At 43.8% G+C, this 288,358-nt stretch overlaps 2 protein-coding genes across 7 annotated transcripts; one reads left to right on the forward strand and one right to left on the reverse strand.

The window, feature by feature from the left end:
* Window positions 1-14,998: 14,998 nt before the first annotated feature.
* Window positions 14,999-144,109, reverse strand: LOC120977311. Of its 5 annotated transcripts, XM_040405198.1 has the most exons (9): window positions 108,561-108,620; window positions 108,376-108,425; window positions 106,968-107,022; window positions 101,845-104,052; window positions 89,594-89,735; window positions 79,338-79,452; window positions 76,153-76,279; window positions 75,488-75,613; window positions 14,999-17,248 (listed from the first exon to the last, which is right to left on the reverse strand). In XM_040405198.1, the coding sequence occupies exons 4-9, from the start codon at window positions 103,462-103,464 to the stop codon at window positions 17,156-17,158; spliced, it is 2,223 nt and encodes a 740-aa protein (XP_040261132.1). In that variant the 5' UTR covers window positions 103,465-104,052; window positions 106,968-107,022; window positions 108,376-108,425; window positions 108,561-108,620; the 3' UTR covers window positions 14,999-17,155. The 5 variants fall into 5 exon arrangements, with proteins under 5 accessions (XP_040261132.1, XP_040261133.1, XP_040261131.1 ...); XM_040405199.1 differs by lacking the exons at window positions 106,968-107,022; window positions 108,376-108,425; window positions 108,561-108,620 and adding exons at window positions 140,889-140,916; window positions 144,091-144,109; XM_040405197.1 differs by lacking the exon at window positions 106,968-107,022 and having other exon boundaries at window positions 108,561-108,633.
* A 52,960-nt stretch (window positions 144,110-197,069) lies between these two features.
* On the forward strand, window positions 197,070-249,055 carry EMD (emerin). Of its 2 annotated transcripts, none has more exons than XM_040405202.1 (7): window positions 197,070-197,225; window positions 198,899-198,997; window positions 209,244-209,318; window positions 213,860-213,913; window positions 229,494-229,541; window positions 237,565-237,622; window positions 248,646-249,055. In XM_040405202.1, exons 2-7 carry the CDS (start codon window positions 198,910-198,912, stop codon window positions 248,893-248,895), a joined length of 573 nt encoding a protein of 190 aa, XP_040261136.1. In that variant the 5' UTR covers window positions 197,070-197,225; window positions 198,899-198,909; the 3' UTR covers window positions 248,896-249,055. The 2 variants fall into 2 exon arrangements, with proteins under 2 accessions (XP_040261136.1, XP_040261135.1); XM_040405201.1 differs by having other exon boundaries at window positions 197,071-197,225; window positions 248,640-249,055.
* Window positions 249,056-288,358: the final 39,303 nt, after the last annotated feature.

Here is a 288,358-nt window from a genome sequence, read left to right on the forward strand (position 1 = left end):
ATGTCCAGGGGGCGACCTGAGCCCTCTTCATGGATGCCAGCCAGGTATATAACAATCTGATCCTCTTAGCATTAATTAAATGAATTATCCCGTGACTAATGTAAAAAATGAAGATCAGACATCATATAGTCCATGACAAAGCTAGAACCTGCTGTGACGAATACCACACCTCGTACCCGCTTGACGTCGCCTACGTCGAGCTCACGAGACGCGCTATGGTCACGGGTTACCAAAAACGTAACGTTACGCCCTCCAGAGGAGCAGGTAAGGTCAGCTTGGTACAGTTTACACACACACCTCCTGTCCACGTGGACACAGAGAGGCAACAAGCTGAGAGAGAGCTTTTTCACTGCCGCAGTGAAAACAGCGCTGTCTCAGCCCGGGTATCTGCAACCAGCTTCTCGTTTGATATAAACCCGGTCCGCTAACGGTATTATATAGGGTGAGAAACCAACCCGCGGTAGCTAATAACTAGGCCAAAACACGGACGTGGGGATTCGTGATCGAGATACAAGATAGCACAAGATTAAATTATATATTTAATCGCCGTAAGGGCACACTAGATATAACACAATATACACAGAGAATATATACAGTGGTCTGAGGTTACAGATACAGGTTATATGGGTACAACAGGGTTAAGCAGAGCAAAAGTCGGTTACCGGGTAAGATAAAAGTTCTTTTTGGTTGTGGTGTGTTCTTTGCTGTAGCCATATGAAGGGCAGTGATCTCAGCTAGTTCCTGGGTCCCCCTAAACACATTACACGATGTGACCCTTCTTCAGAGAAAGACACGCCCACTTGCTGGCACAAGCCTTTTAACCTGTAGCCGGCCCCTCCCCTCCCGGCCTTTGGGAGGGGTCCACCCCCCTTTGCTGGACTGGCTGCAAATGACCCACAAAACCTTTAGGGTTTATAGCTCCAGTCCTTAAGGTCACAGGGAGATGATTCTGGGACCAACGGATCCGCCTCGGTTCCGGCTACAACTAGAGTCAAAACATGGTGCTGCTATTGGGTTTCAGTGGGGAGATATGGATATCTCCCTTCCCTGGCATGCCACCATCAAACAAAGCCTATGGGCATGTTCACCGGGACACAAATATGTATCCGGTTTGTGCCTGCGATGGCCGGGCGATTCATAATTCCTTATGAAATGTAGGTGCCAACATGTCTGGGAGGTATCATTGATCTTGGGCAAGCGCTGAGACCCCCAGCTGGAGGTTTTCCTGCAGATTTGGTTGCCTCCAAACAGGCTGGTTGAGGCGTGACATTATCCACCTGGGGCCTCCTTGAAGCCTGGGGCTTTCTCCCTTGCTAGCTGACAATCAGATGGCTGGGGGGTGGGAACATATTTTGCATGTACACTGACTGTGTACAAGCCAAAAGGTGAATCAACTGACAATCAGGGCTGCCAGTAAATAATAATCCATATTCCTCACACCTGCCCTGTACCTCACATGGATCCATAGATCTCCACATTCATTGCTCCAATTGCTCTGCTAGATTTATATCAAGCTGAAGGCTCAAGGGGAGCGTCTTTTCTGCTGGAGCTCAGGGGACGTGTCCATGCTCTCCCTATCACAGCTCAGTAGGCAGCTGAAGGATGAAACTCAGCATGTGCGGCCATCTCAATGAGCAGGGCAAAGAAATAAGAAAAAAAATGAACAGCAGGTGGCGCTATACAGAATTATTTCATTGAATACATTTTAAATTACATGCAATTACAAAAGTATTCAGATACAGGTGCTGGTTTGAAAACTGTAGAATATATTTCATGGGACAACCCCTTTAATGCTAGAAGCATCAGGAACTTGTGCACTTTCCCGGTGGCCGCAGGTGCCGTCCTCAGGACAGTTATACAGTTAAATACTGTGGCGGGGTGGCAGTATTTTGTGCTGCACTAAGGTTTTGCTGGCCCTGCCTACTATTGTTGTCCCTGCCTACGTGAGCTGCTACGCCTTCTGTCAATTGGAACCTACCTTTATCGGGAATGGAGCCCTGCAAGGTGGTGGCTGGAGGACTCTGGTCCGGCCACCACCAAGTGCGCTCCCATAGAAGAGAATGTGAGCGCACCTAGAGATATGCCCCCACTGTCTGTGATGACACAACCCCTTTAAGTTCCAAATCCGCCCCTGCCTTTAACTGATATATTGTACCAAAGAGCAACTAACGTAATAAATGGAGTGGGTGGACCACAGCACAAAGAAATATTAAAAAAATGTGTTATTTAGTTTAGAAAAAAAGATGGGAAGATGTAATAAATGTATAAAAATATCAAAGGTCAGTAGAGAGATCTCTCCCATGATCTATTTATACCCATGACTGTGACAAAGGGACATCCTCCATGTCTTGAGTAATGAAGGTTTCTACATAAACATAGAAGATGATTCTTTACAGCAAGAGCAGTGAGATCTCTGCCAGAGGAGGTGGTGATGGAACTCACTAAAAGAGTTCAAAAGAGGCCTGGATGTCTTTCTAAAAGAGGACCTTTCACCGATCCTGATATTGTGAACTAAGTATACAGACATGGAGAGCGGCGCCCGGGGATCTCACTGCACTTACTATTATCCCTAGGCGCCGCTCCGTTCTCCCGCTATGCCCTCCGGTAAATAACCTCCCAGGCTGTGAGCTCTGCGCTGCGATTGGCCAGCGCTACAGCAGAACAAGGGCAGACTCCGCCTACCATAACTTAGTGACCGAAGATACCGGAGGGCATAGCGGGAGAACGGAGCGGCGCCCAGGGATAATAGTAAGTGCAGTGAGATCCCCGGGCGCCGCTCTCCATGTCTGTATACTTAGTTCACAATGTCAGGATCGGTAAAAGGTCCTCTTTAAAGGGGTTCTCCGGGAATTAAGAAAATGAAAATAGTTAAATATTACTTTATGATGAATATATTTACAAATACTTTGCATTAGTTATAATGGCTAGTTTTGTCTAGGGAGCAATCATTAGGAGAAATAAAATGGCCGCCATCCTATTAGTACACACAGAACCTGTCCTAATCGCACAGGAGGACAAGATACTACAGAACAGTGAGCTAAAAGGGCTGCCACATCCTCCGATTCTGAATACAGCTGATAAAATCTTCAGCTAAATCTCTGTATGAATGGAGATGATGAGGAGACATGTACAGAGAGAAGGGTGGGAATGTGGCTAATGAGCAGCAGCACTTTTATGCAGTCTCCATTACCCCAGCTCCATGTCATCACAGTCTGTCATGTCCATCCTCTCTGTACTTCATGTCTCCTTATGAACTAAATTTCCCAGAGATTCAGCTAAAGTTCTTATCAACTGTATTCAGGATCATAATCCCTGACAAGTAGAGAGGAGGATGAGGCAGCTCTTTACCTCAGTGTTGTGAAGTAACTTGTACTGCTGTGTGATTAGGACAGGTTTTGTGTGTACTAATAGGACGGCGGCGATTTTGTTTCCCCGATTGCTCCGCAGACAAAACAAACCATTATAAATAATGAAAGGTATTTGGAAATATATTTATTATGAAGTAATATTTAAGATTTTTCATTTTCTTAATTCCTGGAGAACCCCTTTAAGGTTAAAGGGGTTGTGTCACTTCAGCAAATAGCATTTATTATGTAGAGAAAGTTAATACAAGGCACTTACTAATGTATTGTGATCAACCATATTGCGGTTGTATAGTGACTACTCTATCACTTCCCCAGGAATTTGCCACCCTCATCTTGGATACGTCATTCTGTAACACTCTCAAATAGGAAAGCTCCTTAGAAGAGTTATGCCACAACTGACATTAGAAATGAGTATCAGACATCATAAAGTACATGACAATCTAACAAATCTAGAACCAGCCCTGTACCTCACATGGAGCCAGAGATCTCCCCATTCATTGCTCTGCTAGCTTCTCTTCAGGCTGGCTGCTCAGGGGACATCTCTGCTGCAGCTCTCACCCTATCACAGTTTAGGAGGGAGCATCCTTTCTGCTGCAGCTCTCTATTACAGCACAGGAAGCCTGTCCTTTTTGCTGCAGCTCTCTCCCGATCATAGCTCAGAAGGTCTGCCCTCTCTCCTTGTAATTGTCAGTTTTTAACAGTAGATATTGCTTATGGAGATTGAAGGATGGAACTGAGCATGTGCGACCACCTCAGCAAGAGTAAATGCACATTACTATATAGATTAAACACCAGGGGGTGCCATTATAATGAAGTGGGGAGAACACCTCACAACTGGAGCATTTTTATAACAAAGTAAATTACGAAAGGAACTAGTTTGTTATGCTGAATTATAATAAAAAGTAATGGTGGAACAACCCCTTTAAAGAAAATCTATAATCAAAATCTACTTCAGTACAGAAGATAATGTTCTCCACTGGACCAGATAAGAGAAAATTGTTTACTGTACTTGGCAAAAGTCATAATGACACAACTAAATCCCAAAAATGAATGACAGAATTACACATAGTTCTCGATTTTCAGCCTACATGTGTTACTTCAAGCTTTAAACCTTTACTATTTACAATGTCGTATTTCTTTTAATGCAGAATGTCAACTTGTTTCTACTAGTCTAAACATATTCAAATATTAGCTTATTTTAGAGCATAAACTCAAACAGGACAACCTCAAACATCTGGTCGTAAAGGGACAAAAAACTTTTACAGTATGTCCTGTCTTATCTTATTTGCTATGAATTTGAAAAGGATTTCCTGGGACTTTCAGAAATTGGTGTAAAGGAAGGAGGAAGAAAACCACCAACCATTACCTGTTCAAATCGACTGTTGCTTTGCTTTGTCCTGCAGTGCAGATGTCACATACATCATTCATGTGACCGCTGCAGCCAATAACTGGCCTCAGTGATGATGCTTGCATGTACATGTCCTTGTTGAGGCCAATGATTGTCACTGCAGGACCAGGAGGGACCACCAGAGCAGAGGTGCTGGAGAAGTGCGAGATTGAAAGGGTAACTATTTTCTCCTCAGGCCAATTTCTTAAAATTCCTTTAAAGGGGTTGTGCAAGAAAGGAGGAGGGGGGGGTAATTGGCAACCCCTCAAACTTTACCAGAGGGAAGATTACTTACCTGCTTCCTGGCTCCCCGCTCCTTCTCCTGCAGGCCTGCTACACTCCGGTGGGCTCCATCACTGGAAACATCCGGTTTGATATTACTGCAACCAATCACTGTCTGCAGTGGGGACTGCATCCCATTACGTCATGACAAATGGTCACAATGGGACCTCTTCTCCACCGTGGCCAATGCAGTGTCAAACCAGATGCTTACAGTGAGGGAGCCCAGCTTAGTGTGGCAGGCCTGGAGAAGGAGCTGGGAGCCAGCGCCAGGGAGCAGGTAAATAATCCTCACATTACAGGTCCCCCCCCCATTCCTGCACAACCCCTTTTAAGGCGGAGAGTGGTGTTCTTCACTGGGATTACCGAGATATTATCATACTCCCCTATACACATGTATGCTTGGAGAAAGTCGCTGCCAGCTGTTTATCTACTCCTAGCCAAAAGGATCAGGGTTGAAATTCAAAATGACATTTCTTCTTTGCCGAATAGGCACACCCATATACCGTCCTTAGCCTGTCCTGCCAAAAACGGCGGTTCAACTATGCTATTTTTATATGTATGAACACCTTTAGGCCAGTGTATTTAGAAACATGCATAACATGGATTTGTGTTACAGATGATATTGCATCACTACTGCAGATTGGTAATACTGATGGGCTGTCTTAAAGGGAGTGAAATGAATTAAATAAGACAGCCCCTTAGAAAAGAGACGCCATATGGATGACATGATGATGCATCTGCTAACATTCTTTGAAAACTTCAATGAGCATTTCCATCTGTGGTGTATTCAGCAGTCCCATACAGTAACATTGGCTCGGTATTTCCATACATATGCGAGATGACAGCGGAAACTCTAATAAGCCGAGATTTTATAAGCTACTTAGTGTTCCCGTAACGTAAACATTACTTCTTCTCTCTGTTATGTCTTACTGACATTATCTAATGTCTTGTAGAATAACCACAGCTCTAAATGACAGGGAAACGCCCCCGTTCTGACACCGGGACTCCATATTTAGAAGTTTACAGGCTGGCGAATGTACTACTGGGAGGATATCCTCTAATTAGAGGGACTAAAACGATCAGCACATTAATGAATACTAGTGTATTATTGTAATAACAGACAACAATCACAATTGTATTTTTCTCATATGGGATATAAGATTACCACATTATGAGAGAGGATAATCGTGTACTTACCCGTTCTAAAGCGATGAGCAGAATGCAGATGAAAGATTCCAGGGAAGTGTTCAGTGTTTGGTACAGTTATGGCCGTTTATGACCCAAAAAGTGGTGATCTTCACAACTGAGATCTCACGACCCTAACTGGTGTACACCAAGATATAATGAAACCAATGAATAGGCCCTTTTAAATGAACAAAGTGCATGCATCTTTAACGTAAAACTAAATAATAATGCTATGTAATAAAAGGGGTGGTTCAGTGACATCAAATAAAATCTTGTTTTTATGTTTGCAAGGATATATGAAAGGGGTATTTAATTAAATATTATCCTCAATATGCAGGATGGGGCAGCATGGTGGCTGAGTGGTTAGCACTGGTGCCTTGCAGTGCTGGAGAGTTTGTATGTTCTCCCCGTGTTTGCGTGGGTTATCTCCGGGTACTCCAGTTATCTCCCACTGGGGGCAGTTGGATGCTAATGTCTGTAAAGCCCTGCAGAATATACAGTAGTAGCGCTATAAGTGCATAAAATAAGAATAGGGGATAACTAACTTATCTGTAGGGGGCCAACTGCTGGGAATACCCACCATCCCATACCCCCATTGTTATGGAGCAGGCAATCAAGCATGAGCCCTGCCACTCCATTCATTCTCTGTGAGACTGCCAGTATTCAGCTATCTCCAGCAGACCCACAGAAAATGAAAGAAGTGGCAGGGCACATTCTCGACCTGCCACTCCCATCAGGATGGGGGTACAGGTCCCCCGTTCTTGAGATCAGTGGAGGTCTTAACGTTTGTCCCCCACTGCTAATCAGTTGGTTACACCATATACAATGGATAGAGGATAACTTTTCCATAGCAGAATATCTCTTTAACAGAATCTACTAATATACTTTCATTATATTAATTTCAGCACCACTGCCAAGTTAGTTCAGACACACGCATCAAGCTTTCCCAACCCCCTCCCTGTGTCGGTGATATTATAAAGGGGCTGGCTTCTTGGCTCATTACATTAGCTAAGCTAGTACCCTTCTCTGTCTCTGCACCAGCTGTGATGGAGACAGTTACTGGCTTAGCTAATGAAATATGCCAGACACCGAATCCCCTTAAAGGGGTTGTCCCGTTTCCTATGTTGATTGATTATATATTCATCAATATCAGATTGGCAGGGGTCCTACTCCCAGCACTGATCAGCTGTTTGAAGGGAACACAGCGCTCCTAAATGTTGTATTCTCTTAACTATTTACTGTCGCCATTACAGCAGCGAGCAGTGTAATTACAGTTCCTCCGTCACTTTCACGTGAATTGGAAGGAGCAGTTGTAGTTACACTTTATCTTATTCAAGTGAATGGGATTTGGGAGCTGTAATTACACTGCTCACCGCTGCAATGTTGACGGCGAGTAAGCAATGAACGGAATGGAGTAACATCTCTAGACAAAGGTGTTATATTTAAAGAGGCTCTAAACTTACAAAACACTGTGTGACATTTGATAAATTTGGCACAATTTATGCCACTATTGACTCAAATCCAAACTTATATTCACTTGAAAAATTACCCTCCCAGTGTCTTGTTGGCATGTTTTACAGGATACATGGTGATATCTTTAATGCTTTAAGGAATAAAAGTTAATTGGCCAGATTTACTAACGTATCTGAACCTGAAATCTGTCTAATAAAAAAAAAAAGTTTTGCAACTTTTCTCCATTTTTCCCCCTAGACTCACTCAAAAAGGGATGGGGCTTAGTGGGAGGAGGTGGGACCTACAATGTGACAAAATGCATCAAAATTCTGTTGAAAAACACCCCTAAAAAACTGGAACTAACTAGACCAACTAACAGATGGTGTAAACTTAGTCTAAACACACAGCAGATTGATCACACGACCCGAACCACTACGATGAATCCGTCACATTTTAATACTGACTGGTCCAAGTTTACCCTGTCTAACTAATGCCTCATTCACACATCCATGTCTGTGATGAAATCCATGATAAGATGGTCAGTGATTCATGTAAAGATGTCCGCGAAGGATCGGTGTGTCCGTTTTTTGCTCTCCATGTGTCATCCGTGTTTCATGATAACTCTGTACAGCTCAAAATTTATTTTCATAGCATCTCCTCCTAATGGTTTGTGAAACACAGATGACACACCGATGGCACCCGTGTTGTATCCACATTTTTCACAAACCCATAGACTATAATGGTGCAACATGGTGGCTCAGTGGTTAGAACTGGTGCCTTGCAGCGCTGGGGTCCTGGGGTTGGAATCTGACCGCAGACAACATCTGCCTTGAGTTTGTACGTTCCCTGTGTTTGCATGGGTTCCTAGGTTTGCTGGGGTCCTAGGTTCGAATCCGACCACAGACATCTGCATGGAGTTTGGATGTTCTCCCCGTGTTTGCGTGGGTATCCTCCCATACTGCAAAAGACATACTGATAGGGAACTTAGATTGTGAACCCCATTGGGGCTTGATGCTAATGTCTGTAAAGTGCAGAAGAATATATCAGCGCTATATAAGTGCGTAAAATAAATAAATCGGTACGACGGATCCGTGAACACGGACAAAATAGAGCATGCTTCAATGCTAATACACACTAAAGTGAATAGGTACATGTGCTGTCCGTGGAGAACATGTACACATCAATAACCTGTGAAGTATAACATATATTTCACTGATACAAAAAAAATGCATTTTTACAATGGCAAAACATAACCTCTGTACTGCCCAGCGCCCACAGAGAATTACACCCGAGATTAATATTCTAGCATCAAATCTGCCCAGTGAATAGAGACGTTGCCGGATTAATAACTAGAAGAATAAAGTACATTAGAATGAAACACTTCTGCTTTTATTGATACATTCTCAATAACATCCTTGCATAAAGTTGAAGCAGTTCTGACATTGATCAGGTTTATCTGTACGTTCAGACCAATCATCACTGAGAATTTGGTGAACATCCATTTATTAGTGTTGTACCAGAGCACTGGTTTACAGGCGTCGCTAAACATCTCACCGCATAGGATGTCAATAACATGCATTTCAATCTGATGATAATTGTGCAAGGCAGTTTCAGCATGCGTTGCATCTACAGCGAGTATACCCGATGATGGTATCCTTACTATTCAGAGAATGTGGAGATGCCCTTGTTGCACTGGCAGGATAGGAGCCCACAGAAATACAGTAAATAGCAATGTGGCAAGTAGACAGAGCTGACTCAAGCTGGCCATAAAAAGAAAGAAGCACTTGACTGGCCCACAGTTATCAATCTCGACCTCTCCATATACATGCAAGCTGAGCCGAGAGTGCATGTACGGCTGAGAATAAACGGACTTTTTTGTCCAATATTTTTGACGGAATCTGCGATGGGGGCCCCAAATGAAGCCTATGATGCAGAAGTGAACTTACCTTTGTATGTGCCATTTACTGCTATGAGGGTTCTTTCACGTGTCTTTTTTTAATGCAGTTTTCAAATAATAAAAAAATAAAAAAACAGGAGTAGATATTTTATTTTTTAAAGATCTTTCCTATATACTTCCTCTCCTTGTTTTGGCCTCAAAAACCACATCAAAGTAGTACATGTGAAAGCTCCCTGGTCCGAAATTCGTGATGGGCTAATGTGGCACAGTGCAACCCCTGCCATTAACCCGAGTGTGTGCCCATCCGAAGTACCCGATAGGGATCTGTAAAGCTGTCACTTCAGGGCACTAGACCTGTGGTCGGCAGTAATGCAGCATACAAAGGCTTATATGTGTCTGGCGATAGAGGTCAGTGGGATGAGGAGACATGTCATTTTATACAATGTTAGTGTAACAATTCTTTACGGCCAAAGAACAATCAACATATCATATAAAGCACTGAAACATTAAACAGATATATGCATTTTTCTTTTTTTCGGTAATTTCTTAGAGCACCCCTTTAACCAAGCACATGTCTGGCCATGCATGCTTATTAATACACAACAGAAGAAAAAACAACCCCAAAAATACAGTAAAAAATGATATCAAGAAACAGGAAATGAGAATGCAAAAAACCCTGAATGCAGATAAGAAGTGGATTTAACCGAGGGAACAGAGAAAAAGGACTAAAACAAATGGGTACATATACATTTAAGGTCCACGTGCAATAAATTCTGAGCTGAAGTAGACAAAAAAGGGAAATTTGTAAGGACCGTGCTCCTCCACCCTTATTTTGCAATGAAAGGCTTCCCATATTTGCAATAGTCCCTTGGTTTTCCACACTACTACACAAGGGTTAAACATGCTACAAGTATATTCTTAAAGCACAATGCACTCTGTCAGTATAATATATAAAAATAGGGGGCCGGTGGGATTTAAGGTTAGCTTACAGGTTCAGCATCTCAAACATAAATAAATGTTAAATACAACTTTACATGTATAAAAGGAGGCACATGGGTGTCAAGGTAACTTCTCCCTTGAGGACCTGGTGGTTGATTTCCATGCCGTTTGGCTGTAAACCAAGGGCTTCCCACTTGTAGCCCTCCAGCTGTTGTGAAACTACAACTCTCAGAGGTGCGGGCTGGCGGGGCACGTTGGTGGTTGTAGTTTGGAAACAGCTGGAGAGGCGCAGGTTGGAGATCCCTGCTGTAAACTATTAAACATACCACAGCACGACAGTTCCTTACTACCATCAGCTGGGAATATCACTGTAAGGCAAGGTAAGGTTATCACACTGGGGGAGATTTACTGAATATCATAAGCAGTCGATTTATTATGTAAATCATCCAAATGTATAAAATTCATGACACTATTAAATGAGGATGTCCCAAGTTATATACGATTACCAGATTCCCCTTGCATTTAGTCACCATGTACTCCTAATGTGTGTAGTACCCCTATCCTTAGTTAGTACCAAACAAAACTCTTCTGAACAGTAATCCTTTATATAATTGTCTTCGAAGGGTTATCATAAATGGCATACAGCGAGGTTTGACAAAAAAAATAAATCCTGCCATCATGGCCAAATTACCAGCGGGTGACCATAGAAGGGACGAACGATGTGTAGAGTATCACGGCTTAGCTTCTCAAACTCAACTATTGTAATTGGAGAACTACAGTGTCTTTTGGCCACACCTAAGGTTTTCTTAAGTAAGCTCTTACACCAGTTTGGCCTCTGCTCTGAGAATGACCTATTACAACATGACCAGTGTATGGAAATAAGGTCAAATCATAAAGATGGAAAGTGACATAAAACAACTAACTATGAATCCTATGTTGTAATGTTAAAACCTAGTTCCACTGAATGTTTAGAGTTGACTGCACACAATTCCAATATCCTTCCCCTCAAGAGGGTCTATGAAGCAGAGATATGTGCAGTTATCAGGGTGAGAACACTTAAGGTGGGTTTAGACGCTCCGATGTACAGCCGATTGTTGGGAAGGACACATTGCATCCTAACAGTCAGCTGCTCATTCAGTGAAGGCAGCGATCACCTCCACAGTATGAGGACAGGGGATGGCTATTGAGATCGTACGTCCTCATGCAGCTGCAGTGTTTCTGGGCGGTAGTTCGCAGTTTAGACTGCACGATCTGCTGCCCAGAAACAACAATTGATGTGCCTGCACGATCGACAGGATCATCCGATGAACGAGCGTTTCACACATTCATCGGGTGATCCGCAGCACATTTAGACTGGCAGATTGTTGGGAACTAGCGTTTGCAGGAACGTTCGTTCCCAATAATCTGGCAGTATAAATACACCTTTAGGCTACCTGCACAAGTTGCGGATTACGCCGTTTTTCTGCGCCATCAAAGTGTATGAGATTAGAGAAATCTCATGCACACTTTCTGCATGGAAGTTAGTGTGGAATTTCTGCAAGAGAGCCCCCACCCGTGTACAGGTAGCCTTGTGGTGGTGCCACATGTCGTGGCCGTGCTGTGGTTTTGGTGCAGCAAAAAATGTGCCTAATAAACGCATGCAGTTTTTTCAATGACATACCTGCATTTATGGTGTGTTTTCTACCAACAAAGAGAAAACACACAGCAGACTTAAATCCCCTTAAAGGGGGTTGTCCGCTTTATTTATACTGATGGCCTATCGGCATGGGTTGAGACCCGGAACCCCTGCCAACCAGCTGTTTGAAGAGAAGGACGCGTTCGCACTGCCTTCCCTTCATTGTTTACCTGCTCGCTGTCGCAAAAGCAGCGGTGAGCAATGTAATTACACCTGAGCCGTCCCATTCTAGCGTTTGAGGGAACAGCCTGCCTCATTAACTATAATGGGGACTACCGGAGATCCAGCCGCATTCAGGCAAATATACTGAGAATCGGCACGCAGCAGTTTTTCTTCTAGCCAATTTTCAGCGTGTTTGCCGGGTTGCAGCCGGATCTCCGCCGGTCCCCATTATCGTTAATGGGGCAGAACGGAGACTTACAAACTTCCGGCAATGCCAGAATGCACAGTGATCTGGCAGGCTGTTACCTGTCGCTTCTCAAGCGTTAGTGTGAAACTAGCCTAATTAAAGGGAACCTGTCATCACCTTTATGCTGTCCATACTAACGGCAGCATAAAGTAGAGACAGGCGAGATGATTTCAGCGGTCTGTCATTTATAAGTTAAAAGTAAGTGGTTGCCGAGAACCAACATCATAATCATTGCAGACTGGGCCTGTAAAAGAGTCCCGGCCACCTGAGAAGAGTCCTGGTTATCCATGAATTCCTGCACCTGCTGATGACTGACCGGCTTCTACCTAGTTTTCTCCCTTTCTCTCTAGGAGAGAACTGCCAACCATCAGCAGATAGGTGAGAGAGCAGGAGATAATAACCAGGACTCTTCTCAGGTAGATTTGACTCTTGTCAAGGCCTGGGCTGCAATGATTATGATGCTGGTTCTCGGCATCCACCTACATTTAGCTCATGAGTGACACACGGCTGAGATCAGCATTTCTGTCACTATTTAATGCCTCTCTCAGTGAGGTCACCATAAAGTTGATGACGGGTTCCCTTTCAGTTTTGCTGTGTGTTTTCCCTCTGCTGGAAGTAAATGCTCCATACATGCAGGTATGTTATTGCAAAAACTGCAGACGTTTATTTAGTGCACTTTATGCTGCACCAAAAATCCACCGCAACATGTGGCAGCACCATTAATAATAGTCAATAATAAAGTGCGGTCACACCTGATTTTTCTGACTTTCAGTGAAGTTCGGCTTTACATCCACTGGGCTCCAGCAATTAATAAAGGATGTAAGTATACCATTATTCTTCTATTCTATTCTTAATAAATGTCTAAGCCTGGCAGCAAATTTTACTTTTTTTTTCACAAATGCAGACCACATTACAGTGTATATGTTGACTTTCAAACATAATTTTACCATTTGCATATATCGAAGCAACTTTTTAAATACTTGTACTATGTATTGCTTATTTTATACCGGTCCTGAGTTACAGCCTGTATAATAGTCTAGAACTGCATTCATAATTCTGCAGGATTTAGAGCTGAAATTTCCTATCATGCCTTGTCCGGACAGACCTTGTTTTGGCGATTTGCATTCTGATACTGTACTGTAATCTAATGTGCGAGACTACAATGTACTCAGCTAAGTTGCTAGGGATGTGCCGGTTAACAAACTTGTCATGTTGTTTTCAACAACCAGCGCAATTGCTAAGGCAGATTTGCATTATAAGTCAAGATCCACGCGTGGTGGAAAAATCTACCCCAAAATCCACCTATGTAATATGCAGATTTTGCTGCGGATTTGTGGAAGACATCACCCTTTGGCATTGAAAAGGGTGAATTCTGCTTTAAAAATATACGGCAGAAATTGACATGATGCGGATTTAAAAATCTGCAATGCAGTACAATTTCTGCCCAGAAAATTTCCGCAGCAGTGAGTGAGATGTGTTCAAATATTGTACTCTGCTGTACATTTTCCATCCACAAATCCAGGCATAAAATCTGCAGCATTTCTGTCCTGTGTGGACATACCCTTAGCAATTTGCGGTCCCCAGTGCACGGGCAACATCCATGCGGCTGCCGCAGACGGGTCCAAACTAATTCAACTTGAATGGGTTCATGATCCGCCCGCACCGCAAAAAAAAGATCAAGTTCTATTTTTTACAATCCGTTCCGCACTGTACCTTCCGGATTGTGGAGCCATTCAAGTGAATGGGTCCGGGTCTGTGATGCAGTGTGCACACGGCCAGTGCCCATATATTGCGGACCTGCTGTTTGCGGCCGTGTGCATGAGGCTTTATACAAGATTTACCGGTAACTCAGGACCAGCAGAAGATAAGCAATGTAATATGTTTACAATGGCGTTCAAGTTCTCTATGCAAACAAATTCACTACATTAAATCGTAAAATCATGTTCAAGCACAGACACACTATATGGCTAAAGGTCCTATGGCATGCCTTTAAGATCCCTTTACACAGGACGATTGTCGGGAACAAATGTGCTCACAAACGCTCGTTCCCGACAACCTGCCCGTAAAAAAGTGCCGCCAATGTCCAATGTCATTAGGTGAAAAGACCGTTAATTCAGACACCTAAGGGCATATGCACACGACTGTGTGCTGGCCGTTCCATGCATTGGGACCGCAATTTGCAGTCCCCAATGCACGGCAACATCCGTGCAGCTACCACAGACAGACCCAGACCCATTCAACTTGCATGCACTACTTTTTTGCGTTGTGGAGGCACGTACAGTAAACCCACCGTAGTGCTTACGTTTCGTGCCTCCATTCCGCATCTCGTGGATTGCAGACCCATTGAAGTAAATGGGTCCGCGATCCGTGATGCCCACGGCCGGTGCCCGTGTATTGCGGACCCACAATATGGTCACGGCCGTGTGCATGAGCCCTAAGGGTCACTGGTTTTGGGCAGAAGATTGTGCTACAATCAACAAATCTATACGTGGACAAACGATCACAGGAGCAATCCCCCATTACAACAAGGTGGTGAGGATTGCTGACGAGCAGGCAATTATCGGGAACTAAGGCATTTGCTCCTGATAATTGCCTGCTCAGTCAACCTGTGTAAATGGGCCTTCAAATAAATTGAACTGATCTTGTGTACGTGGTCGAAGACAGGTATGAGTACATGTAGCCATTTAATATAGAATTAAAGTTATAACGTACCACAGGAAGAAGAGAAGTGCTTACTATAGCTGTAGAAGAATTTTAACTTATCTCCCTGGAGTTCATTCAACGAGAGAGCGTTCTCTGACTCGAACTCACTGTAATATTTCAAAATGAAATTAGTCTAAACTGTAAATAAGGTCATGAGGAATAATGCAGTGTTCTTGTGATTATTATTATTTTTTTTGTTCTATAAAACACTAAATCACTTTATACTCTAGTTTCTAGCATTCTTCATACACCTGCCTGTGGCTTCCTGAAAATCTGCATTCACAGGTCGGATGACTTGATACCTTAGTGGCCAGTCCTGTTAAGGTTGTAGAATTGGCAGCACCATAGTTGTGGGTCATTCCATCCAAGACTAAAGGCATTATTTTCACTACCTACAAAATTAATAATTACAGAAAAATTATATACAAAAAATTGTCATTAGAAAAATGTTGCACTCTGTTCCAATTTTGTAGTGTTTAGATACCCTAGAAATGTGATCATGAAAGTGGGACAGGTGTTCATATACAGATATACATAGAGTGGTATGTAAAACTGCCTTTAGGCACTTTTGTAAAATTTTAAGGAGAACCTACAATTCTACATATAGTTCTGTTTAAAAGCCCCTTTTGTGCATTTGTCATAAAAAAAACCCAGATATATATCGGAGGTTATGATTGGAGGGGCTCAGATGTGGAGACACCCACTAGAATGAGGGGTTTGCTGTGCTCTGGCAACTCCCATTGGCTCTCCTTAGAAAACTATGTCTCTATGACATCAAACTTTTTTTTTTTTTTACTTTTATGACAATGATCCTTAAACGTGGAGAAACTTTTATTCCTTGGAACGTGTTCCCACAGCAACATTTTTCTCATATTATTATGATTAATTTGTTATCTGTACTAAAAAGATTAAAGCTGGATAATGATTGATTTCTATAAGGTCCTATGTCCCTATGAACACTGCGTAGCCGAAACGTGGTGGCAGGAAGTGTTGTTGTGGGGGCGTGACCACTGTGGGGACATAGTAACTTCAGACTCTGATAACCCAGAACAGGAAAAGTATTAGATTTAAGCACATTTTTTTCCATACTTAATAATAAAATTTTCTTTTATACAGATCTCCCTGGAGCTGTCATTTAACTATAAATCATTAACAGCCGTCTACCGCTGTCCTCAAATGTTGAAATATTTTATTAGTGGTTTGGAAATTCTCAAAAGAACGGAGCCGTTTTTTCGGATTGCTCAAAGATCGGCCAAAAATATTTCCAGCATTCTCTAATTTTACTTCTGGTACTGGTTGGGAGAACATGACCTATGTGTGAAAGGGAGGAATAATCGCCGCTGATTTGCTTGCTAAAAAGGCAGAATAATTGGTGTAGCACAATCCCTGGAGGCAGACACCTTCTTCTGGAAACAGGCAGCTACGATCTGTTTTATATTTAGCAGAATCCGGACTGAAAAAGGTGAGGATGGTGCAACTTGCCTGTAACAGAAATCAAAGTCAAAGCAATGTACGATATATGTGCGGTCAGGTGGGTAAGCTTGTCCTTTCCCATATATATATATATGTATATAACCAGTCCTCCCATTTGCATTCTAGTGATACAACATTAGATGACCCGCCGATTATTATATTACATTCCCTGGTTGAAATGTTCAGCCTTAATATAAAAAAAATTTAAAATAAAAAATATTCCAAAATGCAGGTATCCCGTGAAATGAAAATTTGAGGCCTAACACACATATCCAGCACATATATGAACGTGTGTAAGAGTTTGTTCTTGTTGCGGCAATCTTTACAGTATATATTCTGCCTGTTTGGACAGAAACTACTCCATATCCCATGGGTCCGGTCAGTGGCGTCAGCCCAGCTGTTTTGTGCTCCACCATACGAATAAAAGTGCGCCTCCTGTCATCAGGCCGCCCCACAACAAGTTGTAGAGGATGCTCATAGGCTGCAAATAAGAACAAAACAAACAAATTATTGTACATATATACTAGTGATATCCTTATGTTTTATTTATACATTTGCAACACAATAAATGAAAAAAAAAAAAACAATTCATATTTATAATATACAAATCCAGACAAGTTTAAAATCAGTAAAGTCATATAGTATGTGCCACAAGGACAGACCCATATAACTTACAATATACAGTACAGACCAAAAGTTTGGACACACCTTCTCATTCAAAGAGTTTTCTTTATTTTCATGACTATGAAAATTGTAGATTCACACTGAAGGCATCAAAACTATGAATGAACACATGTGGAATTATATACATAACAAACAAGTGTGAAACAACTGAAAATATGTCATATTCTAGGTTCTTCAAAGTAGCCACCTTTTGCTTTGATTACTGCTTTGCACACTCTTGGCATTCTCTTGATGAGCTTCAAGAGGTAGTCCCCTGAAATGGTTTTCACTTCACAGGTGTGCCCTGTCAGGTTTAATAAGTGGGATTTCTTGCCTTATAAATGGGGTTGGGACCATCAGTTGCGTTGAGGAGAAGTCAGGTGGATACACAGCTGATAGTCCTACTGAATAGACTGTTAGAATTTGTATTATGGCAAGAAAAAAGCAGCTAAGTAAAGAAAAACGAGTGGCCATCATTGTTTTAAGAAATGAAGGTAAGTCAGTCAGCCGAAAAATTGGGAAAACTTTGAAAGTAAGGGCTATTTGACCATGAAGAAGAGTGGTGGGGTGCTGCGCCAGATGATCTGGCCTCCACAGTCACCGGACCTGAACCCAATCGAGATGGTTTGGGTTGAGCTGGACCGCAGAGGGAAGGCAAAAGGGCCAACAAGTGCTCTGCATCTCTGGGAACTCCTTCAAGACTGTTGGAGGACCATTTCAGGGGACTACCTCTTGAAGCTCATCAAGAGAATGCCAAGAGTGTGCAAAGCAGTAATCAAAGCAAAAGGTGGCTACTTTGAAGAACCTAGAATATGACATATTTTCAGTTGTTTCACACTTGTTTGTTATGTATATAATTCCACATGTGTTAATTCATAGTTTTGATGCCTTCATAGTCATGAAAATAAAGAAAACTCTTTGAATGAGAAGGTGTGTCCAAACTTTTGGTCTGTACTGTATATAAGCAGCATGTATGCCATTGCCTCTAGTCTACTCTAAACTCACATCTATAAATGCTCCAATTTTTTGCCCAAAAAAAACCTGTCCTAGACTTAGCATAGGTCATCAATATCAGATGGACGAGGGTCTTGGTACCTGCACCCATCAGCCGTTTGAAGGGCAGGCCTCAATTTTTTTTTTTATTTTTTTTTACATCGGTCCTGGACAATGTTCATCTTGCGCGCTCCATACTTTTACCAAGAATATCAGTTTTTAAAAAAGCTGTAAAATCCAAAGAATGTTCTTTATCAGGAAGAATATCACAGTATATACCTAAATGTAGATTATTGTACACAGGTTTTCATGGATTGGATAATATCATTATAAGCCATGCTTGGTTTCATGAGAAATGCTGACCTTCTGGCCACCATAGATAATCATCTATGCGTCTTAAACGCTACAATGAGGGGGAATGTTTTACTTCTCCTATATCCTAGTAATGGCTCACTAGATATTCCATTATATTCCAAAATTTAACTCAGAACAGTAATTTCTTCCAAGTAATTTATCCCAAATGCATCCCCTATGTATGCAAAACTATTTTTCTTAAAAGGGTTGTCCAATTTTATTTCATTTTTAAACTCCCCACCCAGTGTGACCTGCTCGGTTCTGTGGGTCTTGAGCTGTCTTCACTGCACTGCACTTCCAGTCCCTGGAATCATGTATGCTGCTGCAGCCAATGACTGACCTCAGCAGTGACCAAGTGGCATGTGACCCAACAGTGATGTGCTGCTTACAGACTTGTCACTGCTGAGGCCAGTCATTGGCTGCAGTGGCCCACTTCCGCACAGAAAGTTTACATGCGAGGACTAGAAGTGTTGGGAAGACTGCCCGGGATCCATAAAGTAAGAATATTTCCTTTTTACAGATCCTGCTGGGTTGGTAGAGAAATGTAGGGGTGCTCCACTGTCTAACTCCTTCAACAATAACATATTGGTCCCCAACACGAGTTGTGCACCGTGAGAACAACTGATAATGGCAGAAGCGCTCCTTTACGGAGAGAGACCAGGCCGCTGAACCTTCCTGCCGGAACCATCCATCAGGAGCCGGAACAAATCGAAGAGGAAACTTAAGCTTAAAGGGGTCGTCTCACTTCAGCAAGTAGCATTTATCATGTAGAGAAAGTTAATACAAGGCACTTACTAATGCATTGTGATTGGCCATGTTGCTTTCATTTGTGGCTGGATACATTTTTCTATCACATTATACATTGCGCGTTTCCATGGTTACGACCACCCTGCAATCCAGCAAATACAGGGAGTGCAGAATTATTAGGCAAGTTGTATTTTTGAGGATTAATTTTATTATTGAACAACAACCATGTTCTCAATGAACCCAAAAAACTCATTAATATCAAAGCTGAATATTTTTGGAAGTAGTTTTTAGTTTTAGCTATTTTAGGGGGATATCTGTGTGTGCAGGTGACTATTACTGTGCATAATTATTAGGCAACTTAACAAAAAACAAATATATACCCATTTCAATTATTTATTTTTACCAGTGAAACCAATATAACATCTCAACATTCACAAATATACATTTCTGACATTCAAAAACAAAACAAAAACAAATCAGTGACCAATATAGCCACCTTTCTTTGCAAGGACACTCAAAAGCCTGCCATCCATGGATTCTGTCAGTGTTTTGATCTGTTCACCATCAACATTGCGTGCAGCAGCAACCACAGCCTCCCAGACACTGTTCAGAGAGGTGTACTGTTTTCCCTCCTTGTAAATCTCACATTTGATGATGGACCACAGGTTCTCAATGGGGTTCAGATCAGGTGAACAAGGAGGCCATGTCATTAGATTTTCTTCTTTTATACCCTTTCTTGCCAGCCACGCTGTGGAGTACTTGGACGCGTGTGATGGAGCATTGTCCTGCATGAAAATCATGTTTTTCTTGAAGGATGCAGACTTCTTCCTGTACCACTGCTTGAAGAAAGTGTCTTCCAGAAACTGGCAGTAGGACTGGGAGTTGAGCTTGACTCCATCCTCAACCCGAAAAGGCCCCACAAGCTCATCTTTGATGATACCAGCCCAAACCAGTACTCCACCTCCACCCTGCTGGCGTCTGAGTCGGACTGGAGCTCTCTGCCCTTTACCAATCCAGCCACGGGCCCATCCTTCTGGCCCATCAAGACTCACTCTCATTTCATCAGTCCATAAAACCTTAGAAAAATCAGTCTTGAGATATTTTTTGGCCCAGTCTTGACGTTTCAGCTTGTGTGTCTTGTTCAGTGGTGGTCGTCTTTCAGCCTTTCTTACCTTGGCCATGTCTGTGAGTATTGCACACCTTGTGCTTTTGGGCACTCCAGTGATGTTGCAGCTCTGAAATATGGCCAAACTGGTGGCAAGTGGCATCTTGGCAGCTGCACGCTTGACTTTTCTCAGTTCATGGGCAGTTATTTTGCGCCTTGGTTTTTCCACACGCTTCTTGCGACCCTGTTGACTATTTTGAATGAAACGCTTGATTGTTCGATGATCACGCTTCAGAAGCTTTGCAATTTTAAGAGTGCTGCATCCCTCTGCAAGATATCTCACTATTTTTGACTTTTCTGAGCCTGTCAAGTCCTTCTTTTGACCCATTTTGCCAAAGGAAAGGAAGTTGCCTAATAATTATGCACACCTAATATAGGGTGTTGATGTCATTAGACCACACCCCTTCTCATTACAGAGATGCACATCACCTAATATGCTTAATTGGTAGTAGCCTATACAGCTTGGAGTAAGACAACATGCATAAAGAGGATGATGTGGTCAAAATACTCATTTGCCTAATAATTCTGTACACAGTGTAGGGCTGTGCTTGCACACTATAGGAAAAAGCGCTGGCCTCTTTGGCGGCGGGGACCATGGGAGCACACATAGGCTGGTGCTTTTTTTTCTATAGTGTGCAATGACGGCCACCGCTGATGGATTACAGGGTGTTCGTAACCATGGAAACAAGCAGGAAGCAATATGGACAATCGCAATACATTAGTAAGTGCCTTGTATTAACTTTCTCTACATTCATTGCAGAAGTGAGAGAATCCCTTTAACCTGAGGAAGGCGGTAGTACGCAGGTGAAAAGCTATTGCTATTTCATTTCTCTATGTTTAATGTTTCTTTTATCAATAAACAGCATTTTATAAAATACCAGTGCAGCATCCGGAGCTTCTCGTTTTTTTATACTTTCCTCTTCCGATGCTGGGTTGGTGGGGGGACTTAAAGACTGTGGTAAATGCCTTTAAAGATCTTTATATTTGGCTATAAGTTGCCAAACAGGAGGGCTGCACATGAAGGCCCCCTCTTCTATTAGCTGAGTACTAGATTTACTAAACACTGATCCAGCACATTCAGTCCAGTACATGAAGTCTTCCCTTCCAATTTACCAGTCAATGACTTTTAAGGAGAGATCAGCATTCCTTCTGCTCCAGAGAACATCAGTGACTAATACAAATAAAATGCACTAAATAAAAATAACCAGAATCAGAAACTCAGTGCTGCTTAAGTGGCGTCCAGTGACCTCACTTTCTATGTGCAACAGAGGGATAACGGGAGTACGGTTTGCAGAGGAATGGTAAGTCATGCAATGCATCTCATGGGAATGGACCGAGTAACCGATGGGTGTGTGATCAGTGATGCAGCCGCTGCGTTCTGTTTTTCATTATATGTATAGCTGAAATGTGTCATAGACAAACAATGAGCGTAGTGCGTGCTAACCCTGAAGTACAAATGAGCTAAAATCACTAGATGCGGCCCTGGTTAAAAGACATAAGGGCCAATAAACAGTGTCAGAGTTTATATAGGCCCTTTATCATTTCCCAGACATACAGTTGCAAGAAAAAGTATGTGAACCCTTTGGAATAATATGTATTTCTGCACAAATTGGTCATAAAATGTGATCTGATCTACATCTAAGTCACAACAATAGACAATCACAGTCTGCTTAAACTAATAACACACAAAGAATTAAATGTTACCATGTTTTATTGAACACCCCATGTAAGCATTCACAGTGCAGGTGGAAAAGGTATGTGAACCCTTGGATTTAATAACTGGTTGAACCTCCTTTGGCAGCAATAACTTCAACCAAACGTTTCCTGTAGTTGCAGATCAGACGTGCACAACGGTCAGGAGCAGGGTGGATAAAAATCTGCCTGATGCGCCCGTGTGGACTTCTCCATTTGGCTTCTTACAGCGAAGTGCGCATGCGCCGGCACTTCGCTCAACCCCTGTATGCGCGAGATCTTACAGCAGAAGGAGGGGGGAGGGAGGGAGAGCGAGAGGCGGCACAGAGGATTATGAGGCGGCGCAGAGGTCCGGAAAGGCGGCGCTGGGCACGAACGGCGGTGGGTGCGGCGGGCATCTTGCACCCATTAACATCCCCTTGGGCACCTTATTTGTTTGACTGACAGGTTAGTAAAAGCTGTTTTTTAGCTAAATAAGCCCACAGATGACATTTATAAGCCCACATTAGGAATCGTGAAGACGCCCTGAACATCAGCATATGTTTAGCTGACAGGGGTCAAACCTGGTGACAGAATCCCTTTAAGTGCGGAGGAAGAGGAGTTAGCTATGACATGGGTATCCAGCAATCATCCATCTGTAATGCCAACTATAATGAACTTCAAAGCCAAGGGGGAACCATTCAAGAAATATATGTTTGCTGAAGATATTTTAAAGAAAGTCACACCAGTGAACTGGTGGAAGTCACTTAAGCACTTGGATTTAGAGACTGTTCAAGTAATGATTTCACTTTTAACAGCAGTAGCTTCTTCTGCGGGCGTTGAAAGAATATTCTCTTCCTTTGGACTCGTTCATTCTAAATTGAGAAATCGTTTGGGTCCCGATAAAGCAGGAAAGCTTGTTTTTCTTTTCCAGATTATGAACAAAGAAGAAGATGAAGATGACGAGTGAGCTACAGAGGACATTATTAAGCTTTTCTTGTGTAGGCTGGGCTGACAGTCTAAGTTTCTTAAAATATATATATTTTCTTTAGCCAAATTAGTTAACAAACATGGATGTTTAAGCAAAGAACATGTTGTAATGTTATTGTTTCAGTTGAATAAATCCTATTTAAATTGTTATTATTAAGGTAATGATTATTTTCTCCTTCCTAAGTACAACAGAAAAATTGTCCAAATATGAATCTTTATGTAAAAAACTATGATTTAAATCAAGCCTTACTGACTAGTGATTTAAATTGTGATTTAAATCGGTTTGATTTAAATCAAATCCACCCTGGTCAGGAGTAATTCTTGACCATTCCCCTTTACAGAACTGTTTCAGTTCAGCAATATTCTTGGGATGTCTGGTGTGAATCGCTTTCTTGAGGTCATGCCACAGCATCTCAATGGGGTTGAGGTCAGGACTCTGACTGGGCCACTCCAGAAGGTGTATGTTCTTCTGTTTAAGCCATTCTGTTGTTGATTTACTTCTATGCTTTGGGTCGTTGTCCTGTTGCAACACCCATCTTCTGTTGAGCTTCAGCTGGTGGACAGATGGCCTTAAGTTCTCCTGCAAAATGTCTTGATAAACTTGGGAATTCATTTTTCCTTCGATGATAGCAATCCGTCCAGGCCCTGACGCAGCAAAGCAGCCCCAAACCATGATGCCCCCACCACCATACTTCACAGTTGGGATGAGGTTTTGATGTTGTTGTGCTGTGCCTCTTTTTCTCCACACATAGTGTTGTGTGTTTCTTCCAAACAACTCAACTTTGGTTTCATCTGTCCACAGAATATTTTGCCAGTACTGCTGTGGAACATCCAGGTGCTCTTGTGCAAATTGTAAACGTGCAGCAATGTTTTCTTGGACAGCAGTGGCTTCCTCTGTGGTATCCTCCCATGAAATCCATTCTTGTTTAGTGTTTTATATATCGTAGATTCGCTAACAGGGATGTTAGCATATGCCAGAGACTTCTGTAAGTCTTTAGCTGACACTCTAGGATTCTTCTTCACCTCATTGAGCAGTCTGCGCTGTGCTCTTGCAGTCATCTTTACAGGACGGCCACTCCTAGGGAGAGTAGCAGCAGTGCTGAACTTTCTCCATTTATAGACAATTTGTCTTACCGTGGACTGATGAACAGCAAGGCTTTTGGAGATACTTTTATAACCCTTTCCAGCTTTATGCAAGTCAACAATTCCTAATCGTTGGTCTTCTGAGAGCTCTTTTGTTTGAGGCATGATTCACATCAGGCAATGCTTCTTGTGAAAAGCAAACCCAGAACTGGTGTGTGTGTTTTTATAAGGCAGGGCAGCTGTAACCAACACCTCCAATCTCATCTCATTGATTGGACTCCAGTTGGCTGACACCTCACTCCAATTAGCTCTTGGAGATGTCATTAGTCTAGGGGTTCACATACTTTTTCCACCTGCACTGTGAATGTTTACATGGTGTGTTCAATAAAAACATGGTAACATTTATTTCTTTGTGTGTTATTAGTTTAAGCAGACTGTGATTGTCTATTGTTGTGACTTCGATGAAGATCAGATCACATTTTATGACCAATTTGTGCAGAAATCCATATCATTCCAAAGGGTTCTCATACTTTTTCTTGCAACTGTATACCACTGTATTCTCTTATATCACCAATAGGCTCCCATGTTTAAAAATCAAATATAGAATAGCACAGTCGACTCTGCTCCTCTGTGCAGCTGATAAAAAGGTATGCAAACACAATGTTAGTAGACCCTAATACACAATAAAGAGAAACGTTTCTTTGGTTGAAATTTGCTCCATGATGTACGATTTTGTCAACGGTCGTGTGCATGAGGCCTAATGGAGAGTGATCGCACATGGATGGCCACTGGAGAATGATTGGGGCCCCAACTGCCAGGTCTCCAGTAACCTCACTATTATAACATGCTTGATTGCGACTTTTAAAAAAACCTCTGAAGCGTATAGCCAAATTGGACACCATTTTAGACTTAGATGCTGAATAACTTGCAAATACATTGTATTTATTATCAGAGCCAAGTTCCTTAGACTTCTTTCATATACACTTTTTTAGTCTTATTAAAAAAACAAAAAAAACATATTTTTACAACTACGTGGTGGCTTGTTTTATTCTGACATTTTCGTCACACTTTTTTTTCCCTATAGAGAAGCCTATGGAACAATGCGTGAAAAATGCTAAACCTACAGCATTCAGCATTTTATCCCAACCAAAAATAAAGTGATAAAAACCCCACAAATATAGTGCTTTTGGTATCTTTTACGTGCAACATCTTTTCGCTTCAAAAAAGAAAAAGAAAAAAGGAGGGGAATTGCCAAAATGTAATGTGAAACTGTTCTTTGGTATGTTCACATGGCGGATTTTGAGGCTGCGGACATGCTTGCAGCCTAACTCCATTGAATGGAGCTAAACCATGAGGGGACACCCACCGCAGCTTCAAGCAGTATGTCTCTTCTTGGCACAGTTATGGATTTACACCACTGGCTGCGTAGACTGCAGCACTACATCTCATCGAAAACCATGGGAGGCAGACAGTCAGATGAGAGGGTTCTGAAAGTCAGGTGAATGGAACAGATTTTCAGTGGCAGAAAATTCTGCAACTAGATCTGCCACCTGTGAACATAACCTAAAGAAGTTAGGCTGGGTTCACACGGGTATCACGTTTTGGCTCAGGGTGCATCTCGGGTGCATTGCGGCAAACCCGCGCAAGTAGGTACGCAATTTCAGTCAGTTTTGACTTCTTCACTGAAGTTCTGGTTTGGGTTCAAGGTTGTGTAGATGTAATTATTTTCCCTTATAACATGGTTATAAGGGAAAATAATAGCATTCTTTAATACAGAATGCTTAGTAGAAGGTCAATTGAGGGTTAAAAAAATAAAATAAAAAATTAACTCACCTCCTCCAATTGATCGTGTAGCTGCCAGTCTCCTGTTCTTTCTTCAGGACCTGTCAAAGGACCTCTGGTGACGTCACTGAGTTCATCACATGGTCCACCGCATCCGCACTTGCTTGCAATTTTCACGCAGCCCCATTTACTTCTATGAGGCCTGCGTTGCGTGAAAAACACACAGTATAGAGCATGCTGCGATTTTCCCGCAACGCACAAGTGATGCGTGAAAATCACCGCTCATGTGCACAGCCCCATAGAAATGAATAGGTCCGGATTCAGTGCGGGTGCAATGCGTTCACCTCACGCATTGCACCCGCGCGGAAATCTCGTCCGTGTGAACCCAGCCTTAGCGTATCCTTGATTAGGTTAGTGATGAAAAAAAGCCCATAGAATTAAAGTCACCTGCCTCTTTGCTATGTAAAAACTGCATCAAATTCTAGAAAGGCGGACTTTTCGAGCTGAATTTCAAGAGAATAGACGGTAGAAATGTGAGGCTGACCCCTGGCATCTCTGGTCCAGATATGCAGTTTGTTATAATAAAACCCTGTGTGCTGATATAACACTGTATAAGTACATAAGAACAACTTATTCACGGCGGGTTCAGACCTGAGCGTACTGAACGTACGCTCTGTACGCGCGTTTACAATCGCGCGTCGGACAGAAGCGTTCCCGGAAGTCTATGTACGGGAACGCGCGACACTACGCCCCAAAGAAGCTCTTGAACTTCTTGGGGCATCGGGCGTTTTACAGCGCGATCGTACGCGCTGTAAAACGCCCAGGTGAGAACCATGCCGATAGGGAGGCATTGGTTTCTCCTCGTTGAGCGTTTTACAGCGCGTAGGAACGCGCTGTAAAACGCTCAGGTCTGAACCGGCTGTAAGGCTACTTTCACACTCGCGTTTGGTACAGATCCGTTCAGATAATACTAACGTCTGCATCCATTCAGAACGGATCCGTTTGTATCATCTTTAACATAGCCAAGACGGATCTGTCTTGAACACCACTGAAAGTCAATGGAGGACGGATCAGTTTTTTCTATTGTGTCATAGAAAACGGATCCGTCCCCATTGACTTACATTGTGTCTCAGGACGGATCCGTTTGGCTCAGTTTTGTCAGACGGACACCAAAACGCTGCAGACAGTGTTTTGGTGTCCACCTCCAAAGCGGAATGGAGACTGATCGGAGGCCAACTGATGCATTCTGAGCGGATCCTTTTCCATTCAGAATGCATTAGGGCAAAACTGATACGTTTTGGACCGCCTGTGAGAGCCCTGAACGGATCTCACAAACTTGAAAGCTAAAACGCCAGTGTGAAAGTAGCCTAAGTCATAAGCAAGGGTGAACAACCTTCTAAGTAATGTGGCGATGATCTTGCTCTGAGCTTATGTCTAAGTACACTTCAGTAGGGTTAAAATGTGTAGCGTGGGTGTGCACCCAATGACAAATTCATTCAGAATTTTACCAGTGCAAAAGCCGCACTAAGCAACATTAGCATTTCTTATTGTGCAATGTAATAAAATGACTGCTGTGTTATCCATTCCAACACAAAAACAAAACAGTCAGCACTTTCAATCCAAGGGTGTGGAGATGGAAAAAGAGATAAAAAATAGTGGAATTCTTAGAGAAAGGGACATGGAGTCAGAATGAATTATCCAGTTATCAGTTTTGCGGGATGCTGTACGATCTCACATTCCCATACTGAAGACTGGACATAGCATTAGACATTATTTTAGAAGCAAACATGACATGTTTTACTTCTGAGGAATGACTGAGATCTACAAAACTGCAGGAGGGCTTGGCTACCCTGCCGCCAGGAGCTGAGCCAATACTGATAGAGCAGGAATGTCAGGCTGTTTATTTAGCTGTTTGTATGGAGTTTACTTATATCCCATAAGATTTGGTGTTCCCTGTGTGGAGCTTTAAGGATGCAGGGAGCATGGCTCATGCAATAGTCCCCTGTCGATTCTCCAAAATTAACAAACTCATTTGGATTTATGACAGATCAAGAAAGACACTTTTGTACGACAATAACACTAAGATTACAAATGGACAAACTACTGAGTATAGATCATGGGGCACATTCGGTTTTAGACGCCCGTCTTAATAAAGGCCTGCACTGGCGGTGGATCTGCCGGAGTTATGTGGAGGTTCAGGCCTCTTCATAGCTTCGGCGGATCCTCCGCCACTTCTAAACATAAGACAGCTTCCTAGCCGTCTTACATTTAGACGCCTGAAACAGTTGTAGAAGATGGTAAATGTTCACCGCCCAAGCCATGCCCACTTTTTTAGACCTGGCGTGAGAGGGGAGAAGTCGCAGATTGCAAATCTGCACCTGAAATACACCTAATATAGGCCCCCCATGTTCTTACAACACCTATTAAAAAAGAATATATAATATACCTATAAGACTTAAAAGTTGCAATTTCATGCATTTTTATAAGGGTTTTCTAGTGGTTTATTTCATTCATGCATTTCTCACTTGCGTTTTTCCAGTCCTATAGAGAAGCCTACAAGAAAATGCATGAAAAAATAAATCAGTATGGGGAAGAACGATGGTATTAGCGATCCCTCCTCCCCATACTGTAGAGGAGATGGCTGCATGTAATAGCAGCGGTGTCCTTCACTGATGAGCAGGCGATTGCTGGGAAAGAATACTTCTTTCCCGACAATCACCTACTGTATCGTCCTGTGTAAAGGGACCTTTACTGCCAACAGCTGTCCATTTTTCAGGATTAGGGTCCATTCACACGTCCGTGGAACGGGTCCGCATCCGTTCCGCAATATCCGGAACGGGTGCAGAGCCGTTCATTCTCAATGGGGCAGGAATGGATGCGGAGAGCACACTATGTGCTCTCCGCATCCGCATTTCCGTAACACGGCCCTGATCTTCCGGTCCGCAGCTCCGGAAAAAAATAGAACATGTCCTATTCTTGTCCGCAATTGCGGACAAGAATAGGCAGTTCTATGGGGGTGCCGGCCAGGTTTAATGTGGATCCGCAATACACCAGGGATGTGTGAATGGACCCTTAAAAAGGTTTTCACACCGATAGTCTATCTTCAGGATAGGACATCAATATGAGAGCGGCAGGGTCCGACAGGCAGCACCCCCGCTGATGAGCTGTTTACAGCTGTGCTTGGTAATGATGCTCAGCCTCACTCACCTGAATGGGACTGAGCTACACCTAGGCCACGTGACATCACTGGCCTAGGAAGAGGCCTAAGTGCTCACAGAGCTTCACCCCCACTGATCTTATATCAATGACTTATCTTGAGGATAGGCCAACAATATGAATCCTGGAAAACCTCTTTCAAGCTGTGAAAGCCATTAACTTTTGATCGTTAGGGGTCCAAGCCTATATTCCTAGTTCTGCCGCACAGTCTATTCATTTGTCAGTACATACAGAGGATACCTATTTGCCATTTACCATACTTTATTTTACTCCTCGTCTGCTTTTGAGCTCAGCTTCCATTAGGGCAGAGTTGTGATTTGTGACCACATCTTCACTACAGTACCTGCAGGAAGTCTAAAAGACGCCACCTCTCCCCACTGCAGCGCTGCTTACAAAGGGAGACCGCTGGGCTGCCTGATCAGGGGGAGACCGCTAGAGATCATGAACACAGCGGGCTTCATGCTGGTTCCCTTATTGGCTGCCGTGCTGGATGGGTATGTGGATGTTTTTATATAATACTGGATATATGGTTCTCTCTCCCTTCATCCACTGTGTCCTGGTGATACAATAGCCTGTCATTAATTCATTCACTGTTCCTTATTTGAGATTTTCCCCAGAATAGGTCATCAAAGATCGGTGGGGGTCAATTAAATGAACAGCAAAAACCAGGGCTCAATAAAAATAAAATTTTAGTTACCATTATTATTCTGAACATTACAACTATTGAACATACCAGAAACAATATTTGAACCCATATTTGATCATAGCACCGTACTATAAGGACAAGACGTAGGATGATCACCTACATGTTATATCAGATACAAATGATGACTTCATGCATGAACATCACCTTTTTAGGTTTCTTAAAATATCGGGAACAAACGTTCCTGCCAACGCTCGTTCATTGGGCAATTCTGTCATTCATGCAGGCACACCATTTATCGTTTCTGGGCAGCAGATTGTGCGGTCTAAACGGAGATCAGTGGCCCAGAAACACTGCAGTTGTATGGGGACGAACAATCGCCACCCCTCGTTCTCACACTGTAAATGTGTGGTCTCCTTCACCAAACGAGCAGCCGACTGTTGGGAAGGAACGCTGCACATTGCAGGGTGTAAACCCATCTTCACTGATTGCTCTGTGCTTTCACACAGGACAATAATCTTCACAATACATGACCTCCTCCTTGATCTTGTATGAGTATTTTGAATACATTTATTTTGTAGCTGCTATACTGCTCAATGGAGATCCTTACATCCTGAGGAAGTTGGCGCACGTGAGTGCTCCACATGGACCTTGCTATATGTTATCGCCTTGTTATTGGTTCTTCACGGCGCTGACTGTAAATAGCTTACATTGGTAATTATTGGAGCTCACATGTATCTTTTTGCATCAGGTCGTTGCTCCATATTTGTTATGCTCAGGTATTGCTCTGTAAGGTCTCCAATAACAGATGATTATCTGATCTATTGTTTTTGTTGTATTGTCCTCTTTGTCCCCTGATGAACCTTTATCAATTTATTACTTGGGGAAATACGTAGGGATTTAGGGTATTATTTCTTTCACAATTTTGGTAGGGCCTCTAGGGCATATTAGGCTTAGGTACGAGGACATCCACCATCAGGGCGTGCCTCTGGGCTGAGCCACTCTCTAGGGTTCCGTCAGGGTCCGATTTCCCGCTATGTAGCCCTTATTTGCCCCGATGCCAGGTTTATCACTGATTATCGGTATAGCAGTGCTACATTGGGATATACATTGATAGCCCTAATTGGGCTCTTTTTATATAATATATATTAAAAGTTATGTTTTAATTGGTTTTTGCTTTCTGTGATAATAAAAAATGTTATGGTTGCAGTTCTGCAAACTGTAATATCAATGCTGTCCCTTTCCATCTCGGGACCGGTGGGGGTTCCAGACCAATAATCCTAAAGATATGCAGAGATTGGAATATCCCTTTAATGTGGAAGGTATTTCTTTTGCTATCTCAGAGATCTGTTTTCAAGTCCCGGGAGGTTTGTATCTGCATCTGCAAAGGTTTTCTCTTGAGAGACAACAGAAGGGAGTGGTGGCTGAAGAACACAAGCGCTGCTCCAGGGCACACATTTTCTAGGCAATGTAATAAACTCCCAGACAACAACTCAGGCTCATCTCTATCAGCGCAGAGCTATAGAAAAATATCTATTGTAATACCTGGGAAGAGACTAATGACGTCATGTGTAGCGTGGCGTAGACTATGTATCTCCACGTACAGCCATCACAATACCAAGCTCCTACTTTACTCCTTGTACAGCACTCCCTAGCTCGGTCCATTCCCCATCTATGTATTCTATATCTGCAATATCCTCATCTCCACTTTCTCTATTTGACCCCTCTCTGTCTCACTCGCCAGAGAGTCACATTTTCAGCTGCATGCAAGCTTTCAATCCACTGAGAATACAGGCATTTAGTCCACATCAAGCTGTGACATGGGGATGGTCAGAAGGTGCTGTGGGATATTCTCTCATAAGATTAGGCCTAAAGCAAAGGAATGAGCCTGGGGGTGAGGGGAAAGTTATTAAGTTATTGTTCTACATTGTGCTTAATATATATATATATATATATATATATATATATATATATAAATACTATCAGGGACCCCACCGATTACGAGAACAGGGGACGCGTACCCCCCCTGCTGCTCCCCTGAAGTGAGCAGAGTGGCTGGTCTCTGGAACTCCCATAGAAATTAATGGAGCTGCCGTTCACATGTATTGGGCCACCATTCTCCTGATCGGTGGGGGTCCCAAGTGGCCCCCCCCACCTCTATTTTGCGTTATACATGAAACCTTATGAGCTGAAGCTACCAATGTGTAATCATATTCCAAAAAAGTTACATTCTAAGGCCTCATGCACACGACAGTTGTTTTTCTCGGCGTCCGTTACGTGTTTTTTTTTTGTGGATAGGATGGGGACCCATTAATTTCAATGGGTCAGCAAAAAAATGCTGTTAGTTCATCCGTTTGTGTTCCGCGTCCGTTGTCCATGTTTCCCTTCAGCAAAAAAAATAGTGCATGTCTTACTTTTTTCACATTTGCGGACAAGGATAGGCATTTATTACAAGGGATCTGTGGAAAAAAAACGGATCCTCCAAAAAAAAACAGATGCCGCATCTGTTTTTTTTTTTTAGTGGATGCACAATTTGCGGACGCAAAAAACAACTGTCGTGTGCATGAGGCCTATATCTGTTGGAAATCAAGGACTGCTTTTGTGCTCACCTTGTATAATGACCTACAGATTTTGTAATCTTTTGGCAAAACATGAGGATGAAAGGCGGATAATATTATGTTTATGCACCCAATCAGGCATGTACAATATACATAGTGGGTGACTGTGGGTAGGCAGAATAGAAGGCAAATTAAGATGTGTATCAGCCCCAATCACTGACCTGAGGGGTCGGGAGCAGCTTACATGCGAGTATAGGCCCATTTCCTTCAACCATATTTGACTGGACCTTGACATAGGGAATATTTCTTCTGAAACTTTTACCTCTTAGGTTGTGTTCACACATCCCATTTTTGGCATTTAAACATAATACAATTGTGAATGGGATTGTTTCAAACTGCAGAATGCCCCATAGCTGGTATATGCAACAAAAATAGCATAGCACCACTATTAAAATACTTGTGTTTAAAAAAAGAAAAATAATAATTATTAAGGAGTGACACCTATATTGGAGAGCCAGGAACACCATCTGTGCACATTTTTGGAGCACAGACAAACCTTTATTTGTCAGCTTGCTTGCAAATATAATTTTTTCTGGTTAGCCTATAATGGCTTTATGCAAAGCTTAATTGCTTTGTAAGCGGAGCTTTAAAAAAAAATGATTCGGGCATAAAGGTACACAAGGACAAAGTACATGACAACGTAATCTGAAGATCAGGGTGGGATCAAACCATACATGTAACACAAGTAGTGACATCAAAGTACCTATTCTTATTTATGTAACAGAAATTGAAAAATATTAGCAGATCTCGTTCTCTACAAGATGACGTCAGCCCATGCAGAATAATGTTAATGCCCCTTGATTGAACACTTTCTTGTAGACATGTTTTATGTCACGAGGCAAATCTGAGGGGGCAAATGTCAAATGTGGTGTAGGGTTTAGAGTCTGGGAAAAAAATGTGCAGACAAAAGGGCAGGAAAAGTGAGATCCTATCAGATTTTTCTAGCAGCAACATATCAGTATAGTTTTCTATACTTGTAGAAGATAGGAGGGTATCCTAGACAGCGGTCTTCCTGACAGTGGCATTACATCAGACCCTGAGGAATTCCTTCTGCAAACAGTCTGATACCCTGCAGTCATGGCTGAAATCACAGCTTGTCAGAGGGGAAGAATCCTTGAATGTAGAAACAAATTATTAACAACATCTGGAATACCTTCAGCAAGGGATGAGATAAAAAAAAAAAGTGGTAACCAACAGAAAGGAACTACATTTTAGAGGCCAAAAAGGGTGTCTTCCTCCGTGCTATCCATGACTACTGTATTACATTAACTTCAGCTGTAAAACCTATGTCATATCTATTATTACCCAATCAAGCTTCTGCTTTTATTTGCATTACTAACAAATAATTCTCTGAATTTACAAAGAATGAACTGGAGTCCCATCCTTGTGAGGGGAGATCTATGCAATACACCGTCACTGTGCACCAGTAGTCCGAGAAAGATTTGAACTCAGGGCCAGGTTGGTATATAAAAAAAATAAAGTTGGACAAGGAGTAGTCCCATAACAAACACTTATTCCCTATCTAAGGGTCTGTCAGGGGCCCTGAGACCTGGGCCGGATCCAGGTTCGTGTGGGCCCTTGGGCGATAAATCTCAGTGGGCCCCCTTGTGGCATTTTTTTACATTTACATGTACCCCTGTTGCTCCCACACCGTATAAAGACCCCCAGTGGCCCCGATACAGTATAATGACCAATAGTGGCCCTTCACACAGTATAATGCCCCCCCAAATAGTATAAAAAAAACTGTGGCCCCCCACAGTATAATGACCCGCCAGTGGCCCCCCACACAGTATAACGACCCCACAGTGGCACTCCATTCAGAATAATGACCCTCAGTCGCCCCCCATTCAGAATGACGACCCCCAGTGGCCCCCACACTGGGGGTCATTATACTGAATGGAGGGTCATTGGGGATCATTATACTAAATGGGGGGCACTAGGGTCATTCATTATACTGTGTAAGAGGCCCTCACTAGCTAGAACTAACTGGGCCCCACGGCAAATTTTTGTACGAATGGTCCTTTGCGCCGCAATCTGAAACTTTTCCCCAATCATGCCAGGTCTAAAAAAAAAGGTGGTATGGGCAGGGAAAGGGATACAGTTATGGCCATACAGTTATTGGATAACACCTCCATACAGTAACTGGATAGCACCACCATACAGTGACTGGATAAAAGGGTATAAGAGGCAGAGGAGTGAGACAGGTGACCGGGGCCCAGAATGGACAGGAGGGGTGGACACAGCAAGTAGATGGAAGGGGCTCTGAGGGGAATTCATACAAGAAGTAGGGGGCAGGAGGTCTGTGTAGGGCATCAATAGGGGATAGGAGGGTGGAACAGGAGCTCTGGATACATGGGGGAGGAAAGGAGACCGAAGGGGCTCCATGAGGATCAGATAGGACAGGATATGGGGGGGCAGGTGTCATGGAGGCAAACTGCTTAATGAGGCAGTAAAACAACTACATAGCATGAAGCTGCTGGTCTACAGCATCCAGCAGCAGCTTGAAGAGTTCCCTAGTGTTGGGAGATATCAAAAATATTCAGACGATAACGATATATATTGCGATAAATACCCGTTTAAAAGAAAAAAAACACAAGGAGACATTATACTGTATGGGGGCAGCCAGAAGGAGACATTATACTGTATGGGGGCAGCCAGAAGGAGACATTATACTGTATGGGGGCAGCCAGAAGGAGACATTATACTTTATGGGGTCAGCCACAAGGAGACATTATACTGTATGGGGGCAGCCAGAAGGAGACATTATACTGTATGGGGGCAGCCACAAAGAGACATTATACTGTATGGGGTCAGCCACAAGGAGACGTTATACTGTATGGGGTCAGCCACAAGGAGACGTTATACTGTATGGGGTCAGCCACAAGGAGACGTTATACTGTATGGGGGCAGCCACAAGGAGACATTATACTGTATGGGGGCAGCCAGAAGGAGACATTATACTGTATGGGGGCAGCCACAAGGAAATGTTTTACTGTATGCGGGCAGCCACAAGGAGACATTATACTGTATGGGGGCAGCCAGAAGGAGACGTTTTACTGTATGGGGGCAGCCAGAAGGAGACATTATACTGTATGGGGGCAGCCAGAAGGAGACATTATACTGTATGGGGTCAGCCACAAGGAGACGTTATATTGTATGGGGTCAGCCACAAGGAGACATTATACTGTATGGGGGCAGCCACAAGGAGACATTATACTGTATGGGGGCAGCCACAAGGAGACATTATACTGTATGGGGGCAGCCACAAGGAAATGTTATACTGTATGGGGGCAGCCACAAGGAGACATTATACTGTATGGGGGCAGCCACAAGGAGACGTTTTACTCTATGGGGGCAGCCAGAAGGAGACATTATACTGTATGGGGGCAGCCACAAGGAGACATTATACTGTATGGGGTCAGCCACAAGGAGACGTTATACTGTATGGGGTGGGCCACAAGGAGACGTTATACTGCATGGGGGCCACAAGGAGACGTTATACTGCATGGGGGCCACAAGGAGACGTTATACTGTATGGGGGCAACAAGGAGACGTTATACTGTATGGGGGCAACAAGGAAACGTTATACTGTATGGGGGCAACAAGGAGACGTTATTATAGATCAATGTGCTGACACTATTCTATGCTTTTTAGGGTCTCTCACTCACTCACTCCTGTTCCTCTGCCTGGACACTCCTCGCAGGCCAGGAGTCGGGCGAAGTGGCGAACTCTTCTGCGGAGGGAGTCTGGAGAGACTTTTCCCGCGGCTGCTTCGCTTGTGTGCTCTGATTCTGACATCAGATGTCGGTGGGCGGAGATTTGAATATGGGAGCAAGGAGGAGGGAGAGCTGGGGACGGCCGCTGCGGGAAGTAATACGTTTGTAATTTCGTCATCAGAGCACACTAGAGAGGCAACCGCAGGAAAAGTCTCTCCAGAGACAACCTACTCACACAGAGTTCGCCACATACAATAGAACCGGCACGGGTGGGTGACGGACAGTGATGTCAGATGGTGGGTGGAGTCTGGAGACTTGAATAAGGGAGGTGGAGCAAGAAGGAGCCAGGAGCGAGTGGCGGGAGGAGAAGTAAACGTACTCAGCGCTATGCAAGGTGCAGGGGCGGGCACAGATCTAGAAGCGGTCAGCGCACATGACCGCTTCGATGACGTCACAAAATACTGCGGTAATTAGGAAACAGCGATATCGCCGTTTTTTAATACTGCGGTATATCGTGAACACCGGTATACCACTCAACCCTACCCCCACCCCACCCCACCCCCCACAGAGAAGAGACAGTCACAGTGCAGACTCACTCACAGACTGTCTTCACACTGCTGCTCCAGCCCTGCGGTCTCTCTCCTCTTCAGGCAGCAGGTGCTGTGTAGGGGGGCATGTCTAAAGCTTGTAAGGCAAAATGTCCTGCTCTGCTGAACAGAGTGAAGAGGGGGCATGTCTGAAGCTCCGCAGCACAGGAGCTTGTAAGGGGGACAGAAGCAGCCGGCTGGGTGCTGGCCCTGCCTGAGATCACTCATTTGAATGAAGTGGCGGTCATACATCACTGCAGGAGACAGCCAATTGATTCCACTCTCTTAGGCTATATTCGCACGACCGTATGTGTCTTGAGAGATGCCTTTTGGCATCCGTATTGCATCCATTTTTTTTTTGCGGATCCATTGTAACAATGCCTATCCTTGTCCACAAAACGGAAAAGAATAGGACATGCTCTATATTTTTTGCCTGGCCACGGAACGGACATATGGATGCGGACAGCACACGGTGTGCTGTCCTAATTTTTCGCGGACCCATCAAAACAAATAGGTCCTTATCCAATCCGCAAAAAATAACAAAACTGAACGGACACGGAAACAAAATATGTTCGTGTGAATGTAGCCTAATTCAGAGTAGTCCCATGGAGTTGAATGGAGCATCAACATGCATGTCTGACTGCTGCTTCTCCATTCAAACGGGGGGAACTTAGGGCTCCTGTTCTCATCACCAGGAGCACCCTTGGTTGGACCCCTGCCAATAAGACTCTTGCAGATAGGTGTCAAGGGGTACATTTATTCAGGGGCGTAGATAAGGGGGAAGATAGGGGGGTTCAAACTTCCCCCAGAGTGTCTGTCCTCCTAACTAGTAATGTCCGGTTCATGAACGAATCGTTCATTTGAATCGATTCAGTTCACTGAACCGGAGGACTGGAGTCGATCACCTGACTGAGCTAATCCGTGTGAAGCCGCTCAGTCACATAGCGCACAGACAATAGCAGAGACGCCGTCGCTGGCAGCAGGGAGGGACTCGGGAGGAGCCTAATATGATCCTAGAGTGGAAGCTGCTTCTGCCAGCACCTCCCCGCCCACCAACCAATCAGAGCTGAGGCAAGGCAAGCACTAGCAGCTCTGAGTCGTCAGAGTCACACAAGTACAGGGAGTCTAAGAATAGAAATGAATCGAATGAGTCACAGGTTAAAAGAATCCAAAGATCCGACTTAGGCTACTTTCACACTAGCGTTTGGGTGTCCGCTTGTGAGCTCCGTTTGAAGGCTCTCACAAGCGGCCCCGAACTGATCCGTCCAGCCCTAATGCATTCTGAGTGGAGGCGGATCCGCTCAGAATGCATCAGTCTGGCAGCGTTTGTCCTCCGCTCCGCTCAGCAGACGGACACCTGAACGCTGCTTGCAGCGTTCGGGTGTCCGCCTGGCCGTGCGGAGGCAAACGGATCCGTCCAGACTTACAATGTAAGTCAATGGGGACGGATCCGTTTGAAGTTGACACAGTATGGCTCAATTTTCAAACGGATCCGTCCCCCATTGACTTTCAATGTAAAGTCAAAACGGATCCGTTTGCATTATCATGAACAAAAAAAAAAAAAAATTTTTTTTTTTTGTTCATGGTAATGCAAACGGATCCGTTCTGAACGGATCTAAGCGTTTGCATTATAGGAGCGGATCAGTCTGTGCAGATACCAGACGGATCCTCTCTGAACGCTAGTGTGAAAGTAGCCTTAGTTAGTGACTCATTCGATTCTTTGAGTTAAAAGAACCGTGAGTCAGAGTCACCAGAACAGTTTACACTGAGGCTGTCCTGTTAGACTGTTGTCACTGTGGGTAACAATGCACACCACAGTGACAGCTCCTGAGTCCTCCTGTCCGGCGTCCGCTTCCCTTGAATCCCTTCACTATCACTATAATCACTCTTCCTGACTCACTCAGTCAGAGAGCTCAGAAATAGAATGTACCAAGAGCCGACTGAGTCAGCAAGTGAATCGAATAGATAGCATCCGCGCATGCGCACCACCTAGAGTCTTCGGTTCACTTGCGAGTCAGCTCAGCAGTCAGTAGACTCAGCAAGTGAACCGCCTCCGTGACTCCGTCTCCCGGCGGCGGGCCACGTAACGTCACTCACTCCGACGTCACGCGCCTGCTCCGCCTTCATTAATAAAGTGGGAGGAGCATGCGCCTGCGGCGTGACGTAGTGAGTGACGTCACGTTATGCTGCCGCCGGCCGCCTACTTTTAGTGTTTGAAGAGCAGGAGCCAGCCTGGAGCCTATCTGGAGTCCTGACAGTCCCAGTAAGTTAGTAGTGATAGATTATTAGATAGTAGTAGTAGTACATATACTTTGCACAAGTAGCTCACTTAGTCACTTACATAAGGAACAGCGGGTTCGTCTTACAATAGGGACACTGTTATGGGGGGTGGGGGGAGATATCTGTGGATGTGGATGACTTCTTATAATTTGAGAAAGCTGAAACCCCCCCTCCCCCCCAGGAAAAAAAAAATTATCTATGGCCCTGCATTTATTAAGACCGGCATTTTAGACGCGCCGGCCTCTACATAACTTCAGAGCATCCAGCAACGGCTCTAAATGTAAGACAGCTTCCGAGCGGTCAATGGTGAATGAAGGGCCCGTCCCCTTCCCCACCACACTTCTTTTTTTTTTAGACCTGGTGTAAGGGGGGGGGGGGGCGGGGTCGCACATTGTGGCGCAACTAGGTGTACCTATTGATACCAGCACTACACACGCATCAAACTATTCTGACACTTACATTGATGCTTTGCTGTTCAAAAGCACATTCGGAAGCTGCGATTCCACTGTAGAGTTCTCAATTGCATGGCCCTTGAAAACTATACTGCTTCCAGTGGGAATTTGTCATTTTCGCTGCAATTTGAAGACTGCATGTTCAACAGATAGATAACCTGGTAACAGCATTATGAGCATGTGTACAAAGCAACCTTGGAAAAAATTAAGGGAAAAAAAAAAAATTGTCTGATCGGGGAAAGAATGTACAATTTATAGATCAGCACGTAGAAAAGACGACTACATCATAACACAAGTGTGATGAAAGAGTTCCTGGAAATTATTCTATAGAAGGAAGTCTGGTTCAGATTAGGCTTCTGGAGATCCTCCTCCTCCTCCACATATTCTAAACGCTGTCTCCAAATGCGCTGAGACCCCATCATACAGTTAGTTAATACGAGACAAACTATGCTATAGAAAATGCTGACACGTAATATCAATGTCCTATTATATTATTACAGTACCAGGCTATTTTTTCATACACTAATACCAGACAAAGCCATAAAGCTTCCTTGGGAGGGGGGGCGGGGGGATAGATGTTAAGCGTCATGCAGCTGTACTGTTACCCATCAGCAGTCTGCAGGGCGTTTCATGCCAGTATTTGTAGCATCTCATTTATAGACTCAGCTGGCAGATACTGATGACAAATGTGGGTAAATTGTCCCCTGCACAGACAGCATCAGAAAGGATCTCCTGTACGTAACGTGCAAAGGGTATTTAAAGGCAATGTACACCTTTGGGGGCAATTTTTTTTTTTTATTACTGCATTGTACTTATTTTGAGCTAATAAATCATTTTTCAATTGGTCTTGAATAAAAAAAATATAGCATCCTTTTTCTATACAGAGCTCTAGTGGCAGCCTGTGGATTTTCTCTCTTTTGTGTCAGTTGGGGAGCTGACGGCTCCTTATCTCTGCTCTCTGACCTCATAAACACTCATTATAGCTCAGTTATTATCTTACTAATTAGAATGCGCTTAAATAAGTGTTTATGACCTCTCAGTAATAGAGATAAGGGTTATTAGATGATGCCACAAAGTGAAAATGCCAGCCACACAGCTAGAAAAACAGTTAACTGTTTTTGACAGAATGGCTCAATATTTTTAATAAAGGCCAATCGAAAATGATTTTTAGCCAAAAATGAGGTGTACATAGCCTTTAATGGGTAATGAGAAATGAGTAATTGGGAGGGATAACGGTCTGCTGAATGAGCATTTTGCTAAAAGCTATTGAAGTGTATTGGCAACTTACAGGAGTTGTCACAACATTAAATGTTATTTCCATCTAATTCACCATGAAAAATTGGCTAATTTTGTAACCTATTTTCTGTTACAAATGGCTCGCTTTGTGAGATATTCTGTTTAATAATTATAATGGCGCCCCCTGGTATTTCATCTGTAGATTAATGTGCACGTCCCGCTACTGGGCTGAATAAGTAGGTCACACATACCCAGTTCTATCCTTCAACTGTTGCCAGCCATAAATGCTGTTAGAAGCTGTGGCAGTTATAGGGAGAGAAAGGACACGCCCCCTGAGAAAGGACAGGCCACATGACCTGCCATCCTGAAGAAAATCTAGTAGAGCAATAAATGGGGAGATCTCTGGATCCATGTGAGGTACAGGGCTGGTTCTAGATGTGTTAAAAAAGGATTGTCATGTATTATATGTGGTCTGATTTTCATTCTTCACAATGGTCATACGATAGCCCCTTTAATGGAGAATGACATGGAGACATTGTATGTATGGTAGAAGAGAAAAGGGAGGATCAGATATAAGCCATTAGACAAACACCATGTAAACCAGACACTGATAAGAATATGCCAACTTCAAAAGGCATATCCTTGAAACATCTCCCAAGAAGTGGTGAAATGCTCTTTGTAAATACTTGAGTGAGACACTGTGGATCTGCGATTTGCTAGTTCAAAGAGAGAAGCAATAAACGATGGGTAACAACTAAAATGCATACTTTCTGTATCTTGGTCGCTACTCTTTTTTTTATATAGTTATCAATGATAACTTATCATATGAGCCGATAAGCTGCTCATGTATGTGACATAAGACTAAGACATTAAAGTGGTTTTCAAGGATTTTTATACTGATGACCGATCCTAAGCACAGGTCATCAGTATCTGATCAGTGGGGGTTCAACACCATACAATGTACAGCTCTGTGCTCACCGATCAGATACTAGATGACCTAAGCTTAGGATAGGTCATCAGTATCAAAATCCCCGAAAACCACTTTAAAGAGCTGTTTCCATCTCAGGCATTTATGTGGTGGCCTGTGCAGCAGTAGTTACAGTAATACTCTTAGGTGTGGTATGCTGTTTTTGTAACTACTGCCATAGGATGGGTTTTCATATCTCAGCCATTGTTTCAATCAGTGGGTGTGGACCCACTGTGCCAACCAACCAGTCTGACTTTGGGCTTAACCTAAGTGTGTTATCCTGGCAGTCACCTGGTAGTCAGCCTTTAATCCCTGTACAGGGATCTGGACTTCGCTGCATGTGAGCCACCATGCCGCTACCTCTTGGGGTAGTCTCGGTGTGGGTGACAGCTGTCCATGGAGGTCAGAGACGCTGGCGTGTGGGTACTGAGAGGTCAGCCAAACTTGTTGTCAGTAACAGGCCGAGGTCAGTGCAGGCAGTGTTTGTGTGAAACAAGTCTGAAGGTCAGTGCAGGTAGCACAGAGTCAGTACTGTGATCAGGCACAGGTCAGGTGGCAGACAGTATCTAGGAATCAGCCAGAAGTTGGTAGATTAGCAGACAAGCAAAATATAGCAAACTAGTAAACCTCTTACTCAGGCAGAGAATGAGCATGGCAAATATATAGCAGAAGCTGATTAACAGTAGAAACAGCCTAGCAGCTGCACATAGAACAAAAGCAAGGTTTAACCCTTTATTTTAAAAATGTATTTTGCACTGACATATTCCGCAGCGCTTTACAGGCATTATCACTGCTTGCTGTCCCCAGTGGAGCTCACAATCTATGCTCTCTATTAATATGTCTTTGGAGTGTGGGAGGAAACTGGCATACCCGGAGGCAACCCACACAAACACGGGTAGAACATACAAACGCCATGCAGATGTTGTCCTTGGTCAGATTTGAACCCAGGACCACAGTGCTGCAGTTCTAACCACTGAGCCACTGTGCTGCCTATGCAGAATGAGGTAAGGTTCAATGAAGAATATCCTCAATAGACACACAGGACACTGTTGTACGGGCCCCACTGCCGGAGTGCTGGAACTGCGACAGAAACAGGGCGAGTGGAGTGGCACCCGTGCTCACCCTTAGTAGAGGAGCAGCAGTGGGCACAGGCCACCAACATAACAGCAGCAGCCACCCCTGGGCGATAACGGTTGATTGCAAGCGAGGCCTGATTTAGAAATGGGGTAACCAGAGGGGTCAGCACTTTAAATACCTATGAATGACCATATACTGTCATTAACAAGTCACAATGTGAACATGCCATTCTACTAAAAATCAACATTTTCTTGCTTTTTTTTTTTTTTGCTATTTCCAGTGCAGTTGTACTGATGTATCTGTATGCTCATGCTTGCCTGAACATTGTGATAGTGCTGGACCTATTTTACATTTCAATGCTACCAAACTGTGACCCTTGACAATTAGACTATCTTCTTAGGCCTTTAGGCTAAAGTGATAAGCTGGAAGAAGGCTATAATTTAGAAAAATAGAGATTAGACCTTCTGTGGCTTAGGGCTAAAGTCAAAAGGACAAAACTGTACTTCTAATGGGTTCTTTAGGTGGATGAGTTTCAGTTTACCTATGCAGAAAAATAGTTATCAAGTTAAAAAAATTATAATAATAATTCGTTATATACAGTGGCATACATTGGCCATTGGAGAAAAAATGTATATCAATTTATTTGCAATGGCAAACTGTATGGAAAAACGCAGTATATCAAAAGGACGCTCTTTTGGCCTCCGTAGGGTGAATAAGGGCCGAAGGCTGCATTCTCGCAGGGAGCCCCCACAGTGCATATGCATAACATGATGTGAACATAGCCTAAAGAGAACTGTTTAATTATATGCACTGAATGTGGATCGTTACCAATCATTATTATGTCTGTCATATAAAAACTAAATAAAAAATCAGAATGACAGTAAAAACGGACACTTTCAAATTCAGATTTCTAGAAAAACAGGAGCAGAAGGTGGAGAAGAGAATCCAAAATATACTATTCAGGGTCTATGGAAAGCTTGGTGTAATGAATGTTATAAGGGACATCACCCAGAATCTTTTCCTTTGTGTAGGAGGCCCTAACCAAGCAGAATATTGAAGGAATCAGTAACTAGGACAACACATAAACTGCATAAAGATTGTATCTTCTCTGTGTGTTTGATTGGGTTTCATCTGGGTACTCCATTTTCTTCCAACACTTCAAAGACATACTGATAGGGAACTTAAGGCTGTATTAGACAGGTAGATTACGCAGGCGATTGTCGGGAAGGAAGCGTTCCTTTCCAGGAATCGCCTGCTCTCAGCAGAGGAGACCGCTGCTATTACATACAGTGATATCTTCCACAGTATGGGGAGGAATGATCACTAATGCCATCGCTCCTCCCCATCCACAATCATTGTTTGCCAGCAGTAGCTTGTGATTAGACAGCACAATCTGCTGCCAGCAAACAATGACTTTTAAACCTGTTAAAAGACTGGGATTGCCTGATGAACGTCTGCTCACTCATCGGGTAATCAGTGGTAGTATTATACAGGCAGATCAGCGATAATGAGTGTTACTACGAATGCTCGTTAGCGATGATCTGGAAGACTATCTGCCAGTCTAATACAGGCTTTAGATTGTGAGCTCCACTGGGGACAGGGAGGGGATGATAATGTCTGTAAGTGCTGCGGAATGATTAAAATAAATTTAGTCTGAAAAATACAGTGAATTTTTTAAGGACGAACCTAGGATTTAGAAGGGGAAAATAAGAAAACATTTTTCTCATGACACCTCAAATCAGACAACCAATCCTCATCAGACTCCCATTCTTCACCAGACCTCAGATCAGATCTCAAAATAAGACCCCCTAAGCTCCATCAGCCCTCAGATCAGACCCCCAAGTTCCATCAGCCCTCACATCAGACCCCCAAGCTCCATCAGCCCTCACATCAGACCCCCAAAGCTCCATCATCAACCTCAGATCAGACCCCACAACCTCCATTAGCATCAGATCAGACACCCATAAGATCCCCCCAGTCTGCATCAGCCTCAGATCCGACCCCCCAACCTCCATCAGACACAGGACTCCCCACTCCCAGGTCTTCTTCCGGCCCGCGTTGCACTGTGACCTGAGATGGTACTGCGTCAGGTCATAGTGCGCACCTACGTGCACTACATCCTGACTGTGTATGCAGTTAGGACACAGTGCAGAGAGAGGCCCAGAGGAATACCAGGAAGGGTCAGTACAGCCAGAGCAGTGCTTTCTAATCCTCCTGCATACTAATGACGGCTTCCATAATGGAACCGGTCATTAGCATTCAAACTATAAAATGAACTGCCATTTTTCTTCCTTTTTTGGGGGGAAAAAAGTGTAAATATTTCAGGGGGTTAAACACTTCTTTGGTCCTTGGCGGCAGAATATGTTGGCGGTATATAAACAAGTAAACTAAATAAACAAACTAAAAGTAGCCATACATAGTAGATGTGAATGAGTAAATGTCAGTCAAACTTGCACATTTTGGTTGGACTATCTGTCCATGTTAGGCTACTTTCACACCTGCGTTTAGGTGCAGATCCGTCTGGTATCTGCACAGACGGATCAGCACCTATAATGCAAACGCTGGTATCCGTTCAGGTCTAAGTCTAAGTGTAAGTCAAACGGATCCGTCCTGACTTACATTGAAAGTCAATGGGGGACGGATCCGTTTACAATTGCACCATATTGTGTCAATGTAAACGGATCCGTCCCCATTGACTTACATTGTAAGTCAGGACGGATTCGTTTGCCTCCGCATTGCCAGGCGGACACAAAAACGCTGCAAGCAGCGTTTTGGTGTCCGCCTCCGGAGCGGAATGGAGGCTGAACGGAGCCAAACTGATGCAATCTGAACGGATCCTTATCCATTCAGAATGCATTGGGGCTAAACTGATCAGTTTTGGGCCGCTTGTAAGAGCCTTGAAACGGATCTCACAAGCGGACCCAGAAACGCCAGTGTGAAAGTAGCCTTATGTGTAGGGGGATGTCTCAACACTGCCCCTATGGAAGATGCTGGACGTTAATATGCCCAATTCTTTAGTTCTATTGGATAATATTCTCAATCGAAAACATATGCACACTTGGCCGAGCTGAATATGTACATGTTTGGGCGGGTGGAAGGGATAGCCGTTGCCGGACAGCTTTAGGCAGTGTGGAGCCTCCTCAATATTTCATAATGGTTTATAATTTTTTGGGAAAATTAATGGGTTGGGACCCGCACCTATATCGGGAACAGAGTACCGCAAAGTGTTGGCTAGAGGACTTCAGCCACCACCAAGCGCTCTCCCCATAGAAGTAAATGGGAGCGCACCATGCATGACTGGCCACCTTTCCCATTGACTTCTATGGGCCCGACAGAAATAGTCGAGCCAGTGCTCAGCTATTTTCGGTGGCCTCATAGAAAATGAATGGGGACTCCGTTCTCAATATCTGTGTGGGTCCCTAGCGATATGCCCCCATTATCTGAAAATGAGACAACCCCTCTAAGTTTTCCTACACAAGAACATGTAATGAACGAAAATCACTGACAAACACTACCATTGTCATTTCTATTCCACAATAGACTAGAACGCAGTTTATAGACGGCAAGAAGGTAGGTGTGAGGTGCCAGAAATAATCAGCATAGTTCAATTTAAAAACCCAGAGCTCGAGAGTCTAACTCTGGTATTACAAAAGTTAAAAATAAAGCTGGAGGCTGCAGACGAAAGCAAATATACAGTAGGGCGAAATGTACAGTGTGCAGGCAGAGCTTCCACTCCATGTCCTAATATAGTAAAAAAGGATTGGATTCAGTTTGATAACTAACAAAAATGTCAAACAATTGTTCTTTGCCTCCTTGGCAGGAAGAGAAGCTATCTCTTATGAGCATTACACATACAACAAGAGTTTTCTCCGCTCACTAAAAAGGAAATTGTACTTTCATGCGGCCGCTCTTCATTAGGATAACATTACAGCGGCTTGCAGGACAAATTCATTACACTGAGCTTTTCACAGCCGTCTATTAGGGGCATAGGAAAGACTCCTGCGTATACAAGCAGTAATGTATCTTCAGGGCACAGGGCGGACAAAGGCTTATGGTGACAGGCGTCGACTCCTCATTATGAGCACGAGGGGTCATATTAACACGGTGGTATCTATTGTCAGGAATTCATTCAATTGTCATCTATCAACACGTGTATCCTTTCTATGATAGGAGTTCCTGTGTCGCCCCAGATGTGCGCTGACTGAATGTATTTCATAGCAGCCATACATCTGTAGGGGATATATTAAATGGCTATTTTTTCCTGTAAAATTGCATCATTAGGTTTTAACTTTCATAGCAAAGAGTCTTTTCGTTGTAAAAGGTGTTACTGGTAAAGGGAAGGCAAGGGATTATTTCTGCAGAAGTGGCCGTCATGTAGCCACAGACCTAAGTGTATGTCACTAGGATATTTAGCACATTACTCTGCTTGATATGGCACTGTGAAATATTATAAGTGTTATTCATGATTCAAAAGATTTTTCCTACAAGAGCAATGGTTCTCCAACTTTCTCAGCCCAAGGAGGCCCCCACAGAGGAGACTTTCAAGCTATCTGTAGGCTTAGAAGTGGTTCCTGTAGCATAGAGCAACATACAAATAATGGTGCCAATCTGAACATGTAAATTCGCTGTATTTGATACAGTTTTCACTCTGTGGCAGTGCCGTTGATAAAAAAAAATTTAATTAAAAGAAGAAACAAAACAAAAAACACATGCATTGGTTCTGAGTGGTGAAAGTGGAAAAAAAATCCATGGGCAGACACTTCCAGCTTATCAGCTTAGAGAACAAAAGGATCAGCCATGTTGAACTCCGACAGGCCGAGTCTTCTCTCCCCTTACAGCTGTCGTTTAAAAGACGAGAGGCCCCCCTACACATTAGATGGCTGGCCGGACCAGTCACATGAAGTTTACAGTCAGCACCTATAATTGGTTCCATCGGCAACAAGTGTGCTCCAACGCAAATGTTAACAAAGCCTAATGTCAGGGCTGCCACACATGCAGACCAATATGTTGCTTAAAATACCTCAATACTTAAGATGGCCATAAACAAGATTAAAGTTGGCCAGAATGGCAGATTTAGAAAACCTAGCTCGAATGGCGAACATTTAATCTGCCGTGCTGGAAAACCTCGGCCAGAACGGCATGTCGATGGCATGATTGGCTGAATTCAGTCGATCACTTTCCATTGTGCTCAAGCACCAGGGAGTTTTTATTTATTTATTGAAAACTGACTCTGTGTTCGGGCAGTTTAGTTGGTGGGATCGTTTGTACGAATGATCCCAAGTACGACTGATCAGCTGCAACGCGGACAATCATTATGTCAAATGTATGGCCAGCTTTACTGTAGAGGTAGTTTTGCAGAAGCCCTTTTGCTAAGCAAATCCCCCTTAATAAAATTACCAGTATTCCTTTTTGACCATCTATTCTGTTGACCCTATATTACGTACATGAAAAAAATGGATGATGACACAGTTGTAAATGTAAAGAGAAAGAAAGCAATTTATAGAAAGCTGACCACACACCCCACCCTTCCTGCTTATATGACCAATTCATCTTCATCATTGCTCAATCAGGGCACAAGAAAAAGACAATTTGAGGGCACAAACCTGGTTGTTTCGAACAAGTATTTGTGAAAGAGGCTGGAATCACACATGCAGATTAAGCCATAAACAGGAGTTGATCCAAAAAGAAATAAAAGTGTAAAGGAAACACTGATTCTCCTCTCATTTTAATAATATAAAATGCTACAAAATCTGCGTGTGATAACCCTATGGCTAATTTCACACCAGCGTGTTCAGTCTGGGAAACATGCTCCGTGTGATGGTTGTATTGCCTGCACCAAACACTGCGCCTCTAACCTGAGCTCACAGCCTCAAAATAAATGCATGGTGCTGAGAGTTCCTGCCCGACTGCAGGTCTACTGTACTGTACTCACATAATGTTGTGAAGACAGTATAGGGGACCCATGGTCAGGCAGAAACTCACAGTATCTTAAGTCTTACCTTATCACCTTATGATGCAGTGAGTTTGGGTCAGAGGAGCAGTATGTCCGGGAAATGCAGCCATCAAAGAGAGTGCATTTCCCCAACTCCAGGCTTAGTATCTGATCTCATCAAAACAGAGGAAAGCAAATCAGTAGAACGTGAGCATAGAACAGAACATGCTGGAATCATTTAGGCGTCCGTGAACCATCCCTGGGCCAAGTCCTACATACCAACGCTCGACCGAGTCTCACTGCATAAACCAGCCGTCTATATCAAGATGTAACCACAAAGAAACAACTCAAAACAAGTTCAAAAGTTTACACAGTTTTTCTTTTGTTATGTTTATATAGGCAAAGCTGAAAGAAGAGCTTAAAATATGTTTGCCTAAGAGGGAGTCGTCTCAGGCCCACAGTGCACTGGAAGAAATTTTTAATCAAGCCAGGCTACGCTACAAATGATAAGATTTGGAATTTGAAACAAGCCTATCCATGGTATGTACATATAACACAGAAGCATGGATAGACAGAGCCACTAACCAAATACAGGGCAGTTCAAACTATTTTCTGTATGACGTAAGGTCAGTTACGGTATATACAGCAAGAAGTGTCACCAACAACTGCTGATGACACATATTAAGGTCCTCCACAGATACTTTAGCAGCACTGATTGCTTTTTGCTTCAGAGAAGGAGCTTTCAATTTGTCAGAGGTTTACCAACAGGATCCCTTGGTTGAACTTGATGGACTTATGTCTTTTTTCAACCGTATTAACTATGTAACTATGTCTGATCAGCTCTCATACACGACAGAGCAGAGACACTTTAGATACACAAGACCAATGATGACTACTAGGTCTGCCATGAGACACAGCATGCGACCAGCTGATCACCGAATGGTCCTATGTAGATCTCAGGCTAAAGCCTCATTCACATGTCAGTGTTTTGGTCAGCGATTCTGAGCCAAAACCAGGATTGGACCCTCCACAGACATAAGGTATAAGGAAAAGAACTGCACCTGTTCTGTGTTTAGAGACGCAACTGGCTTCGGCTCAAAATCGGCGATGTGTGAATGAGGCATAAGGCCAACTTTATCCACATCGAGAGCATAGAAACGACCTCAGAACCTATCATTTACTCTCATAGACCACTTTAAGCCTTCACTCCACAAAACAGCAGGTCTCCATCATAGGCAGGTGCAATGACGTTAACAATCCTGCCTCCGCTGCCCTACACACAGGTTCGGGTCCGGAGGAGGCCTATCGCATGTACCTCTGTGACTGAATGGGGTTAAGTAGGTATTGGATTTTTTTTTCCGGTCTGTAATATATTTAATTTTAGGGTCACTTACTAATGAGGACACTCCGTGGCACCATTCTTACTAATGTGAGCATTATGGAGGAGAACTATGTGGCAGCATTACTTTTGGGGGAAATCAGGGGGAGTACTATTACTGTTGGGGGCCTTCTGGTTGGCATGGTTACTTTTGGAGGCACTGTACAAGAAAACCAAGATGTCTAGGCAGCAAAATCTGCAGAGAAGAAAGTGTTCATGGCGTTCTGTACCAAATGGACAAGAAGAGGACAGATGTAATTGTAATGTAGTACTGTATTCTCCTGTATGTACTGTAATGCTGCATTTACATTAAAAAGTAATATCCATCCATCGACAGTGGCGGCTTTCAGGATACCCAACAACATCCCTGATGACTAACATACTAATTCCCACCATGGTTCTGTCACAAGTAGATCTCAAGACCATCCCAAGTCACATCAGTAGATCCCCACCTCTAAGGATAGCTTACTTCTGCTGGACAATACCGTTGCGATTTGTTTTCTCCTGTAGAGATTCTATTATACATGAGTATCGCTCTCTCACAGTCGGTTTTCCCAGGAAGACTCTTCAGTACAGTAACATGGGGCTGTTACTCCGTCCCCTGATAAACCACATTCCACAAACCAAATATGGGCAGAAAGTTCTGGGAGAAGACGACAGGAAGTGTGAGAGCCGGGCACTGAAGCTCTGCCAGGCCTGTACCAGCCTCCGCTGCCAATGACTGCAAGACTGTACAAAGGAACAACATCACTGATAAAGCAACATTACTGGGGGCTTCAGGACTGTTTGGAGACATCATTTTATTGGCTATATTTTTATTACTTTTGGTGTGAAACAGAATGAGGTAAGAATGACATCACTGAAAGCACTTGGCAATGCCTGGCAGATCCCACAGATATGAATGGAGTACAGTGCGCAGGCCAAAACCGCGGCTCCAGTCATCTCAGGGGCTGTGGAGCCGCACCAACCTAACAGTCATTCCCTATCCTGTGGACAGCAGATAACGCAAAGTCACTGCAATACCCCTTTAACACTTTTATGGCTTTTATAATTGGGGAAAAAAAATTACACTCCTGATCTAACAAATTAGACAAATTTCCATCTGTCAGAACTAATTTTAGTACCACCTATTTGGGGGAGTACTCTCTCTTCTTGCAGACAGCACCTTTATCAGCGTGAGGAGGCTTCTAGGCCAAACATGCTCCTCTGGAATTCTGGGAAGAAACGAGCTCTTAGCAAGCTCTGCCTCTGATGCCGCCAGATGTAAGGCAGGTATAATGTTCAACCCTTTAAACAGACCTTGAGACATGACTCTGATATTAAAATTAAAGGCTACTTTCACACTAGCGTTAATATTTTCCGGTACTGAGATCCAGCACAGGGTCTCAATACTGGAAAAAACTCTTCCATTTTGTCCCCATTCATTGTCAATGGGGACAAAACGTAACTGAGCAATGCTGCTCCAAAATGCATTCCGTTCTCATACCAGAGAGAAAACCACAGCATGATGCGGTGCAAGACGGACCCGTCATGACCCACAATGCAAGTCAACGGGGACGGGTCCGTTTTCTCTGACACAGTAGTCTTGGCAATGTTAAGATAATACAACCGGATCTGTTCATAACGGATGCAGACGGTTGTATTATCAGTAACGGAAGCGTTTTTGTGGAACCCTGCCGGATCCAGCAAAATGCTAGTGTGAAAGTAGCCTAAGGCCCCTTTCACACGAGCGAGTTTTCCGCGCGGGTGCAATGCATGACGTGAACGCATAGCACCCGCACTGAATCCGACCCATTCATTTCAATGGGTCAGTTCTGTGTTGAGTGAAAAACACAGCATGTTCTATATACTGGGTTTTTCACGCAGTCCTGGCCCCGGCCCCATAGAAGGGAATGGGGCTTCAGTGAAAAAGGCATTGCATCCGGAAGCAAGTGCGGGTGTGATGCATTTTTCACTGATGGTTGTGAAAAACGCATCAAAACACATTGCACCCGCGCTGAAAAAACTGAACACAATCGCAGACAAAACTGACTGAACTTGCTTGCAAAATGGTGCGAGTTTCACTCAACGCATCCGGACCTAATCCGTCACGCTCGTGTGAAAGAGGCCTAAGAGCTTGCTAAGAGGCTCATTTGTATGCCTGCTTTCCTGCTCCCTGATCCTCAGCTCTGGCTCCTAGGGTCCACTGCTGTCGTATCTGGACTTCCACCATAGCATGTCAAGAGCTGGCATGGATGGGGTCACATCCGCCACTGCAGCCAATGACCGGCCAAATGGCACATCACTGGGTGGAATGCAGTTTGGGGGGACACATCACCACTGCAGCCAGTCTGTGGAAGTCAGGAGAAGACAGTGGTGAACTTCAGGAGCGTTGGGGAGCAGTTAAGGATGAAGGTTGAAGAGGGATGATTTAAAAATTGATGTGGGGGCTGGACACCCCCTTTCATGATTATTACTTTCAATTCATATCAAGCATCTATGGCACAAAAACAACAGTAACTAATAGAAACCAAATAATCCAAGATCAGGAACTATCAGTTTATGTGTCATTGTGAAATGCAGTGATTTATCGTACATGAGTCACCAAAGCATTGCACAGAATTACATATCTGTTCCATCTGGTGGAAATATACAGGATAAAAAGGTACTGTATGTATATTCAGAGATCACTTCATAGTTAGGCCTCCGTTCCGTTTTTTTTTTTGCGGATAGGATGGGGACCCATTTATTTCAATGGGTCAGCAAAAAAAGTGCTGATAGTTCATCCGTTTGTGTTCCGCTTCCCTTGTCCGTGTTTCCCTTCAGCAAAAAAAAACAGTGCATGTCCTACTTTTTTCACATTTGCGGATAAGGATAGGCATTTATTACAAGGGATCTGTGGAAAAAAACGGATCCTCCAAAAAAAACTGATGCCGCATCCGATTTTTTTTGGCGGACGCAATGAGGCCTTACAGAGAGAAAAAAAAACTAAATACATCAAGATATCTGTTTTGCTGTTTAACCTTTTCCCAGCAGGTTAATGCACACACCATATCTGTATAAAACTCTTAGGCCTCATGCACACGACCGTTGTTCTGGTCCGCATCCGAGCCGCAGTTTTTGCTCCTGTTACTCCATTACTCCATCTGTTACTCCATTCCGTGGCCCCGCAATTTTTTTTTAACATGTCCTATTCTTGTCCGTTTTGCGGACAAGAATAGGCATTTCTACAATGGGCCACCCGTTCCGCAAATTGAGGAAGGCACACGGGCGGCTTCCGTGTTTTGCGGACTGCAAAAAACGGAACGGTCGTGTGCATGAGCCCTTAAGGTCCTTTTTACATAAGTCGATGATTGAGAAGGAATGTTCAACCGGCCGATAATCGGCCCATTGAAACACACCACTAATCAGATGGCATAGGAGAAGACACTTTCATCGGCTGGGCAGAACTTTTATGCAGTCCCAAAAATCTTTATTTGTCGGCACCACAGGTCCATAAACAGGGAGCTGGTGACAATACACAAACTGCACGTTTTATTGTTATGAATACATGATATAGATTGTGTATATGTGTGAGGAGTTTAACATTGTAAGTATCTATTATGGTGACCTACAAAACACCTAGGCACCACACACGCATTGCAATGTCATGTCTCCTTTCTTTCCTGGATATCCGTGCTGAAGATATGATATGAAGATTGGCTAAAGGAACTTACTATGCAAAAGGTACGGTAGGATACAGCACTTCAAGATCCAGTGCCTAACGGAGAAAGTTTTTTCTGATTGCTTACATTTAAATGTTATATAGATTGATATATATATATATATATAGAACTATACATCCTTATAGCAAACTATCATATGACCAATGCCCCCTCAGAATGGAGCTTAAAGGGGTTGTCTCAACTCATGAAGTTATATTTATTATGTGCATGACATTGATATAAGTAACTTACTAATGTCGATGAATTAGCAGAAATGACTCTGGTCCCCACTATCTTACTTCTTCGTCCTGTTTATACACTGCTCGTCTCCAGGGGTTACGGCCACCACTGCAGTGGAGCAGCGGTGGCTGCGATTGCGCACAGCTAGAAAAAAGGCTGGCCTTTCTAGTGGCCGGGAATTGATGGAGTTAGCACGCACAGGACCATGCACATGCGCAGCAGCTACCGTTCCCGTCCACCTATGTCATTCTCTTCTGTAAGATACAAATCGCTGCAACCACTTACCATAGGTTGTCACGATCTATACAGAGTCTGCTCCGCTGAGACTGCTAGTGTTTCAGATAGTCTAGCAGCCTCACGAGCGTGCACGTGTAGTCAATGGGGGGGGGATTATCCCAGTGCCTCATGCCTGCTCCATCAATCACAGCACTACAGCTCAGGAAGTGCCCCAGGTGCACTGAGGACTGAAATAAGCAGGTGAGACAACCCCTTTAATCCTTTCATGACCAGGCGACTTTATGTTTTTTTCATTTTCATTTTTTATTCCCAGCCATAACATTTTTATTTTTCCATTCACATAGCCATATGAGAGCTTGTTTTTTGTGGGACAAGTTGTACTTTCTAATAGCACCATTTATGGTTGCATTGGGCAGCGGGAAAAAAAAAAATTCAAAGTGGGGTGAAATTCTAAAAAAAAATAAAATTCTGCCAAAGTTTTATGGGTTTTTGTGTTTCCTTCTTTACACCACCATATTCCGACCCCTTAACTTTTTTCTTTTATATGTGAGGGCTCATTTTTTGTAGGACAATCTTTACTTTTTATTGATGCCATTTTTTGTTTATGTATTTTTACTTTAAGGAAAGGTGAGTGCTCTGAATTTTTATATAAGGTAGTTTAATATTTTTAAAACTTTTTTTTAAACTTCTTAATAGTACCCCCTAGGGAATATTAACAAGCAATTAGATTGCTTCTCTCATAGACCCCAATGTAATAGGGATTACACTATGGGGGGAATTTACAACAGTTTTCTGGCGTATATATTTGGAGCAGATTGCAGCACAAAGGTTATTTGCGTCGCAATCGCAAACTTTTCCCCGCTCACCCCAGGTGTAAAAAAGGGGCGTGCCTGGGCGAGGAAGTGGTTTAAATTTAAGCCAGCGCCTCTACATAACTTCGGCGGATCCAGCGCCTCCAGGATACATCAGTCCCAGGTGCCTATTGTTTAAAACAGCAGGAACCTGGTTGCTATGGCACACGTGAGCGGGCGTTATCGTTAAACCCCTACCGCCTACATAATTTTACATTGGAGCGGTGGAAAGGGGTAAAACATACAGGTACGGAACGCCTTGAAAATGTACAGTACAATGTCTAATTAAAGCAAAAGCAAAAAATTTAGACGTTTTTGGCAGGCTTCTCATCTCCATCCAAGTGGCATTATGTAACCTGACAGGATTACAGCAGCAGTTGTAAAGTCCTTTATAGTGTTTTCTAAAGAGAAATCCTGCCCAGCTGCTATGGAGAAACTTAATATCATAACATAGCTTAGGCAGCGCTTAAAGGGAGTCTGTCACCAGCGACCTCCTTATCAAACTGCTCGCATACACACATACAGTATCTGTGGCTTACCTGATTAAAACACTGCTTTGCTTTTTTTTAAAAAGAGGCTCCATTCCCCCGAGTTATGAAACTTATTCTTAATAAGCAAATAAAGCTTTTGGTGCAACAAGGGGGCGCCACCATTGCTCTTGTTGCACCCAAGCTCAGCTCCATCCTGCGCACAAGCTCCACCCAGCCCCCGCTGCTTTGACAGGGCCAGGCAGCGGCAAAACAGCAAGAAAGGGGCTGGAGCTTGGGTGCATCAAGAGCAACGGTGACACCCTAATTGCACCAAATGTCTGATTTGCATATTAAGAAAAAGTTTCATAACTCTGGAACAGAGGATCAAATCAACAAAAGAAAACAAGCGTTTGAATCAGGCGAACCACAGCTATGTGTCTATGCAAAGTTACAGTTTGATTGGGAGGTCACGGGTGACAGATTCCCTTGAAATTAATGTAGCTGACATGGGGGATGTGCAATTATCAGTGTAATCTAATGGTCTTAGTCCCATCTTGATATGTGCCCCCATTAAGAAGAAATATGCTTTTTAATTTTATGTAAATTAGCCCCTTGGCGCAACGGGCTCCTCTCCTTTTCATTCCCGGTCATGAGTCCACCTCTTTCACTGACGAGGTTTGGCAGGGCAGAGGTAATCGCGTTTGGTCCTGAAATCTTCTACCTTGCCCTGAACTCTCGCATCAGTGTGTGCACCTGTTTGATCAGCGCACTTGCTGTACAGAACTGAAGCTAGCAGGCTGTTGGAAGCTGTACTGCACTGCATCCATCAGCCCGGCCAGCTTTAGTACTGCACAGCACGTACGCCGATCAAACAGGTGCACACACCGACGCAAGATTTCAGGGCCAGGGGTGATTACTCCACACTCCACCCTTCCCGACACATGACGTACTATTACGTCATGAAAGACAGTGCGTTCCCGCATCTTGATGTAATAGTACGTCATGGTTAACTCCGGTCACCACGCTGCATCGCGCGGTGACCGGAATAAGATGGCTGCACTAATCGGCAGGCAGCCATCTTAGATGAGGGCAAGCAGGAGTTTTGTGCTTTTCACTGCTTTCACACGAAGAAGAACATCTGGAACAGCTGCAGTGATCTTTGGCTCATCTGCAGCAGTTTCAGGTCCCCATTTCCTGTCCCTCCTTACCTTCTTTATATATATATATATATATATATATATATATATATATATATATATATATATAAAATGGGCAATACATTGGTGCATTTTCTACAGTTCCCCTTGTGAAAGTGAAAAATATGGGCCTAAAGTCTATTTTTCTGGAAAAAAAAATGTAATTTTTCATTTTCACAGCAAATTCCATGAATCACCTTTGAGGACAAAGTTCTCACTACACATCTTGAAAGATTCCTTAAGAGGTGTAGTTTCCAGAATGGGGTCACTTTTTGGGGGTTTCCATCTTGGGATACATCAGGGTGTGTTCAATTACGAGATGGTACCTGTCAATTATTCAGGAGAAATCTGCCTTCCAGAAGCCATTTGGTGCTCCTTTCCTTCTGGCCCCTGTGGTACGCCCACATAGCAGTATACAAGCACATATGGGGTATTGCCGTAATCAGGAGAAAATGGGCAACACATTAGGGGGTGCATTTTCTCCAGTCTAAAATCACTTTTGCTAGAAAAAAAATATATAATTTTTTATTTTCACAGTCAAGAGTTTTCTAATTTTATGAAACACCTTTGGGGTCTAAGTGCTCACTACATGCCTTGAAAGATTTCTTGAGGGGTGTAGTTTCCAGAATGGGGTCACTTTTTGGGATTTTTTACTGTATCAGGGTGTCCATATGTTGCTCCATGCACCCTGCTGTGTGCCCATACAGCAGTTCACGGCCACAAATGAGGTGTTTCTATGAACTGCATAATCAGGGTAATAGATATTGACTTTTGTTTGGCTGTCTGCCTTGTTGCGTCACAGGAAAATATATATGAAAATCTGCCTAAAAAAGCAAAATTATGATTCTTCATCTCCTTTTCATTTCATTCTTGTGAAACACCCAAAGGGTTAAAAAATTAGTTTTGAACAACTTGCGTAGTGTAATTTCTAAAATGGGGGCATTTATTGTCAATTTATATCATGTACACCCCTAAAAGTGGCTTAATAACTGAATTGGTTCTTGAAAAAAATCTAAATCTAAATTTCAAAGCAATCTGACATCCTAAAAAAATAAAATGACATTTACAAAAGGAAGACAACATAAAAGTAGACATATGGGGAATGATGATTGATAACTATTTTATTAGGTTTTACTATCTGTCTTAAATGTAGATAATTTTAAATTTCAAAAATAGTGAATTTCTGAATTTTCGGTAAATTTTGATGTTTTTCCCAAATAAAGGAAAAAATATTGACTTAAATTAAATCACTTACATAAAGTACAATGTGTCACGATAAAACAATCTCAGAATCGGTAAAAGATAAGTAAAAGCATTCCAAAGTTATTACCACAAAGTGACACAGGTCAGATTTGCTAAAATATGCCTGGGCAGGAAGGTAAAAACAGGCCTAGGGTAGAAGGGGCTAATAGCCTTGTCAGTCAAAGCAGTTACTGGCGCGGCCGTGAATGAAAAGGAGCAGGTGCAATGGCAACACCATTGTTGCACCAAGAAGCTAATTAGCATACAATTAAAACGCTAATTTCGTTCTAATTGCAGGCACATATCGAGATGGGACCAAGACCATTTGATTATGATGATAAGCCCACATCTCCCATGTCAGCTACATTCATTTCAAGGTATGTGGTGACAGATTCCCTTTAATTGTAAACCTATTATCTGCACTTTTATATTGAAGTTCCCTCTTGGGAGAACAAAACAATTCCAATCTACCCTGTGAAGAAGGGCACTAGTTGGCATGTCAGGACTAACAAGCGCCAGTCTGAGAAGTGTATGCATCTAAGGAACCACCATGCTAATACTGTTTATGTGTACGGTGCAGTACCTATCTACACACCAAGCGTAAGCGCAAGTCTTCTTGTGATCGTGGGGGCACCAAGACAGAAATGGTTACACAAACATTTTCCATTGCTTGCTGCATCCAACAAGCAGGGATTTGAGCTCAAACTATTTCTCCTTTTACTGACTAGGAGACAAGCTTGTGCGATTTTTTCCCCCCCCCCCTTCTTATAATAACAAGATGAACTATATTAAAACATTTGGCAACTTTCCAGAACATGGATCTGATCTTATGCCTCAAAAATGTCAAAAACCTGTCTGCACAAGGAGAAGGCAAGAGGAAAAGAAAAGGGAGGGGACAGAAATTATTGGTAAGAATATGATAAAAGACACACAAGTACTGCAGATCAGGCAACACAAAATGTCACCAGATAAGAAAGCTTACACTCACTGGGAAAGTTCCTGGGGGTGAAGGTCATAGATGTGTCTACGCCAAGTGTTTTGGTAAGATGTGTTGGGAAGCAACTGAACCGAGATGGCCCTTGAACATAGATATTGAGTTGAGAGTGGTGGAGTGGATTTTAAAAGGCCTTCTACCTCTTAAATGCATTTATTTGGATATTCCAAAGTATTGTGCAACATTCATTCCTTTCTTATTTTCATTTACATAGAAACAGCTACATGTAAGCGCAAATATAAAACCTAGTGAGGGATGCTCTGTCTTGAAGGGCTTCTTTGCTGTGACAACTGAAGAGGAAAAACCCTGATTGTGAAAAGTAACCCTTGTAACAAACTTAATGATAGATGAATGATTCAGGATAAAAGTACTTGACCCTGCGGATTGTCGGCTGACCCTTGTTGCAAAAGTGTTTGCTGCATCAGGAACATTAAAACTGGCACCTAATATATCAGAAAGGCATACACAGTAGTCTGTATATTTGTTATACAAACAAGTTATTAAAATAGCTATACCCATCTCAGTTCATTGGTGACCTATCACTAGGATGTACTACCAATGTGAGATTGGAGCGGATCCTAGAGGTGGGACCCGCACCTGTCTCCAGAATGGGCCCCCCAAGGTAAATGAGTGTTGCGCGCATCCTCTCCATTCAATGCAATGGGAAATGTGAAAATAGCTGAGCGAGCATGCCCGGCTATTTTTGGAAGTCCCTTAGAAGTGAATGGAGAGTGAACTGCGCATGCACAGCCATCTCTCCATCCAGCTATAGAACTGTCAGAAATAGCCAAGCCAGCACTCTGCTATTTACGATACTTTCACAGCAGCAATGCGCTGTCCTTGACATGAGGGAAGGGGGTCCCATTCTGAAGATGGGAGCAGGTCCCAGCAAAATACCACCAATGTCTGACATGGGAATACCACTTTAAGTCGATTTTTGCTCCATTTCAAAAAGTATGCCCACTTTTAAAAACATTTGCCCCCCAAAAATCTAAAGTAAAAAATATAATAACTTTGCAATAGGTCTTGCTTAAAGAGGATCTGTCATCAAAAAATGCAAAGCAACCTGCGGGCAGCAGGTTATAGAGCAAAAAGAGCTGAGCAGATTGATATATAGTATAGTGGGAAAGGATTCAGTAAAACATGTAATTTATATATTTATATCTCTGCTTTTTCCACTTCCTGTGAATACCTATCGGTACAGGAGGGAGGAGTTCAGTGATTGATAGAATGATCGAATTGTGTGTATAAAGGCTGCTTTACACGGGCTGATCGCTAGCAAGCGTTCATAGGAACGCCGATTAGCGATTGCTTTGAGGATTAAATGTGCCGCAGACTACCTGATGAACGAGTGAAATGCTCATTAATCTGGTAATCGCATCTTTCATGCAGACACCTAAATCGTTGTTTGCCAGCAAGCCAATCACGCTGCTTAACCACACTCTGCTGTTGGCAAACAACGATTCTGTATGAGGACAAGCAATGGCATTAGCAATAGGTCCTCTCCATACTATGGAGGAGTACATGCAGCGGTTTCCTTCACGGCCGAGCAGACGATTGCCGGGAGGGAACACACTATATGTGTAGGGTCTGCCCTCCTGAATGTAGATGCCCAACGGCATAGGTAGGTTTAGCGTAGGACCTGCCTGACTGAGACCACATAGATGTAGTTGGTGGGGCTGAGACATGGTTGGACTCTTCACATGACTGGGCTGTAAATATTATGGGTTTTACACCATTTAGGAAATAGAAAAGGTGGTGGTGTGTGCCTGTATGTGAGGAGTGATGTGAAGACAAGTGTGAAAGAGGCAATTGTGGGTGAGGATGCTGAGGATGTGGAAACCTTATGGGTGGAATTTCAAAGGGATATAAACACAGAAAAAATAATACTTGGAGTAATACACTGCTCAAAAAAATAAAGGAAACACAAAAATAACACATCCTAGATCTGAATTAATTAAATATTCTTCTGAAATACTTTGTTCTTTACATAGTTGAATGTGCTGACAACAAAATCACACAAAAAAAAAAAATAGAAATCAAATTTTTCAACCCATGGAGGTCTGGATTTGGAGTCACACTCAAAATTAAAGTGGAAAAACACACTACAGGCTGATCCAACTTTGATGTAATGTCCTTAAAACAAGTCAAAATGAGGCTCAGTAGTGTGTGTGGCCTCCACGTGCCTGTAGGACCTCCCTACAACAGCATGTGAAATTGATTGTCACTCAGTGTTGCTTCCTAAGTGGACAGTTTGATTTCACAGAAGTGTGATTGACTTGGAGTTACATTGTGTTGTTTAAGTGTTCCCTTTATTTTTTTTGAGCAGTGTATATAGACCCCCCCTAACATCACAGAGGAGATAGAAATGCAACTGTATAACCAAATAGAGCGGGCGGCACAGGCTGGTACATTGGTCATAATGGGAGATTTTAACTTCCCAGACATTGACTACGTTCATGGTTCTGCCTCAACCGCAAAGGGGAGAAGATTCCTCAACTTGCTGCAGGACCACTTTATGGGCCAGTTTGTAGACGCTCCCACTAGGGGCGATGCTCTGTTGGATCTGGTAATCTCTAATGATGCAGAGCTTGTTGGAAATGTTACTGTTCGAGAAACACTAGTGATAGTGACCACAATATAATTATATTCCCCCTAAACTATAAGAAACAAACTCTGTCAGGCAGAGCAAAGACACTGAATTTTAAAAAGGCTAATTTCCCTGGGTTGAGGGCAGCATTTCAGGGCACAGACTGGGGTGCAGCTACTGTCACATAATAAGGCCTCTTGCACACGAACGTGTGCACCCTGTGGCCGTGCAATTTGCGGGCCGTAATGCACGAGCACCAACCATGGGGCAGCCGCAGTGGATCGCGGACCAATTCACTTTAATGGGTCCGCGATCCGCCCGTTCCGCAAAAAAATAGGACATGTTCTATTTTTTGCGGACCGAAAGCACGGGACAAAACCCCACGGAAACACTCTGTAGTGCCTTTGTAAGGTTCCATTCCGTGCTTCCGTTCTGCATCTCCGGAATTGCGGACCCATTGATGCGGAAGGCCCACGGAATGGCGCCCGTGTATTGCGGATCCGCAAATGCGGTCTGCAATACGGCCACGGAGTGCACACGTTCATGTGAAAGGCCTAATATGGAAGATAAATGGGAGAGCTTTAAATTCACATTGAGTAATTGCATTAAAAAAACGTATTCCTTTAGGTAACAAGTATAAACGGCTAAAATTACACCCCCATGGCTTACAGCTACTGTAAAAAGGGCAATAAAAGACAAAAAAGGGCATTTAAATAATACAAATCTGAGGGGTCAGCTTTAGCGTTTGAAGATTACAAAGGGCTTAATAAAATCTGTAAAAAGGAGATAAAATTAGCAAAAATACAAAACTAACAGCAGATGGCAAAAGAGAGCAAAACAAATCCCAAAAAATTATTTAAATAAATGCTAAAAAAAAAACAAGGTCTGAGCAGGTAGGTCCCCTAAATAATGGTAAGGGGGGGGGGGGGGGGGGTAGTCACTTATGATAAGGAAAAGGCAGAGAGTTACCAAATGTATTTTTTAGCTCTGTTTATACAAAAGAAGAGAAAGGAGCTGATATCTGTGGTGCTGGGGCTGTTAGTACATCTAGTAACATACTCAATTAGCTAACTGTAGATAAGGTCCAAGATAAGTTAAATAAGGTAAATGTGAACAAGGCTCCGGGTCCAGATGGATTACACCCAAGAGTGCTTAAAGAGCTCAGTTCAGTCATTGCTGTGCCCCTGTTTATAATTTTTAAATATTCTCTAGGTACGGGTACAGTGCCAAGTGATTGGCGCAAGGCAAATGTGGTGCCCATATTCAAAAAAGGATCTAGGTCCTTCACAGGTAATTATAGACCAGTTAGCTTAACTTCTGTTGTGGGAAAATGTTTGAAGGACTCTTAAGGGACTATATACAGGAGTATGTGACTGTAAATAACATTATAAGTGATAACCAACATGGGTTTACCAAGGACAGAAGTTATCAGACTAACCTGATTTGTTTTTACCTGGATGTACTACAGCCCCAGCACCACAGATATCAGCTCCTTTCTCTTCTTTTGTATAAACAGAGCTAAAAAATACATTTGGTAACTCTGCCTTTTCCTTATCTTCAGTGACTACCCCCCCTTTACCATTATTTAGGGGGGACCTACCTGCTCAGACCTTGGTTTTTTAGCATTTATTTAAATACGTTTTTGGGATTTGTTTTGCTCTCTTTTGCCATCTGCTGTTCGTTTTGTATTTTTTGATAATTTTAACTATGTCCTCTTGTAGCAGTTTTTCTTCTTTTAAATATTCTCTCCTCTTTCACCTTGTTGATTCCCTTTATGTATTTAAAAGTTCCTATCATATCCCCTCTGTCTCGTCTTTCTTCCAAGCTATACATATTAAGGTCCTTTAATCTTTCCTGGTAAGCTTTTTACTGAGCACAATACTCCAAATGAGGTCTCACTAGTGCTCTGTAGAGCGGCATGAGCGCCTCCCTCTTTCTACTGGTAATGCCTCTCCCTATACACCCAAGCATTCTGCTAGCATTTCCTGCTGCTCTATGACATTGTCTGCCTACCTTTAAGTCTTCTGAAATAATGACCCCTAAATCCCTTTCCTCAGATACTGAGGTTAGGACTGTATCACTGATTTTATATTCTGCTCTTGGGTTTTTACGCCCCAGGTGCATTATCTTGCACTTATCAACATTACATATTAGTTGCCAGATTTTTGACCATTCCTCTAGTTTTCCTAAATCCTTTTCCATTTGGTGTATCCCTCCAGGAACATCAACCCTGTTACAAATCTTTGTGTCATCAGCAAAAAGACACACCTTACCATCGAGCCCTTCTGCAATTTCGTTGATAAAGATATTAAACAATATGGGTCCCAGAACAGATCCCTGAGGTACCCCACTGGTAACAAGACCATGGTCTGAATATACTCCATTGACTACAACCCTCTGTTGTCTGTCCCTCAGCCACTGCCTAATCCATTCAACAATATGGGAGTCCAAGCCCAAAGACTGCAATTTATTGATAAGCCTTCTATGTGGGACAGTATCAAAAGCCTTACTAAAGTCTAGATAAGCGATGTCTACTGCACCTCCGCCATCTATTATTTTAGTCACCCTATAAAAAAAAATCAATAAGATTAGTTTGACATAATCTCCCTGAAGTAAACCCATGCTGTTTTTCATCTTTCAATCCATGGGATTTTAGATGTTCCACAATCCTCTCCTTAAGTATTCTATTTTTTACAATTAATCGAGTAATCTAATAAGAAAAACCTTCTTAAAATAACTTATTGCTTTTTAAAATGGTCCCCCTTTCTCAGTGCCTCCTATGCCATCCACCATGTCCCCCACTCCCCCAATGTCATCAGATCAGGAGCCCCTCCATGTCATGTAACCCAGTGCCCCCATGATGGCACTGCCATCAGCCCCTCCATGCCATCAAGATTGCCATGATGTCCCCCTTCACCAGTGCCTCCTATGCCATCCACCATGTCCCCAGTGCCAGATCAGCAGCAGCCCTGCATGCCATGTCCCCCAGTGTCCCCATGATGGCACTGCCATCAGCCCCTTCATCCAGATTGCCATGATGTTTCCCTTCCCCAGTGCCTCCATGCCATCCACCATGTCCCCCACTCCCCCAGATCAGCCCCTCCATGTGCCAAATCACAGGTGCCCCCATTAACCGCTCTCCCCCGCCAATAATGGTATACATGCCAAATCACAGGTGCCCCCATTTCCCCATGCCAAATAGCAGGTGCCCCCATTTCCCCATGCCAAATCACAGGTGCCCCCATTTCCCCATGCTAAATCACAGGTGCCCCCATTTCCCCATGCCAAATCACAGGTGCCCCCATTTCCCCCTGCCACGCCGCTGCTGCCTCTGCTAACTTTATAGTTACCTTTCAGTGCAGAGTGCGCCGACACATGGAGTCCACAGAAGACGCGTCTTCATCCCAGCATGCACTGGGGACCTGACGTCACACACAGCGCCAGCCAGTGCGCTGACGATGTGTGAACACAAGGTGCTGCAGCGAGGTTCCGACAGGAGGCCACGGAGCGGTGAGCGAGAAGCTTCATTTCACTCACGCTCCGTGGTCATGTGATTTAAGCGAATTTTTATGCCTCGATTACATCGATTAAATCGATGAATCGTTTCAGCCCTAGATGACACCAAGCTGTGTAGTACTGTACAGTCTATGGAAGATGTCCATAAACTACAAGCTGACTTGGACACTCTGAGTGATTGGGCATCAACTTGGCAAATGAGATTCAATGTGGACAAATGCAAAGTTCTGCATCTTGGTAGTAATAATCTCTGTGCTTCATATGTCCTAGGTCAGTTATGGCGAACCTTTTAGATACCGAGTGCCCAAACTGCAACCCAAAACCCACATATTTATACAATGTAACCTGAATACTACAGTCCAATAGTATATCTTCCATGTACGTTATCACTTATCTAAAAATATCCTGCCTACATTCAGTGCGCTGCCTGTGTTGTTCATAGTGCATCCTGCGTTGATGAATGGCAGGAAAAGTCTAAGGCAGCATATTGGTACACCATAGACTTTCTTGGGTGTGGGTGCCCACAGAGAGGGCTCTGAGTGCCACCTCCGGCACCCGTGCCATAGGTTCGCCACCACTTCCCTAGGTGATGTAGCACTGGGAGAGTCACTTATAGAGAAGGATTTGGGTGCCCTTGTGGATGGTAGATTAAATTACAGCATACAATGTCAATCAGCTGCTTCTAAGGCCACCAGGATATTGTCATGCATTAAACGAGGCATGGACTCGAGGGGCAGGGATGTAAAATTACCACTTTACAAAGCGTTGGTGCGGCCTCATCTGGAATATGCAGCTCAGTTCTGGGCACCAGTCCATAGAAAGGACGCACTACAGCTGGAAAAAGTACAGAGGAGAGCGACTAAACTTATAAGGGGCATGGAGGGTCTTAGGGTACTTTCACACTTGCGGCAGGACGGATCCGACATGCTGTTCACCATGTCGGATCCGTCCTTCCGCTATTTCGCCGTGCCGCCGGACTGCCGCTCCGTCCCCATTGACTATAATGGGGACGGGGCGGAGCTCCGGCGCAGCACGGCGAAAGCCGCCGGACTAAAAAGTCTTGCATGTCCGACTTTTTAGTCCTGCGGCTTTCGCCGTGCACCGCCGGAGCTCCGCCCCCATCCCCATTATAGTCAATGGGGACGGAGCGGCAGTCCGGCGGCACGGCGAAATAGCGGAAGGACGGATCCGACATGGTGAACAGCATGTCGGATCCGTCCTGCCACAAGTGTAAAAGTACCCTTAGTTATGAAGAAAGATTAATAGAATTTAATGTATTTAGTCTCTTGAGAAGAGACGTCTAAGGGGGATATGATTAACCTATACAAATATATTAATGAGCCATACAAAAAAATACGGTGAAAAACTGTTCCATGTAAAATGTCCTCAAAATGCAAGAGGGCACTGCCTCCGATTGGAGAAGAAAAAGTTCAGTCTCCAGAAGCGTCAAAGCTTCTTTACTGTAAGAACTGTGAAATTGACTTCCTCAGGACGTGGTCACAGCAGGAACAGTGGACAGTTTTAAAAAGGGGTAAAGATGAATTCATAAAAGTAAACAACATTAATGCTTATGAAAATAAGTAGAAGTCGGAGTCTGACTTCCTTCTGGGATTCGCGTCCCCACCTATCGCTTGATTGAACTTGATGGACATGTCTTTTTTCAACCGTATTAACTATGTAACTATGTAGGCGGGCACAGATGTGTTTTGATCAAAATATATTGGCTGAGAGTCTCAGATTTTATCATATCACAGTGAGGGCTTAGTCCATATGTAATGCTTGCATCTATTGTGTTAGTGCATTATTATCTGTTTTATGAGATTTTTTTTTTTTTTAAAGGAACACTTTGTGCCTGACAATCGCCTGCTGAATTGTCGGATGTAAAGGGACCTTTAGTGTGCATAAGAAATAGCTGTCGGTCAGTGATAACACCTCCTCCCTGTACCAATAGTTCTGTCTTCACATAAAGTGGAAAAAGCAAAGTTTTTACTGAATCTTTTCCCACAAAACCATATACACTGCTCAAGAAAATAAAGGGAACACTTAAACAACACAATGTAACTCCAAGTCAATCACACTTCTGTGAAATCAAACTGTCCACTTAGGAAGCAACACTGAGTGACAATCAATTCCACATGCTGTTGTGCAAATGGGATAGACAACAGGTGGAAATTATAGGCAATTAGCAAGACACCCCCAATAAAGGAGTGGTTCTGCAGGTGGTGACCACAGACCACTTCTCAGTTTCTATGCTTCCTGGCTGATGTTTTGGTCACTTTTGAATGCTGGTGGTGCTTTCACTCTAGTGGTAGCATGAGACGGAGTCTACAACCCACACAAGTGGCTCAGGTAGTGCAGCTTATCCAGGATGGCACATCAATGCGAGCTGTGGCAAGAAGGTTTGCTGTGTCTGTCAGCGTAGTGTCCAGAGCATGGAGGCGCTACCAGGAGACAGGCCAGTACATCAGGAGACGTGGAGGAGGCCGTAGGAGGGCAACAACCCAGCAGCAGGACCGCTACCTCCGCCTTTGTGCAAGGAGGAACAGGAGGAGCACTGCCACAGCCCTGCAAAATGAGCTCCAGCAGGCCACAAATGTGCATGTGTCTGCTAAAACGGTCAGAAACAGACTCCATGAGGGTGATATGAGGGCCCGACGTCCACAGGTGGGGGTTGTGCTTACAGCCCAACACCGTGCAGGATGTTTGGCATTTGCCAGAGAACACCAAGATTGGCAAATTCGCCACTGGCGCCCTGTGCTCTTCACAGATGAAAGCAGGTTCACACTGAGCACGTGACAGAGTCTGGAGACGCCGTGGAGAACGTTCTGCTGCCTGCAACATCCTCCAGCATGACCGGTTTGGCATTGGGTCAGTAATGGTGTGGGGTGGCATTTCTTTGGAGGGCCGCACAGCCCTCCATGTGCTCGCCAGAGGTAGCCTGACTGCCATTAGGTACCGAGATGAGATCCTCAGACCCCTTGTGAGACCATATGCTGGTGCGGTTGGCCCTGGGTTCCTCCTAATGCAAGACAATGCTAGACCTCATGTGGCTGGAGTGTCAGCAGTTCCTGCAAGACGAAGGCATTGATGCTATGGACTGGCCCGCCCGTTCCCCAGACCTGAATCCAATTGAGCACATCTGGGACATCATGTTTTGCTCTATCCACCAACGTCACGTTGCACCACAGACTGTCCATGAGTTGGCAGATGCTTTAGTCCAGGTCTGGGAGGAGATCCCTCAGGAGACCATCCGCCACCTCATCAGGAGCATGCACAGGCGTTGTAGGGAGGTCATACAGGCACGTGGAGGCCACACACACTACTGAGCCTCATTTTGACTTGTGATCGTGGTGCTCCTCTGATAGGTATAAGTCCAGGCCAAGCAGGGCGAGATAGGGTCAGAGACCCAGCACTTGGTTCCTGGAGATACCGATGGTGGCACTACTTTGAGACCCTGTGGTAAGACTGTTCCTTTTTTTACTGAGCACTGGTAATCAAGGCACACTCGTGCAGCACATATTTTTGTATATTATTGTACTTAGGGCTATTATCTTATATTTATTGTTGATTAATAGTTAAGATTTAACAGGGTCACCCATTTTGTCGTTATATAAAACTGACCTATTACCATCATTCTGTGGGTCAGTGTATAGTTTTTCTTGTGTTTTGATACTGAAAGAAAAATAAAAACTTTGAAAAAATAAAATAATTTCTATTGCCATATTCTGACACCCATAACTCTTATATAATTATGCCCATGGAGCTGTGTGAGGAGTAATTTTTTGCAAGACGATCTGTACTTTTTACTGACACCATTTTGGAGGTTGTATGACTTTTGAATTTTTGGGGGGGAAGTTAAGTGATCAAAAATAAAGCAGAGGCAGCAAGGAAGCCCGGAGCTGCATGGAGCAGGTAAGTATGAATCTTCTATTTCAGGCTGCAGACACTTGCTTAAAAATCTATGTTACTGGAAAACCCCTTTCTTGCTGCAACATTGCTTTATTTTTCCTTTTAGATTTATCACAACAAAAAAATTATAATTCATTTTTGTAGGTTGACACCGCCTTTAAGATTACATTTATAAATACATGTTTAATGCAGAAAAATAACTGTAGTAAGTTAAACTTTGTTAGAATTTTCTTACACTATAGCAGCAAATCAGGGATGGTTGTAATACCGCTGTTTCGCTGTTTGGTCTAAAGCTTTCATTTGCAATTTTTGTTTTCACATCTTGTAACAGATAAGTGAATAAGAAGAAACTGATCTGTACCAGTCTAAGGCTACTTTCATGCTGGCGTTTTGGCTTTCCGTTTCAAAGATCCGTCATGGGCTCTCACAAGCGGTCCAAGATGGATCAGTTTTGCCCTTATGTATTCTGAATAGAAAAGTATCCGCTCAGAATGCATCAGTTTGCCTCCGATCCGTCACCATTCCGCTCTGGAGGCCGACACCAAAACACTGCCTTCAGCGGTTTTCTGTCCGTCCTGGGATGCACAATGTAAGTGAATGTGGACGGATTCGTTTTCTCTCTGACACAATAGAAAACTGATCCGTCCCCCATTGACTTTCAATGGTGTTCAAAACTGACCCGTCATGGAATAGAAGACATAATACAACCGGATCCGTTCATGACGGATGCAGACGGTTGTATTATTGTAAGGGAAGCGTTTTTACAGATCCATGACGGATCCGCAAAAAACGCTAATGTGAAAGTAGCCTAAGCCAAGGTCTGTGATGTTCACTGCACTGATGGTCATTTTCTATGTTGCAAATGATCTTGCGTGAAATATTGAAGTAAACGTAAGGCTCCACAATTGTAAAAGAAAATGTAATTTACTATTATTTCTGTAAATGTTCTTTTCGGTTTGTTCATGATACTTCAAAATAGATATTAGCAAGCAGTAGAAGTATACAACCACACCCATACTGCAAAACACTGATGAAGGCAACTGACTACTCTTTAACCCCCTCTACTGGCACTTATGAAAAGCTGACATTCATATTGATTTATTCACATCAAAAGAAACACTTGCAGAGTTAAAAGCATTCATTTTAAAAACTGTTATCAAACCAGTGGCAATTAACTTACTATGTATTCATTATTGAGACAATACATTTTGTGTGTAACCTAATACACTGCACCCAATGAAAAGTCTCTGACATCAAATGGGAAGTTGGGTTTACTGAGCTACAGTATAACATTCTGGAAACAGCTTTGTTAAAAGTCCACTTAGACGGGCAGACTGGCACATCCATCAACGCTCATTTAACTGCATTTATATCTGAGTTTTAAATACGATTTTCAGTACGATCATTCATACTACAGTCTACTCATTCAGTTTTCATTATTAGGGTCCATTCACACATCCATATGAATGGAACGGTTGCGGACCCATTCATTTCAATGGGGCCGCAAAGGATGAGTCCCGTGTACTCTCCACATTTATAGTTCCGTCCTGCGGCCCCGCAAAAAAGATAGAGCATGTCCTATTCTTCTCCGCAGTGACGGACAAAAATAGACATTTCTATCCCAGGGCCGGCCGCAAAACACTTACGGACGTGTGAATGGACCCTTTACTACCACATCCCCTGTTCACATAAGGGGATGTACTAGTGTCAAATGATGCTGTGTATGTCACCATAGAAGATGAGATCAGCAGCAACCTATTGTTTTTCATTAGATCAATGGACATATTTGCATTGGGCAACAGTCATCAATGATCATTTATACAAACAATAAATTAATGTGCCATGAAAACAGATCTTAAAAGGGTTTTCCAAGACTTTTATCATCTGGATAGGTCATCAGTATCTAATATACAAAAGTCTTGTGTATTAGATTACGTGCTGATATTAGCTTTTTTCAGTCCACTTTTTTTTTGTCCAAAACGTATAAAAAGGGGTTAGTGTCTGCTCTGCAATAAAGGAAAGCTTGGGCGTAACACAAAAATCACTGGTTCTTTTTTTTTTGCTGCTTCTTCCAATCTCCTCCTTATCCTTGCTCCTTCGCAGCTTCTTAGTCTCTGAACCAACAAGCGGTAGTAGGTATGTTTCTCATGCAAAATCGTAATCTTGAACATCACATGGAACATATGATAAAGCCCGACCCTGGTATCGTTCCTGCTTCGTATGGGGCATTCCAGTTTCTCTTTCGGGGAGGGAAGGGATGCAAATGAGCTCTTAACAAGCTCTGCCTCTAATGCCACCAGATGTAAGGCAGCTATCCTATAAGTCAGGGATGCTCAACCTGCGGCCCTCCAGCTGTTGTAAAACTACAACTCCCACAATGCCCTTCTGTAGCATGATAGCTGTAGGCTGTCAGGGAATGATGGGAGTTGTAGTTTTGCAACAGCTGGAGGGCCGCAGGTTGAGCATGTCTGCTATAAGTCAATGTTCAGCTCTTAAAATAAGCTTTGAGACATGACTTGGATATTAAATAAGCCAGCACCTCATCTGCAGACAGCTGTTTCAGGGTGATTGACCCTCATCAGTGCAGAGCAGAGGGTACTGGCTTAACTGGGTGAGAGGCCTGTGTCCGGGTCAGGGGGGAAGAGTTAGTTCCCCCCTGACCAGTTTCTCTTTCGGGTATGGGCGGTATTTATCACCACGTCACATCCTCTCACTCTATCTCATTGCTAAAAATGCCCTTATACCATTTCCTCGTTATTATGGCCTTTTTTTTCCAGTATTGCTCAATCATTTAAATACTCATATGCATATATGTAAAACACTCAAATAAAAAATAAAAAAATAGAACGATCAAAACCTTCTCTTCATTTACATGTTCACCTGACTATGTTCAAAAATAGCAGTTCCGTGCAAAGCAATACTCCGGAACGGATCAATATCCACATGATTGCCCCACATGGGTTAATTCCTGGATACTAAGTATCCTGTAAGAAAAATTAACACTCGTATATGCTACATCAATCCCATCAATGTGACAAGGTCCCGCATCCCGAACCATTCTCTATACAAAGAGACTCCACGTGTTCTCACTGCGATCCATTTATCCATATCATCTTCCCACAGGACGCCGCTACACAATGAGTAAAGAGCCCTGTGTCCTCATTCTTATACTGATAACTAGTACAGTTATTTTCTCCTACTTCCCTCTATGCGTACTACCCTCCTGTCCTTCCCTTACAGCCCCAATCCCCTCTCATTTTCCATAGATGTGACCTTACTATTTCAACATCCATAACTATCATAATGCTATCTCCTGGTATTGTGAGTACTATGTACCATAAGGCCAACCAAACAAAGCCCTTTTTCTTTCAATTAGGCACTACTTCAGTACATGTAAACAGATTTTATATTCCACTCTATATTTAACCCATTGGGTTGAAATGTGTTCATATTATAAATCCATTCTGCCTCCTTTTTATTTTTATATTTGACAGCGTCTCCCCCTGTCCACTAACACCATAAACTTCAGACCCTCTGGATTCTTATTATGAACTTTCTTAAAATGTGCCGAAACGCTATGCGCCTCCAGCTTCTTTCTGATGCTTATGTGTCCACTACAGGAACACTCCAACATGTATATAACTCCTATACTTTCACATGATAGAGGACCTTTTACTTTCAATTCCTTATTATTTCTGTTCATACTCCTTTCGGTTTATTTTTACATCCAACACAGAAGCCGCACCATATGAACATGCCACTTATGGGTTGCAGTTCTCCTTTCTGCAGGCAGCTATGTATGATCTTATCTTTAATTGTTGGGGCTCTTTTAAATATAAAACGGATGTCTCTCTGGATTAGAATGGCCTAAAACCGGGTCATGTCTCAAGACTGCCCAGTTTTTCTTAATTACCACTGTGATCTAAGGACACATTATGGAGTATTGCGTAGATAAGGCAAACCTATATTTACCACCGTCGGTTTTTATTTTTTCCTTCTTCCCTTAGTTTCCTCGTATTCTCTAAAATTGGCCTACGGGGATGATTTTTTATCCAGGGTTTATGATGGCAGCTGCTGACCAATATAACCATTGCGATCTGTGGGTTTGAAAAGGGTCCTCGTATGGATTAACCCATCCTCCACTATAATTTCTAAATCGAGGAAGTTACTGTTTTTCACCTGTTTACCGTAAATTTAATATTCCAAGTGTTATCATTGATATACACAATAAATTCTCTCTGAGCCGCTTCTTCCCCTTTCCAGATAAATCTATGTATCTTTTCCATAGAATAAGACAGCCATCACCCTTCTCTCTACTTAGTAAGGGGTCAACATATATATATGCTCCCAACCAATACACCATTAATAAATTGGCGAAACTGGGTGAGAATTTCGCACCCATGGCCGTACCATGGGTCTGCAAGTAAAAACAATCCCTGTACCAAAAATAATTATCTAAGCAAAATTCCAAGATGAAGATGAAGCTCTTTTGGTTCTTTTTAAGTTCCTCATCTCTATCTAGATAATATTCTACCGCTGTCAGGGCTACTTTTTTCTGTATAATAGTATACAGGGACGTCACGTCTACCGTCACTAGGAACATATCACCAATAAAGGATTGTTGTTCTTTTAATATCCTCAGGACTTGCCCTGTATCTTTAAGAAAATAAGGGGTTGTTGGCACATATTTTTGAAGGAAAATATCCACATATTCAGAGACTCTGCTTGTGATAGACTATCCCTGAAACTATAGGTGTATTAGGGTGTGAATTATTAATGTAATCATATTCTCTATTGTTTAAAATTTCCTGTTTTAAGCCTTTTAGTTCTTTTAGTTTTTTCTTATAGTTTATGACTGGATTCCCTTTTAATAGCTTATAAGTGGTTTGATCGACAAGTATAATCATCATCCCTGGTTCATATTTTTCTTTATCAAATACCACTATTCCTCCCCCTTTGTCAGTCGGTTTAATTACTATTTTGTAATTTTTCTCTATTCTCCAATACCTTTAATACACCCATTTTAAAGGCTTCTATACATTCATTGTCTTTTTTTTTAGGATAAAAGATGGACTTATTCTTCAGAGTAGTGTGTATGTGGATATTCTCTCTATACTGTCTGGTTCTTAGTTAAATTTTCTGTATTTGAAGTAATAGATTTGCAAATATTTTGTTTCCTAATGTACTTATGAACATTTAAATGTCTGAAATTTACTCCCTGTACTTGTGGGAGCAAATTTAAGACCTTTATTAAGTATCCAGGAATTCATGTGTAGCCCATGTGTGCCAATGATGTGTATATGGATCCGTTCAGGAGTATCATTTTGCACGGAACTGCTATTTTTGAACATAGTCAGATGAACATGTAAATGAACAGAAAGTTTTGATCGTTGTTCTATTTTAAAAATTTTTATTTATGAGTGTTTTACAAATATGCATATGAGTATTTAAAGGATTGAGCAATACTGGAAAAAGGGCCAATAACGAGGAAATGGTATAAGGGCATTTTTAGCAATGAGATATAGAGCGAGAGGATGTGATGTGGTGATAAATACCGCCCATACCCGAAAGAGAAACTGAAATGCCCCAGATGAAGCAGGAGCAAAACCCGGGTCAGGCTTTATCATATGTACCATGTGATGTTCAAGATTACGATTGCGTGAGAAGCATACCCACTACCGCTCGTTGGTTCAGAGACTAAGAAGCTGTGAAGGAGGAAGGATAAGGAGGAGATTGGAAGAAACAGCATAAAAAGAACCAGTGATTTTTGTGTTACCTCTAAGCTTTCCTTTATTGCAGCGCAGACCCTAACCCCTTTTTATACTACGTTTAGGTCATCAGTATCTGATCTATGGGGGACTGACACCCGGGAGCCCCGTTGATCAGGTGGTTTAGGAGGCACTGGTACTCCTGTGAGCGCCGCAGCCTTCTCTTTGCTTACCAAGCACAATGCCGTACATAGTATAGCGGATGTGCTTGGTATCACAGCTCAGCCCCATTCTCTTAATTGGGACTGATCTGCGCCTAGGCCACGTGACCAATAAACGCAACGTCACTAGTTTAGGGAAAGCTGTGAGAAGACCGTGGTACTACTGCGAACGCCACAGCCTTCTCAAACAGCTGATCTGCAGGGGTCCCGGGTGTCGGACCCCCACTGAGCAGATACTGGACACCTATCCCGAGGATAGTTCATCAGGATTGAAGTCTCGGAAAACCCCTTTAACGCTTATCCCAGTACTCACTTTACTCTGACGGGCAGGAAGGTTTTTTAAGTCCTGCTGCAAGACATGTAGCTCCTTCATAATCTCAGGGGCTTCTTCTCGTAAAAAGCTGTATTTTTTGCTCAAAAACTTAAGCTGGTCTTCTCCCTAGAAATGATGGCAGAGACAGCCAGAACATTAAATAAGGATCAATAAGCATAAAGCATCTGTAGAAATAATGGTCTGCAATAACTTGCAACAGAAATGTAAAATTTCTAACAGTAATGAAACAGTATCACGAAACAGTAAAGCATCTTTATATGTATTACTCATCTCTAAGAAAGGCTTTGAAAATTCCTGAAATCTAAGTCATACAACCATGTCAGGGGGTTCTGTGACTGACACCATGCATAGTACTATTTAATGGATGCACTGCATGACTAATCCATGAGATATACTATTCAACTATGTAGAGAGAGGGTGGACCGATACTGTGAGCAGAATTTTTAAAATATGTTCTGTATATTATAAAATTGCATAGTTTCCTGTTCTAAAAATAAATTAAATGGGTATTCCCATCTTGTAATGTGATGGCATATCTCTTTGCCAGCATTTTGAGATGTCTGAAATGTTTATATGCATGAGCCTCTACATTGAATACATTGCATTACGCACTAAATACTGCAGGGAAACAATACCGTATGCACCTTGTTAACGCTTCTGGAATTATTTTTACTGCTGAGGCATAGTGTTTCCTTGCTTGGTCTAGAGTCAGTAGTGCTTAGGGGACTCCCTATAGTCTTTATCCTTTGTGAGATTTGTCTCCTTGGTTGCCTGTGCAATAAAGAAATGGATCATTAGAAGCAAATTCAATATTATGGGAAATACATGCAAAGAGAAGAACAGAAGTGTGACATTGTCTACTACTATAATAATTACTTTTAATACAGCTTAGATACTAGCTTACGTCAACACTCTATTTTTGCTAAAATTCTTATGAAAACTAAAATCTAGAGCTTTTTGTAACCTCAATGTGGGAAACTATGTTTGCTTACAGATTGTAAGGGACCCTGCCTGGGATCCATAAATGCTTAATTTACCATGTTTCGACAATTTTAACCTCAATCCCGTACACAAAGGAATGAATAAAATCAAAGTAAACATATATGGAGCAGGCTCAAGCCTGTATTAAACAGGCAAGTCAGTAAGTGATTGTTGGGAGGGAAGCGTTCCCCTCCCGACATTCGCTTGCTAGCTAGTGGAGGAGACCACTGCTATTACACGCAGCGATCTCCTCCACAGTATGGGAAGGAGTGATCGCTATGCCACTGCTCATTCCCAGGCTGTCTAGTGGTTTGCCAGCAGCAGATCGCTATTAGACAGCACGATCTGCCGCCGGCAAGTGATGATTTTTTAAGCATGCTTAAAAATCAGAATTGCCCAATGAACGAGCGTTTGCTTGTTTATCGGAGGCAATATTTCACTGCAAAATGATCAGACCAATAGTGGGTGTGTGTATACAACAAAAGATCTGTGTGTGTAATCGGCCATCTGACCAACTCTTACTCTTAAAGATTTTATTTTACAGTTAAACAATGGTGGCAAACCGAATGAAAAACAAAAGTCGCAAATAATCCATATAGCTGCCAAAATATCCTACAACCGCTAAATACACAAATCTCATGTAGATGTTACCTTGGTGGGATTGTAACCCCAGAACGCACACCTGAAAGGCTGCAGATATTAACCCATTAAAGCTGCTGAGGCTTATAATCTACAAATGCTTTGTGCTGATTTAGTCAAACCAAGTACATTATTAGCAAACAAATACTATTCTCTGCAATGAGATGCCTTCAGGCCAATGGAAATCGTTCCAGTCAATCTGAGAAACCACTGGAGAAGTTGAAGGCTGAGATTGAACTTCTATAAGGATGTCTAAACATTTTGTGATCAGGCGGCTGCATCCCAGATTACTGATAAAGAAGTTCTGAGAATGATTTAAAATGGCCGCCAGCAACCTGTCCTAGAATGTGAGCAGGGCTGGTTGCCTCCCATTGCAGAGCTGCCTAGGAAGGTGAGGAGGACGGGCCTCACTACACACCATGCTCTGGCACTTGTATACACTACATATTGGTGAGTTTTCCCATCAAGTTGCTTAGCCATGATGGCATATCACAGGCAGAATCGCATCATGACCATCTATCGTACAACAGTGTAGTGAGGTCCTATACACTCACCCCCCCTGGGCAGCTCTGCAAGTGGTGGCAGCGATTGTAAATAATTCCTGGAGAACCCCTTTAATTACTGGGCCATAGCTGTACTTGTGATCTGAAGCTGCAGGCAATGAGTGGTAATCTGCATGCAGATCCCATGGCTACAATGCACATTTTTTGGGCACCTCTAACTATTCTTGAAAAAGTCGGGTGACATGCTACTTATAGATCATTTTTCACCTCGTGTCTTCCTTTTTTCTTAAAACAAATGTTTTGCTACCGGACAATCACAGATGTACATGAAACTGTGGGACACCTTTCATATTACACTCTGAGGCAAAAACTATCTTATGACTTTAGTCCGATCACAGAAATATCCCACATCCCGCAATGCCTACAAAAAAATTGTAATTCTGTATAATTTACATCCAGACGCTTTCAAGCCACGAGGTGTCACCTGTGCTCCAGGTCAGAGACATTCTATGGAGCTCTGGGGGATTATTTGGCTCCACTTTACCAGGTGATCTTAAGGAACTGTCATTCCAATTGGTTGACCTACTAGATCCGGCAGGTCATTTAATAGAGGATTGGGACAATCACCCTAAATTGCAAAAGTTATCCTTTATCCACAAATTATATATTAAACAATACTTAGGGAAAAAGAAAATATCCACATCGGCCTCAACGACACAATTTGAGCAAATGTTCCTTTCTAAAGTCCCTCCTTTGAAAAAAGTCTCGCGGCTGTATTCCCTGCTGGTTTCCCAGACCAGACCCGACTCATATGGTTTCATCCGTAAATGGGAAAATGATTTAGATGTACACTTTTCAGATAGGGAAATAGCGCAGATTTGCTCTATCACTCCAAGGGTATCTAGATGTGTCAAATTGCAGGAGAACCTTTATAAGGTGATCACAAGGTGGCACTTCACACCTCAAAGATGACATCATATATACCCAGAATGTGATTCAAGATGCTGGAGATGTCTCAATGCAGAGGGCTCGCTAGTGCACATATGGTGGTCATGTCCTGATATTGTTGAGTACTGGACAAGGATATGCACAATATGTTCACAAATTAGTGGGGTAAAGTTTGTTCCCTCAGCTAAAGGGTGCCTATTGGGGATAATGGGAGAAATTAAAGGGAATAGACATATTATCTCCTTGTTGGGCCAATTGCTGGCGGCTGCGAGGGTTCTTATAGCCTTTAATTGGAAGAATCGCAAGGCCCCTCCTATCTCCCAATGGATTACAAAGTGTGATGCACTCTACAGATTGGAGCAGATTGCTGGGTGGGAATCCAAAAGGTCACAGGTGTACGAAGTCATATGGTCCCCATGGAAAAAATATAGAGGTTTCTCATCCTAATAGTAAATAGAGCTATACAACAGTTGTATCAGGGATGTAGGAGTAACTCCTTTTCCCCCTCTCCCCCCCTGTCAATCCTTGGTCTTCTTAACCCCCTTTTTTCTTTTCCCCTCCCCTTTTCCCTGCATTGTTGGTACTTAAATATGCTTACATTCTCAGATGTATGATTTGTATAATAAGTGCCCCAATGTGGGGTGGATGTATCTTTTGTATTTTCTGCTCATGATTCAGAATAAAATATTTTCAAAACTCAAAAAAAAAAAAAAAAATAATAATAATAATAATAATTTACATCCAGACATTGTCCATACCTCTGTACAGCACTTTGCTTCTTGAATATGGATAATAGTTCAGCTGCTTCTTTAGACAGAGATTTACATTCATTTCTCAGCTCAATGCTCTCTTTCCAGAGGAGCTCCGCTCCAGCTATAAAAGAAAAGCAAAAACATAAAATAAATAAAATACGTAAAATAAATGCATAAATCAGTGGGGCAATCAGGGCTCTCACATCAGCCCTATTTATTTCTGTTCTGCTGCCCCATTATAGAAGCAGAAGAACGGAAACAGAAGTGCCGGGTCTGGCACATAACCGACGGGAACGGAGCCCAACAGATCCCATTGACTATATTGAGATCGGTTAGGTTTCCATTTTTTGTGTTTTTCTTTCTCTTGGCTATTTTTAATGATCTCTGTGATGGGAGGTCGATACAGAGGTGGACATAGCCTTACTGTGCTTGGGTAATAGACTGACACGTCTCTAAGAAATACGGTATATAAAGACATACTGGAATATCTCTATAGGTTTTTATGGGGGTAAGCAGATTGTCCTATGACAAACATTTCATACATTTACACCTGGATACCATTTATTTTAGAATATCAAAGCCTATGCTATTAGACACTGCATACAATGGTAAATGCTATAGTAGCTTACATTAAATAAGTCAAGTATGTTGATAATGTATGTCAGTATTCTGCATTTTGTATGTTCTTCCGAAATAAAAGTATATCTCAACTGTATTACCCATATGTGTTGTAAAAAGAAACTAAAGGCCCTATTACATGGGTCAACAAAGCATTCAATTATTGGGAATGAACAGTTTGTTCCCGATAACTGCCATCTCATGAGAGGTGTTGAGAGCCGCGTTTACGTGCAGCCATCACCCGTTCCCATTCATTGTTTTTGAGCAGCAGACCCCGGTTTACACAGGACGATCTGCTGGCCAGAATGCATCTTCTTAGGAATGCTCCGTCCTGATAATCTCCTCAGATTGCTGGCCCATGTAAAGGGGCACTTAAAATTTAGGGTCTGGACCTCACACCACACCACCGGGCTTATATAATGTTGCTGGGTATGGACTTTGAGTAATGTCTATGACAGTTATTTTTAAAATGTACAATGCCTTATGATAAAGGTCTCTAATACAAGTCTACTCCCCACTACATGTCCACTCTAGCCTAATACAACCAAACATTGGATAGAAATATGATATCGTCCACAAACTCTTAAAAGGGTTTACTGGGCTGTAGATATTAAAAACCCATCCTTAGTATAGGCCATAATTATCAGATTTGTGAGGGTCCGATGCCTCGACGATTGGCACCTTCCATCAGTAGTCACTGGAACTAACAAAGAAGATGGAGTCTGAAAAACAGCCACGTTTACTGGTCGTGCTCTGTGTGCTCAGTTCACATTCACTTGAATGTTTCCCTATTAGGCTAGATACATTTTAATCATCATATTGCAAGTGATTTTTAGGCCATTTCCAAGAAATTTTCATATAAATATAAGAAACAGAGCCGCTACTACTTTTTATAATGGCTCATAAAAATAATATAAAATCAAGCAGCAATTTTCAAGAGACGAATTCATTTCTATTGCCAGTGAGTTTTTGGATTTTTTTTTTTAAAGTACAGTGATTAATAGTCTCGGTGTCGCCAAGTGTTAGGAGGAAACGCTAAAGAAAGTTTATGCAAGCGCGGAATGATTGAACGTAGTCTGAAGATAGCAAACAGTTAAAATAACACTTGTACTCTAGATTAAATAGGTCATTTTCCGATGTGATTCAAATAAACTCATGTGGACATGTTCATGTATCTGGTAAGTTAAATACATTTTTTATTTTTTGCCAAGGATCTTAAGAAAGGACTAAGGCTGCTACTGGAGAACGAGGGCTGTAACTACCGGGCTGTTTCTGAGTTCCTTGGAGTGGAGAAAAGAAGGGGGAGTAGAAGGAAGGTGATTTTTACAAATCACGGCTGCCTTGTTCCTCAATCCTTACTGGGTCATCTTGCGGAGGGATTTCTGGAGGATTATTCTCAGTAAGGCATTGTAAAGGAATTCTTCTCCTCATAAGGAAGCGTGTTGAAAAGGATATGTTAACCTCGCACCCGGGAGGGGAGGCTGAGTGCATGTGTTTATAGTAGGTCGTCTGAGTAAAGACCTCCAGTCAGCCCAGCGTTCCACCAGCACCGCCAAGATTTACAGCTGACAATCGCACAGGTCCATCCAGAAAGTCACTTCTCTCTCCCTCTCTCATATCTCTCTCTCCCCCCTCCTCTCATATCTCTCTCCCCCCCCTCCTCATATCTCCCCCCCTCCTCATATCTCCCTCCCCCCCTCCTCATATCTCTCTCCCTCTCCCCCCTCCTCAGATCTCTCTCCCCCCCTCCTCATATCTCTCTCCCTCTCCCCCCCTCATATCTCTCTCCCTCTCCTCATATCTCTCTCCCTCTTCCCCCCTCCTCATATCTCTCTCCCTCTCCCCCCCTCCTCATATCTCTCTCCCTCTCCCCCCCTCCTCATATCTCTCTCCCTCTCCCCCCCTCCTCATATCTCTCTCCCTCTCCCCCCCTCCTCATATCTCTCTCCCTCTCCCCCCCTCATATCAATCTCTTTCTCCCCTTCTCATATCTAATATCTATCTATCATTTATATCTAACATCAATGCAAAAAAAATGTGCCACTTCTGCAACCACTCATCGCAAGTTTGAAATATGGATGTGTCTAACCAGGTTAATGAGCTTCATTCCAGATTTTTAACAAAAAGTTGCAAACAAAAAGTCACAAACTCACTCCAGTAGGGGTTAGCCTAAAAGGAACCTGTCCTCAACTTTAGGCCTCTTTCACACTACAGTATGTCCATTTCAGTGTTTTGCGTTCCGTTTTTCACGGATCCGTTGTCCCGTTTTTGGGCTCCGTTGTGTCTCCGTTTCGGTTTTGTTTTTCCGTTCCGTTTTTCCGTATGGCATATACAGTATACAGTAATTACATAGAGAAAATTGGGCTGGGCATAACATTTTCAATAGATGGTTCAGCAAAAAACGGAACGGAAACGGAAGACATACGGATGCATTTCCGTATGTGTTCAGTTTTTTTTGCGGACCCATTGACTTGAATGGAGCCAAGCACCGCGATTTGCAGACAAGAATAGGACATGTTCTATCTTTTCACGGCACGGAAATACTGAAATACTGAAACGGAATGCACACGGAGACACTTCAGTATTTTTTGCTGAACCATTGAAATGAATGGTTCAGTATATGTTCCGTATACTGAACTCAAAAAACGTCCAGTATACTGAACGCAAAATACTGTAGTGTGAAAGAGGCCTTATGCTGACCTCACTGAGGGCAGCATAAATTAGTAACAGAAATGCTGATTTCAGCGGTGTGTCACTCATGAGCAAAAAGTAAGTGGTTGAAATCAACTCACCTGTCTCTACTTTATTCTGCTGTTAGAATCTGCAGCATAAGGCCTCATGCACACGACTGTTGTGTGTTTTGTGGTCCGCAAATTGTAGATCCACAAAACACGGATGGCGTCCGTGTGCGCTCCGCAATTTGTGGAACGGCGCGGCAGCCATTGATATAACTGCCTATTCTTATCCGCAAAACGGACAGGTAATATTTTTTTAGCGGACCACGGAACTGAGCAACGGATGCGGACAGCACACGGAGCGCTGTCCACATCTTTTGCGGCCCCATTGAAGTGACCAAAACAACGTTCATGGGCATGAGGCCTAAAGTTGATGACAGGTTCCCTTTAAAGGGAGTCTGTCACCTGCTCTGAGTGTTTTAGACAGCTCAGATCGTGTTATAGAACGTTTGCCCCCCCATTAAAATAGTACCTCTCCCCTTGCAGTCCTCTGTCCCACCTTCCTCTCCTACTGCATCCTCTGGGCCTGTTCACTGTTAAGATCAGTGCCTCTGCCCATAGTAGGCAGAGCATTGCGCATGCGCAGGCCCAGCGGTGACCAGCGCTCGAGAGAAACTCCAAGCCAGAGGAGGAAGATGCAGTAGGAGGGGAGGGTAGGCCAGAGGACTGTAAAGGGATCGGTTATCTGGGCACCTGCAGCCGTACCTCCGCCCCTGGGCACTTGCGACGGCTAATTTGCATAACTTCATAAAAGTACTTTTTTCAGGATCTTTACGTGGGACAGACAAGAGAAGTACTATTTTAATGGGGGGCAAACGTTCTATAATGCGATCTGAGTGGTCTAAAACCCTCAGATTTTGAGAGATTAGTGTTAGGTTTAAAGATGTACCACATCTGCAGAATCAAAACTGACATGAAATATTCCCCTGATGAGAAATTCCCCCTCATGGGTTTTTATCCATCTGATGTATCTAACATTTGATCCTTCAAGATACAGTGGCCTCAGGATACAATATTGTCACCATACAGTGGTCTCTTCTGACCCATCGTAAGTTGAAACCAGACTCAACATAGAATATCTCAGACTCAGACCCAACCACTCAAGGCCACTTCTCTGGTAAGACAGATGGATTAGTTTCTAGTTATCAGCTATTCCTGACTGTTATCTGTAAGGACTTGTTGTATCTGTCCTAGTTATCTGCTTATTTTTCTTAAATCTTCATTTTCTCTCCTACCTTGGATGACATTTTGGGGCTTTGGAACAGATTACTCAACTTACAATGGTTTCAACATAAAATGGTCTGGATATCTGTATCGTCTATCTCTTAATCTATTGTTAATCTACTTTGTTAGCATCCATCTTTAGTACATCTATTAATCTATCTCATACCTATTTATCTACTGTATATCTGTCTGGTCCATACTAAACAAATAGAATTTCACATATTTTTCTGGGTCTCTAGGATAAACCATATTAAACGTGGACATTTTAGGAATTACTTGTACACCAACACAATAAGCTGAGACAGCACATCATACTTCTGAAGTACAAGCTGACCTAATACTTTAGTTTTCCCTTGCATACCTATACATAAGAGTGAAGTTTGCAAACCACTCACATTTACACTGCGCCGACCGGGCAGGCAATTATCTGGAAGGGACCGTTCTTTCCAAAAAGCTGCCTGCTCGTAAGTGGAGGAAAGAGCTGCATTTACATGTAGTAATCGCCTCCACTGTATGGGGACAAGAGATGGCTACATCAATCATACAGATTCATGGGTCCTGGACAGCAGATTGCTCTTTACACAGCACAATCTGCTGCCCTGAAATAATTATTTAATTTGCTGCATCAACAATGAATTCACGCGAGGAACAAGCATTTTGCTCATTCATGGGGTAATCGGCAGCACATTTACACTTGCCTATTTATGGAAACCAGCATTCTTAGTAATGTTTGTTCCCGATAATCGGCCTAACCATTATGCAGTGTAAATTAGCCTTAAAGGGAACCCGTCATCAGCTTTATGCTGACCTCACTGAGGGCAGCATAAAATAGTGACAGAAATGCTGATGTCAGCGGTGTGTCACTCATGAACTAAAGGTAAGTGGTTGCCGAGAACCAGCATCATAATCATTGCAGCCCGGGCCTTGACAAGAGTCAAATCTACCTGAGAAGAGTCCTGGTTATTCCTAACCTCCTGCTCTCCCCGTCCATCTGCTGATGATTGGCAGTTGTCTCCTAGAGAGAAAGGGAGAAAACTAGGTAGAAGCCGGACAGTCATCAGCAGGAATTCATGAATAACCAGGACTCTTCTCAGGTGGCCGGGACTCCTTTCCAGGCCCAGTCTGCAATGATTGTGAAGTTGGTTCTCGGCAACCACTTACTTTTAACTTATAAATGACAGACCGCTGAAATCATCTCACCTGTCTCTACCTTATTCTGCCGTTTGTATGGGCAGCATAAAGTTGATGATAGGTTCCCTTTAACCCTTAAATTCACTGTAGTGATATTAATAGCCAAGACATTGATGGACAAGAGTTGCATGTATGGCACCTAATGTATGCATTCCTGAGCCCTGGATTCACTTCATGTGACCAAAAACCAAGGTCCTTGAGAACTGCACTTAGAGACCAAATCCCTACAGGGATACATGAATTAAAGAGTATCCTATTAAACTGAGGATATTACCTGTTAGGGTTGATCAAGCTGATTAAATTGATACCTTTCTTTTGTTTCTAGGTTGAATTGCTGCTAAGATATATTTATGTACATTGCAAATTAGTTATGTAGAGCACCAAGAAGCTGGATGTAGCCCTTGGAGCACTGCGCCTCCACTTCCAGATGGACTGATGTCGCTGGCGGCTTCATAGACACCGGAGGAGTGCACCAGCAGCAGCTGAGAGCATGGAAAGGTCCGTATTCTCTACTCCCCATACAGCCCTATTTGCAGTCTCCAGAGGCTATGCTGCCAACGACCGTCGACACCAACATGCTTGCCAGAGCATTACTAGTGGAAAGCATGATTTTGCTAAAATAGAATAACACCAATGACTATGGCACCATAATAACTCTGGACCACCAATAACTATTTGTGAGGCATAGCACAGGCATGAGAATACAGGGCTAGACATCTTGTCAATCAAAAAGAAGGGACGAGTGTGCAGAGCAGACTGGCATAGTAGTAGCAGTGCTCTAAGGTAAAGTCTAGTCCCTTGGTGGTCGAAATAACTAAATTGCATATAAATAAAATAAAAAAACAACACATCACTGCAGCAGTTCAACCTAGAAACAAAAGAAAGATATCAATTTAATGATAGAATGATCAACCCTACTAGGCAATATGTCCGGTGTAATAGGACTGGTCATGCTGACTAGAGTTGTTGCGATACCAAAATTTTGATTCGGTTTCGATACCATAAAAAAGTATCGCGATACTTGATACCACACAAAAAAAATAAAACAAAAAAGCCACGTGCATTCCGCATTTTAAAAAATGGCGAATCGCGCAGATTTTTTTTTATATTTTAATAGTTTGGACTTTTCGGACGTGGCGATGTTTATTTATTTATTGTTTATATATTTTATATGTAAAATTGGGAAAGGGGGTTATTTATACTTAATATTTTGGTGTGTTTTTTTAAACTTTTTTTTTTACAGTATATTTAATAACTATCCTGGGATCTTCTAATCCCTTGTCCTATTCACCCTAATAAAGCTCTATCAGGGTGAATAGGACCTCACACTCTCCCTGCTGCTCTGTGCATAGTACACACAGCAGCAGAGAGGTTACCATGGCAGCCAGGGCTTCAGTAGTGTCCTGGATGCCATGGTAACTGATCGGAGCCCCAGGATTACACTGCTGGGGCTCCGATCAGAAGCTGTCACTGCCACCAATGACCAGGAGGGGAGGGGACCCTGTGGCCACTGCCACCAATGATTATAATACTGGGGGGGTTGAGGGGGGGAGGGGGCACTGCGCCACCAATGATAATTAACCGTTAATACAGGAGGCGGGTACTGGCAGCAGATCAGCGGCAGTTAACCCCTCAGGTGCTGCACCTGAGGGGTTAACTGCCGCTGATTGCAGCTCCCTGTCAGAGGCAGGGTGCCGGCTATGTGATTCTGCTGCCGGCACCTGACTCCTGTATTAAAAGTTAAAGACGACCTTATATGGGTTTGGACTTAGTTAAGCAGCAGGCTACATAGAGCGGCGCCCAGGGATGTCCCAGCACTTACTATTATTCCTGGGGACGCTCCGTTCGCCCGCTGTGCGCCTGTGCCCCATTACCATCTCCTGCTGTCCTGCTCCATATGCTAATTACTATCGGAGCAATGGGGATGAGACAGTAGCTTCTCTAGTGGGCATTCCTTCTCCCTGCGCTGCGATTGGACAGCGCTACAGCCAGGGTGAGAAGGAACGCCCACTAGAGAAGCTGTAATGGGGCACTGCCGGCGAACGGAGCGGCGCCCAGGAATAATAGTAAGTGCTGGGACATCCCTGGGCGCCACTCTATGTAGTCTGCTGCTTAAAGTCCGGACCCATGAAAAGTATCATCATTGGTGGCGCAGTGCGCCCGCCCCTCCTCCGCCCCTCTCTCCCATTGGTGGCAGCGGCAGCAGCACAGGGGGAGGGAGAGACTGCTTCCTTCTCCCCTGTGCTTCTGAGGGAACATGAATGTGCCGACAGCAGCGCGCTCATGTTCAGAGATACTAGACTGCGCAGAAGTGCAGGCCAATATCGAAAAAATGGAAATCGACAAAAGTATTGATTGGGTATCGAAATTTCGATACCCGCAACAACCCTAATGCTGACAGATGCTCTTTAAGGGGGGATTTATTAACATATTTGACTAGTTACCGTAGTTAAGTTTTGGTGAATATGATAAACTTTGCAACTTGGTTTGCGGGGAAAAAAGAAAGACGAGAGAAGTGTGTTCATTGGATGATACACAGCATATTTACACAGGCCTATTACTGGGAATGAGTGTTCTTAGTACCTTTTGCAGAGACTGCTGCTGTTAGTTTACTATAAAAGGCATCCATAGACAAGAAATACATGTATGGAACCTAATGCATGCATTCCTAAGTCCTGGACGCGCTTTATGTGACCAAATACAGGAGTGGCTCTCACCAAGGTCCCGGAGATCTAGAGACCAAATGAGGTACAAACATTAAAGAGGACCTGTCACCGCTCCTGACATGCCTGTTTTAAAGGGAGTCTTTCACCTAATATGAGCGTTTTAGACCGCTCAGATCAGGTTATAGACTCTTTGACCCTCATTACAATCGTACCTTTCTTTTATGTGTCCCTCGTCCAGATCATGAAATTATAATTTTTTTTTTTACGTATGCAAATGAGCTTCTGAAGGTGCCCAGGGGCGGCATTACTGGGCGATGTGCCCAGAAAAACACACCTCTTTCAGCCCTCTGGCCCGCCCTTCTGTCCTATTACCTCCTCCGCCTTCAGCCGGCGAAAGTCACGAGCGGCACCAGAGGACGGCGGGCCAGCTGTCTTTACAAGGCCGGCACATTCGCACTATGAAAATCTGTTCCTCTGCCCATAATGGGCAGAGCAGTGCGCAGGTGCGGGCCAGTTCCCAGCCTGACTTCTTCTCTTGCCGCTCGTGACGTCTGCCGGCTGGAGGCAGAGGAGGAGGTAATAAGAGGACAGAAGGGTGGGCCAGAGGGCTGAAAGAGGTGTGTTTCTCTGGGCACATCGCAAAGTAACGCCGCCCCTGGGCACCTTTCAGAAGCTCATTTGCATACGTTTAAAAAGTTGTTGTTTTTTTCCATGATCCGGACAAGGGACACATAAAAGAAAGGTACGATTGTAATGAGAGTCAAAGAGTCTATAACCTGATCTGAGCGGTCTAAAACACTCAGATTAGGTGAAAGACTCCCTTTAATAGCTTCATGCATCCCCCCTCCCCATGTAATAATTCTGGAGCATCTATTCTTATGGCTCTATGTTGTGCCATTCCTTTATTATTCCTGCTAGAAGTAATGAATGAACTGGTTACCACCCTCTGTACCCTTACTGCAGACTGCTAGCAATTCATTCATAACTTCTAGCAGAAATAATAAAGGAATGGCATAACACAGAGCCATACACATACATGCTCTAGAATTGTTATTACATGGGGAATGCATGTAGCTATTATAACAGGCATGTCAGGAGAGGCGAGAGGTCCTCTTTAAGGGGATTTATTAACGTCTTTGATTAGCCTCCAGTTACAAGTTTTGGTGCTCCCTATATTTGTGATACACTTTGCAACTTTATCTTCTTGCCACTTTGGAAAAAAAAACATAGTGAGAAAAGTGGGCATGTTTTGACACATTTAACAAATCTTATGATCTATGCAGCCTAAACATGCGTCTTGACAATTTAATCCAACAGACCCTTGTTGGAGTAAACTGCACCAGTCTCAAGAAACCTGCACTGATGTGTCTAGAATCTTTCATTGTTACTCCTGAAGAAATAGTCTGCTGAATGAAAAATGATGCATAGCCAGAGTAAAAGCAATTTCTTTTGAAGTAAAGCCTGTATCAAACCAACAGATTATCTGACAGATTTTTTTTTTTATCAATCATTGGTCAGATGGCCTTTTACACACACAGATCTTTTGTTATGAACACCAACTATTGGTCTGATTGAACAGATACTGGTCAGATAATCTGTTGGTGTAATACAGGCCTAACAGTGATTGTGATATTTGCTTATATTATTCCTCTTGACAACTGGAGGATAATTGGATGGTGCATTGAGGGCTTTTGTGTACTTCTGCAACAATTTGGCAAAAGAATCAAACATCTCGATTTGCACATTCTAGTGAAGGCACAAAGGTAGCAGAGAGGCATTTCACAGTGTATGGTTGGGTCAAAGACCCTTCAAACCTCTTTCGACTCACCTTGCAGATGTGAGGATCGGCAATCAGCAGCATGAGCTTTCTCTAGGATGGACAAGATCTTTTCTTCTAGATCTAAACGTAGTGTAGACATTTCAGCAGACGAACACAGTGACGGCTCAGCTGAGTTCTCTTTATTCACAGACTTCACATTGGCCATTAGGAGAAAAAAAATGACAAAAGTAATGAGTGATTATCCACTTAAAGGGACACTACCATCAATTTTATTTAAACCACATAATAGTCTATATGTAAATAATGTATTTATTTTATTTTTTTTGTACAAAAAAGGGGTAGATTATATCCAGAAAACAATTTTGGAAGTCACTCCATGTAGTCTACTTCCGGTTCTGACTCTTAAAGTCTACCTCCAGTTATATAATACCTTTCCATAAATAAATAGTACAGGTGAATATAAGAAACTTTGCAATATATCTTATTAAATAAAAAATTCTATCTGCTTTTACTAGGCTTCTTTGCTCTTTCCTGTTTTTAACATTGATTTATATGAAGAGAGGAGGTGGGATAAGAGACACAAACTGCAGTTTCTTAGCTCTGCTACACTTAGCACTTTTGACTCTCCTACATCCAGTAGGATAAGGCTCTACCATTGTTCAGAGTGAGGTAATAAATCGCTTACTAGCTGCAGCATCCTCCTCCTCTATCCATAGGCTGGACACAGATGGACCCAAAGCCTCTTTCACACCAACGATACGGATTGTGTCAGGATGCGTTCAGTGAAACTTGCACCATTTCGCAAGCAAGTTCAGTCAGTTTTGTCTGCAATCAGTTTTGATGCGCTTTTCAGAACCATCTCCTAGCAACAATCAGTGCAAAACGCATAGCATACCATACCATACGGACAGCATCCTGATGTAATGCGTCTTTCACTGAAGCCCCATTCACTTCTATGAGGCCAGGGCTGCATGAAAAACGCAGAATATAGAACATGTTGCAATTCTCACGCAATGCAAAAATGATGTGTGAAAAACAACGCTCATAAGCACAGATCCATTGAAATGAATGGGTCAGGATTCAGTACAGTACTATACGTTTACTTCATGCATTGCACCAGCACTGAAAACTCGTGTGAAAGGGGACTAACAGAGATAAGAGACAGCAGTCAGATGCACAGGAGGAAGCAAAATTCTTTAGGCTACTTTCATACTAGCGTTCAGCGGTTTTCTTCCAGACGATTTTGGGCATATTTGCCGGGTTGCGGGCAGATCTCTGCCAGTCCCCATTATAGTCCCCATATAGCCAGACGGAGACTTCAAGCTACCGGCAATGCAGCGAGAATCGGCAGGCTGTTCTCTAGCGCTAGTGTGTGGCTAGCCTTAATAAGATGTATTACAAAGTTTATTATATTCACCTGTACTTTTCATTTCTGAAAACTTTATATAACCTTAAAGTGGAGGTACACTTTAAAAGGTTGTCTTGTCTGAGACAATGGGGGCATATCACTAGGATATGCCGCCATTGTTTTATAGCTGCGGGTCTCCACTGGGTCCAGCCACCACCAAGCGCTCTCCCCGTAGTAGTGAATGTGAGTGAGCCCGCCGCGCTTGCGCGGCCACCGCTCCCGTTCACTTCTATGGGCTCGACAGAAATAGCATATCCTAGCGATATGCCCCCATTGCCTGTGATGAGAAAACCCCTTTAACTTCCTACTTTGTTTGGACATATGAGGGGAATGGAGGAGGAACGGAGCCAAACTGATGCATTCTGAGCTGATCCTTATCCATTCAGAATGCATTAAGGGCAAAACTGATCCGTTTTGGACTGCCTGTGAGAGCCCTGAACAGATCTCAGAAACGGAAACCAAAACGCCAGTGTGAAAGTAGCCTTAGGCGCTTGGACTCCAGGAGAATGAGCCGAATTTATGACGAGGCATGTGCCTCTTTCATAAATTAATTACATAAATGCACTTACTGTTTGCATCCAGCAGCGCCAGATCCAGAGATCTCTGGCAGGCTGTTCTCTGCCGGAGTACACGCTGCACATGGTCAATTAGCCTATGAGATTTACTATTATTGGAGTGACCAAGATAAAACTGTCACAAGGACATAACATCAAGTTCAAACTTGAGAGGGTTTTTCCAACCAGGACGTTGATGGCATATGGCTACAGTATGTCATTGAAGGGGTTTTCCGAGACTTTATAACTGATGACTTATCCTCTGGTCATCAGTATTTGATTAGTGGAGGTTTGACCCCCGGGACCTCAGCTGATCAGCTGTTTGAGAAGGCAGCAGGGCCTCGGCCTTTTTCGCAGCTTTCCCTAGGCCGTGTGACATCACGTCATCGGTCACATGGCCTAGGATTAGCACATTCCCATTCAAGTAAATAGGGATGAACTACAGTGCCAAGCACAGCCACTATACAATGTACAGCTCTGTGCTTGGTGAGCAGGGAGAAGGCCGCGGTGCTCACAGGAACGCCGATGCCTTCTCAAACAGCTGATTGGCTGATCAGATACTAATGACCTATCCAGAGGATAAAAGTGTTGGAAAACCCTTTTAATGTCTGATCACGGTTCCTCAGTGAACACAAGCGCAAAGAGGATGAAGCCATTGTACGTCTACTGACCAGGAGCTGTGTCTGATATTTAAAACAAAAAGCTAGTCAAATGAATAAAGCCAAAGTGGCCTCCAGTCAGTACCCACAGAATAAAGATCATCAACATCCCTGTTAGGAAACCACTTTAAAGTAAGCATAAACATGATACCAAACTTCTGGAAAGTAAGCCAGCATCCCCATTTATTCACAGTTGTTTTGGGATACATGATAATGGAGTTGTGGACGACTAAGAACATGTATTCATCTGTTCAAAACCCGTATCTGTCTTTTGGCTGGGCTGTTGATGTTTTTAATGATGTAACAATAAACTTTTGGATTTTATCGAGTGCTAGAAGATTTTCTATTTGGAAACTAGGGTTCTGGTTGGCTTTGCGAGATGCAGTGTGGACTGGAACTGAGATGGTACGTGCTCTCCCTGAAGACAGAGGCAGATATTTAAGAAAATGCTTCTGGGGAAAAAAATGTTTTCAAAAAAGCCTCTCCTCCAGACTAAAACTCTCTTTCTAGTGAAGCAGTAGAATGCAGTATTGGTAATATCAGACATACAGGCACCAAATCAAACCCTCTACAATGTATATGCTCTTTTTAGGCATATGGGCATCATAGAGAAGGTTCCTCCTCTGGGAATTCTCTCTATGAGCAAGAACAGTCACTGTGTACGAGCGGCTTCTATTCTGGTGGACTGGAGCGCTCCTTAGTTTACACAGGCAGCCATTTATTAGAGTGTAATACCACAATTCTCCTGCAGTGGTCCCTTCAGGGAAGGTGACTGGCTGACTGCAGCCTTCCAGAAAAATCAGCTGTTTGCCGGGGGTGCTGAGCACGGGACCCAAGCTGTGCTGTCCCAGACTGCAGGACTAAGAAACTTGCTATGAATGAAAATGATTGGTAAAGTCATGCTACATGCATGGACTCTATACCGGGCATTTGGAGTGCTTAGAAAGTTCATATTACAGACTGATCCTGTGTACTATAGTATAGTGTAATATACATGTTGGGTAGATTTACTAATCTTGGTCTCATTTTTAGATTTTTATGATTAGTAATTTTCCTCCATTGTATTCTATGATACCTCTTTAACATGGCAGGCAGTGGAGCATTAGGTACAGCAATGGCCCAAAGCTGGATAATATCACTTTACTATCGATGGAAGTGTATGTTTGACGACCATGCATAACAAGAAAAGGCCTGTGCCCCAACCTCTGCTGCCTACAGACAAATAAGGACCTAGCTACAAGTGACAAACCAGCATTCAACCTTACACCATTATACAAGTCAAATGATGAAGTTCTGAGTGCATTTTGTCATTGTCATCTGTGACTCCTGGAGAGTGTCTGTAGCACCAGGTCTCTGCCCCTCATACCCCTCCCAGCTCTACCACCAAATATCCAAGCCTGCTTGAAGCCCTGCTGGAAAAAACCCACATTACAACCCTTGCCATGTCTCAGATGTAGACGTGATGTCATCGGTACAGGGAACCAACACAGCGAAAAATATCACCGACCACGATGGAGTGCATGAAAACAGGGCCTTATAGATAAACAATCACTATTCGGGCACAAACACGGTTCCCAGCCAAGGCATGCCGCCATTTTTTTAACTCCTGCAGAAATGTCCTATCCTTGTCCGCGAAATGGACAAGAATAGGACATGTTCTATTTTTTTGCGGGGCCGCGTAACAGATTTACAGATGTGAACAGCACAGGGGTGTTCAGTCTGCATTTTATTTTAATGGGTCCACAACTGATCCGCAAAAAAAAACAAAGAAAAAAAAACCAAAAAAAACACGGATCGGATGCGGACCAAAACTACAGCCGTGTGCATGAACCCTTAGTAACGTGATAACATGTTGTTTCCCGTCAACTGATGCTGAAACGTGCAAAACCAGAATACCCCTTTAAAGGGAACCAGTCATCAACCTCACTGAGGACATCATAAAATAGTGACAGAAATGCTGATGTCAGCGGTGTGTCACTCATGAGCTAAACGTAAGTGATTGCTGAGAACCAGCATCATAATCATTGCAGCCCAGGCCTGGAAAAGAGTCACGGCCACCTGAGAAGAGTCCTGGTTATTATAATCTCCTGCTCTCCCCGACCATCTGCTGATGGTTGGCAGTTCTCTCCTAGAGAGAAAGGGAGAAAACTAGGTAGAAGCCGGTCAGTCAGCAGCAGGTGGGCAGGAATTCATGAATAACCAGGACTCTTCTCAGGTGGCCGGGACTCTTTTCCAGGCCCGGTCTGCAATGATTGTGATGTTGGTTCTAGGCAACCACTTACTTTTTTTTTTTCAATCAAATCGTTTTTATTATTCAAATAAAATTGGCATATCACAAGACAATTTGCGTCTACAATTTTTCTGTAATTTTCTCCCCTCCACATCTCATATACACAGAATTGTATAAAAACATTATCATATGTCCACATATTTGATACATCTTCCACAGTTATTATACATAATGAATATACCAATAAAAAGACAAAACAGTTACAGAGTTATTTGACTATAAAACCCAACATCCCCCCCCCCCCCAAATCAGAGCATGAATTTTCAAGACCTTTTTAGATGACGACATGAGTATGAGACAACCATTCATTCCACAACTTTTCAAACTTCTGAGGGCATCCTCTCCTAACAAACACTCCCCTCTCTAAAGTCAACATATCATGCACCTTTCTCACAAATTCATCCACCGTTGGCGGACTCCCCTGGATCCACCTAAAAGCAATCAACTTCCTGGCCACATACAGTAGTCTCCCAACCGCCACTTTGACCGCCTCTCCCCCACCAATCTCCTTCACATATCCCAGCACACATATCTTGGGGTCCTTCTGCACCCTCAATTCCAGGTTACGATTAATCAAAGTCAACACCTCATCCCAAAAACTACTTAGCACTGGACAAGCCCAAAGCATATGAAACAGATCTGCACCTTCCGCCATACATTTTGGACAGTTGTCATCAGTTCTAACCCCAATTTTTCGTAAAAACACTGGAGTTTTGTAGACTCTGTGGATGATAAACAGTTGTGACAGCTTGCCCTGTTCAATTACAGACACTCTCGGGACTACCTCCAATATATCTTCCCACTGTTCCTTAGGGATGTCCCCCAGATCCTTTTCCCATTTTCTCATCCTTGTAAGAGGGAATTCTATCAAGAATTTGTCTAAAAGCAGAGTTTACACCTGTGAAATCAGACCTCTCTTTCCTCCAGCTGGGAGAACCAGTTTATGGACCACATCTGTTTTTGCAATAATGCAACCCTTCCTTATCGTGACATCATAGGCGTGTCTCAGTTGCAGGTATTGATAGAACCACACTTTAGGAATGTTGAATTCTTGCTGTAGGCCTTGAAATGATTTAAATACATTAGTCTCAATCAATTGACCTATCCTCATTACTCCATGGGATTCCAAATTTCGGACTCCTGATAGAGAAATGAACTCTGGCATCAAGTTATTGTTCCATATTGGGGAAAGCTCTCCTACCCCACCAACTCCCCTGATCAATTTCACCTTTGCCCACACTTTTTTCATAAGCTCTACAAGCGTTACTTTCTCTCTCCCCCCATGCATCCCTGCACCCTCCAGAATACCCATAAGGTCCCTACTACCCAACCAGTGTTGCAGTATTTTCCCCGTCACGTCTGGTAGCTGAAATTCCATCCAACCCTTAAAATGTTGACACTGAGAGGCTAAGAAATAAATCCAGGCGTTAGGGACAGCCAAGCCACCTTCAGACTTGGGATATTGCAGCGTCTCCAGCTTAATCCTAGCTTGACCATATTTCCAGATAAGATCTCTAAATATCGAATGTATTTTCCTAAATCTCTCAACTGGGATCCATACAGGGGCATTATTCAATATATATAGTAACTGAGGCATCATTACCATTTTTAGGAGATTCACTCTGCCCACCACCGACAAAAAGAGTCTACCCCATGTCCTTGCCTTCAGCCTAAAGGTATTTAGTAAAGGAGTTAAATTAAGCTCTTCAAAATCTAGCAGTCTAGGTGTTATATATAGCCCCAAATATTTAAATTTGCCCACCCAGGGAATCAAACTATCTGCCTGCACACCAGATAGTGCATGTCCGTCTACCGGCATCAAGGCAGACTTCTGCCAATTTATCCGAAGCCCAGAGAAGCCACCAAATTTATCTATTAAAGCCACATCCCGCATCCAGAGAGCCCCCAGTGTCCCCCAGAAATAGCATAGTGTCATCAGCATACATTGCCACTTTATTTTGCGTCTCACCATATCTAAACCCCACAATATGAGGTGACAGGCGGATAAGGGCTGCAAGTGGTTCAATTGCTAACGCAAACAACAAGGGTGACAATGGGCACCCCTGTCTGGTGCCTCTGGCCAAAGAGAAGCTATCTGACAACCCCCCATTAGCTCTGATCCGTGCCTTTGGACTTGAATACAACACTTTCACCCACTGAATAAATCGCGCACCAAAGCCCATGAATCTCAAGGTTTCCCATAGGTAGTTCCATTCAACACTGTCAAACGCCTTGGCGGCGTCTAACGCAAGTAAGGCCCTATCTCCTCCATTATCTGCTGGAATATTCAGACTAGCATATACTCTACGGATATTTATAGCAGTCGACTTCCCAGGCATAAAGCCCGTTTGATCCGGGTGCACTATAGTTAGTATTACCCTGGACAGCCTGTTCGCCAACACTTTCGCCAGGAGCTTCACATCTGCTGTTAATAGCGAAATTGGTCTATAGGAATCAGGAACTTTGGGATCTTTCCCAGGCTTAGGAATAACTACTATGATAGCCTCCTGCATAGAATGTGGTAGCGAACCCTTCTCCAGAGAATATTCAAGAACCTTAAGTAATTCAGGAAGAAGTATCCCTTGCAACTTTTTATACACCTCCACTGGTATGCCGTCTGCCCCCGGCGCCTTACCATTCGCCATCCCCCCAAGAGCTACCTCCAACTCCTCCAGCGTGATCGGCTCTTCCAGTCTCTCTCTATCCTCCTCTGATAACACTGATAGCTGAGCCTCAGCCAGAAAGGCGGACAGGGCCTCCTCCGAGCTAGACGCCTTGGAAGCATAGAGAGAGACATAAAAACCTTTTAGAATATCTATTATCCCTTTTGTATCCTGGCTACTATTCCCATTACCATCCATCAGCTCTTGTATACAAGAAGAACCCCTCTGTGCCTGAGAAACCACTGAAAGCAAATGCCCAACTTTCTCTCCTTCCTCAAAAGATCTTTGGCGGTAGAAACTACGCTTCCTATCCGCAGCCTGTAGTAGGTGACACCTCAGTTGTTCCTGAGCTACCTCCAGCGCCTCACTATTAGCCATGGTGGGGATTCTACCAAACTCTCTTTCAGCCTCAGTTACTTGTACATGAGCTTTAACATCTGCCTCTCTGGATTTAGATTTATGCTTGCTTATTTCTTTGATCAGTACCCCTCTCAAAAACGCTTTCATGGCATCCCAGACTCCGTGAATTGAAGCCGTCCCTCCATTAATAGAAAAGTACTCCCTGACCTCCAGAGTAATCTCAGACAAATCACCAAGTACATTCAGCCAATGCGGGTTACATTTCCACAACCTCGGTCCCTGCCTAAGCACGCCCAGGCACAAATCAATCTGCACCAAGGAATGGTCAGACAACGACCGAGGGTGATAAATAACATCTCTTATCAGTGGTAGCATAACATCATTAACCAAAGCCAGATCTATATGTGATAATGAATGATGCGTAGCAGATCTACATGAAAACACCCGCTTATCCGGGTTGCGCAGCCTCCAAGCATCAAGTAAACCAGTTTCCCTCATAATATTCTTAAGAGCCACACTCCCCGGTGATCCACTGGCACCTTCTACCCGACATCTATCTATGGAGTCATCCAATGTACAATTGAAGTCCCCCACTAGCAGCCACGGCAGTCCAGGGAAGTCCGCCACAAAGGTCATAATATCCCGTATTAAAGGGGAAGCAAACGGTGGAGGCACATACACTGACACCAACACCACCTGGATCCCATCAATCTTGCACACTACACACACATACCTGCCCTCAGCATCCACACATTGCTTCAGATGTTCATACCTTATACTTTTATGCACAATCATACTAACACCCCTAGAGTGAGAGGAATGGATTGCATGTACCACATGCCCTACCCAATTTTTGTTCAGCCACTGCACATTATCATTGGACAAATGCGTTTCCTGCAAGCAGCAGATAGCTGGCTGAAACCGACCCAAATATTGAAATATACATTGTCGTTTTCGTGCATCAGCCATTCCCCTCACATTACAGCTCAACACTTTAATCACCTGTGTCATGATGAAAGATTACGGCATGTTTGAATCTCACACTCCATACTAATGTCACTCTCTCATAATTCACGCCCCTCACCCATCTCTGACCCGTCACCCTCCCCCCCCTCCCTCCCCCTCCCCAGTGATCAGGCTACTTTGAACAGTAACCCCAACCCCCCCCCCCCCCCCCCCTCCCAAACATCCAACTCAAACGCAGGGCAATCTGTAAGCACCATGCCCAATGCTGAACAAAAATCACTTCTAATTCCAACACTCTCCCTCAGGTAGAGAATCCTCTCCACAACTGGGAAATACATTTCTTATCCCAACTTCCTACTCCTGCATCAGGATCTACCATGTGGTAGCAACACTCAATACACTTTATAACTGGTATAACATTAAAGTGACATTAGGGTGCAATCCTATGCATATAAAGTGAACACAAACTGCAAACTGTTTCCTTCAAGTGTCCAAGGCCCCACTTCTCAATTGCCGCTCGTGGACGTCCAGCCACTGTGTCGCTTCATCAGGGTCCTCAAAAAATCTGGTGGATCCCAATGCCACCACTCGCAATCTAGCCGGGAACAACATGGCGTACGGAACTTGTAGCACTCTGAGCCTTTTCTTTATATCTATAAATCTGCTCCTCCTCCGCTGCACCTCATTGGAATAATCCGGAAAAATGGACACTCTGACCCCATTCATGACCATCTCATCATTGTCCCTTGACTGGCGTAGGATAGTGTCCCGATCTTTAAAGTGTAAAATCTTCGCCAGTATGGGGCGAGGAGGCCTGCCTGGCGGGAGCGGCCGCGAAGGGACTCTGTGCGCCCGCTCAACCGCGTACAGGGAAGATAGGCCCTTCTCATGGAATAACTGGTGCAACCATTTCTCCACAAACTCTGTAGCATTGGCCCCTTCTGTTTTTTCTGGCATTCCAACAATTCGCAGATTATTTCTCCGCGATCTGTTCTCTAAATCATCCGCTTTGGCGTATAAGGCAGCTATATCTTTCCCATTCATTTTTGACGCCATTTGCAGAGGTTGAATAACGTCTTCCAGTGAGGACACCCTCTTTTCCAAATCTGAAGTACGCTCAGAAATCTTGTGCAGGTCGTGCCTGATTATGGACACATCTGATCTCAGGCTGCCAACTTGTACTGCGAGCACTTTAAGGGTACTGTTGCAGCTTGCCACAGCCACCATTATATCTTTCAGTGTGGGCTCCCTTGTAGAATCAACCCGCAGGTCTACTGGAACTATTGCAGGGACCGCATATTTGAGCACCGGCTGACCGGAAAAAACCGGGTCATCACCGTCCATGGATCCGTCCTCCTGATCAGAGGAGGTAGGTATATCAGTCCCTTTATTACTGGCCGAATCGCCCACTCCACCGTCCAGTCTGGCATATTTACTGAGTTTAGCAGCCGCGCTCTGGCTCACCGTCTCCTGCAGCGCCGACCCCTCTCCACTTCCGGCGCCATCTTGGCCTTTCTCCATGCGGTCTTGTTTCGCCAGTTTGGACGATTTCGTCGGCATTTTCAGGCTCCGATTTTGTCACCGCAATCACCGGACACCTTCCTCTCCCCAGGTAAAGTAGTTTCAGGCAGTTTGAGTGCGCTTCCACTGTAAATGAGCAGGATTTTAGCAGGAGCAGTGAACCGTGCGTCTTACTCCATGCACTCACAAGCCAATACTTGGCAACCACTTACTTTTAATCGACAGATCGCTGAAATCATCTCACCTGTCTCTACTTTATGTTGCGGTTAGTATGGGCTGCATAAAGTTGATGACAGGTTCCCTTTAAAGGTAGTTTGTCGCCAGGAAATTCACAGCATTTTGCGGAACGGAATTGCGGACCCATTAATTTCTATGGGGCAGCACGATGTGCTGCCCGGACCCGCACTTCCGGGTCCGCAATTCCGTTCCCGAAAAAAATAGAACATGTCCTATTCTTGTCCGCAATTGCGGACAAGAATAGGCATATTCTATTAGTGCCGGCAATGTGCGGTCCGCAAAACATTGCCGCTGTCCGTGTTTTGCGGATCTGCAAAACACGTTGCAGACGTGTGAATGGACCCTTAAACCATGCACAATGCCTTGTAGGGCTAGCTGAATGTAAGAACTTTCACTTAGTGATCTGTTGCTTTTTACTGGAGAAAAAGTACTTTTAATCCATATGCAAAATGACCAGCTCAGTGCACAGAGGGCAGGTACAAGTCACTCTGTGCACCCTTGCATTTTCTGCCAGACCCCCCGCCCCCCCTCTTTCTTGATTGATAGGGCAAGATTCCTGCCTAGTCCTCTCACCTGGTCCTTGTTGGTAGACAAGATACCCTCAAAAGTAATCACAGGATTTTCCATTACTGGAAACCCTACCAATCTGTAGTTTGTGGAGTAACCACACAGCAATTCCCTGGCAGCACCAAAACACTGGAAATGAAGCAATATGTGGTGCTTTGAAAATCACTGATCCCGGAAGTGGAGGAGAAAGCGGAGGAGCGCAGCAGCAGGGAGGATGGATAGTAAGTGTCCTCTCCTTCCCACACACTGCTCACTCCCTTCTGCAGAGGCTCCGCTGCCACAAATGAATGCATACAAATAAGTCACAGTACATTAACAAAATCATGCAATCATAGGGGAACACACTGACATCCACTGCTGTTTTGACACTATAAAGAACGCTGACCACCAATTTGAAGTGAGACACGGCGCAGGCACCATCAGACACGGCTGTCTAGCTCTATGAATCAAAGGGGAAGGGCGAACTGAACCTGCCTAAATTGCATAAATATAAAAAATTAAAAAAAAGTCTACAAAAGTTCAAAAGAAATGAAAGTTTTAATCATCATGATCAACCCTACCAGGCACTTTACCTTGTTTAATAGGGTTGATCATACTGACAAAAGCTTCTCTAAAAGGGAATTTGTCACCACGATTCTGGACTACTATCTGCAGTAATACATTAGTAGTACCGCAGATAAAGAGTCTAGATCACTTATTTTCTTACTGCCCCCTTTTCCCCCTAGTAACACGCTGTTAATGCTCAACACTGTGCTGAAATACCCAGCCAAGACTGTTGGGCTATGCTGACATAATGGAGAGGATTCCTGTGCGCATGCACAGCAGTCCTGATAACATACTTCAGTGCAGCTTTAAACACAGACAGCGGAGGAATGGGGAGCAGTGGGAAAATAAATAATAAAAAAAAAATACTACAGTGGTGACAAATTCCCTTTGAGGGTCTCCCTCTCCTAAAATCAGAACTCCCTAATAGGGCATTTGAGAACGGATCTTCTAAACCAGACAAGTAATATAGACATATAATTGAAACAGGAGATCACGGTAAAACCTCAATCTACAGTAATTGATTCTAACCTTTAGTTCTTCATTGAGATTTGTTTGGCCTAGGTCTTCTCCATCACCATGTTGTTCACAAGAAACTTCTTCAATTATAAAGTTATCCGTCTGTTTTGGAAAATCTGTGCTTTTAGGTACTGGGGGCAAAGATATGTTACCATCCAAGCAGGGTACATTGATGTCATGTGGTTTAAGGTTTCCATCTACAGTAGGAAATTGTTCTTTAGAAGTATCTTCAGGTCTCAAAGACTCTGACTCAGTAAAGGTCTCTTCTTTGCTATCAATTGGTGCTGTCTCTGTGTAGGTAACATAGGCCTCTGTATCGGATAATCCTTCATAGTTTACATCTTTGTTTTCAGAGCCAATACTTAAGCATTGGTCTGGTTCTTCCGTACTAGCTTTTTCAGTTTCTGCGTCTTTATGATGCCCAGATTCTTCAGTTAACCCTTCCCATGGGTCACAAGTATTGCCTTCTGACTTCACTTCTAAATCATGTCCATTTTCTAGCACAGGGGAATCTGAATTAAAGTCACATGTAATAACGTTTCCATCAACTGGCTTTGGAATTTCATCCATTTGTAAAATATCTGCAGTTGCTTTGGGTTCGTTATTGTTAATGGTTTCACATTTAATTTTATCATCATTGCCGTCACACAATGCTGCCTTTTGTTTGCTTTTGCTGTCTCTTGTGGACATATTAGAGGTTGGCGTCTGAAGAATTGTAGCTATCTCGTGTTTGTCTATCTTACTACTTTTACTCATTAAATCGTTCTGTAGAGATTCCATTAGACCCAATTCCACTGCACACGAATTGCTGCTATCATCAGAGTCTAGGTCTGAAGGGTTTTTGCTACCTTCATCTAATGTGTCCCCTGAATGCTCCAGCTCCGGCTCCTCGAGGACCATATCCAAAACTGGAGATATATTTCTAAACAGCTTAAAGGATTCTGAGCGCGACTTTTCCCTGTTTACATGCACATCTAACAATTCCTCCTCCCGCTCTTCCTTAATTTCAACAAGTTGCTGTTTACGCAGATGCATTTCCAGCAGGTGTAAGACATCGGGGTCCAACTGATCCGAAACATATTGATGTCTCTCTTTCCGGTAGTCAAGGCGATCTCTCGAATAAGGAATAGAATTATCTAGGTTATCATCTTCGCTACTTTCTTCTTGATCAAAAAGGTTCTCCTCTTCCACAAAGTCCAGTTTATGCGAAACAATCTCTGTCTCATAATGCGATCCCAGTTTTCTGCATTTTGGCATCGGGGGCACAGTCTTCCTCTTACCATTTTTGGTACGGTTAGTTCTTGACAAACTTACTGCAGTGTTTTTGTCTTGAAAATCCAGCGAACCAACTTTCCATTTTTTTTTACATTCTGAAACAGTATGGTTTGTCAATATATCAAAGTGTTCTACATCGGAAGCTATGTCATCCGTGCCAGTCACACTATCATACTGACTATTTTGTACGTCCCTGGCATGTTTGTTTGTAGGACTCTCTGATTCACTATAGTCGAGGTTGTTACATAAATCAAAGGAATGCTGGGATTCGATAGATGTATCAGAATCATCCTTAATCAATTCAACAGGCAGAGTAAAGTCGCTCTTCTCATCAACAAGAACCTTCGAGGCAGACATGTTGCTATCCAAAAGTTATTTTGTCTCTGGCAATCATTTCCTTTCATCCGCTCATATAAGCTAGAAATGGTTGTGCAGGGTTCCTCCTGATCCACAGTGTGTTTTCTTAAGATTTAACAAATCCTCTTTACAGAGGTCAGATGTGATATAACTGTGTCCATGTGGCAATATTTCACAATGACATACACTACCATCAGTGATCCATTTTATTGTGTTAGTCCCGATAAACGCTCCCGCATCTTGTTACCGGATTTTATCAGAATATTGACCAGTCATGAACTGGATTAAGAACCTCTTTAAATCTGCGCTCTTCAGAAGGTAAATAAAATAATTCCTGAGGTCTTTACTGAGGATACTTGATCTTTGATTGCAGACGCTTCCCTGAAATTACAATCCTTTGGTTAATTAAAAATTCTTGCTCAGAACCTCATTTTTTGTTAATAAGGTCCTCGGCATAGTCTCCTCCAATATTAAGTGGCCACTTGATCAGGTCTTTTTCGACTACTGACATGCATTTACAAGATCTAGAATATGTGTCTGCTATCTAGATCTTCGGAGAGGCTTACAGTTTCTCCAAATGATTATTATCTAAAATATAGAAAGAAAAAAATAAAATCAGGAGAGAATATGCAAATTATATATTAAATCTTTGTATAAATTCTGAGGAATATAGGGGGGAAGAACCTAAAAAGGAATGGCAATTATCCCTCCTAGGTAAACCTGCTCGGTGCTTGGTCCTGCGCTGTCAACATCTGCTTTGATACCGCTGCAGCAGTGTCAAAATATATGTTTACTGCGGGGAACCTGAAAGAGGCAGCCGAGGGTGGGGAGCGAAGAAGCAGAGACCGAGCTGCAAGGAGCAGGTAAGTATGCTTCCCGTTGCAGGTCTGCCCAGGAAGGGGATTTGCCAAACCCCATCACCACCAAAGGTGGCTAACCAGTGAAACGTAAACTGGTAAGAAGCAACAGAAGCAAAACTTTTTTAAAAAGGTTATAAAAAGTTATATAAATAAAATCCAGACATAACTATCCATTTAAAGGTGAAGTTTATGAAGATCAATGGACAAGCTGATAGGAACGTAAGCAGCTCTGGAGCAGAACTTCATTTAAAGGGAACCTCTCAGGAGCTACATGCTGCCAACAAGCTCACCAGGGTTTCAAAGAAAACATAGTTTAAGGCTAGGGCTTTGCGCTTCATTTTTTATGATATGACATGCTGGGACACAACAGTCGCAAAAAATCCATCCAAGATGGACTGCCATATTAAAAATATTGTGCGACACTTGTTGAAATGGAGTTGTACCCTGTCTGTCGCGAGACAATTAGCACATGTTGCCATTTAGCCCTAGCCTAAAATTCAGCCAGGAAGATAGACTCCTCCCTGACTGCCCGAGCTCATTTGCCAGGTCTCTCCTTAAACACCTTTCAATCAAGCCAAACCGGGCTGGAGGTGTCAAAAAAATATCTTTTGGGCAACAGTAAAGATTACTGACTGTCCAAATGAGGCTACTTTCACACCAGCGTTTTTGCTGGATCAGTCATGATAATACAACCGTCTGCATCCGCTGTGAACAGACCCGGCTGTATTATCTCTAAAAATGCCAAGACGGATCCTTCCCCCATTGACTTACAACTTACGATTTCTTTTGTGTCCAAGAAAACTGATCCACCACCATTGAGTTACATTGTGTGTCACAACGGATCCGTCATGCTCTGCATCACATCGTGGACAGAAAAGCGCTGCTTGCAGGGTTATTCTGTCCACGATGGGAACGCAACGGAATGCATTCTGGTTCATTCCGTTTCGTTCGGTTCAGTTTTGTCCCCATTGACAATGAATGGGGACAAAATGGAAGCGTTTTCCTCCACTATTGAGATCCTATGACAGATCTCAATACCGGAAAGGGAAATCGCAGATGCGAAAGTAGCCTAATGTACAGAGTCAGTGACGTGGAACAGTCATTTTAATTGAGAAGATGAGAGTCAGACATCTCTCTTACCTAAGGCTGGGTTCACAACACATTTCTAAAACCCGCTTTGCTGATCTGTTTAACAGATACTCCCCAAAAAAAGGATGCAAACATTTACCAACTGAAGGCTTTCCATTTGCATGGACTTCAATGTTAAAAAAATATATATATGTTTCAGTCCCTGTACGTTTTAGTTTTTTTTTAGCGGGCACAGAATTGGAGACTACTACTCTTTTGGGTTTGGCAAAAATATAAATAATTTTTTTTAACATTGAAATCTATGTAAACCGGAAGCTCTTCAGTTGGCATCCACTTTGTGGGTGTCTTAAACAGATCTGCTAAGCAACTGAAAGACATGAAGTGAACTGAAGCTAGGTCTTTTCGGCCACTAATCTGTTGCAATGTTAGGGAAAATACAATTTAGGGCTCACTCAGACGATGGTAGTGTCTTGCGGATCCGCAAAACACGGATGCGGACCGCAAATAGCCGACACTATCATAAAAAATGTCTATTCTTGTTCGCAATTGTGGGCAAGAATAGGACATGTTCTAGGCTCTTTTGCGGGGCCGCAGAACGGAACTACGAATGCTGACAGCACACGGTGCCCCATTGAAATGAATGGCTCAGCACCCGCTCTGCAAAATTGCGGACCTGTTCATACGGCCGTGTGAATAGGCCCTAAACCAAATAATATTAATTTAAAAAAGGACAATACTTCAAAAGAGGAAGAAGGTAAAAGAAAATATTTCCAAGAAGAAAAATTACAGAGTAGACAGGGCATAACGGTACAGCACCAGTTTAATATGTATTATGCGTTTCTTATTATCTGCATTAACACCAGTTTTTATTGCAGGAAAGGAAGTAATCAGGCGCCCCATTTATGAAAACAGTCTGCCAGAATAAAACGGTTATGTTGCCCATAGGAACCAATAAGAGATCAGCTTAAATTTTTCAAAACCAGACTTTAAAAAATGTAAAACAGACCTTTGGTTGCTATGGACTACAAAGTGTGTGTTTCTGTTTGGCAGTTACCATTCTATACATTTAAGAATGGCCTGCCTAGTTTGCAGTAGCAGGCAAGTTGGTTTATAGTGATAAGTGTTTGAACACCTCAATTACCAAAACCACGGCCTTGTGTCAGTTTTGTGAATAGTCAGTAAAATTCCTTTGATTCAGCATATGAAGATCAAAAGTTAATAAGTATGATATGGTCAGACCAGTTATCCCATATCTTCTTGCAAACTGGACTGAGGCCAAATGTAAGTCACCACAAAAACTTCACGGCCCTTTAGGGGCTAAAAAAAATAAAAAATATGTAGGTCATTTTTTTCTTGGTTCTTGTATAAACATGCCATTAGGAAGGACTATGACTGCATCCAACTCTAAATCTCTCATGCTCTACAGACAGAAAACAATTAGATCATCTGCTCTACCTGTTGACCAGATATGATTCACAAAAAATATACAATAAAATAGGACTAAGATGGGCCATATAATTCACCACAGACACATTTAGCATTAAAGCAGATTACCTACAACAGATGATTCATCATAAAGATGACACATGTGTCCTCCTCCATGTCTGCCCTACAAGAAAAAGCACATATCCGCAGGACTAAGAATAACAGGCTCGTGACTCTGCATACTTCCCTGAAGGCAACAATGAAGTCAGATTCGTTTTTACTTGTTTGAGTCTGGATTAGCCTAGTAATAAATTGGTTTATTCTACTTGGTGTACTTCAGGCTAGCCATACTTATTAGATAGCTGTCAGCTGACAACTAGCTCTTCTAGCATCATTTTACAAAAGCATGCTCAGCCAAGCATGCATGCATGTATCCTGAACGAAGAGGGGGAAGGAAAGAATTGCCTGACGCTTAGCTCCCCCAAACATCTGCCATTATAGAAGGGGTGGGAGAAACCCCATAAACATTAGATTAGGGGGTGCACAACCTACGGCCCCCCAACCATCTGGTAACAGACATTAATGTCTGTCTTGTGGCTGCTCACATATAATTTCTCATGTATGTCCTGGAGGTGTAACCAGACATTTATAGTATATACTGCATGTATATGCCATAAATACAGTATTTCAGTTGTTAATACCCCATTAAATTTTATTTGCGGCCCCTGCCGTTGGTTTAGTCTGACAATGTGACCCCCAACCAGAAAACGTTGTGCACCCCTGCATTGATGTTCAGCTGGTCCTCCTGAAATCAGTATGTTCAGCTAACATTTATCTAACGTATATGGCCCATTAAAGGGGTTTCCCCATCACAGACAATGGGGCCACATCTCTAGGATATGCCCCCATTGTCTGATAGGTGCAGGTCCCACCTCTGGGACCCACACCTACACAGAGAATGGAGCAGGTAAAGTGGTGGAGGGCCGCCGAAAATAGAGCGCTGGCACGGCTATTTCCGTCGGTCCCTTAGAAATGAATGGGAGCGGTGGTCACTCCCATTCACTTGCATGGGGAGAGCACTTGGCGGGGACGGAACCCGGGGTCCTCCAGCCCCCACCTTCCCCACTCCATTCTCGGTATAGGTGCGCACCAATCAGACAATAGTGGCATATTTTTGCAATATGTCCCCTTGTCTGTGTAATGGGAATACCCTTTAATGGTTGACTGATATCCCTCCACAAACATGCATCCCCGGCCGAATGTATATAGTTATTTCAATGGGGAATGTCAAGAACTGAATTTAAAACAATATCTACAGTGCTAATATAGGACCATAAGGTTACTTTCAGGTTTTTCTGTACATGTTCAAATATTCCAAAATGCATGCATGTGCTTTGCAAACCTCTACACAGAAAATCAGGCATTACACCCGATTACAACTGAGTGCAAATTACACCGCAAATATTTTCCCAATAAAAACCCTGCATCATTTCGATTTTTTTTTGTAGTATTCATTAAATAAAGCAGATTATCTTACATCTCAATCAGAGCTTCCAGGATGGCCGTCTGTGCACACATAAAGACTCACTGAGAAAACGGTTAACACAAAAGAGCCTGTTAGTGCTGTCAAAGCTAGAGAAAACAATTTGCAAACCATCTGCGCTTTCGTGCAATCCCTGTGCGCTTAAACATTCATATGAGCAATGGCATGGTGGAATTTACCTGCACACAAAGCCCTATTTTGATGGTGGATGCTGTGGAAATTCATAGGCAGTAAAGTTTGAGTGTTATCGTGCAGACGGGAAGTGTGAAGGGAGCATCATTTAGACGTAGGGGGAAGATCTCAATGCTGGCTGGGGTGGCATGGTTATTGTTCTGCCTTTTTAAACCTAAAATCGAGGCATCTAACATCCTATTCACATTCTAGAATGAAGTGTCCCTGCACTGGTGCATGTGTGCAAGCTTTTCTGAAGACAAAGGATGTGAAATGCGTTTGGTAATTAAGAAGTTATTTTTTCTGTACACCCGCTCACAATGCTTTTGTTCTGTAGCTAACATTTCCTTCCTGGCAAGGCTCAGCCCTGCTCCCCACACAGCTTGGACACGTGATATGCTCTCAGGCCTCCAACACAGCAAGTGACCTCCCTCTCTTCATTAATGTTAGGGAAAGGATGAAGACACTGCTTCTGCAATCCTCACCATTCAATAGGTGCAAGACTATTGCAGTGCTGCGCAACACACATTGTCCACTATGTATTCAGTTATGGTTTATTAGATTGGTATTAATTATGTAATAAGGGTGTTTATTCCGCAGTATGCAAGGCTAGATGTAGGGTCCATTCACACATCCGTATGTGTTTTGCGTATACACGGATGCGCAAAACACAGACACCGGCAATGTGTGTTTCCGCATTTTGCGGACCGCACATCGCCGGCACTATAATAGAAAATGCCTAATCTAGTCCGCAATTGCGGACAAGAATAGGACATGTTCTATTTTTTGTTCGGGAACAGGATTGCGGACCAGGAAGTGCGGATCTGCATTTCCGGATCCGGACAGCACATAGTGTGGCCCCATAGAAATGAATGCAAAATACGGAACAGAATTGCAGACGTGTGAATGGAGCCTTAGGGTCTATTCACACGTCCGTTGTTTCTTTCCTGATCTGTTCCGTTTTTTGCGGAACAGATCTGGACCAGATCTGGACCCATTCATTTTCAATGGGTCCTGAAAAAAATCGGACAGCTCAATGTCTGATTTTTTTTTTCAGGACCCATTGAAAATGAATGGGTCCAGATCTGTTCCGCAAAAAACGGAACAGATCAGGAAAGAAACAACGGACGTGTGAATGGACCCTTACACTGAGTTTTCATTCTGATCAGACTAATACCTGGACCCTTGGTCCCAGCCGTTTACATACACATTTTATTACTATGGAATCGACTTTAAAGGGTGCTTTCACACATAGCTTTTTATTATAATTTTTTTTTTTGGGAAGGAAGGGGGGGACACTGCAGTTTTTGATGCAGCAACCAGTGCCATCCACTACATCTGATGCCAGAGCTACTGAAGACCAAGAACAGCCGATTGGTGGGGGTGAAAGGAGTCACCCTTGCCACCCATCTGATATTGATGAGCTACCCCAGGACAGGCCATCAATAAAAAAATATCTGAGAACATCTTTAAAAAGGTCATCTCACTTCAGCAGATGGCATTTACCATGTAGAGAAAGTTAATACAAGGCACTTACTAATGTATTGCGATTGTCCATATTGCTTCTTTTTCTGGCTGGATTCATTCTTCACATTATACACTGCTCGTTTCCAGGGGTAACACCCACCCTGCAATCCAGCAGCGGTGGTCGTGCTTGCACACAATAGAAAAAAAGCACCTGCTTATGCCCACTCCTGCGGTGCTGGCCACCAGAGTGGCTTTTCCTAGATTGTGCAAGCAACATGGATACGAGCAGTGTATAATGTGATGGAAAAATGAATCCAGCCAGCAAAGGAGGCAATATGGAGAATCACAATACATTAGTATGTGCCTTGTATTCACTTTCTCCAGGGGCGTAGCTATAGGGGAAGCAGGGAAAGCGGCTGCTTTGGGGCCCTGACACAGAAGGGGCTCATCCAGGAGGAGGAGCACTAAAAGATTTTGTCAGGGCCCCCTCAACAGTATTACACTATTAAATTATATACAGTGACAGTATAGAGCAGTGTTGGCGAACCTATGGCACGAGTGTACCAATATGCCTTAGACTTTTCCTGCCATTCATCAGTGCAGGGCGCACTATGAACGGCACAGGCAGCGCATTGAATGCAGGCAGGCTATTATAGCTAAATGATAAAGTACATGGAAGATATACTATATTTAACTGTTGTATTCAGGGTAAATTGCCGTGTTGGCACTTTACGATAAATAAGTGGGTTTTGGGTTGCAGTTTGGGCACTTGGTCTTAAAAAGGTTCACCATCACTGGTATAGACCGTGTATAAAATGGATGGAACAGCAGCCGGCCCTGGTCTGAGAGAGCGATCTTTACTAGCCACAGGAATGGGGGCGGCATGAAAGGAAGGGGTCGCTAAAAAATTACTGGGGGGAGTGGGGCCCCATTCAAAAATTAGCTGTGCGGCCCAGTCATTTCTAGCTACGCCACTGACTTTCTGTATATGATAAATGCAATTTGCTGAAATAAGACAATCCCTTTAATGCCGAGTTCACACTTCAGTTATTTGATCAGTGAAGCCTACTCAGAGATCAGGTATAATGGAAAGATCTGCCGCTGTTCTGTGTTTTTGACCCGAAACTGGTTTTGGCTCCAAATAACTGATGGAAATAACTGACCAAAAAAAGCCTCATTCACACGTCAGTGCTCAAATCCGTGAGCAGGTGGTCAGTGATGCATCCGTGAAGGATCCGTGTTGGGTCAGTGTGTCAGTTTTTTGCTGTCCATGTTGCATCCGTGTTTCACTGACCCTGCACAGCTGAAAAATAACTTTCAAAGCATCTTTTTTTTTTTCCATCAATAAATTTTTATTGAAATTTTAAAAGGAGTTGTACTTTGATATATATAAGCATCAAGTCATAAAATGGAATGACATTTTACATAAGATTGTGAGAACAATCAGTAAAAGGTAATAAACATAGGGGGTAATAAGAAGAATGAACAGCACAAGCACAATTCTGAGATATGAAATCATACAATAAAGGTATGTGAGCCTACAGCAGTCAAGTGAGGTTACAATATGGTGAATTGGACCATGCCTCCCAAGCCTTCAGAGGGCCATCCGGGGATTCACGTAGAAAGGATAAGGTTTTTCATACATAAATGTAGTGTTAACTCTGGATTATCTCTGCTAGCGACGGGATAATGTTGTTTTTCCAAATACAGGTGATGGACATTTTTGTAGTGAGAAATAGATTCGCCAATGCTAGTCTATATTTATTCGGAAAGGTATCCAGATTTAGATACAATAAAGCCAAAGAAGGAGAGGGAGGCAATGGTCGGCCTAGAATGACAGTGGCAACTTCAAAGACTTCTTTCCAAAGATCTGTAATTTTCGGGCATACCCAAAGAATATGCATTAGTGTACCCGTGCATCCGCATCCCCTCCAACATAGATTTGTTGTAGTGGGGAACATGTGGCTCAGCCTGTCTGGGGTATAATACCACCGTAGGGTGGTCTTCATTATTGATTCATAATGAGAGGTACATTTCAGAATCTTAGCAGACAATCGTAAGGCCGACACCCACTGAGCGTTTGAGTATGTGTGGCCCAATTCTTTCTCCCACGGTAGGAAGGGTGCAGACTTAGTAAATGACTCTTTGTTACCTAACATTACATAATAAGGCCTGAGAGGGAGATTGAAAGGTCTTGGCGTCGGCCACAGTTTCAAAATGAATCTGTTGATACGGACTGGTTCTCCTAGTGATGTCTGGACCAGATGCCGGATTCTTAAGTAGTTATAGAAGTCTCTCATTGGCAGATTAAATTTGTCCTTGAGGTGTTGGAATGTGTGAGTAGCAAATACATCCATCAGTTGGGAAACCAAAGTAGGGCCTTGTGTGGCCCAATTAGATACATCTATGTCTGGGGTGAGAAGGTTTATGCAATCTAGGGGTAATACATCTAGAAGAACAGTAGAACTATTGCTAGTTAAAGTGTGGACCTGTTTCCAATGTTTCAGCGCAGCTTTTACCAAGAACGGGTAGGTGGAGGAGGAAAAGGAAGGGAGCAATGAAACCAGCAGGAGTGATTTTAGGGACGACGAAGGCGCCGAAGAGGTTTCCAGCTGTATCCAAGGTTTATTCCTATCCTCTGTCCACCAATCCTGCAATTGTTGTATCTGCATTGCCAAAAAAGAATCAAAAATGTTTGGTAGGCTAACCCCTCCATGCGCCTTCCGTTTATATAGCAGAACGTCAGGAACGCTTGGTTTCCTACCACCCCAGACATATTTGTTCATCATCCCAGTTGCTCTAGTAAAGAAAGACTTGGGCACTATGATCGGAAGTATCTTGAAAATGTACATCATCTTGGGGAATACTAGCATTTGAAAGGCTGCTATTCTACCAAGCCAAGACACCTCTTTTAGGACCATAGATGAGAGATCCCTGTGAAGGGTGCTTAGTAGTGGTAAGTAGTTAGCATTATATAAGTGTTTCGTAGTGTTTGTGAGTTTGAGACCAAGGTAGTCTATTTGAGATGACTGCCAGTCCAAAGAATATTGATCTTGGAGGCTTCGTTTTTCTATTAAGGGCATATTAAGTGACAAGCATTGTGATTTTGTTTCATTTAGTTTGTAAAATGAGAGTTCGCCATATTCTTTAATAAGATGCATAGCTGTAGCTAAGGACTTTTGTGGTTGGGTAAGGGTCAAGATTATATCGTCTGCGTAAAGCGAGATAAAATGAGTACGGTTGCCAGTGGTCACTCCAGCTACATTCGGGTGAGTTCTAATTATTTCTGCCAAAGGCTCAATTGATAGCACAAATATGATTGGGAATAGGGGACACCCCTGTCTCGTCCCGTTAGTTATCATGAACGAATCCGATAGGGTAGAATTAACTAGTACACGGGCGGGCGGAATACAGGGCCGCTATTGCACTGAGACAGGTCTCGTCAAACCCCATATGTCTCAACACGGAGAAGGCAAACGACCAGTAGACCCTGTCAAAGGCCTTCTCCGCGTCAAGCGTCACCAGCACCGCCGGAGATTTACGTCTCTCCAGAATATCCAGGATATTCCCCACCCTTCTCGTGTCGTCATAAATTTGGCGACCTTTCACAAAGCCCGTCTGGTCAGGGGAAATTAGACAAGGGACTATATTGGCCAAACGGTTAGCTAATATATTTTAGCATATATTTTTATGTCTGAATTTAGCAATGAGATCACCCTGAAGTTTTGCGGGACGTCAGGGGGCTTACCCGGCTTTGGGATGGTGATGATTGTGGCTTCTAACATTTGTTGTGGGAATTTTCCTTCCGTCATAGCTTGTTGTAGGGTAAGGGTCAGGTGTGGCGCTAGAATATTTCCATATGTCTTATAATAAATATTGGAGAAACCGTCGGGACCCGGAGCTTTATGCAACGGTAACGAACAGATAGTCTGCAAAATGTCATCTGAACTGATCGGTGCATTCAGTGTGTCTAGATGGGACGGGGATAATTTAGGGAGGTTTAAGGAAGCTAAAAAAAAAAAAGTCTATCGTGGCGGTGAAAGGATTCTCCCTTCTCTAGGTTATATAGAGAGGCATAGTCATTTTTTATCTCATTGGCAATTTGATCAGGATCATAGATAAGCGATCCTGTGGGATGCTTTTTAAGGAAGGGGACCTTTGATTTTATGGTCCTCTGTTTAAGTTTGCTCGCCAATACTTTACCAGCTTTGTCCCCTTGTGAGTAGTATGTCGCTTTAGTCCGTCTAAGGCCCTTTTCATATTTATAAAGCGATATTTCTTTGAGTTGAGTTCTGAGTGTTTTTAAGTGGGCCGTACGAGTGGGAGAAACACTCCTTTTGTTGAGAGCTTCTAAGGAAGTAATCTTAGACATAATTTCTGAGAATTTGCGCTCTCTATCTTTTTTTGCCTTGCTTCCTATTTTTATTAGAATGCCTCTGGTAAAAGCTTTGTGGGCATTCCAGAGTGAAAAGGCACTAGATACAGATCCTGTATTGTGACTAAAAAAAGTCTAGAATAGCGCATCGAATCTCTTCCTTATAGATGTTATGCTCCAAAAGGAAGGGGTTTAGCCGCCAAGAGAAATTTTGTATGGGATTGTAATTATCTTGTACCTCTATTGTGACTGCTGCGTGATCTGACCATGTGATGGTTTTAAATCGAGGAACTGGTCACAGTGTGAATCAGGGATCTATCTACCAGGAAAAGATCAATCCTAGAGTAGGAATTATGGACTGGGGAGAAAAAGGAGAAATCTCTCTCATTCGCATGTTGGATTCTCCATAGGTCCCTTGCTAAAAGGAAGTCTCTCAACCCAGGTGATCTAGATGACAAAGACGTAGTGTCTATGGTGTGATTCAATACGCTATTGAAGTACCCCAACCATATTACATGCCCTTGTTTTTCCTTTTCAACTTTCCTGGCTAATTTATTGAGAAAGGTAAGCTGATGTGAATTTGGAGCATAAACCGCTACCAACGTATATATCACGTTGTTCAAGGATCCCACTACTATTACAAATCTACCATTGGGGTCAAGGATAATTTTTGAACGTTGAAAGGCTACCGTGTCTTTAATTTCCAAAATAATACCTCTTTGTTTCTTGTGGTAATGGGAATGAAAGAGGACCGGGAGTGAGCGGCGAAAAATGCGTTTCGCGTCAGAGGCCAGGAGGTGTGAATCCTGGACGCTGAATACATCACATTGTATATTGGCGATCTCTCTCCACATAAACGCTCTTTTGTGAGGGCTATTGAGTCCCTTCACATTAAGCGAAGCAAACTTAATTGTCATTTAATATGTTAAGGTAGATTGCTTAAGCTGCCATCAGGCGCAACCTCATATGGATAGAGCAGAATTATGCCGCAATAGGATAACATATAAATGTAACAGGACTGAAAAATAGAACATCTTATAGAACGACATAGATAAAAGAACATTGTCAATAGAATGTAATCTGACATTCACATGTGGGGGTACTTTGGTGACTCACGGTTAATAACCAGGTACCAACAGTTCAACGTAGTGTCAGCTTTAAGTCTCAGGCTCCGGAACACAGCTAGTCGAGTTTGTGACCTCTCGGTCTTCGCTTGTAGGAGACTTCTTTCCATTCTTGGAGTAGATGAGGTGGAGACAAAGCTTGATCTTGCTGGCCTTCAGAGACAGGAATACTCCACTTCTGTAGTAGGTTGGGGCCTCCACCTGTAGGGCATGGCGTGCTCTCTCAATGCTGCTTTATTGGGTGCAAGCGTACGTCTTTGCTGTAAAGTAGCCGCCGACAAGTCAGCAAATAGTTTGATGTCATCATAAGGAGCGGGGAAAAGCACCCATATTTCTGCTGTGTCGCAGTAGAGCTTCCTTGATATGAAAGAAATGAATACTGGCTAAGGCATCTCTAGGAGTATCAGGTGGGAGATGTTTGGGGCGCGCTACTCTGTGTATTCTATCAATAAGAAGGTCTCTCTCAGATAGCAAGGGTATAAGTGATTTCATTAGTCCCTGCAATTATGTTCGCAATTCTTGCGGCTGGATATCTTCAGAGATACCTCTGATTAGTGTGGCGGTGTTGTTTTGTAGTGAGGAGCTGAGCACCAACAGCATCTCTTTTAAGAGGGATCCAGAAGCCGGCATGTCAGATGTGGGGAAATCTTGGAGGTTAACCCCCTGTGGTGAGGCCTCAGAATCGTTAGAGGGGAGCGCTCTTTCTGATGTACAGAGGTCTCCTCGCTGTGACTGACGCAGGGCCTGCTCTGTTGTATGAGGCATGGCGGATAGCACATGTGTGCCCACGTGGCGGTCTGGGCCTGTGTGTCCTTCAGGGCTACTGTGTTGTGGGGAGGTGGAAGGAGTTTGCCCTGCGCCTTCAGCGACCGCTTGCCTCTGGTCTTCACCTGCGAGTAGGACATGGTGGCAGATGCAGGGTGGCTGTGGATCGGGTCCAAATGCTTAGTAGTCGCTGCTGTGTAAGCGGAGCTCGGCACTCAGGCAGCCATTTGCAACGGCAGCAAGCTCCGCCCCCCAAAGCATCTCTTCTTACTGATCCGTGAAACACAGATGCAACATGGATGGCATCCGTGGTTTTCACGGACCCATAGACTATAATGGACATGATGGATCCGTGAACACTGACAAAATAGAGCATTTATGCGTGCTAAAAACACAGACCCACGGACCATGGTAAAAAAAATGATGTCTGAATACACACATTAAAATGAATGGGGACGTGTGCTGTCCGTGGAGAACACGTACAGCACACGTCCGTGAAACACAGACATGTGAATGAGGCTTAACTGAAGTATGACTGGCCTGGCCTGAACATTGCACATTTGTGTATTGACTGGTCATGTGACTATTTAGCACATGTAATTAGATTTTGCTACTATATATTTGGGCACATTGTCATTCTGTATTTTACTTGAAAAAGACCCATAAAGGGTCAAAACGTTGCTAATGTTTATGGGAATAAAGATGGAGGTTTGAAGATAATTTCTGAAGTACTCCATTTTTTTTTATATCACTACTATCTGGGAACTAGGATTTGTAAACACTTGCACCCAATCGAAGTCTTGATTAGGTCCCATTCACACAATCGTATTTTTGGCCCACATCCAATCCACATTTTTTGCACATCAGATGTGGACCCATTTATTTCAATGCGTCCACACACCAAAAAAAAAAAAAAAACACAGCACACCGTGTGCTGTCCACATCCATATGGTCGTTCTGCAAAAAATATAGAGCGTTTGCTAAAGCTAAAAATTGTTACAATGGGACCACAAAAAGAGGAATGAACGTCATCTGTATTTTTTGCGGACCTTAAAATACATACGGTCGTGTGAATGCAGCCATATGAGGACTGTGCTGCGGGTCTATTTTTATTGCTAGTGCTTGAAAAACACTTATTTTTTTTACCCTTCTGATGAACTAAGTGTACTTAACTGCCACATTCATATTATATGGATAAAACAGAGGGAGATTCCCAGTTTAAGACTCCAGCTCTACTAACATCTCTGCCATTTCACCCAATAAGTTACCGAAAGGGGGTCGCTGCAACGAGGTAGCCATCCACCTCCAACTCAGACAATCCCTTAGAAAATGGTTAAAAAAAATAATAATGAGAATATATTTTATTTTTACAGTCTCTGTATACAGATACACACATACAAATATCACTTACACACAATAAAGGTGTTTTCTGAGATTTTCATACTGATGACATATGCTCTTGATAGGTCAACAGTATGTGATCTGTGAGGGTCCAACACCCAGAACCCCCGCCGATCAGTTGTTTGAGAAGGTTCCGATGCTCCTGTGAGCGCCGCAGCCTTCTTGGAGCTTACCAAGCACAGCGCTGTACACAGTATAGTGGTTGTACTTGGCATTGCACTCGGACCCACTCAATTGAATGGGGCTGAGCTGCAACTACGCCACATGAATGTGTCATAATTTGGCTGTCTTCTCAAACAGCTAATCAGCGGGGTCCCAGCTGTCGGACCCCCACCGATCAGATACTAATGACATCTGAAGACTCAGAAAACCTCTTTAAAGGGGTTGTCTCACTTCAGCAATTAGCATTTATTATGTAGAGGAAGTTAATACAAGCGACTTACTAATGAATTGCGATTACGTATATTGCCTTCTTTGCTGGCTGGATTCATTTTTCCATCACATTATATACTGCTCGTTTCCATGGTTACGACCACCCTGCGATCCAGCAGTGGTGGCCGTGTTTGCACACAAATAGGAAAAAGAACAGTCCCAGCCACCAGAGAAGCAGGCACTTTTTCCTATAGTGTTCAAGCACGGCCACCACTGATGGGTTGCAGGGTGGTCGTAGCCATGGAGGCGAGCAGTGTATATGATGGAAAAATGAATCCAGGAAGCAAAGGAGGCAATATGGACAATCACAATACATTAGTAAGTGCCTTGTATTCAATTCCTCTACATAATAAAAGCCAATTGTTGAAGTGAGACAGCCCCACTAAGCTAACAGACTTTGTTCACTTCATATATTCCGCCTTTTTTTACATTAGTCTAAGGGCTCATGCACATGACGGTTGGATGTTTTGCGGTCGGCAAATTGCAGTTGCATTTTGCGAAACAAAAAGGTCCAGCCCCCAATAGAACTTTCCATTTTACGAACAAGGATAGGACATGTTCTATTTTTTTTGCGGGGCCGTGAAACGGACATACGGATGCTGACAGCACACAGGTGTGCTGTCCACATCTTTTGCAGCCCCATTGAAATGAATGGGTCCGCTTTTGACTCGAAAAAATGTTGATCGGATGCGGACCAAAAATACGTTTCTATATATGAAGCCAGAATCCTACTCCACACTGATGAGGGGCAACACCCCGAAACAGCTGTCTGTGGATGGATAACCGGCTTAGGTCTTCCCCGTCACATACTTAAAGCTTGTAAAAGAGCGGGATCTAGACATAGGGGCCACTTAATATGGTGGATCTGGTGATCTCTGCAATGGAGACACCCCTTTGCTTGGTTTTCCTTCCTTTGAAGGATATCTGGCTTTCTCTGTGTGGAAGACCCATAACTGGGGCTCCACAGTTATTTTGCATGTTTCTATGTATGAGCCCTAATTAGTCAGTCGGCACAGCTTTTATGCGATGCAGATGTGATATTGTTGGCTCAGGAGTGAGGTTTATTAACCAGGCCTGAGTTTCTACAAATTACATGGTACAAACATTAATGAGAGATAATTCCTTAATGATTTAAACTAATTTTCTTGGTTATGTTCTAGCTTGCGGGGCTTGAAATTGCATGATTTTAAGAGCAAATTATAAAATTACAACAGTTCCTGTACTTGTGTTACTTCCATTAAATAGGAGAGGTCTCATGAAATAAACCACAAATTATAATTATAATGGTTGCATCATCTAGGTGAACACAAGCACATACATCACAAAACTGCAGGCAACCTGGTATGAACTAAACCTCTAATGTAGAGTGATTCTTTTCTCACTCAGGATTATTTATCCAATAGGCAAACGGAAAAATAAAATCAAAAAATAAAAGCAGCTTTTAAAAAAAAAAAAAATTTCTGTATTAAAACGCAAGAAAAAAATTATACATATATGTGGTATCGTTGTAATGAAAGTGACAGGTCAGTTTTACCACATAGGAAACGCTGTAAAAAGAAAACCCATAAAACTGTGGCGGAATTATATATATGTTTTTTTTAATAATTCCACTCCATTTGGATTTTTATTCCCGCTTCCCACTACATTGTATGCAACCGTAAATGGTGCCATTAGAAACTACTACTTGTCCCGCAAAAAACAAGCCCACATACGGCTATGTGAATGGAGAAATATAAAAATAAAAATAAACTTTGGTAAGGCTGGGAGTAAAAAGCAAAAAAGAAAGCTGAAAAATCGCCTGGTCTTGAAGGGGTTAAAAGGATTATCTAGCTTTTAAAACTAATGGGCTATCCTTGATATAGGCCAGGGATGGGCAAACTGCGGCTCTCCAGCTGTTGTAAAACTACAACTCCCAGTATGCCCAGTCTGCCTACAGCTATCAGCCTACAGCAGGGCATGATGGGATTTGTAGTTTTACAACAGCTGGAGGGCCGCAGTTTGCCCATCCCTGATAGGGATATCCTTGTATAGGACAAAGCTGCAATACTAAGCAATAACACTACAAAAAGTATGGCATTATACAGTACAAACCAATGTAAACACTCAAGAGGACAGACCATCCATTTGTAAATCCCTTTTGAATATGATTGCAAAAGAGAGAAAGATGAAACTGCAAAGGTAATTGATACATTTTAAAACAAGTGGGGTAGGTGTCCTGCATCTGTTCTTGCTCTTAGGCCTCTTTCACACTTGCGTTGTCCGGATCCGGCGTGCACTCCACTTGCCGGAATTACACTCCGGATCCGGAAAAACGCAAGTGTACTGAAAGCATTTGAAGACGGATCCGTCTTCAAAATGCTTTCAGTGTTACTATGGCACCCAGGACGCTATTAAAGTCCTGGTTGCCATAGTAGTAGTGGGGAGCGGGGGAGCAGTGTACTTACCGTCCGTGCGACTCCCGGGGCGCTCCAGAATGACGTCAGAGCGCCCCATGCGCATAGATGACGTGTCCAATGCGATCACATGATCCATGCGCTTGGGGCGCCCTGACGTCACTCTGGAGCGCCCCGGGAGCCGCACGGACGGTAAGTACACTGCTCCCCCGCTCCCCACTACACTTTACCATGGCAAACAGGACTTTAGCGTCCCGGCAGCCATGGTAACCATTCAGAAAAAGCTAAATGTCGGCTCCGGCAATGCGCCGAAACGACGTTTAGCTTAAGGCCGGATCCGGATCAATGCCTTTCAATGGGCATTAATTCCGGATCCGGCCTTGCGGCAAGTGTTCCGGATTTTTGGCCGGAGCAAAAAGCGCAGCATGCTGCGGTATTTTCTCCGGCCAAAAAACGTTCCGTTCCGGAACTGAAGACATCCTGATGCATCCTGAACGGATTTCTCTCCATTCAGAATGCATGGGGATAATCCTGATCAGGATTCTTCCGGCATAGAGCCCCGACGACGGAACTCTATGCCAGAAGACAAGAACGCAGGTGTGAAAGAGCCCTTAGAGAGATTGCTGGGGTCACAGAAGAAGGGCATAGTTTTTATTGTTCTCAGTCATATAATAAAGGGAACAAGTATAATTTGAAGCTCCTAGGACCCAATGCAAAATCTGTAACAAGACCCTCACCAGTAAAGCTACTTTTCACATTCGCCTTTTGTGCGGATCCGTCTTGTATCTGCACAGACGGATCTGCACCGATAATGCAAACGCTTGTATTCGTTCATAACGGATCCGTTTGCATTATTCATAAAAAAAAATTAAAAAAAGTCCAAGTCAAAACAGATCCGTCTTGACTTACATTGAAAGTCAATGGGGGACGGATCCGTTTTCAATTGCACCATATTGTGTCTAGACAGATCCGTTTGGCTCCGCATAGTCAGACGGTCACCAAAACGCTGCAAGCTCCATTTTAGTAACCGTCTAAAAAATGCAACGGAGACTAAACGCAGCCAAAATGATGCATTCTGAACGGATCTCACAAGCCGACCCAGAAACGCCAGTGTAAAAGTAGCCTAAAACCCCTTTCACACGGGCGAGTATTCCGCGCGGATGCGATGCGTGAGTTGAACGCATTGCACCCGCACTGAATACCGACCCATTCATTTCTATGGGGCTGTGCACACGAGCGGTGATTTTCACGCATCACTTGTGCGTTGCATGAAAATCACAGCATGCTCTATATTCTGCATTTTTCACGCAACGCAGGCCCCATAGAAGTGAATGGGGTTGCGTGAAAATCGCAAGCATCGCAAGTGCGGATGCGGTGCGATTTTCACGCACGGTTGCTAGGAGACAATCGGGATGGGGACCCGATCATTATTATTTCCCCTTATAACATGGTTATAAGGGAAAATAATAGCATTTTGGATACAGAATGCTTAGTAAAATAGCGCTGGAGGGGTTAAAAAAATAATTTAAAAAAATTAACTCACCTTAATCCACTTGATCGCGGAGCCGGCATCTCCTTATGTCTTCATCTTAGCTGTGGAGCAACAGGACCTGTGGTGACGTCACTCCAGTCATCACATGAGCCATCATATGATCTTTTACCATGGTGATGGATCATGTGATGGACCATGTGATGACCGGAGTGACGTCACCACAGGTCCTGTTGCTCCACAGCTAAGATGAAGACAGAAGGAGATGCCGGCTCCGCGATCAAGTGGATTAGGTGAGTAAAACATTTTTTTATTTTTTTTTAACCCCTCCAGCGCTATTTTACTATGCATTCTGTATTCAGAATGCTATTAGTTTCCCTTATAACCATGTTATAAGGGAAAATAATACAATCTACAGAACACCGATCCCAAGCCCGAATTTCTGTGAAGAAGTTCGGGTTTGGGTACCAAACATGCCGATTTTTCTCACGCGAGTGCAAAACGCATTACAATGTTTTTCACTCGCGCGGAAAAATCGCGCGTGTTCCCGCAACGCCCGTGTGAAAGAGGCCTAAGGCTACGTCTACAAGACTACATTTGTTGCGCAACATTTTGTTGCACTAATGTCACGCGACAATTTTTATAATGGCAGTCTATGGTGTCGCACTGGATTTATGGAGTTTTCTGCGACTGTTGCGTTGCAGCATGTTGCATGTTGCAGTGCGACACCATAGACTGCCATTATAAAAATTGTCGCGCGACATTAGTGCAACAAAATGTTGCGCTACAAATGTTGCAGTGTAGTTGCGCCCTATCTGTCGGGCAACAATGTCGTCGTGTAGACGTAGCCTAAGGCTGGTTTCACACGGGCGTTGCGAATTGGGGCCGGATGCGTTCAGAGTGCGTTCAGTGAAACTCGCACTATTTTGCAAGCAAGTTCAGTCAGTTTTGTCTGCGGTTGCGTTTAGTTGTTCAGTTTTTTCCGCGCGGGTGCAATGCGTTTTGATGCGTTTTTCACGCGCGTGATGAAAAACTGAATGTTTACAAACAACATCTCTTAGCAACCATCAGTGAAAAACGCATCGCACCCGCACTTGCTTGCGGATGCAATGTGTTTTTCACGCAGCCCCATTCACTTCTTTGGAGCCAGGGCTGCGTGAAAAACGCTGAATATAGAACATGCTGCGATTTTCACGCAACGCAGAACTGATGTGTGAAAAACAACGCTCATGTACAAAGCACCATAGAAATGAATTGGTCAGGATTCAGTGCGGGTGCTATGCATTCACGTCACGCATTGCACCCGCGTGGAAAACTCACTCCTGTGAAAGGGGCCTAAGTCATATTACTGGTGTTTTCTAATGCAAAATAAGGGTTTTTGGGTTCCTACAGGAACAAGGGCCCCGCGGTTTGACTGCCATTTCTATACCCCTATGAACACGTCCAAATTCAGTGCATTACCTTACACTACTGTTTTCCCCACCATGAACAGGGTATGCTGGTTACATGCAGAATACAACTTTAGGCCTCATGTACACAACCATTATTTGTGGAATGGGTCAATAAAAAATTTGGAGAGCATATGGAGACCATCCACATGCTGTCTGCAACTGTGCAGCCGTTCCACAAATTATACAACAAGCCCTATTCTTGTCTGTTTTGCGGACAAGAATAGCATGTTCTATTAGAAAAATGCACCATGCACATGGCTGGTATCAGTATTTTGTGCATTCACAGACAGCAAAATACTTAATGTTTGTATGCATTAGTTTTCGGATGTGAGCTTAACTTAACTGTGCAAGGAAAGTAAACTTTCTTTTTTGAACAAGATCAGTTCTGGACATTATTCAGTAAGGACATAGGGGCATATGTAAAAGGATTGGCATTTTAAAACCCCATAGGTGACGGAGAATCCGCCGAAGTTATGAGGAGGTACTGGCATCTCTGTAATTTCAGCGCATCCAGCGCCAGTCTAAATGTAAGATAGCTTCCTTGCTGTCTTACATTTAGACCATTTTCTACACCTAAAACAAGCATAGAAAAATTAGGAATGAGACGGGTCCCTTCCCTGCCACGCACACAATTTTAAACCTGGTATGAGCGGGGAAAAGTTGCAGATATCGTCGCAACTAACCGTCTGCCCCTGAAATACGCCTAATTTAGGAGTAGTTCAGATTAATAAATGACCCCCCATAGTGTAATATTTGAAAGTGATTGTGTAATGGGGTACTCCAGTAACTTGAAGTTATCCCCCATCCAAAGAATAGGTAATAACTATTAGTGTGGGGGTCCTACCATTGCGTCTCTCATGGATCACGAGAAAGCGGGCCTCGCCCCCTGGAAAAAAACAAATCAGAAGTTTTGAGAATGCACACTATTTATTTCTATGGGGGCTCCCAGATATAGTCGAGAGCCGTATGTTAGGCCTAGTTCACACGATCGTTTTTTTTTTTTGCGAGAGTACGGGCCTTTTTTTTTGTGTTCCGTATACGGAATCATTCATTTCAATGGTTCCGCATTAAAACCGAATGTGTTCCGTAAGTATTCCATTTCCGTATTTCCGTTGAAAGATTCAAGTCAATGGGTCCGCAAAAAAAAAAAAACGGAACACATACGGAAATGCATCCGTATGTCTTCCGTATTCGTTCCGTTTTTGTGGAACCATCTATTGAAAATGTTATGCCCAGCCCAATTTTTTCTATGTAATTACTGTATACTGTATATGCCCAAAACGGAACGGAAATGGAAACACAACGAAACTCAAGAACGCAACAACGAATCCGTGAAAATTGGACCGCAAAAAACTATAAAAGCCACACGTTCGTGTGAACTAGGCCTTAGACTGTCTATAGAGATTAATGGAGAAGCAGTCTGCATGCTCAACCTGCCACACTATTTAGTTTGCAGAGCTCTCCAGGGTAATCATTGGGAGTTCTACTGGTGAGGTACCCCCTACCAGAGTACCCCCTTTAAAAACTCCCCACTGATGAGAAAGAAATGACAGACAACTATGCTGTAAAGAAATGTAAAGTAACCCTAGTACAGAATTTGATGCTAAAGCTACAATCAGCTCTATAGTAATCAGGGCTGTGGAGTCTGAGTCGGAGGCAATTTTGGGTACCTGGAGTCGGAGTCGTAAAAAAATGAACCGACTCCGACTAGATTTAAATTGGAATAAATAAAAAAAAAAGCAAGTTTAAATGTCCCAATTCACATAAAGTTATAATTAATTACCGTATTTTTCACCCTATAAGACGCACCTAGGTTTTTGAGGAGAAAAATAAGAAAAAAAATATTTCAAACCAAAAGGTGTGCTTTTGGTGGGTTTTGAACGAATGGTGGTCTGTGGTTGACACTGTTATGGGGGCATCTGTGGATGGTACTGTTATGGGGGCATCTGTGGATGGCACTGTTATGGGGGCATCTGTGGATGGCACATATACAGCATCTTATCTTATGTGTCATCCACAGATCCCCCCCCCCCCCCATAACAGTGTAACAGCGGGGCCCGGTGCCTGTTTCATTCATAAAGTGGGCGGAGCAGGCGCGTGAAGTTAGTAGTAAGTAGTACAGCGCTAGATTTAAGATGATTGCAATACTTTAATACCCACAAGTTAGATATGATTACTATATACTACAGTGAGCGGGGCCCGGTGTAGTAGAATACAGTGACTGCAACGGGCCCCGCTGCCATTACAGAAACAGATGCCGGCCCCCAGCCCCTCCTCCCTCTCAGCCTATTCACCGGACGGTCGCAGCATTCACCCCATAAGACGCACTGCTATTTTTCCCCAACTTTTGCGAAAAATACGGTACTTCTCTACTGTAAGAATAAAGGCCAATGCATGCAGTGCGTCACGTTACCGCAAAACGAACACGTTAAGTGACGATGAAGAAGCATGCTTTTCACATGCTTCACTATATGGCACGCAATGCACAGTTAAGGAGCGGCAATACTTATACTTTCCATTGTGTTGTGTTCCGCTGGTACAGGGAACGCAACGCCCATGGTTAACCTAGCCTCTCACTGATAACTGATTAAGTAAATATGTTTTTTGCAGGACTAGAGACACTTGTATAAGTGAAGGGAATGGATGGTCAATAGTTCAAGACTGAAGCTGTAAACCATTTGAAAAACTGCTGTCATTCAGCTAAGGCTATAAAAACGTGTAAACGCAGATTGTTAGCTTAAACTTTAAACATGACTATGGGATTCTACTGGGGAAATCATGTTTTACAATAAATGCCCCTTCCTGGATCCCCCCACTGCTCTATCTTCAGCAGAAGATCAGCACACAAAGGAGAAGGCAGCAGCTTCCTGGCCAGTAGTTCTGTGGTAATGACATGTATGTTGCCTTTCTTTCCTTCAAGGAATGTATAAAATACATTCGCATATTAAATACAGAGGAGTCGGAGTTGGAGCATTTATCTACTGACTCCACAGCGCTGATAGTAATGAGCAAAAATCATCTCTGTACATGGAAGCAAAAGCTGCAGAAATAGAGAATCTGAAGTTACATGCGGTAGTTATAACACGTCTGATGCTCGGCCCCAGAGCGCATTAATGATGACACGAGTGCTACAGACATTGTCCACACACGGATTTGCTCCCATAAATCCCCACCCACACAGGGTCATATTTTCATCTATTGAATCGGTTGCTATGCTGCTGCCCGGGCAACATGTAAGTGCTTGGTAGCTGAAGGAGTACACAGTAAGACTTTGGCTCGCCTTGTAAATGTTACAATGTAAAATACCACGATGAATGATTCATGAATGTGTACACATACCAGCGATGCTGCAGAGATTCCTGGACAATACTGTATCAGGATCTTTAAAACATTTTCAATTGCATTGTGAATGAAGAGGCCTTTTTAGGACCGAAAATGCTCAGAAAATAAACTACTTCCATAAAACTATGACTGCGGACAGAATACACAAAAGGTCTTTTAAAGGAGATCACCTTTCAACAATAACAGCACAAGCAATACTGCATAATGAGGCATGATCTAGCCATCACAGTCATGAAATCTAAGTGTTTTACTTAACAGAAACTTTATCTGTAGATCGTAAAAAGTTAGCGGTGTATTATTTCTAGCTGGTACGAAAATACAGGGGCAGGTTTATGCGATGCAAGTGACAAACTGAAGCAAGAGAGTCCTCAAGGTGCAGTTCTTAGTAATTCTCTCCAACAGTCCTTTTGGCCAAAATTCAACCATGTATCTAAGGCATCATGCACACGACCGTATTTTGTTTCCGTGTCCGTTCCGTTTTTTTTGCGGATCGGTTGTGGACCCATTCATTTCAATGGGTCCGCAAAAAACACAGACAGCACACCGTGTGCTGTCCGCATCAGTATGTCCGTTCCGTTGCTCCGCAAAAAAAATAGTGCATGTCCTATTTTTCTTCTAGTTTGCGGACAAGGATAGGCATTATTACAATGGATCCGCAAAAAAAACGGATGCCATACGGAAAATCATTAGTTTTTTTTGCGGATCCGCAATTTGCGGACAGCAAAACACATACAGTCGTGTGCATGTAGCCTAAGGCTACTTTCACACTCATGTGTTGCCTTTCCGTTTGTGAGATCCGTCATGGGCTCTCACAAGCGGTCCAAAACGGATCAGTTTTGCCCTAATGCATTCGTAATGGAAAAGGATCAGCTCAGAATGCATCAGTTTGCCTCCGTTTAGTCTCCATTCCGCTCTGGAGGCTGCTTGCTGCGTTTTGGTGTTCGTCTGACGAAACTGAGCCAAACCGATCCTGACACACAATGTAAGTCAATGGGGATGGATCTGTTTTCTCTGACGCAATAGAAAACTGATCCGTCTCCCATTGACTTTCAATGGAGTTCATGACGGATCCGTCTTGGCTATGTTACAAATAACACAAACTGATCCGTTCATGACAGATGCATGCGGTTGTATTATTGTAAGGGATCCGTTTTTTGCAGATCCATGACGGATCCGCCCAAAACGTGAGTGTGAAAGTAGCCTTAGGCTGTGATGGATAACCTCCAGCACTCCAGCTGTGGTGAAACTACAACCCCAAGATGCACAATTGCTTGGCTTTTCTTAGAACTCCATAGAAATAAATGGAGCATACTGGGAGTCGTAGTTTCACTACAGCTGGAGTGCCGGAGGTGAGCCATCACTGATTTCTAAGCTGTCTGCATGAAGCTTTATCTTGATGGGTTTTCAACATATTTCAACTCCAGTACAGGTTACCTGTGTTAACCAGGAGTGCTGAGGAGTAATTTTACTAACTACAGCTTTGGGGCAATGATTTTGACATGTAAATAACAGTAGAATATAATTATTGGAGCACATTTATTAAGCCCTTAAGCCATATACCTGGTGGTGGATCCGCCAATTATGAAGAAGTGCCGGCCTCTTTATTACTTCAGTGCATCCTCCGCCAGATCTAAATGCACGACAGTTACATTTAAACCTCTCTCTACGTCTGCCGGCCCGTCACCTTCCACCCCACTGATTTAGACCTGGCGTGAGCGGAAAGAAGTCGCAGATTGAGGCGCAACTAGCTGTTCAGCTGCAATCTGCGCTTGAAATACGGCTAATATAGGCGTATTTCAGCCTAATAAATGACCCTCATTATATTTTATTTTTTACATATTAGAGGTAAATAGTTTATGGATTAAGTGAAATACCACACAGTACATAGGATTGGTACTGTCACTATAAGCAAGGTAATACAGGCAGAACATGGGCAATGATGCTCAATTGTACTCCTGCATAATTACAATTTAAAATATATCTTTTAAATCTGTGCTAGATATTCAAGATCACCAGGAATGTATTTACATTCAAGACAGAAAGAAAAGAAGCATACAGAAATTAGTACTGTGGTGGTATTGTGCGTGCAGTGGGCATCCTGTTAAGATTCATATGACACAATGCCATTTATTATTTGGTTAACCACAATGTCTGATACGAAATGTCACACTACAATAGTGATGTAAAAACGACAGGAGTTTTATGTTCTCTATAACACAATTATTAAATATCATGATAAAACTATTCTGTTTTATGGTGCAAATGTATGCTTGCATGCAAACAAACCTGCCGGTTTAGCACATATAGATATATGCACACACCAGATTATATATATATATATATACAGTACAGACCAAAAGTTTGGAAACACCTTGTCATTCAAAGAGTTTTCTTTATTTTAATGACTATGAAAATTGTAGATTCACACTGAAGGCATCAAAACTATGAATTAACACATGTGGAATTATATACATAACAAACAAGTGTGAAACAACTGAAAATATGTCATATTCTAGGTTCTTCAAAGTAGCCACCTTTTGCTTTGATTACTGCTTTGAACACTTTTGGCATTCTCTTGATGAGCTTCAAGAGGTAGACCCCTGAAATGGTTTTCACTTCACAGGTGTGCCCGGTCAGGTTTAATAAGTGGGATTTCTTGCCTTATAAATGGGGTTGGGACCATCAGTTGCGTTGAGGAGAAGTCAGGTGGATACACAGCTGATAGTCCTACTGAATAGACTGTTAGAATTTGTATTATGGCAAGAAAAAAGCAGCTAAGTAAAGAAAAACGAGTGGCCATCATTACTTTAAGAAATGAAGGTCAGTCAGTCAGCCGAAAAATTGGGAAAACTTTGAAAGTAAGGGCTATTTGACCATGAAGGAGAGTGATGGGGTGCTGCGCCAGATGACCTGGCCTCCACAGTCACCGGACGTGAACCCAATCGAGATGGTTTGGGGTGAGCTGGACCGCAGAGTGAAGGCAAAAGGGCCAACAAGTGCTAAGCATCTCTGGGAACTCCTTCAAGACTGTTGGAAGATCATTTCAGGGGACTACCTCTTGAAACTCATCAAGAGAATGCCAAGAGTGTGCAAAGCAGTAATCAAAGCAAAAGGTGGCAACTTTGAAGAACCTAGAATATGACATATTTTCAGTTGTTTCACACTTGTTTGTTATGTATATAATTCCACATGTGTTAATTCATAGTTTTGATGCCTTCATAGTCATGAAAATAAAGAAAACTCTTTGAATGAGAAGGTGTGTCCAAACTTTTGGTCTGTACTATATATATATATATATATATATATATATATATATATATATATATACGCACAAAGTTTTACTATCTTTGGATCCATTCAGCGTATGAATCTGGTCTTATGTACATTCTACTTTCTTGAAGCTTCATAGCATCTTAACCTCCTCAGGACCGCCGAACGCAGGATTGCGTCCTGGCGGCGGCAGGGTTATTCCTCCTGGACGCGCCGATGCGTCCTCTCGCGAGCCGCGAGATTTCGAGCATAGCCGGCCCGCGCAGCCAATGATCATCGCTGGCAGGTTGGTGACTTTTAAAAAATCAAATCAGAAGCCATTTAACACATTATATTTATAAATATAATGTGTTAAATGGCTTCTGTGCTCTCTGCTGGGTCCTTTTCGTCGGTTGGTCCCAGCAGAGAGCACACATCACTGTAAGTACACAAAACACTATACATTTAGCCCCAGATCAACCCCCATCACCCCAATTAACCCTTTGATCACCCCTGTCAATCACTAGTGAAAGGGAAAAAAGTGATCAGTGTAAACTGTCACTTTTTTTTTTTCACCAGTATTGACTGTTAGGTTTTAGGTTAGTTTAGGCCACTTTGGTAGGTAGTTAGCGTCGGTTAGCGCCCAGCCCACCGCAGTCACTGATTCGCATATCGCTAATCAGCATTGGTACTTTTATAGTATCTGTAAGTGATCAGAACTGATCACAGTCAGATCTATAATAGTATTAGTGTCACCTTAGCTCGCCCTCCACCCAAAACGCAGTGTTTGCCCGATCAGGCCTGATCGGTCGCCCACACGTGCCCCTCATAGACCACTTTAACACCAAATTTGCAAATTTGTATACTCCTGAGCAAAACATCTGCATAGACGAGTCCCTGATACATTTTACCGGGCGCCTTGGCTTCAAACAATACATCCCAAGCAAGCGCGCCCGGTATGGGGTCAAATTGTATAAACTCTGTGAAAGGGCCACAGGCTATACGCACAAATTTCAAGTCTATGAGGGTAAAAGATCAGACCCTGGAGCCGGTCGGTTGCCCTGACTACCTGGGGAGCAGTGGGAAGACAGTCTGGGACTTGGTGTCACCCTTATTTGGCAAGGGGTACCATCTTTATGTGGACAATTTCTACACAAGTGTGCCCCTCTTCAGGCATTTGTTTTTAGAACAGATTGGATGCTGTGGCACCGCGTGAACTAGTCGCGTGGGCTTCCCCCAACGGCTCGTTACCACCCGTCTTGCAAGGGGGGAGAGGGCTGCCTTGTGTAACGAAGAACTGCTCGCGGTGAAATGGAGAGACAAGCGTGAAGTTTACATGCTCTCCTCCATTCAGGCAGACACGACAATCGAAATTGAACGGGCAACCCGTGTCATTGAAAAGCCCCTCTGTGTCCACAACTATAATTTGCTCATGGGAGGGGTGGACTTCAATGACCAGATGTTGGCTCCTTATTTACTTTCCCGCAGGACCAGACGCTGGTATAAGAAGGTGTCTGTATATTTAATTCAATTGGCTGTCTATAATAGTTTTGTTCTCTACAGTAAGGCTGGGAGAACAAGATCCTTCCTCAAATTTCAGGAAGAGATCATCGAGAACCTCCTGTATCCAGAAGGTTCCGTGGCCCCATCCACCAGTGTAGTGAGCCGTCTACACGAGCGACATTTCCCCAATGTCGTTGCTGGTACCTCAAACCAAGCGCCACCCCGAAAAATTTTGTGTCTGTAGCAGGAGTGGAATAAGGCGCAACACCCGCTATTTCTGTCCGGATTGCCCTGACCACCCTGCCCTATGCTTAGGGCACCGGTAAGCAAAAAAGTTAATGTTCTGTTCCAAAAGTTCAATAAAGTTTATAAAAGTTAATGTTCTGTTCAAATGTTCTATAAAGTTAATGTTAATAAATTTATTGCGTTGCGGCCTGTTTTTTTTTGTTTGTTTTTTTACCTTCTAGGTGGACCAACCGATGAACCAGCTGCAGCACTGATGTGCATTCTGACATAAGCATTGCGCTGCTGTCAGATTACACAAAAGTCGGTGTATGCGGCGCTGCAAGACGAGATTTCTCCTCTGCACTAAAAAAAGATACGTTTGCCGAGGCTTATGAGCTGAGGGGCGGTGTTCATATGCCTTGGCAAACATTTTTTATAAAAAATAAAAAAAATTCCGGCAATTATTTATTCATCTACATGGATTGAGGTGAATGGAGAAATTGGGTTTACCAGGGCATACGGGCTGAGTGGGTTTGGATGTTGGGGGGAGCTCCTATGTCCTGGCAGACGCCTTTCCCCTCCTTTTTTTTTTTTGCTAATTTTTTGGCAGAGATTTTTTCATCCACATTGATCGATGCGAATGAAGAAATCTGTGCCGTTCATTTTTTCTTTCAGCCCAGAGGCTGAACGAAAAAAATAAATCTCATTACCCGTATGCTCAATATAAGGAGAATAGCAGAAACTCCTAATGCTGGGGGGCGTGGCTAGCTAGGCATGTGAGCGGTCGCACGCTGAGAGAGCTCCCGCATCTGTCCGGCCATTTATCCTGTTTATGCCCTGGTTCCAGCAAAGATACTAAGCCTGAACAGTCGGGGATCAGAGCGGTAATCGTGACTGAAGCTCTGGACAGCTCTGGACAGCGGGGGAAGCAAGCATGTCGCAGAAAAGAGACGGCAAAGGTGTGGATAAGGAGTCCCAAGATGGCACCGGGATGGGCACGCTGAAACGGCGGGATCGCGCTGCAGAAAGAAACGGCGGTGAAGCTAAGTCAATTTGTGCGGTCCTCCCAGGCAGCCAATACTAGACAGCGCCAAGATGCTGTGCTACCGGACCAAGGGGACGAATCGGAACATGAAGAGCCGGTTCCCGCCACTACCATGCAGCAGAGCAACAGGTATGAGGCGCTGCAAGTGAATGATGAGGAGCGAGAGCGTGAAACATGCGACTCAGACTCCGGGGAACCCACTCTTAAAGATGTGCTACACGCCATTTCCAAATGTGGCAAGTCCCTGAGTGCACTAAAGGTCCAGGTAGGCGCTATAAAAGAGGACATTTCTATTATGCAACATGATTTTAGAAAATTGGCGGAGCGTACCACGGCTCTAGAGGATAGAGTGGAAGATGAGGTACAGCCTCTGAAGAGAGACACTGCAGAACATTTCAGATTGCTAAATGTACTATCGGCTAAGCAAGACGATATGGAGAATCGCCTGCGCCACAATAATGTACGCATTGTTGGAGTACCTGAGAAGGTGGAAGGGAGAAATCCCACTGAATTTTTTGAGGCATGGCTGAAAGAAAAGGTGGGACAGGACTCACTAACCCCAATGTTTGCAGTCGAACGTGCCCATAGGGTGCCAACTAGACCTTTACCTCCTGGAGCACCTCCGAGAACGGTTTTGGCTAAGTTATTACACTATAGAGACCGGGATATCCTCTTGCGCAAGGCCAGGGAGCTACAAGAACTTTCCATTGACGGTCAGAGAATCTCGCTGTTCCCGGACTATTCTATGGAAGCTCAAAAAAGGAGGGCTCGATTTCTAGAAGTTAAAAAGCGACTAAGAAATTGGGGAGTCCCATATTCTATGTTATACCCAGCTAGACTGCGTGTAGTGGCCCTGAATACTACCAGCTTCTTTGAAGATCCTAGGGAAGAGACAAAATGGATGGACAGAAATGAACGTCAGATTAGGATGGAGCTTCAGCCCCCTACTTAATGGGACTCAGCTTTTACTATACAAGTGATTACCTGAATGTCTTTTATGTGTGTTGTCCTCCCTCTCTTAATGTCTGTTTTCCTATTGATTATCCTTATTAGGTGGGCTACAGAGAAGAGGGGGGGGGGGGGGACTGATATGCTAGGCCGTACAGGACATATATTGCAGTGAATTTACATGTTGATGCGTCTACCATAGATATAGACATGAATGCTTTGCCGCCTTTGAAACCAGATCGTTGGACAGGATACCATGGGTAGAATACTAAAATCCCTATGTTAACTGTGGGCGTTATATATTTGCAGTAGATATGTTATGTGTTCCCGGGTAAGGTGCGGGAAGCTAGAGGGTGATCAGTTACAAAAAGAGTGTGCTTAACAGTTTTTAGTTTTCACATTGATAAAAAACTATTAGTAGTCAGTTCTGGCTACGCTCCTCCGGCTAATACCGTTTATTAGCTGGGGAACTCATCTGGTCTTACCGACGGGTGTAGCATAATTCCACAGGCCTAATTTTTGGGCGTGGTGTGGAGCCTATCGGTCAGTCCAGTGAACTGTAGTTCTCTATAGTGTTTTGCCACTTAATGGCAAGTTTACAGTCTTGGGGAGGTTTGGGGTATGTTGTGGGACAGAGCAGTCTTGGTTATGAATGGAAGTATGGCTGGCTGAGGGAGGAATGGAAGGGGGTGTGCCTTCCTCCAGAGCAGAGAGACAGGGATATTATTGTAAGGGTTGTGACTCTGATGATGTGCAGGAGATTATCTTATACTATTATTGGCTAACTGCATTAAATTCCTTAGCTGGAATGTTCGGGGAATCAAAGAAAAGACTAAAAGGAAAGCGATTTTGGAAAGCGTTCGTCCGCTACATCCTCTCATATGCTGCCTGCAGGAGACACACTTGCTGCCGGGACAGGTACATTTGCTAAAACTGGCTTAGGTGGGGGTGGGGTTTCACTCCACGTATTCTACATATGCTAGAGGAGTTAGTATCTTGATACATAAAAACATACAATTTTGCTGCATTTCTAGCAGAGTGGATGCTGATGGGTGTTATGTGTGCCTATATGGTACGCTTTACAACCAGCCGTGTGTGATATGTGGAGTGTATATCCCGCCCCCATACTCCCCGCTAGTGATCAGGAAGGTTTTATCTTTCATGACAGATTTCCCAGGGGTGCCAACTCTCATACTGGGTGACTTTAATAATGTAATAAGTCCTGACATTGATAGGATGGGGACAGCGGAAAGAGATCCTTCAGGAGAATATACCACATTTGGGAGACTCATACAGGAAGTATCGCTAATAGACATATGGAGGGAGAGGAATATGAGGGATCTAATACATTTGGCTCATTGTCCAGAATTGATTTGGCATTAGTAAATTCTGAAATGGGTAGGTTGGTACAAGAAGCTGCATATCTTCCTCGCCGGTTGTCGGATCACTCCCCACTGATGGTCTCCGCTGCTTTTAGGCCCATTAGAATAGGACATGGAATGATGTGGGCATTTAACCCCTTTTGGTTATCTGTTTTGCCGGAGGTTGGTAATATTAAAGAGCAGTTGGAGGAGTTCTTTAGGATTAATCTGCCTGCAACCGCAAGGTTAATAGTTTGGGATGCCATGAAGGCCGTTATGCGAGGGTTACTTATAGCACAAATTAATAAGAAAAAGAGTGAAACTAGAGCTAAGGTTCAGGATCTAACACGGGCGGTAGAAGTGGCTGAAGCTAATTATGTGGAAAAACCGGATGATAGGCGTAGGGAATTATGGAAGGGGGCGCAAAAGGAGTTAAATGACAGTCTGCTACTTAATGCTAAGAACAAACCGTTTTTCCAAAAACAAGTATATTTATGAAGAAGGAGAAAAGACAGGAAGAATGCTGGCTCTGATATCTAGGGCACAGCGACCCCCCAATTATATAACGACTCTCAGGGATCCAGCTGGGAATCTGTGTAGTGCTCCGGAGCATATACTGGAGATTATGAGGGGATTTTACTCCAACCTGTATGTATCCCGTTTATCAGCCTCAGAAATAGATTCATTCTTGGATGGGCTTCGCATGCCTATACTTACTTCTGATCAGAGTATTAAATTAGATTCTCCTATAACGATCACTGAGTTGGAGGTGGCGCTGTCAAGTATGTCTAACAATAAGGCCCCGGGTGGTGACGGCTTACCGGCGGAGATATACAGGCGATTTGCCTCAGTCATGCTGCCCCAGCTGTTAGAGGTCTTCAAGGAGGCGATGACACAAAAAAAACTGCCCTCCAGTATAACTGAGGCGACGATTGTGGTTCTTCCGAAGCCGGGCAAAGATATTCAGGAGGCCGAGTCTTATAGGCCGATCTCACTACTTCAGGTAGACATTAAAATACTAGCTAAGGTCCTAGCTAATCGTCTGAACCTGATTATATCTAACCTTATTCACACAGACCAGGCTGGCTTTATGCCAAATATGTCTACGGCGGTCAACATCAGACGCCTTTATCTAAATATCCAGAGTGGGGGATATGCTTCAAATGCGGCGGTCGCATCTCTTGATGCGGCCAAAGCATTTGATAGTGTAGAATGGAAATACTTGTGGAAGGTACTGCGGAAGCTAGGGTTTGGGCAATCATTTATAGGGTGGATTCAGCTCTTATATGATAGGCCAGTGGCTAGGATTAGGGTGAACGGCAATTTAACAGATAGCTTCACACTCCATAGGGGGACGAGGCAGGGATGTCCCCTATCCCCTTTGTTATTTGCAATTGCAATTGAACCTCTAGCTGAAGCTATCAGATCTTCTGCAGGGATTAGGGGCTTCACATACGGCTCGCCGGAGGAGAAAGTGGCACTATATGCAGATGATCTGTTACTATTTATGGATGATTGGAGGGTGTCTCTTCCGGTAGCAATGGAAGTTATTAATAGGTTTGGGAAAATGTCGGGTCTTTGTATTAACTGGACTAAGTCCGTGCTGATGCCGTTAAAGGAAGACATGGTTGACAGTGACTCTTGTGTGGAGGGCCTACAAGTTGTGCACTCTTTCAAATATCTGGGCATTCAGATTTCTTGCAATGACCTAGATTTTGAGAGACTGAACATCTCTCCTCTACTCCAGAAGTTTAAACAGAAGGTTAATACATGGACAAAACTGCAGTTATCTATTATAGGTAGAACGAATCTAGTAAAAATGATACTGATGCCACAGCTTCTATATGTGCTGCACAATGCCCCTGTATGGCTCCCCCTGAGGATTTTCTATGTAATTAATGCAATTTTCAGGGATCTTATATGGAAGAAGGGAGTGCCTCGAATCAAGTTGGCAACTCTGTGTAGGCCAAAGACGAATGGGGGTCTGGGGGTTCCGGATCCGTGGATGAATTACCTGGCGGCACAAAAGCAGCATATGAGAGGATGGGAGTTGATGGATGGCATTGGTACTGCTAGTAAAATTATTCAGTCATTGGTAGGGTGTCAGAATTTGAGATCTGCTCTGGAGGAGGGTACTTTCCATGCACTGGGTAGTACATATCGGGTACTGCGCGCCATTCATAATACTTGGTGGAAAGTCAGGGGAATAATAGGAGTACAGGGTTATTCTGATATCACTCCTATTTGGCCGAATTATATGTACGCAGAGGTGGACAAAGTCAAAGGAGTTAAGGTATGGGCCGATGCGGGGCTTAAATATATGAGCCAGCTGTTCACAATGATGTCCTCAAAGAGTTTTCAGGGTTACAACAGGAATTTGGATTGCAGAAGTCCCAATTTTACCTTTATCTGCAACTTAGGCGCGCTCTACGTGCTCAGGAACAGGTAGTGGCTGTACATCCTGCACAGAAAAATTCAATAGTTGACTTGGTAAAGTCTGGCGTAGGTACAGCAGGTGTGATATCTTTAAATTACACGTGTCTTATGGAAGCGCAATTTAAAAAACAGGATTTCCCGCTATACGATAAATGGAGGAGGGATGCCCCTGAATTTACTGAGGAGCAATGGGACACTGTCCTGGAGGAGTTTACACAAGTAGCGGTGAGTGAAGCCCAAAGGGTATCTCAACTCTTACTGTTACACAGAGTATACAAAACGCCTGTCCTATTGAAAAGAATGGGGTATAGAGCGGATGATTGTTGCCCGAGGTGTGATGTAGCGAATGCGGACGTCATTCATCTGATGTGGAACTGTCCTAGACTGAGAAGGTACTGGAGTGGGGTAGAAGGCATAGTGAAAATTGTCTTTGATATTGACCTTAGTATGGATGTTGCGACGTGTATATTGGGGAGCGTGGATGTGCCGGGATTGGTGCCTGAAAAAAGATTGGCTATTATTAGAGTGCTTTACCAAGCTAGGAAGGTAATTGCTTTCCACTGGATAGATGCTCAACCCCCATCAGTGGATGAATGGGAAAAAAAGGTGCATGTGCTGATAAGCCTGGAAAAATATGTATACCAAAAGAGGAACTGTATGAAAAAGTTTGAAAAGATATGGGCACTCTGGATTCAACATTATAATCTGCAAATGTAAGGGACTGAATGAGAGAATGAGTAGGAATGTATGAGAGAGATATACAGGAACGGGTGGTGAGAAGAGAGAAGGAATATAAGAGGAATGGGCATTTAAAAGGGTAGTCTTCAACTAGCTAGGGGATAAAAGCGTTACATACCATGTGTACCTGAATAGTTAACTTTACAAAATGTATTATATTGCTCAAATTGTAATGTACGGATTTGATACACTATAATATGTAAAACTAATGTGTCGATATGTCAGACCATATGATGCAATATCACTTATCTGCATTTATCTGCTCTTGTCTCAAGGGGTTATGTTGGGGGGAGGGGGGATTGGGGGGACAATGTTCTGTATGTGACTAAAATTGGAAAATTTTCAATAAAAATTATCTGATTTTAAAAAAAAGAAACTCCTAATGCTGGCCATACATGTAATGATTGCGGAGACCCTCAAATGCCAGGGCAGTACAAACACCCCACAAATGACACCATTTTGGAAAGCAGACACCCCAAGGTATTCGCCGAGGGGCATATTGAGTCCATGAAAGATTTAACTTTTTGTCCCAAGTTAGCGGAAAGGGAGACTATGTGAGAGAAAAAATAAATAAAATCTATTTCCGCTAACTTGTGCCAAATAAAAAAAATCTTCTATGAACTCGCCATGCCCCTCAAGGAATACCTTGGGGTGTCTTCTTTCCAAAATGGGGTCACATGTGGGGTATTTATACTGCCCTGGCATTTTAGGGGCCCTAAAGCGTGAGAAGAAGTCTGGGATCCAAATGTCTAAAAATTACCTCCTAAAAGGTGCTCTTTAGAATTTGGGCCCCTTTGCGCACCTAGGCTGCAAAAAAGTGTCACACATGTGGTATCGCCGTACTCAGGAGAAGTTGGGCAATGTGCTTTGGGGTGTCTTTTTACATATACCCATGCTGGGTGAGAGAAATATCTCTAAAATGACAACTTTGTATTAAAAAAAATGGGAAAAGTTGACTTTTACAGAGATCTTTCTCTCACCCAGCATGGGTATATGCAAAAATACACCCCAAAACACATTGCCCTACTTCTTCGGAGTACGGTGATACCACATGTGTGACACTTTTTTGCAGCCTAGGTGCTCAATGGGGCCCAAATTCTAAAGAGCACCTTTAGGATTTCACAGGGCATTTTTTACGCATTTGGATTCCAGACTTCTTCTCACGCTTTAGGTCCCCTAAAATGCCAGGGCAGTATAAATACCCCACAAGTGACCCCATTTTGGAAAGAAGACACCACAAGGTATTTCGTTATGGGCATAGTGAGTTCATGGAAGTTTTTATTTTTTGTCACAAGTTAGTGGAATATGAGACTTTGTAAGAAAAAATACAAAATAAAAATCATTTTCCGCTAACTTGTGACAAAAAATAAAAACTTCCATGAACTCACTATGCCCATTAGCGAATACCTTAGGGTGTCTACTGTCTGGGCATTGTAGAACCTCAGGAAACATGACAGGTGCTCAGAAAGTCAGAGCTGCTTCAAAATGCAGAAATTCACATTTTTGTACCATAGTTTGTAAACGCTATAACTTTTGCGCAAACCAATAAATATACACTTATTGAATTTTTTTTATCAAAGACATGTAGAACAATAAATTTAGAGAAAAATTTATATAGAAATGTAGTTTTATTTGAACAATTTTACAACTGAAAGTGAAAAATTTCATTTTTTTGCAAAAATTTTAATTAATAACAAAAAATTAAAAAATGTCAGCAGCAATGAAATACCACCAAATGAAAGCTGTATTAGTGAGAAGAAAAGGAGGTAAAATTAATTTGGGTGGTAAGTTGTATGACATTGAGGAAAATTGCTCATATATTGGCCACCTACTGGCCAAAATAAGAATTGCAGCTTCAATACCCTGGGTTTCTTCAGAGAGAACCAGTGTATTGAACCCAATTACCGGCATCCTCATTGGCCGCAGAGGATACAGGTAAGAAGCATCACACTTGATCACAGCATCTCAAGGCTTTGACGACAGCGATCAGCATTATTGCAGTTCGCGGTCATTAGCCGCTGGTCTCTGCTGTTTGAAACAGCGGAGACCTGCTGGCCATGACGCCCTCCGCCCATGCGAGTGGGCGGCGGGCGCCATTCTTGTACGGCGCTGGCAGTGAAGGGGTTAAAGGTGTTCTCTCCGTGGGGACATGTCACAGTCGAAGCCTGTCATGTCCATACCAGGACAAAGGTAAACAAGCTGGCGAACTTAAGATGGCAGAGTGGGATTCAGGGCACAGGACTAGAGCAGAGGGGAACAGGTAAGTATACTTTTTTATTGGGTAATCCATACTAGGGGCCATAAGTAAATAGTTAATCATTTTTGGGAGCTCCCTTTAACATATTAGGAATTTTAAACTGTCTCACTTGACATACAATCTGCTTTTTCCTTTAAAAAAAAAATATATTAACAAAACATATGGGAAAAATGCTATGTATGGGCTAAAAACAGAGATTTAATCATTTTGCAGACTGACCTGGTAATTCTTTTTTTTTTGTATGCACTACCAACATATTTTACATTCCAGTTCATCCAAAATGTTTTTCACAACATACTGGCTTTATCATCCATTTAGCAGTGCACATTACTTACCATATTTGGAATGTTTAGTACGTTAAGCCTGTAAAAGTAATAAATGTGCATGTTACATCGCTAAACAGATGATGTACCGTACATTCAAAACCACAACTGATTTCACTTTGGTTTAAGGTCTTAAAAAAAAAGGTTACATTACTAGAACAAACGTAACAATGGTCCAGCCTTTATCATTTACATTGCTTCATATTTCAGAAGGCCATAGTATTCAGATAGGAAACCCTGAAATGTTACATGCATACATGCTTCTATTTCCCCTATTTATGTATGTAATGACAGGCAAAGTGTCAGAAGATCGGTAGTTATCAAAATGGAAGGTCATTTACAGACCGCATGAAAAAAATTTGCTCTGAAAATCCCATGGTCTTGAGCCACATGGAGAAAAGCATTGCAGCCTTGGACCTGAAGAAGAGTACAGACCAAAGTCCAAAATCTATTCTGATTCACACCCTAATCATACTAACAAGGTGTGCTATGGCTTCAAGCATTTGGCACACTATGCCAGTTTTTACCAGTATTCATAAGTTTAGACTTGAGAGCATGCGGCAGAAGAATGGTACACATTATACGTGTGCTTACGCTGACCTCTAGTGTTACAAAGGCTAATCCCATTATTCTTGGGTAACCGTTACATCTGTAAAGTAAAACTATATCCACAGACAGGAACATGTGCCTTGATCTGAACAGCATTTAGAGGGTAAATGCACACGTTCAGAATTTGTGTGAACAATCCGCACTGAAATTTGCAGGTGTTCGGTCAATCGGCATCAATTGGAGTGGATTTACATCTAGATTTTCCTCTCCTCATTGAAGTATATGGAGAAAATCCGGTCAGGAAATATAAAAACTTGACATGCTACGGATTTTAAAATCCCCACCATAGGTCAAAATCCGCACTGAAAAAATCTGCATCATGTGCATGAGAATTTCTAATTTGCACGCAATCCTGATCGTGTGCATTTAGCCAGATATTATTCACGATCAGGAGCTCACACTGTATTTGCCACAATACTAACTTCTCCAGTCAAAACGTGCTGCAAATGCATTATTTTACATTTATTTCCTCAGGGTGCTGACATATGGTCAGGTTTTTTTATGCAGTTTTTGAAGCCAAAACCAGGAGTGGATTTAAAAAAAAAAAGCAGATAAGTCTTGGTACTTTCACACCAGCGTTCTTCTTTTCCGGCATAGGAGTTCCGTACTAGGGGCTCAATACCGGAAAATAACTGATCAGTTTTATCCTAATGCATTCTGAATGGAGAGCAATCCGATCAGGATGTCTTCAGTTCAGTCTTTTTGACTTTTCATGCTGCGGTTTTATCTCCGTCCAAAATTCCGGAACACTTGCATTTTTCCCCATTGAAATGCATTAATGCCGGATACAGTCCAAATGTTCCGGCAAAATGGATCAGTTTTTGCGGTCTGCGCAAAAAATAAAAAAAATATATATATAATACCGGATCCGTTTTTCCGGATGACACTGGAGAGACGGATCCGGCATCTCAATGCATTTGTCAGACGGATCAGGATCCTGATCCGTCTGACAAATGCCATCAGTTTGCATACGTTTTGAGGAAACTAGGCAGTTCCGGCGATGGAAATGCCTGCCGGAATCCTCTGCCTCAAGTGTGAAAGTATCCTTATCTGTCCTTAATAATTACTCTCCTTTTATAATCCACACCTGATTTTGGATTTTGAACATGTGGCAGCATCATCACCTAAGTGCTTTAGTCTTATGACAAAAAATTGCTATTCTTGCACTTTGAAAGTGTTGTAAACAATTGTTTTTACTGCCTAAAACTTCAAAAACACTATATTGAAATGTATTCTAAAATGTAAAGATTTTTGTAATATATGGTACTTTCATTTTTATTTTTTTTCTTGGTGAAATAGGCACCTGGGGTTCATTTCCAATCTGTGCCCACAGGATAGGGGATAACTAGCTGTTTGCTGGGGGTCCGACTGCTCCGTCCCCTACTGATCACGAGACTGGGGGTCCCGCTCTCCCATTCAGATGAAGGGGCAGGTTGTGCATGACCACTGCCAGTCCATTTATTCTCTAGGGGCGTGCCATAGATGACCTCAAAATTTATCTTGCACAAAGGCTCATGCAAACCACAGTAATTTTATGCAGTGTGCCATCAATTTTTTTAAAACTGACAGCACAATGACCTAACACAGTGGACTGAGCTATGTGGTTCTGGCGCCACAGTTACTCCTGAACAGCTGGGGCACAGGTTGTTGGTCCCCTGCCAATTTGATATTGATGACCTATACTAGACAGATCATCAGTTGTTAAATCCTAGAACTTACAAGACATGAAAAGGTTAAAGGGGTATTCCAGTTGTTTCAAGTTATCCCCTACTGAATATACAATAACACAATATTTGTAGTCCTGTGTATAAATGAATTCCAGAAGAAACCAATAGCTTGAAAAGCTGTAGATGACCTTAATATTTAAATGTAACTTTTAATATTTTAAAATAACCACCCCAAACAAAAACTCTTAAAAGTTGCTATCCTGCCTATCTTTCTCAATTTACAATAGTGACTGACAGCGCTTATGCAGAGTTTGGCTGCCTTTGCCGAACAGCCGGCTGTCAGTCACAGCAAAGGGGCAGGGAAGGGGGCACAGATACCATGACTTGAAGCAAGGAGGCCGCTGCCCCCCTGACTTCAAGCATGTGTGGAGAAGCGCGCCGGGCAGGGGATAAAACAAAGTTTTCAGTACTTTTGCTGCATCTGCCTTCAGGAAGAAAGGCATCATCAGAAACACGCTGCTGGCTACACGCAGGTACTGCTGGTGACAGGTTCCCTTTAAATGCTTCGGTGCACCACTTATTAATGCAGTGATTCATATAAACAAACTTATGACCCAGTCTGCTGATGGAAGCCAGAGGGAGTTTGACACAACTTCTAAGTATCCAGTAATATGCCCAGAAAGCTGCTAAAGCCAACAGAAGCAAGTCAAATCTCTAAAGGCACATAGATACATATCCAAAATTAATTTTGATTGGATAAGGATGACAAGGGTTATTCCATCTCGTAACGTGATGGTATATCACAAAGACATATCATCAGTTTAATTTCAGTGGAGAAGATGAGAATTCAGCACAAATAATATATTGTCCCTCCTTTGCTGGCTGGATTCATTTTTCCATCACAGTATACACTGCTTATTTCCATAGGTACAACCAACCTGTAATCCATCAGTGGTGGCCATGGTTGCACACGATAGGAAAAGGCGCTGGCCTCTCTGGTGACCGAGACTGTGGGAGCTCACATAGGCCAGTGCTTTTTTTCTATAGTGTGCAGGCAGAGCCACTGCTGCTGGATTGCAGGGTGATCGTAACCATGGAAACCAACAGTGTATAACGTAATGGAAAAATAATCCAGCCAGCAAAGGAAGCAATATGGATAATAACAATACATTAGTAATTGCTTGTATTAACCCCTTAAGGACCACACCATTTTTCGCAAATCTGACATGTGTCACTTTATGAGGTGATAAGTAAAAGCGTTTTAAAGTTATCTAAGCCATTCTGAGATTGCTTTCTCGTCACGTATTGTACTTCATGACAGTGGTAAATTTGAATAAAAATATTACATTTTTATTTATAAAAAATACTAAATTTAGGGTACTTTCACACTTGCGTTGTTCGATTCCGGCATGTAGTTCCGTTGCCTGAACTGACTGCCTGATCAGGTAAACTGTATGCAAATGCATGTCATTTTTTCTGACTGATCAGGCATTTTTCAGACTGATCAGGATCCTGATCAGTCTGAAAAATGCCTGGTCAGAAAAATGCATTGCAATACCGGATGCGTTTTTTCAGTATCATCAGGCAAAATGGATCCGGTATAAAAAAAAATTCTCATTTTTAAAGGTCTGCGCATGCACAGACTGGAAGGACGAATCTGGCATTCCGGTATTTTGAATGCCAGATCCGGCACTAATACATTCCTATGGGGAAAAATGCCGGATCCGACATTCAGGCAAGTCTTCCATTTTTTTCGCCGGAGATAAAACCGTAGCATGCTTTCTCTTTTGCCTGATCAGTCAAAATGACTGAACTGAAGACATCCTGATGCAAACTGAACGGATTAGGCCTCTTTCACACTTGCGTTGTTGGGATCCGGCATGCACTTCCGTTGCCGGAGGTGCCCGCCGGATCCGGAAAAACGCAAGTGTACTGAAAGCATTTGAAGACGGAACCATCTTCCAAATGCTTTCAGTGTTACTATGGCACCCAGGACGCTATTAAAGTCCTGGTTGCCATAGTAGGAGCGGGGGAGCGGTATACTTACAGTCCATGCGGCTCCCCGGGCGCTCCAGAATGACGTCAGAGCGCCCCATGCGCATGGATGATCACGTGATCCATGCGATTGGGGCGCCCTGACGTCACTCTGGAGCGCCCGGGGAGCCGCACGGACGGTAAGTATACTGCTCCCCCGCTCCCCACTACACTTACCATGGCTGCCAGGACTTTAGCGTCCCGGCAGCCATGGTAACCATTCAGAAAAAGCTAAATGACGGCTCCGGCAATGCGCCGAAACGACGTTTAGCTTAAGGCCGGATCCGGATCAATGCCTTCCAATGGGCATTAATTCCGGATCCGGCCTTGCGGCAAGTGTTCCGGATTTTTGGCCGGAGCAAAAAGCGCAGCATGCTGCGGTATTTTCTCCGGCCAAAAAACGTTACGTTCCGGAACTGAAGACATCCTGATGCATCCTGAACGGATTTCTCTCCATTCAGAATGCATTAGGATAATCCTGATCAGGATTCTTCCGGCATAGAGCCCCGACGACGGAACTCTATGCCGGAAGACAATAACGCAGGTGTGAAAGAGCCCTTACTCTCCATTCAGAATGCATGGGAATATGCCTGATCAGTTATTTTCCGGTATAGAGCCCCTGTGACGGAACTCTACAGGGAGTGCAGAATTATTTGGCAAGTTGTATTTTTGAGGATTAATTTTATTATTGAACAACAACCATGTTCTCAATGAACCCAAAAAACTCATTAATATCAAAGCTGAATATTTTTGGAAGTAGTTTTTAGTTTGTTTTTAGTTTTAGCTATTTTAGGGGGATATCCGACTATTACTGTGCATAATTATTAGGCAACTTAACAAAAAACAAATATATACCCATTTCAATTATTTATTTTTACCAGTGAAACCAATATAACATGTCAACATTCACAAATATACATTTCTGACATTCAAAAACAAAACAAAAACAAATCAGTGACCAATATAGCCACCTTTCTTTGCAAGGACACTCAAAAGCCTGCCATCCATGGATTCTGTGTCACGACCGCTATCCCAGCAGCGGTCGTGTCGCACCAGACAGAGGGGAAGGGGGACCCTTATCTATGGATGGGAAATAGAATGGCCACCCCTGACTAACCCTCAGCTGGCACCTGTCTGCCCTGATACCCTAGACGGGGTGTGAACCCGTGCGGCGAGCAGGATACCTAAAACCCTCAGTCGCCCTAACTAGACTGGACTGAGGAAAGGCCGATGGGAGCGCTAGTCACCATCACTCACGTCTAGGAAAACAACAGGGGAAGACAGCAACAAACAATCTATGGCAGTGATAGACTTATCCAGTCACGAGCAGAGAAGGCGATCCCAAACACGACAGTCCACGCCGGACAAGAGCTCCACAGCAACACCATCAAACGATCTCCTTCCAAGGTCAGAGTAGCACTGGTAGTAAGGACTATATCTGGCAATGACTGAAAGTGAAAGTGAAACTAATATAGTAGCTGGGAGTGGCAGACAGGACTCACCTGAGGAGGATGCCTACAAACTCCCAGTCAGGACAAAAAGGTTCACAAGGCAAAACCCAGATGACATACCCTGAACCACGGAGCAAACTCACAAGCTATCGCGAGTAGCAAGTCGCTGCGACCTTCTCCTCCCAGACCTGTCTGGATCAGTCACAGTCGTGACATTCTGTCAGTGTTTTGATCTGTTCACCATCAACATTGCATGCAGCAGCAACCACAGCCTCCCAGACACTGTTCAGAGAGGTGTACTGTTTTCCCTCCTTGTAAATCTCACATTTGATGATGGACCACAGGTTCTCAATGGGGTTCAGATCAGGTGAACAAGGAGGCCATGTCATTAGATTTTCTTCTTTTATACCCTTTCTTGCCAGCCACGCTGTGGAGTACTTGGACGCGTGTGATGGAGCATTGTCCTGCATGAAAATCATGTTTTTCTTGAAGGATGCAGACTTCTTCCTGTACCACTGCTTGAAGAAGGTGTCTTCCAGAAACTGGCAGTAGGACTGGGAGTTGAGCTTGACTCCATCCTCAACCCGAAAAGGCCCCACAAGCTCATCTTTGATGATACCAGCCCAAACCAGTACTTCACCTCCACCTTGCTGGCGTCTGAGTCAGACTGGAGCTCTCTGCCCTTTACCAATCCAGCCACGGGCCCATCCATCTGGCCCATCAAGACTCACTCTCATTTCATCAGTCCATAAAACCTTACAAAAATCAGTCTTGAGATATTTCTTGGCCCAGTCTTGACGTTTCAGCTTGTGTGTCTTGTTCAGTGGTGGTCGTCTTTCAGCCTTTCTTACCTTGGCCATGTCTCTGAGTATTGCACACCTTGTGCTTTTGGGCACTCCAGTGATGTTGCAGCTCTGAAATATGGCCAAACTGGTGGCAAGTGGCATCTTGGCAGCTGCACGCTTGACTTTTCTCAGTTCATGGGCAGTTATTTTGCGCCTTGGTTTTTCCACACACTTCTTGCGACCCTGTTGACTATTTTGAATGAAACGCTTGATTGTTCGATGATCACGCTTCAGAAGCTTTGCAATTTTAAGAGTGCTGCATCCCTCTGCAAGATATCTCACTATTTTTGACTTTTCTGAGCCTGTCAAGTCCTTCTTTTGACCCATTTTGCCAAAGGAAAGGAAGTTGCCTAATAATTATGCACACCTGATATAGGGTGTTGATGTCATTAGACCACACCCCTTCTCATTACAGAGATGCACATCACCTAATATGCTTAATTGGTAGTAGGCTTTCGAGCCTATACAGCTTGGAGTAAGACAACATGCATAAAGAGGATGATGTGGTCAAAATACTCATTTGCCTAATAATTCTGCACGTAGTGTATGTCGGAAAAGAAAAACGCTAGTGTGAAAGTAGCCTTACCAAAAATTTGGAAAAATTAGCAATTTTCTAAATTTCTATTTCTCTGCTTTTAAAACAGATTGTGATCACTCCTAAAATAGTTATTACTTTACATTTCCCATATGTCTACTTCATGTTTGGATCATTTTGTAAATTACATTTTCTTTTTTTGGGATGTTAGAAGGCTTAGAAGCAAATCTTGAAATTTTTCATAAAAGTTCCAAAACCCACTTTTTAAGGACCAGTTCAGGTCTGAAGTCACTTTGTGAGCTTTATATAATGAAAACCACCCATCAATGGCCCCATTTTAGAAAATACACCCCTCAAGGTATTCAAAACTGAATTTACAAAGTTTGTTTACCCTTTAGGTGCTCCACAAGAATGAAAGGAAAATGGAGATGAAATTTCAGAATTTCACTTTTGGCAGATTTTCCATTTTAATCCACGTTTTCCAGTAACAAAGCAAGGGTTAACAGCCAAACAAAACTCAATATTTATTGCCCTGATTCTGTAGTTTACGGAAACACCCCACATGTAGTCGTAAACTGCTGTACGGGCACACGGCAGGGCGCAGAAGGAAAGGAGCGCCATATGGTTTTTGGAAAGCAGATTTCACTGAGATAATTTTAAGTTGACATAGTAAAAACGGCCAAAAAAATTACCCCTTTTTGGAAACTAAGGGATAAGGTGGCAGTTTTGTTAGTACTATTTTAGGGTACATATGATTTTTGGTTGCTCTATATTACACTTTTTGTAAGGCAAGGTAAAAAAAAAAATTGCTGTTTTGACACTGGTTTTATTTTTTGTTATTTACAATGTTCATCTGACAGGACAATACTGGTTGTTTCAGTTTTACATAATAAAGCATTTTTATTAAGCATATTCTGAAAGCCATACTTTATTTTTATTTTTTGGGCGACTGTCTTATGTAGGTGCTCATTTTTTTCGGCATGAGATGACGATTTGATTGGTACTATCTTAGGGTGCATATGACTTTTTGATCACTTGGTATTACACTTTTTGTGATGTAAGGTGACAAAAAATGGCTTTTTTGACACCCTTTTTATTTTAACTTTTTACAGTGTTCACCTGAGGGGTTAGGTCATATGATATTTTTATACAGCAGGTTCTTACGGACGCGGCAATACCTAATATGTAAACTTTTTTTATTTTTTACACAATAAAAAAAAATAATGTTTTAGCAACTCCATATTCTAAGTCATATTTTATTTTATTTTTTTGGGCGATTGTCTTATGTAGGGGCTCACTTTTTGTGGGGTGAGATGACTGTTTGATTAATACTATTTTAGGGTACATACTACTTTTTGATCACTTGGTATTACACTTTTTGTGATGAAAGGTGACAAAAAATGGCTGTTTTAATAAATAAAAAAATGTACAATGTTGACCAGACGGGGTGGATCATGTGATATTTTTATAGAGCAAGTTGTTACGCATGCGGTAATACCTAATATGTCTGTTGTTTATTTTATTTTTTCAATTTTTTACAATTTTATGTCTCTTTTTGTGGGAAAGGACCTTTTTTTCCATTGAAACTTAAATTATTTTTTTAAGTAAAAATACTTATTTAACTTTTAATATTTTTTATTTTAGTCCCACTATGGGACTTCAACATTACAGGGTCTGATCCTTGTTTCAATGCAGCACAATACATCTGCATTCCACTGCATTGACTATCAGTGTATTATACGAATCCCTGCGGCTGATTGCTGGACCGCTAATGGGGGAAATGGGGAGGACCGCAGGACAAGAATGCTCGTCCTGGGGCGCAAAGTACTGGCCATTTAGGACGAGCATTCTCATCCTGGGTCCTTAAGTTGTTAAGTTTCTCTACACAATAAATACCATTTGCTGAAATGAGAAAACACCTTTAAAGGGGTTAACCGAGGCTGGAAATGGCTCCTCACACTGATTATACTTACAATGGACATAAAAAGTCTACACACCCCTGTTAAAATGTCAGGTTTCTGTGATGAATAAAAAAATGAGACAAAGATAAATCATTTCAGAACTTTTTTCCACCTTTAAATGTGACCTATAAACAGTACAACTGAATTGAAAAACAAACTGAAATCTTTTAGGTAGAGGGAATAAAAAAATTAAAAAAATAATGTGGTTGCATAAGTGTGCACAACCTTAAACTAATATTTTGTTGAAGCACCTTTTGATTTTATTACAGCACTCAATCTTTTTGGGTATGAGTCTATCAGCATGGCACATTTTGACTTGGCAAGATTTGCCCACTCTTCTTTGCAAAAACACTCCAAATCTGTCAAATTGCGAGGGCATCTCCTGTGCACAGCCCTCTTCAGATCACCCCACAGATTTTCAATCGGATTCAGGTCTGGGCTCTGGCTGGGCCATTCCAAAACTTTAATCATCTTCTGGTGAAGCCATTCCTTTGTTGATTTGGATGTATGCTTTGGGTCGTTGTCATGCTGAAAGAAGAAGAATGAAGGTTTTGTGCCAATATTGACTGGTATTTGGAACTGTTCATCATTCCCTCTAGCTTAACTAAGGCCCCAGTTCCAGCTGAAGAAAAACAGCCCCTTGGCATGATGCTGTCACCACCATGCTTAACTGTGGGCATGTTGTTCTTTTGATGATGTGCAGTGTTGTTTTTACACCAAACATATCTTTTGGAATTATGGCCAAGACATTCAACCTTGGTTTCATCAGATCATAACACCTTTTCCCACATGCTTTTGGGAGACTTCAGATGTGTTTTTGCAAAATGTAGCCTGGCTTGGATGTTTTTCTTCGTAAGAAAAAGATTTTGTCTTGCCACTCTACCCCATAGCCCAGACATATGAAGAATACGGGAGATTGTTGTCACATGTACCACACAGCCAGTACTTGCCAGATATTCCTGCAGCTCCTTTAATGTTGCTGTAGGACTCTTGGTCGCCTCCCAGACCAGTTTTCTTCTCGTCTTTTTATCAATTTTGGAGGGACGTCCAGTTCTTGGTAATGTCACTGTTGTGCCATATTTTCTCCACTTGATGATGACTGTCTTCACTGTGTTCCATGGTATATCTAATGCCTTGGAAATTCTTTTGTACCCTTCTCCTGACTGATAACTTTTAACAATGAGATCCCTCTGATGCTTTGGAAGCTCTCTGTGGACCATGGCTTTTGCTGTGGGATGCGACTAAGAAAATTTCAGGAAAGACCAACTAGAGCAGCTGAACTTTATTTGGGGTTAATCAGAGGCACTTTAAATGATGTCAGGTGTATGCTGACTCCTGTTTAACATGATTGTGAATGTGATTGCTTAATTCTGAACACAGCTACATCCCCAATTATAAGAGGGTGTGCGCCTCTTTCACACGAGCGTGTCCAGATTAGGTCCGGATGCGTCCCGATGCATTGTGGCAAACCCGCGCAAGTAGGTACGCAATTGCAGTCAGTTTTGACTGCGATTGCGTTTCGTTTTTATCGCGCGGGTGCAATGCGTTTTGCACGCGCGTGATAAAAAACTGAATGTGGTACCCAGACCCGAACTTCTTCACAGAAGTTCAGGTTTGGGTTCAAGGTTGTGTAGATTGTATTATTTTCCCTTATAACATGGTTATAAGGGAAAATAATAGCATTCTGAATACAGAATGCATAGTATAATAGGGCTGGAGGGGTTAAAAAATGTTTTAACTCACCTCACCTTAATCCACTTGTTCGCGCAGCCGGCATCTCTTCTGTCTTCTTCTTTGAGGAATAGGACCTTTGATGACGTCACTACGCTCATCACATGGTCCATCACCATGGTGAAAGTCAATGGGAGGCGGATCCGTTTTCAATTGCACCATTTTGTGTCAGTGAAAACGGATCCGTCCCCATTGACTTACATTGTAAGTCAGGATGGATCCGTTCGGCTCCGCATCGTCAGGCGGACATTAAAACGCTGCAAGCAGCGTTTTGGTGTCCGCCTCCAGAGCGGAATGGATGCATTCTGAACGGATCCTTATCCATTCAGAATGCATTGGGGCTAAACTGATCCGTTTTGGGCCGCTTGTGAGATCCCTGAAACGGATCTCACAAGCGGACCCAGAAACGCCAGTGTGAAAGTAGCCTAATCGAGTACTCTAATAAGAAAAAAAATGAATTAATAGACTGTTTCTTTATAAAAAAAAATCATCAGACCCTCTGCCATCAGTCCCCAACACCCTTCGTTCCCCCGTGTGATCAGCCCAGGTGTATCAGTTCCCCTCAGTGCCATCAGCTCCACTATCCCCCAGTGCCATCAGTTTGCCCCCCTAAGAGCCAGTCCAAGTGATGAACCAGGCAGCAGCGGTCCAGAATGCCCCGGACAGCAGGAGGCAAGTCATCCAGCCATAGAGCGTGACTCGGTGACATATATTACAGGGAAGAAGCGGTGACCCCCTGACATGTGTCAGGATGCTTTTCATAGATTGTCTGCCCAGGCCCTGAGCTCAGCAGTAATGAAGCTCGCAAGTGCGCATCGCCTGCAGTCCCCGGGTACCCGGATCCTCCTTGCCCGCACCAGGTCACCCCAGATCTCTGTAGTGTGCTCATGGCAGCGTCTTCACTCCTACTTTGCTGTTTCTTGCAGTGAGGTTGTGGACATGGAGTGGCCAGTACTTACCTTATCTGTAGGGGCTCCGCTCCACAGCTCCTCCGTCTTCTTCTCCGCGCGCTGCACTGCCGTCCTGACGTCACACAGCATCGGGTCATAGTGCACGCATACCTGCACTATGTACTGACGATGTGTCAGGGCTGAAAGTGCAGCGCAGTACGGGCAGGCGGGTGACCACGGAGCGGTAAGTAATAGCAAGCGCTTCACTCCCGCTTTGTGGTCACATGACACAAGCAAATCCTCGATGCAAAAAATTTGCATCAAGGATTTTTTAGTGTCTACTCGATTCAATCGAGCAATCGTTTCAGCCCTAAACACGGATGCTATCTGTGCGGTCAGTGATTTTGCAGACTCAGATTTCAATGGACATGTTTGGTTCATATCACGGACAAAAGTAGTGCATTGTGACCCATAATCAGTAAAAAAAAAAATATATATATATAGAAAAATAAATACCGCTGAACAGACATTAAAATCAAAGAGTATGTGTTTTGTCCACAGAAAATGTGACAGCACACATCAGTGAAAAATGGAAATGTGAACAAGCCCTTAGGGGTGTGTGACCTGTTTGGTTGCACACTGCGCAACAGTTGCACCTGCTGAAGGGAGTGCCTCAGATAATCTGACGATCTGTGCTGGGCTGAAACCAGACTAAGGCCCCTTTTACAGGAACGATACGGATTGGATCAGGATGCGCTCAGTGAAACTAGAAGCATTTTGAAAGCAAGTTCAGTCGAGTTTTGTCTGCGATTGCGTTCAGTTTTTTTCCAGGCGGGTGCAATGTGTTTTGATGCGTTTTTCACGTGCGTGGAAAAAAAAAAAAAAAAAAACTGAAGGTTTACAAACAACATCTCCTAGCAACCATCAGTGAAAAACGCATTGCACCCGGACTGCATCTGGATGCGATGCGTTTTTCACTGAAGCCCCATTCACTTCTATAAGGCCAGGGCTGCGCGAAAAACGCAGAATATAGAACATGCTGTGATTCTCACGCAGCGCAGAAATGATGCGTGAAAAAAAAAAAAAGACCCATTAAAATGAATGAGTCAAGAATCAGTGCGGGTGCTGTGTGGTCACTTCATGCTATGCAACCGCACAGAAAAACTTGCTCATGTGAAAGGGGCCTAAAGTGGTTCTCCAGGAATTTTAGGTAATCAGTCCTTTGTACTATTCTGTGGAAGAATGATTGTTTAGTTAGTACTTACCCATCCCCTCCCTGCGACAATGTCGCCATCACTACTGCGGATGATTCAGCCTAGGTCCCACCGGATGTGTGCTCTTCTCTCTGTTGAGTTGGGTTTACTATTATAACAGCTGAACAGAAAAGGAAGGGCACACATCCGGTCAGAAACTGGGCAGAATCGAGAGATGGGTTAAGTACCTACTAAGGCTACTTTCACATCTGCGTTTTTTCTGGATCAGTAAAAATGTGTCCGTCATGATAATACAACCCCCTGCATCTGCTATGAACAGATCCGGTTGTATTATCTTTAAAATAGCCATGATGGATCCGGCACTAAAACCATTGTAAGTCAATGGGCGCCAGATCAGTTTTGCGTCCGAGAAAACGGATTCGGCATCATTGACTTACATTGTGTTTCATACCGGATCAGTCTTGCTCCGCATCCCATGACGCACTCAAAGACACTGCTTGCAGCACTTGTGTGCGGTATGGAAATGCAACCATTCGGAACGGAACGTATTCTGGTGCACTCCGTTTCGTTCAGTTTTGTCCCCATTGACAATGATGGATCTCAATAACGAAAAGGAAAACGCTGATGTGAAAGCATCTTTCTTCCACAAAGTAGTTCAAACGACTGATTAACCAAAATGCCTTGAAAAACCATTACATGATTTTTATAGTTTTATTACCCAGGCGGAGGAACTCAATTGTTTCTGTTCTGTAAAAGCAGCAGAGAAACAGAGGTCAAGCTGTGACAGATCCATCACATGACAGACACAATCAAAGCCCATAGGATCCCACAGTCTAATACTGGGATGCATAGGCCTCTGTTAGTTTACCAGGAAAAAAAGAAATAGCATCGTCATATGTCATAATATTTTCCCCCAGGAAATATGACAAAATCTGCAAGAGAGGCTCCGAACGTAGATGTGTAGAGACCCTTAGACATTCGGCACTCCAGCTGTTGTGAAGATTACAATTACTTACCAGTAATTGGTTTTTCCTCTAGCCTCCACAGCGGCACGGATTCACAGGTTACCCCGCCTCCCCCAGGGACAGGAAACAACGTGGAGATCTTTAAATAGCCCCCTCCCCTTACCTGCTCAGTAAATAACAGAAACTCTGAAATGGATGCAATATAAAGTTATTTATCTATTTTTTCAATAACAAACCCCCACCAAAAATAAAAATCTGATTACGGCATCAGATTATTACATAAATGAAGGAGGAAAATTTCCTGTGCCGCTGTGGAGGCTAGAGGAAAAACTAATTACAGGTAAGTAATTGTAATCTTTTAAAAGCCTCCACAGCGGCACGGATTCACGGGAGGAATAACAGAGAAAAATCTATTAACTAGGGTGGGACTACTGCAGATAACACCCTGCGAGAAAACTATAATTCCTTATTTTTTAACACATCTAATTGATAAAGTAGAAGGTGAAGACCAGGTGGCTGCCTGACATATTTGTTCCAGAAAGACGTCCGCTGCCTTTGCCCACGAAGCCGCGACTGATCGAGTTGAATGAGCTTTTAGTCGCTTAGGAGGAATGACATCTTTTAAGTTGTAGCAAAACAGGACTGCCGATCTGATCCATCTTCCAATGATTGTCTTGCTTGCCGCTTGTCCTCCATTTGGTCCAGCAAACTGAATGAAGAGTCTGCAAATAATTTAATCAACAGGCACTCCTACATCCAAGGCTGTATCTAGGATATTGATATGGATTGGTGTCAGTATATTGGTAGTGGAGAGGTAAAGTTAGGATATTTGGTGACTATCTTGGTGTTTGGCACGCCTCCAGTAATAGGAAAAAAGTCTGTCTTCCTGAAGGTTTCTGTTGCTTTCAGATAAGCTAACACACATCTGCAAACCTCCAGATTATGAAAACGCCTCTCCTCCGGACAACCTGCTGGAGAAACGAATGAAGGCAACGGAACTTCTTGCAGACAGTGAAATTTTGAGACCAAAAAAAGAGGGAGAGGGAGGTCTACATGAAAACAATTGTATTTCGCCCACTCTTCTAGCTGTAGTAATAGCAATAAGGAAAACTGTTTTAACCCCTTAGTGACCACGCCTGTTTGGGCCTTAATGACCAAGCCAAATTTTGGAAATCTGACGTGTCATTTTAGCTTAGATAATAACTTTGTAACGGTTTTGCACATCAAAGTAATTCTGACATTGTTTTCTCGTCACATATTGTACTTTACTTAGGTGGTAAAATTCTACCGATAAAATATGCTTATCTTTATCAAAAAAGTGAAAATTTATAAAAATTTGCACTTTTCCTATTTTCAACTGCAATATTTCACATACATACATAAATACTATTCAATATTTTTATCAGAAATATATTTTCACATCTTTACTTTATTTTGGCTGCACTTACAAAAAATTTTTACTTTTTTTTATTTTATTTAGGGGACTTAACATTTTAACATAAATGTTAAAATTTTTGAAGTACAGTATTTTTCACCCCATAAGACGCACTTTTCCCCCAAAAAAAGTGGGGGGGGAAATGCCCCTGCGTCTTATGGGGCGAATGCTGCCATTTTACATCGCAGTCTGCGATGCTGCAGCATCACAGACTGCGATGTATCAGCTGGACGGGGAGGGAGGAGGGGCCGGTGTCATGCAAATGCGGCGGGGCCGATGCGCTCACTCACTTCCTTAATGCCTAAACCTTTTATAATAATAGCTTTCATTGAAGTTCCGATCCCCAGCCCCATCTGTACTACTTACTAAATGTCCTGTAGCAGGCAGAGCAGGGCGGGCGGCCGGCCGTAACTCACTGATGTCACGTGCCTGCGCCGCCCGCCCTGCTCTGCCTGCTACAGGACATTAAGTAAGTAGTACAGATGGGGCTGGGGATCGGAACTTCAATGAAAGCTATTATTATAAAAGGTTTAGGCAATAAAGCAGTGAGTGAGTGGTGGGGCCGGAGTACAGTGAGCGCACCGCCCCGCCGCATTTGCATGCCACCGGCCCCTCCCACATGTATATTAGGGCATATGTGGATGGCACTATTATGGGGTGGGGGGGATATGTGGATGGCACTGTTATGGGTGGGGGGAGGGGGGAGATCTGTGGATGCCACTATTATGGGGTGGGGGATATGTGGATGGCACTGTTATGGGGGGGAGGGATCTGTGGGAGACACATATATAGCAGTGCCATCCAGAGATCCACCCACCATAACAGTGCCATCCACAGATTCCCCTCCATAACAGTGCCATCCACAGATTCCCCTCCATAACAGTTCCATCCACAGATCACCCCCCCCCCCCCCAATAACAGTTTTTTTAGTTTTTCTGGTTGACAATCACAGCTCAACAAGCGAAAGTTCCTTTTCGCTTGAAGAGAACCCCACAACCTCGCACAACTACTCTAGTGAACAAGTAGCCTCTGAAGAATTTTTGCGCTCCCCTTTGTCAACCAACCCCTAACTTATTGTAAGAAGCATCATCATTTTTTATTATATTACTATATTATTTCTGACACCCTAATGTTCTCTGATAATACTCTTTCCCTATACCCCCTTACTGTCCAATACGTATGGGTCCAATGGTGTTTCCCGCATACGCAGTGAATCACCTTTGCGGCATCCTCACATGCACCACCTGTGAAATATAATAAAAATACAAATAAAATATATACGCAACACCATGGCGCTCCACTCTCTCGTCTGCCTCTATAATCCAAGAAGCAGCGCAGAACAATTGCAAGACAGCTCGCACCCGCCGTACACACCTAAACATCGCATGAAAGCGCTGGATGTCATTCAGAAGCGCATCATGCAGTATTAACTCCGCCCAAAATGATTGCGTCATTAGACCGCCCACAAACATCATGCGATGTCCACAAAACATTGCGTCTCCTAAGCACGTCATGCGATTTTGACTCCGCCCAAAGAGAGCCCCCCAGAGTCCGGGCATAGCGCGCCCAGAGAATAAAACAAACAAACACACCCACAATGTACATATAGACCTTTATTGTCCTGATGAAGGGGGCTGTTCGCCCCTGAAACGCGTAGACTAAACTAGAAATAAAGATCCACTTTTACTTTTCAACCGAGTCCTGATTTCCTCTGCAGCAGCGCCGCTTCCAAAAAAGGTCCATTTCTTCAATTCATCTACTATCCCCCCATAACAGTGCTATCCACAGATGCACAGATCTCCCCCCCATACAGTGCCATCCACAGATCCCCCCCCCCATAACAGTGCCATCCACAGATCACCCCCTCCATAACAGTGCCATCCACAGATCACCCCCTCCATAACAGTGCCATCCACAGATCACCCCCCATAACAGTGCCATCCACAGATCACCCCCCCATAACAGTGCCATCCACAGATCACCCCCTCCATAACAGTGCCATCCACAGATCACCCCCTCCATAACAGTGCCATCCACAGATCACCCCCTCCATAACAGTGCCATCCACAGATCACCCCCTCCATAACAGTGCCATCCACAGATCACCCCCTCCATAACAGTGCCATCCACAGATCACCCCCCATAACAGTGCCATCCACAGATCACCCCCCCATAACAGTGCCATCCACAGATCACCCCCCCATAACAGTGCCATCCACAGATCACCCCCCCATAACAGTGCCATCCACAGATCACCCCCCCATAACAGTGCCATCCCCAGATCACCCCCCCCCCCCCATACCAGTGCCATCCACAGATCTCCCCCACCATAACAGTGCCATCCACAGATCCCCCCATAGTAGTGTCATGCACAGGCCTGGGCCATATCAGCCAGTCTTGAGTGGGACTCGCAGACTCCTCCCTCCTCCCATTGCTAGCATGGTTACATGCTGGAGGTAACTGGTAAGTTGTTTGTGAGTCAGCCTCATGCTACTGTAATTTGCCCACTGGCTGCTGGTATTGCCCACATGGCACAGGTAGGTGAGTGTTAGGTCCCGAGCTACTTGAGAAACGTTGGCGCGGTGCTCGGGCTCAGACATGTCCTACACCGTAGGACATGTTGGTTAATCTCTTAATTTTAAAATCAGTTTGAGGGTTTAGTAAGACCGCAGAGTGTACCTGTCTATTATTTTGTTATATTGTTATATTGATTATCACATTCACATAATTGCTATCTTGTGTAGGATGTCTATTGTGGTACTTGTGGTTCGCTGCAGGCATCCTCCACTGTATGCATTTTTGCTGGGGATCGTCATTAGCAACGGGCCACAAGTGCAGGATTTGCTCCCCTGTATATATATGCACAACTGCATGTGGGTTTGAGCACTTCCTGCCTGTTTAATACCACACCATACTTTTTAGTGTCATGCACAGACCACCATTAGTTCAAAACACCTTTTGGTTAAAAATATTTTTTTTCTTATTTTCCTCCTCAAAAACCTAGGTGCGTCGTTTAGGCCGGTGCGTCTTATAGGGCGAAAAATTTTTTCCTGCAACAAGCCAAGTTTGCAGAGGCTTAGAAGTGTCAGAATAATAGAACCCCCCAAAAGTGAACCCATTTTAAAAACTAGGCCCCTTAACGTATTTATCTATTGGTGTAATGAGTTTTTTGACCCACTAGTTTTTTAAAGAAATTAATGCCAAGGTGGAAAAAAAATGTATTTTTATTTTTTTACACAAAAGTATTAATTTAAAGACATATTTTTCCTACAGAGCACATTATTATTGGTCCCCGATGGTTACTGTGCTGAAGGCAGATCTTCACACACACTGCCCGATCCCCTGAAGACGCAATATCTATGGCGAAACATGTCGGGAGGCAGCATTTAGATTTTAGACCACAGTAGGGCCGACTATGAAGGTGCTAGCTACGAAATAGCAGAATATAGCATATCAAGTGACTGCGCCGCCCGGACAGCACAAAGAGTGATTGTGCTGTAATCAGCACGCCACTGAACCGTTTTCAGTAACAGGATAGGCAGCAGGCAGCTACAGCAGCACTTGTATCGCTATCCATGTCACAATACAGTGCACTACAGCACCAATACTGCACAGCCTGCTGGCAATGAGGTCAACTGTTGCAAACAGTGGACACTGGCAATCATTTCAGCATACCAAGAGGAAAATAGCCAGCTGAACAAAGCCACAGTTACCAATGCCAAACGGCTGGTAGCAGATCAAAATATATATAGTGCAGCACCGTCAGGCCCACTAGTGATAGTTTTAAATTTATTATTTAAGTAGGCTAGTTATTAGTTGCTAATATTAAATATAACAAAATAAAAGTTAATTTTTACTACAATTTAGATTACACACAAAAATAAATAAGTGCACGTCAAGAGCAGGCAACCAATGGTCCTATGACCAAATGTAAAACACAATTATAAATGCCTCTACGTGCACTGGGTATACACCAATGTAAAATAGAAGGCAGATCTTCAGCACAGTAACCAGTGTGCATGTCTGCACCATTTTTATATTTTTTTTTTAATTAGATGTGGGGGGGCACCCTAATAACTTTTTTTAACATATCTGGGGGCCATATTGCCCTGATCGTGGTGCTAGGGGACCCGATCGGGGCATAATTGGAACTTCACTTCCTGAGGAGAAAGACTTTACTGTGAGCGGCGGCGGCCGGCTTTCAGTCTGCGCATGCGCCGGGCCGCCATCTTTCTTGAGGGTAAGGGTGGGTGGGGGGGTGAGGATGGGGCCCAGCTTAGGACCAGAAGCGCTGGGGGACCCGATTGCTGCACCGGAGACTTTCTTCCTCCTCTCTTAAAATCAGAGGAGGGAGAAAGTTTAGTGCGGGCAGCTCCGCTGCCGGCATTTTCTGTGATCGCCGTAATAAAGTGTATCACGGCGATCACGTGATCAGAGACCGCTTGTCATGGTCTCTGATCACTGCCCCAAGCCCTCAGCTACCTCCGGTAGCTGCAGGCACGGAGCTGCAGCGATTCATTTGATCGCTAACTTGGGCTGAAGTGCCGCCGTAAAAAGGCAGCGCTCCAGCCCAAGGCCCTTAGTGACCGCCGTAAAAACACGTATGGGTGATCACTAAGGGGTTAAATGACAGCAATCTTAAAGGAATTTTAGATAACGGCTCACATGGGGAATCGATTAAAATGGACAATACTAAATTTAGGTCCCAAGGAGTGGACCTGACTAAAGGTTCATTCCTCCGTGCCCCTTTTACAAATCTTTTAACAAGATCTAATTCTGCTAACTTTGTATCTAGAAAGGCACTTCGGGCTGAGATCTGGACTTTTATGGTACTGACTTTTAAACCTTTGTTTAGGCCTGCTTGCAGGAAATCTAGAATGAGATACATCTAGGCCATCAGCTGTCCTTAAACTATCTTTTGAGAATTTTAAAAAAGCTTCCCAGACTCTCTGGTAAATCTTTGATGTGATAGGTTTTCGACTACATAAAATAGTAGAAATTACCGCCTCCGAAAGCCCTTTTTTCCTTAATACCTGTTCAGGCTCCAGGCTGGACATGTTCAATAATAGGGGAAAGATCTTCTTGGCCAGTATGGAGTCACTAGAATTAGTTTGGACCTTTCTTGTAATACTATTGACAGAATCATGGGTATTAGAGCAAACAGGGGAATGCATACAAGATCTCGTTCGGCCAAGGATGGGAGAGTGCATCCAGGAACAAAAGCGAGGTTTTTGTAGAAAAGGGAACCGTCTGTATGTTCTGCCAAGTCGCAAACAGGTCTAGGTGTGGTATCGACCACTTCTTTGTTATCTGAAGAAATATTTGACGACTTAAAAACAATTCTCCTTCTTTCAAAATGTCTCTGCTTAGAAAATCTGGGTTCCTGCTGTCTTTTCCCTTTATATGGACCGCCGTAATGGAGTGTATATTCTTTTCTGCCCATTGAAAGATTTTTCTTGATACCTTTGCCAAGGACGCACTTTTTGTAACTCTGTTTGTTCAGGTAGGTGATCGTAGTGATGCTGTCCGATAGGATTTTTATGTCGCTTCCTTTTATTTCTAACTGAAGAGCTTTTAGGGCTTCCCACACTGCTGACAACTGCTGATAACTCCCTTAGATTTAAGGAGGATAGGCTTAGATTTTGACACCATGTCCCCCCTGTACTACAAAGACATCTGAATAAGCCCCCCAACCGGATCTGCTGGAGTCTGTTATTGTTACAGGGAGTATTTGTCGCCATGACACTCCGTCGCATAGGTTTTATCTGTCTAGCCACCATATTAGTCTTTTACCTGCTGAGGGATTCTCTCTTCTCTAATGAAAACATGGTTTTGTCCCAATTTTAAATTTTTTAACATGAACGTCTGTAGGACCCGAGAGTGTGCTTGTGCCCATCTTACTGCAGGAATTAAAGATGACATAAGGCCCAGCACCTTCATCAATACTCGAATGGTAACTTTTTTCTTGCTCCGAAAGAGAAAATTCCTGATTGATTTTAGATAGTTTTTCTACAGGGAGGAAAGTCTTCATAAGATGCGAGTCCAACAACATTCCAAGAGAAAATCTTCCTTTTTTCGGGATGAAGATCTTATTTTTTTAGATTTACAATCCAGCCTAGGTCTTTCAGATCCTGCCGTACTTCAATTTTTCTTTTGACTCTGCGGCAATGAGAAAATCGTCCAGATAAGGTATAACAAGTATCCCTTTCTGATGTAGACTTGCTACCACCTAGAAAATTGGGGAATAAAAGCCTGTCTTTTCTTCTCCAGGTGTAACAGGAACGATGGCTTTTTTCCGAAGTAGAATCATCAGTTGATTTATGAGCAATGACTGGTTTTTTTTTTAGTTCTTTGGTAGCACAAAAAACATCCTGAGGAGGGGAGGAAAATTCTTTCTTTAGACCTGCCGAAATTACATCTAATACCCAGGGGGATCTGGAGATTTTTTTCCCAGGAGGGAAATGTTTTTTTTAGCCTTCCTCCCACTGCGCCTCTGGAGTCATTGACTGCTAGGCTTTTGAGAGAAATTTGCTGGGTTAAAGAGAAAACCTCTACCCCTACCTGTCTGCCATCTTCCTGAAAAAAACATTTTTTTCTGATCCTGCCTGCCCCTTGTGGAGGAGCCGAAAATCAGTCTGACGAAAATTTTTGGGTTCTGTCGGAAAATCTTTTTTCCTATTTGTGGCATTTTCAAGGATATCATCGAGTACGGACCTGAACACTCTGTCTCCCTCCCAGGGGATACAGGACAACTTATTTTTTGAGGATGAATCTCCTGACCATGACCTCAGCCACACCACTCTTGTAGTGGCATTAGAGAGGGCTGTAGATCTGGCTGTCAGTTTTATTGTAGCTACAGAGGCATCCGTTAGAAAATTTGCTCTCTGTTTAAACATGGGTAAGGAAGGCAATAATGTCCTCCTTTGGAGTTCCTGCCAACTAAATGCTCTTCCATCTGGTTAATCCAAATGGTCATGGACCTGGCAGTATAAGTGGCCGCTACACTTGGTCTTAGAATGGCCATAGAAGCTTCCCAGGATCTTTTTAACCACCTCAGCCCCCAGTGCTTAAACACCCTGAAAGACCAGGCCACTTTTTACACTTCTGACCTACACTACTTTCACCGTTTATTGCTCGGTCATGCAACTTACCACCCAAATGAATTTTACCTCCTTTTCTTCTCACTAATAGAGCTTTCATTTGGTGGTATTTCATTGCTGCTGACATTTTTACTTTTTTTGTTATTAATCGAAATTTAACGATTTTTTTGCAAAAAAATGACATTTTGCACTTTCAGTTGTAAAATTTTGCAAAAAAAAACGAGATCCATATAGAAATTTTGCTCTAAATTTATAGTTCTACATGTCTTTGATAAAAAAAAAATGTTTGGGTAAAAAAAAAAATGGTTTGGGTAAAAGTTATAGCGTTTACAAACTATGGTACAAAAATGTGAATTTCCGCTTTTTGAAGCAGCTCTGACTTTCTGAGCACCTGTCATGTTTCCTGAGGTTCTACAATGGCCAGACAGTACAAACACCCCACAAATGACCCCATTTCGGAAAGTACACACCCTAAGGTATTCGCTGATGGGCATAGTGAGTTCATAGAACTTTTTATTTTTTGTCACAAGTTAGCGGAAAATTATGATTTTTTTTTTTTTTTTTTCTTACAAAGTCTCATATTCCACTAACTTGTGACAAAAAATAAAAACTTCTATGAACTCACTATGCCCATCACGAAATACCTTGGGGTCTCTTCTTTCCAAAATGGGGTCACTTGTGGGGTAGTTATACTGCCCTGGCATTCTAGGGGCCCAAATGTGTGGTAAGGAGTTTGAAATCAAATTGTGTAAAAAATGACGAGTGAAATCCGAAAGGTGCTCTTTGGAATATGGGCCCCTTTGCCCACCTAGGCTGCAAAAAAGTGTCACACATCTGGTATCTCTGTATTCAGGAGAAGTTGAGGAATGTGTTTTGGGGTGTCTTTTTACATATACCCATGCTGGGTGAGATAAATATCTTGGTCAAATGCCAACTTTGTATAAAAAAATGGGAAAAGTTGTCTTTTGCCAAGATATTTCTCTCACCCAGCATGGGTATATGTAAAAAGACACCCCAAAACACATTCCCCACCTTCTCCTGAGTACGGCAATACCAGATGTGTGACACTTTTTTGCAGCCTAGGTGGGCAAAGGGGCCCATATTCCAAAGAGTACCTTTCGGATTTCACAGGTCATTTTTTTACAGAATTTGATTTCAAACTCCTTACCACACATTTGGGCCCCTAGAATGCCAGGGCAGTATAACTACCCCACAAGTGACCCCATTTTGGAAAGAAGACACCCCAAGGTATTTCGTGAGGGGCATGGCAAGTTCCTAGAATTTTTTATTTTTTGTCACAAGTTAGTGGAAAATGATGATTTTTTTTTTTTTTTTTTTTTTTTTTTCATACAAAGTCTCATATTCCACTAACTTGTGACAAAAAATAAAAACTTCCATGAACTCACTATGCCCATCAGCGAATACCTTGGGGTCTCTTCTTTCCAAAATGGGGTCACTTGTGGGGTAGTTATACTGCCCTGGCATTCTAGGGGCCCAAATGTGTGGTAAGGAGTTTGAAATCAAATTCTGTAAAAAATGACCTGTAAAATCCGAAAGGTGCTCTTTGGAATATGGGCCCCTTTGCCCACCTAGGCTGCAAAAAAGTGTCACACATCTGGTATTGCCGTACTCAGGAGAAGGTGGGGAATGTGTTTTGGGGTGTCATTTTACATATACCCATGCTGGGTGAGATAAATATCTTGGTCAAATGCCAACTTTGTATAAAAAAATGGGAAAAGTTGTCTTTTGCCAAGATATTTCTCTCACCCAGCAGGGGTATATGTAAAATGACACCCCAAAACACATTCCCCAACTTCTCCTGAGTACGGAGATACCAGATGTGTGACACTTTTTTGCAGCCTAGGTGGGCAAAGGGGCCCATATTCCAAAGAGCACCTTTCGGATTTCACAGGTCATTTTTTACAGAATTTGATTTCAAACTCCTTACCACACATTTAGGCCCCTAGAATGCCAGGGCAGTATAACTACCCCACAAGTGACCCCATTTTGGAAAGAAGACACCCCAAGGTATTCGCTGATGGGCATAGTGAGTTCATGGAAGTTTTTATTTTTTGTCACAAGTTAGTGGAATATGAGACTTTGTATGAAAAAAAAAAAAAAATCAGCATTTTCCACTAACTTGTGACAAAAAATAAAAAATTCTAGGAACTCGCCATGCCCCTCACGGAATACCTTGGGGTGTCTTCTTTCCAAAATGGGGTCACTTGTGGGGTAGTTATACTGCCCTGGCATTTTCCAGGGGCCCTAATGTGTGGTAAGTAGGTAAATGACCTGTGAAATCCTAAAGGTGCTCTTTGGAATATGGGCCCCTTTGCTCACCTAGGCTGCAAAAAAGTGTCACACATGTGGTATCGCCGTATTCAGGAGAAGTTGGGGAATGTGTTTTGGGGTGTCATTTTACATATACCCTTGCTGGGTGAGAGAAATATCTTGGCAAAAGACAACTTTTCCCATTTTTTTATACAAAGTTGGCATTTGACCAAGATATTTCTCTCACCCAGCATGGGTATATGTAAAATGACACCCCAAAACACATTCCCCAACTTCTCCTGAGTACAGCGATACCAGATGTGTGACACTTTTTTGCAGCCTAGATGCGCAAAGGTGCCCAAATTCCTTTTAGGAGGGCATTTTTAGACATTTGGATACCAGACTTCTTCTCACGCTTTGGGGCCCCTAGAATGCCAGGGCAGTATAAATACCCCACATGTGACCCCATTTTGGAAAGAAGACACCCCAAGGTATTCAATGAGGGGCATGGCGAGTTCATAGAAAAAAAATAATTTTGGCACAAGTTAGCGGAAATTGATATTTTTAATTTTTTTCTCACAAAGTCTCCCGTTCCGCTAACTTGGGACAAAAATTTCAATCTTTCATGGACTCAATATGCCCCTCACGGAATACCTGGGGGTGTCTTCTTTCCGAAATGGGGTCACATGTGGGGTATTTATACTGCCCTGGCATTCTAGGGGCCCTAAAGCGTGAGAAGAAGTCTGGAATATAAATGTCTAAAAAATTTTACGCATTTGGATTCCGTGAGGGGTATGGTGAGTTCATGTGAGATTTAATTTTTTGACACAAGTTAGTGGAATATGAGACTTTGTAAGAAAAAAAAAAAAAAATTCCGCTAACTTGGGCCAAAAAAATGTCTGAATGGAGCCTTACAGAGGGGTGATCAATGACAGGGGGGGTGATCAATGACAGGGGGGGTGATCAATGACAGGGGGGGTGATCAATGACAGGGGGGGTGATCAATGACAGGGGGGTGATCAATGACAGGGGGTTGATCAATGACAGGGCGGTGATCAGGGAGTCTATATGGGGTGATAACCACAGTCATTGATCACGCCCCTGTAAGGCTTCATTCAGACGTCCGTATGCGTTTTGCGGATCCGATCCATCTATCAGTGCATCCGTAAAAATCATGCGGACATCTGAATGGAGCTTTACAGGGGGTTGATCAATGACAGGGGGGTGATCAGGGAGTCTATATGGGGTGATCACCACAGTCATTGATCATGACCCTGTAAGGCTTCATTCAGACGTCCGGATGCGTTTTGCGGATCCGATCCATCTATCAGTGGATCCGTAAAAATCATGCGGACGTCTGAATGGAGCTTTACAGGGGGGGTAATCAATGACAGGGGTGTAATCAATGACAGGGGGGTGATCAGGGAGTCTATATGGGGTGATCACCACAGTCATTGATCACGCCCCTGTAAGGCTTCATTCAGACGTCCGGATGCGTTTTGCGGATCCGATCCATCTATCAGTGGATCCGTAAAAATCATGCGGACGTCTGAATGGAGCTTTACAGGGGGGTAATCAATGACAGGGGGGTGATCAGGGAGTCTATATGGGGTGATCACCACAGTCATTGATCACGCCCCTGTAAGGCTTCATTCAGACGTCCGGATGCGTTTTGCGGATCCGATCCATCTATCAGTGCATCCGTAAAAATCATGCGGACATCTGAATGGAGCTTTACAGGGGGTTGATCAATGACAGGGGTGTAATCAATGACAGGGGGGTGATCAGGGAGTCTATATGGGGTGATAACCACAGTCATTGATCACGCCCCTGTAAGGCTTCATTCAGACGTCCGGATGCGTTTGGCGGATCGGATCCATCTATCAGTGCATCCGTAAAAATCATGCGGACATCTGAATGGAGCTTTACAGGGGGGTGATCAGGGAGTCTATATGGGGTGATCACCACAGTCATTGATCATGCCCCTGTAAGGCTTCATTCAGACGTCCGGATGCGTTTTGCGGATCCGATCCATCTATCAGTGCATCCGTAAAAATCATGCGGACATCTGAATGGAGCTTTACAGGGGGTTGATCAATGACAGGGGTGTAATCAATGACAGGGGGGTGATCAGGGAGTCTATATGGGGTGATAACCACAGTCATTGATCACGCCCCTGTAAGGCTTCATTCAGACGTCCGGATGCGTTTGGCGGATCGGATCCATCTATCAGTGCATCCGTAAAAATCATGCGGACATCTGAATGGAGCTTTACAGGGGTTGATCAGGGAGTCTATATGGGGTGATCACCACAGTCATTGATCATGCCCCTGTAAGGCTTCATTCAGACGTCCGGATGCGTTTTGCGGATCCGATCCATCTATCAGTGCATCCGTAAAAATCATGCGGACATCTGAATGGAGCTTTACAGGGGGGTGATCAGGGAGTCTATATGGGGTGATCACCACAGTCATTGATCATGCCCCTGTAAGGCTTCATTCAGACATCCGGATGCGTTTTGCGGATCCGATCCATCTATCAGTGGATCCGTAAAAATCATGCGGACGTCTGAATGGAGCTTTACAGGGGGGTAATCAATGACAGGGGTGTAATCAATGACAGGGGGGTGATCAGGGAGTCTATATGGGGTGATAACCACAGTCATTGATCACGCCCCTGTAAGGCTTCATTCAGACGTCCGGATGCGTTTTGCGGATCCGATCCATCTATCAGTGGATCCGTAAAAATCATGCGGACGTCTGAATGGAGCTTTACAGGGGGTTGATCAATGACAGGGGGGTAATCAATGACAGGGGGGTGATCAGGGAGTCTATATGGGGTGATCAGGGGCTGATAAGGGGTTAATAAGTGACGGGGGGGGGGTGTAGTGTAGTGGTGCTTGGTGGGACTTTACTGAGCTACCTGTGTCCTCTGGTGGTCGATCCAAACAAAGGGGACCACCAGAGGACCAGGTAGCAGGTATATTAGACGCTGTTATCAAAACAGCGTCTAATATACCTGTTAGGGGTTAAAAAAAATCACATCTCCAGCCTGCCAGCGAACGATCGCCGCTGGCAGGCTGGAGATCAACTCTCTTACCTTCCGTTCCTGTGAGCGCGCGCGCCTGTGTGCGCGCGTTCACAGGAAATCTCGCGTCTCGCGAGATGACGCATATATGCGTGACTGTGCGCAGGGCTGCCACCTCCGGAACGCGATCCTGCGTTAGGCGGTCCGGAGGTGGTTAAAAGAGCTTCACTTTTTTTGTCCATGGGGTCTTTTAAAACACCTACATCCTCAAAAGGGAGAGTACTTTTTTTGTTATTTTTGCTACCGGAGCATCTATTTTAGGGCATTTATCCCAAAGGGTGGTGGTATCCTCCTCGGAAAACGGGATACTTTCTTTTAAAAATCCTAGAGACCCCATGCATTTTTTTTGTTTTCTGGGTCCGGCCATTCTTTATTAATAAGTTTGATAATATTAGAATAGAGGGGAAAAAAAACTTTTCCTTTTTCTCCCCCAAGGCTCTAAACATAAGGTCCTGTACAGATTATGGTTGTTTAGAGTCTTCCAGATTTTAAGTCACCCTTATGGTTTTCAAGAGAATATGTCTCTTCAATGGAACAAAAGGACGACTGGACTCTTCTTCAGAGGAATCAGAGTAAGACCCGGAAAGTAACTTCCCTTCATCAAAATCTTCCTCCTGCAGATCTATTTCCGAAGGGGCGGACGATGCTGACATGGAAGTGGAAGGTTTTTGAGATGTGGACGCCAATTTACAGTCCAAAGCGCTGCTCACTTCCTCTTTGATAATGTTTCTATTATCCAGAAGGGAAGGAGATTCTTCTGATACAATCTTTTTCAAACACTTCACACAGAGGGGTTTTTTATGACCGGAAGGCAGTCCCTTTTTGCAAATTGAACACTTTTTGACACACTGAGAGGATTCAGCCGATTTTTGCATATCCCTGACCAAGGAAAATATATTAAAAGAATATGTTCAGAAGGAAGCAGCCTTTGGCCATGGTGAAAAACAGAAATTTCCTTGTCACAAGTTAAACATATCTGTTACAATAATCATATTTAACCCCCCAGGAGAGGAGAGCTTACCAGGCTGAGGGCTTTGGTCAGGTCTGCAGAACTCCGGACGCTGTCTGAATCCCCTGGAGTAGACATAATCCAATGCTTCTTCCTCCCAGCAAGATGCTGGAAAACACTTCTTCCCTTGCTTTTTTAAAGTGATCGTTGGAAGTTTGTCAGCTACAGCGCTCCCGAGATCTCGTGCCCACGAGATCTCGTCTGCAATCACGTGACCCGCCTGTTCTATCGCAATAACGCACACGGACGCTGCCCGGAGCTGCCTCTACCGGAGGACTTCTACCAGAGAACTAGGAAGGGCCGCACTGCGAGCCCCGCGGCCCTGTTCTCCGCCCAGCACACTAAGAAGTGCTCCTTTGATCTTCAGCTGGGCGCCAAGAACCACTCCTGCCAGTGCGTGGCTTTTACAGGAGGATCTCCACAAAGGGACAGAAAAAAAACTGCAGGTAAGGGGAGGGAGTTAAAGATCTCCACGTTGTTTACTGTCCATGGGGAGGAGGGGTAACATCCTGTGAATCTGTACTGCTGTGGAGGCGTTTGGAAAACTACAATTCCCAGCATTCCTCATCATTTCTATGAGAGTTCTGAGGAGAGGAAGTATGCAAGCTGGGAGTTGTAGTTTCACAACAGCTGGAGAGCCAGAGGTTGCCTACACCCCCCCCCCCCCCCCCCCCCCCAGTAGCATTGTTAATTCTATGAATGGAGCCTTTATGTTAAGCTGTATTTGATCACTGTATATATGTATAACTTGAAAACAGTATAGCACTGACCCTTTGCCACCCTACAGTATATTATTGCAATGTATGCTGGGGGCAGCCTAATATAGCACTGTTATTAAAGCATATGTAGTGAAAGTATGAGTTGGCCAAAGGATGGCTACATAGTTAGGCTACTGTCAAACTTGCGGTAGCCTTTTTCGGCAGGCTGTTCCAACAGGGGAACAGCCTGCCGGATCCGTGCTAAGGCAAGTCCACCGTGCTGGCAGAAGTCCGCTCCGGCCCTATTCACTATAATGGGGGCGGGGCAGGCCAGAGGTCTGGCCACAGCATCACAAACAAGCAGAGAGGCGGCTGGACAAAAAACGCAGCATGTTGTAGTTTTATTCCAGCCGCCTCTCTGCGTATTTGCCGTGCTGTGGCCGGACCTCGCGCCCTCCCCCATTATAGTGAATAGGGCCGGAGTGGACTTCCGCCAGCATGGTGGACTTGCGATAGCACGGATTCAGCAGGCTGTTCCCCCGCCGAAACAGCCTGCCGTAAAAGGCTACCGCAAGTGTGGAAGTAGCCTTATGTTGGTACTATACAGTACGGCTTCCATAATTACTCAATGTTTGGTATGGTATTTGTACACTATCATCAGTACACCATGTAAGAGGTGAACACAGAAAGTACCACACAGACAATAGAAGGTTATTCCAGCCCTGACAATAATAGCTTTTCACATGTTAAATAAAAAAATAAAATAAAAGCAGAATGTTACAGTGGTTGTGGACCCACTGTGCCAATTTTGACTTTGGGCTAGTCCTAAAGTCATTATCTGATGGTCCCTTGGTTTCACCCTTTAACCCCTGCAAAGGGATCTGGCCTTTGCTGTAGGGGAGCCACCAGCCAACTCCGGAGAAGTCATCAGTATCTGACCAATGGAAGGGGATCTACAACTCAGACCCGTGCCAATCAGCTGTTTGAGAAGACACTGGCACACGGAGTAGCGCCACAGCCTTCCCTAGTACATGTGATGTCACAGTCTTCAGTCATATGGCCTTGGCATCTGCCCCATTGAAGAGAATGGGGCTGAGCTGCAATAACAAAAAAAGCTGCTATTCAATGTACATACAGGAACAACCTGAAAGGGGGGTGGGGAAGAAGGGGGAAAAAGGGGGCCAGAGGCGAAGTCCTCCAGCCACATTCATATTGGTCAGACCGTGCCAACACATGTACTATGTATAATGTACTAAATCTGTCAGTTACTCCATTCTCATTATCTGTTTATATATCAGTCACCACATCACATTCCCCAATGCACATATAAAATGTGGATTGAGAAATGCAAGGTGGGGACACAAAGTCCAACCAGTGATGACCCTAGAAGATCAGGGGTAGAAAAGTGGTTAAAACAAAATTAAAATTACATAGATTAAACCCCTTTTGGGTGTGGAGACCCATATGAGCCGTCATACCTACAAGAAGGTAGAGAAGCCAGTGGATTCATTTAAGCCGCCCGGGTGCAGTGTCTTCAATTTCCAAATCCACTTGCACTCGAGTTGTCCCAATCTTTTAGTTATGTTACCTCCCCTGATGTTTTTCATGACACAGTCAATCGCCCGTACCCTCAAATGCACAGGATTGCAGTTGTGATATGTCTTAAAATGTCTTGCAACTGGTTTTAGATTGCACAGATCTTCTTCATCTGTTGCTGCCATTATATCTCTAACATGTTCTCGCACCCTCACCTTCAGTTCTCTTGTGGTTAAACCCACATAAATTTTTGGGCAGGAACATTTGGCATAATACACGACTGCCGTACTCGTGCATGTGAGACATTGTGTTATTTTAAAGGTTTTCGTATTGGTTGTGTCATCAAAAGAGGTCGCCCTCTCCATGTTTGGGCACGCTATACATTTCCCACATGGGACAAAACCCCACTTGGGCTTCCCTATTCCTGGGAACAAAGGTTGATTCTGTTTTACAAACAGGCTGCGTACAAGGTGATCTTTTAGATTTTTTGACCGTCTGGCCGTTACCATAGGGTATGGTGCTATAAATTTTGTCAGGATGGGATCAGTTAGCAGGATAGGCCATGATCTTCTCAAAGCATCTTTCATCTCCATCCACCTTCCATGGTATCCTGTGATATATCGTGTCTTGTTGTCATTACTCCTTTAAACTCCAGAAAATAGCAAGTCCTGCCTGGAGCATGTCTTTGCTCTCCTGTAGGCCTTTTTGATTGCACGTTGGCTGTATCCACGACTTGTGAATCTCTCCTTTAACACTTTAGCTTGTTGCTCAAAAATTTCATCCGTCGAGCAGATTCTCCGGGCCCGTAAGTATTGCCCAATCGGAATTGAGTTAATCATATTTAATGGAAGACGGGATCTCCTCAGTTCTGTGCGATTCATTTTCTCCTGCCAATTCCTCCAATATTTGGACTGCCTGTATCTCTTCAGCACCCTCTTTATGATGCCATCTTTTTAACAATAGAGGGCAGGCAAAGATATGCAGATCCTTCACTGCTTCAGCCCATCATGGCTGCTAGTATCCCTTCTGTCTACAAAAGGTCTCCTTTTTCCATTTGAAGTCACTCCTGGTGGTATCTTTCTCTTCTGGATCCCCCCTGATCTGGTCATCCTTCCATCCGATTCTTGACTATCAGAGATCGATGACAGGGATAATGTTGAGGATGTTCGATTCCAGGGGGTGAAATTGCCTCTTCTTTGAGGATACGTATTTTTCCGTCTCCATTTATATACATTTTTCTGTTGGAAATCTTCACAGTCCCTGGAGAATTTCCTCGATTTAATCTCTTGAATTTCTTTTTCCCACTTCTCAAAGTTTTTATTGAGTGCCCCCTCAAAGGCGGCCAGGGATTCCCTATTGCAGTCCTGTTTAAGGGTTGTTTGTAATCTCTCAATTTCTGCATCCAATGCAAGGAGGGTCTGGCTGTTATGTTTAACCACCAGATTCATAAATTTTTTCGCTGACTCTGTACATATTTCCTCCCAGCTCGATAAAAAGCTTTCGCTATCAATGTCAAAGGAAGGTGTCACCTGTATTCGTAAGCCCCGTGGTATTAGATCCATCTGAAGATATCTCTCCAGGAATGCTTTGTTCCACCATGTCTTTGTCCTTCTGTGGAAAAGATTCGTAAGACTAGACTGCATCTCCTTCACATTAGCCGGGTCTCCACACCCAACACCCAACACCCGCACCCTTTTCTTTAAAAATGTTTTCCAGGGATGTGAGCCAGGATTGCTCTCTGGCCCTGTAATCCATGGTACTGGTCGCGGTTAAATCCATGCTGAGTCTCCTCCAGGATGGCGCCAACCCCAACGCGCGTTTCGGCGTACCTTCGTCTGGGGGTGCACTTTTCTACCCCTGATCTTCTAAGGTCATCACTGGTTGGACTTTGTGTCCCCACCTTGCATTTCTCAATCCACATTTTATATGTGCATTGGGGAATGTGATGTGGTGACTGATATATAAACAGACAATGAGAATGGAGTAACTGACAGATTTAGTACATTACTGGTTGGACTGTGTGTCCCCACCTTGCATTTCTCAATCCACATTTTATATGTGCATTGGGGAATGTGATGTGGTGACTGATATATAAACAGACAATGAGAATGGAGTAACTGACAGATTTAGTACATTACTGGTTGGACTGTGTGTCCCCACCTTGCATTTCTCAATCCACATTTTATATGTGCATTGGGGAATGTGATGTGGTGACTGATATATAAACATATAATAAGAATGGAGTAACTGACAGATTTAGTACATTATACATAGTACATGTGTTGGCACGGTCTGACCAATATGAATGTGGCTGGAGGACTTTGCCTCTCTCCCCTGCCTCTCCCCCCCCCCCCCTCCCCTTCCCTTTTTTTTCTTGAGGGGTGTAATTTATAGAATGGGGTCATTTTTGGGTGGTTTCTATTATGTAAGCCTCGCAAAGTGACTTCAGAGCTGTAGTGGTCCCTAAAAATTGGGGTTTTGTAAATTTCAGAAAAATTTCAAGATTTGCTTCTAAACTTTTAAGCCTTGTAACATCCCCAAAAAATAAAATATCATTCCCAAAATAAGTTAAACATGAAGTAGACATATGGGGAATGTAAAGTCATCACAATTTTTAGGGGTATTACTATGTATTACAGAAGTAGAGAAACTGAAACTTTGAAATTTGCAAATTTTTCCAAATTTTTGTTAAATTAGGTATTATTTGGTGCAAAAAAAAAATTTTTTTGGAATTCATTTTACCAGTGTCATGAAGTACAATATGTGACGAAAAAACAATCTCAGAACGGCCTGGATAAGTCAAAGCGTTTTAAGGTTATCAGCACTTAAAGTGACACTGGTCAGATTTGCAAAAAATGGCCTGGTCCTAAGGTGTAATAAGGCTGTGTCCTTAAGGGGTTAAGCATACCAGTATCAAAGGGAAGTGAACATTTTTTCGAAGCCATAGAGATGGAGACGTCAATTTTTGGGGCTTTCCCCCAGGAGGAGGAATTAACTTCCTCAAAAGGATACTTGCGCTTAAAGGACCTAGTAGCAAAGACTTTCCTGCCTCGCTTACTCAACTCCCTCTGAATAAAAGACATAATACTATTATGTACCGGGAAACAACGACCTTTCCTTTCTTGTAACCCTTCAAACAAAGAGTCCACTACGGATTTATCTTCTTTCACGTCCTCAATGTTCATGGTAGATCTTATGACCTTTAGTAATTTATCTGTGTCTTCCGGAGGAAAAAAGGAATTAGCCATAATTTCATCTTCCGAGAACAACCAGAAGACGACGACTCTTGTGGAGACGGTTCAAAGAAGGTAGCACAGCAGCATATCCAGTGTGACTTTTATTGGGGACCAGAGTGCACACACAAATACGACGTTTTGGCTACACAGTAGCCTTTCTCAAGTATACTGGTACAGACACAATCAAGCATATAAATAGTATAGTCAGCCCCCCACATGTGACAATATCTAACCAATGACCATATACAATCAAAGACACCTGTGTGTTAATTAAAATGATCGCTGCTGCCAATAGAGCTATTGTTCAACCAATAGAGCTATTGCTCAACCAATCAAAAATACCTGGTATACACTAGATCGGTTCCAGCTGCATCCTCATGTTGTCCATACATGTCGGCGTCTCCCCAGGTGTACTGCGCATGTCAGTGACGTCAGTGTGGAGGCGGAGCTACGCCGCCTCACACAGCAAAAGGACAACATCCAATTGTAAGCCAGCATCGCATGTGGACCAATGAAAATCAGTATTCTGGGTCACATGTACGATGCATCATCGACCATGTGACGGTCACCTGACTTGCCACAGGTTCTAGAACCTCACAAAAACTAAAATGCACCAAATCATTGCTGTAGATCGCAATTATATATATAAAAACAATATAGAGACGGTGCAAATATGTCCCATATGTACCTAGGCCAGGACTACACAGGGCAGAGGCAGCAACAAATGTCACCAATCCCCCATATGTCGAAGCCTGACCGAGCCATATGGCACTGATACATGATATGGACAGCAGAGGGCTATATATAGGGAGCCATCTAATAAAGAAAGGAGCATTGAGATCTATTATGGAGCATGCGATCATATAAAAGGTGCAAATAAATAGGTTGCTAATAGTACAAAAGTGAAAAAAGGGGGTAAATTTAGAACTTTTCTCCTTCAATGATGTTCCAGCCCTCTTGCTTGGCTTAAAGGAATTTTAAACTTCCGTTTTAATGAGGGATCTTATGTTTTCTAACAATGAAGGCGACTTGTCTGATATGGTCTTGTCGATGCAAGCCTGGCATAATTTCTTCCCATAAGAAGAAGATAGCTTTGTCCTACACAGCGCACACTCTGTTTTTTCTTTTTGCCAGCATCTTCTTAGGTTTAGGATGGAAAAAAGACAATACAAAGGGCCAAAAATGAGATGGAGTATCATAAATGAGCCACTTACCACAAGGAAGATTGATCAACTACCAGAATGGGATTCACCATTTCTCCCTCTGCAGATTCTTGTCTTCTTTCTTCCTCCATGGCAGAAAAAGAGGAAGTAGGGAGCCTATTCACTAAGGAAAAATTGACTAGTTAACCCTTAATCTGCAAATTACCAATAGAGAGGGAATCATTTAGGGATCTCCGTACATTCAGTCAAGCGCAGACCGTCCTGTAATAGCTCAGGGACTGGTCTGGCTTGATCTCTTACATACCGCACAAGCGGCGTCCCCCAGCGGAAGCGTGTCATCACGCGCATCGCATAACCACTCCTGGAAGACGCCGCCAACATGACCCTGCCGGAAACGCATCATCACGTCTTCCGGAAGTGACCTGGCGTGACGTCACGTGGCCGGAAGCGTCCCACACCAGGCCTCTACCTCAAGGATGCCTGCATGTCGCGTCCGCTCCCGGATGGAGCTTTCATGGGGCAGATCTCTCCCTGAGAGATAACCCACATGCCTGCCGCAAGATACAGAGGGCCCCCGGAGCACCTCCATATCCTAAGGTCCTGTCAGCCTGCCCAGCAGCGCGATGGACCCCGGCAGCTACCGTCAGCCCTCTGGGGCCTCCTAGGAATCACAGACCGACGGTAAGAAATCTAAAAGGAGAAAACTGTAGGTCTCCCACTCCAGGGAAAGAAAACCACTGAAGGGGTAGAGAGGCTCCACCTTTTTATTCTGTAGGTTTCCTGTCCCTGGGCGTGGATCCCTCTCTCTGTGGTGCTGTCGTGGGAGGGGAAAAAATTTGGTTTTCAAGGGCAAATACTGCAAGCTATATCAGGATTATACTCCACTCCCTCTGCAAGAGTCTTGGCTTCTGGTTTCCTGTCAGATGTTTTCCCAATCACCAATGGTACCAGACAGGGGTGTCCTCTGTCCCCCCTCATCTTTACTATGGTCATGGAACCCTTGGTCGGAATTGCCCCGCACCTGCAAGGATATAACGCGTATATCAGTAGGCACTTAGGCCTCATTCACACGGGCGTCGCGTGAGGGCCGGATAGGAAGCAGGTGCGTCACAGAAAAAATGTGCGATTTTCCCACGCGAGTGCAAAGCATTTTAATGCGTTTTGCACGCACGTGAGAAAAATCGGCATGTTTTGTACCCAGACTCGAACTTCTTCACAGAAGTTGGGGTTTGGGTTAGTTGTTGTGTAGATTTTATTATTTTCCCTTATAACATGGTTATAAGGGAAAATAATAGCATTCTTAATAGAGAATGCTTAGTAAAATAGGGATGGAGGGGTTAAAAAATAAATAAAAAATAATTAAACTCACCTCATCCACTTGTTCGCGCTGCCCAGCTTCTCTTCTGTCTTCTTTTGATGACCTGGGAGGAAAAGGACCTTTGGTGACGTCACTGCGCTCATCACATGGTCCATGACATGATTCGTCACCATGGTGATGGGTCATGTGATGGACCATGTGATGAGCACAGTGACATCACCAAAGGTCCTTTTCCTCCCAGGTCATCAAAGAAGAACAAGAGAAGCCGGGCAGCGCGAACAAGTGGATGAGGTGAGTTTAATTATTATAATTTTTTAACTGTATTAAGAATGCTATTATTTTGCCTTATAACCATGTTATAAGGGAAAATAATAATGATTGGGTCCCCATCCCGATCATCTCCTAGCAACCATGCGTGAAAATCGCACCGCATCCGCACTTGCTTGCGATTTTCACGCAGCCCCATTCACTTCTATGGGGCCTGCGTTGCGTGAAAAAAGCGCAATATAGAGCATGCTGCTATTTTCACACAACACACAAGTGATGCGTGAAAATCACCGCTCATGTGCACAGCCCCATGGGTCCGGATTCAGTGCAGGCATTGCACCCGCGCGGAAAACTCGCCCGTGTGAAAGAGGCCTTACTCCCATAAGATAGGATTGTACGCCGACGACGTAATCCTAACCCTATCAAATCCCCCGAGATAATTAGAAACAGCCTCTAGGCTTATCACTCAATATTGCTCGCTCTCATATAACAAGCTCAACGTCACTAAAACAAACATATTGCCTATAAATGTTCCAGACACAATTAGGAGCAACATATGCGGCCAGTTCAAATACATCTGGACTGGTCGATCACTAACACATCAAGGGGTGGAGCTGACTCAATCAGTAACAGAGATAATTAACTCTAATAAAAAAAAAAAATGAAGAATAGAACTGCAGAAGGATTACGCTAAATATTCCCAGGTATTTTCCTGGATAGCCAAAATTAACACAGTAAAAATGTTGGTACTGCCAAAAATCCTATATAAATTTCGCTGCATCCCACTCAAAGTCCCGAATCATTTAATTGAGCAACTGCAAAAAGACATGCTAAGTTTTGTGTGGCATGGATCTCGCCCCAGAGTATCTAAGAAAACGTTGCATCCCCCTCTCAGGAAGGGAGGCTTGGAAGTCCCTGACTTATACAGTTATTATATAGCTAACTTACTGGATCAAGCTATGGAATGGTGGTCCCCAAAGGAACCCCACCAATGGCTGCGCATTGAGGAGCACTTCGCTAGAAGGAAGTCTCTAAAAGCATTGCTTGCGGCTTATAGATTGAAGACTTTCACCCTTCCCCTCAACCAGAGTACTATGCAAGCTACGCTTTTCGCTTGGTTGAGGCTGCAAAAACGTAAGGCACATACTTACCTTGACGCTCACGTTCTACCCATAACGGCTCTAGAGCATCACATCCCCACCCTCTCCTTATCCAAGTGGTTAGAATGTAAGATAGACACCTTAGGATGCCTCTTGGATGAATCGGGACTGGTGGAGTTTGAAACATTGCACTCCCAATATGCAATACCCAACACCTTCTTCTATCAGTTTCTGCAGATATGCCACTTCCTCTCTAGGAATCCGCTACAGTCAGCAGTAGATACGAGTGACCCATTGCATAGACTATTCAGAGGGGATGCCGATTGCCGCTCCAATCTCTGTGTGGTACTCAGCACTAATTTCTCCCATCAAGGAGGTGAAGCAATCGTTTATGTTGAAGTTGGAAGCTGAATGAGGGAAAGAATTATCATTGCTCTCATGGAAAGCAGCTTTACAATGGTCCACGAAATGCTCTAGATCAATGATGGCGAACCTTTTATAGACTGAGTGCCCAACTGCAACCTAAAACCCACTTATTTATCGTGAAGTGCCAACATGGGAATTTACCCTGAATACTACAGTCCAATATAGTACATCTTCCATGTACTTTATCATTTAGCTATCATATCCTGCCTACATTCAATGCTCTGCCTGCAGTGTTCATAGTGCGCCCTGCGCTGACGAATGGCAGCAAGAGTCTAAGGCATATTGGTATACCTTAGATGTTTTCCAGGGTGCGGGTGCCCACAGAGAGGGCTCTGAGTGCCGCCTCTGGCACCCGTGCCATAGGCTCGCCACCACTGCTCTAGGTGCATAAACCATATTGAGCAAAGCAGAAAAATACAACTCAAATGGTATCTGACCCCTGATAGATTATCTCATATTATTCCTAGTTACTCCCCACTGTGCTGGAGAGGATGCAGAAAGGTGGGCACCCCTAGTTACATGTGGTGGCAGTGCCCGTCGGTTAGCAGCTTCTGGGCAGCTATATCTGCATTGCTGGAAGAGGTGACGGAACTGCAGATCACACTGAGTCCAGAAATGACTATCTTATGTATGGGTCTAGATGAGATCCCGCATGAGGCTAGATGGATAGTGGCACATATCCTCAACGCTTTTAGAAAGGTAATAGCTAGACGTTGGAAAGAGGCGAGCCCCCCTCTGATAAAGGAAGTAATACAATTAGTAAACTTTAGCATGCATTGTGAACTAGTATTCACCCCTTCACTGCAGTCAAGGGTAGTCATACACAGTAGGTGGCTATCAAGCGTATATGCAACACAACTACCACCAAGTGCCACTTGATCTGGAGCACCTATGGGTCCCTAAGTCCATGAAAGCGTGTTCAGACTGGGTACAGACTGAAGATTACCTGATTGTATAATCTACTGATATGCGTTATGTAAGATCTTGTTTCTCCGAATTTGCACTAAGGAACACTTTCACATTGTTCTTCTACCACATTGTTTTTACTGTAAATTCTATTTACCGTATATGCCGGCGTATAAGACGACTGGGCGTATAAGACGACCCCCAACTTTTCCATTTAAAATATAGGGTTTGGGCTATACTTGCCGTATAAGACTACCCCTGAATGCCCAGCCCTCCCTGTCTTCAAGACGATCTTCTCCAGTCCAGGGAACTGACTGGGATCTGTGGATGGCACTGATATGGGGAGGGGGATCAGTGGATGACACTGCTATGGGGAGGGGGGTCAGTGGATGACACTGCTTATGGGGGGATCTATGGATGACACTATATAGCATCTTATGCTATATGTGTCATCCACAGATCCACCCTATGACAGTGTCATCCACAGATTCCCCCTCCCATAACAGTGCCATCCACAGATCCCCCTTAAACAGTGCTGTTGTGGAAATTTTATTATGCGGACATTTTACTTTAGGATGTGTGTGTTTTTATAGTTTGTCATCTGTCTCCCTGTGTCTGATTTAGCCAAGGAGCGCTCTAGCAGAGGGCACTTTGGCTGAATCGGGACCAGTGGCAAAACCGTCAGTATGAAAACCTTCTCATTGGCTTGGAGACATATCTAACTTTAAGACATGCATATCTGCCTTGTCGGTATACTAGTACCGTATACTGACAATAGCCGTAGCACATTGATTGCCCCGCCCTGTCCTTTGACATCACTTCCTGCATGTTATAACTTCCTGTATCCTTGTCTTGGGCCAGCCCCTTTTTGTTAGTAAATAAAGGTGAGCAGACTGAGAAGGGCGGGAGGAGTCTCTCAGTATTTTCAACCAAGATGGTAACAGATGTGTCTCTCTCTGACTGGGGCTGAGGGAAGGGGGATTCACCTTTTTCCTTACACAAACTTGATGCGAGCTGATTACAGCTATTAATATTTACCACAACAGTTGGCGACCACGAATTAGAAAGCTAATTTTTTTCCCCGTTATCAGCAGAACTTAAAGGAAGACACAGTTTAATTTTCAAAAAGCAAAAAAGGCCGGCATAAGGTAATCCTTACTCTCATTGTTGAGAAAGTTTTGCTCTTTGTGAATTTAAATCTGTGTACTCCAATCTGCTGATATCAGGAAAGAAATCTACTTAAAAAGAACCTTTTGGTGTATATGGTTGTTGTCTGCTGCGTCAAGGGGTGTGAGGATAAGGTAAGTTGATTGTACAGAGGTTGTATGATGAGATTGTATGATGAGTAGTACAGGGTATTGTGTTTTTTGTAACTTCTTAACTTTTGTTACTTTGATTTTGTAAGAGGCAATTTTATAGAGGTTTATAGAGGCAGCAATTGGTTTTAGTGTTTGTACATTAGAGACAGCATTTAGAGAGTATTTTTATATTGTTAACCTGTAAATCACCCACAGAGTGGAGGTTGTGCTCTGGTTTCAGGGAGTAGGGAACAGGGAATATAGAAACTGTTTTTATTGTTGGATATTGTAGACACCATCTTGATTTCCTTTGTGTGATGACCATGTGCTTGTCGGCCATCTTTCGGTCATCTTTACCATGTGCTTGTCGGCCCATCTTAGTCAGTTTACTATGGAAAGCGATCTGATTGTTTTTGCCTGAAATGTTAGTTTTGTCAAATAATTATCTTGTCTTTTTGTAACCTATGTACAGTTTTATTTTGTTTTGATAAGTTTTGTGCTGGATATCGGTTGAGTGTTCGGTTATGTTATAGCTCAGTGATCAGTCTGATACAGGAATCATTGTGTGAGCATTAGTGGCAGTTTAGTGGTGAAATCGTCCTATAGTTGATGATTCTGCTTAATGTTTGTATATCTGTGGCTGTTACACTGAATTGTAGACTTGTTTGGCATAATTAATACGGGTATTACAGTGTAGAAAGGTTCTGTGCCAAAAGTATTGGGACAACTCCTAGAAATTGGTACTAGTGTTTTGTTTTTTGTAGCAACCATTGTGGTGTTTGTTTTCTGGTGCAATGGAAAGTATTTTTAAAGAAGTAGCAAAGTTGAAGGACACGGCGGCCATTCTTCAGGCTATGCAGGGATCTACTGATCCATGGCTGCAGGCCCAGAAATGTGTAGCAAACCTGATCGGTACCAAAAAATGGCGCAAAAGGAAAGGCAAGTATGCTCTGATTTTTGCTGCTGGGTGGATAGCGGATAAATATCAAGAGTCTTGTAGGCTGAAGCTGAGTTTGGAAGGAGAAGTGGAAGATTTAAAAGTGGAAATTGTTAAATTGAGAACTCTTGTCCAGCAGGCAGCTGAAGCTAGCGCTAATTATGAATGCACTGTGAGGTGTAATACTGGGCTGCGGAAGGAAAATGCTAAAAGCCTGACGCAAGCACAGGGTGCTGTAAGGGAATTGCCAGAGTTATTGAAACAACCGTTGGAGAGTAATGTGTCTGGGATTGGAGGCAATGTATGCACTGTAAGCATGGAGAAGTCTGAGGACTGTGGTTCAGATAGTGGAACCGACTCAGGGATGGAGATGGACAATGTGTCTGACCCTGGAGTTGGGTGTATTAACACAAGGCCAGAAGATTCCTCAGATGAGTCCGTGGTAAGTGGACTCAATATGGTTAATGTTGTGCGCCAAATCAAATCGCCATGTGCCCAGACAAGGTATTATGCAGGGAGGCGAGCTATCCTTTGTTTTGCATGCAGAGAATACGGGCACATTGCACGATATTGTAACGTTGCTAATGGCAACAGACACAGGTTTGTTAAGTACCCCAGAACCACACCTAGAAGTAAAGTGGTTTATTCAGCACGGTGGGGTAATGGTCCCAGACATGCTTCTTTGCAAGGGCAGAGACCCCAGGGACAGCAAAGGTCATTGATCAATGAAGCGGATTTTAAATCACAATATGAACGGTTAAAATGTGAAAGAAACCGGTTTTGGGACCTTGTGATGTTGAATCCTGCTTCTCTGGTAAAATGAATCTGAAGCTGTTTGGGGCTGGGCAAATTAACATTTCAATTACTGGGTGGGTAGGAATTTCTCCTGTACGGTTTCAGGGGAACCCTCCAGGACATTGATTTGTTAATTCAGTCCTATTCAATTGTATGTGTTCCTGAGGTTTTAGTTTTTGTATGCGTTTTGGGTTAAGGTAAAATTAACTTTTTACTGAATCTCAATGTATGTAGCAGGACTGTCTGTAACTGAAGTTTGTTATGTTTGTTTTTCTCTCCTGTTTACAGGTTTTCTTATTTTACTAATCCATTTATTATTATTTTTTTAGGTTTTTATTGAAGTTTCTTTCAGTTTTTCCTTATTTACCAACCCATTTTTATTTTTTAGCCTATTATTAATTTTTTCCTTTTTATTAATTTTTTTTAGGTTTTTCATATTTTGGCGCTTTTCTCTTTTTCTTTCTTCTCTTTCTTTCCCTCTCTTTTCTCTGCAGATTTGGTTAGGAGTACTGGGGGTCTCATGATATTGTGTGGGAACTACTGTCTGAATTCAAGGGTTGCTGCTGAGTGAGAGGTTTTTGATCAGTCACTGCAAAAAGGGCTTCATGTGCTGTTCAGCTTGACTATATAGAATCATATCGGCAAAGGAAAGTGAGTTGATGAGCATTTTTTTTAAGGAGACAAGGTGATATATATCACCTGGGCATACCAATAGCTGTGTGAGTAACCCCATTCCCCACAGGAGTACTGTGTGTTTGTTTCCTGTGCACCCCTCGTCCCCACAGAGGGTACTGTGTGTTCTCTGTGCACCCCTTTTTCCACTCCAGGTCAATTGGAAGCCCTATCCTGTGGTCAGGTCACTATTCAGAGCCAAAACCGAGGCTGGTATATCTCATTAGGAGACTCAGAGGGCTGCCGTGTGTCGGCGAGAGCCCTTTTCCTCACACTGTTACTCCTTTTCCTGAGGTCTAACTAGGGTGAACGGAGTCCGTGTGTCGGTGCCAGAAACCCTAGAGCAACTCAAAGGGGAACGAAGCGGAGTAGCAGCCGTCCAGGCGTTTGTCGCGGGACACTGGAGGTGGACGCACCTACTTTTAGAAAAATTCCTTGCGTAGGTTGCGGGAAACTGTAGCTCGAGCATGAGTTTAGGGAACAGAAGGGTACCACTTCTGACTATAGTACAGCCAAGCAGTACATGAAATCCATCTATGGAGGAGGAGTTGTTAAGCCCCCCAAAGATTGGCACCAATGGACTGTAGGTTCAGAGTGGACCATCCCCAGACCTTTGAGGTCTGGATTTGGGAAAAGTTTGTCCGTGAATTCCCCACTAGACTCCAAAGCCATGGTTCCCTCCAGAAGGCAGAAATGTGGCTGCACGAATCCATCGAGCTCCAGCAACAGGGCATTCAAAAGTCCCAGACAGTGCGAACTAACACTGTCATGTACTCCTGTCCCGCTAGGACTGCAGAGTCCAAGAGAAGCGCTTTTCTCTTTCTCTATCTCTCTGTCATCTCTCCATCTAACCTTGAGACGATGCACCATGTTTAATCCAGCTTCTATTCGTCCTGGTTTTAAGGACGATGAGAAGGGGGGAAAGTGGTGCAGAAAACAACGATCTTCAAACTTTCTAAAATGTCAATCCTTTTCTTTGCTGGTACTTGGGTCCGATTTTTGCAAAGAAGGTAAAAATCACGGCCGATCCATGGCCTGAATGTTCCACTGTAACCCTTTTATTCCATCAGGTATGCCCCCAGGCAGCCCCACGGGTTATCACCCGATGTCCACCACCGGGTTCGGGAGTTCTCTTCCGGACCCAGACTCAATAACCAGTGTTCATTCTAGTCAACCAGGTGATTGGGTCGTGCTAAAGAAACATCCGAGGACGGGACTAGAGCCGAGATATCTTGGGCCATTCCAGGTGCTGCTGATGACGCCAACCTCTCTGAAGTTCGAAGGACGAGACAACTGGATCCAAGCTGCTCAACTAAGTCGAAGAATGCAGAGTATCACTTTTGTTTATTTGTTACAAGGAGGCATTTGTTGATAGACGATACATTATTAATATTAGCTCTGGCTCCTGCTCCTTGCTTATTAATCCTGTATGGGTGTCCGGGCAGCTAGGCGACCTGTAGATGTGGGATCCTCCGGTTGTGAGGAAGGTTATGCCTGGCTAGCAGACACCATTGACAAGGGTCAGGCCCATACTGACAGGAGCAGGACAGAGGCGGAGCTATGACTAGTGACGGTCAGAATCCTTTTTAAAGCTTTGGGAGGTCTTGGGGCTCACTGGTTTTCCATTGGATCTGGGTGAAAGGAAATGGGACATGTACTTATGTTTTTTGTTTCCATTCCTTCTATACGCCGGAGAGAGATGTTCCTGATGTCTAATCGACTGAGTTACCGAAGACCGAACAGACAAGACGCCCTGAAGACCAAACCATGGACCAGATGCAGAGGATCCCAAACCAGCCGGCGACCAACGCGAAACGCCACCTCCTAAGTCACCTCCCGAAGAAAAGAAGACGTGTCAAGATTGACTTTACAAAGACTGTTTTTTTCAAAGAAGAAGATCGAGATCCGTCGAGGGACATTGGCGAGCATATGACAAAGAGGAGGGACTGTTGTGGAAATTTTATTATGCGGACATTTTACTTTAGGATGTGTGTGTTTTTATAGTTTGTCATCTGTCTCCCTGTGTCTGATTTAGCCAAGGAGCACTCTAGCAGAGGGCACTTTGGCTGAATCGGGACCAGTGGCAAAACCGTCAGTATGAAAACCTTCTCATTGGCTTGGAGACATATATGCCTTTAAGACATGCATATCTGCCTTGTCGGTATACTAGTACCGTATACTGACAATAGCCGTAGCAATGCCTCGCAGATAATTTCAAACCTATGGGAACCAGTAGAATGATCTTTATTAGACACTGATCACCTTTGAGCAGTGTTGAATGAGGTCCATGCTGACAGTGATGGGGGGTGGGCGGCCACCTGGCTGATCGGACAATGGACATGACTCATCCTTCCTTATACAGGGATGGGGCGTGTGCATTGTCTGCCTGGCCACATTGATTGCCCCGCCCTGTCCTTTGACATCACTTCCTGTATCCTTGTCTTGGTCCAGCACCTTTTTGTTAGTAAATAAAGGTGAGCAGACTGAGAAGGGCGGGAGGAGTCTCTCAGAATTTTCAACCAAAATGGTAACAGATGTGTCTCTCTCTGACTGGGGCTGAGGGAAGGGGGATTCACCTTTTTCCTTACACAAACTTTGATGCGAGCTGATTACAGCTATTAATATTTACCACAACAGTGCCATCCACATATCTCCCTCCCCATAACAGTGTCATCCACAGATCCCCCCCCCCATGACAGTGCCATCCACAGATCCCTCTCCCCATAACAGTGTCATCCACAGATCCCCCCATGACAGTTCCATCCACAGATCTCCCTCCCCATAACAGTGCCATCCACAGATCCCCCCCACCCCACCATGACAGTGCCATCCACAGATCCCCCTCCCCGACGCTCAAAGGAGTATACATTTATTAACTGTAATCTGTAACTTTAACTTTAAATGAGCGCTCATCTCTTTACTAGGGTACCTTACTCTCAGCTCCGCTAACAGGCAGTGCGGGCGGCGCTCACTTACTGACGTCACGCGCCTGCGCCGCCTAGTGGGAGGAGCAGGAACTTAAACGTCAGTGAGCGCCGCCCGCACTGCCTGTTAGCGGAGCTGAGAGTATGGTACCCTAGTAAAGAGATGAGCGCTCATTTAAAGTTAAAGATTACAGTTAATAAATGTACTCCTCTGAGCGGCGGGACCCTGTGTATTCTAACCCCCAGGCAAGCGTCCCCGTCCCCATGGGAACGTCTGTGGGTTAGAATATACCATTGGATCTGAGTATACCCGGCGTATAAGACGACCCCCGACTTTTGAAAAAAAAATTTAGTGTTAGAAAGTCGTCTTATACGCCGGCATATACGGTATATTGTATGCTTTAATGTTATATCTTTACGTTTGTATAGCCAATGAAGGAAAAATTTCAATAAAAATGTATTGAAACTCTAATGATTATCCGTGCCCCCGTTACTGTAGAATTCTCACTTTTAGAATATGTAAATGAGCCTCTAGGAGCAGGGGGGGCGTTGCTCCTGCACCTAGAGGCTCCCGTCTCCCACCTCAAGTCACGCCTTCCAAGTGTTTATTGACAGGGCTAGACATCCTTCTGCCTGCCCTGTTCCCTGGGGAAATCTCGCGCTGTTCGGTATTCTGCGCAGGCGCAGTGAGGGAAGGACACTAGCAGGCTGCCAGCTTCCTCACTGCGCCTGCGCAGAATACCAAACGGCGCGAGATTTCCCCAGGGCACAGGGCAGGCAGAAGGATGCGAACGATGCCTGGCCCTGTCAATCCACACTTGGAAGGCGTGACTTGAGGTGGGAGATGGGAGCCTCTAGGTGCAGGAGCAACGCACCCCCTGCTCCTAGAGGAGCAGTCACATCAAAGGGGCAGGGAAGGGGGCGCGGTTACCGTGACTTGACGCAAGGAGGCCGCTGCCTCCTTGACTTTAAGCATGTGTGGAGAAGCGCGCCGGCAGGGGATAGAACAACGTTTTCAGTACTTTTGCTGCATCTGCCTTCAGGAAGAAAGGCATCATCAGAAACACGCTGCTGGCGGCTTGGGATGGTTTTGGGAGGTGACAGGTTCCCTTTAATACTGAAAATTCTAGTGACAGAAACCCTTTAATTTATATGCTTAATATATCTGTTTATGTAATCATCTAAGTAATAGACATCATTAAACATTTATTAATATTTTTTTATTTATGTAATTTTATTCAGGTGACTTATTTATATATTTTTAATTACATAACTGATTCATTATTTATTCATACAATCATATTTTTATAATTATTTTATAATGTATTGTCAGATGGTAAAAAATATGTTTATATGTAATTTTATATATTGGTGGCATTTTATTATATATAGGGGCTTTAATATTGACCTGGTGTCACCTCTGTGTTATTACTACTATTATTATATTTTTTTAGATTTTCTCCAGGCCCTTATAATTAAATTGGCAATGAGGTATACATATAATCCAGCTGTATATATATTTCAGCTGGACAATTGATTTTCACTGACACATAACATCCACAGCCAAACTTCCCATCAAACTGGGCAGGATCAAAACAGCAGTTCTAAAAACCACATAAAAAAAATTAGGAACATACTATAAAACCTAGAGATTGTTTTTTTTTTTTTGTGCTTCCTGTCCCCTCTGTAAGGCCTTATTTACACCTTGAAAAAGATGAGATCTGCAAAAGTGTCTGTGAAAAAAACATGTTCGGTCCGTGTGTCATCCGTGTTCCATGGACACTGCACAGCTGAAAGTTCATTTTCAGAGCATCTCCTCTTAACGGTCCGTGAAACACAGACGGCATCCGTGGTTTTCACTGACCCATAGACTATAACAGGCGTGACGGACAAAACCACGCGGACCATAAAATACATACGGTTGTGTGCGTGAGGGGGTATAAACTCCTCAGGGGTAGGTTCACATCATGTATTCTAACCGCATGGTCAGGTTTTGGGGTTTTCAGGTGCTGTCCCGCTCATTGAATGGCTCCAAACCACGAGCGGCCCACCGCTAAGGGTACTTTCACACTAGCGTTTTTCTTCTCCGGCATAGAGTTCCGTCACAGGGGCTCAATACCGGATAAGAACTGATCAGGCATATCCTCATGCATTCTGAATGGAGAGTAATCCGTTTAGGATGCATCAGGATGTCTTCAGTTCAGTAATTTTGACTGATCAGGCAAAATATAAAACCGTAGCATGCTACGGTTTTATCTCCCGCGAAAAAAAAAACCCTGAAGACTTGCCTGAATGCCGAATCCGGCATTTTTCCCTATAGGAATATATTAGTGTCGGATCCGTCCTTCCGGTCTGCGCATACCGGTAAAAATGTGAAAAACGATACAAGACGGATCCATCTGTCCGCATGACAAGCGAAGAGACGGATCAGTTCTTGCAATGCATTTGTGAGACGGATCCGGATGCTTCTCACAAATGCTTTCAGTCACATCCAGATCGGCGGATCCGGCGGGCAGTTTCGCCAGGGGGGGGCCAGAGGGGGCCACGGCCCCCCTACATCATGCTGTGCCCCCCCAACTAAAATGCACCCCGCCCTAAGTGAGCCGCAGCCGCCGGGCACAGGGAGATGAGCGCTTTCCATTGCGCTCATCTCTATTGTAATCTGCCTGTGCCAGCGGAGGTGCAGGGGAGGGAGAGGCGTGTCCCTTCCCCTTCCTCTGATAGGCTGCCGGCCTAGTGCCTGCAGCCTATCAGAGGCCGGCGGAGCGATGACGTCATCGCGCCGCCTGAGCCTTACAGCGCGGGACACAGGAAGAGTCTGCATCGCATCGCTGACACTGAGGTAAGTATAAGTGTTTTTTTTACAATAGTGTTACTGGCACATTGGGGGGGCTTATTACAATGGGGGGGGACTTAATACTGGCACATGATGATGGGGGGGACTTAAAACTGGCACATGATGATGGGGGGGGACTTAATACTGGCACATGATGATGGGGGACTTAATACTGGCACATGATGATGGGGGGGACTTAATACTGGCACATGATGATGGGGGGGACTTAATACTAGCACATGATGATGGGGGGACTTAATACTAGCACATGATGATGGGGGGACTTAATACTGGCACATGATGGGGGGGACTTAATACTGGCACATGATGATGGGGGGGACTTAACCACCTCCGGACCGCCTAACGCAGGATCGCGTTCCGGAGGTGGCAGCCCTGCGCAGAGTCACGCATATATGCGTCATCTCGCGATGGCCGAGATTTCCTGTGAATGCGCGCACACAGGCGCGCGCGCTCACAGGAACGGAAGGTAAGAGAGTTGATCTCCAGCCTGCCAGCGGCGATCGTTCGCTGGCAGGCTGGAGATGTGTTTTTTTTAACCCCTAACAGGTATATTAGACGCTGTTTTGATAACAGCGTCTAATATACCTGCTACCTGGTCCTCTGGTGGTCCCCTTTGTTTGGATCGACCACCAGAGGACACAGGTAGCTCAGTAAAGTAGCACCAAGCACCACTACACTACACTACACCCCCCCCCCCGTCACTTATTAACCCCTTATTAGCCCCTGATCACCCCTGATCACCCCATATAGACTCCCTGATCACCCCCCTGTCATTGATTACCCCCCTGTCATTGATCACCCCCCTGTAAAGCTCCATTCAGATGTCCGCATGATTTTTACGGATCCACTGATAGATGGATCGGATCCGCAAAACGCATCCGGACGTCTGAATGAAGCCTTACAGGGGCATGATCAATGACTGTGGTTATCACCCCATATAGACTCCCTGATCACCCCCCTGTCATTGATTACACCCCTGTCATTGATCACCCCCCTGTAAAGCTCCATTCAGACGTCCGCATGATTTTTACGGATCCACTGATAGATGGATCGGATCCGCAAAACGCATCCGGACGTCTGAATGAAGCCTTACAGGGGCATGATCAATGACTGTGGTGATCACCCCATATAGACTCCCTGATCACCCCCCTGTAAAGCTCCATTCAGATGTCCGCATGATTTTTACGGATGCACTGATAGATGGATCCGATCCGCAAAACGCATCCGGACGTCTGAATGAAGCCTTACAGGGGCATGATCAATGACTGTGGTGATCACCCCATATAGACTCCCTGATCACCCCCCTGTAAAGCTCCATTCAGATGTCCGCATGATTTTTACGGATGCACTGATAGATGGATCGGATCCGCAAAACGCATCCGGACGTCTGAATGAAGCCTTACAGGGGCGTGATCAATGACTGTGGTTATCACCCCATATAGACTCCCTGATCACCCCCCTGTCATTGATCAACCCCCTGTCATTGATCACCCCCCCTGTCATTGATCACCCCCCCTGTCATTGATCACCCCCCTGTAAGGCTCCATTCAGACATTTTTTTGGCCCAAGTTAGCGGAATTTTTTATTTTTTTTCTTACAAAGTCTCGTATTCCACTAACTTGTGTCAAAAAATTAAATCTCACATGAACTCACCATACCCCTCACGGAAACCAAATGCGTAAAATTTTTTAGACATTTATATTCCAGACTTCTTCTCACGCTTTAGGGCCCCTAGAATGCCAGGGCAGTATAAATACCCCACATGTGACCCCATTTCGGAAAGAAGACACCCCCAGGTATTCCGTGAGGGGCATATTGAGTCCATGAAAGATTGAAATTTTTGTCCCAAGTTAGCGGAACGGGAGACTTTGTGAGAAAAAAATTAAAAATATCAATTTCCGCTAACTTGTGCCAAAAAAAAAAAAATTCTATGAACTCGCCATGTGCCTCATTGAATACCTTGGGGTGTCTTCTTTCCAAAATGGGGTCACATGTGGGGTATTTATACTGCCCTGGCATTCTAGGGGCCCCAAAGCGTGAGAAGAAGTCTGGTATCCAAATGTCTAAAAATGCCCTCCTAAAAGGAATTTGGGCACCTTTGCGCATCTAGGCTGCAAAAAAGTGTCACACATCTGGTATCGCCGTACTCAGGAGAAGTTGGGGAATGTGTTTTGGGGTGTCATTTTACATATACCCATGCTGGGTGAGAGAAATATCTTGGTCAAATGCCAACTTTGTATAAAAAAATGGGAAAAGTTGTCTTTTGCCAAGATATTTCTCTCACCCAGCAAGGGTATATGTAAAATGACACCCCAAAACACATTCCCCAACTTCTCCTGAATACGGCGATACCACATGTGTGACACTTTTTTGCAGCCTAGGTGGGCAAAGGGGCCCATATTCCAAAGAGCACCTTTAAAATTTCACAGGTCATTTACCTACTTACCACACATTAGGGCCCCTGGAAAATGCCAGGGCAGTATAACTACCCCACAAGTGACCCCATTTTGGAAAGAAGACACCCCAAGGTATTCCGTGAGGGGCATGGCGAGTTCCTATAATTTTTTATTTTTTGTCACAAGTTAGTGGAAAATGCTGATTTTTTTTTTTTTTTTTTCATACAAAGTCTCATATTCCACTAACTTGTGACAAAAAATAAAAACTTCCATGAACTCACTATGCCCATCAGCGAATACCTTGGGGTCTCTTCTTTCCAAAATGGGGTCACTTGTGGGGTAGTTATACTGCCCTGGCATTCTAGGGGCCCAAATGTGTGGTAAGGAGTTTGAAATCAAATTCTGTAAAAAATGACCTGTGGAATCCGAAAGGTGCTCTTTGGAATATGGGCCCCTTTGCCCACCTAGGCTGCAAAAAAGTGTCACACATCTGGTATCTCCGTACTCAGGAGAAGGTGGGGAATGTGTTTTGGGGTGTCATTTTACATATACCCCTGCTGGGTGAGAGAAATATCTTGGCAAAAGACAACTTTTCCCATTTTTTTTATACAAAGTTGGCATTTGACCAAGATATTTATCTCACCCAGCATGGGTATATGTAAAATGACACCCCAAAACACATTCCCCACCTTCTCCTGAGTACGGAGATACCAGATGTGTGACACTTTTTTGCAGCCTAGGTGGGCAAAGGGGCCCATATTCCAAAGAGCACCTTTCGGATTTCACAGGTCATTTTTTACAGAATTTGATTTCAAACTCCTTACCACACATTCTGGCCCCTAGAATGCCAGGGCAGTATAACTACCCCACAAGTGACCCCATTTTGGAAAGAAGAGACCCCAAGGTATTCGCTGATGGGCATAGTGAGTTCATGGAAGTTTTTATTTTTTGTCACAAGTTAGTGGAATATGAGACTTTGTATGGAAAAAAAAAAAAAAAAATCATCATTTTCCACTAACTTGTGACAAAAAATAAAAAATTCTAGGAACTTGCCATGCCCCTCACGGAATACCTTGGGGTGTCTTCTTTCCAAAATGGGGTCACTTGTGGGGTAGTTATACTGCCCTGGCATTCTAGGGGCCCAAATGTGTGGTAAGGAGTTTGAAATCAAATTCTGTAAAAAATGACCTGTGAAATCCGAAAGGTGCTCTTTGGAATATGGGCCCCTTTGCCCACCTAGGCTGCAAAAAAGTGTCACACATCTGGTATTGCCGTACTCAGGAGAAGGTGGGGAATGTGTTTTGGGGTGTCATTTTACATATACCCATGCTGGGTGAGAGAAATATCTTGGCAAAAGACAACTTTTCCCATTTTTTTATACAAAGTTGGCATTTGACCAAGATATTTATCTCACCCAGCATGGGTATATGTAAAAAGACACCCCAAAACACATTCCTCAACTTCTCCTGAATACAGAGATACCAGATGTGTGACACTTTTTTGCAGCCTAGGTGGGCAAAGGGGCCCATATTCCAAAGAGCACCTTTCGGATTTCACTCGTCATTTTTTACAGAATTTGATTTCAAACTCCTTACCACACATTTGGGCCCCTAGAATGCCAGGGCAGTATAACTACCCCACAAGTGACCCCATTTTGGAAAGAAGAGACCCCAAGGTATTTCGTGATGGGCATAGTGAGTTCATAAAAGTTTTTATTTTTTGTCACAAGTTAGTGGAATATGAGACTTTGTAAGAAAAAAAAAAAAAAAAAAAATCATCATTTTCCGCTAACTTGTGACAAAAAATAAAAAGTTCTATGAACTCACTATGCCCATCAGCGAATACCTTAGGGTGTGTACTTTCCGAAATGGGGTCATTTGTGGGGTGTTTGTACTGTCTGGCCATTGTAGAACCTCAGGAAACATGACAGGTGCTCAGAAAGTCAGAGCTGCTTCAAAAAGCGGAAATTCACATTTTTGTACCATAGTTTGTAAACGCTATAACTTTTACCCAAACCATTTTTTTTTTACCCAAACATTTTTTTTTTATCAAAGACATGTAGAACAATAAATTTAGAGCAAAATTTCTATATGGATGTCGTTTTTTTTGCAAAATTTTACAACTGAAAGTGAAAAATGTCATTTTTTTGCAAAAAAATCGTTAAATTTCGATTAATAACAAAAAAAGTAAAAATGTCAGCAGCAATGAAATACCACCAAATGAAAGCTCTATTAGTGAGAAGAAAAGGAGGTAAAATTCATTTGGGTGGTAAGTTGCATGACCGAGCAATAAACGGTGAAAGTAGTGTAGGTCAGAAGTGTAAAAAGTGGCCTGGTCTTTCAGGGTGTTTAAGCACTGGGGGCTGAAGTGGTTAATACTGGCACATGATGGGGGGGACTTAATGCTGGCACATGATGATGGGGGGACTTAATACTGGCACATGATGATGGGGGGACTTAATACTGGCACATGATGATGGGGGGACTTAATACTGGCACATGATGGGGGGGACTTAATACTGGCACATGATGGGGGGGCTTAATACTGGCACATGATGGGGGGGCTTAATACTGGCACATGATGGGGGGGCTTAATACTGGCACATGATGGGGGGGCTTAATACTGGCACATGATGGGGGGCTTAATACTGGCACATGATGGGGGGCTTAATACTGGCACATGACGGGGGAACTTAATACTGGCACATGACGGGGGAACTTAACACTGGCACGTGATGGGGGGGCTTAATACTGGCACGTGATGGGGGGCTTATTACTGGCACGTGATGGGGGGCTTATTACTGGCACGTAATGGGGGGGCTTATTACTGGCACGTAATGGGGGGGCTTATTACTGGCACGTAATGGGGGGGCTTATTACTGGCACGTAATGGGGGGCTTATTACTGGCACGTAATGGGGGGGCTTATTACTGGCACGTAATGGGGGGGCTTATTACTGGCACGTGATGGGGGGGCTTATTACTGGCACGTAATGGGGGGGCTTATTACTGGCACGTAATGGGGGGGCTTATTACTGGCAGGTAATGGGGGGGCTTATTACTGGCACGTAATGGGGGGGCTTATTACTGGCACGTAATGGGGGGGCTTATTACTGGCACGTAATGGGGGGGCTTATTACTGGCACGTAATGGGGGGGCTTATTACTGGCACGTAATGGGGGGGCTTATTACTGGCACGTAATGGGGGGGCTTATTACTGGCACGTAATGGGGGGGCTTATTACTGGCACGTAATGGGGGGCTTATTACTGGCACGTAATGGGGGGGCTTATTACTGGCACGTAATGGGGGGGCTTATTATTGGCACGTAATGGGGGGCTCTTGTTACTGGCAGTGGCACGTTATTGAGGGCACATTATTGGTGAGCACTATAGGGGCATCTACTGAGGCCGCAAAGAAGGGGTGTTTTATATGGAGGGCTCTGTACAGTAGCATTTTATACTGGGACACATTATGGTGGGTACTATGGAGAAGGGGAGACAGGAGTACTATGGAGTCATCTACGGGGGGCACTAAGAAGGGGTATTTTATACTTGCAAATTATGGGGGACACTGAGGGCATCTACTGGGGCACGATATATGGGGCATTTTATACTGGTACATTATGGGGGGCACTAGCAGGAAGGGGGAGAGGAGCACTATGGAGGCATTTACTGGGGCACTATAAAGGGGTATTTTATACTGGCACATTATGGGGGACATTAGCTCAACTGGGGGCATAAGGGGGTATGTTTTGCACATTATAAGGAGAATTATTTCTACTGAGGGGCATTATGGTGGGTTTTATTACTCCCCATGGTATGACCCCCTAGTAGCAGCACCAGCCTCTCTCTGCTCTGCTATCCCTCTGCCCCTTCTCCAAATCCTTATTATGAAATCTTTCTCATAAACACATCAGCTCCGCCGAGCCCCCGGTCAAGTGTTGAAGTGGCGTCCGAGATCCCCAAGGGCCAAGCCAAGTAACTGTTCATGTGAAATATGTTTATTTTATATATGTACACTCCTGTGAGAGGCAGAGAGGGAGATCTGTGGATGACACTGTTATAGGGAGGGAGATCTGTGGATGACACTGTTATGGAGGGGCAAATGGGGATGACACTGTCATGGGGTGGATCTGTGGATGACACATATAGCATAAGATGCTATATACGGTATGTGGCATCCACAGATCCCCCTCTCTATAAAAGTGTCATCCACAGACAGCTGGACTTTTCTTCCCTGTTGCGGTTTTAGGTATTGGGTAAAGTATTGCAGCATTTCTAAGCGTACTTGTGTAAATGTATCATTGTTATAGCTGCCCCCCTACTTTTGTCCTGGCCCCCAGTGTGCCCCCCCAAAATTTGAAAGCTAGAGACGCCACTGCCAGATCACACTGCCGCAAGTGTGAAAATAGCCTTAGTTGACCACATGGTAACAGACATGCACATTCTTGGCGCAGTCTGGAAAACCAATAAGCAAAAAATATATAAATAAAACAGGCCGCGTGAACTGTGAAGCTGCGTCCAATTGAAAACAGCACTGAAACCTGTGCCAAAAAAAAAAATAAAAACTCAGTGTGAACATACCCCAGGAGGTTAGTCACACAGACCAGCAAGACAGCCCCTCCACAGAACACAATGGCTACTGCCAGAGTATCACATTACACCTAACTCTATGCACGGACCTGGGCCCCGTGGTTCCTAAACTACAACTCCCTGACAGCAGGGCCATGATGGGAATTGTAGTCTGACAACACGGAACGCATGCCGCTGGACTACGCCTATAGAGCGCTAAGGGACATACCTGCCCTCCAGCCACTCCCAGAGAAAACCGCGCGTTTGCAGCTGTCACTCGTGTGACGACAGCGGGCGGTTTCTCCTGAAGAGACGTCACCTCTTCCCCGCCCGTTTCTTCACTCTACAACCGCCCCCGGTACAACCTTCCTCTTATAATTCCCACCCTCGGTTACTACGAGTGCAGCAGCAGCAGGTTTTTCCCGTCACGCCGGGCCGAGCTGAGGTGAGACCGCTACACAATATAACTGCCGGACCGGTGCCGCAGCGATTCCCGCGCATTCTGCCCCGCCCTTCTATTGGCTGAGCGCTAGCGCGAGCCCCGGCCACCACCAGCGGCTCGCCAGAGAGTGGGCGTGGTCGGCTGGCGGCGGCAGTTGGACGCTTTTCCCGCCCATTTTAATGAGGTCCACACTCATAATGTGGCCACATTGTGGTGAGGGAGAATAATGGCGGCTGCAGGGGTCGCCTGCTACTCTGCTGGGGGTTTAGAGCTCTAAAACATAGTTATTTGTGCCAGTCTGTTCTCAAACCTGCTCCCATAATGCTGTGCGGCCAAAAGGGGGGGAGGGGGGTTATTTTGCGGTTACACTAGATTTTAGGAAGTGCTGAGATTTTTGGTCACTGAAGTGCAAGCATTGTTTGGGCTAAAATAGAGGTAAAACGTCATTAATAAACCCTTTCAAGACCAAACAGTTTAGTTTTTTTCCACCCCACACTCCAAAATCCGTAACCTTTTACATTTTCTGTTCGCGTAGCCATATGAAGACTTATTTTTTACTGGACAAGTTGTATTTATTTCAATGGAACCATGTAATTGTATTGGAAAACAAGGGGAAAAAAAATCTTATGTGGTGAAAAAAAAAAAATCCACAATCCTGCTAAGTTTTAACATCGCAGCATTCACTGTGCGCAAAAAAGGACACGACTTCCCTATTCTGCGGCTCAATACGATTATGGCTATACTAGATTTGTTTAGTTTTTATTTAGTTTTACAACTTTTTTTTTTTTTTATCTTTGCATCGCCATTTTCTGGCAGCCATAACTTTTTTTAGATTTCAGTCTACAGAGCTGTATGAGGGATGTTTTTTTGCAGGACGAAGTCACTTTGCTCAAAACTTCGTTTTAATGCTGTACTGAGATCCGTTGCCGTACAGCATTAAAATGTATGGGCTCCGGTGCCGCAAAATGAGTTGGCAGCATTTGTTAAAGGGATTATCCAAAGTCTATAGGCTCCCCCATATGCCCAGGCCCCTCACAATGATTGTACTTACTTCTGATGCCGGCACGGACGTTGATGGGCCTCCCTATCGTTACCCATCGCGGCCTGCTGTTGACTGCCCCAATAGCAGTTGTAAAATCAAATCCCAATGTTATTCACCGAAGTCCCACGAGACTTCGGTGATAAGAAAGTCGCCTCGCTGGAGCCCATATGTTTTAATGCTGTGCGGAGACGAATCTCTGTACAGCATTAAAACAAAGTTTTGAGCAAAGTGACTTGGGATCTGGGATCTGAAGCTCGCTTTGCTTATCCCTAATTGTGACAAAATCAAAAAAATACACTCACCTGCTCCTTTCCGCTCTGTTCCTGTCCTGATGGTGTCATGTGCACTGCTGCAGCCAATGAGTGGCCTCAGAGGTGATGTCTCCCCTGGGTCACGTGCTGCTTGTGGACATGTCAACGCTGACATGATTGGCCACCCCATCCGTGCAGGAGGTTTACATGTGCGGAACGGAAATCTGGTCAAAACAGATGCGGAGCCCAAATGGAGCAGTGGGGAGCAGGTCAGTATAGCTCAAATCATAGGTCCCACTGAGGAAAAGGGGGACATTTAAAAAAAAATCCCCTTTAATTTAATGTCTAAGAGTTAATGTCTAACTTTTTTTTTTCCTCTTCAGATATTTCCAATATGGAAAAATTAAAACTAAAAAACATGACCGATGAAGAGCTCATAAGCACCTTACGAAAATACGGTATACAACATGGACCTATTTTAGGTATGGTGATCTATCTACTCCTGCAGTAAATCAGTATGAGGTCTCATGCACAAAAAATGGTGGCATGCACTCGGCCGGGATCTGTGTTTTGCAAATCTGCAATTTGCAGACCGTAAAACACTTACGGCCAGGTGCATGAACCCTAAGGGTACATTCACACGACCTTGTGTATTTTGCAGAGCGCAAAACACCAATCCACAAAAAATATGGATGACGTTTGTGTTGCATCTATTTTTTTTTTTTTTTGCAGACCAATTGTAACAATGCCTATACTTGTCTGTAAAACGGACAAGAATAGGATGTGTTCTATTTTTTTGAGGGGCTTTGGATCAGACATATGAATGTGGACATCACAGGTCTGCTGTCCGCATATTTTGCAGCCCTATTGAAATGAATGGACCCCATCTGATCCACAAAAAATGCGTATCAAAGCGGAGCAAAAATACGATTGTGTGAATAGTGCCTAAGGCCTCATGCACACGACCGTATGTACACTGCTCAAAAAAATAAAGGGAACACTTAAACAACACAATGTAACTCCAAGTCAATCACACTTCTGTGAAATCAAACTGTCCACTTAGGAAGCAACACTGAATCAATTTCACATGCTGTTGTGCAAATGGGATAGACAACAGGTGGAAATTATAGGCAATTAGCAAGACACCCCCAATAAAGGAGTGGTTCTGCAGGTGGTAACCACAGACCACTTCTCAGTTCCTATGCTTCCTGGCTGATGGTTTGGTCACTTTTGAATGCTGGCGGTGCTTTCACGCTAGTGGTAGCATGAGACGGAGTCTACAACCCACACAAGTGGCTCAGGTAGTGCAGCTTATCCAGGATGGCACATCAATGCGAGCTGTGGCAAGAAGGTTTGCTGTGTCTGTCAGCGTAGTGTCCAGAGCATGGAGGCGCTACCAGGAGACAGGCCAGTACATCAGGAGACGTGGAGGAGGCCGTAGGAGGGCAACAACCCAGCAGCAGGACCGCTACATCCGCCTTTGTGCAAGGAGGAACAGGAGGAGCACTGCCAGAGCCCTGCAAAATGACCTCCAGCAGGCCACAAATGTGTATGTGTCTGCTCAAACGGTCAGAAACAGACTCCATGAGGGTGATATGAGGGCCCGACGTCCACAGGTGGGGGTTGTGCTTACAGCCCAACACCGTGCAGGACGTTTGGCATTTGCCAGAGAACACCAAGATTGGCAAATTCGCCACTTGCGCCCTATGCTCTTCACAGATGAAAGCAGGTTCACACTGAGCACATGTGACAGAGTCTGGAGACGCCGTGGAGAACGTTCTGCTGCCTGCAACATCCTCCAGCATGACCGGTTTGGCATTGGGTCAGTAATGGTGTGGGGTGGCATTTCTTTGGAGGGCCGCACAGCCCTCCATGTGCTCGCCAGAGGTAGCCTGACTGCCATTAGGTACCGAGATGAGATCCTCAGACCCCTTGTGAGACCATATGCTGGTGCGGTTGGCCCTGGGTTCCTCCTAATGCAAGACAATGCTAGACCTCATGTGGCTGGAGTGTGTCAGCAGTTCCTGCAAGACGAAAGCATTGATGCTATGGACTGGCCCGCCCGTTCCCCAGACCTGAATCCAATTGAGCACATCTGGGACATCATGTCTCGCTCTATCCACCAACGTCACGTTGCACCACAGACTGTCCAGGAGTTGGCAGATGCTTTAGTCCAGGTCTGGGAGGAGATCCCTCAGGAGACCGTCCGCCACCTCATCAGGAGCATGCAGAGGCGTTGTAGGGAGGTCCTACAGGCACGTGGAGGCCACACACACTACTGAGCCTCATTTTGACTTGTTTTAAGGACATTACATCAAAGTTGGATCAGCCTGTAGTGTGTTTTTCCACTTTAATTTTGAGTGTGACTCCAAATCCAGACCTCCATGGTTTAAAAAATTTGATTTCCATTTTTTTAATTTTTGTGTGATTTTGTTGTCAGCACATTCAACTATGTAAAGAACAAAGTATTTCAGAAAAATATTTAATTAATTCAGATCTAGGATGTGTTATTTTTGTGTTCCCTTTATTTTTTTGAGCAGTGTATTTTGCGGGAAGGGGATCAGACGCGCTCTTACTTTTCTTACCCCTTCGAACTCTGACCGGAATAACCCGGTTGTAGAGATAGAGTCGGAGCAGGGAGCGCGCCAGGGGCAGACTGGGCATGCGCTGCTCTTATTAGGAAAAGCAGCGCATCTGCAGTTAGAATAAAGCCATGGACGAGCTTTCTCTAAAGCTCCTCCATGTCGCGTGCAGCCATGGACGAACTGGCTGCACGCAGAGCGGGGCCGAGGGGGCAGGGATCATTATAAAAACATTACCATTCAGATTTTTTTATTAAAGTATATTAGGAAACTCTCTTTTACCCTACCTCCCACTATATGGTGGAAAGTACTTATATAGTGGCCAATCCTTTAACTTATATCATCCCCCTGACACCTTAGAACCCAAGCAGGCTCCATTTTGTCACATTACTGGTGCATGTCCAGTCATTTTGAAGGTACAGCACCTGACTGCAAAGCTTCACTGCACATGCGCCACACAATTCTAAATTGAAAAAAATTTCAATCAGGTAATTTAAAAATTTGTGACTTAGGCCTCTTGCACACGGCCATTGTGCTCCCGTGGCCGTATTGCGGGCCGCATACGGTGGTCCCGCAATACACAGGGCATCAGCCGTGTGCATTCCGCATCACTGATGCAGACCCTTTCGCTTGAATGGGTCTGCAAATCCGGAGATGCGGTGTGGAACGGAAGCACGGAACGGAACCCCACGGAAGAATTACAGTGTGCTTCCGTGGGGTCCCGATCCGTGCTTCCGTTCCAGCAAAAAATAGAACTTGTTCTATCTTTTTGCGCAACGGACGTATCACGGACCCATTCAAGTTGAATGGGTCTGGATCCAGACCGCAAATTGCGGTCCCTAATGAACGGAACCACAATGGCCATGTGCAAGAGTCCTTACAGAGATACCCTGTGAGAGTTTCTGACACCAGAAAGTGTCTGTCACCAGAGTACTGAAAAGGAAGGAAGCACTTAATGATTTTACGCTCTGTTCACCTCTTCTTCAGATCTCCTTCCTTTTTTTAAATTATTACACGTGAGAACGGTTCTGTAGCCAACACCTGGTAAATGCTGGGACGTCACCATCACCCAGCAGCTATTAATGCAAGATAAGAGAGAAAAAACGATTAGGGGGGCACTCTACTATCAGGGTTTAGACGGAAACCATACACCTAAAAATGCAGGAAGTTATTAACCACTTCACATCCGCCCATAGGATATAAATGTCCTATGGGTGGATGTTTATCTCTGAATGGACATTCTGGAATGTCAATTCAGAGATGGCAGCTGCACGCTAATCGTGCAGCTGCCGAGCAGCGGGGCCGCTGTCAGTGACAGCAGGGCACCCAAGGGAGAAGGCAGGGACAGTTCCCAGGTGTCCCTGCCTTCTAGATCGCTCTATACACAGCGCTCAACGAGATCAGGAAGCGCTATGTCATGTGACCGCCGGAGGAGTGCAGGAGCTGTCAGGTCTTTCACAAACCTCGATCAGCCCTGCACTGAAGCTGTACAGGGGGGGTATTTCCACTATAACTGGGGCTACTATGTCAGCGCCAGTTACGGGAGAAATCAATTTTGGAAATAAAAAAAAAGTTAAATGTTCCCTAGAGGTCTTTATGACCTTGTGGGGGACGCAAAGTGTAAAATAAAAATAAAACAATAAAGTGTTTAAAAAAAAATAATAATAATCTTCAATTAAGTAATAAAAAAAAAGAAAAGTTAAAAATAGAAAAAAATAAATAAAATAAACATATTTGGTATTGCCGCGTCCGTAACGACCGGCTCTATAAATATATCACATGATCCACCCCGTCCGATAAACGCCATAAAAAAATAAATAAAAACTGTGTAAAAAAAAAGCCATTTTTGTCACCTTACATCACAAAAACTGCAACTCCAAGTGATCAAAAAGGCGTATGTCCCACAAAATGGTGCACATAAAACTGTCACCTCATCCCGCAAAAAAATTTGCCCCTACATAAAAAAATCGCTCGAAAAATAAAAAAAAATATAGCTCTCAGAACATGGAGACATTAAAACATTTTTTTGTTTCAAAAATGCTATTATGTGAAATAAAAAAATAATTTAAAAAAAGGATATACCGTATATTAGGTATCGTCGCGCTCCTAACAACCAGCGCTATAAAAATATCACGTGACCTAACTTCTCAGGTGAACACCGTAAAAAATAAAATGAAAACAGTGCCAAAAAAAGCCATTTTTTGTCACCTTACATCACAAAAATTGCAACACCAAGCGATCAAAAAGGCGTATGCCCCCCAAAATAGTACCAATCAAACTATCACCTCATCCTGCAAAAAATGAGACCCTACCTAAGACAATCGGTCAAAAAAATATAAAAAAAAATATGACTCTCAGACAATGGAGACACAAAAATATGTTTTATTTGCTTCAAAAAGTGAAATAAAAAAAAAAAAGTAGACTTATTATATTAGGTATCGCCGCATCAACCAGCTCTATAAAAATAATATCACTTCACCTAACCCCTCAGGTAAACACCGTAAAAAAATAAAAACTGTGCCAAAAAAGCAATTTTTTATCACCTAACATCACATAAAGTGCAACACAAAGCAATCAAAAAGGCGTATGCCCCCCAAAATAATAGCATTCAAACTGTCACCTCATCCTGCAAAAAATAAGACTCTAAGGCCTCATGCACACAACCGTTGTTTGGGTCCGCATCCGAGCCGCAGTTTTGGCGGCTCGGATGCGGACCCATTTACTTCAATGGGGCCGCAAAAGATGCGGACAGCACTCCGTGTGCTGTCCGCATCCATGGCTCCGTTCCGCAGCCCCGTTAAAAAAATATAACATGTCCTATTCTTGTCCGCGCTTTGCGGACAAGAATAAGCATTTATATTGCCGGCGCCCGTTACGCGGACCACAAAAAACGGCACGGCCGTGTGCATGAGGCCTAAGTAAGACGATCGGTTAAAAAATAAAAAGCTATGACTCTCAGACTATGGAGACGCTAAACCATCATTTTGGTTTCAAAAATGCTATTATTATGTAAAACTTAAATAAGAAAAAGTGTACATATTAGGTATTTCCACGTCCGTAACGATCTGCTCTATAAAAAATTCACATGACCTAACCCCTCAGACGAACGCTGTAAAAATAAATAAATAAAGACTGTGCTAAAACATCCAATTTTTGGTCACCTTGCCCCATAAAGTGTATTAATGAATGATCAAAAAATCTTATGTACCCAAAAATGGTACCAATAAAAATCAACTCTCCCTGCAAAAACCTAGCCCCTGCACAGGACGATCGGCAGAAAAATAAAAAAATAAGGCGTTCAGAAAATGGAGACACAAAAACATATATTTATTTTTTTCATAAATGCTTTATTATGTAAAACTGAAACAAACAAAGAAAGTAGACATACTTGATATCATTGCGTCCGTAACAACTTGCTCTATAAAAATAGCTACCCTGTCCAATAAATGTTGTAAAAAATAAAAACAGTGCCAAAACTCATATGTACCCCAAATAGTACCAATAAAACTGCCACCTTATCCCCTAGTTCCGAAAATGGGGTAACTTTTTGGGAGTTTCTACTATAAGGGTGCATCCGGGGGGCTTCAAAGGGACATGCCATCTAAAAACCAGTTCAGCAAAATCTGCCTTCCAAAAACCATACGGTGCACATTTTCTTCTGCGCTCTGCCCTTACATCAGTTTAGGCTACTTTCACACTCGCATTTTGGGCGGATCCGTCATGGATCTGCAAAAACTGATCCGTTACAATAATACAACCACATGCATCCGACATGAACAGATCCGGTTGTATTATTTGTAACATAGCCAAGACTGATCCGTCATAAACTCCATTGAAAGTCAATAGGAGACGGATCTGTTTTCTATTGTGCCAGATTGTGTCAGAGAAAACAGATTCGTCTGTTTTACTTACATTGTGTGTCAGGACGGATCCGTTTGGCTCAGTTTCGTCAAGCGGACAGCAAAACGCTGCAGGCGGCGTTTTGGTGTCCATCTCCAGAGCGGAATGGTGACTGAACGGAGGCAAACTGATGCATTCTGAGCGGATCCTTTTCCATTCAGAATGCATTAGGGCAAAACTGATCCGTTTTGGACCGCTTGTGAGAGCCTTGAACGGATCTTGCAAACGGAAAGCTAAAACGCCAGTGTGAAAGTAGCCTTACGACCACATATGGGGTGTTCTGTAAACCGCAGAATCAGGGTAATAAATATTGAGTTTTGTTTGGCTGTTAACCCTCGATGTGTTAAAGAAAAAATTGGATTAAAATGGAAAATCTGCCAAAAAAATCTCAATTTTCCTTTATTTCTTGTGGAACACCTAAAGGGTTAACAAAGTTTGTAAAATCAGTTTAGAGTAACTTGAGGGGTGTAGTTTCTACAATGGGGTCATTTATGGGGGGTTTCCACTATGTAAGCCTCACAAAGTGACTTCAGACCTGAACTGGTCCTAAAAAAGTGGGTTTTGGAAATTCTTAAAAATTTTAAGAATTGCTTCTAAAATTCTAAAGCTCATAGTACAGACTGTAACCCGTCAGAGGGTAATATACTTAGTGATGGTCTACAGAGGTTAAGTATAATCACAGATGACCATCCTATAAAACTTAGCCTTTATTTGTATAAAAAAAAAAAAAAAAAAACACAGAGTGCCACTAGTAGACCAATCCATAAAAAAGAAAATTTATAAACAAAACGAGAAACAAAAGAAAAATACTCTTGTAAAAGAGACAATCCTCACACCAGTGGGCTGAGAGAGGGCAGGGATTCGTGTGATGAACGATGTTTGGTGTGGGGGGCTGTCCCTATAGATGACCCTATCTACATGCTGCCCTGCCTAGAACAGAATGGCCGCCCTATTAGGGGCGATCCCCTATCAGGAACCTCCTGGACGCCCTAGAATGGCCCTGGGACAGGGATGTGTGTATCTCACACTTCCCAGGATTTTACTATGAAATAACTGTGGTACTTACCAAAGTGACCTAATGACTCATCGTTTGTTGATATGCACATATCGGTGCCATTGTTTATTATTTTTGGTACATTTATTTTTCATCTGAATAAGACTAACTAATTGTAGTTTGCTCTATATTCCTGGATCAGGGCCATTCTAGGGCGTCCAGGAGGTTCCTGATACGGGATCGACCATTCTGTTCTAGGCAGGGCAGAACGTAGATGGGGTAATCTATAGGGACAGTCGTTCCCTTCCCCCCAAACATCATTCATCGCACAAATCCCTGCCCTCTGAGCCCACCGGTGTGAGGATTGTCTCTTTTACAAGAGTATTTTTCTTTTGTTTCTCGTTTTGTTTATAAGTTATCATTTTTTTATGTATTGGTCTACTAGGGGCACTCTATGTGTTTTTTAATTTTTATACAAATAAAAGTATTATAGGATGGTCATCTGTGATTATTCTAAAATTCTAAGCCTTCTAACGTCCTAAAAAAATAAAATGACATTTCCAAAATTATGCCACCATAAAGTAGGCATATGGGGAATGTTAAGTAATAAATATGAGGTATCACTTTCTGTTTTAAAAGCAGAGAAATTGAAATTTACCGGTAGAATTTTTCAAAATTTTGGGTAAATTTGGGATTTTTTCATAAATAAAGGTGAAATATATTGACTCAAATTTATGACTCTCATGAAGTACAATGTGTCATGAGAAAACAGTCTCAGAATGGCTTGGATAAGTAAAAGCGTTCCAAAGTTATTACCACATAAAGTGACACATGTCAGATTTGCAAAATTAGGAATTAGACCTGGTCAGGAAGGGGGAAATGGCCCAGATGTGAAGTGGTTAAAAACGTTATAGATATAAATACTCCGCTCTTCAGCACCTCTATCTCTTCTCCTTGGCTGGCCCCCATCCCCTCCTTCCTTCGCTCCATTCAGATGATTAAGATCAGTGATGGCCAGTTCGCATTGTTTGCCCGCGAACATATGCGGGCTGCCATCTTTTTTCACAAGTCCGGCGAGGCACAGGTAAGCCCTTGCCTGTGCCTGTGCACGAGCCGGTCTGAAAACAAGTGCGGTCAGCGGGAGCAGGCAGTTCCGAGAACAGCCACCGGGGGCCTTCATCGGGCTGTTCTCGGAACTGCCTGCTCCCGGTGACCGCATTCGTTTTCAGACCGGCTCGCCGGACTTGTGAAAAAAAAAAGCAGCCCGCATATGTTCGCGGGCGAACAATGCAAACTGGCCATCACTAATTAAGATACCCTTCATTTTTACTTTCATTATTGTGTAGTGACCAGTTGACATAAATCAAAGAGATTACAGTGTAAAAATAGAATAGACATCAACAAATAGGTAAAAGAATACATAAATCATATGCGGTTTCATTTAAGAACTGCAACTAAAAACATATACCGGTATGCATTTTTATCTATTCATTATCTATTACTCCTGCACTTTCTATAAAAAAAAAAAATAATATATATATATATATATATATATATATATATATATATATATATATATATATATATATATATACACATATTATATATATATATATATATATATATATATATATATTATATATATATATTTTGTTATGGGCATCCTTATCTGTTCTATATAGGTCCGGTTGTGATTTGTATTATACAATTCAGGAGATTTATGCGACCTATATGTGAATGGGATTGAAATATGTATGAATGGACTATATCCACATGAATCCAGCCCACCTTTTCAAATTTAACTATTTCTAATGTAATAGTTAAGATCGGATACCATATAAAAAGAGGTCCTGAATAAATCACTGCTGACCACTCAGGAAGGGGAATTAACCCTGAAAGGCGTCTGGTATATAGCAGTGAAAATATCCAGAGACTTTGAAATAATAATTAATAATATTTAGCCATGCCCCGCCAACTCTGATTGCCCCGGATAACTGGGTGCTATATACAAGAGGCGTTTCTCCTGTCTCCAGCCCAACTCTCCCGATCTGGTAGCGGTGGTTTGCCGGGAACACGTGGGACGCCGAGGATCTAACAGGCAAACTAACCCACCAGCGAAGAACTGCAACCAGCAGCCGCATAATATCCAGACGGGCTGTAAAGAGACCGGCAGAGCACTGAGATCACGTGGGACGCCACGCGATCTTGCCACGCAACAAGCAGTCGCAGAGGCTTGCAGGTGGCACAGTACGGCCACATCTAAGTGAAAGACATTACAGCTACATCTAAGAGACAAGCTGCAGAAGTGGTAACGTTCATCTAATATACATCATGAAGTTGTGACAAATTGAATAAAAATAATTATTATGTGGCGGATGTGATATAATTACTAGGACTGCCATTAATATACACATGGTAAAAGGAGCGCATATACTTACGTGGGCATATATGTGACATCATCAAATACTGCGCAATAATTTCTTATTCAATATATGGATATCCTGTTTTAACTGCTAACCTATAAGCTATTTGTTACAACAGAAAAGGAAACCGTTTCTTCAAGCCAACTTTGGGGAAACATACAATATAGATAAACCCCCCATTACCTCCTCGAACATTCATTTATAATTTTTTTATTATTATTTTCTTATGTTTTAAATGTCTTATTTTATGGAGTATTTATATCTATAAAGTTTTTAATAAATTCTTGCATTTTTATGCGTATGGTTTCCGTCTGACCCCAGATAGTAGAGTGCGCCCCCCCCCCCTTCCAAATCGTTATTTCAAATCCTCCTTGTTAGGAGAGCGTTACATCTCACACAATGCATATAATGATTTTTTGGACATGTTCAGAGGAAGCATCTCTTATGATCAGGCTTTTAAATACGACAAGAAATGACTTTGCTAAATTCTATTCCTGGTCTGTCACTATGTATATTCTTAGATATGAGAGGCTGCAATACATAGAGGACTGTGTGCACTGTACTGGGACAAATGTCCACCAGGGTGTGTTTGTGATATAATGGTGACAGGCAGTTTTCAAGGAAATGGTCACCTGTAGTATTAAAAAGAAATCAGACTTATTAAAAAAAAAAAAAGTATAATGTGAACGGCCAGTATTCTCTATATGGTAGGAGACTTGCATGGCAAGTCACATTGTTGTCCTAGTGCAGGGAGGCGCAGGCATGGATCTACTGATACTACAAGGTAATGATAAAGTAATGCTATTTTTTCCTTCAACCTCTCCTTTAGGGACTACCCGCACTCTATATGAAAAGAAGCTCCTTCAGTATGAACGTGAAAAAACTAAATTTCCAGCTTCTACAAGTAAGTAATTACTGTAGTCTTGTATCAAAACAGGCCTCATGCACACGAACATTTTGTTTCCATGTCCGTTCAGTTTTTTTTTTTGCGGATAAGATGTGGACCCATTCATTTCAATGAGTCCGCAAAAAATTCGGACCGCACACAGTGTGCTGTCCGCATCCGTATGTCCGTTCCGTAGCCCCTCAAAAAATATAGAGCATGTCCTGTTCTTGTCCGTTTTGCGGACAAGCATAGGCATTGTTACAATGGATCTGCAAGAAAAACTGATGCAACACGGATGTCACACGGACATCATCCGTATTTTTTTTTGGACCGCAAAATACATAGTCGTGAGCATGAACCTTAAGGTTTTGCAAACATTGTAAAGGCCCTGTCTCGCTTTAGTTAAAGGGATTGTCCAGCAGGATACCATTTTTTAGAGAAGGGGCAGAATGGTTTAAAAAAAAGCGATCATCTTTCAGTGTATTACTGCCGCCTATTGCTCATTCATGGGCAATCCAAATCTTTTGACATGTTAAAGTATCGCTTGCAGGTGGCAGATCGTGCTGTCTAATAGCGGCTGATCTAATCTGCTGGCGGCAAACAACTATATAGCATGAGGACCAGCAATGGCATAGCGATCACTCCTCCCCATACATGTAATAGCAGCGGTCTCCTCTGCCAGGGAGCAGGCATTTGCTTTGAGAGAATGCTTCCCTCTTAACAATCGTCTGCCACAGCACAGCAAGCTATAGTGTTTCCTTAACTGGCTCGCTCTGCTGTTTCCTGGCCACCTGGTTGTCAGGTCTATAAATCTGCAGAAAATTTTTGTCCCCACCTTATGCAAACTTTTGTTCCCTTTTTGTAACTTGTAAGGGATTATGCACACGACCATGATTTACCCCTGGAAACACAGTCCATGAGTCAGCCGCATCTTCCGAGGTGACTGTGGCTCCCCTGGCCCAAACTGACTGTGACATAGTAATTTATGATACAGTCACTCTGTATCTGATCACGAGGGCTACTGCAGTGTACTCACATCATCATGTGAGTACACTGCAATGTCATGTGCATGAGCTCAAAATTTGCAGAAAATCATCTTTTAATCCTTGTCCTCACTTTATGCAAATTATCTGCTTCAAGGCAAGGAGGCCGGCGCTTTGCTCCTTGAAGTCAAACTTTCACCACTTGAACACTGCCTACTGCTTCTTGATTTATGTTCACTAGCTCACAGAGTGTCATCCCCTGGTCTCCTTAGATCCCACACAGGCTCCTTACGGTCCGTCGCATACCCATTGACTTTGGGTGTACAGCCCCTAGCTTCAAGGTATCACTGCACATGAACCAAACCAGTTTTCAATAGGGCAATTTAAAAATGTGTGCATTGTGACTTAAAAAGATACCCTGTGGGAATTTCTGACACAAGAAAGTGTGAAAAAGTAGTGAAAAGGAAGGAAGCACTAAAAGATTTTACGCTCTATTCACCTCTTCTTCAGATCTTCTTCCTTTGTGTTAATTATAGCAAGAAGGGGGGGGGGGAGACACGAGAAAGGTCATAGTGTGAAAATCTACAATAATTTTGCCTTCACTAGGAAGAATGTTGCTCACCTTCTCTGATTGCTGATTGTGCAGATAGGCACAACACTTGCGAATAGCCTGTAGGAATAGATAGACTGGTCGGTGCTGCCAGTGTTAGATTACAGTTCTCACTGGTTGGGTGCCAACCAACAGGAGGTCAAAGAAAACATAGTGTAGTTGAAGGCTAAGTGCTGGGCCAAAGCTCTATATCTGATTTGAATCTTCTCAGGGCGCATAGACAAAACCACTTTAGGATTAGAATAAACCTTCTTTAATGGTATCTCTATAAAACAACACATTTTGGGGTGTTAAACTCTCTTTTCAAAAGTGTAATAATTGCACAAGACACTCCATAGTTCAGGCACTCCATGGGTCCTTAGGTCCACATAAAAAAAAACAATATAAAATACATGAGTAGATAAATATTGAACATTTGTACACATAGGCCTGGTACATGAAAAAATGAAACCATTACAGTGATATATAAAATCATACTGTTTAAGAAATGCAGAAAATTAGAAAACTAATTTTTAATATCTCTTAAATGGTATGATAATATAACAAGAAAATAATATATGGTTTTCAAAATGTGTAATAAATAAAAATAGGAAAAGTTTGGCGTACATTTGTATCCAGCCCCCTGTACTCGAATACCCCTAAATAAAATCCAGTTTTAAAAACCAACTGCCTTTAGAAGTCACCTAATTAGTAACAGAGTCCACCGTGTTTTCAGTATAACTACCGCTGTTCTGTGAAGGTCTCAGAGGTTTGTTAGAGAACATTAGTAATCAAAAGCATCATGACAACCAAGGAACACACCAGACAGGTCAGGGAAAAAAGTGTAAAGCAGGACTAGGTTATAAATAAAATATCCCAAGCTTTGAACATCTCACGGAGCACTCTTCAATCCATCATGCAAAAATGGAAGGAGTATGACACAACTGCAAACTTACCGAGACATGGCCGTCCACATAAACCGACAGCCCAGGCAAGGAGAGCACTATTTCGAGAAGCGGCCAAGAGGCCCATGGTAACTCTGGAGGAGCTGCAGAGATCCACAGTTCAGGTGGGGGAATTTGTCCACAGGACAACTATTAGTCGTGTACTCCACAAATCTGGCCTTTAGTGGCAAGAAGAAGGCTATTTTTGAAAGCAAGCCATAAGATGTACCATATGCAGTTTGCCACAAGTCATGTAGGGGACACAGCAAACATGTGGAAGAAGGTCAGATGAGACCAAAGTTGAACGTTTTGGCCTAAATACAAAATGCTGTGTGTGGAGGAAAACTAATACTGCACATCACCCTATACACACCATCCCCACTGTAAAACACGGTGGTGGCAGCATCATGCTGTGGGGATGCTTTTCTCCAGCAGGGACAGGGAAGCTGGTCAGAGTTGATAAGGAGATGGATGGAGCTAAATACTGGGCAATCCTGGAGGAAAACCTGTTAAAGGCTGCAAAACACTTGAGACTGGGGGAGGTTCACCTTCCAGCAGGACAAGGTCCCTAAACATACAGCCATAGCCTCAATGAAATGGTATAGATCAAAGCACATTCATGTGTTAGAATGGCCCAGTCACAGTCCAGACCTAAATCCTATTGAGAATCTGTGGCAAGACTTGCAAATTGCTGTCATTTCCTGCTGCCCCATCCTGACAGCCAATGCAGTGAATTAATGAGTAGTTCCCAATATGGGAACAGAAAAATGATTTTAAAGAAATGTATTCTAGATCTAACACGTGCCAGACACTAGCTGCGCTCGTTGGAGCCCATTGTGTGCAGCAGTATTTTGTCCTGCTTTTTTGCCACAGTCTGTGATAGATGCTCTTAATAGAACCTTTGCCTCAAATGTAAGCCTAGCCTCAGAGTACTTTCTGATAAAATAGCAAATTCCAAATTGTCGATCCTACTTTGACCGCTGCAGGTTACGGGTGTGCTGAATCCTGTTCACAAAAAGTTTCACTTCTTAAGATTTAAAACCGCTCTCCTCCCCAACAGGTGTCGCTCCGACCACTTCAGTATATGTAGATATTCAGAAATGCGCCAGTCACTGTTTCCATAGTACTCCACACACTTATTCGTCTCTCCTATAATTGGTCAAACCAAAGGAGCAAAGGGTAGTGAAGCACCGCAGTAGATATTTTAAAATCAGCTTTTATTATATTCACAAGATCAAAAAGGACACAGGCGTATCAAATATTTAGACCGGTTTCCCGTCTGCCACATATACTGAAGTGGTCGGAGCGGCACCTGTTGAAGAGCAGCGTGGTTTTAAATCAGAGTACTTTTTAGTTTAACTCTTTAGTAGCATCATGTAAATGCCATAAGGGTACGACCACATGGTGCTTGAGATGCAGCCACACTGTGACTGAGTGCTGCAGTATCATTAGTTTAATCACAGCCCGCTGCGCCTCCTATGTAACTGAACCCAGCTGCGATTCAAGTACCATGTGGTCAAATCTTAAAAATTTGGGGGGTCATGTATTATCCAGAAATACACCTATATTAGTGCAGATTGCAGTGCAAAGGTTATTTGTGCTGAAATCTGCGACTTTTCCCTGCTCACACCAGGTTTAAAAAAGTGGACTCCTTCATAATCTTCTATGCCTGTTTTAGGCATAGAAATTGGTCTAAATGTTAAGACAGCTAGGAAGCTGGCTTACATTTAGACTGGTGCTGGATACGCCATAGTTATGTAGAGGCCAGCACCTCTTCATAACAACGGCAGATTCACTGCCAGCTATAAGCGGTTTAAGACCGGCGTCTAAAACGCTGGTCTTAATAATTGACCCCCTTTGTCCTCTACTTTGAACAATTAACAGTGGTAGCATGCAGCAGACCCCTGGGTAAATGAAGGATGGTTCTACTGATCAGACAAACCTTTCCATATGAGAGTCTACTGTTCCATGCATGATATGGTTTATAGGCAAATAAAAAGATGTCAAATGAATATGTTTGATTACCGTAATTATATTTTCCAGGTTCTTACACGAGCAGACAGCAGTACAGTGGAAGAGACTTTGATGATGACAGTGGTAGGGAAAGATTTAGATTATTTCTTTTTACTAGAATTTATATCCAATTTGTATTGTCTAAAATACGGTGGATGATTATAAATTACTGTAATCTGTGTTAAACATAAGATAGGTTTCAGTTGATCATTGTTCCGTTGCACTAGTCTGTAATGGCTTGGAGCAGAGAGCAGAACCCAGGCCTGGGCATGGCAAAATGAACCCACCCCTTTAAAGAAGCATTACTCACCTATGCCCCACTATTGCTGTTATGGTCAGTGGCCACGTCGGTGACCTACTCCAGCCTCTTATTGGCTGAGCGGTCATTTCTTGCCATTTTCTGTCTGTCAAGAGTGGACCATAAAGCAGAGACCAGCAGGGATGCTGTATGCATTGTAATGGTAGCAGTTGGAAAAACCCTATCGCCTCTCCTGACATGTCTGTTTTGCTAAAAACTTTCCCCATTTTATTAGACCCCAGAATTGTGCCACCCCCTGCACAGGTAACCACTGATTGGACAGTGTGATTGCATGTATAATGTATGCCAATTTTGTGGCATAAATAATGGTTAATGCGTCAGGCTGAGTAAGCCCCATATCTTCTACTACACCCCCCAGCCAGTTTTTTTTCAAAAGTGCTGTGAGTGGTATAAAATCTTAAAGGGTTTCTGTCACCAGGTTTAACCTTAATAAACTGGCTGACATTAGCGAAGTGCTAATGTCAGTAGACCCTAACTAGCCTATTCTTATGCTTATGGATGCGCCCCTTACTGCACAATTTTAACTTTTATTATATGCTAATTAACCTCTAGGAGCATGGGGGGCATTGCACCTGCTCCTAGAGGCTCAGTTCAACCCACCTCTTTGAACGCCCTTGTTTACTTGATTGGCAGGGCCAGGCCGCGTTGGTCTCCTCCTGCCAGCAAAATCTCACGCCTGCGCCGTCCCGCTCAGTATTCGGCGCAGTGAGTGAAGGACGCTAGTCGTCTCCTGGCTTTTTCACTGCGCCTGCGCTGAATACAGCCAGCATCGCAGAGAAGAGGGAGGAGAGAGCTGTGACGTCGCTGGATTCTGCTATGTGGTAAGTATTTGCCTAATTGGCTAGTGCTTTATTCCCACTGATACCACCAATGATCAAGGGGGCATTAGAAGAATAAATATTTTATACAAAAAATGTTCTACCAATAATAATTATATTTATGACCACTATATCATCAACGAATCAAATTTGGCCACCAGATGAGAGAGATATATATATATATACACACACACAGTGAACAAAAATATAAGCGCAACACTTTCAGTTTTGCATGAGCTGAACTCAAAGATCTGAAACATTTTCTACATACACAAAAGACCCATTACTCTCAAATATTGTTCACAAATCTGTCTACATCTGTGTTAGTGAGCACTTCTCCTTTGCCGAGATAATCCATCCCCCCTCACAGGTGTGGCATATCAAGGTGCTGATTAGACAGCAAGACTATTGCACAGGTGTGCCTTAGACTGCCCACAATAAAAGTCCACTCTGAAATGTGCAGTTTGATCACACAGCACAATGCCACAGATGTCGCAACATTTGAGGAAACGTGCAATTGGCATTCTGACTGCAGGAATGTCTACCAGAGCTGTTGCCCGTGCAATGAATGTTCATTTCTCTACCATAAGCCATCTCCAAAGGCTTTTCAGAGAATTTATTAGTACATCCAACCAGCCTCACAACCGCAGACCACGTGTAACCACACCGGCCGAGGACCTCCACATCCAGCACGTTCACCTCCATGATCGTCTGAGACCATCCACCCGGACAGCTGCAGCAACAATCTGTTTGTATAACCAAATAATTCCTGCACAAACTGTCAGAAACCATCTCAGAGAAGCTCATCTGCATGCTCATCATCCTCATCGGGGTCTGGACCTGACTGCAGTTCATAGTTGTAACCAACTTGAGTGAGCAAATGCTCACATTCAATGGCGTCTGGCACGTTAGAGAGGCATGCTGTTCACAGTTGAGTCCCGGTTTTCACTGTTCAGTGCAGATGGCAGACAGCGTGTGTGGCGTCGTGTGGGTGAGTGGTTTGCTGACGTCAACGTTGTGGATCGAGTGGCCCATGGTGGCAGTGGGGTTATTGTATGGGCAGGCGTATGTTATGGACAACGCCTGCACAGGTGCATTTTATTGATTGCATTTTTAATGCACAGAGATACCGTGACGAGATCCTGAGGCCCATTGTTGTGCCATTCATCCACGACCATCATCTCATGTTGCAGCATGATAATGCACGGCCCCATAGTGCAAGGATCTGTACACAATTCCTGGAAGCTGAAAACATCCCAGTTCTTGCATGGCCAGCATACTCACCGGACATGTCACCCATTGAGCATGTTTGGGATGCTCTGGATCGGCGTATACGGCATCGTGTTCTAGTTCCTGCCAATATTCTGCAACTTCGCACAGCTATTGAAGAGGAGTATCACGGTCGGCGTGGCTATCACATACGTGACACAGAGGGAGGGAACGAGGAAGGCCCTGCCCAAGTGAGAGGGAAGGTGGTGACCCCTGACTCACCTTGCGGCTGGCACCTGGCTGCCCTGACGTCCCTAGACGGGTTCCTCACCCGTACGCCGATCACGTGCCTAAAGCCCTGGCTTTCCCTGAGCTGAGCCCTAGATAGTGAACAGGGCGGTGGGAACACTAGTCCGCACCACTAGCTCTAAGGGAAAACACCAAGGGGAGGACAGACAACACAGACTCAACATATAATCCCAGGTGGGCGACAACAGGAGACAACAATAAGCCCAACAGGGATCCGGAGGGTAGCACTCTGGAACGACAACCAGGATTCACAACTCCAGTGGGTCAGTATAGATGTCCAGGCAGGAAGCTCTATAACTGGCAACTAGAGAAGTGTGAGGGGAGAATATAAGGAGGTTGGGAGTGGCAGACAAGAAACAGCTGAGGAGGAGAAGCTACGGATCCCTGAGTGAGACAAAAAGGATAGCAAGGCAAACACAGAAAACAATCACTAAGAAACAACGTGATCTTTAGATATAGAGCGCGCAGCCACCCGCTGCGACTTCCTGACCCCGGGTATAACGGAGTCAGACGTGGCTCTTGATACCCTCGTGACAGTACCCCCCCTTTCACGAGGGGCCTCCGGACACTCAGGACCAGGTCTCTCCGGATGAGAGGCATGGAAAGTCTGAATTAACCTGTTGGCGTTTACCTCTGACGCTGGAACCCACATTCTTTCCTCGGGACCGTAACCCCTCCAATGCACCAGATACTGAAGAGAGCGGCGGACCCGACGAGAATCAACAATTCTGGCTATTTGAAACTCCAGATTACCAGCCACAATAACAGGAGGAGGTGGCAGCGGCGATGGTTCTAGAGGTGGAACATACTTCTTGAGTAACGATTTATGGAAGACGTTATGGATCTTAAAAGTCTGAGGTAGCTCCAGGCGAAAAGCCACAGGGTTAATGACGGCTACTATTTTATAGGGACCAATGAACCTAGGACCCAGTTTCCAAGAAGGAACCTTCAACTTAATATTCCTAGTAGACAACCACACATAGTCATTCACTCCTAGGTCCGGACCTGGCGACCGTTTCTTATCGGCCATGCATTTATATTTACCACTCATCTTTTTCAAGTTAGCTTGCACCTTCTGCCATACCGATGAAAGAGATGAAGAAAACCTTTCCTCTTTGGGAACCCCAGAAGACCCCCCTCTTTGAAAGTACAAAATTGGGGATGAAAACCGTATGCACCAAGGAATGGTGACTTGCCAGTGGACTCCTGATAATGATTATTTATGGCAAACTCAGCTAACGGTAAATATGATGACCACAACTCTTGGTTTTCAGACACAAAACACCTTAAATATGTTTCTAGGTTTTGGTTGGTACGCTCAGTCTGTCCATTCGACTGAGGATGGAAAGCTGAGGAAAAGGACAAGTGAACCCCCAAACGGGAACAAAAAGCTTTCCAAAACTTAGAAATAAACTGGGTTCCCCGATCCGAAACCACATCGGAAGGGACCCCGTGAAGCTTCACGATTTCACTGATAAACACCTGAGCAAGAGTTTTAGCATTAGGAAGTGCGGGTAGCGCAATAAAGTGTACCATTTTGCTAAACCTGTCTACTACTACCAAGATAACTATTTTACCCGCCGACAACGGTAAGCCAGTGATGAAATCCATTGACAGATGTGTCCATGGCCTATTGGGGATGAAAAGTGGCAATAAAGACCCTGCTGGACGTGTATGAGAGACTTTCGCGCGTGCACAAGTAGAACAAGTAGACACGAAATCCATTACATCCTGACGCAACCTTGGCCACCAAAAACGACGAGATAATAGCTCCAAGGTTGCTTTACTACCCGGGTGTCCAGCAAGTGCCGAATTATGATGTTCTTTTAATAATTCAAGACGCAGGTTTAACGGTACAAACAATTTCTCTGAGGGGCAAGAGGCCGGGGCGTCCCCCTGAGCCTCTAACACCTTTCCCTCTAGAACAGAGTGTACAGCAGAGACAACCACTCCTCTTTGTAAAATAGGTACCGGATCACAAACATTACCCCCTCCAGGGAAACTACGAGATAATGCGTCTGCCTTGGTATTTTTTGCCCCAGGACGATAGGTAAATACAAAGTTAAATCTGGTAAAGAATAGCGACCACCTAGCTTGTCTAGGGGTGAGACGCTTAGCCGATTCTAGGTACAGAAGGTTTTTGTGATCCGTAATCACCTTGACGGGGTGGATTGCTCCCTCTAAGAAGTGACGCCACTCTTCAAGCGCCAGTTTAATCGCCAACAGTTCCCTATTTCCAATATCATAATTCTTCTCTGCAGAAGATAATTTTTTGGAAAAGAAAGCGCAAGGACGCCATTTGCCAGGAGACAGACCCTGAGACAATACAGCTCCCACTCCCACCTCTGACGCATCTACCTCGACAATAAAAGGCTGGGAGACATCAGGTTGAATTAGAACAGGTGCCGAGGTAAATCTCTCCTTTAGAGAGGAAAATGCATCTTTAGCGACGTCAGACCATTTGGAAAAATCCGTCCCCTTCCTAGTCATGTCGGTAAGGGGTTTAACGATCACTGAATAATTTTTAATGAACTTTCTATAGAAATTAGCGAAACCCAAAAACCGTTGTAGGGCTTTAAGGTTCTCAGGAAGATCCCAATCTAAAATTGCCTGGACCTTCCCAGGATCCATGCGGAAACCTGAAGCAGATAATAGATATCCCAGGAACTGTAATTCCTGAACGGCGAAGACACATTTTTCAATTTTCGCATATAATTTATTCGTCCGTAGGACCTGCAGTACTTGCCTGACATGCACCTCATGTGTTTTCAGATCAGCCGAATAAATTAAGATATCATCTAGGTATATGACTACAAACCTGCCGATGAGATGACTAAAAATATCATTAACGAAATGTTGGAAGACAGCAGGGGCATTGGTCAGACCGAAAGGCATAACTAGATTTTCATAATGCCCCTCAGGGGTGTTAAAAGCTGTCTTCCACTCATCCCCTTCCTTGATACGAATCAGATTGTAGGCCCCCCTAAGATCAAGTTTGGAGAACCACTTAGCACCCGCAATCTGATTAAAAAGGTCAGGAATCCCATCAATTACCAGCTATTGGACCCAAATTGAGAAAACGATCAACAAAATATGCAATTCCTCCCTCCAGCTTTCTGCAACTTCAGTACTATTGTGGATGCCCTCTAAAGGTTGGTCCCCTAAAGCATATGATCTACCCACATGGCTAGTCCAAGCAGCTAGATCACTAATACCGCTACTGTGGCTTAACCCAAACCCTCCCTCCATTTCCCAATGGAAAGCTAAAGTAGACCAATTATACCTCATGGAGGAACTCAGCAGCTGGGCTAACAGGTCCCACTCTAAGTTTCTAAAATTATGGCTCCCCTGGAAAACGGGTAGGGATAAATAAAATAAAATTTCCTATTCACACCACAAGTTTTTTCCAAATTTGATTACCCCACTGCACACAACAGAAAAACCTACTAACTCTTTTATCCCTCAAATTACATAATTACATACTCATGTAGAATGAACACTGAAGTCAACAAGAAAGCTCCACTTGCTAAATTAATGGAATTTCATTGCATTTTCATACAATTTAGAAATGATGTTGAGGGGATTCAGGATACTTTTCTCTGACCTTTATGACATAACGGCTGCCATGACGGTGAAACTTCTTATTCCCTACTCTACTGATGTGACTTTTCTTCTTCTTCTTCATCTTCAAGTATACTCAAATACCATCCCGAATAGATGAGACAGTAAACATAAAAAAATAAGAGGCCTTGCGACCTAAGTATTGTTCGGAGGATGTTTTAACCTCCAATTGTTTGTTTAAATATCTGTGACCTTAATAATCTTTCCTTTACTTTGTAAAACATAAGCAGATGTACTTAGGAGAGAAAAAATTTACATTGCGCTCTTTGACTATATGCTATTATACTCCATAATTGCTGTAATGCCAGATCATATTTTCCACAAATGTGATGTAATTTGATACATATGCTTATATTGAAAAACCAATAAACAGATATTTGTTAAAAAGGTCAGGAATGAGAGGAAGAGGGTATGGGTCACGGATGGTTATCTGGTTTAACTCACGGAAATCTAATCAAGGACGCAGGCCCCCATCTTTCTTTTTAACAAAGAAAAACCCTGCAGCCACGGGTGAAGAAGAGGGTCTGATGTGTCCCTTAGCCAGACTCTCGGAGATATAATCTTTCATGGCTTGTCTCTCGGGGCCCGAAAGATTATAAAACCTGGACTTGGGTAATTTTGCCCCGGGAATCAGGTTAACCGGGCAATCATAAGGACGATGAGGAGGTAGCTTCTGACAACCCTTTTCAGAAAAAACGTCCTCAAAGTCCGAAATAAATGTAGGTAGGGAAGCTATGGAGGCGATTAAGCAATTGTTATTTAAGCAATTCTCTCTGCAATGCTCACTCCACTCCAATATCTCCCTGGCCTGCCAATCCACCACTGGATTGTGCGCTACCAACCAGGGAAGACCCAATACCACCGGAGAGGGAAGGCCCTCCAGAACGTAACATGAAAGACACTCATTATGGTGGTCCCCTACCCGAAGGTGTAAATTATGAACAATGTGGGTGAGGTTTCTCTGAGACAGAGGAGCAGAATCTATAGCGAATACGGGAATAGGTCTCTGCAGCGTACAGAGAGACAAACCCATAGTGCGGGCAAAATGGGCATCAATCAAGTTTACCCCTGCTCCACTGTCTAGAAAAAAATAAATAGACTCCGTCTTAACAGCAAAAACAATGACCGCTGGTAACACAAATTGAGATGTTCGTATGGAGGAAACGTATACCCCCCGGCTGACATCCTCCGCACAGCCCGGGGTTAGTAGTTTTCCGACGGTCTTTTGTTTTTGAGAAAGGAGGGACAGACATTAATGAAATGACCCTTCCCCCCACAGAAAAAACAAGCCCCCCCCCTACGGCGAACCTCGGGAGGACGGACCTGACGAGAAGTTCCGCCTAGCTGCATAGGCTCATCTAAGTCAGTACAGGCTGACTGTTGCTTGGGAGAGGTAACCAATTGCTCCGGAATTTTCGATCTCTCCCTAAGACGTCTATCTATTCTGATAGAGAGGGACATAACAGCATCAAGGGAAAGGGGGGTCTCATACAGCGCCAGTGCATCCTTAACCCTTTCAGATAACCCAGAGCAGAACTGACTCCTGAGAGCCGGGTCGTTCCACTGAGTATCCGTAGCCCACCTACGGAACTCTGAGCAATATTCCTCTGCTGACCGATCTCCCTGTAGGAGTCTCCGTAACTTCGACTCAGCCAGGGCGACTCGGTCAGGGTCATCATATATGAGACCCAAAGCCCCAAAAAATCCCTCCACTGACCGAAGAGCCTGAGAACCAGGGTGTAACGAGAACGCCCAGGATTGCGGATCCCCCTGAAGCAGGGAAATGACAATCCCTACCCGCTGTTCTTCATGACCTGAGGAGTAAGGGCACAACTTAAAATATAATTTGCAGGCCTCACGGAACGTCGCAAATTTGTCCCTTCCCCCAGAAAATCTGTCAGGAAGAGCAACCTTGGGTTCTGTAACAACCTGGTTACCCATAGCAACCGCTGGGGGTGCGGTCTGCTGCATTTGCTGCTGTTGTTGGAGAACAGACGCCTTCAATCCTGCCACCTCCAAAGACAGGCTTTGAAGCTGTTCTGCCAAGGCATCAATAGGATCCATATTGGATTCTAAGTAGAGAAAAAGAAAAAAAAAATTATATATATTTATTTATTTATTTTTATTTTTTTCTCAAAAAGTAAGGGCCAGTTATAATATCACGGTCGGCAAGGCTATCACATACGTGACACAGAGGGAGGGAACGAGGAAGGCCCTGCCCAAGTGAGAGGGAAGGTGGTGACCCCTGACTCACCTTGCGGCTGGCACCTGGCTGCCCTGACGTCCCTAGACGGGTTCCTCACCCGTACGCCGATCACGTGCCTAAAGCCCTGGCTTTCCCTGAGCTGAGCCCTAGATAGTGAACAGGGCGGTGGGAACACTAGTCCGCACCACTAGCTCTAAGGGAAAACACCAAGGGGAGGACAGACAACACAGACTCAACATATAATCCCAGGTGGGCGACAACAGGAGACAACAATAAGCCCAACAGGGATCCGGAGGGTAGCACTCTGGAACGACAACCAGGATTCACAACTCCAGTGGGTCAGTATAGATGTCCAGGCAGGAAGCTCTATAACTGGCAACTAGAGAAGTGTGAGGGGAGAATATAAGGAGGTTGGGAGTGGCAGACAAGAAACAGCTGAGGAGGAGAAGCTACGGATCCCTGAGAGAGACAAAAAGGATAGCAAGGCAAACACAGAAAACAATCACTAAGAAACAACGTGATCTTTAGATATAGAGCGCGCAGCCACCCGCTGCGACTTCCTGACCCCGGGTATAACGGAGTCAGACGTGGCTCTTGATACCCTCGTGACAAGGAGTGGACCAACATGCCACAGACCACAATCAACAACCTGATCAACCCTATGACTGAGAAGTGTTGCACTGCGTGAGGCAAATGGTGGCCACACCAGATACTGACTGGTGTGTGTGTGTGTGTGTATGTATGTATGTATATATATATATATATATTTATTTATATTGTGACACAGTGAGAGGTTTTGTCTGGGAAAACAGGTATTTTCCTCCCAGCATGTGCTGCTGGGCTGATTTACAGCCAGGTGAGGTCGAATACCGGACCGGATTTCAATTGCCGGTCCGGGTTTTGGCAGCACCTCTCTGTCCTTAAAGGGATTCTGTCACCTCCTTTTACGATTTTAAGCTGGCACCATCGCTATGTTGACTAAAGTAGCTTATTTCCAGGACTCTTCTTTTTACTTTATTTCGTTTAGTAGTTTTGATGTAAAAGCGATTTTTATGTTATGCTAATTAGGGTCCAAGGTGCCCAGAGGGGAGTTTTTCTCACTCTGCAGTGCCCAAGACAGCCTCCTGATAGTCAAAACACCTCCCACAGCCCGGCAAACGGTTCTGCTCCCTCCGCACGTCATAATCTACCTTATAGATATGCCCCGTCCTCCTTCCTGTCTGCGGCCAGAAAACTCGCGCAGGCGCAGTACCGCCTGCGGCCTGCGCGATCATCAACCTCCTGAGGGCAGCAGCCTCAAAAGTCTCACTGGGCATGCGCCGAGCCCAGTGATGTGACCTGAGCGCTGTTGCCCTCAGGACGTTGATGATCGCGCAGGCCGCGGGCAGTACTGCGCCTGCGCGAGTTTTCTGGCCGCAGACAGGAAGGAGGACGGAGCATATCTATGCGGTAGATTAAGACGTGGGGAGGGGGTGGAACCGTTTGCCAGGCTGTGGGAGGTGTTTTGACTATCAGGAGGCTGTCTTGGGCACTGCAGGGGGGCGTCACTGGGCACCGGAGAGTGAGAAAAACTCCCCTCTGGGCACCTTGGACCCTAATTAGCATAACATAAAAATCGCTTTTACATCAAAACTACTAAACGAAATAAAGTAAAAAGAAGAGTCCTGGAAATAAGCTACTTTAGTCAACATAGCGATGGTGCCAGCTTAAAATCGTAAAAGGAGGTGACAGAATCCCTTTTAAATAGGCAGCTGGGCTCAGAAGCGAGGTCTCTGTGTTGGGATCTGGTTGGCCTTGTGTCTGGATGAAGGCTTGCTACCTGGCGTGAAAACAGGTTGGTGCTGCTATGGTCAAGGACACTTTGAGGCAGAATTGCCGCATGGTGTGAATTACCACTGACACCGCAAGGTGACTTTTTGTTGATTATGACTGCTTGTTTTGTCACTTGCCTAAATGTTGAATAAAACACTGAACTGTTTGATCCAAAGAACTTGTTGTTGCCTCTACACTGCATCCGCTAATCCTGTCCACCAGAGCAAAACCCCACAATATAAATAAAAAAATGTGTGTGTGTGTGTGTATATATATATATATTATTTTTTTCATATTTTATCTGGTGGCCAAATTATTTTAATTAGTTGGTGATATAGTGGTCATAAATATAATTATTATTGGGGTAGAACGTTTTTTTGTATCAAATATTTATTCTTCTAATGCCCCCTTGATCATTGGTGATATCAGTGGGAATAAAGCGCTGGCCAATTAGGCAAATACTTACCACATAGCAGGATCCAGCGACGTCACAGCTCTCTCCTCCCTCTTCTCTGAAATGCTGGCTGTATTCAGCGCAGGCGCAGTGAGGAAGCCAGCAGCCGGAGAGCTTCCTTCATTCACTGTGCCTGCGTCGAATACTAAACTGGCTAATGTCAGCCAATTTAATAGGGTTAGGGTACTTTCTGGTGCATGGCATTGGGGGACACAGCACCATGGGTATATGTCCAACTATAACTAGGAGGCGACACTAGACATAAAATGTGTTGGCTCCTCCCCGTTGGACTATACCCTCTCCACAGGCACTAGGCAGATCAGTCTTGTTCTAGTGTCCGTAGGAGGCAGACCTGACCTGCCCTTTTTGTGCAGGTCATCCTGCTACTTTTTTTATTTAAATTTTTTCTTCAATCATTTTTTATTTTTCTTCTCTGCAGGTTCCGGCCTGCTGCAGGGGTGGCTCCATCGTGTTCCACTTTAGTTGCCCCCCTGCGGGCGCGTACTCAGGTACCTGGCAGCCACCCAGTCCCCAAATCTGCTTCCGCAGTGGAATTCCGGCAGTCCCACGGTTCCCGTGTTGAGTCCGCCGAGGGGGTGGTTATTGCTGCGCCTGAAGATGTCTGAGGGTGAGTATGTTCCCTTTGCTTAGGGTCTCCCACCCTCCTCCCCGGGCCTGGGCGCGTTCCCCCCTCTCCTTCCCTTCTCCCCTGCTCCTTCCCGGATACCTGCATCTCTTAGCCTGTATCCTGGCCCCAGAAGCCCCATGGCCTTCCGTTTTTCCCTCTCTGGGGGTCACTTCTCCAGTTCTCTCCCCCACCTGGCCCCCGTTTGTCGCGGCAGCTCCGGAGCACTTCCGCGGCCGCGATCCACTAATTGAGGCCCCGTCTTTTCGGGCCTACTAGGCTGCAACTCCCCGCCCATTTCTGAGCTTCCCGGGCTTGCTCTGTCACCTCCCCTCCGTGGGGGGAGCCTGGGAGGGGCCTCTCCTGCCTGCCCAATCCAGCTCCAGGTTCCCTGCTCTGTCTCGGAGGGGCGGTTTTTCCTCTTGCTGCCGGCTCCTTCTCTCACCAGGTCGCCATCTTGCTGCTCTCCTGCATGGGGCGCGCTGGGATACAGCTCCTGGGGTCTGGTAGGCAGCCTCTGGCTGATTTGCTTCTGCAGGCTCCTCCCCCCCCTCCCCTCTCAATTGCCTCATTCTCCTGCAGCCCTGCCACCTGATCTATAGCTGCTGCAGCACCTCTTGGGAACGTGGCATTCGGGGCCAGATAGGACAGCCCTGCTGCTCTATGAGGGCCTCTCCTCCCAGCCTCCCTATCGGATCGCCACGTATTTCACGCGCGTCCGTTGTCTACAGAGGTTTCCATGTGGTCGGCTTGTCCCCCTCCCACCCTTTTGTGTAGGTCCCCCCTGGATGGGCTCCCTCCCTGTCAGAACATGGGAACCTTGCCTGACTCTCCCAATCCCTGGCGGAGTTGCTGGACCGCTACCTACCCAAATTCTGTATTACTGGGTGCTTCCTTCCCCGTGCTCTAATCTGTGCTGCGGATGCTGGTTACTTCCCTTTTTGGTTCTTCCATACATCTGCCACTCCGTTACTGTCGTGCTCTATGGTCTCTTTGTACTTGCTCAAGGCACTGTCCACAACAGGCCATCCCGGTTCAGCATGTACATGGTAACCATATCTGGCAGGGTTGGGCCAGCCCAACCCCCACCTCCACCTTGTCGGTCTAGTGCTACTTCTGGTGTACCCAGTATATGGCTGATCTGGTGGGTGGTCCACATACAACCACGCTCCCTACACCATGGCCAGGTGGTTGTTGGCTTTTGGGCTAGGGTTGCTCTTGCCATCCCTATAAAATACTACTGTCTGCTGCACTCCGCGTTCCCCATATTATAAAGTAGTATTCGCGTTGTTTGCTATTACAGGGCGGCCCATTCTTGGAGTACAGCAATCTCCACTGGATCTTCTCCTTGTTGGGGTACGTAGCTTGGTGAGCACTGGCCGCTGCAGCAGTTTTCAGCCATCACTGGATGTCCTCCGCCACACGGAATCCTTCTGGGGTCAGCGACATTATCCTCGCTGGAGGCCTCCCTGATGAGTCAGGGACAGAACCACTGAGCGCCACACACCTGCCTGGTAGGTGAATTTTCTGCTGATTGCTCTGGCATCGGACAGGGTTCCGTAGTTCCTTCTGGGTCCGGGTGTTCCCTTATATTCTCTGCTTAGTTGTACTATCTAACAGAGGGCAGTCCCCTTGGACCTTGCTATTGTCTGCGCCTGTCAGGTACTTTCTCCCCCTGGGAGTCTTCTGTATGTCGGTCGCAGCTGGTTTCTACATTTCGTGTAGTCACACCCCATTTCTTTCATAGCGACTTCGCCATTTCTTATGCATATGGGTGTCTGTTTTAGTGGTACAACCCAAGCCGCTGTACTTGTCCTCTCCGGGACAATGTATGCAGATTGCTAGCCACTATTCTTAGAATGGCTAGTTTTCCATGGCCAATTCCTTCCCCTATGGTGGTTCTTTTCATTTTTTCTTGGATATTCTGGCTTTTGTTGTCCTCTGGTGGTTCAGTTCCTGGTTCCTTGTGCGCCCATACCGGGTACTCCTTTCTGGATTCCTTGTCCCCGTTCATTTGACCACACAGATTCTGTATGATAATCGTTGTTTGGGGGGGGCCTGGGTTGATTGTTTCCCTTGTGTGTTCCAATAGCCTTGTGGACCTCTTGGGATTCGTGTCTATCTTCCCATCCTCCCACGTCAAGTATCTGGTATTGAGTGGTTTTGTGCTACGGTTTGCATTTCCACCTTATGGTCTCCTTCGGGAGGGACTTCCTCCTGTTTGTAGAACCTTCCTCCTTAGACTGTTGGGAGTACTCTCCTTCTCCTCCCATGTCTCTCAGCCCAGTGTGTCCCTGCTGAGATTTCCTGGGCCTGCATCTCCCTGATACTTCATTTGGCCGGAGTTTCTCCGGTCTTGCGCTCCTCAGCGATATTTTGTTTTCAGAGGCTCGTTCCTCGTCTCCTGGTTTTGGGATGCAGGTCTTATCTTATCTTTTTTTCCTGGCCTTTACTTACAACCCCCTCCCTTTCCAAGGGTTGGCGGTTTCCCTTGGCGCCTTTGGGGTTTTCACCTTTCAATAGGGCGCTTAACTTCTTCACCTGCTTTGCGGTGAGGGGAGACCTGCTCCCTTCACATGTGAGCCTTGCTATGGCTTCCCTCACTCGTTTGGCCTTCAGTGATTCCATGTTTCCTTGCTCCCCTGGCCTGTCAGGGGTTGGCCACAGGGTGTTTGTGCTTTGGCCTGAGACAATTAGAATGTTAGGTAGCTCCAATGCGCGATGCTGTCCTATTTTCTCTCCAGCCTTCGGCTGAGCTGGGTGTTCCCCTTTGCCTTCTTCTTGCATTTAGGACTTTCTCCCAGGCATTTGTCCTGGAGTGCTGGCAGTCTTCACTGTTGCTTCCTTGGGGTTTCTCCCTTGTTATGAGGCTTCTTGCCTATTCCGTGGTTTTCTCCTGTTGGGTCACATGGTTCTCCTGCACCTGTATGCCCAACCGGTGGCATGGCTTTTCTTTTCCCACCCTCGGGGACTGCTTTGGGACGTCCCATGTTGCTGTGTCCCCCAATGCCATGCACGAGAAAATTGGATTTTTTTGTACTCACCGTAAAATCCTTTTCTCGTAGTAGGCATTGGGGGACACAGATCCCACCCTATGTTTTTTACTTCCGCTTCTCCGGGCTGGTCTCTTGATCTTTCCCGGTACGGGAGTTGTTGGTTCCTTGCCTTTCTTCTCTCTCCTACTGCTTTTGGTACAAACTGATCTGCCTAGTGCCTGTGGAGAGGGTATAGCCCAATGGGAGGAGCCAACACTTTTTATGTCTAGTGTCGCCTCCTAGTGGTAGTTGGACATATACCCATGGTGCTGTATCCCCCAATGCCTACTACGAGAAACGTAGTACAAAAAATCTAATTTTTACACTAGCGTTTTCCGGTATAGAGTTCCGTCCTAGGGGATCAATACCGGAAAAAAACTGATCAGTTTTATCCTAATGCATTCTGAATGGAGAGCAATCCGTTCAGGATGCATCAGTTCAGTCCTCCTTACATTTTTTGGGCCGGAGAAAATACTGCAGCATGCTGCAGTTTTCTCTACGGCCAAAAATCCTGAACACATGCCGGATCTGGCATTATTTCCATTGAAATGCATTAATGCCGGATCCGGCCCCAAGTGTTCTGGCAAAACGTATCCGGTTTTGCGGTCTGCAAATGCGCAGACCTTTAAAAATTAGTAAAAAATAAATACCTGATCCGTTTTTCCGGATGACAACCGGAAAGACTGATCCGGTATTGCAATGCATCTGTGAGATGGATCCGTCTCACAAATGAATCGGTTTGCATCCAGATTGCCGGATCCGGCAGGCAGTTCCGGCGACGGAACTGAATGCCGGAATCCTCTGCCGCAAGTGTGAAAGTACCCTTAATCCTGGTGACAGAAACCCTTTAATAGGTCACATTTTTAAGTGAAATGCCGCTTGCGCAAACATTTTTAATACTCACAAATTCCCAGTACATTGGTGTGACCACTCGAAGCGATCACGTGGTGCTTGAGACGCGGCCGCACTGTGGGTACCGCGGTATAATTTGTTAAATTAGATCCCGCTGCGCCTCCTATGCAATTGAACGTAGCTGCAATGCAAGTGCCATGTGGTCATATCCTAAAAATGTTGTCCTCTACCATGACCAATTAAGGGTGGATCCACGCAGAAGACCCCTGGTAAATGGAGGATGGTTCTGCTGATCAGACAAACCTTTCGATATTGGTGTTGCTTCTGTCTGATGCATGATGTAGTTTATAAATAAAAAGATGTCAAATGTATAAGTTTGACTAACCTATAATTATATTTTCCAGATTCTTATGGGAGCAGACAGAGAAAAAGAGACGTTGATGATGACAATGGTAGGAAAAGCTTCAGAATTATTCTTTTTACTAGAATTTATATGCATTTGGTATTGTCTAAAATACTGTAGATGATTATAAATTATTTTAATCTGGACTAACAAATTAAATCTAAAAACTTTAATTAAGGGGGGGGGGGGGTGGTGGGTTGTAGGGAATGCTGTGCTTCATTACACCAGCTCATCTAAAAGGCAGTCTCTATAGACTTGTTATTTCCATAGAGGTCCATAGAGAATCCTGTCAATCATGACAGCAACTGATCTGTCAATGCATCACAGAGCTTCAGGGTGACAATTTTTTGTAGTGCTGTGTTAAGGGGGGATATTAATCACCAATATTTATGCAAATATCGATAATTAATATTCATAAATGGGAGGAGCCGTCTATTGATGACTCCGCCCATTTATACCTAAATAAACATAATACACTACTGATTACCTCTGATTGCCTATACACTACACTGAACTACACTACGTGCGACTTACTATCACTATACTACGGCGGCGACTAGTAAAAACACCATACACTGTATTATGAACAATAAGGAATATTTATTACACAATACAATTATACAAGTCTAACAATATGCTATATCTATATATATTCATAGATCAATGGCTATGAATATATATACATACAGAAGTACACACCGCAGTATAGAAATGGTACTAAAATAAACACAATACAAGCCTAACTACTCTACACAGCACAATCCCAAATTCCACCCCACACACTATCTATATAATACAATAATACATTCGCAGGGGATTAATACCTGCAGGCCAAGGGACACAGGGTTATGAGTTATCAGGACAGTGGTAGCAGGGATCAGGCATTGAAGAGGTTAATGGTCAGGACTCTGCAGGGACAGGGCAATGCAGAGGTTAATGTTCTGCAGGGATTTATTCACCCACTATATGTTCTAATATTTGCTTATAATTATATATATCTATATCAATGGAATAGATATATATATTTATTTATAGCAGCACACAACAATATAAGTAACAATACACTATTTCGGTCCCAAGTCCTCCCCAACATCTAACTACAATTGTACTAATACACATGCATACACTTTACCAGCAGCCCAGCCAATCCTGACAATATACTATCCCTACGGGGAATAACCAGGGGTTATTACGGAACAGGGGATATGAGGGATCTACAATCCTGGGGGAACACAGGGGATATATGATTATAGGGGGACTCAGGGCAGGAGAGGTTAAGGGTAACCAAGGGTTATACAGGGGGTGACTGGGCTGCTTCCAGGGTACAGGCTCATCAAGGATTAATGCTGAGACATGAAGTCAGCAGCCAGGGGTTAGGGGATGGTTGGTACTCAGCCATTTTTCAGGGCCATGTGGCCTCTCTTCAGGGTGCAGCTCCCATGTTTGTCATTGCAGTCCAGGAAGCCAAGAGAGCATGTCTGGCCTGCTGGGGGCTTTATAGCACCAAAAGCAGCCCCCCTCCTCCTTCTTCAACAGGAGGGTGATGACATCATCGTGGGGTCGTGTGACGGAATGCTAGTACTGAAACAAAGGACTTCCTGCCCAAGCTGTAAGCCTCCCAACTGCCACAACATAACATCACACACTCCCACGTCATAAACGAACCAGGCTGATCAATATATATATATATATATATGTACACATATACACACTACACAACCTGGGGATACTTAGGTATATACATCCATATAGATGTTTGGGGCACATCTACATGCATGTCCATATACACAATATCATAAATGGGCAGTAATAAGCCCACCTGCATATGGATATATTATACATAGAGATGTATGCTGACAAGGGGGCATACATACATCTCTATGTATACACCCATACCACCTGGACCGGCCCATGCAAAAGGGCCAATATACATGCATATATGTAAGGGCATATATACATATATATTTAAATCCAAACTTCCCTCAACATGCTGTAAATTTAGTAATTGTCCCATAACCAGCAGTTATCAGCCGTCCATAGAACAGGTGATAAATATATGATCATGGGGCTAAGACTGCTGCGACCCCCACAGATAACGTGAATGGGTGGCCCCTAGTACCCTGTGTGAATGGAGTGGTTGTGCGACCACTGCATCATTCACTGCCACTTTTACATTCATATAGATGGCTCGGGGACACCTATTATCATCTGTGGTCGGACCCCCCTCCCATGATCATACATTTATCACCTATCCTGTGTATAGGTATAACATGTTGGTTATAGTAACATAGTTTATAAGGCTGAAAAAAGACATCTGTCCATCCAGTTCAGCCTGTTATCCTGCAAGTTGATCCAGAATGGGAAGCTACTTTAATATTAGAGGCCTTTGTAACATTACCAGTGCAGTAAAAAATAGTCGGACCTTCACAGTTCATGTACAGTTTCTAATACGAGATGGGAATGAACTATAGAAAATGTTTCCCATCACTACTGTTGAAATGATAATAAAGCAGCTAGAAACCTTTCCTCCTAATAGGTGGCTACAAGTGCATCTTATGTTTACTAGGGAAATCTATTTAAAGGGTTCTTTTGCTATGTCGTAGATATATGTGAGAAGATCACATTGGTCACAGATTTCCATTTATACCTGCTGGGAGGTTTCTGTTACTAAAAATGCAATGCAACATTCAAAGCAATGTCAATGTGATTAGAATGTTGTGTCAGAATTCCAGCTACAGAAGATCATTGTGATTGGATATTCCTTTTAATGAGAAGAGGATGGAGCAGTTGACATCCCTTTTTATCAGGAGATGGATCATTATCATCCATTCAAATAAATATTTAAGGGGTATTCTCCTTTCAGACATTTATGGCACATATGTCCACGGCCATGCTGTTTCTGCATCTCACTAGTTATGGAAACAGCATAAGACATTGAGCTTGACTGTTTCTGTATATTAGTTGTCTCTGGCAGCCAGTGGGGGAGAGGGTGGTCGAACAGGATCCAGAGACCTCCATTCTAAAAATAGGCACAGATCCCAGAGGTAAGACCCGCATCTATTAGACATTTATGGCATATTCTGTGGCCTTCTATCTAGCACCCTCGCACACCTCCAATCTATCCTCAACTCTGCTGCCTGACTAATCCACCTCTCACCCTGTTACTCCTCTGCCAATCCCTTCACTGGCTCCCCATTGCCCAGCGAATTCAGTTCAAAATACTAACAAATGCATACAAGGGCGTCCATAACCTGTCCCCTCCCTACATCTTTAAGCTACTTTCCCGATACATCCTCACACGCAATCTCCGATCCTCACAAGACCTCATTCTCTCCTCTCCTCTTATCACCTCTTCCCACAATCGCCTCCAAGATTTCTCCTGTGCATCCCCCACACTCTGGAACTCGCTACCCCAACATATCAGACTCTCACCTACAATGGAATCCTTCAAAAAAAAAAAAAAAAAACACCTCTTCAGACAAGCCTACAACCAGTGACCCTGCTGCCTCTATACCGCCATGACCAACTTTACCCTCTCCTACTGTGTCCTTCTCCCATACCATGTAGATTGTAAGCCCTCATGGGCAGGGTCCTCTCTCCTTCTTTACCAGTTTATAACTCGTCTTGTTTATGCTTAGTGCAATTGTCTGTATTATGTATGTATACCTCTTTTCATATGTACAGCGCTATAGAATGAATGGCGCTTTAATAATAAATAATAATACTCTGTGTATATGTCATAAATATCAAAGATGAGAATACCCCTTTAACCGCTTCCCGACCGCCTAATGCAGGATTGCGTCCTGGCGGCGGTCGATTCATTCCTCCTGGACGCATATACGCGTCATCTCGCGAGACTTCCTGTGAACGCGCGCACACAGGCGCACGCGTTCACAGGAACTTCAGGTAAGCTAGTGGATCTGCAGCCTGCCAGCGGTGATCGTTCGTTGGCAGGCTGTAGATGCGATTTTTATTTTTTTATTTTTATTTTTTTTAACCCCTAACAGGTATATTAGACGCTGTTTTGATAACAGCGTCTAATATACCTGCTACCTGGTCCTTTGGTGGTCCCTTTTGCTTGGATCGACCACCAGAGGACACAGGCAGCTCTGTAATAAGTAGCACCAAGCACCACACTACACTACACCCCCCCCTGTCACTTATTAACCCCTGATCACCCCATATAGACTCCCTGATCATCCCCCTGTCATTGATCACCCCCTTGTCATTGATCACCCCCCTGTAAGGCTCCGTTCAGACATCCGTATGTGTTTTACGGATCCATGGATCGGATCCGCAAAACACATCCCCACATAGACTCCCTGATCACCCTCCTGTCATTGATCACCACCCTGTCATTGATCACCCCCCTGTAAGGCTCCATTCAGACGTCCGTATGTGTTTTACGGATCGGATCCGCAAAACACATACGGACGTCTGAATGGAGCCTTACAGGCGGGTGATCAATGACAGGGGGGTGATCACCCCATATAGACTCCCTGATCACCCCCCTGTCATTGATCACCCCCCCGTAAGGCTCCATTCAGACGTCCGTATGTGTTTTACGGATCCATGGATCGGATCCGCAAAACACATACGGACGTCTGAATGGAGCCTTACAGGGGGGTGATCACCCCATATAGACTCCCTGATCACCCCCCTGTCATTGATCACCCCCCTGTAAGGCTCCATTCAGACATTTTTTTGGCACAAGTTAGCGGAAATAAAATCTCACTTGAACTCACCATACCCACCATACAATACAATAATACCCACCATACAATACTCACCATACCCACCATAAAAAAAAAAAAATCTCACATGAACTCACCATACAATATAAGGAAGTATTACTTTACTGAGAGAGTAGTGGATGCATGGAAAAGCCTTCCTGCAGAAGTGGTAGCTGCAAATACAGTGAAGGGGTTTAAGCATGCATGGGATAGGCATAAGGCTATCCTTCATATAAGATAGGGCCAGGGACTATTCATAGGATTCAGATATATTGGGCAGACTAGATGGGCCAAATGGTTCTTATCTGCCGACACATTCTATGTTTCTATACCCCTCACGGAATCCAAATGCGTAAAAATTTTTAGACATTTATATTCCAGACTTCTTCTCACGCTTTAGGGCCCCTAAAATGCCAGGGCAGTATAAATACCCCACAAGTGACCCCATTTTGGAAAGAAGACACCCCAAGGTAGCGGAAATTGATTTTTTTGGGTTTTTTTCTCACAAAGTCTCCCTTTCCGCTAACTTGTGACAAAAAGTTCAATCTTCATGGACTCAATATGCCCCTCAACGAATACCTTGGGGTGTCTACTTTCCGAAATGGGGTCATTTGTGGGGTGTGTTTACTGTTCTGCCATTTTAGGCGGGGCTAAATTGTGAGCAACCCTGTAAAGCCTAAAGGTACTCGTTGGACTTTCGGCCCCTTTACGCACATAGGCTGCAAAAAAGTGTCACACGTGGTATCGCCGTACTCAGGAGAAGTAAGGCAATGTGTTTTGGGGTGTCTTTTTACATATACCCATGCTGGGTGAGAGAAATATCTCTGTAAATTGACAACTTTGTATAAAAAAAATTAAAAAGTTGTCATTTACAGAGATATTTCTCACACACAGTATGGGTATATGTAAAAATACACCCCAAAACACATTTCCCTACTTCTCCTGAGTACGGCAATACCACATGTGTGACACTTCTTTGCAGCCTAGGTGCGCAAAGGGGCCCAAATTCCAATGAGAATCTTTACGATTTCACAGGGCATTTTTTTACGCATTTGTTTTTTATTTTTTTTCTCACAAAATCTCCCTTTCCGCTAACTTGGGACAAAAAGTTTAATCTTTTATGAACTCAATATGCCCCTCAGTGAATACCTTGGGGTGTCTTCTTTCCGAAATGGGGTCACATGTGGGGTATTTATACTGCCCTGGCATTTTAGGGGCCCTAAAGCGTGAGAAGTCTGGGATCCAAATGTCTAAAAATGCCCTCCTAAAAGGAATTTGGGCCCCTTTGCGCATCTAGGCTGCAAAAAAGTGTCACACATGTGGTATCGCCGTACTCAGGAGAAGTTGGGCAATGTGTTTTGGGGTGTCATTTTACATATACCCATGCTGGGTGAGATAAATATCTCGGTCAAATGCCAACTTTGTATAAAAAAAATGGGAAAAGTTGTCTTTTAGAGAGATACATTTCTCTCACCCAGCATGGGTATATGTAAAAAGACACCCCAAAACACATAGCCCTACTTCTCCTGAGTACGGCGATAACACATGTGTGACACTTTTTTGCAGCCTAGGTGGGCAAAGGGGCCCACATTCCAAAGAGCACCTCTAGGATTTCACAGGGCATTTTTTACACATTTTGATTTCAAACTACTTCTCACGCATTAGGTCCCCTAAAATGTCAGGGCAGTATAAATACCCCACAAGTGACCCCATTTTGGAAAGAAGACACCCCAAGGTATTCCGTGAGGGGCATGGCGAGTTCCTAGAATTTTTTTATTTTTTGTCACAAGTTAGCGGAAAATTATGATTATTTTTTTATTATTATTTTTTTTTCTTCCAAAGTCTCATATTCCACTAACTTGTGACAAAAAATAAAAACTTCCATGAACTCACTATGCCCATCACGAAATACCCTTGGGGTGTCTTCTTTCCAAAATGGGGTCACTTGTGGGGTATTTATACTGCCCTGGCATTTTAGGGGCCCTAATGCGTGAGAAGTAGTTTGAAATCAAAATGTGTAAAAAATGCCCTGTGAAATCCTAAAGGTGCTCTTTGGAATGTGGGCCCCTTTGCCCACCTAGGCTACAAAAAAGTGTCACACATGTGGTATCGCCGTACTCAGGAGAAGTTGGCCAATGTGTTTTGGGGTGTATTTTTACATATACCCATGCTGGGTGAGAGAAATATCTCTCTAAAAGACAACTTTTCCCATTTTTTTTTATACAAAGTTGTCATTTGACAGAGATATTTATCTCACCCAGCATGGGCATGTGTAAAAAGACACCCCAAAACACATTGCCCAACTTCTCCTGAGTACGGCGATACCACATGTGTGACACTTTTTTGCAGCCTAGGTGGGCAAAGCGAATACCTTAGGGTGTCTACTTTCCGAAATGGGGTCATTTGTGGGTTTTTCTACTGTCTGGGCATTGTAGAACCTCAGGAAACATGACAGGTGCTCAGAAAGTCAGAGCTGCTTCAAAAAGCGGAAATTCACATTTTTGTACCATAGTTTGTAAACGCTATAACTTTTACCCAAACCATTTTTTTTTTTTTACCCAAACATTATTTTTTTTTATCAAAGACATGTAGAACAATAAATTTTAAAATTTAAATAGAAATGTAGTTTTATTTGAAATATTTTACAACTGAAAGTGAAAAATGTATTTTTTTGCAAAAAAAATCGGTAAATTTCGATTAATAACAAAAAAAGTTAAAATGTCAGCAGCAATGAAATACCACCAAATGAAAACTCTATTAGTGAGAAGAAAAGGAGGTAAAATTCATTTGGGTGGTAAGTTGCATGACCGAGCAATAAACCGTGAAATTAGTGTAGTGCAGAATTGTAAAAAGTGGTCTGGTCATTAAGGCTAGTTTCACACTTGCGGCAGGACGGATCCGACATGCTGTTCACCATGTCGGATCCGTCCTGCGGCTATTTCGCCGGGCCGCCGCTCCGTCCCCATTGACTATGATGGGGACGGGGGCGGAGCTCCGGCGCAGCACGGCGGTGCATGGAGAAAGCCGCCGGACTAAAAAACCTGACATGCAGTAATTTTAGTCCAGCGGCCTTAAGCTGTGCACTGCCGTGCTGCGCCGGAGCTCCGCCCCCGTCTCCATTATAGTCAATGGGGACGGAGCGGGGGCACGGCGAAATAGCCGCAGGACGGATCCGACATGGTGAACAGCATGTCGGATCCGTCCTGCCGCAAGTGTGAAAGTAGCCTAAGGGGGACCTTAGTCTTACTTTTAGAGAGTATTAGTCAATGTACCCCATTGTATATAAATATGTGCATTATTTTTATTATTGTAAATCTTTTTTTTTGTCTCATGATAAAGGTGACAGTCACACCTATGAAGAAGAAGTCACCAGGACCTATCACTATCCACAAACCAGGTAAGTCCTTTTTACTAAATCTGTCTTTCCAGCAAATATTTCAACGGAATGTGCCATCAGAAAATGACCTATAGTTTAAAAAGTCACTGTACTTTCAAAGAAGTTAGTATCAGTTAATAGAGAATGGTGTAAATAGCAAATTTCTATATCACTTCTTCATTTTTAAAAATCTGCCTGCATCCAGCTGGAAAAAAAAAACTGAAGTCATGGCCACTAGGGTTCTCACTTCCACCTAAGTTACAGTCCACTGGCTGTTGTCAGGCTGCCCCTAGTAACAGAGATACAGAAGAAAGCAGAGAGGAAGTGGGGTCGTGTTAGAGCTAGCTGAGACCCTGAGCCTGATAAAAGAACTGCTTCTGACGTTCACAGGAGAGTCTTGCATTTTCCTTAAGTCTGTTTTCCCCTCCTTAACTGTTCTGTGAGCTCCAGCATGAAAAACAAGCATAGTGGGAAGAAGGGGAAAGGACAGTGCTGGCAGATTCCACCGATGGGAGACACCCCCTGCTTTTGAGAGAAATGCATCTAGCTGTGCAGATGAAACAGGGAATAATATAGCTGAAGAAGACATTAGGGAAGCCCAAAAAGACATTTCTCGTGAATGGCATTGGGGGACACAGCACCATGGGTATATGCCCAGCTGACACTAGAAAGGAAAAGTGTTGACTCCACCCAGATGGGCTATACCCACTGCACAGACACTAAACTAACCAGTTTTAGTCTAGTGTTCGTAGGAGGCAGACATGACTTTATCGCAGGTCTTGCTGCTTTTTTATTTTATTTTTTATTGATTTTGTTATTTTTCTCTGCAGGCTTCTGCCTGCTGCAGGATGGGGCTTCATCGTGGACTCCACTTTAGTAGCCCCCCCTGCAGGCTCGTACTATTGTACCTCGCTGGTCACCCAGTCCCCCATTACTGCATCCGCAGTGGCATGCCGGCAATCCCACCTAAGTGCGAGCTTGCTGAAGGGGTGACCCTACGGCGCCTGAAGACGTCGGACGGTAAGTACTCTCCCCTGCGTCTTGTCCCATGGGGTCTCCTGGGTTAGTTCCCTCTTTTGGCCAAGGGGTGGGATTCAATTTATTCGGGGGGCCTGGGAAGTGTCCTTTTTCCCCCCCTGTTTTTTCTGGGTTGGAGAAATTTTCTCCACACTGTGGAGCAGGCCTTTCTCTCCCTCCTTTGGGCTCCCTTTTCCTCCCTGGCCACCCATACCTCCTCCCCGGCCTTCCCTTCTACTTTAGTCCCCGGCTTCTGCCAGGACTAGGCCGCATCTTTTCTGGCCTGTCTCAGGTTCTCCTTTTGCCCCGTTTTTCCCCTCCCTGGGCGTTGCTTTTTCTCAGGAGCTGCCCCCACCTGTTTTTTCTTTACCGGAGGGCCCCCGGTTTCCAGCGGTTCCTACCCGCCGATGACGCACCTTTTCTGGCCGCTTCATTAATCAAGGCCCTGGCTTTTACCTCGCCTAGGCCGCACCCTCTCCTGCCCCCCCCACCCCCTTTGCTTCCAGCCCTTTTTTCTTGGCCCCTCCCCGCTTCTCTGCATTTGGGAGGGGTCTTCTCCCCTCCTATCCCAGTCAAATGCTGGCTTTTCCCCTGGGGGCAGTTTTCATTTCTTCTGTTTTCGGGCCTCCATCTTGCCAGCACTTGTGGATATCTCCATGCTCTCTTCTGCGACTGCTGCAGCACCTCTTCGGGGCACAGCACCTGGGGTCCGGTAGGACAGCCTCTGGCTGGCTACTTTTCTATTTTTTCCAGGCTCCCACTCAGTCCTCATGTCTTCTTCCAGAGAAGACTCTCGTTCCCAGCCTCCCCTCGGGGTCTCTACGTACTTTGCGTGCACCCGTTGCAATAAGAAGTTGCCATGCGGTCAGCCTGACCCTGTTTGTGCGCAGTGCCTTGCCTCCAGGCAGTCACAGGACGCCCTGACCACCCCCTCTGTGTCGGTTGCTCCTGAATGCGCCTCTTCCCTGTCCCAAGCCATAGGGAACCTTGCCTGACTCTCCCAATCCATGGTGGAGTCGCTGGACCACTTGCCTGCCCAGCTTGCGGCCACCCCCAGGGACCCCTCCGCGGAAGTGGCACGCCCACATTCAGACATCAGGTCCCGATAAACAACCTCGGGTTGTCTCAACTATGTCCCGCTCCTTCTCTGCATTCTCGGGTCACTCCCAGGACAAGTCTGAGGCTGGCGACGAATCCTCCTCTACCGCACCTTCCGCCGCCTCAGGGGACACCTCTGACTCAGATTCCGAATCAGAGCAGAGCACAGCCCTGTCTGCAGCCATGCAGGATCTCATCAGGGAAGTTAGGAAGACCTCCCTTCTTTGTTTTTCCCTAACCATAAGGATTTCAACGCACTCCTGGCCTTGGAGGAGCTTATTTCTGAGGCCACGGCTGGGAAAAGTTCCCTCCTGCCCCAGAACCGTCCCTGCCGCCGCTGTCCTATGTCTACCTCACGATCGCAGCGTTTTCGCTCCTTTTGGGACTCCTCCTCCTGTCAGGACAAAAAGACTTTGTCCTTCCTTCAAGGCCAAGCCCTCCTGGCACACCCGCCCTCAGCCTTTTAAAACACAGTCTGTAAAGCCATCATCTGCATGACTGTTTTCTCCTCCTCGAGTGGGGGGTCGCTTGCTCTCCTTTCAGGATCACTGGAGCGCAAGCGTGGACGACGCCTGGGTTCTGGAGGTAGTTTCCTCCGGATACAAAATAGAATTTTCCGCCCTTCCCACAGGCTGGTTCTTCCAATCGTCGCCTCCCGGGCAGCTGCTTTTTTTCAGGCCATTCATTCCCTTCACGTGCAGGGAGTGATTGTTCCTGTCCTGACCTCAAAACGTTTTCAGGGGTTTTATTTCAATCTCTTCACTGTTCCCAAGAAGGACGGTTCTCTTCGCCCCATTTTGGATCTCATGGATGCTCAATTATTTCGTCCGAGTCTGTCACTTTCACATGGGGTCCCTCACGTCTGTGATTGCTTCCCTCGAGGTGGGTGAGTTTTTGTCGTCCATCGACATCCGGGATGCTTATCTGCATGTCCCCATAGCTCTGGTAGGTTCCCTGCATTTTTAATTTGTGGCATTGCCCTTTGGCCTGGCAAATGCCTCGAGGGTCTTTACAAAGGTGTTAGCTCCCCTCGTCGCACTTTTCCGTGCCAGGGGAGTTGCAGTAATACCCTACCTGGACGATCTTCTGGTGAAGGCTTCGTCCCGGGAGGACAACCTGTTCAGCCTCCATATCACCCTGTCCGTGTTATCCCAGTTCGGGTGGCTGGTGAACCACTCCATGTCATCCCTTGTTCCCAGCCAGAGGATGGATTTCCTGGGCATTGTCTTCAACACTCGCCTCAGACGAGTGTTCCTTCCACAGGACAAAGTAGTGGCTCTCCAGTCAGGGGTGGCTCGCCTTCGCGAGCCGTTTCCTCTGTCCATCAGGGCGTGCATGCGTGTTTTGGGCCAGATGGTTGCAGCCTTCGAGGCAATTCCTTATGCCCAATTTTACAACTGTTCCCTTCAGCTCTCTATTCTTGCCTGGTGGAACAAGTCTCCGTCAGGCCTTGGATCGCCCGATTCGCCTTTCCTCTCAGATCCGCCGGGACTTACGTTGGTGGCTGAATCCCCGAACCATCTCCCTCAGCAGATCCTTTCTAGTCGCGATTACCTCCTTTCGCAATGTCTCTGAGCTGGCGGCGCTCTTTTGCCGGTCCCCCTTTTTGATTTTTCACCGGGACAAGGTTGTCCTGCGCCCAGTTTCCTCCTTTCTTCCCAAGGTGGTTTCCTTCTTCTACATTAATGAGGAGATTGTACTGCCTTCATTCTGTCCCAACCCCTCTCATCCCAGAGAGCGGTCTCTCCACCGCCTGGATCTGGTTCGGACACTATCTCCATTTAACGGACTCCTTCCGTCGTTCTGACTCTCTCTTTGTCGTCCCTGAGGGCTCACGTAAGGGTTTCAAAGCCTCCATATCCTGTTGGATACAGTCGGCTGTCAAGGAAGCCTATGTGGAGAAGGGTCGTGATCCCCCTTTCGGGTTGACCGTTCACTCCACTAGGGCTGTCGGGGCATCATGGGCGGTCCGGCATCTGGCCTCTGCCACCCGGGTCTGCAAGGCCGCCACCTGGGCCTCAGTTCACACCCTCTCCAAGTTTTACCACATCCATTCCTTGGCCTCTACTGATGCCAGTTTGGGTCGCAGGGTTCTGCAAGCAGCGGTGCATTAGGTTTTTCACATGGCTGTTTCTTCCCACCCTCAGGGACTGCTTTGGGACGTCCCATGGTGCTGTGTCCCCAATGCCATTCATGAGAAAAATGGATTTTTGTACTTACCGTAAAATCCTTTTCTCGTTGGGGGACACATCCCACCCTTGTTGTTTTTTCTCTTCGTTAGGTTTACCGGGTTTCCCGGGACTCTTCGAGATTGGTCCTCTTTCTGGTTTAGGACATGTTGGCTTCACTTTTCGCTCTGGATTTTGGTGCTCCTACTGCTTTAGTACCAACTGGTTAGTTTAGTGTCTGTGCAGAGGATATAGCCCATCTGGGTGGAGCCAACACTTTTCCTTGCTAGTGTCAGCTGGGCATATACCCATGGTGCTGTGTCCTCCAATGCATCCAACGAGAAAAGGATTTTACGGTAAGTACGAAAATCCATTTACTCCTTCACAGTTATGATTGTACAAAAAAGCACAGTCATTATGCAAACTTTTTTTTTTTTTTTTTTTTAAACTCTGGTACACTTTAAATCACATTTTTATGATAAACATATTTTGTCAGAATTTGTCCCTAAGACCTCACGGCCGTTGTTTTGGTCCACATCCGAGCCGCAGTTTTGGCGGCTCGGATGCGGACCCATTCACTTCAGTAGGGCCGCAAAAGATGCGGACAGCACTCCGTATGCTGTCCGCATCCGTTGCTCTGTTCCGTGGTCCGCAAAGAAAATATAACCTGTCCTATTCTTGTCCGCGTTTTGCGGACAAGAATAGGCAGTTATGTTAATGGCTGTCCGTGCCGTTCCGCAAATTGCGGAACGCACACGGATGCTATCCGTGTTTTGCGGATCCGCGATTTGTGGACCGCAAAACACACAACGGTCGTGTGCATGAGGCCTAAATATTTAGCACTGGTGACTAAGCCTAATTGTCACGGATGGTGTTGCAGAAAGCTGGAACTTATAAATAAACATCCGACTGGCTTGATCCCAAACTAAGGAGCATATGGGTGAGCCCTATAAAACCCCTAGAGCTCTCCCTGACTGCTATGCCCATGCAAAGATCTTTATGGCAGACGATTGCATGTCCACATACCTTATACTATCTGACACCTGAAAACCCTATAATAGTGAGGGGACACGACCACCGGCTCCCTGCACTTAATAGGGACGGAGTCAGGGTCACCTACAATCAAGCTAGCAAGTAAACACAAATAAAGGAAACAGACTTATCTGAGGAATCAGGAGAAGGAGCATCCAGCAGTGAACAACTCATCCAGGAAGAAGTATAAACCGCAAAGTGAGGCAGTATGGGAGGGAATATAAAGGGAGACAATCAGTGCAAATAGATGACAGCTGGGAGAAGGAAAGGAGATGACAAAGTGAAACCAAAACAAAGAACTTCATGCAAGAGGTAGCGAAGAACGTCTAACAGACCTTCTCCCGGAGCTGGCGGTGACACTAATGATATGTCTAATGATATACTCACTACAGTATAGTCAGTCAATTGAGTGTCCAGGCTGTTTCTCATACCCTGCTTTTCTTTTTATTAATGACCTATCCTCAGCGGTTTAGTTTTTATTACATCTGCTCATCGCTACAGTTAACATAGTAACATATGGAGTCGTTTATCAGACTGGTGTAAAGTAGAACTGGATTAGTTGCCCATAGTAACCAATCAGATTCTACCTTTCATATTTGACAGCTCCTTTGGAAAATGAAAGGTGGAATCTGATTGGTTGCTATGGGCAACTAAGAGAGTTATACGTTACACCAGTTTGATAAATGACCCCAATAGTTTGCAAGGCTGAAAAAGACATATGTCCATCCAGTTCAGCCTTTTATCCTGCAAGTTGATCCAGAGGAAGGGACAAAGAAACTGAAGTAGAAGCCAATTTTCCTCATTTTAGTTGAAAAAAATTCCTTCCCGGCTCCAATCAGGCAATCAGAATAACTCAAGTCTCCGATCGATGACCCCTCTCTAGTGACTATAACCTGTAATATTATTACCCTCCATAAATACATCCAGGCCCCTCTTGAACTCTTTTAGTGAACTCACCACCTCCTCAGGCAGATAGTTCCATAGTCTCATTGCTTTTACCGTAAAGAATCCTCTTCTATGTTTGTGTACAAACCTTCTTTCCTCCAGACGCAGAGGATGTCCCCTCGTCACAGTCCTGGGGATAAATAGATGATGTGAATGATCTTTGTACTGACCCCTGATATATTTATACATAGTTATTAGATCTCCCCTTAGTCTTCTTTTTTCTAAAGTGAATAACCCTAATTTTGTTAATCTTCTGGGTCCTGTAGTCCACCAATTCCAATTATTACTTTAGTTGCCCTCCTCTGAACCCTTTCCAGCTCCGCTATGTCTGCCTTGTTCACAGGAGCCCAGAACTGTACACAGTCCTATATGTGTGGTCTGACTAGTGATTTGTAAAGTCGTAGAACTATGTTCTCATCACAGGCATCTATGCCCCTTTTGATGCAACCCATTATCTTATTGGCCTTGGCAGCAGCTGCCTGACACTGGTTTCTACAGCCTAGTTTGCTGTTCACAAAAATTCCTACATCCTTTTCCATGTCAGTGATACCCAGTGTTTTACCATTTATTATGTACGGGTGACTTGATTTATTCCTTCCCATGTGCATAACCTTACATTTGTCAGTTTTAACCTCATCTGCCCCTTCTCTGCCTAAGACTCCAATCTTTCCGGACTTTGTTTGACCCCTTTTCGAATACTGGCACCACATTTTCTATGCGTCAATCCTGTGGAACACTCCCTGTCAGTATAGAGTCCTTAAATATAAGAAATAAGGATCTGGCTATGATATTACTCAATTCTCTTTGGATACGAGGGTGTATGCCATCTGGTCCCAGCAATTTGTCTATTTTATTCTTTTTAAGACGCTGCTCCACTTCTCCTGGGTCAGACAGGGCACTTTTAATGGGAAGTTTACTTTTAAAGTGAACCTGTCAGCGGCATGAAAACACATTCTTTTATCCCCCGTGTGTGCTATTTTCCAGTCATGATTGAAGTCAAGGGGGCAGCGGCCTCCTTGCTTTAAGTCAAGTAACCACACCCCCTTCCCTGCCCCTTCACCTGTGACTCTCACATTGAATCGCCACTACAGGCGGCCCCTACCGATCTGATATTTATGACTTATCCTCAATATAAAAGGAGTGGACAACCCCTTTAATGTGCTTAAAAAATGGCAATGGTATTTATAACTGTCCAGGGAATATGTACCCTGGTGCTCTCATTGCACTAATTGTATATTCAATAAAAATGGTATGCAGACTACTGTGGAGGTTTTAATTATATTCAATGTTGTTGCTTTATATTCAAATGGAAACTAAAAATTCACCAGTCCCTAAGTAGATATGTTTTAGCCAAGAAAAAATGTATATTGCATATCCTAGATCTGTATGTGGCGTATCACATTCTGTTTTCATTTGGATTTATAGGTCATTAATATTTAACTCCTGGAAAGCCCCTTTAAAGAGGAGGACCTCTCACATCCCATGACATGTCTCTTTTAGTAATTGCTTGCATTCCCCATGTAATAACAATTCTGAAGCACTTATTCTTATGACTCTATGTTGAGCCATTCCTCTATTATTCCTACTAGAAATTGCCAGCAGTCTGCAATAAAGGTTCATCTGGGTGTTACCAGTTTGGGGAGGGGGGTTGTCCCTGCATAGTCTGACTTTATTCAGTCAGATTGCGCAGGGACCCCCCCGTCCCCCCACAGTGGTAAGGTATAGATGGAAATTTGTTCATAAACTTATAGCAGGAATAATAGAGGAATTGCATAATATAGCGCTACATGAAAATATGAACCAGAATTGTTATTACATTGGGACAGCAAATAGTTACTAGAAGAGTCATGTCAGGAGAGGTGAGAGGTGCTCTTTAAAGGGGTTGTCCGGGTTCAGAGCTGAACCCGGACATCCCTCCATTTTCACCCCGGCAGCCCCCCTGACATGAGCATCGGAGCAGTTTATGCTCCGATGCTCTCCTTTGCCCTGCGCTAAATTGTGCAGGGCAAAGGCATTTTTTGGAGATCCGGTGACGTACCGGGGCTCTCCATGGGGCTGCCAGGAACCCCGGTGACGTCACCGGCACTGATGGGCGGGATTTAGCTCTGCCCTAGCCAGTAAAACAGGGCAGATCTAAAGCCCGCCCCTCAGAGCCGGTGAAGTCACCGAACACACTGCCGGGCGGAAGTTACCGCCCGGCAGTGTGTTATTAAAAACAAAAGAGCCCGTGCCCTGCGCGATTTAGCGCAGGGCAAGGGAGCGCATCGGAGCATGAGATGCTCCGATGCTCATGTCAGGGAAGCTGCCTGGGTGAAAATAAGGCTATGTCCAGGTTCAGCTCTGAACAACCCCTTTAATGAACTTATGCAGAATAATGAATGGAATATTCTCCTGTGTTAACCATATACAAGACAAAAAGGAAGTACAATGTATTCAGAAAGTCTTCAGACCTTTCCCCTTTTTCACATTTTGTTGTGTTGCTGCCTTGTGCCAAGATTTTAAAACATCACGTTTTCCCCATTTTCCCCGTTTTCCACTCAATACCCCATAATGACCGTTACAAGCAGTGGATGTGGGACCACTGTGCCAACCAACTGCTTTGACTTTGGACTAGACCTAAGGCGTTATCCTGGCATTCCCATAGTTTTCACCTTTTAAGCACTATACAGGGATCTGGACTTTACTGCAGGGGAACCACCAGGCCACTACTAGTTGGGATAGTCCTAGTATAGTTTGCTGCTGACCCTCAGAGACAATGGTGTGTGGCACCGAGGTAACAGGCAATACAATTAGTTAGGAAGCAGGCAGAGGTCAGGGATGGCAGAGTTTGTGCGAAGCTATGAAACAGTCTAAAGGTCAGGGCAGGCGGCACAGGAAGGCGGCATACCGGTGAACATGTCAGGAATCAGGAAGACAAATGGATAATAGCTCTTTTACAGGCTGTAGATAGCACAGGCAAGAGAAGTAAGGACAGCAGCACAAATATATAGGAGCAGCTGATTAACAATTGAACACAGCCATGCAGCAGCTCACAGAGCAGGAGAAGATTAACCCTAGCAGTGCTGAAGACATAGGTACAATGAATATAAGCCCTAATTCACACTTAGGAAGCCAGTGCCTATATGCAAATAATGTTTTGCTAATTTATTAAGACTAAAAAACTAAAATTTCACATGGACATACATTTTCAGACCCTTTGCTATGACACCTGAAATGTATCTCTAGGGAGTTTTGAAATGTTTCTACATCTTGATTGGAGTCCACCTCTGGTAAATTCAGTTGATTGAACATGATTTGGAAAGACACAGTCCTGTCTATATAACGTCTCACAGCTGACAATGCATATCCGAGCAAAAACCAAGTCATGAGAAGGAATGAACTGCCTTTAGAGCTCAGAGACAGGATTGTGTGGAGGCGCAGATCTGGAGAAGGGGACACACACATTTCTGCTGCACTAAAAGTCCCCAAAAGCATAGTGACCTCCATAATTCTTAAATGGAAGAACCAGAGGTCGCAATAACGCCTTCAGGTGATTTTACTCCTTAAAAAAAGTCTAAGGCGTACCAATACGCCTTAGACTTTTCCTTGCCTTTCATCAGCGCTGTGAGCGGCACAGGCAGCGCAGTAATGCTGCCTGTGCCTGAAATGACCAATAACAAAGCTCCTTACAGCAAGGAGCTTTGTTATTGGTCGGATTGAGCGAGCAGCCGGACCATTCTGCACACCGCTCTGAAGTGAGGAGGAAGAGTCCTGCAGCAGTGCGAGATTCTCACCGGGTGGCGCCTGGCGGGGTAAGCGGTCTTGGGCTGTGGGTCACTTCCTCCATGTGCTTACGGCGTCCTCTCCAGTGAAGAATGTGCATAAATCAATGGGTCCGCAAGAAAATGCGGATTGCACACGGACCGCATCCGTGATTTGCGTACCGCAAAATGGATACAGTCGTGTGCTTCAGACCTTATAGTGAAAGCCACAGTGCTCATAGATGTAAAGTACAGAGACGCCAAGTACACTATACTGTGCAATAGTCCAATATACCGTGTATAAGACTGTCCTATAACTGACTCCTGTGCATTCGTCCCAGACCGCCACCCACTGCCCACCAAGCCACCCACTGCTCCCTGCCACAACCACCAGACGTCCCTGTTCAATTCTTATTGCCTTGTGTTTTGCACAGTCTACCACTCTGATCTCTACGTGACCGATTTGGTGCTTCAAGAAAGGTAGGGATTCAGTCTTCTTCCAACAAGACAGTGATCCTAAGCACACAGCCAAGACAACACAGGAGCAGCTTAGGAGCAACTCTGTGAATGTCCTTGAGTGGCCCAGCCAGAGGCCTGACTTAAACCCAATCGAACATCTCTGGAGAGACCTGAAAATGGCCGGCCACCAATGGCTCCCATCCAACCTTACAGAGCTTGAGAGGATCTGCAGAGAAGAATGGCAGAAAATCCCCAAATCCAGGTGTGTAAACCTTGTGGCATCATCCCCAAGAAGACTGGAGGCTGTACTCACAGGGCTTCAACTAAGTTCTGAGTAAAGGGTCTGAATACTTATGTCAATGCAAGATTTTATTTTTTATTTTAAAGTAATTTCAAATATTCTGTTTTCACTTTGTCATTATAGGGTATTGAGTGCAGAATGATGGAGCAAAACTTTTTTTATTTTAGCACAAGGCTGCAAAATATGAAAAAGTGAAAGGGTCTAAAGACTTTACGAATACACTGTAGGTACTACAGTTATTCAGGTACAGAGATTAATCCACTGTTGTTCTTCCTCAGTTACAGAAGTTACAGCAGTAATGACAACGTGTACCAGAACATATCCCAGCCACGTTATCAGTCCAGCTATTCTCAGGGAGTGGAGCCACGGAAGCCCATTCGCCCAAAACAGAAGGAAGAGACAACGCCGGTGAAACGCCTCATCCCGATATGGCTACAGCTTCTTATGCTGCTCCTATTCTCTGCTTTTCTGGTGTACATGTACTTACTCCAGACAGAGGAAAACCCTTTCAGATTAGTTGAAGGCAGCCTGTAACACAGCACCTATGCCATCTTGCTACATTGCCAATTCGCTGTTAATCTGATCACAAATTGGCATCTATCAGTCAATTCCCTTAGGACTTTCACACGAGCGGATGCAGTGCGTGGAATCCGTTGCGTGAAAGACAGCCAAGCCCCGTTTTGGACAGCAGAGACACAGATTAACATGATTGATAATGCTCCGTGCCTTTCTGTGATCTTTTTACTACAAAATCACGGTGACAACTTTATATCACTGTGATTTTGTATTAAAAAGGTCACAGAGGCACGGAGCATTATCAATCATGTCAATGATCCGTGTCTCTGCTGTCTTTAACGCAGCGGATTCCACGCACGGCATCAGCTCGTGTGAAAGAGCCCTTACTCTTCCATATAATGCTGCAACTAATATAATACCACTCCTGGTGCAATAAAACCTGTGTCTCCTGAAAACAGACTTCATATATTAGCAATCCCTGCAGTTGGGATGTACCCCTGTCTATAATACAGTAGTAAATCAAGACAAATTGATTAATTAAAGGTGGCCATACATCTTAGTTGGTAAATGAATGCTCTTTCAGCTGACATATTCTTCCTGACACCACCACCATCTCAAATCAGGCTTGTAAAATGACTGTCATCTCCCGTCTGAGGAGAGTCAGAGCACCTTCATACACATTAGATGGTTGGCCGCTCTTGCCCATGCTCATCTTATGCCCATGGCCACTTAACTGGTTCCCTAACCCTTAACTGGTAACTTACCACACATACATGCAGTCTGTTGCAATTCTTACATATTATTTTAATGCTATAGGTCCATGCCACTCAGTCACCTGTTCGATGTGAAACTATGTGATCATAGTGAACTGAATGATGCCTTACTGAAATTTTTATGGCAATCCTATAAAATATAAAGATTTTTTTTTGCATTTTATACAGGTAACTAGACCGATGATGTAGCTCTACTGATAATACATATTCATTTGTTTAGTCTTGACAGTGCCAAGAGAAGCCAGGGATTTAAAAAAGTTGTCTTATTAATGGGAATGTGTCATCAGAAAACTACCTATTTATGTTAAAGGGGTGGTGTCATCTCAGACAATGGGGGCATATTGTTAGGATATGCCCCTGTTGTCTGATAGATGTGGGTCCCACCTCTAGGACCTGCACATATCTCGTAAACAGAGCCTTGAAAGTCAAGGAGGGCACTTCACACATGTATGATCACCGCCCCGTAGAAATTAATGGAGGGCGGCTTGTCATATATCTTCTATATAAAAAGAATCTTCTTATAAAAGAGAGGATAAAAAAAAAAAAGTTTTATTATCCTTCAGGCGGACACTTCAGGATAATCACCTCTAAGTTCTTTTATCGAGTATCTTAATTTGATTTGTGCAAGCAGTGAAACAAGGGACAATTGTATATGCAAAAATATATAATCGTTTATTATAAAAAACAAAGGCTATAAAATCAATACAATTGCAAAACAGATGATGAAGTTACAAAATAATACTACCCAAAATGTACCACACGGTGGTGCTAACACACCCCTATGGCACAACAGGCCGCGCATGCGCGGTACGCCCTTCGTGACTTTCAAGGCTCTGTTTACGAGATGGGTGTGGGTCCCAACAATATGCCCCCATTGTATGAGATAACACAACCCCTTTAAACATACTTTTTAGAATTTTGGGGGATTATATTTTTTCCTTAATTTTTCCATGTCATTATATAAAATTAAAAAAAATCTTAAAATCCTGCCGGTTTTGAACAGGCCACAAAGCTAATACTATGTCAAGACTTGCTAAGATCACTTCTCAGTAGTCACCTACACTCATAATCACAGGCAAGATTACAATGATCGATAGCACCTATATAGAGATAACGCAGGATCCACCATTCATTGTAGGTCATGGTCACTGCTAATCTACTCCTCCCTCCCTGTACAGTTACCGGAGCATTTCTAGAAGACTCTCTTATAGAAGTCAGTGAATCTCTTCCAGTCTATTGCCCATGGGACTGCTGGGTATCAGGTCAGGCTTAATGGCCACCCTCATGATCTTGCATATAAAATAAAAAAACGATAATTGGAAAATAAAAATAGATTAGAAAAAAGCATATCTGTCACTAACTGGTTTTAATTAGCAGAAAAAAATTGTGCTTGGCTTTTTATTTCCCCTTCAGTGGCCACAACAGGAGAAATGTAGCTTTACATGTCAGGCCTTCAAAGAAATGACTGATTATTTATACATTGCTAGGCCTGGTCTGCCAGTGTATAAGCTACTATTACTTAGTAGTTCTGTTCTCTGATTCATATAGGGTATATCCTGAGTATGGGTATCCTTCTTTAGAGTCCACATGCTTTATTAAAAAAGGTGATGTCTTTATGAGGCAGCCCCTTAAAAGAGCATCTGTCATCATGATCCACCCTATTATACCAGGCATATTGCTGGGTAGATTTGATCATAGTGACTTAAATGAACCCTATAACTGATGCAGAGAAATTCTTATTTTTAGTTATATCTAAATCAGGTGCTTAGAGCACTGAGGGGTTGACCTAGCCCCTTAGAGCACCACTTCACCTCCGCCTCTCCCCATTGCCCCTCCCAGTGAGATTGACAGAGCCTGGTGTCCTTACTACTCCAATGCCTGGCCCTGAACATTCACGCATACGTCAGCGCAGTGTAGTGCTCACAGGTCATCCTCCTCAGAGATCTTCACTGCGTATGCACCAATGGTAATGCTGCCAGCACATGGACAAGATTTCAGGGCCAGCCATCGGAGCAGAGAGGATGTTTGGGAGTCATCCTGGGAGGGGAAGGTAAAGTTCTGCTCCAAGGGGCTAGGCCAGCCCATCGGTGCTTAGAGCGCCTGATTTGCATATAACTAAAGATGAGAATTAGTCTGCATCGGTAATACCGATTGCAGAGAGGAAGTTCTCATTTTAGTCAGCACAATCGACCCTACCAGACCATATGCCTGGTTTAATAGGGTTGATCATGGTGACAGATGCTTTTTAAGTAAGCGGTCTATAGTGTACATAGCTATTTCTGGGGCCTATTTCAACAGTATTTTTAATGCATTTGCAACATGTGAAAAATAAATAGCAGAATATCATTTCAAAGCTTATACATATATGTGTATGTCAATCCCCTGGGGGGCAAAAGGTAGAGGGTGCTGTGTTCATGTAGCCTATAATCCATTTCACTGAGCCATCTTGGCCAAGCTTGGGTCTTATGTTTGCACCTTATCCTACTATATAAATTTGTTTAAAAAGCACTGCCTAGTTGTTGGGCCAATTATCAGGAATGAGCGTTACTTCATCGCAAAGCGCTCATTCACTGGGTGAAAGGAACGGATCCTTCCTGATAATTGCCTGTATAGTGTTAATGCACCTTTAGGCGCAAATCACTCCACATTTGGTGTTAACATGCAATCAGGACTGTTTGAATCATGACTGCTGAATGTATAGACAGATGTATGCAACTGTATGCTTAAACAGCTGCATATGGCCCCCCACAGTTACACAGTGTCGATTATGACATTTTGGTAAGGGTACATTCACACTGTGGTGTAGCCGTGCCTGTGTTGCGGACCGCAAAACATGGGCACCGGTCGCATGAACTCTGTATCTCGGTGTGGACACATTGACTTCAATGTGTCCGCTATCCACAACATATGGCAAAAGATAGGACATGCCCTATATTTTGCTGTGCGGAGGCACGGATCGGAAGCCTTATGTTGTGGATTGTTGACCATATATAAAGTCAATGGGTCCACACCGCGATACAGAGTTCACACGGCCAGTGCCCGTGTTTTGCAGTCCGTAATACGGGCACAGCTATATCGCGGACGTGTGAATGTAGACTAAAGCTGGGGCTGTGGGAACCCTATGTATCCCAGGCAAATCATAGTCTTTTTGGAATGCATTAGCCCTAATGCTACTAAATCTACCAGCAGCATGTTATAGAGCAGGTGGAGCTGTGCTGATTGATATATAGTTTTGCAGGAAAAGATTCAGTAAAACTTCAGTAGAAATATACACATTTACATCTCTGCTTTTTCTATACTTAAGACCACCCCTGTGTACAAATGTCAGTGACTAACAGCCATCTCTGTATACACTTACACAGGGAGTGCTATTAATCACTGATAACACCTCCCACATGTACAACTGAGATTAAACATAGTATAGGCATAAGTGTATAAATTACATGTTTTACTGAATCTTTTTCCCACAAAATTATAGATCAATCTGCTCAGCTCCTCTAGCTATAACATGCTGCCTGCAGATTTCATTGCATTTTGTGGTGGCAGCTTCTCTTTAGGTCTATGGGCACATTAGCATAGACATTGTGAGATTTTCCTGGCACATATGTTTTTTGAATCAAGTAATTTTTATTAAAACATTTTTCCCTTTTGTACAGATAAGCGTACATCAAATACACATTGATATAAACAAATGAGTGCCCAACTTGGGCACAATAATACACAAAGTTTAAACCCTGAAGGGTAACCCCCCCCTTTAACCCACACCACACCACAATGTCCACTCAGTTTTCTCCTCCACAAATCCTGAGAAACATCTACCTCTGTTTCTACCATAACCCTTTCATCCGTACCGTCCCATTATCATGTTTCACTTCATCTTATTCTAGGCATCCATCCTAATTGCAAGGATAGAAGACGTCCAGTGGGTAGTCCTGGCGTACTCAACCACGGTCCCCATATAGATTCAAACTTCTTACTCACACCTCTTTTATAGTACACCCCCCTTTCATGCCCAATTATCACATTCATACGAGCAATAAATTCCTCCTTAGTTGGTACTGCAGTGCTTATCCAGTATTTGGCTATTAATTTCCTGGCTTGATACAATGTTCTACTAATGCCTATATTGAGATCTGTTGTGAATTCGTCTTGTAACAAGCCCAATACACATCCTGGCACATATGTTGACATTTTACCACAAACATGATGTGAATTTAGCCTAAGAGGAAACAGTTTGAGGGCTTTTAATTATTGTTTAAAGGGAACCTGTCGTTATGAAAATACAATGTAGTCTGAAGGCAGCAGGTTATAGAGCAGGAGGAGCTGAGCCGATTGATCTATAGTTTTGCAAGAAAAGAGTCAGTAAAACATGTATACATTTAAATCCCTGCTCGTTCTGGGCTTTTAAGTGATTGACAGCCTTCCCTCTATGACTGTGTATACAGAGATAGCTGTCAATCACTGATAGGACAGTCTCCTGGACTTCAAAACACAGAATGAGCAGGAATTTAAATGTATAAATTTACAGGTTTTACTGAATCTTTTCCCACAAAACTATAGATCAGTCTGCTCAGCTCCTCCTTCTCTATAACATGCTGTCTGCAGCTCAAACACCATGTTCAGTGTGACAAGTTCCCTTTAAATACCTGCCAGACCCCTACTATTTGCATGTTATCAATGCCCTTAGATTAAGGGGTTCTCCGGGCTTTTATTATTGATGACCTATCTTCGGGATAGGTAATCAATATCAGATCAGGAGGGGTGCCGGACCCCCGTCGATCTGATATTGATGACCTATCCTGAGGATAGGTCATCAATATTAAAAGCCCGGAGAACCCCTTTAAAGGGGTCTGTTGCAAAGATGCACCATTTAATAAATTGCATGTCACTAGTGAAAACTAATGAAACAACCAAAAATTTTAAAAAGTGTAGATCCGGTATTCTTATTTTTACTAAGGCTAGGGCTACACGGCAGCAAAGTTGCGAAACATTTTTTATAATGATTGTCAATGATGTCACGCTGCGACTGTAACACGACAGTCCCAAAAAATCCATCCAAGTTGGATTTTTGTACAACTGTCATGTCGCACACCTTTGGTGCGGCATACATGTCTCAATGTAGTTGTACCCTTTTTGTCACGCATACGTCCACGCTAGCGTTTATCATTTCAGTATTCTGTTCCAGCGTACGCCGGACACCACTGGCGCCTGAAGAATCCCTGTCACTGTAATGGGATCCACTGGGTTTCTGACATGAATACCGCTGCGTGCGTTAATAGTGTTGCATGTCAAGTGTAAATTTTAACTGGGAAGTAAAATGACAATGCTTGGATAATGCTGACTTTGTGAATGTCTGTTCAGAATTCATATATACTTTGGGGTGATGCATTTGTATGAGCCTTCTAGGAATATATAGCGGGCATTGGCACAGATTTTGACAACAGTACAACCACAGGGCGCAGAATATGATTCTAGCTAAAAATACAGTAATTGGGGGAAATCAAAAGCAGGAAAGGCAGTCTGATGCTTTAAAAGAGAAAAAGTGCCAGTCCTTTCTGAATATACACTCCCCTAAAGAATTATTAGGAACACCATACTAATACGGTGTTGGACCCCCTTTTGCGTTCAGAACTGCCTTAATTCTACGTGGCATTGATTCCACAAGGTGCTGATAGCATTCTTTAGAAATGTTGGCCCGTATTGATGGGATAGCATCTTGCAGTTGATGGAGATTTGAGGGATGCACATCCAGGGCACGAAGCTCCCGTTCCACCACATCCCAAAGATGCTCTATTGGGTTGAGATCTGGTGACTGTGGGGCCATTTTAGTACAGTGAACTCATTGTCATGTTCAAGAAACCAATGTGAAATGATTCGAGCTTTGTGACATGGTGCATTATCCTGCTGGAAGTAGCCATCAGAGGATGGATACATGTTCTCATTCTGTTTACGCCAAATTCGGACTCTACCATTTGAATGTCTTAACAGAAATCGAGACTCATCAGACCAGGCAACATTTTTCCAGTCTTCAGCAGTCCAATTTTGGTGAGCTCATGCAAATTGTAGCCTCTTTTTCCTATTTGTAGTGGAGATTAGTGGTACCCGGTGGTGTCTTCTGCTGTTGTAGCCCATCCGCCTCAAGGTTGTGCGTGTTGTGGCTTCACAAATGCTTTGCTGCATACCTCGGTTGTAACGAGTGGTTATTTCAGTCAATGTTGCTCTTCTATCAGCTTGAATCAGTCGGCCCATTCTCCTCTGACCTCTAGCATCCACAAGGCATTTTTGCCCACAGGACTGCCGCATACTGGATGTTTTTCCCTTTTCACACCATTCTCTGTAAACCCTAGAAATGGTTGTGCGTGAAAATCCCAGTAACTGAGCAGATTGTGAAATACTCAGACCGGCCTGTCTGGCACCAACAACCATGCCACGCTCACAATTGCTTAAATCACCTTTCTTTCCCATTCTGACATTCAGTTTGGAGTTCAGGAGATTGTCTTGACCAGGATCACCCCCTAAATGCATTGAAGCAACTGCCATGTGATTGGTTGACTATATAATTGCATTAATGAGAAATAGAACAGGTGTTCCTAATAATTCTTTAGGTGAGTGTATAACTACTGTAGATCACATATAAGGTAATACAAAGACCTTTTAGGGGTTAGCACTACATAAGCTATACACTAAAGTTTCTATAAGTTTAGAATTTGCCATTGGTACTGGGCATTGTGGCTACTATCTCAGTGGGGGAAATGTATTGAAGCGCTTGTCCGGGTTCAGAGCTGATCCCGGACATATCCCCTGTTTTCACCCAGGCAGGCCTTCTTATATGAGCATCGCAGCATTTCATGCTCCGATGCTCTCCCTTGGATCGCGCAGGGAACAGGCTGTTTGTTTATATTCTTTACACTGCTAGGCAGAGGATTCCACCTAGCAGCGTTCCCTGTGACGTGACCAGCACTAATGGGCAGGCTTTAGCACTGCCCCAGCCATTTTACAGGCTAGGGCAGCGCTAAAGCCCACCCATTAGTGCCGGTGACATCACCAGGCTCACTGCTAGATGGAAGCCTCCTCCTAGCTTACCCATTGAGAGCCCGGTACGTCACCGGATCTCCGGAAAAAGCCTTTGCCCTGAGTGATTCAGATCAGGGCAAAGGAGAGCATTGGAACATGAAATGCTCCAAATCTCGTGACAGAGGGCCTGCCTAGGTGAAAACGGGGATATGTCCAGGTTCAGCTCTGAACCTGGACAACCCCTTTAAGTTTGGCATTTCTTATTTCAGTCTAATAACCAGCCTGGCTGACATACGATGCGCTTGAGTTATTAAGGGTGTAATTCTGCCTTCTCTTTGGGAGTTTCGTGCACCAGTATAATAAATGTGTTGGATCATGGGTGACCCGCCCCTTCTCACTTTTGTAATGGTGGCAGTTAAGACCATAAAGTCATAAATTATGGGGCAAAATGGAACTTGCGCCAAAATTTGAAATTCTTCTACGTACCAGTGTCATGCATTCCCCCCAATGTGTATCAACTCAAAACCATTAGGTTAGAAGCTGAAAGTGACTGCTTTTTAAATCATTTGTGACTAAGCCCAGTATGGTATTATTATGGTATATTTTTAACCCCTGCACTTCCTTTTAGCACATTGGATGCTTGTCAGCCTGTAAAAAATTAGGGCTCATTCAGACAGTATGAATGGGAACGCATCCGTTCCACAATTTTGCGGAATAGGTGCAGACCTATTCATTTCAATGGGGCCACAAAAGATGCGGACAGCACACTGCGTGCTGTCCACATCCGTAGTTCCATTCCGCAGCCCCGCAAAAAAGATAGAGCATGTCCTATTCTTGTCCCCAATCACAGACAAGAATAGGCATTTCTATCCTAGTGCTGGCCATGTGTGGTCCACAAAATGCTGAATACACACGGGCCAGTATCCGTGTTTTGTGGAGCGCAAAACACTACGGCCATCTGAATGATCCCTTAATATTAGACATCACTTTAGCAACTACACTAAATGAAAGAGCAGTAAAGTATGTTGTATACATTTGCAGAGCATGTAAAAGACTATGAATTGCATTACATTACCATACAAATTAGATAATAGATGAGGGGGTCCATCATTCAGGACTCTCATCTGTGGAGATTGACTACAACTAGCTGTAGAGGGTCTAGCACATCCATGCATTACGCAGTCAGCCCATTGATTTTTATGGTACCTGTGTAACATTTAATTTCCCCCATGGTGGCACAGCAGGGAAATTAAACACTTTCTGACATATTTCCCTACAGATTATAGCTGATCACTAGGGGCTATAACCAGCAGCCAAATTTGCAAGCAGATTATCGGCAGGGGACCCATCTAGCAAAAATGGATTGTCCAAAGTGGATAAACCCTTTATAACAGGAACTTGCCATGTTGTACTCATGTTCAGATCTGTCATGAGCTTGTTATAGAGCAGGAGGAGCTGAGCAGATTGATATACAGTTTTGTGGGAAAATCTTCAATAGAACTTTTTTTTTCATTTATCTAAATTTCTGCTCATTCTCAGCTTAGGAGTCCACTGGGCGGTCCTATTAGTAATTGACAGCATTTCCTCTATAAGTGTCAGTTACTGCGTAGAACTGTCCACTAGACTTCTACATTTAGAAAAAGCTGTGATTTCAAGCAAAAATCTTATGCTAAGTCTTTTCCCACAAAACTATACAGCAATCTTCTCTGTAACACTCTGGTAGAATCTTCCTAGTGACAGGTTTTCTTTAAAGTAAAGGTCCAGCCCGGGACAAAATAGTTGTGCTATATATTGTGATTTGCAAAATCTCATTTAGGCCTAGTTCACCTTTCAGTGATTTGATCAGTGATTTCGAGCCAAAACCAGGTGTGGATCAAAACCCCCCAAAAAAGTGCAAATTAAGGATGAGCGAACTGGTTCTACGGGTTCGGGATTCAGTCTAAACTTCTCAAAAGTTCAGATTCAGACAGACCCAAATTTTTTTGTTATTCATTTAGAGCAGGCATGCTCAACCTGCGGCCCTCCAGCTGTTGCAAAACTACAACTCCCAGCATGCCTGAACAGCCTACAGATATCAGCCTACAGCAGGGCATTGTGGGAGTTGTAGTTTTACAACAGCTGGAGGGCCGCAGGTTGAGCATGCCTGATTTAGAGAGTCTAGTACAAAAATGTGTGTTTTTCAACAATATATATGTATATACGTATTCTTTCTCATTATGGAGAGCCCATGGTACGCTGTGCGCAGTACTATAGGCCAGGCGATGAGCCTACTATACTGAGTACATGTACGCAGTATTGTATCTGATTCCGGCAGGTGTTAGACACAATAATTTGCATATATTTGACCCAGAAATCCAGAGGAGTGTTGTCTAGCCAACAATAGCCATCACATATATCAGCTGGTCTCCATAATAGAAATAGTACCCACCCATAGGTTCCCCCTAAGGCCCTGCAACTAGAAATGTTCTCATCTGCTTTTCTCTGATTAAAGGGGTTGTCTGGGTTCAGAGCTGAACCCGGACATAACCATATTTTCACCCAGGCACCACCCCCGATGTTAGTATCAGAGCATCTCATGCTCCAATGCGCTCCCTTGCCCTGCGCTAGATCATACAGGGCACAGGCTCTTTTGTTTACAATAACAAAACTGCTGGGCGGAGGCTTCCACCCAGCAGTGTGTTCGGTGATGTCACCGGCTCTGATGGGTGGGCTTTAGCGCTGCCCTAGCCGTTTTACTGGTGATGTCACCGGGCTTCTTGGCAGCCCCATGGAGAGCCCTATTTGTCACTGGAACTCCTGAGCATCGGCGCATGAACTGGGGCTGCCTGGGTGAAAATGGAGGTAAGTCCGGGTTCAGCTCTGAACCCGGACAACCCCTTTAAGGGCTTTTGTCCTGAAAGAACTAGTTGTAGATGTAAGGCTGTCCTAGCTATTTTTCTAGCTTTGCTACATAAACATGGTTAAAAGACAGGAAAGCCAATCTGCTGTGTGAATATTGCTGCTGTGTTCTCCTTACTGTCTTTCTCTCAAATTCAGAAAACTTCAAACGAAATGAATCTTGCCTGGTTCACTCATCTCTAGTGCAAATCTTTCCATTACACTATATTTGTGTGAAGGCTCCACTCCTGGTTTTGGCTCTCATTCACATATACAAATCACTGAAGTGTGAACTAGGCCTTAGGCCTCATGCAAACGGCCGTTGTTTTGGCGACTCTGATGCGGACCTATTCACTTCAATGGGGCCGCAAAAGATGTGGACAGCACTTCGTGTGCTGTCCACATCCGTTGCTCCGTTCCATGGTCCGCAAAAAAATATAACATGTCCTATTCTTGTCCGCGCTTTGCGGACAAGAATAGGCAGTTGTATTAAAGGCTGTCCGTGCCGTTCCGCAAATTGCGAACCGCAAAACACACAACGGTCATGTGCATGAGGCCTTAGTGTGTTTTCTCCTGTGGACTAGGTGCTGACACACAACTATTGATCAGCATTAGGGCATATGGACATCATAGAAGGGGGCCCGATTCTTGAGATTCCCCACTTTTAGCTAGAATTGAAAGCAGTTGTTTCAGCTGCTGCACCCATGACAAACATTGGCAGATCTTCACATGGAAAACTTTTTATCACTCTACCCAGTCCACCCACCTTTTGCAAATTCACAGTCATTTAAATGTGCTCTTGCAAACAAAAAAGGCATTTGATTGTTTCTAAAAAATAATACCACCCATATTCACTTTCTGACAAGGAAGTTTGCTCATCAATGTATAAATATCTGAGATTTATTATGCGATGCTTCATCTCTAGAGATTCTACCAGAAGCTAAAGGGCATTGCTACTTTCTGATTTTGCATTGTATAGCAAATACACAATCAGTTCACCCGTTACTGTATGTTAACCTTTATAAAATATTGTATATCTGCATTATACTATGATATCTGCTTTCCTAATCGTATTAATGTAAAGCAGTTCTGTTTTTATTAGCTGTTATTACACTATGCATGTTACTTTTAGGAGCTGCCATTTTCTTACACTGTCTTTTCCTTAGGCCTCCTGCACACGACCGTTGTGTGCACCCGTGGCCGTTGTGCCGTTTTCCGTTTTTTTTTTCGCGGACCCATTGACTTTCAATGGGTCCGTGGAAAAATCGGAAAATGCACCGTTTTGCAGCCGCATCCGTGATCCGTGTTTTCTGGCCGTGAAAAGAATATGACCTGTCCTATTTTTTTCACGGCCAACGGTTCACGGACCCATTCAAGTCAATGGGTCCGTGAAAGAACACGGATGCACACAAGATTGGCATCCGTGTCCGTGATCCGTGGCCGTAGGTTAGTTTTTATACAGACGGATCCGAAGATCCGTCTGCATAAAAGCTTTTTCAAAGCTGAGTTTTCAGTTTGTGAAAACTCAGAACCGACAGTATATTCTAACACAGAAGCGTTCCCATGGTGATGGGGACGCTTCTAGTTAGAATACACTACAAACTGTGTACAAGACTGCCCCCTGCTGCCTGGCAGCACCCGATCTCTTACAGGGGGCCGTGATCAGCACAATTAACCCCTTCAGGTGCGGCACCTGAAGGGGTTAATTGTGCTGATCACGGCCCCCTGTAAGAGATCAGGGCTGCCAGGCAGCAGGGGGCAGACCCTCCCCCCCTCCCCAGTTTGAATATCATTGGTGGCCAGTGCGGCCCCCCCCCCCCCCTCTATTGTAATAATTCGTTGGTGGCCAGTGGGCCCCCCCCCCCTCCCTCCCTCTATTGTAATAATTCGTTGGTGGCACAGTGTGCGCCCCCCCTCCCTCCCTCTATTGTAATAATTCGTTGGTGGCACAGTGTGCGCCCCCCATTGGCCCCCCTCCCTCTATAGCATTAACAACATTGGTGGCCAGTGTGCGGCCTCCCATCTCCCCCCCCCCCCCCCCCCATCATTGGTGGCAGCGGAGTTCCGATCGGAGTCCCAGTTTAATCGCTGGGGCTCCGATCGGTAACCATGGCAACCAGGACACTACTACAGTCCTGGTTGCCATGGTTACTTAGCAATAGTACAATAGTAGAAGATTCATACTTACCTGCTGCTGCGATGTTCGTGTCCGGCCGGGAGCTCCACCTACTGTAAGTGACAGGTCTGTGCGGCGCATTGCTAAATGAACCGTCACTTACCAGTAGGAGGAGCTCCCGGCCGGACACGAACATTGCAGCTCCCAGGTAAGTATGAATCTTTTACTATTGTACTATTGCTAGTAACCCGCTGCCACCAATGATTGGGGGGGGGGGGGAGGGGGGGGAGATGGGAGGCCGCACACTGGCCACCAATGTTGTTAATGCTATAGAGGGAGGGGGGCCAATGGGGGGCGCACACTGTGCCACCAACGATTTATTACAATAGAGGGAGGAAGGGGGGGGCGCACACTGTGCCACCAACAAATTATTACAATAGAGGGAGGAGGGGGGGCACACTGTGCCGCCAACGAATTATTACAATAGAGGGAGGAAGGGGAGGGGTGGGCCGCACTGGCCACCAATGATATTCAAACTGGGGAGGGGGGGGGGGGGGTCTGCCCCCTGCTGCCTGGCAGCCCTGATCTCTTACAGGGGGATATGAGGGGTTAATTGTGCGGCACCTGAGGGGTTAATTGTGCTGATCACGGCCCCCTGTAAGAGATCGGATGCTGCTAGGCAGCAGGGGGCAGTCATGTACACAGTTTGTAGTATATTCTAACTAGAAGCGTCCCCATCACCATGGGAACGCCTCTGTGTTAGAATATACCGTCGGAAATGAGGTTTCACGATCTAACTCATATCCGACAGTATATTCTAACATAGAGGCGTTCCCATGGTGATGGGGACGCTTCAAGTTAAAATATACCATCGGATTGGAGAAAACTCCGATCCGATGGTATAAAAGGGACTCCAGACTTTACATTGAAAGTCAATGGGGACGGATCCGTTTGAAATGGCACCATATTGTGTCAACGTCAAACGGATCCGTCCCCATTGACTTGCATTGTAATTCAGGACGGATCCGTTTGGCTCCGCACGGCCAGGCGGACACCAAAACGACTTTTTTTTCATGTCCGTGGATCCTCCAAAAATCAAGGAAGACCCACGGACAAAAAAACGGTCACGGATCACGGAAAAACGGGACCCGTTTTTGCGGACCGCAAAAAAATACGTTCGTGTGCAGGAGGCCTTAATGTTGTTTCTTTTGGGTGGGCTTTCTTAATTTCATTTTTTATTTTTTTTATGTGTAATGGTTGCTTTTGTGAGAATAAAATGACTTGTATCCCAGTTTTTAATATTATGTGTAATCAATAAATTTTTAAAGAATTTGCAACTGATTACGGCATTTGTGTTATCAGTCTTCAGCGCATTGAAAGGCTGTGGACACGTTTTGATTCATGACGATATCAAAATTTAACTTTGATGTGTTCATAAGTGAGAAGATCATTCACAAGAGGTCAGCTTCATGCCATACCTCGCCCGCTTTGAGGGAACATACTGGCGGAAAATGAGTCTCCCCTTGAACGCAATGAGAGACTCCTCAACCGCGACCTCCCTTCCAGGTACATAGGCCTCCATGAATTTGGGCCCAAAGTGATCGATGACCGGCCGTATCTTATACAGACGGTCATAGGCAGGATCACCTTGGGGGGGGTCACAAGACCCGATCACCGACATCGGGGGGTCACAAGACCCCCCTGGGCATTGGTACAGAGTGCCTGCCGAATGATTTCGGCAGGCATTTGGTTCCGATCACCGCAGGCGGCGCTGCGGTGATCGAAAATTCTCAGGACGTACCGGTACGCCCTGTGTCCTGTCATATATCTTCTAAATAAAAATAATCTTCATATAAAAGAGAGGATAAAAAAAAAACATAAAAATGATATTATCCTTCTGGCGGACATAAACACGCCTCTAAGTTCTTTTTATCAAGTATCTTAATTTGATTTGTGCAAGCAGTGAAACAAAGGGACAATTGTATATGCAAAAATATATAATCGTTTATTATAAAAACAAAGAATATAAAATCAATACAATTGCAAAACAAATGATGAAGTTACAAAATAATACCCAAAATGTACCACACGGTGGTGTTAACACGCCCCTATCTGATCAGCACAGTATGATTTAGTGATTTATGACAACCAGTGTCATACTTTTAACAAACAGACTCATATACCAAGAGAAACTTAGGGTCTTCTGTTTATCAAACAGGCTAAAAAAATAAAACACGGATTATACAGGAAAATAACTTATCCCTTGACTCTGTTTTCCTATGACCAATCAAAAATATATGATATTAATATGATAAAATATTCAGCTCGGCAATCAGACTATGGAAAATAACTTTCCAAGGGTTTTAGTCCTCTTTTCAAATAATGTCAGATCTTCCATTAACAATATGCATCTTTGCTAAGAGAATAATCAGCATTATAGAGGCACCTAACACTATATATTCCCACAGTATGGGAATTCTTGGCTATATACCGAGAGAAGTATCTTATTAATATCACGAATAGTAAACAAAATATACGTTACCTGGTCTAAGGTAGACAGAGTTCAGATGGGACCAGTTCTGAAGAACTTTCCTAGTAATCCAAAAAATAATCAAGTTTCTTTTGGTAAAGTTTTCTTTTTGAATGGATGGATCTATGGCTCTATGGATTAATATGGATCCCTGGATCTCTGGATCTATTTTGCTGCTCCGCACACGAGTAATTATTCCCCCCTTATTTAAGAATCATCCCCTTTAGATTAGGGATTCCCAATCAGGTAAGGTGGGTGTATTTGCATGCTAATAACACCATGATGTCATATTAACTCCTAATATGGCATAGAACAAATAATGAAATAATATAATATTGTCCATCTGCCTCCAGATGGCACTGCGATACTGCAGATGAACATCACAACTTTTAAGCATTAAAATTAAATATCTAATAATACGTTCTCATGACCTCGTTGACCTTCTTAATATACATAATTGAGGAAGGTCTTTTCCTGACACTTTTAATTACCTATATCCTGGACTTGTTGGAGTTGGCTGTCTTCTCCTATCTTTTTGAAATATAGGTTGACTTGATGAAAATTTTATATAACGGCTTTGATGCTTGGCATCGGAATTTGTACATTTCACTTATCTACATAAATGAATAACTATTGTTTTGAAATAACATTTACTCTTCTCAGAAATCCAATTAACATAAACTTACTTCAATGTTTCTGTACCTTCTACAATACCTTCTACAATACCTTCTACATTGTATAACATATATAAATCGATACATTGTTACACATAGATAACACATTATATGAATTATTGATTGAAATATGTTATAAACTAAATATACCATACAGAGATATATATATATATAATATAATTATGAATATATAACTTGAACCTCATACAGCAGGTGTGCCTCAAGGATATGAATCCTTATCACGTCATGGCTTATCCATGAAACAACCTTGTTCCCTCCAGACAGATATGTCTTAGGAAGTCAGTTTAGTCCTTATAGATAATCCCATATCTTTAGTAATAACTTTTAAATACAATGTCCGTTCATGTTCACAATTATTTTTATATAAACTGAACTTGCCATGAACTCATCTTGGCTTCCTCAGCCACATAATAGAACTTTGGTTCAAGCTGATTTCTTCTTAAAGGCAATGAGCATTCATTTTTGTTATAATGTCATTAGATAATATTGTATACGTATGAAAAACGGACTACATTTTTATTTAACCCCTTAAGGACTCAGCCCTATTTCACCTTAAAGGGAACCTGTCATGTGGATATTTGATTATAATCTAACTAATTATATACAATCATTAACTACTAAGGCTACTTTCACACTAGCGTTCGGAGCGGATCCGTCTGATGTTTCATCAGACGGATCCGCTCCGATAATGCAGACGTTTGCATCCGTTCAGAACGGATCCGTCTGCATTATTACTTAGAAAATTTTCTAAGTCTGAAAGTAGCCTGAGCGGATCCGTTCAGACTTTACATTGAAAGTCAGAGGGGAATGGATCCGCTTGAAGATTGAGCCATATAGTGTCATCTTCAAGCGGATCCGTCCCCATTGACTTCCATTGTAAGTGTGGACGGATCCGCTCGCCTTCGCACGGCCAGGCGGACAACCGAACGCTGCAAGCAGCGTTCAGGTGTCCGCTCACTGAGCGGAGCGGAGGCTGAGCGCTGGCAGGCGGATGCATTCTCAGTGGATCCGCCTCCACTGAGAATGCATTAGGGCCAGACGGATGCGTTCGGGGCCGCTCGTGAGCCCCTTCAAACGGAGCGCACGAGCGGACACCCGAACGCTAGTGTGAAAGTAGCCTAAAAAGTACCTTAGATGTATTCACTTACTGGTGTGACAGATGGTTATACACACAAAGATGCTGCATGCTAATGAGCTGATTGGAGTCCGGCGTGATGTCATTGAGTCCAGCCTATATTTAATTCAGAGCTATAGCCACTCCCCTGCCCACCTGCTGCTGGTTCATATGGAAACAAACTGTCATTCAGCAGCAGGTGGGCGGGGAAAGTCAGGAGCTCATGAATATTCATGACTCATCATTATCAGCTGGAGCTTTTCAATACAAGATGTTGGCAGATTGACTGGGTCAATTAAAGAAAGTGACCCAGCATTGTGCTAAGAGAATCAATCACTTATTTATGTTGCCCTTAGTTAGAACACCATAAAACTGGTGACAGGTTCCCTTTAAGGACTTGGCCATTTTTTGCAAATCTGACCAGTGTCACTTTATGTGGTGATAACTTTAAAACGCTTTTACTTATCCAGGCCATTCTGAGATTGTTTTTTCGTCACATATTGTACTTCATAACACTGGTAAAATGGAGTAAAAAAAAAAAAAATTATTTATAAAAAAAAAATACCAAATTTACAAAAATTTTGGAAAAATTTGCAAATTTCCAAGTTTCAATTTCTCTACTTCTATAATACATAGTAATACCTCCAAAAATAGCTATTAGTTTACATTCCACATATGTCTACTTCATGTTTGGATCATTTTGGGAATGCCATTTAATTTTTTAGGGACGTTACAAGGCTTAGAAGTTTAGATGCAAATCTTGAAAATTTGAAAAACCCACTTTTTAGGGACCAGTTCAGGTCTGAAGTCACTTTGTGAGGCTTACATAATAGAAACCACCCAAAAGTGACCCCATTCTAGAAACTACACCCCTCAAGGTATTCAAAACTGATTTTACAAACATTATTAACCCTTTAGGTGTTCCCCAAGAGTTAATGGCAAATGGAGATGAAATTTCAGAATTTCAATTTTTTGCCAAATTTTCCATTTTAATCCATTTTTTCCACTAACAAAGCAAGGGTTAACAGCCAAACAAAACTCTATATTTATTGCCCTGACTCTGCGGTTTACAGAAACACCCGATATGTGGTCGTACACCACTGTACGGCCCCACGTCAGGACGTAGAGGGAAAGGAACGCCGTGTGGTTTTTGGAAGGCAGATTTCTATATCAGCGGTCTCCAACCGCCGGGCCGCGGCCCAGGACCGGGCCGTGGAAGATTGTTAGCCGGGCCGCAGCGATCAGGGCAGTCTTTAACTCTGTACTAATGAAGCGCTTCCATTATGGATCCAGTGGGTCTGATGTCTGTATAATACAGTACAGTACACTATATATTTGCACCGTGTACTCCAAACTAAAGGGGGACCCTATACCCGGAATATCATCGAAATTGTTCGCTTTGATTAACCGTTATATTTTTGCTGGGTTCCTATCCAACAATATGAAAGAGCGTCTTATACCAGCCTTTCCCAAAATTCCCACATGGTATTTTATACCAAAAGTTCATAAATCACTGACCCAACCCCCAGGTCGTCCCATTATTGCGGGGATCGGCTCAGTGTCTAAGCCCCTGTCCGGTTACGTTGACTGGCTCCTCAGGCCCTTGTTACGTAGTACTCCGACTTATCTGAAGGACACGGGTGATTTTCTCCGTGCGCTCAACCACTTTGAGTGCCAGGAAGGCTTTCACCTTGTCTCTCTAGATGTCGAGAGTTTATATACTCGTATTCCACACGACCTGGGCCTTCAAGCAGTTAAGACTATCCTGCACAAAACTGATAAAAGTGTGATGTTTATTGATTTTGTCCATGAAGCTTTGGACTTGGTCCTCAGCAACAATGTTTTCCAGTTTGATGGTCTTTGGTACCGCCAGGTACTAGGTACTGCAATGGGCACTCCTGTCTCGTGCACATTTGCAAACCTGTACCTGGTGGTATTTGAAGAGACGTACATCTTTTCGACGGATAACCCCTATCTACGTCACATTCATCTGTTTCTGAGGTATGTGGATGATATTTTTCTGGTCTGGTGGGGGAGTGAGGATTTGTGCCATGCCTTTGTTAACCATTTAAATGCACATAACCGGATGAACATGAGGTTCACCGTCAAGTTTGGTGGTGAATCTCTGGACTTTTTGGATGTGCAGGTTATTATTAAAGACGGCACTGTGCATACTAGCGGTTACCGTAAACCTACGGCCACCAACTCCCTCCTCCACCAGACCAGCTTTCATCCACCCTCAGTTAAGCGTGCTGTCCCTTATGGACAATTTGTCCGATTATGCAGGATTAATGACACAGATGAAGGTTTTTTCAGACAAGCTAGGGAGCTCCGCAATAGGCTCCTGGATAGGGGTTATCCGTCGAACTGTGTTTCTGCGGCCATGCGTAGGGCCGCCAGATTGGATCGTACCTCCCTTTTAAGGGAGAGGGATACTAACTCTGTACAATCACGTTTCACATTTTCATTCCAATACAGTGCTGCTGCGGACACAGTGAAGCAGGTGATTAACCAAAATTGGGACCTCTTGAGAGGGGATCCCTCTCTCAGTAGTGTGACGGACGAAAAACCTTTGATCGCATTTAGGAGATGCCCCACACTCAAAAACAAACTTGTTAGGAGTGTTTTTTCTACACCCAAGGCTGAGACCTGGTTAGGTAAGCCTAAGGGCAACTTCAAATGCGGTCATTGTTCGTTTTGCGCACTTAATATGTGCAGCAGGAATTTATTTTTTGGAGGGGTAACACACACAGTACAAGAATTCATCAACTGCCGCACGTCCTACGTCGTGTACGTGGTCTTCTGTCCCTGTGGACGTTTTTATATAGGTAAGACTATACGTCCCCTTTTTGAGCGCATTCGTGAGCATGTGGGCTCTATTAGGTCAGGTAGAGGCAGTCCACGCCTTATCGACCACATTCGTACTGCCCATGACGCTTATCCGCGTTGCCTCTCCTTTGCGGGGGTGGAGCATGTCCGTCCCATCCCTCGCGGAGGGGATCGGCACCGCCTACTCCTGCAGAGGGAGGCAAGGTGGATAATGCAGACTGGTGCTATGGGCCCAGCAGGCATGAATGATAGGAATGACATGTCTGTCTTTCTGTGATTTGAATGCGCTCAGAATACCTATATACACGCCCACGTGTCTTTGTCCCGTTAAAAATATTATTATTATTTATCAAGTTTTGCCATCATTGGTTCTGCCCTCTGCCTTTTATCTTTTACTCACCCTCTGTTTAGTTTGAGTTGCCTCTTTTCATGTAGCCTTGTGCCTTATGCTGGTTCTGAATCATGCTGGTGCTATGCGCCCCTCCTGTGTTTATATGGTCATTATAAGTACTGGTTCTCTTGCATTATATTCTAAGACCTTATCTATGACCCTGTGTATTTGTCCCATATTACGTGGATATTGGTATACAAATTGTATTTCTTGTGCCTATATTGCTATTTGACTTTATACACGTGTCACTGCTGTATCCAGATTTTTAATACATGTCATTTCATCCCGAGGGCGAACAGCTGTGGCCGACGGCGCCGGCCGTCCCCTGTCCGCCTCTATAAAATGCTTACCTGCGTCATGACGTATTGAGCGGCCTGAGGAAGCGCGATCCCACGCGCGAAACGGCCGTCGCCGCCTGCAACAGTGTGTCCGCCCCTGGATCCCTCATGTTACGACTTCTAAGGAAGCCTCAATAAAGTCATCGTTTATATCCTGGTGAGTGCCGCAACTTTGTTTCTCTCTCCTTCCTACACTATATAGTGTACTGCACTGTATTTCACTCACACTTTGTCTGAACAGATCTCTGCCTTTAGCACAGATCTGTTCAGCACCATGGACAGCAGGATGCCTGAGAAGGCGTCCTGTTCCCATGGGAACCTTTCCCGTCTGCCACAACTGAGCAGACGGGGAAGGGGAGGGAGGGGGATCCCTCCCTCTGTGACCCCATCCTGTCCGGGGGCTGCAAAGGCACAGCAGCCCCCCGATGGGAGAGGGAGGGAGCTCCCTCCCTCTTCACCTCTTCCATACAGCGGTCCCTACGAACCGCAGCATGGAAGGGGTTAAAACGTCTGACATCTGCACAGATGTCAGCCGTTTGAATCAGAGTGTCAGCAATGAGCTGACACTCTGATTCAACCGCTCGGTCATCCTGAGAATAAACGGGGGGCGGGCGGAAGATCGCGCACCCGCCCCCCACACTGCCGCTCGCCTCCCGCACCGCCCGCAATCCTCCCCCCCGCTGCGCCCGCAGGCCCAATAACACAGAGGGCTGCAGGGGGGGGGTAACATCGAAGTATAGGCACTTTGATTTTTCTGATCCCTGAGGGATCAGAAACTTGCATAAGCGCTACAAACCGCAGGTCTGAATTGACCTGCGGTTTGTAGCGATCGGCAATGTGGGGGGGTCACAGGACCCCCCTAGGCATTGTCACAGGGTGCCTGCTGAATGATTTCAGCAGGCATCCCGTTCCGTCACTGCCGGCCGTGCGGCAGTGATCAAAACTACACAGGACGTACTGGTACGCCCTGGGTCCTTAAGGACTCGGCAAACATGGCGTACCAGTATGCCCTAAGTCCTTAAGGGGTTAAAAAGTCATTTTATGTAAAACAAATAAAACATTGAGATATTACATACAATTACATTTTATATAAGTAAAATTTACAACGTTAACCGAGCCATCTGTAACAAAGTTATGTAAAACAAATAAAAACATTATCAGGCACTACATACAAATACATTCAAAGTAAAAGTTACAACGTTAACCAAGCCGTCTGTAGCAAAGGTGGCATTCTCTTTTAAGGTAATAAAGAGTCGCGCGTTAACACCGGTGTTGTTCTTACGAACAGCTGCTGACTAAAAGGTGTACGAACCGCTTCAAAAGGTTCACCCTTTTTAAATTATCGTAAAGTTCTCTTGTTCTTATATTACCGATCACAATTGATTGTACGTTCAGTTCAGCGATGGTTTCCATGAAGAAGTCCCACCCGCGAGGCGTTTTAGCCTTAAGCAAACCATGACTCTGCGTCGCGGTGCGAATCAGGTCGATGATGTTGGATCCTGGTATAACTTGATCTTTATAAATAAATTCACCCCTAGCGTTCCAGTACAGCTTGTTACCTGATCGTCGCAGTTGGTTCAACAAAAGTTCTGCATTTTTCCTATACCTTATATAAACATTGTCAAGTATCTCTTTAACATTGTCTCCGCTAGAAGAGTCGTTTGTCAATTGTTGTTGATCGGATTGCAGCTGCGTAATCAAAGTTGACATTTCTTTATCGGCCTGTTTGTTGAGCATCAATTATCTCTGTAACACAGTAGTGTATCTCTTCATTTTTTTATCATCTAAAGGTCATTTCTGTGTAGTATTTCTCTAATTTCTTAATCTAAACGCTGCGCAGCGGTTTGGCGGATGTCTGGTATTTCTACAGCAGTTTTTTTTAGCCGGTCCAACTCGTGTTTGGAAACCGGGAAGATTTTCTCTGCATACTCCATTGGAAATCTAAGAGCTGAAATTAGATTTGCTGAGCCGGTGCTAAACACTATTAACATGATTGTGTATTCCGTTCATGAAGATATTATTGAAATAAACAATAGAAGGGATTTTTTATATGATTTTCAATAAAATTAATAATTATGAAATTACCTGCGTTATCAAAGTCGACTTTCCCGCCCAACGCATATTTAAAGGTATTTCCGTCCGATTTATTACCGGGAAATAAAATCATCGACCGCCCGGCAGTCTATATTGTAAATACGGACAATTCGTATCAGCGGGGAAAGCACTGGATTTTTATTATATTATACCCGAATGACGTATATATATTTTTTTATAGTTATGGATTATCGCTGCAAATGAAATATTTCCTGGTGAATTTATGAAATTTGTATCTAAAAATTCTAAGACTATAAGGTATCAAAACAGACAAATACAGGACACCGTTAGTTCGGTCTGCGGACATTACTGCATCTATATCTTACATTGTATCGCTAAAGGAATGTCTTTTGAAAATGTATTAGAAATATTTACAAGTGATTTTAGAAAAAATGACCGTGTTGTACGTACCTTTGTAACAAAGTGCATGAAACAATTATGTACAGTCATGTGAAAAAATTAGGACACCCTTTGAAAGCATGTGGTTTTTTGTAACATTTTTAATAAATGGTTATTTCATCTCCGTTTCAACAATACAGAGAGATTAAAGTAATCCAACTAAACAAAGAAAACTGAAGAAAAGTCTTTTCAAGATCTTCTGTAAATGTCATTCTACAAAAATGCCTATTCTAACTGAGGAAAAAGATAGGACACCCTCACATGTATTCCCTCTTAAATTGGCTCAGATCTCACACAGGTATATCACACCAGGTGCACATAATTAGTAGATCGTTACTCTGCATGTTGAATGAGGCTTGCCCTATTTAAACCTCAGACATTTAGTTTGGTGTGCTCCTGACTGTTGAAGTGAGAGTGAGCACCATGGTGAGAGCAAAAGAGCTGTCAGAGGACTTCAGAAAAAAGATTGTAGCAGCCTATGAGTCTGGGAAGGGATTTAAAAAGATCTCAAAAGATTTTGAAATCAGCCATTCCACTGTCCGGAAGATAGTCTACAAGTGGAGGGCTTTCAAAACAACTGCCAACATGCCCAGGACTGGTCGCCCCAGCAAGTTCACCCCAAGAGCAGACCGCAAGATGCTAAAAGAGGTCTCCAAAAACCCTAAAGTGTCATCTCGAGAACTACAGCAGGCTCTGGCTACTGTTGATGTAGAAGTACATGCCTCTACAATCAGAAAGAGACTGTACAAGTTTAACTTGCATGGGAGGTGTGCAAGGAGGAAACCTTTGCTTTCCAAGAGAAACATCGAGGCCAGACTGACATTTGCCAGAGATAAAGTTGACAAAGACCAGGACTTCTGGAATAATGTTCTTTGGACAGATGAGTCCAAAATTGAATTATTTGGACACAACAGCAGAGGACATGTTTGGCGTAAACCAAACACAGCATTCCAAGAAAAGAACCTCATACCAACTGTGAAGCATGGAGGTGGAAGTGTCATGGTTTGGGGCTGCTTTGCTGCAGCAGGACCTGGTCAGCTCACCATCATAGAATCCACGATGAATTCTACTGTGTATCAGAAGGTGCTTGAAGAACATGTGAGACCATCAGTTAGAAAATTAAAGCTGAAGCGGAACTGGACCATGCAACATGACAATGACCCAAAACATACTAGTAAATCAACCAAAGATTGGCTGAAAAAGAAGAAATGGAGAGTCCTGGAATGGCCAAGTCAAAGTCCAGATTTGAATCCCATTGAGATGCTGTGGGGTGACTTGAAAAGGGCTGTACGTGCAAGAAACCCCTCAAACATCTCACAGCTGAAAAAGTTCTGCATTGAGGAGTGGGGTAAAATTTCCTCAGACCGATGTCGAAGACTGGTAGATGGCTACAAGAACCGTCTCACTGCAGTTATTTCAGCCAAAGGAGGTAACACTCGCTATTAGGGGCAAGGGTGTCCTATCTTTTTCCTCAGTTAGAATAGGCATTTTTGTAGAATGACATTTACAGAAGATCTTGAAAAGACTTTTCTTCAGTTTTCTTTGTTTAGTCGGATTACTTTAATCTCTCTGTATTGTTGAAACGGAGATGAAATAACCATTTATTAAAAATGTTACAAAAAACCACATGCTTTCAAAGGGTGTCCTAATTTTTTCACATGACTGTATATGTTGCTGTAATTATGCAGAAATGTGCCTACCCTACTGCGTTATTGAAAAATGTACTGTGATGCGTCATAAATAAAGACATTTTGTTTAAGTCACGTAGGTCTTCGATTTTATTAAACATAAATTTCATAACAAAGCAAATATCCTAACGAGACAAAATGTTTTCACTGCTCTTAAATAATGTCTTAGGACATGTCCGAACATGTCTTCATCATGTCCGAACATACCCTGACGCGCTTCACAAAATGATCGCCGTATTTCACAAAATGGCTTCAACGTGTTATCGGCACCCTGGAATGTTGGGTGCCGCAATTAGCTATTGTTAATATTTATAAATGATACATATCTGTGTTAGATGCGGTGATCAAATATTTTTAACCACGTACGCCTTTGATTTTATATAATACGATTTTATATAATTAAAGCAAAGGGACTGCACCAGCTCCCTTTCAGGACCTGTGGTGACATCATCAAAGCTACTTTAGCTTTAGGAAGATAGACGGATCAATTAGCCAGTGTCAATATTTATAATGGTTTAGTAAGAGGTTAATACAAGCTTAATATCATTTTATTTTTAAAGATATTAAAATTTTATTGAATTTCTGACATGATATCAGATCTAACAGAATAAGGGGCGTTAAATTGTCGGTATTTAGTCGTGGTTTGGGCGGCGCTTTGGGAGGGACTGGGAAAGGTAGTGTGCGGGGTTATGGGTGGGAAAGGGGCGTGTCAACCTGTCACTTTTAGTTTGACGAGAACAGTATCCCTATACTACTTATAAATATTAACAATAGCTAATTGCGACACCCAACTTTCCCGGGTACCGATAACACGTTGAAGCCATATTCGTCCTTAGCATCTTCGTACAGATTTGCCTTTTGGCCCGTCACAGCCGCAGCAGCTGCGACAGAAACAACAGAAGCTGCATCAGCCGTGGCACCCAACTTTCCCGGGTGTCGACTATCTAGCTTCTAATACATCAGCTGTCGATCAATTTGTACAAACGCGTACCAAATTTAGAAGTCCACAATGTTTATACATATTATGAGGAGTCAAATACCCACAATGATAGCAAGCCTAATGCACGAGCAGCTGTGACAATAGCAAATAGTTGTCAAAACATGTTTTTTGCCAGCAGCGTCCATTTTGTGAAATACGGCGCCCATTTTGCAAAGCACAATTTTGCAATACTAAATGTGGCACCCAACTTTCCCATGGGCCGATAACATGTAGAAGCCATATTCGTCCTTATTTTTGACCGCAGCGTCCATTTTGTAAAATACGTCGCCCATTTTGTGAAGTGCGCCAGAGTATGTTCGGACATGATGAAGGCATGTTCGGACATGTCCTAAGACGTTATTTAAGAGCGGCAAAATCATTTAGTCTCGTTAGGAAATTTGCTTAGTTACGAAATTATGTTTAATAAAAATCAAAGGCGTGCGTGATTTAAGCAAAATGTCTTTATTTATGACACATCATGGTACATTTTTCAATAACTCAGTAAGGTAGGCACGTTTCTGCGTAATTACAGCATCGTATACATAACCCAAATATGGTATAGACAGACCATACATCAATTAAGTTTTAATATCTTTAAAAATAAAATGATATTAAGCTGTGCGAGCACATGTCAAAATATTAACAGAAGCACACAAACCACACTCTGTGCGAGCACATGGCAAAATGTTACTCAATTACCAGATTTTATGTTTAATATTACTCAATTACCAGATGTTATATCTATCTACCCAGTTATCCAGCTATTATCTGTCTATATAACTATATTTCAAATATATACAAATATAAATATACAAATATATATAAAGCCATAAATCTACAGTTGCAAGAAAAAGTATGTGAACCCTTTGGAATGATATGGATTTCTGCACAAATTGGTCATAAAATGTGATCTGATCTTCATCTAAGTCACAACAATAGACAATCACAGTCTGCTTAAACTAATAACACACAAAGAATTAAAATGTTACCATGTTTTTATTGAACACACCATGTAAACATTCACAGTGCAGGTGGAAAAAGTATGTGAACCCCTAGACTAATGACATCTCCAAGAGCTAATTGGAGTGAGGTGTCAGCCAACTGGAGTCCAATCAATGAGATGAGATTGGAGGTGTTGGTTACAGCTGCCCTGCCCTATAAAAAACACACACCAATTGTGGGTTTGCTTCTCACAATAAGCATTGCCTGATGTGAATGTTGCCTCATACTAAAGAGCTCTCAGAAGACCTATGATTAAGAATTGTTGACTTGCATAAAGCTGGAAAGGGTTATATAAGTATCTCCAAAAGCCTTGCTGTTCATCAGTCCACGGTAAGACAAATTGTCTATAAATGGAGAAAGTTCAGCACTGCTGCTACTCTCCCTATCCATATCAGCGCTATAGAGACCCTCCACAAGTCCCCCATACATATACTGATTTAGTATCTTTGTCCATTCGTGCACCTCTAGTCCCGAGGTACATATAAACATCTTTAACTCACTAAGGGCAACCTATATGCCCTTTTCAGTCTCAATATACCCATTGCGCATGCGCCAAGATCGTGACGTCATCCCGGACGCACGTAACCTCCCGGGAGGCGATACACTTTAGCCCCTTCAAATACCAGAGCGCGCCAGCCACAGAGCACACATCCGGATGCCGTCTCAATGTAGGAGTCACAGGTACATGCTGGTTTTTCTTCCCCCTGTTCTTAAGTATATATAGTTCCACACAGCAGGTTATATTAATACATCAGGCGATCCATTATATAATGGATAACATATTAAGTGATATTCATGTGGACCTATTTGTGTCACAGCCAGACAGCTGAGAAGCGCTCACAGGAGCTTCTCAGATCCTCCTCCTTGAATTTCTTTGTTTTGGTTTAGTTTCTCATCTCGTTAGTCTATCTCAGCTGTCATGCAGTTAGACTGATCGCTACCCTTTAAGTTCCTCCCCATAATGCAGTAGTGTGCGGCTGATACAACTTCCTGGAGTGTGTGTGCATGCTGTTCCCAGTCGTCAGTCGTCATTCGTCTGCAAGATAAGTGCTGTTTATGTATTTATGATTTTGTCTTTTCTGGATCCAGGTGACCCTGACTCCCTCCGTGTCAGTGTAGGGAGCCGGTGGTCGTGTCCCTTCACTATTGTAGGGTCTTCAGGTAATAGATAGCCGAGGAACGTGGATATGCGGCCATCCACCTTTGGGGTGTTCGCATAGGCTGAGCATGTGAGGGAGAGCGGCAGGTCTATTGCAGGGGTCTCCCTTTGTTCCTTAGTTGTGGATCCAGAGAGACATTGTTTATATGGTATTGTCTTGTTTCCTGTACACCATCCGTGACAATTTGCATATATGTATGTACTTTATTACCCTCATTGATATAGGTGTGGTGTTTATATATCATGCTGCATAAAAGGGGTGGTATAATCTTACCTCACTGGCACTTGCTTGTATAGATGATACCTACGTAATTGTTTTTCCTTTACCTTTTTCTTTGCGATATATACCTGACCCATATCTTTTATTCACCTAGGAATTATATTTGTCACTCAATCATTATATGTATTTATAAGTGATCCTTATTTGCATGATTTTTTATAGATCCCTTGAAAAAGGTCAATCAATTGGCCGAAACGTTGGGACAAACTATACGACTCTAATCCATATGCTCCAATCCGGATGTACTATACGCTAGATATATGATATGATGTAACACATTTACTAATTAAAAAGCATCAATTGATTCTGGTGTGCCACAAATTTTCTATTTTGATACGAGACGACTTACGTCCACCGTGAGCACCCAGCCTTATAGGGTGTGCAGATCTCATCATCCTTTTACTCTCCCTAGGAGTGGCCGTCCTGTAAAGATGACTGCAAGAGCATAGCGCAGACTGCTCAATGAGGTAGAAGAATCCTAGAGTGTCAGCTGAAGACTTACAAAAGTCTCTGGCATATGCTAACATCCCTGTTAGCGAATCTAGGATACGTAAAACACTAAACAAGAATAGATTTCATGGGAGGATACCACAGAGGAAGCCACTGCTGTCCAAAAAAAACATTGCTGCACGTTTACAGTTTGCACAAGAGCACCTGGATGTTCCACAGTAGTACTGGCAAAATATTCTGTGGACAGATGAAACCAAAGTTGAGTTGTTTGGAAGAAACACACAACACTATGTGTGGAGAAAAAGAGGCACAGCACACCAACATCAAAACCTCATCCCAACTGTGAAGTATGGTGGTGGGGGCATCATGGTTTGGGGCTGCTTTGTTGCGTCAGGGCCTGGACGGATTGCTATCATCGAAGGAAAAATGAATTCCCAAGTTTATCAAGACATTTTGCAGGAGAACTTAAGGCCATCTGTCCACCAGCTGAAGCTCAACAGAAGATGGGTGTTGCAACAGGACAACGACCCAAAGCATAGAAGTAAATCAACAACAGAATGGCTTAAACAGAAGAAAATACTCCTTCTGGAGTGGCCCAGTCAGAGTCCTGACCTCAACACGATTGAGATGCTGTGGCATGACCTCAAGAAAGCGATTCACACCAGACATCCCAAGAATATTGCTGAACTGAAACAGTTCTGTAAAGAGGAATGGTCAAGAATTACTCCTGACCGTTGTGCACGTCTGATCTGCAACTACAGAAAACGTTTGGTTGAAGTTTTTGCTGCCAAAGGAGGTTCAACCAGTTATTAAATCCAAGGGTTCACATACTTTTTCCACCTGCACTGTGAATGTTTACATGGTGTGTTCAATAAAAACATGGTAACATTTCATTCTTTGTGTGTTATTAGTTTAAGCAGACTGTGATCGTCTATTGTTGTGACTTAGATGAAGATCAGATCACAATTTATGACCAATTTGTGCAGAAATCCATATCATTCCAAAGGGTTCACATACTTTTTCTTGCAACTGTATATGAATAAACAAAATATAAATCTAAAATTTTTTATATAGTATATTTTTTTTTATATACTAACGTATTTAATAATATTATATATATTGACAATATCTGTCTATTTATCTAGCGCCTATCTATCTATCTATCTATCTATATATCTCATCTCTATCTATCTATCATCTATTTATCTATCTATCTATCTATTGTGGGGATTCGCTCTGGTAGACAGGACAAGCGGACGCAGTATAGAAGCAAAGACAAGTTTGTAACTCAAAAACTTCAGTGTTTTTTTCCTACTTATGGCAACAAGACAGTACGACTTCCATTTGCAGTTTTGGTGTTCATTCACACCTAGACAGTTGATACAGCAAAAGAGTCACCTGTAATCCTAGGTGTTAGTTCACACCCGATCGGCCTCCAGCATAGCACACAGCTCAGATCCCAATCCAGCGATTGCTAGAGCTCCTCTGTCAGAGAGAGAGGTAATTACCACCAACTGACACTGCTGGCTGTTTTTTTTTTTATATAGGCCAGTCAAGACCCGGCCTGGAACGTGGGGAGTAGTCACCTACCCAGCACTTTGACTACCCCCAGTAAGAGCCATCCCGGATCAGCTATTACAGCTTTACTAAATAGCAAGGTGTCAAACAGCAACTGCTGCTGACACATGAAAATTGGGTCTTACTCCACCGAGCTCAGGAACCTCGGTGACACATACCTTCCGTCAATGACGGTCCCTTGCGCCTTCCTACATACCTCCCCCTCTTTTCAACCCTGAGGGGGTGAACACTTGCCAGACAGTGTACCCGGGACAGGGCATCTGCGTTTTCCTGCAAGCGGCCAGCCCTGTGTTCCACTGAGAACTTGAAGTTCTGTAATGACAAGAACCATCTAGTGACCGGAGCATTCCTTTCTTTGGCCTGGCTCATCCACTTGAGAGGGGAGTGGTTGGTCACCAGACGGAACTTTCTCCCCAACAGATAATAGCGGAGAGACTCGAGTGCCCACTTGATGGCCAGGCACTCTCACTCCACTATACAGTACCTGGTCTCGGTTGGGGTGAGTTTGTGGCTCAGGAAAACAACGGGATGTTTCTTCCCATTGATTTCCTACAAGAGAGAGCAGTAAAAGCCGCCCCGGATCAGCTATTACAGCTATACTAAATAGCAAGTTGTCAAACAGCAACTGCTGCTGACACATAAAAACTGTCTCTTACTCCACCGAGGCCAGGAACCTCGGTGACACATACCTTCCGTCAACGACGGTCCCTTGCGCCTTCCTACACTATCTATCTAAATATATCACCATAGATATGCATCTCATATCTATCTAACTATACGCTGTGCGAGCACATGGCAAAATGTTACTCAATTACCAGATTTTATATTTAATGTTACTCAATTACCAGATTTTATATTTAATATTACTCAATTACCAGATGTTATATCTATCTATCGATCTGTTATCTATTTATCTACCCAGTTATCCAGCGATTATCTATCTATATACCTATCTTTTGAAAAAATATTATATACAAATATAAATATAAAAATATATATATAAAGCCATAAATCTATATAAATATACAAAATATAAATCTAATTTTTTTATATAATATCGTATTTTATATACTATCGCATTTAATAATATTATAAATATTGACAATATCTATCTACCTATCTAGCTACCTATCTACCTATCATTACCTGCGTTATCAAAGCCAACTTTTACGCCTGACGCATATTTAAAGGTGTATTTCCGTGCGATTTATTATCTGATACTTTGGAGAGAGTTCAGAGAAGAGCTACTAAACTGGTACATGGATTGCATGATAAAACTTACCAGGAAAGATTAAAGGACCTTAACATGTATAGCTTGGAAGAAAGACGAGACAGAGGGGATATGATAGAAACTTTTAAATACATAAAGTGAATCAACAAGGTAAAAGAGGAGAGAATATTTAAAAGAAGAAAAACTGCTACAAGAGGACATAGTTTTAAATTAGAGGGGCAAAGGTTTAAAAGTAACATCAGGAAGTATTACTTTACTGAGAGAGTAGTGGATGCATGGAATAGCCTTCCTGCAGAAGTGGTAGCTGCAAATACAGTGGAGGAGTTTAAGCATGCATGGGATAGGCATAAGGCCATCCTTCATATAAGATAGGGCCGGGGGCTATCCATAGTATTCAGTATATTGGGCAGACTAGATGGGCCAAATGGTTCTTATCTGCCGACACATTCTATATTTCTATGTGAACTAAAATCATTGACCGCCTGGTGGCCTATATTGTAAATACGGACAATTCGTATCAGCAGGGTAAGCACTGGATTTTAATTATATTATACCCGAATGACGTATCTATTTTTTTTTGATAGTTATGGATTATCGCCCGCAAATGAAATATTTCCTGGTGAATTTATGAAATTTTTATCAAAAAATTCTAAGACTATAAGGTATGAGAACAGAAAAATACAGGACGCCGTTAGTTCGGTCTGCGGACATTACTGCATCTATATCTTACATTGTATCGCTAAAGGAATGTCTTTTGAATATGTATCAAAAATATTTACGAGTGATTTTAGAAAAAATGACCGCGTTGTACGTACTTACTGAGTTATTAAAAAATGTACCGTGATGCGTCGTAAATAAAGACATTTTGTTTGAATCACACACGCCTTTATTATACATAATTTCATAACGAAGCAAATCTCCTGAGACAAAATGTTTTTGCCGTTCTTAAATAACGTCTTAGGACATGTCCGAACATGTCTTCATCATGTCCGAAGATACCCTGACGCGCTTTGCAAAATGTTTGCCGTATTTCACAAAATGGATGCTGAGGGCAAAAATAAGGACAAATATGGATTCAACGTGTTATCGGCACTCGGGAAAGTTGGGTGCTGCAATTAGCTCTTGTAAAATATTTATAAATGATACATATCTGTGTTAGATGCAGTGATCAAATATTTTGCTTAAACCACGTACGCAGGGCCATCTTTGCCGCAGGGCAAAAGGGGCAGCTGCCCTGGGCCCAGTTGCTCCTGGGGGCCCAAGGGAGCTCCGTTTCCCGACTCCCATTCACTAGTGACTGCGTTGCTAGGTTAAAACATTCGGGGCCTGGGCCCCTGATGTTTTGTCCCAGGCCCCGAATGTCCTGCCTGCCTGCCTGCTAGATACAACTGTATTGCCGTACACAGAACGGCAATACAATTGAATTTAATACCCTGGGAAGAGGTGAAGGACCTGTGGTGACATCACAGGTCATGTGATCAGCAAAACAGGCTGTGATAGGATGACCTGGATGATGTCACCATCATGTGACAAGTGCAGGATTGGACCGGAGTGCAGAGGAGAAGGAGCTTAATGCTGATGTCTGTACATGAGGAGAGGTAAGTGAAGGGAGAGGCAGAGCAATGCTGGGGGTTGTAGTTATTTAACTAGGATGTATGTTGGGGCTGAAGGGAGGGATGTTATTGACATGGGACTGTATGTTGAAAGTGGATGGTGGGGAGAATGATGTTTATGTACATGGGACTTAATGTTTAGGCTACGTCCACACTTGGGTTTGGGGATCCGCTTGTGAGATCCGTTTCAAGGCTCTCACAAGCAGCCCCTAATGCATCAGTTTAACCCCAATGCATTCTGAATGGATGCGGATCCATTCAGAATGCATTCGTTCGGCTCCGTACAGCCCCCCGTTCCGTTTTGGAGGCGGACCCCAAAATGCTGCAAGCAGCGTTTTTGTGTCCGTATGGCCGTGCGGAGCCAAACGGATCCGTCCTGACTTACAATGTAAGTAAATGGGGACGGATCCCTTTGCATTGACACAAAATGGTGCAATTGTAAACGGATCCGTCCCCCATTGACTTTCAATGTAAGTCAGGACGGATCCGTATTGGGACTTTTCAAATTCAAATCTAATACAAACGAATCGGTCCTGAACGGATGCATTCATTTGTATTATCGGTGCGGATCCGTCCTGTACAAGTACAGGACAGATCCGCACGAACGCAAGTGTGAAAGTAGCCTTAGGGGGTGATGTTTACATGGGACTGTGCGTTGGAGGCGGCTGGGGAGGAGGTGATGTTATTTACATGAGATTGTATGGTGGAGGGAGGATTATAACTGCAGGGGGCACTGCAGATCCAGGGGAAATTATAGGCGGTCTTATTACTACTGGGGGCTCTATAGGAGGGTCTTATAGATCCGCCTTTTTTCTACTAAGTGCACTATGGGGGCCTGAGGGGTCTGTAGGAGCTTTATTACCACTGGGGGAACAATAGGGGGCCTTATTTCTACTGGGGACTCTGAGGGTATTATTAATATGGGAGGGCTCTTCTAATAATGGGGGCATTGTTGAGGAGCATTATCACGGTTGGGGCAGTGTTACTAATAATGGCACTCTAGAAGGGAATTACTATTGGTGGGACTATGAGGAGCACTATTACTATGGGGGCAGTAATGTTTCTTCAGGATAGTATTGGGGGGGGGGGGCAGGGGCGTAACTAAAGGCTCATGGGCTCTGGTGCAAGAGTTCAGCTTGGGCCCCCCTTCCCTCAGTGCTTTGTGTGTCTTCTTATGCGGCACAAGTGTCTTTGGGCCCCTTCATGCTCCTGGGCCCGGTAGCGACTGCTACCTCTGCACCCCCTATAGCTACACCCCGGGGGGGGGCGGGGAGCACAGGAAGCAGCAGGATAACACTGTGGGGACTCCAGTTGGGGGATAATGATAGAATGTGAGGAAGCTAAGATGTCTGTGTGTCACACTCTGCAGAGACGAGGCGGCTGAGAGAAGTTGTCCAGACCGAGTGGAGAAGATGATGAGAGAGAAGATCTACAGAGAAGATGATGACAGAGAGGAGACGTCACCTGGAGGCCCTGGACGTGACAGGTAAGTGCTGCTGTACAGGGAGTGCAGAATTATTAGGCAAGTTGTATTTTTGAGGATTAATTTTATTATTGAACAACAACCATGTTCTCAATGAACCCAAAAAACTCATTAATATCAAAGCTAAATATTTTTGGAAGTAGTTTTTAGTTTGTTTTTAGTTTTAGCTATTTTAGGGGGATATCTGTGTGTGCAGGTGACTATTACTGTGCATAATTATTAGGCAACTTAACAAAAAACAAATATATACCCATTTCAATTATTTATTTTTACCAGTGAAACCAATATAACATCTCAACATTCACAAATATACATTTCTGACATTCAAAAACAAAACAAAAACAAATCAGTGACCAATATAGCCACCTTTCTTTGCAAGGACACTCAAAAGCCTGCCATCCATGGATTCTGTCAGTGTTTTGATCTGTTCACCATCAACATTGCGTGCAGCAGCAACCACAGCCTCCCAGACACTGTTCAGAGAGGTGTGCTGTTTTCCCTCCTTGTAAATCTCACATTTGATGATGGACCACAGGTTCTCAATGGGGTTCAGATCAGGTGAACAAGGAGGCCATGTCATTAGATTTTCTTCTTTTATACCCTTTCTTGCCAGCCACGCTGTGGAGTACTTGGACGCGTGTGATGGAGCATTGTCCTGCATGAAAATCATGTTTTTCTTGAAGGATGCAGACTTCTTCCTGTATCACTGCTTGAAGAAGGTGTCTTCCAGAAACAGGCAGTAGGACTGGGAGTTGAGCTTGACTCCATCCTCAACCCGAAAAGGCCCCACAAGCTCATCTTTGATGATACCAGCCCAAACCAGTACTCCACCTCCACCTTGCTGGCGTCTGAGTCGGACTGGAGCTCTCTGCCCTTTACCAATCCAGCCACGGGCCCAGACATCTGGCCCATCAAGACTCACTCTCATTTCATCAGTCCATAAAACCTTACAAAAATCAGTCTTGAGATATTTCTTGGCCCAGTCTTGACGTTTCAGCTTGTGTGTCTTGTTCAGTGGTGGTCGTCTTTCAGCCTTTCTTACCTTGGCCATGTCTCTGAGTATTGCACACCTTGTGCTTTTGGGCACTCCAGTGATGTTGCAGCTCTGAAATATGGCCAAACTGGTGGCAAGTGGCATCTTGGCAGCTGCACGCTTGACTTTTCTCAGTTCATGGGCAGTTATTTTGCGCCTTGGTTTTTCCACACGCTTCTTGCGACCCTGTTGACTATTTTGAATGAAACGCTTGATTGTTCGATGATCACGCTTCAGAAGCTTTGCAATTTTAAGAGTGCTGCATCCCTCTGCAAGATATCTCACTATTTTTGACTTTTCTGAGCCTGTCAAGTCCTTCTTTTGACCCATTTTGCCAAAGGAAAGGACGTTGCCTAATAATTATGCACACCTAATATAGGGTGTTGATGTCATTAGACCACACCCCTTCTCATTACAGAGATGCACATCACCTAATATGCTTAATTGGTAGTAGGCTTTCGAGCCTATACAGCTTGGAGTAAGACAACATGCATAAAGAGGATGATGTGGTCAAAATACTCATTTGCCTAATAATTCTGCACGCAGTGTATAGCAAGTACAGCAAAGTGCGGGGAGGGGGGGCGGCGGGATCCAGGGGGCCCAAGTAAATTCTTGCCCAGGGTCCAATCAATATTAAAGACGGCCCTGCACGTACGCCTTTGATTTTAATTAACACGATCGTATATAATTAAAGCAAAGGGACTGCACCAGTTCTCTTCCAGGACCTGTGTTGACATCATCAAAACTACTTTAGCTTTAGGAAGATAGATGGATCAATTAGCCACTGTCAATATTTATAATGGCTTAGTAAGAGGTTAATACAAGCTTAATATCATTTTATTTTTAAAGATATTAAAACTTAATTGAGTTACTGACATGATATCAGATCTAACAGAAAAAGGGGCGTTGAATGAGCAGTATTTAGGCGTGGTTTGGGGGCGTGCGACAGGCAGCGCTTTGGAAGGGACTGGGAGGGGTTGTGGGCGGGGTCATGGGGGAAAGGGGCATGTCTACCTGTCACTTTCAGTTTGACGAGAACAGTATCCCTATACTATTCTGGAGAATTGTAATTGAGAAAGCTGGTCGGATGACTAGCAAAACGTCTTCAAGAAAAAAATACTCTGACTTAGGCTACTTTCACACTAGCGTTCGGAGTGGATCCGTCTGATGTTTCATCAGACGGATCCGCTCCTATAATGCAGACGTTTGCATCCGTTCAGAACGGATCCGTCTGCATTATTACTTAGAAAATTTTCTAAGTCTGAAAGTAGCCTGAGCGGATCCGTTCAGACTTTACATTGAAAGTCAATGGGGAACGGATCCGCTTGAAGATTGAGCCATATGGTGTCATCTTCAAGCGGATCCGTCCCCATTGACTTCCATTATAAGTCTGGACGGATCCGCTCGCCTCCGCACGGCCAGGCGGACACCCGAACGCTGCAAGCAGTGTTCAGGTGTCCGCTCACTGAGCGGAGCGGAGGCTGAGCGCTGGCAGGCGGATGCATTCTCAGTGGATCCGCCTCCACTGAGAATGCATTAGGGCCGGACTTATTTTGACTGAAAGTAGCAGGCAAGCCACTCCAAAGTCTATGTAAGTAGTTAGACAGGTTTTTCCACATGTCCCTTTAGGAAGGGAATGCAGTCACATTCCACTCAAGACAACATACTCTGTTTTACACTTGAGATTGCTGTAACGTACCAGATATTCTCTACTGGTGTTACAGTACACTCTGGTTGTGGACGACAGTATGTCTTATGATTTATGGGTACATTTTTCCATCTACTGTAGGTAATTGCACATTGTGATAAGTGACAGCCCTCCAACTGAGTTTACTTGCTCAGGGAAATACGTGAACAACATTTCGAGCTTCGACAGATCCTTCTTTAGATCCAGAGGGGCATTAAAATGAGACCCTGTCTCTTCTCTCTCTGGTGCTAGCAAAATTAAATCTTCATTAAACGTCCCACCAGGGAAATGAGAATCGAATGAAGACATATTCTAGAAAGGAGGTTAGAAGTGGACAAATCCATACACATATCCAATGGATACCACACTGATACCTATTGTCTCAGTTCTTGAGAAGACAAAAACAAGGCCAAATCAATGCAATGATCCTACCAAACGACAAATATCTTATACAATTCAGGCATCCCATCTTTGTGGGTTCAAACTGATAAACCTCAGATTTTGATAGGAAACTTGTCTCCTATTTGCATAAAATGACCAGGAAAGCAGAAATCTCTGGGAGGCACATAAAGGGAAACCAAAGCCAGCAAGAAACTACAAGGCTTAAGAAGGTCATTAGAGAAATCTATAGGATTATAGGCTTAAACTGTGTACAGTTAAAGCACTAGGTGTCTCACAAATTATTGCACTGTGCTTCAAAAGTACCAATAATAAAATATTTAAAATAATATATAATTATGTTACAATTATAATAGGTGTAATGACCGGCAACACGTACAGGGATGGAAAAGGGAAAGCCCTGCACAAGGGAGAGGGAAAGGTGGTGACCCCTGACTCACCTTGCGGCTGGCACCTGACTGCCCTGACATCCCTAGACGGGTTCCTCACCCGTGCGGCGATCACGTGCCTAAACCCTGGCTTTCCCTAAAATGAGCCCTAGATAGTGAACGGTGGGATCGCTAGTCCGCACCACTGACACTAAGAGGGAAACACCAGGGAGAGGACAGACAATACAGACAAACACATACACCCAGGTGGGCGACCACAGCAGACCACAAAGGTCCAACAGGGATCTGGAGGGTAGCGTTCTGGACCAACAACCAGAGAACGCAGCAACACAGCTCCAGAGGGTCAGAATAGATGTCCAGGCAGGAAGCTCTATATCTGGCAACCAGAGAAGTGTGAGAGGGGAATATAAGGAGGTTGGGAGTGCTGGACAAGGAACAGCTGAGGAGAAGGAGCTACGGATCCCTGAGTGAGCCAAAAGGGTTTGCAAAGCAAACCCAGAAAGCTACCATAAGGAAACAGCCCTATCTTACATAGAGCGCGCAGCCAACCGCTGCGACTTCCTGACCCTGGGTATAACGGAGTCAGGCGTGGTTCTAGACACCCTCGTGACAGTACCCCCCTCTTTACGAGGGGCCTCCGGACACTCAGGACCAGGTCTCTCAGGATGAGAGGCATGAAAAACCCGAACTAGCCTGTCGGCGTTTACCTCAGACGCAGGAACCCACATTCTTTCCTCGGGACCGTAACCTCTCCAATGCGCCAGATATTGAAGAGAGCGGCGGACCCGACGAGAATTAACAATTTTGGATATCTGAAATTCTAGATTACCATCCACAACAACAGGAGGGGGTGGCAGCGGTGACGGTTCTAGAGGTAGAACATATTTCTTGAGTAACGACTTATGAAAGACATTATGGATTTTAAAAGTCTGAGGTAACTCCAGGCGAAAAGCCACGGGGTTGACGATGGCTACAATTTTGTAAGGACCAATAAACCTAGGACCCAGTTTCCAAGAGGGAACCTTCAATTTAATATTCCTAGTAGACAACCACACATAGTCATTCACTCCTAGGTCCGGACCTGGCGACCGTCTCTTATCAGCCATGCACTTGTATTTACCTCCCATATTTTTCAAGTTAGCTTGCACCATCTGCCATACCGATGAAAGAGATGACGAAAACCGTTCCTCTTCGGGAACCCCAGAAGACCCCCCCTCTTTGAAAGTACAGAATTGGGGATGAAAACCATATGCACCAAGATATGGTGACTTGCCAGTGGATTCCTGACAACGATTATTTATGGCAAACTCAGCTAACGGTAAATATGATGACCACAACTC

The sequence above is a fragment of the Bufo bufo genome, chromosome 8 (genome assembly GCF_905171765.1).
Source record: "Bufo bufo chromosome 8, aBufBuf1.1, whole genome shotgun sequence".
In the NCBI taxonomy this organism is placed as follows: domain Eukaryota; kingdom Metazoa; phylum Chordata; class Amphibia; order Anura; family Bufonidae; genus Bufo; species Bufo bufo.

Coding starts and splice junctions, on each gene's coding strand:
- EMD (XM_040405201.1), top strand. CDS start 198,910: ATGGAAAAATTAAAACTAAAAAACATGACCGATGAAGAGCTCATAAGC. Junction 209,319..213,859: donor TAAATTTCCAGCTTCTACAA/GTAAGTAATTAC, acceptor TATATTTTCCAG/GTTCTTACACGAGCAGACAG. Junction 213,914..229,493: donor AGACTTTGATGATGACAGTG/GTAGGGAAAGAT, acceptor TATATTTTCCAG/ATTCTTATGGGAGCAGACAG.
- LOC120977311 (XM_040405199.1), bottom strand. CDS start 103,464: ATGTCTGCCTCGAAGGTTCTTGTTGATGAGAAGAGCGACTTTACTCTG. Junction 75,614..76,152: donor ATTCCAGAAGCGTTAACAAG/GTGCATACGGTA, acceptor CATCATTTCTAG/GGAGAAGACCAGCTTAAGTT. Junction 17,249..75,487: donor TTCCTGCCCGTCAGAGTAAA/GTGAGTACTGGG, acceptor TCTTATTTGCAG/CCTATGAGCATCCTCTACAA.